The sequence below is a fragment of the Mustela putorius genome, unplaced genomic scaffold (assembly GCF_011764305.1).
Source record: "Mustela putorius furo isolate JIRA1106 unplaced genomic scaffold, ASM1176430v1.1 tig00000487_pilon_pilon_pilon, whole genome shotgun sequence".
Taxonomy (NCBI): Eukaryota; Metazoa; Chordata; class Mammalia; order Carnivora; family Mustelidae; genus Mustela; species Mustela putorius.
The window spans coordinates 1,298,608-1,533,214 of NW_025421399.1; the positions used below are offsets into that span (position 1 = coordinate 1,298,608).

The 234,607-nt window shown below is 48.9% G+C and overlaps 13 protein-coding genes and 2 long non-coding RNA genes across 39 annotated transcripts; 9 read left to right on the forward strand and 6 right to left on the reverse strand.

Annotated features, from left to right (window-relative positions):
* Positions 1–376: 376 nt before the first annotated feature.
* ATP6V0A1 (ATPase H+ transporting V0 subunit a1) lies at positions 377–66,149 on the forward strand. Of its 6 annotated transcripts, none has more exons than XM_013045938.2 (22): positions 377–667; positions 5,119–5,282; positions 20,107–20,185; positions 22,367–22,464; positions 23,191–23,319; positions 30,291–30,394; positions 30,727–30,853; positions 32,683–32,765; positions 34,443–34,536; positions 37,780–37,992; positions 39,143–39,293; positions 40,185–40,324; positions 40,663–40,820; positions 41,480–41,570; positions 45,678–45,796; positions 46,680–46,896; positions 47,275–47,382; positions 52,106–52,213; positions 53,435–53,452; positions 58,324–58,441; positions 58,747–58,918; positions 64,567–66,149. In XM_013045938.2, exons 2-22 carry the CDS (start codon positions 5,166–5,168, stop codon positions 64,658–64,660), a joined length of 2,538 nt encoding a protein of 845 aa, XP_012901392.1. In that variant the 5' UTR covers positions 377–667; positions 5,119–5,165; the 3' UTR covers positions 64,661–66,149. The 6 variants fall into 6 exon arrangements, with proteins under 6 accessions (XP_012901392.1, XP_012901391.1, XP_004772742.1 ...); XM_013045937.2 differs by lacking the exon at positions 377–667 and adding an exon at positions 2,777–2,905; XM_004772685.3 differs by lacking the exon at positions 377–667 and adding an exon at positions 2,777–2,905 and having other exon boundaries at positions 30,312–30,394.
* A 6,406-nt stretch (positions 66,150–72,555) lies between these two features.
* On the forward strand, positions 72,556–80,027 carry NAGLU (N-acetyl-alpha-glucosaminidase). 2 transcript variants are annotated; one of them, XM_004772683.3, is made up of 6 exons: positions 72,904–73,354; positions 75,001–75,148; positions 76,034–76,180; positions 76,367–76,452; positions 77,288–77,544; positions 78,594–80,027. In XM_004772683.3, exons 1-6 carry the CDS (start codon positions 72,972–72,974, stop codon positions 79,802–79,804), a joined length of 2,232 nt encoding a protein of 743 aa, XP_004772740.1. In that variant the 5' UTR covers positions 72,904–72,971; the 3' UTR covers positions 79,805–80,027. The 2 variants fall into 2 exon arrangements, with proteins under 2 accessions (XP_044936646.1, XP_004772740.1); XM_045080711.1 differs by lacking the exon at positions 75,001–75,148 and having other exon boundaries at positions 72,556–73,354.
* Positions 80,028–80,176: 149 nt separating this feature from the next.
* HSD17B1 (hydroxysteroid 17-beta dehydrogenase 1) lies at positions 80,177–82,595 on the forward strand. Of its 3 annotated transcripts, none has more exons than XM_045080712.1 (6): positions 80,177–80,619; positions 80,714–80,881; positions 81,012–81,191; positions 81,312–81,405; positions 81,868–82,045; positions 82,127–82,588. In XM_045080712.1, exons 1-6 carry the CDS (start codon positions 80,523–80,525, stop codon positions 82,517–82,519), a joined length of 1,110 nt encoding a protein of 369 aa, XP_044936647.1. In that variant the 5' UTR covers positions 80,177–80,522; the 3' UTR covers positions 82,520–82,588. The 3 variants fall into 3 exon arrangements, with proteins under 3 accessions (XP_044936647.1, XP_044936648.1, XP_012901460.2); XM_045080713.1 differs by having other exon boundaries at positions 82,150–82,389; XM_013046006.2 differs by having other exon boundaries at positions 81,868–82,595.
* Positions 82,596–86,259: 3,664 nt separating this feature from the next.
* On the reverse strand, positions 86,260–87,127 carry LOC123392277. Its single transcript, XR_006606976.1, has 2 exons — positions 87,008–87,127; positions 86,260–86,769 (listed from the first exon to the last, which is right to left on the reverse strand). It is a non-coding gene; the product is annotated as an uncharacterized LOC123392277 (long non-coding RNA).
* On the forward strand, positions 87,049–91,264 carry COASY (Coenzyme A synthase). 2 transcript variants are annotated; one of them, XM_004772675.3, is made up of 10 exons: positions 87,049–87,156; positions 87,551–88,261; positions 88,887–89,101; positions 89,379–89,510; positions 89,654–89,843; positions 89,928–89,992; positions 90,179–90,263; positions 90,434–90,531; positions 90,622–90,768; positions 90,870–91,264. In XM_004772675.3, the coding sequence occupies exons 2-10, from the start codon at positions 87,562–87,564 to the stop codon at positions 90,918–90,920; spliced, it is 1,683 nt and encodes a 560-aa protein (XP_004772732.1). In that variant the 5' UTR covers positions 87,049–87,156; positions 87,551–87,561; the 3' UTR covers positions 90,921–91,264. The 2 variants fall into 2 exon arrangements, with proteins under 2 accessions (XP_004772732.1, XP_044936649.1); XM_045080714.1 differs by lacking the exons at positions 90,434–90,531; positions 90,870–91,264 and having other exon boundaries at positions 90,570–90,762.
* Positions 91,249–96,443, forward strand: MLX (MAX dimerization protein MLX). 4 transcript variants are annotated; one of them, XM_013045982.2, is made up of 8 exons: positions 91,383–91,951; positions 92,291–92,327; positions 92,819–92,908; positions 93,186–93,292; positions 93,550–93,649; positions 93,851–93,950; positions 94,303–94,504; positions 95,286–96,443. In XM_013045982.2, the coding sequence occupies exons 1-8, from the start codon at positions 91,622–91,624 to the stop codon at positions 95,340–95,342; spliced, it is 1,023 nt and encodes a 340-aa protein (XP_012901436.1). In that variant the 5' UTR covers positions 91,383–91,621; the 3' UTR covers positions 95,343–96,443. The 4 variants fall into 4 exon arrangements, with proteins under 4 accessions (XP_044936650.1, XP_012901436.1, XP_004772735.2 ...); XM_004772678.3 differs by having other exon boundaries at positions 91,651–91,789; XM_045080715.1 differs by lacking the exon at positions 92,819–92,908 and having other exon boundaries at positions 91,249–91,789; positions 93,091–93,292.
* Positions 96,053–100,381, reverse strand: LOC101688641 (PSMC3 interacting protein). The gene is made up of 8 exons (XM_004772680.3): positions 100,270–100,381; positions 100,075–100,175; positions 99,826–99,915; positions 97,759–97,870; positions 97,134–97,279; positions 96,995–97,048; positions 96,825–96,884; positions 96,053–96,744 (listed from the first exon to the last, which is right to left on the reverse strand). The coding sequence occupies exons 1-8, from the start codon at positions 100,301–100,303 to the stop codon at positions 96,688–96,690; spliced, it is 654 nt and encodes a 217-aa protein (XP_004772737.1). The 5' UTR covers positions 100,304–100,381; the 3' UTR covers positions 96,053–96,687.
* A 1,726-nt stretch (positions 100,382–102,107) lies between these two features.
* Positions 102,108–123,687, reverse strand: RETREG3 (reticulophagy regulator family member 3). Its single transcript, XM_004772671.3, has 9 exons — positions 123,329–123,687; positions 110,965–111,071; positions 109,061–109,091; positions 108,010–108,136; positions 107,271–107,355; positions 106,344–106,481; positions 105,206–105,288; positions 104,457–104,589; positions 102,108–104,029 (listed from the first exon to the last, which is right to left on the reverse strand). Exons 1-9 carry the CDS (start codon positions 123,565–123,567, stop codon positions 103,572–103,574), a joined length of 1,401 nt encoding a protein of 466 aa, XP_004772728.1. The 5' UTR covers positions 123,568–123,687; the 3' UTR covers positions 102,108–103,571.
* Positions 123,688–123,852: 165 nt separating this feature from the next.
* Positions 123,853–129,188, forward strand: TUBG1 (tubulin gamma 1). Its single transcript, XM_004772672.3, has 11 exons — positions 123,853–124,009; positions 124,308–124,420; positions 124,590–124,757; positions 126,207–126,275; positions 126,549–126,628; positions 127,071–127,197; positions 127,434–127,520; positions 127,640–127,789; positions 128,171–128,323; positions 128,414–128,575; positions 128,764–129,188. The coding sequence occupies exons 1-11, from the start codon at positions 123,961–123,963 to the stop codon at positions 128,959–128,961; spliced, it is 1,356 nt and encodes a 451-aa protein (XP_004772729.1). The 5' UTR covers positions 123,853–123,960; the 3' UTR covers positions 128,962–129,188.
* Positions 129,189–145,423: 16,235 nt separating this feature from the next.
* On the forward strand, positions 145,424–158,485 carry LOC101686349. Of its 2 annotated transcripts, none has more exons than XR_001176440.2 (5): positions 145,424–145,712; positions 150,414–150,498; positions 155,817–155,951; positions 156,247–156,454; positions 156,896–157,929. It is a non-coding gene; the product is annotated as an uncharacterized LOC101686349 (long non-coding RNA). The 2 variants fall into 2 exon arrangements; XR_001176441.2 differs by lacking the exon at positions 156,896–157,929 and adding an exon at positions 158,034–158,485 and having other exon boundaries at positions 145,425–145,712.
* Positions 158,486–160,640: 2,155 nt separating this feature from the next.
* Positions 160,641–165,473, forward strand: LOC101686064 (tubulin gamma-2 chain). The gene is made up of 11 exons (XM_004772670.3): positions 160,641–160,928; positions 161,208–161,320; positions 161,490–161,657; positions 161,963–162,031; positions 162,379–162,458; positions 162,870–162,996; positions 163,813–163,899; positions 164,019–164,168; positions 164,549–164,701; positions 164,792–164,953; positions 165,081–165,473. The coding sequence occupies exons 1-11, from the start codon at positions 160,880–160,882 to the stop codon at positions 165,276–165,278; spliced, it is 1,356 nt and encodes a 451-aa protein (XP_004772727.1). The 5' UTR covers positions 160,641–160,879; the 3' UTR covers positions 165,279–165,473.
* An 887-nt stretch (positions 165,474–166,360) lies between these two features.
* PLEKHH3 (pleckstrin homology, MyTH4 and FERM domain containing H3) lies at positions 166,361–174,934 on the reverse strand. Of its 6 annotated transcripts, none has more exons than XM_004772669.3 (13): positions 174,289–174,931; positions 172,260–172,315; positions 171,820–171,899; positions 171,527–171,718; positions 171,283–171,440; positions 171,052–171,172; positions 169,982–170,288; positions 169,218–169,425; positions 168,870–169,006; positions 168,450–168,582; positions 167,791–168,252; positions 167,303–167,494; positions 166,361–166,748 (listed from the first exon to the last, which is right to left on the reverse strand). In XM_004772669.3, exons 1-13 carry the CDS (start codon positions 174,448–174,450, stop codon positions 166,572–166,574), a joined length of 2,385 nt encoding a protein of 794 aa, XP_004772726.2. In that variant the 5' UTR covers positions 174,451–174,931; the 3' UTR covers positions 166,361–166,571. The 6 variants fall into 6 exon arrangements, 4 of the variants coding, with proteins under 4 accessions (XP_004772726.2, XP_044936652.1, XP_004772722.2 ...); XM_045080717.1 differs by having other exon boundaries at positions 168,879–169,006; positions 174,289–174,555; XM_004772665.3 differs by lacking the exon at positions 174,289–174,931 and adding an exon at positions 173,708–174,259.
* Positions 174,935–176,918: 1,984 nt separating this feature from the next.
* CCR10 (C-C motif chemokine receptor 10) lies at positions 176,919–179,505 on the reverse strand. Of its 2 annotated transcripts, none has more exons than XM_004772661.3 (2): positions 179,384–179,505; positions 176,919–178,167 (listed from the first exon to the last, which is right to left on the reverse strand). In XM_004772661.3, exons 1-2 carry the CDS (start codon positions 179,393–179,395, stop codon positions 177,100–177,102), a joined length of 1,080 nt encoding a protein of 359 aa, XP_004772718.1. In that variant the 5' UTR covers positions 179,396–179,505; the 3' UTR covers positions 176,919–177,099. The 2 variants fall into 2 exon arrangements, with proteins under 2 accessions (XP_004772718.1, XP_004772717.1); XM_004772660.3 differs by lacking the exon at positions 179,384–179,505 and adding an exon at positions 178,972–179,077 and having other exon boundaries at positions 176,921–178,167.
* A 209-nt stretch (positions 179,506–179,714) lies between these two features.
* CNTNAP1 (contactin associated protein 1) lies at positions 179,715–194,644 on the forward strand. 2 transcript variants are annotated; one of them, XM_004772664.3, is made up of 24 exons: positions 179,715–179,928; positions 180,805–180,906; positions 181,001–181,194; positions 181,864–182,011; positions 182,106–182,309; positions 182,930–183,114; positions 183,638–183,781; positions 184,478–184,739; positions 185,759–185,908; positions 186,167–186,338; positions 186,777–186,883; positions 187,027–187,146; positions 187,516–187,719; positions 187,933–188,089; positions 188,173–188,300; positions 188,535–188,720; positions 189,196–189,417; positions 189,646–189,885; positions 190,991–191,344; positions 191,517–191,644; positions 192,048–192,141; positions 192,332–192,577; positions 192,683–192,730; positions 193,215–194,644. In XM_004772664.3, the coding sequence occupies exons 1-24, from the start codon at positions 179,865–179,867 to the stop codon at positions 193,517–193,519; spliced, it is 4,164 nt and encodes a 1,387-aa protein (XP_004772721.1). In that variant the 5' UTR covers positions 179,715–179,864; the 3' UTR covers positions 193,520–194,644. The 2 variants fall into 2 exon arrangements, with proteins under 2 accessions (XP_004772721.1, XP_012901386.1); XM_013045932.2 differs by lacking the exon at positions 179,715–179,928 and adding an exon at positions 180,312–180,398.
* Positions 190,600–226,635, reverse strand: EZH1 (enhancer of zeste 1 polycomb repressive complex 2 subunit). 5 transcript variants are annotated; one of them, XM_045080721.1, is made up of 21 exons: positions 226,572–226,635; positions 216,878–216,921; positions 215,712–215,839; positions 215,468–215,596; positions 214,223–214,342; positions 212,715–212,835; positions 210,782–210,958; positions 209,829–209,931; positions 208,354–208,517; positions 207,857–207,948; positions 204,366–204,546; positions 203,923–204,119; positions 202,428–202,519; positions 201,470–201,510; positions 200,848–200,973; positions 199,642–199,820; positions 199,010–199,105; positions 198,516–198,597; positions 197,989–198,069; positions 197,497–197,581; positions 190,600–190,865 (listed from the first exon to the last, which is right to left on the reverse strand). In XM_045080721.1, the coding sequence occupies exons 3-21, from the start codon at positions 215,826–215,828 to the stop codon at positions 190,820–190,822; spliced, it is 2,229 nt and encodes a 742-aa protein (XP_044936656.1). In that variant the 5' UTR covers positions 215,829–215,839; positions 216,878–216,921; positions 226,572–226,635; the 3' UTR covers positions 190,600–190,819. The 5 variants fall into 5 exon arrangements, 4 of the variants coding, with proteins under 4 accessions (XP_044936656.1, XP_044936654.1, XP_004772715.1 ...); XM_045080719.1 differs by lacking the exon at positions 190,600–190,865 and adding an exon at positions 194,858–197,214; XM_004772658.3 differs by lacking the exons at positions 190,600–190,865; positions 226,572–226,635 and adding exons at positions 194,858–197,214; positions 221,988–222,010.
* Between the last annotated feature and the right edge of the window lie 7,972 nt (positions 226,636–234,607).

The window sequence follows — 234,607 nt, forward strand, 5'->3', positions numbered from 1 at the left end:
AAAAAAAAAAAGATTTTGCTTTATTTTTAAAGAAATACTTGTTTAAGTGATCTCTACACCCAACGTGGGGCTTAAACTCATGACCCTGAGATCAAGACTCGCGTGCTCTACTGACTGAGCCAGTGAGGTGCCCCACACCATATCATGTATTATATGGGAATAATACTAGTATCTTCCTTCTAGTATTGTTATGAAAATTAAATGAATTTATATTTATAAAGCACTTAGAAAAGTGCCTGTCACATAGTAAGTATGAGTCATTACACTCATCTCTGTCTCTCATAATTATTGAAACTTTCTCACTGAACTGTAAAATAGGAAGTGGGTCTATTTCATTTTTCCTATCCCCAGCAGTTAGTACCATGTTTGCCACATGTTAGGCCCTCAGCAAGCATTTGTTGCCTGAATGGCATTATTCAGGCTGTTTGAAATTCCATCTGGAAGACTTGGAGAAGGGAGGTGGATGGAAAAATCGGTGTGAGTCCCACACATAGACATTTACACCCGACAAGAAGCAGGACTGCTAAGGAAGAGAGCATGGAGGGAATGAGAACACTGAACACTGGAGAAAGATTGATGGCAGGAGATAAAAGGAGCCAGAAAATGAACTCTTGAGAGGATATACTTTCAAGGAAACCATGAAAAAACAGAGTTCAAGGGGATTGAGGTGAGTCCAGATGAAAGGTTGTCTTAAAACTGGAGTACCAAAAATTTGTGGTTAGCAAGTTGACTCTGAGGTTTAAAAGAAAGGTGGGGGGGGGGGTGTATTGTTTTGTTTTTAAATCTCAGAGGAAGGAAATGGTAGTCATTGTGTAATAGTTTTCTGAAACTTGGCAGGCTTTCAAGTGTGGGTCTCTATCTCTCCTGCCAGGAAAAGTTGAGACAGCTAGGGGACATTTAAGATCACAGGGAAGGGGAGGGTTTAGGCTTCTTCGAGGTGCTACTTCTCAACTAAATCGTAATGGAGTCAAGTTATATCTTCACTCACAACAGGAGATAGAAAATTTAAATAAAATGTCCATTTTTATCCTTCATTATTTTGTTTAGGCTGGTAAAGCAGGATTGATAATGTTTTTGCTGGGTGGACAAAATTATCGGCATCAAGTTTTTATCTGAAGTATCTCCCTCATTACACTTGAATCTCAATAGGGTTCCACCATCCACCGAGCCTGAAAAACCGGTTTTCCAAGTTTTTCCTGACACAGCTCTGGTTACCTACAAATGATTTGGGATCCATACTCCTCCTTATGGAGTTGATACCAGTATTTGAGAAGGATGTTTTTATAAATAGTAGGTAACACTGATGTGGGAAATGTTAGGGTTTGGAGCTGATGTCCCAGGAAGAATTCTTGAGATGTCTTTGGTGCAAAATGGTGATTTTATTAAAGCATGGGGACAGGATCTGTGGACCCAAAGAGCTGCTTTGGGGTCCTGAGAAGTGGCCCATTATTTACTTCCAAGTTGGGAAGGGGTTAGGGATAGGGTTAAGTCTTTAAGGAATTTGAAAGGACCTTTGAGGGGATTAGGAAAAAGTCGTTTATTACTGTCTAAAAAACCATAGTCATGAGACCCTTCAGATGTATACTGGTGGGTCATATGCTTGGCGGATGATTGCCAACATGTATCTCTGGGGGTAGAGAGCAAAGAATTTTCCAAAGGAACTTTTATATGTTAAAGTAGACTTACAGGATCCTGGGGGTCCAGCTGAGATTACCTTTTGCCCTTAACAAGGTATTAACATTGAGGGAGCTAAAACAAGCAAGGAGCTACAACAAGCAAACAAAAGTCGAGGCAGCTGAGTTCCTAAAGCAAGTCTCAGGGACTTGTCAGTGGGTTGTAGCTAGTAAGGAAATTTAGTTTTTCTTTTGCCTTTGTTTCCCACATTAGCGTCACTTTTGCGGTTTGATTTGTTTTTAAGATTTTATTTATTTGAGAGAGAGAACAAGCAGGGGTGGGAGGCAGAGGGAGAAACAGGCTGTCTGGGGAGCAGGGAGCCCAACATGGGGCTCCCTCCCGGGACCCTGGGATCATGACCTTCTCTGAAAGCAAACGCTTAGCCAACTTAGCCACCCAGATGCTCCACTTTTGCCGTTTAAAAAGTTACTCTTTAAAAACTTTTGAGGAATAGAAAACCCTTACGTGGTCAAACGGGCCTGCAGGAATCCACCGAACAAGATAAAAATGTACTGTCACTACATAGGGTCTTAGGGGGATTTCCCCACTAACTGGAGAAAAACAGACCCTGAACGCTTGCTAAAGGGACTTAGCCAAGCACCTTCCTAAAAAGGGCTTTTCCATACTTAAGTGAAAGAGCCCCTGTTCAAGGTTCTACTTCGATCTTAGAAAGGCCTTGCTCACTCGAAGGCTTAAATGTTCTCTGTAAAATAAGGAAAACGCGTGCGTGTGTAATGTAGAGAAGACTGGACTGTAAGCGCTTTTAATAAGCTCTCTTCCAGCTTTCAGGCCATTCCATGTCTCCCCTTCCTTGATGTGACTTTCCTCAAGGAAGTTGTGAATTAATCGGCAAGCAGATAGCCCAGCCTCGAGGGTAAGTGGCAGGGAGAAAAGATTCTGAAGGGAATATGAGTGGAGGTCCTCGAGCACCCGCACCAGCAGCCCCCACAGCCACGCCGCCCCGCGGGGCGGGAGTAACAGCCCCGGGAACAAGATGGCGTCAGCACTCAGGGTCTTGCCTGCGCCCCCGCGACTCTGCAGTGCGGCTGCCGACCCAGGCCTCCCCCCATTGGCTGACTAAAATGAAGTCATCGTGGGGGCGGAGCCGGCGGCTGCGCGGGGGCCGGGCTTTGCGGACGCACGCACGTCGAGCGCTGATGTCCCAAGCCGCTGAGGCTGTGGGCTCTGTCTGGGGCGGCTGCTTTGGCTGCGGCCCGGCCCGGGGCTGAAGGTGAGCGGGGGGGGGATGTAGGCACGGCGCGGTCTAGAGAGGCCTCGGAAGGGCATGGGAAATTCTAATTAGTCTCCTCGCTTGTCAAAGGAATTAGCAGAGATCTTAGGTCTTTGAGAGGAAGTGGGGGTTCACCCCTCTTCGGGCACCCCCACCCCGGGGCATAGGAATCGGAGGTTCACTCCTCCTTGGAGGCCCTCGACCCTTCCCCCGTTTAAGACGTAGGCGGAGGAACTGAAGGTTATTGGGGAGGCAGAAGAATTTGGGGGGCTTTTTAAAGGGGCTCCCAATTTGATGATCCCTCCCTGCCTTTTAATGGCCACTTGGGGAGGTAGGTGTGCCTGGGCTCAGAGAATTCCTGCTTTCTCACTGGGTAGACAGGAAATGAAGCAGGTGAATTTGAATACCTCGTAGGAGGCGAGGGCTGGATGACAATAGTGAGGCTGGGCGCCGGGCACTTTATTTATACTCATCTTGTGCAGAATTGCTGTTTATTCATATTTTGTTTTGTGACAAGACATCCCCGAATCGTTTAGTTTTCTGTTTGGCTCCAGTGGGATAGAGATGTTCTAGCGAGACTTGTAATCATTAAAGAACAGAAGGAGGGAGGCAACTCTGGAGGCTGTCATTATTGGCAGCCCCTGAACTATGCTGATCAGGCATAATTTTACCAGCTTTAGAGGTTGTGGACTCTATTCTTGTTTGGGGGAGGATGTGGGAGGGTTGATAACAGCTGTTTTGGGTGATTCAGGTATAGACAGTTTTAAAGACATGCTACATAATCTCTTGAGAAATCTTTGCTTATATCGGAGTGTTTCGTGTTGCTGTCTTGAACAAATGCACAAAGGTTTTGTCATTCAGATTTTTCAAAATGTCTTCCAGCCTTGCAGAACAGTAACTCTTCCTTTGATGCCAGTTTCACCTATCCTTATGGATGCCCTCATGATACTAAAAATATTGTAGGGTTTGCTGAGTTTAGATGGAGCACAGTCTGCCTTACAATAGCTGATTGAGAATAAATAATTGCAGTTTCAGGACCACTGATAGCGCCATTGTCTTTCATACTAGGCAAGGATAAGACAGCCCTAAAAGGAAACCTTTATTGGCTCATGCAGGAGAAGCTTTAACAGATGGAGGAATGTAATTAATCTTGAAGGTGGGGATAAGAAATTGAAAGCTATGGAAGTGGCAGGTTATTCTCTGTGGTTTGATAAAACTGCTTTGTCATTATCAACATATTCCTGTCATGCTGGACTCGAAATTTAGCTTAATATGCAAGGCAGCTCTTTTTTTTTTTTTTTTTTGAAGTAAACTCCACACCCAACATGGGGCTTCATAATCTCCTGACCCTGAGATCAAGAGTCACATGCTGTACTGGCTGAACTAGCCAGGTGTCCCCCCGCCCCCCCCCCCGACCTTTTTTTTTTTTCTTCTTCAGATAATGCTGATGTGTTTAGATTCCTTAGGGAGAAAGTGGTGTTTCCTAAGGAGTTGGAAGATTAAACCCTTTAAGGTACCTACAGCTCTAGGGTAATGCTGGGACTCCAGCAGTCAGAAATGGGCAGTAGAGGGGCTCCTGGGTGGCTCAGTGGGTTAAGCCTCTACCTTCAGCTCAGGTCATGATCTTGGGGTCCTGGGATCCAGCCCAGCATCAAGCTCTCAGCTCAGAGGGGGCCTGCTTCCCCCTCTCTCTCTCCCTGCCTCTCTCCCTACTTGTGATCTCTCTGTCAAATAAATAAATAAAATCTTTAAAAAAAAAAAAGAAATGGGCAGTAGAGGGTAGAAAACTAGTCTCAACGGAGACATCCTTTATGAGAGAATAATCTAGGTCTGTTCCATGTGTTCCCTGACACAAGCCAAAAAAAGGTGGGGCAGCATGAACATCACTGCCTCATAATACCCCGCCCAGGGTATTTAAAGAGCTGTTTGGGAATCCCAGTTCCTGTTTTTAACCTGGATACACTCTTACGTATTGGGATGCCCCTAAATTTTGTCATTTGATCCTAATGTTGACTGAAGGAAGTAGCCTTTTGTTAGGTATTCTGTGGGAGAGGATTTAGTAACAGCCTTTTGCAATTTCTCCTTTCCATCCTTTGAAGCAGGATGTTAAAGATCTGTCTGCATGGGGTGGAAGATATGAAATGCAAAACAAAAGAGCCTTACTATTGTGGTGTTTGCTCCTTTTAGTAATGCAGTTTTCTCTTTTGCTTAAGGTTGGAGAGAAATTCAGGTACTCCGTTGACTGGTGCTTTCCGCCACCATGGGGGAGCTCTTCCGGAGCGAGGAGATGACGCTGGCCCAGCTTTTTCTACAGTCAGAAGCTGCTTATTGTTGCGTCAGTGAATTAGGAGAACTAGGAAAGGTTCAGTTTCGTGATGTAAGTAGCCGTGCGGTGCCTCTTGAATACCGCTCAACTCTGTTTTTGTTGTCAGAGCCAATTGTCTTATAATGAATATTATGCTTTTTATTTGCAAAAATAACATAGAACTGGGTTACTGTTGGTAGAATGTACATATCAAATTGTCTCTCTAGAGGTGAGAATATTTTGTGCCAGTCGTTCCATGATTTTACTAGCTCCCTCTTTGAGAATCATTCTAAGCAGTCTCAAGGTAATTGGTTGAGGTGCAGGTAGAGGACACCAACTAACCTTTTCAAGGCTTATACTTTTCTTTTGGCCTCTTTAACACCATAGCAAGTTATTTAAAAAAAAAAATTACAGCTCTTTTATACAATAGGACTTTTTTTTTTTTTTAACAAAATCTGATGCATCCCATTACAGATGTGTAAGTAAGGATATACTAAATACCCATTATTTTGAAGCATTATGCTGAGCAGTTGGAGAAGATATCAAAAGAAAATGAACAGTATAAGAGTATAAAAAAGTATGCCCTTGGGGCGCCTGGGTGCCTCAGTGGGTTAAGCCTCTGCCTTTGGCTCAGGTCATGATCCTAGGGTCCTGGGATCAAGCCCTGCATCACAGGGACCCTGCTTCCCCCTCTTTGCCTGCCTCTCTTCCTACTTGTGATCTCTGTCTGTTAAATAAATAAATAAAATCTTAAAAAAAAAAAGTATGTCCTCTTGGGCTTACATTCTGTTCCGGAAGGCACAGTATACACTGCTGAAGGGAGGAAGGAGTTAACAGTTCCCTAATTACGCGGTCTCAAAGCTCCATGTACTCCCTTTGATAGCATTCATTATAGTTGTGATTTTACATTCATCAGTGTTAGTAATTGATCAGTTTTTCTCTTCTACTGTGATCATAGGACCGTAAAGACAGAGAGAATTATTGTATCATTAGTGTCTACATACAAGGTACTCAGTCAGCTTTTATTGGAATGAATGGGTGAAAGAAGAGTGGTTAGAAAGTGTTGGGATCAATCAATATTGGCTTCCTGAAATTGGCGCACTGAAATTATACGAATATAATCCAGTGAGCTAGCACATTCGTCATTCTCTTTGAACCTTTTTATACCTTCTTTCTTTTTTTTTTTTTTTTTAAAGATTTTATTATTTGTCAGAGAGAGAGAGCGTGAGCACAGGCAGACAAAGTGGCAGGCAGAGGCAGAGGGAGAAACAGGCTCCCTGCTGAGCAAGGAGCCTGATGTGGGACTCCATCCCAGAACACTGGGATCATGACCTGAGCCGAAGGCAGCTGCTTAAGCAACTGAGCCACCCAGGCGTCCCTAAACCTTCTTTCTTCGAATGTTCTCCTGTCTGACTCTGATTCCTTCACTGACCTTTCTGAAGACTCACTGCCATCTTCCCCTAGCCTCTCTTTTATCTTCTCCACCACGGGCCTCTGTGTCTGTTCCCCAAGCTTTATCCTCTGCTCTCTCTCATAAGCTTCTTTATATGCTCATTTTCCTTTATTACCCTTTTTGATCATCTCATCCATTCTCAAATCTTCCACCTTTATTCAGTGAGTCCCAAATCTGTATCTTTGGCCCTGACAGCTCCCAAACACTACCTTTAAATTTACAACTCTCAGGGCGCCTAGGAGGCTCAGTGGGTTAAAGCCTATGCCTTTGGCTTGGGTCATGATCCTGGAGTCATGGGATCGAGCCCCACATCGGGCTGTCTGCCCAGCGGGGAGCCTGCTTCCTCCTCTCTCTCTCTTTGCCTGCTTGTGATCTCTGTCAAATAAATAAAAATTAAAAATCTTTAAAAAAAATAAATTGACAACTCTCTTTATATCTTTGCTGCTCCTGGTAGCATGTCTAAATCCCACCACCTTACCTTTTCCCAAACTGTTTCTTCATCCTGACTTGCTAAATTTGAGCTATTGCAGCAGTATTCTTCCAGTTTTCTAGAGTTGAGACCTAAGTCAAACCGAAGTCACCTTTAATATGCAATCCTTCATTTGGTCCGATGGTGTCTTCCCCTTCATAACACCTTTGTATCCATTCAGCATTCTTAATCTTTGCTTATGATGTATTACAATCATACAAAAAATTATAGGGAATAATATAATGAATACCTGTGTTTCAAGTACATATGTAATTGATGTATATACTTGAAAGCCTCCACATATAATTGAAGGCTCCTGTGTATCTTTCCCTCATGCTATTTCTTTCCCCACCTCTGCAGAGGTAACCTCTGTGAAGATTTTTCCTTTTTTTTTTTTTTTTTAAAGTAAGCTCTGTGCCCAGTATGGGACTTGAACTCATCACCCTGAGACCAAGAGTAGCGTGCTCTACCCGCTAAGCCAGCCATGTGCCCCAGTTTTTGCTTTTATCATTCCCATGTGTTTTTATTTTTTACTTTTTCTGTGTATATGTGTATCACTAAATAATCATATATTTTAGTATGATTTTAGATGTTTTAAAACTATATGCTTGGTATATTGTATATATCTTTCAGCCCTGTGCTTTTAAAATTCATTATTTGTGAGATTTGGCCATGTGATACAGGTAGTGCTAGTTCATTTATTTTTAATTTTTAAAAAGATTTTATTTATTTATGAGAGAGAGAGAGAGAGAGAGGCAGAGGAAGCAGGAGAAGCAGGCTTCTCCCAGAACATGGAACCTGAGGTGGGACTCGAACCTAGGACCCCAGGATCATGACCTGAGCGGAAGGCAGACGCTAGGCACCCTAGTTCATTTCTTTAAATGACTATCTAGTTATTTTATACACAGTCTATCATTTTTTCCTTCTGATGGACAGTTCTTTGCTCTTAGTGTTGCAGGAAGATTCTTGTGTGTCTCCTGGTATACATTTGTGATTGCTTCTCCAGGGCAGTGGTTCTCAAACTGTTTGGTCTAAGGGCCTCTTTACACCCTGAAAACATGATTGAGGACCCCAAAGAGCTTTTATGTGAGTTATAGCTATCAATAATTATTGTATGAGATATGCTTAACATATTTATTAAAAAATCATAATAATAAACCTGCTATGTGTTATCATAAATAACATTTTTGTGAAAAATAAGTATTTTCCAAAACAGAAAAAAAATAGAAAAATGGCATTGCTTTTACGCTTTTGAAAATCTCTTTAATGTCTGAATTAATAGAAGACAGCTGGATTCTCGTGTCTGCTTCGGCAGTCATCTGGCTGTGACGTGTACCATGAGCCTCTGGAAAACTTCACTGAACACTTGTGAGAGAGTGAGGATGAAAGAGGCAAATGATGTTCTGGTGTTACTGCGTAGAGTAACGGACTTGCTGCTGCTGCGGGGATTCTAACTAAGACGGGCATGGCTGATCAAAAGTAGGCAGAGAGGCAGGCAGAGAGAGAGGAGGAAGCAGACTCCCTGCCGTGCAGAGAGCCTGATGCGGGGCTCCATCGCAGGACCCTGGGATCATGACCCGAGCCGAAGGCAGAGGCCTTAACCCACTGAGCCACCCAGGCGCCCCTGTTTCTTCCTTTTAAATCCGTATTCTTTGCGCTTATGTTGCCATATACATTAAGACTTTACTAACATGTTGAAGAAGAGTAACAGCAAACTTATACTGGTTAGGATTGTGTTCAGCTCTATGTAACTGAAAACCCAAGTGAGAGGGGTGTACTTTTCTCATGTAACGGGAAGCCCAGCTTCACACTATCATCAGTGTCCTAAGATCATTTTCTCTCTCTCTCTTTCTTTTTAAGCCGGGTGGGAAATGCAAACCACCATTTTTTAAAAAAATTCTATTTATTTGAGAGACAGAATGAGAACGAGAGAGAACACAGAGGGAGAAGGAGAAGCAGACTCCCTGCTGAACAGGGACCCCTCCCCCCCACTCCGATGTAGGACTTGATCCCAGGACCCTGAGATCATGACCTGAGCTGAAGGCAGAAGCTTAACCGACTGAGGCCCCCCGGTGCCGTCTGTATCTCTTTTTTTTTCCAAGATTTTATTTTTTATTTTATTTGACAGACAGATCACAAGTAGGCAGAGAGGCAGGCAGAGAGAGAGAGGAGGAACCATGCTCCCTGCTGAGTGGAGAGCCCAATGCGGGGCTCAATCCCAGGACCCTGGGATCATTACCCAAGCCGAAGGCAGAGGCTTTAACCCACCCAGCCACCCAGGCGCCCCCTTCTGTATCTCTTTTTTGCCATCTTTGAGCATTTCTTTTGTCCTTGTAGATGACCACCACAGTTCTAAGTGTTAAATCATCCATATTCTGGGCAAGAAGAAGGAAGTGCAGGAAAAAACAAGTACTTATATTAAGAGAAAAAAAAAACCCTCAGAAATCCTCAGGAGACTTTCCTAATTTTTGTTGACCAGAATTATGACGTAGTCTAGCTGCAAGGGAGTCTGGGGAAAGTGGTTTTTTTCAACTGACCAGTAACTGCTTTTAACAAAATTGGGATTTTTGTTAATAAGGAAATAGGGCTATGTATCTGTCACATGGCACTTTTTTTTAAAGGATATTATTTATTTGATAAAGAGAGTGCACAAGTAGGCAGAGAGGTAGGCAGAGGAAGAGGGAGAAGCAGGCTCTCCACTGAGCAGGGAGCCCAATGTGGGACTCAATCCCAGGACCCTGGAATCATGACCTAAGCCAAAGGCTGACGCCCAACTGACTTGAGGTACCCAGTCGCCCATGTTTTTTCCTTTAATCTATTAATTTGGTAAATTACATATCCAGATTATTTCCTATGGTCTTTTTTTTTTTTTTTAAAGATTTTATTTATTTATTATTTGACAGGGAGAAATCACAAGTAGATGGAGAGGCAGGCAGAGAGAGAGAGAGAGGGAAGCAGGCTCCCTGCTGAGCAGAGAGCCCGATGTGGGACTCGATCCCAGGACCCTGAGATCATGACCTGAGCCGAAGGCAGCGGCTTAACCCACTGAGCCACCCAGGCGCCCCATCCTATGGTCTTTTTTTAACAGAATTACTGAGCTATAATTCACATACCGTATAATTTGTTGATTTGAAGTGTATAATTCAATTATTTTTTAGTATATTCACAGTTATACAACCCCCATCACCACAGTTTAAAAATTTTTATTACCCTGACAAGAAACCCTGAACCCATTAATAGTCACTGCCCATTTCGTCCCTATACCCCCTCCCCCTTCCATCCCCTGAAAGCCGCTAATCTACTTTCTGTTTCTATGGATTTGCTTATCTGAACATTTCATGTCAATGGAATCATATACTGTGTAGTCTTTTGTGACTGGCTTCTTCCATCTGGCGTGTTTTCAAGGTTCATCCATGTTGCAGCTTGTATCTGTACTTTGTTTTTTGTATCTATTTTTCCTGTGAAAATGTGCAACATATTAAAATGAATTCAGGGTTTTGATATAAGAGAGAGCTATAGAGTTGTTACCTATCTTCTCTGCAGAAGATACCACTCTGGGTTTTAGACAGACAATTGAATAAGACATTTTTCTCACTCAGCCCGTTCAAAATCTTCTGTGACTCATCGGTCCCCTCATCCACTCTTCTTTTGGACATACTTCTTCTCTACTGTTCAGTCCCTTACTGTCTAACACTTAAAATCACAAGGATAGTTTGCATTTTTTGATCGATGCATGTTGAGCATTTTACATTATTACTGTGGGCATTCCTCATAGCACTGGAGAAATAGAACCTACTTTTGAAGAGTGGAACCCACCATTTGCATTTTCCACACTAGGAACCTATGACATAGATGAAAATAGCTATCCAGGGTACACACATCTGTACCCCTCTACTGTCTGATTCTACTGCCTATGTTTGTTATAATTGAGATAAGCCAAAAAAAGTCACCATTTCACAGTGTACAATTCATTGGTTTTTAGTGTATTCACGGGGCTGTGCAACTGTCACTACTGTCTAATTCCAGAACATTTCATTACCCTCAAAAGAAGCCCTGTACCCATTTGCAGTCCCTTCTCATACCCTGGCCAACTACTTAATCTATCTCTGTCTCTAGGGCTTTCCCTATTCTGGACATAATTGGAATCATAGGATATGTTGCCTTCTGTGTCTTGATTCTTTCACTTAGCGTGGTATTGCCCAGGTTCATCGACCTTGTAGCTTGTATTAGGACTTCGTTCCTTCTTATGGCTGTATGATATTCCATTGTATGTGTAATACTTGTGTTTATTCATCCATCAGTTGATGAACTTATTTGGGTTGTTTCCAGTTTTTAAGTCTTGTCGGTAATGCTGCTGCAAGCATTTGTGTACCAATATTTGTTTGAGTTCTTATTTCTTTTGGTTGTATACCTACAGGTGGAATTATTGGGTTATATGGTAATTCTGTGTTTAACTTTTTGAGGAACCTCCGAACTGCTTTTGACAACAGCCACAGCCCTTTACATTCCCTCCAGCAGTGTACGGGGGTTCCAACTTCTTCCCATCCTCACCAACACTTGTTATTTTCTATTTGAAAAATTTTATCAGAGGGGTGCCTGGGTGGTTCAGTCAGTTAAGCGTCTGCCTTTGGCTCAGGTCATGATCTCTGGGTCCTGGGATTGAGCCCTTTGTCAGGGTCCCTGCTCAGTTGGGAGTCTGCTTCTCCCTCTTCCTCTCCCTCTGGTACCGACCCCCCACCTCACACTTGTTCACTTTTCTCTCTCTCAAGTAAATAAATTAAATCTGAAAAAAAAATTAAAGATTTTATTATAGCCATCCTAGTGGCTATGAAGTTGTATCTCATAGTGGTTTTGGTTTGCATTTCCCTCATGGCTAATTATATGGAGTATCTTTTCATATGCTTATTGGCCATTTGTATAGATTTTTTGTTTTGATTTGTTTTGTTTTTAAAGATTTTATGTATTTATTTGAGAGAGAGAGCGCGCATGAGAGGAGAGAGGTCAGTGGGAGAAGCAGACTCCCTGCTGAGCAGGAACTCAGATGCGGGACTTGATCCTGGGACCCCAGGATCATGACCTGAGCCAAAGGCTGTCGCTTAACCAACTGAGCCACCCAGGCATGCTGATTTTTTGTTTTTGATGTAAAATCATCCTTGCAAACTTGGGTAAACTCAAGTTGGTCATGAAGTGTATTTCAAAAGAATTTGGAGGGTCAGTTTCCTGATGTTGTATGAGGATTTTTTTTTCTTCTACAGTAATCCCCCTCCTTATCCATGGGGACACATTCCAGGTCTCACCGTGGGTGCCTGAAACCAGAGAGAGTATTAAACCCTGTACATATATTGTTTCTTGCTCTACATATATACCTATGGTAAAGTTTAGTTTATAAATTAGGCACAGTAAGATACCAACACAATAATAATAAAATAGAACAATTATAGCATATACTGTAGTGAAAGTTATGTGCATTTGGTCCCTCTCAAAATATCTTATTGTACTGTACTCACCCTTTTTGTGAGGATGTGAGCATAAAATACTTAGGTGAGGAGACTCGGTGAGGTGAATGATTTAGGCGTGGTGACGAAGTGTAGGGCTACTGTTGACTTTCTGAGTGTATGTCAGAAGGAGAATCACTTGCACAGACTAAGATGACTGCAGGTAACTAAAACCGTGAGTAAGGATTTACTGTATCGATAAGTGATATGGCTTGTATTGTCCTTTCTCAAACTGTTCTTATCTGGTATCAAGTTTATACTGGCCAGTCCTATTTACTAGTTGAGGAGTGTTCCTTCATTTTTCCTCTTTGTAATAATTTTTCAAAGATTTGGGCTTAATCTAGTTTTTGAAAGATTAGTGGAAACTCTTTTTAAACCTTCCAGGCCTGATGTTCTTATTTCTTTATTATATTATTTTTTTAAAGTAAGCTCTACACCCAGCGGAGAGCTTGAACTCATGAACCCTGAGATCAGGAGTCACACATTCTTTTTTTTTTTTCCACTTCAGATTTTTAAAAAAAATAATTTATTTATTTTCAGAAAAACAGTATTCATTATTTTTTTACCACACCCAGTGCTCCATGCAATTCGTGCCCTCTATAATATTCACCACCTGGTAACCCCCCCCCTGGCCACTTCAAACCCCTCAGATTGTTTTTCAGAGTCCATAGTCTCTCATGATTCACCTCCCCTTCCAATTTACCCCAACTCCCTTCTCCTCTCTAACACCCCTTGTCCTCCATGATATTTGTTATGCTCCACAAATAAGTGAAACCATATGATAATTGACTCTCTCTGCTTGACTTATTTCACTCAGCATAATCTCTTCCAGTCCCGTCCAAGGAGTCACACATTCTATCCGCTGAGTCAGCCAGGCACCTCTAAGTCCTGATATTTTAATTTTGATTTTAATTTTTTTCTTGCTTGCTTTTTAAAAATTAACATATTATTGGTTTCAGAGGTACAGGTCTGTGATTCATCAGCCTTAGATAATAGCCAGTATTCATTAAATCACGTGCCTTCCCTAATATACATCATCCAGTTACCCCATCCACCCACCTACCATCCTTCAGCAACACCCATTTTATTTCCTATGATTAAGAGTCTCTTCAAACCATAAGTGACTCTTAATCTCACAAAACAAACTGAGGGTTGCTGGGGGGAGGGAGGTTGGGAGAAGGGGGGTGGGGTTATGGACATTGGGGAGGGTATGTGCTATAGTGAGTGCTGTGAAGTGTGTAAACCTGGCGATTCACAGACCTGTACCCCTGGGGAAAAAATACATTATATGTTTATAAAAAATAAAAAATTTTAAAATAAAAGAAAAAAGTCTCTTGTGGTTTGTTTTGTTTCTTAAATTCCACATAGCAGTGAGATCATAGGATAATTGTCTTTCTTTGACTGACTTATTTTGCTTAGCATAATACCCTCTAATTCCATGTCATTGCAGATGGCAAGATTTCATTTTTCGATGGCTGTGTAATATTCCATTGTGTGTGTGTGTGTGTGTGTGTGTGTGTGTACACACAGATACCACAGCTCTGTGTATATATGTACATATATTATGTGTGTATATATATATGTATCCACACATATACCACATCTGTATCCATTAATCTATCAATGGACATCTGGACTCTTTCTGTACTTTGGCTATTGTGGACATTGTTGCTATAAACATTGGGGTGCAGGTATTCCTTCAGATCACTACATTTGTATCTTTGGGGTAAATACCCAGTAGTGTGCTGGGTCATAGGATAGCTCTATTTTTTTTTTTTTTTTTTTAAGATTTTATTTATTCTTCAGAGAGAGAGGGAGAGAGAGTGAGCACAGGCAGACAGAATGGCAGGCAGAGGCCGAGGGAGCAGGCTCCCTGCCGAGCAAGGAGCCCGACGTGGTACTCGATCCCAGGATGCTGGGATCATGACCTGAGCCGAAGGCAGCTGCTCAACCAACTGAGCCACCCAGGCGTCCCAGCTCTATTTTCTTTTTAAGGAACCTCCATACTGTTTACCAGAGTGTCCGCACCAGCTTGCATTCCTGCCAACAGTGTAGGAGGGTTCCCCTTTCTCTGTATCCTTGCCAACATCTGTCATTTCCTACTTGTTAATTTTAGCCATTCTGACTGGTGTGAGGTGGTATCTCATTGTGGTTTCGATTTGTATTTCCCTGATGCCAAGTAATTTTGAGCATTTTTTTCTGTGTCTGTTGGCCATTTGCATGTCGTCTTTGGAGAAATGACTGTTCATGACTTCTGCCCATTTCTTGATTAGAGTATTTGTCCTTTGGGTGTTCAGTTTGATGAGTTCTTTATAGATTTTGGAAACTAACCCTTTGTCTGATACGTCATTTGCAAATATGTTCTCCCATTCTGTCGGTTGTCTTTTGTTTTGTTTTTGTTTTTTACTGTTTCCTCTGTTGTGTGAAAGATTTTTATTTTGATGAAGTCCCAGTAGTTCATTTTTCCCTTCATTTCTTTTGCCTGTGGAGAGATGTGTCTACCAAGAAGTTGCTGCAGCCGAGGTCACAGAGGTTGCTGCCTGTGTTCTCCTCTAGGATTTTGATGGATTTAGGCATGGTATTTTTAGATGGATATATTTTAACCATTGAAATTTCTTTACTGATTATAGGCTTATTCTGGTTTTTTTTTCTTTCTTTTCAGTTTTGATAAGCTGTATTTTTCTAGAAAATTGTTTTAATCTAAACTGTCTGAGCAGTTATTGGCCTAACACTCATTTTAGTATTATTCATTTATAATTGCCTATTTATTATTTTGTTGTACAGAACACTTCAGGATTTTGTGTACATTCGTTGTGCAGGGGCTGTGCTAATCTTTGTATAATTCCTTTATTATTTTTTTAACTTAATTTAATTTTTTTTTTAGCATACATGCTGCTAAAGCAAGCACTATAGTTGTCTTTTTAGATTCTTACATTTATTTATGACTTCCCTCAGCCTAACAGAATTTTGTTTATTTTGTCTTTTTATTTATTTATTTTTTAAGATTTTATTTATTTCTTCGGCAGAGAGAAAGAGAATACAAGCAGGGGAAGTAGGAGAGGGAGAAGCAGGCTCCCCGCTGAACAGGGAGCCCAATGCGAGCTCGATCCCAGGATCCTAGGATCATGACCTGAGCGGAAAGCAGATACTTAACTGACTGAGCCACCCAGGCGCCCCATGATTTCTTCTTTGAGCCATGAATTATTCAGTACTATTTTAGAATTTCCAAATATGTCCTTTAGGTTGCTGTTGTTGTTGTTGTTTTAAATTAATCTATTAGAGAGAGAGAGAGTCTGTGTGTAGAGCCAGGAGGATAGGGGCAGAGGGAGAGGGAGAGAAAGCCTTTTTTTAACCAACTGAGCCACCCAGGCGTCCCGAGAAAGCCTTTTTTTAAAAAAGACTTTATTTATTTTAGAAAGAGAAAGAGTGGGAGAGTATGTGTGGGGGAAAGGGGCAGCGGGAGAGAAAGAATCCCAAGCAGACTCTGCACTAAGTGTGGAGTCCATTGTAGGGCTTGATCTCAACCCTGAGATCACAACCTGAGCCTAGGAGAGAGAGTCCTTTTAAGTAGTGCAGAGCCCCATGTGGAGCTCGATCTCGTGATCCTTGAGATTGTGACCTGAGCTGAAACCAAGATTTGGCCACTCAACTGAGTGTGTGTTTATGCTAGTGGGGGAAGGGGCAGAGGGAGAGAATCTTCAAGCAGACTCCCCACTGAGCAGAAGACAGATGGGGCTCCATCTCATGCTGAGATCATGAACTGAGCTGAAACCAATAGTTGGATGCTTAAGCAACTGAGCCACCCATGTGCCCCTTGATTCGGATTTTTTTTTTTAAGATTTTTATTTATTTATTTGACAGATATATCACAAGTAGGCAGAGAGAGAGGGGGGAGGAAGCAGGCTCCCCGCTGAGCAGAGAGCCCGATGCGGGACTCGATCCCAGGACCCTAAGACCATGACCTGAGCCGAAGGCAGCGGCTTAACCCACTGAGCCACCCAGGCGCCCCCTGATTTTGATTTTTAACTTAATTACGTTGTCATAGAACATTATCTGTATAGCAAAGTTCTTTACTGAGATCTGCTGTATGACCTGTTGTGCTCAGTTTTCATAATGAATTCCTAGAGAACTATTAGATACTGGGATAAGAAAAATATGTGTGTGTATGTTTTAGATTAAGCTCATTGATTAGGTTGTTCACATTTTTTCTGTCCTTATTATTTGGTAGACTTTTTGAATTAATAATTTAAAATTGTATTTAAAAATTTCCACTACATAGACAGATTGTCAGTTGTCTCCTTGTGGTTCTGTTAATCTCTGTTGGAAATATCTTGAGGATGCCTTGCCCAGATATTTTGAAACGTCTTATCTGACACTGGTTGCAGTTGAACTTTGCCTACAGATAAGGAAACCAGTAGAGTTATCAGGAGTCTTTTGTGGCTCCTTTCACCTTAGTTTCATGTTTATTGAAGTGGAAATTTATGAATGGAAGGCCAAGATACTGCCTGCTCAGTGAAAAAAGCAAACATTTTCTTAGAGACATCCAAGTTTAGGATTATTACATCTTCTGGGAAATTGTTTATAGTTATTCTTATAATCTCTAATAATGCTTTTTGCCTTAGATTCTCTCTAATATTAATATAATACTGATGATGTCCTTACTGGTTTCTCCATTTATCAGTCTATCCCTCTTACAATTTATTCTGCATATACAGTATTATTTTAAAAAGTAAATCTTTAAAAAGTGTTTCTAAGAAATGGGATTATTTGATTCCATTCTGCCTGTGGAAAAATTCTTCCCCTTCTCTGAATATACAACTTATTTATGTCTCTGAGTCACTTGTCTTAGTCTTTCTGCTTCATTCTGCCTATTTCTGCTTGGTGAACTCTGCCTCATCTCCCAGAGTCCCACCTCAAGTGTTTCCTTTACACATTTTTTTGACTTACTCATTTTTTTCTTATAGTAATTCCTGTATATTTTCATTTCTTTCTTTCGTTCTTTCATTTTTTTCCCTTTTCTTTTCTTTCCTTTTCTCCCCCCACTTTTTTTTTTTTGGATGTAAAATTTATATTCACTGAGATGCATAGACCCTAAGAGTACAATTTGATGATTTGGTAAATTTTTTACCTCTGCAAACACCACTCCAGTCAAGATATAGAATATTTGCATCAGCCCAGAAAAGTATTTTCTGCCTATTTCTGGTCATTCTCCACTAGTTTGATTCCTACCATCATAGATTAGTTTTGCCTTTCTTGAACTTGTATAAATAGAATCATGCATTGCAAAGGCTTATGTCTGACTTTGTTAACTCAAGCTAGTGTTGAGATGTGTCTGTTTTTATGTGTATCTATAGTTGATTCTCTTTTTATTACAGAGTAGTATTCTGTTGCATGAATATACCACAATCTCTTTATCTGTTCTCCTGTTGTTGGATATTTGGAACAGTGCCATATTTGTGGTTAAAGCTGCTGTAAACATTCTTGTACAAGTCTCTGGAGACAGGTTTCATTTCTCTTAAGCAAATACCTAGTAGTGGAATGCTTAGTCATGAGGTAGGTAGGTGTATGTTTAAATGTATAAGAAAATGACAATATTTACTTTTTAAAAAATAGTATTTATCACAACAAATTGTATTTATTAGTTTGTGTCTGTCTCATCCATGGGTCTGATAACTCCTCAAAGCTGGGGCATACTCTTTGGTATTTACACTGGTGTCTGTTATAGTGCCTGGCACATAGTTGGTGCTCCATAAATGTTGAGTGAGTAGCCATAGCTCATTATTTGTATTGCTTTTTTTTTTTTTTAAGATTTTATTTATTTATTTGACAGAGAGAGATCACAAGTAGACAGAGAGGCAGGCAGAGAGAGAGAGGGAAGCAGGCTCCCCGCCAAGCAGAGAGCCCAATGCGGGACTCGATCCCAGGACCCTGAGATCACGACCCGAGCCGAAGGCAGTGGCTCAACCCACTGAGCCAACCAGGCGCCCCTGTATTGCTTTTTATTTTTAAATTTTTTTATTACTTCTAAGCTCATTTTTAAATTAAATTTGATTTATTTGTTTTAGAGAGAGTGTGTGCATGTGCAGGGGGAAGAGGCAAAGGGAAAGGGGTGAGAAATCTTTTTTTAAAATTCTTTTTATTTTGGGCGCCTGGGTGGCTCAGTGGGTTAAGCTGCTGCCTTCAGCTCAGGTCATGATCTCAGGGTCCTGGGATCGAGTCCCGCATCGGGCTCTCTGCTCAGCAGGGAGTCTGCTTCCTCCTCTTCTCTCTCTCTGCCTGCCTCACTGCCTACTTATGATCTCTCTCTGTCAAATAAATAAATAAAATCTTTAAAAAAATAAATAAATAAAATAAAATAAAATTCTTTTTTATTTTTTTATTTAAAGGTTTTATTTATTTATTTGAGACAAAGAGAGAGAGAGTGAGAGAGAGGCACAGGTGGTGGAGGGTGCAGAGGAAGAAGGAGAGGCAGACCCACCCCTTACCCCCAGAGCTCGATACGGGGCTCGATGCCAGGCTGAGATCATGACCTGAGCCAAAGGCAAATGCTTAACCAAGCCACCCAGGAGGCCTGGAGTGGGAGAATTTTAAGCAGACTCCATGCTAAGTGCAAAGCCTGACCTGATCACGACCTGACCCGAAACCAAGAGTCAGATCCTTAACAGACTGAGCCACCCAGGTGCCCCTTATCTGTATTACTTTTACAGAGTTTATCACATGGGGGACACCTGGGAGGCTCTGTGGGTTAAGACTCTGCCTTCAGCTCAGGTCATGCTCTCAGGGTCCTGGGATCAAGCCCCACATCGTGCTCCCTGCTCAGCAGGAAGCCTGCTTACCCCCTGCCCCCGCCCCCCCCCCGCCTCTCTGCCTACTTGTGATCTCAGGATGTCAAATAAATAAATAAAATCCTTAAAAAAAAAAAAGTTTATCACGTGGTATGTTACTGGTTGTCTTCATCCTTTTTCTTTATTAGACTGCAGGCTTTTTAGTAAGTAGGAAGTTTTATTTTTGTTTTATTTCCCAGAATGTCACATTGCTTTGAAAATTACTTGTGATGTATGACTAAAAAACCAGCCTATCCCTAGGAAGTGAAGACTCTGGAAGAATAAGAGAAGTTTGCTTTTTGTGTCTTCTGATGGGGATGAAGAGAAGGAAAACCTGGCAGAGCTTCTCTTACAGCCATTGCTCAAATTTTTGGTTGGGGGAGCTTACTGAGACCTTGGCCTGGGAAGACCATTTGTACTGTATTGTTTTCTCTAATTTGCCTCCATTCTAGTAATATGGTGCTATGGTGCAGGAGGGTTTTTTGCCTTCAGTTGTTGTGATTGGCCTCAAAACAGTTTATGTAATCGGTAGGCCATTTTTGTTAGTGTTGCATCATGCACTGACACGTTAGATTTTCGCTTTGCAGAGTGTTGCTTGTGAAACAGAAAATAGATGCAGCATTTAAATATGTGGTATTGTGTTCTTATTTTGCAGTTAAATCCAGATGTGAATGTTTTCCAGCGGAAATTTGTGAATGAAGTTAGAAGATGCGAAGAAATGGATCGAAAGCTTCGTATGTGCATTTTTGGTTCCATATTATATTCCTGTAACGAATCATTTGTCTTAAACTAGAGACACTAGTCCTCTTAACAAAAGAAGAAAATCCTACAGAAGAAAAAGAAAGAAAGAATAGTCTTACGATCCTGATATTAAGATGGATTTCTTGTGTACAAGTAGATTTTATGGTATTGGGTGTAGGTGGTGCTTAATGGAAACCTTGTTTGATATGACAAGGCTGAAAACTGAACATAATGGTTATTATTATTATTTTTGTGTGTGTGTGTAGGAAGGTTTTTATACCAGTACTGCATTATAGAATTATGAGAAGCAGGGCACAGACCCCCATCTTATTTTATTAAATAATTTTTTATTTTATTTGTTTAAAGATTTTTATTCATTGGGGTGCCTGGGTGGCTCAGTGGGTTAAGCCTTTGCCTTCGGCTCAGGTCATGATATCAGGGTCTTGGGATCGAGCCCCGCATAGGGCTCTCTCTGTCTGCCTCTCTGCCTACTTGTAATCTCTCTCTCTCTGTGAAATAAATAAAATATTAAAAAAATATATTTTTATTCATTTATGAGAGAGAGAGAGAAAGAGACAGAGCACAGCAGAGGGAAAGGCAGAGGGAGAGGGAAAGCAGAAGCAGACTCCTGGTGATCAGGGAACCCATCATGGGCCTTGATCCCAGGACCTGGAAATCATGACCTGAGCCGAAAGCAGATGCTTAATGATCTGAGCCATCCAGATGCCCCAATAATTATTTATTAAAAAAAAATTTTTTTTTTAAGATTTTATTTATTTATTTGACAGAGATATCAAGTAGACAGAGAGGCAGGCAGAGAGAGAGGAAGCAAAGCCAGCTCCCTGCTGAGCAGAGACTCGATCCCAGGACCCTGGGATCATGACCTGAGCTGAAGGTAGAGGCTCTAACTCACTGAGCCACCCAGGCACCCCTAAAGATCTTATTTTTAAGCAATTTCTATATCCAGCATGGGGCTTAAACCCACAGCTCTGAAATCAAGAGTTGCATGCTCCACCGACTAAACCATCGAGATGCCCCACTATCTAAGATGTCAATATAGCCTTTCTATGAGGGAAGAAACTAACACACTTAAGAGTCCTGTGGAGAGTTGGGGTGTTCATAGACTTTATTTCATCCTTCAGGTGGTTGTTAACCTCATTTAATAAATGAGGAAGCTGGGGCACCTGGCTGGCATAGTTGGTAGAACATCTCACTCTTGATCTCAGGGTCATGAGTTTGAGCCCCACGTTGGGGTTTATTTTTATTTACTTTAAAAATAAATAATAAATAAACAAGTAAATAAATGAGGAAACCAAAGATCAGAGAGGTTAAGTGACTTGCCCGAGAACATAACCAGTTATGCTGGAATCAGTATTTGAATCCCGATTGCTCTCAATGGCTCCCAAACCAATGATCTTGTTACTCTCCTGTGCCAGCTTTCAGCTAGCTGATGGGTAAATTTGGTCTCTGCCCTAAAAAAAAGTCACTAGTTGTCACTTTTCTGGTATTTTGGGGCCTTACTCCATGTCACTTTTTGTTTTTTTGTTCTGTTAAAACCGATAATTATTGTTTTCATATTTTATGAAACTGTTGATCTGGAGTTGTCTCACTAGTATGCTAAATGTCAAATATTCTATTGAATTGTGCCCTTCCGTGGCTCTGCTCTACAGCAGTATCTACAAATTGAACCATCGTACTCCGGAGTACTGGTTGCACAGGGGGGAGAACTGACGCAGATGAGCATTTAAGATCACGAGAGAGAAAGAAGATGGTTGTGGGATGATAATCCTCTTTGGGGTGTCTGTGATTTAAAGATTTTATTTATTTATTTGAAGGATCACGAGTAGACAGAGAGGGAGGTGGGACGGGGGAAGCAAGCTCCTGCTGAGCAGAGAGCCCAGGACCCTCCCTGGGATCATGACCTGAGCCAAAGGCAGAGGCTTTAACCCACTGAGCCACCCAGGCGCCGCTGGGGAGTCTGTGATTTAGAGAGCGTGCAGTGAAAGAAAAGGAACGTGGAGGAAAAATAATTTACATGTTGTGCTGCCTTCGTATGAAAGTATCTTTATAGAACAAAGCTCTTTTTAGCCAGGTTTTTGCTCTTATTTTTTTCCTCAAATATTGGCAATTCCAGGCCTATGTTTTACATGAATGTTTTGATTCTGTCGTTTTAGGATTTGTTGAGAAAGAGATAAGAAAAGCTAATATCCCAATTATGGACACTGGTGAAAACCCAGAGGTGCCCTTCCCCCGGGACATGATTGACTTAGAGGTAAACAATTCTAAGGAAGCCAGATATGTTTCTTTCTACTTAAATGCAGAAATTATTTTCCTGTGTGAATGGAGAGTAGAGGAATTCTTGCTGCCATTGTCCACATTGTCTCTTGCTTATGAGTTTCTTGTGGAGACTTATTATAGAGCACTGTCTTGAACAATATCACGTTACCAAATAAACATTTATCGCCTTATTGAAACCTTATTGGATTAATGTCAACTTATTACCATTTGATTAATCTCACAGACTAAATGAATAAGCAGTAGACTTTTTTTTTTTTAAGATTTTATTTATTTACTTGACAGAGAGAGAACAAGCAGGGGGAGTGACAGGCAGAGGGAGAGGGAGAAGTAGGCTCCCTGCAAAGCAGAGGAAGCCCGATATGGGACTCGATCCCAGCCGAAAGCAGTCACTCAACCAACTGAGCCACCCAGGCACCCCAGCAGTATACTTTTCCATATTTATTTTATCCAACCAAAGTCCCCTGAGAAATTCAACCAAGTGTGTAATAGAACCTATAGATAAAGACAGAAGATGCTAAGCAAAAAATTTTCATCAAGAAAATTGTCTTGGCAAAATCACATATTTGCTGGGTAGGTATAAAATTTGTTTGAACCATGAGGGTTGCAAGAATTCTATGGGATGGATGAATTCATCTGTCTTTCAGAACAAGCATGTTGAGCTTAGTGTAAGTTAATAGTTTGATTTTTTTTTTTCCTGTAGGCCAATTTTGAGAAGATTGAAAATGAACTGAAGGAGATCAACACAAACCAGGAAGCTCTGAAGAGAAATTTCCTGGAACTGACTGAATTAAAGTTTATACTTCGCAAAACTCAGCAGTTTTTTGATGAGGTCAGACTATTGTTTCTTTTAGTATTTGAGCAGCTGATATCACACCCGCACAAATGGGTCATGTTGTTATGCCAGAAATTATTTTAATTTGCTAGTTTGAAAGCAGTACCATCTTTGCACCATTTTAGTTGAAGAAATAATCAGATTATGTTCCATTTTTCATGCAGTACACAGCCAGTCATGGTTTTGTATATTTTTGCATTTTCTGCAGTTTTTCATCCCGAGCTGGGGAAAGGAACCCTAAAGTAGTTGTATATACATAGTTGAAATTTTTACATTACATTTTAAGGTAAGTAAAGGGTTAAGGTAAAAGTTAAAGCAACAAGAAACATTCGGTCCTACATGAAACTATAATGAAGTTTTAACCTCTGAACTTTTTATCATCAAGTTTTTATTTTTATTTTATTTCTCTATGTTTGCTTATCAGTCATGAGCATATTTGTAACTATCCACAGAGCACATATCACATTTTAATTTTTCAAGAGTTTTTCTTTATGTTGTATGGAAATACTGGAAGGATGCCTGTTTTGAAGTTCCTGGGTTTTCACAGAGACTCAATTGCACTACTTTATAGAGAAAAATGTAAATCAATTCCTGCGTTAAAAATGTAGGTTTTTTAAAAGGAGGGCTTCCTTCTAATTACACCTGGAGAGGACTTTCAGCCGGGTCTTGCTTTATGGGTGGCCCAAGATACTGGTAATTCTCTTTTTTATGGTCAGGTGTCTTGGCCACCAGATTAGTAATACCAGATACTTCAGCTGTTGGTCCAGCCACTGTTCAGTGTGCCTTCCATAAAATTCTTCAACAATGACGACAAATTTGGCAAAGCTTTTTAAAAATAGAAGGCCCATTTTAGTTAGCACATGATGTATTCTCTCTTTTTAAAGATTTTACTTATTTCTTTGAGAGCAAGAGAGAGAGTGCACGAGCAGTGGGGAGAGGGAGAAGCAGGCTCCCCGCTGAACAGGGAGCCCGATGTGGGACTCCATCCCAAAATCCTGGGATCACGACCTGAGCTGAAGGCAGAAGCTTAACCCACTGAGCCACCCAGCCGCCCCATGTGATGTATTCTCAGTTCTACTTTTAATATCTGTCTTTTAGGGAAAGACCAACTCTCTAGCCCTCTAGACTGGAGCACGGGGTCTGTAACCAGCAGCGTGAGCCTCACCCGGGAACTTGTCAGAATGCACATTACTAGTCCTCACTCCAGACTCAGGGAATCTGAAACTCTGCGGGTGGGGCCCAGCAATCTGTTTTCACAAGGTGACTCTGAGGCACACTAGTTTGTGAACCGCTTGGCTCCAGAAAGTTAGCTAAGATGTGACACATTCTTCAGTAACTAAGAACTGATTCAGTGAAGCCACGCTAATTAAAAAAAATCCGTTGGGGCAAGGGAACAGGGAAAAGCTCAGATTAATTTAATTGCGTGATCATCCCAAGAATCAGAATCTGGCTATGTACCAAGAGAGGTTTGGTGTGAATATTCAGTTTGCTGACTGAGTGGAGAATTTTGAGACTGACAGAAACTTCTTTCACTAGTACTCGATATCTCATTGCATTAGAGGGTGTGGGGCAGTGTGATGAACTCTTTCCAAGTGTTTCAGGTCTTTTGCAACAGGCATGGACACTTTTGCCGTGTGGTTTTAATGAACAAATAATCTGGAATTCCAGTTGCTCACTACCTGAACTGTTACTGTATTTATATTCATTAACTCACTGAGCTTTAATGAGCACCTACTCTTCGTGAGTCACAAGATGAGTAAGACATGGTCCCGGTGCTCACGGAATGCACTGCTGAGTCATATCAGGAAACATGCCTGAACACGGTGACATCTGCTCCCAGATGTGTGCTCTTCTAAGCCTTCCAAGCTGCCCACAGGTCCATTTTTAGCTGGCCTCAGAATCAAAGCTCAGGTACTTTGAGCATCATTTGGGGCTTAATTCTTTTGCCCTACCCCCCCTTCTTCCCCTTTTGATATAGTCTTAGTTTATTGCTGGGTTGTTGCTGAAATGTATACAGATGTCTTTCATAACCTCCTGAGTTTAAGCAATGGAATAGGTTTCCTTGTCTAGTGCATTCTGAGAGAAAATCTGAATAAACACTGACAAGTGGATTCCCTTACAGGGAATTAAAAACAAGATACTAAAAACAAAATAAGAGAAATCACTTGGAAACATGATCACAGTTTTAAAATCTCACGTTCTGGATTTAGGAATTTTCTTTGTGATTAATAAATCTCAACATGAAACACCCATGCTGAGAAGGCACTCTGGAAGTCTTCGTGACCTTCATGCCCGATCCATAGTGTGTTGTTTTCCCCCTTACACAAAACACTTTCTGGTGGGGGCAGGGAATAACCTTTTTTTTTTTTTTTTAAAGATTTTTTTTATTTGAGATAGAATGAGAGAGAGAGAGAGAGAGATCACAAGCATGGGGATCAGCAGGCAGAGGGAGAAGCAGAACTCCCTGCTGAGCAGGGAGCCCGATACAGGGCTCGATCCCAGGATTCCGGGATCATGACCTGAGCCAAAGGCAGGTGCCCAACTGACTGAGCTACCCAGGCACCCCAGGGTGGGGGGTGGGTAATAATCTTGAAGTACTTTTGAGCATGAGGCTTTGGCTGTGAGAGATTCTTTGGCTGCTTTTGTCATCAGTCTCTCTTGTTCCTAGAACCCTCACCATAGCGTGGGGAGCCTTCTGGCAACAGCTACTCTGCCTTTCTTCTTGAGTGCAGAGTCCATGCCTTGCAGAGGCATGTCACTAACTCAGAGGCTCAGCCAGGTCCCTTTCAATGGCCCTTGCCCTACTGTTGCCAGACAGCAGCATCAGGTGTCACTACCTTGACAGGAAGTGAGTCCTCACAGAGTAAGTGCATCTGTGCACGTGAGCACACACTTTAAATAATGCGAAAGATAAAGAAACTTGGGACCCTCAAATCTCGGAAATGTAATTTTTTTCACAAGATTGTCTTCCATGCCTGAGATTATAATGTTTGCAAATGACCTAAAACACAACCAGTTCAAACCCTTCTTTTTTAAATAAAATTTGGTGAACATGATCAGTAATTTATAATAATGAGTTACCAGAAAATGGCTAAATCAGGAAATGGTCCTTTCCATCTTTAGGCATAGCGGTCATGATTGGCAAGATGTCTGGAAGGGGAAGAGTAAACATAAATTGAGCATTCTTATGATTTAAGATGATTACAAATTCAACTTAGCCATTCTTATCCAGAGCATTTAAAATGACTTGTTAATGATTATCCTTTTCTCAGTCTTCTTGCTTATGAAGAACTGTAAGAGCTGGAGAGCATTCTCTGCATCTTTTACCATAAGTACCCTAACATATGAGAGCGTAAAGAAGACTGGAAAAGTAATGGTTAATGGCATGCAGGTCTCCCTGCCTTCCTTTCCTTCTGCGTCTTCCATCCATCTGCTTTTCTTTACTTTTCTTTGCCATCTGCCATCTCCTCTGGGGCTTGGGTGAATACCTTCAGTGATGAAATGTGGTTTCTCTCGCAGTGTAGCTGGAAGTAAAAGCGTTTACTCTTGTTAATTAATGCAGCTCGAACCGGACGTGCTATGGACAGGATGCCGCTGAGATTCTGCCACTTCCTCTTTCAGGGCATGGTTTTCATGTTCTGACTGGGGGAAAGGTGAACCGGAGAGCATAGCAAGTAATTCAGACACACATTGGCAGCGTTGTTATTGTTATTAGGGAACCCAGAATAGGATTCAGATGCCCCATGATGCAGTTTTAGAGATCGTCTTAAAGGCCCTCAGTGAGCAGTTCTGGTCCTCCTAGTTCCCCATGAGGCACAATTATTTCATTTAAAAATGTTTGACTTTCCTCTCTAAGGTTTAGGATTTTTTTTTTTAAGATTTTATTTATTTAACGGAGAAAGAGATCACAAGTAGGCAGAGAGAGAGAGTGAAGCAGGCTCACTGCTGAGCAGAGAGCCCGATATGGGGCTCGATCCCAGGACCCTGAGATCATGACCTGAGCGGAAGGCAGAAGCTTAACCTGCTGAGCCACTCAGGCGCCCCATAAGATTTAGGATTCTTAAGTAGCAAGTAGTGAAATTATTAATTAGAATCTTATTGCAAGTTTTCATTTAGTTTGAACTCTGCTGAGGATTGTGTACGCCCACAGAGTCCCAGGGTGGGAGTAGATGATCGGGTAGTCTGGTTTTGCTGCTCCAGCAGTTGTCCCCTGTACAGCACGTAGGCTTGCACTGTGCCTGATCTTTTGGATTTACTAAAACCAGGTCTTATGAACCGTGGCAGGAAGTAGGCAGAAGTCTTGTGGGTAGCAGTCAGTTTCACTGGTTTCTGCCAAGGGACATCTCTAGAACAAGTTGACATGAGGTAGTCATCTAGATCCTTAAAATGAGTTACCTGTGGCTTGCAGCTGATTTGATATTAAGTAGAAACGAAAAAGCTAAACTTCCATTTGATAGGAAATGGAAACCTGTTGCCCCTATTATCTCATCTTAAAACTTTTTTTTTTAATTTTTTATTTTATTTTTTTTTAAGATTTTTATTTATTTATTTGACAGAGAGAGAGTGATCACAAGTAGGCAGAGAGGCAGGCAGAGAGAGAAGGAGAAGCAGGCTCCCCGCAGAGCAGAGAGCCCAATGTGGGGCTTGATCCCAGGACCCTGGGATCATGACCTGAGCGGAAGGCAGAGGCTTAACCCACTGAGCCACCAGGCGCCCCTCATCTTAAACTTTTTCAACATCTGAGGACAGTATCTGTCTGCCCTCTGATGTATCAGTGCCTGCCCTTCCTTTTCTTTTTTTTTCGGGGGGTCGGGGAGTGAAAGGAGGGTTGAATGTTGATCCTGCATCAACTTTTAGAATTCACTTCCCCCCAAATTTATTTATTTATTTTTAGGCTTTCAGCCTTATCATTTGGTTTATATACGCAGGTTTACACTCAATCCTAAAGTCCCCCTCCCCCACCCTTGGCGTTACCTTTATGGTCCTGTCACTTATCAGGTGAGATTCCCTTGTGACATTTTTAAGGTTTTTTGGTTTGTTTGTTTTTTTTCTGAGATTTTATTCATTCATTTGACACAGGGAGACACAGCGAGAGAGGGAACACAAGCAGGGGGAGTGGGAGAGGGAGAAGCAGTCCCCCCAACCCCCCGTCAAGCAGGGAGCCTGATGTGGGGATCGGTCCCAGGATCCTAGGACATGACCTGAGCTGAAAGCAGACACTTAACAATTGAGCCACATAGGCGCCCCACCCCGTGACATTTTTTGATCACAGGGTTAACAAGAAGGGAGTTGAATTGATGTTTGGATTGAAAATGATAGAGAAAAATTCTCCTAATTTTTTTGTTTAGTTTTGCTTTTGAAAAGGAAGGTTATTCTGACTGATTTCTAGTCTGGTCAAACAAGCAGTGTGTGGATATTAAAGTTGGGGAGATCAAGTGATAGAGACGTTGATTGGCCTTTATTTTTTAGAGCAGCTTTTCCTTTCTGATAAGAATAAAAGGTGGTAGGATGCGTTGGGTAGAGAGCATCTAGGAAGTATAGATCTCCATCTGAGAAGGTCCCTCTCCTTCATTTCATTGTATAAACTGTCATGGTGGAAATCATTTTAAATCTGAACAATTAAACTATCCTACATGCTCTATATTGGCTTATTATCGGTTACATTATCTTCACTTGATTAAGATTATTGGGTTCCACTTTGTTCTCAGTGACACTTAAGCTATGTAGCCTAACATCACCTTTTTAATATTCTTAGATTTCTGGTCAGAAACTAGGCCACTCAGAGAGGTTTTCATCTTTTCTTCCTTTTGTTGATACAGTGGAGGCCTAGGCCTGCCCATCTACTGTGCTTGTGGAGAAAGAAATACTATTTTCTTTTTTTTTTAATTATTTTTTTAAAGATTTATTTATTTATTTATTGGACAGAGAGAGATCACAAGTAGACAGAGAGGCAGGCAGAGAGAGAGGAAGCAGGCTCCCCGCTGAGCAGAGAGCCCCACGTGGGGCTCGAACCCAACACCCTGGGACTACGACCAGAGCCAAAGGCAGAGGCCTAACCGACTGAGCCACGCAAGTGCCCCTCTTTTTTTTTTTTTAATATGATTTACTTTTTTTTTTTTTTGGTACGATTTTATTTATTTATTTATTTGTCAGAGAGAGAGAGAGAGAGAGAGAGAGAGAACATGCACAAGCAGGCATAGGTGGAGAGAGAAGCAGGCTCCCTGCTGAGCAAGGAGCCTGATGCGGGACTCGATCCCAGGACTCTGGGATCATGACCTGAGCCAAAGGCAGCGGCTTAATCTACTGAGCCATCCAGGCGTCCCAAGAAATACTCTTTAAATCCCATGGCTTGGGGCATTTATACAGTGGCCATGTTGAAAGCTCTCATGTTCTGAATTTTGAAGAACATGGAAACCCAGAATGCCCCTTCTGCCTTTCTCCTGATAACACTGTGCTCGGGATGGTGGCTGTGCCTTGCTTTCTTCCTTGGAAGGAGAGTCTCCATCTTTCACATTCCCACCTAGGGAAAATTCTAGTCTGTAGCTGCCTGGAAATTTGATGTTGCGAGTATCTTCACAATTGCTTTGGTTTTGCTAAAAACAGCAGCATTTCAGCTTCCATCCATATGCACACATATTTCCTGATAGTTTCATGGCTCATTCAGGGAAACAGAAAAAAATGGTTTCCACCAAATAACAGATTTATACATTGTCACCATTATTTAATGTTTTTTCCTTTATTCCTTGTTTCAAAAACCATTTCCCCAGACGCTTTACTGGGGCAGTTAAGCTTTCTTTTCCTCTTGTTTCTTTCCTTTGTTTTCTTCCCTTATTGTTTTTGTGGGTATGTTGTCTCTTTTGGTGGTTTCTTTCTTTTCCGTCTTTATTTTCGGAACTTATCTCCTGGTTCCTCGTTCCCTGCATGCCACTAACTATTTTCATTAGATATTAATTGATTTGTGAATTCAGGCTGAATTGCATCATCAGCAGATGGCGGATCCAGACTTGCTGGAGGAGTCCTCGTCCCTCCTGGAGCCAAGTGAGATGGGAAGAGGCACACCTTTAAGACTTGGGTAAGTCGCGCTTCAACCCTCCATAACTCGGGGTCACATTCATTTTTGCTGTCAAAAGAGTAGTGAGGCTGGGCATTCACTTGTTTCCAGGATGTGTTCTCTTCGGAACTTCTTGAGACGTGTTCCTATGTCACTTTGGATTCAGTTCCTGAGCTGTTCCATCGACCCTCTCCTGGTTTTGGGAAGAAGACTTTGGGAGCTCTTTTGACATAACATTGCATAGCTGTGTGTTTGTCATGTTTGCGCCTCTCCCCTCACTTCCCTTCTTTGTCTTAAAGCCTTCCAACCCATGGCGTGGAGTAGAGTTCCCCATCTGGCTCTTCTCCCCACAGCTTCGTGGCTGGTGTGATTAACCGGGAGCGCATCCCTACTTTTGAGCGCATGCTTTGGCGGGTGTGCCGGGGGAATGTGTTCCTGCGACAGGCTGAAATCGAGAACCCCTTGGAGGATCCTGTGACTGTAAGACAAGGAAATTGTGTCCCGTGGCATAGGTCTTGTAAAAGGGAGCTCAGAACAGTAACCCTGCATGGTACCCCCTGAGTCTGACCCTCCCACAGAGGATCCCTTAAGTTTCCCCCTGCCCGGATCTACAAATAGGAAGTATTGCTCTTTTCCTCTTAACTTCCGCCCTCTGTGTGCCATTGATGTGTACTGACAGATGCATAGACATTTCAAGCCTCACCTGTGTCAGTATTATTTGGACTATAAGTATATTCTCCCCTTATTTTAAACTTCAGCTTTATATACTTTGTTACTTATCAGAGGCTAAAAGAAAATTAATGAACTTTCTATGAAAATTCAGAGTGTGACATCTGAATTTCCAGTTCCAAGTTTCCAGTTCCAGTTCCAGTTCAATGTGTAAGGAGAGGAGACAGTTCCTCCTCCACTATGACCTTTATAAGTTGATGAAAGTTTTACTTGGTAAGGTTTTTTTGTCTACTTATTTGTTGGGAGATTTAGAAACTTGGTTTAAAACTAATACATTGTGCAGGATCAGAGGATCTTCCCTACCTCGTGCTTTGCAAAGTAGGAATGGCTGACATCTTAGCATTTGACATAATGGGGCAGAGCTCTTAACATCAACATACACTAAGTATGGTGAATCCTGATTTCAAAGTTCCCAAGCAAGGAAGGTGAAATGTTCTGTAAAAAAATTTACTTTACTTTTGTATTGGTATTATTTGGAAGCCTGGGCTTTGTTTTCCTGTTGAAAGTTATCCTTTGGATTTTCTTAAATGAGTATCCTTTGCTCCACAAAGAGAGGTTGGACTGTGAGACTTCTCAGAGTGAGTGGGTCATGCAGCTGAAATGGTCTGAGCACCTGAGGCTTTTATCCATTTATCCTCCTGAACAGGAGAGTGGTGACACTTAGGGTTCAGGGAACTCCCAGAGGAGCAGAGCTGGGCAGGCTCCCCGCAGGCTGTCCTCGCGTTGTGGAGACATTGCAGTCTGTAGTGACTCCTGATGTGGAGCTGTTCTCGGGAATATTCGGACAAGTTTCTGGGCAACAGAAACATTATTTTATCAACAAGTTGAGGAAAGGGGTCTGGATAGCTACAGCAGAGCGGCTACACAAGGCACATGCTCCAGTTTATTTTCCATCCTGGAGAACTTCGGGATTTAAGACTCTTTGCCTCATTTTCTTCACTCCTCATCTCCTTTTATCCTTTTAAAGTCTGTTTGTTATTTATTATAAGAACTCTGGGAATATGAGAAAATACAGGCAACCAGAGACAATACTGGTTAACACCCAGTTATGCTTAATTTTCTGACCTTGCTCTGCAGTCCTTGTGTCAGACTCCACGTGTGAACTTGGTATTTGGAATAGATGGCCCTCCTCCCTGGCCCTTAGATCAAACTTAGCATGAAGCATGAGATTCTATATCGCTATTCTCCCCAAACCCTCACTTCCTTATGGTTCCTCAGTCCCCTTTATCTGGGGACTTCTAAGCGTGGAACAAACAGGAATGGCTTCCTTTCCTCTCCTCGTCCTTACTCAGCCATTGTAAGGTCTGAGGTTGAATTAGTAAAAAGGGCTATATGGTGCTACAAGGAGAATCATCTTAGCATCTGTATTTCAGCTCATGGTTGAGTTTAAAAACAAATACAGAAGGGTTTTTTTGTGTGAATGGGAGACCACAGGGCAAATGTTTTAGTAACAGAGCTTAAACAGTGCAGGGTTGCCATATCCTTCAAGGATTCCTGTTGTTCCTGTAGCACCAAGTAGGGTATTTAAGAACTCTTCCAGGCCAGAAATCTGAATTCTTTGTTTTGGGTTTGGGGCCCAGGGTGACCACGTGCACAAGTCCGTATTCATCATCTTCTTCCAAGGCGATCAGCTGAAAAACAGAGTCAAGAAAATCTGCGAAGGGTAAGAGAGATGCGCCTCCCAGAGGGTGCAGCCAGGCTGCCTATTAAGCCATGGAATATAGAAGAGTGAAGCAATAACCCTTTTAGTCTACTTTGACACAGTGCAAATATCTTTTAATTATATTAGGACTATTTTAAACAATTAAAAATGACCTGGGACGCCTGGGTGGCTCAGTTGGTTAAGCAGCTGCCTTTGGCTCAGGTCATGATCCCAGCGTCCTGGGATCGAGTCCCACATCGGGCTCCTTGCTCGGCGGGGAGCCTGCTTCTCCCTCTGCCTCTGCCTGCCATTCTGTCTGCCTGTGCTCGCTCTCTCCCCCTCTCTCTCTCTGATAAATAAATAAAATCTTTAAAAAAAAAAAAATGACCTAAGTTCGTTTTTAAAAGTACTGTCAAAACCACAATTTCCTTTCTTTGAAAAAATGTATTTAGGACTCATGGTTTACAAATGCTACGTTGTGGGCGCCTGGGTGGCTCAGTGGGTTAAGCCGCTGCCTTCGGCTCAGGTCATGATCTCGGGGTGCTGGGATCGAGTGCCGCATCGGGCTCTCTGCTCAGCAGGGAGCCTGCTTCCCTTCCTCTCTCTCTGCCTGCCTCTCTGCCTACTTGTGATCTCTCTCTGTCAAATAAATAAATAAAATCTTAAAAAAAAAACAAAAACAAATGCTACATTGTTTTAGGACAATGGGTTTGTGTACCCAGCAGTGTGTTGTAGGCACTGTGCCCTAACACTTTTCTGAAATTCTACCCATAGGATCTCTTTTTCTTGCCACTTTTTTCTAATAATTTACAATACGATTTGCACTACTGAGTTTTTTTTTTTTAATTTTTACTTTTTAAAGTTTTTATTTATTTATTTATTTTAAAGATTTTATTTATTTATTTGATAGAGAGAAATCACAAGTAGATGGAGAGGCAGACAGAGAGAGAGAGGGGAAGCAGGCTCCCCGCCGAGCAGAGAGCCCGATGCGGGACTCGACCCCAGGACCCTGAGATCATGACCTGAGCCGAAGGCAGCGGCTCAACCCACTGAGCCACCCAGGTGCCCCAAGTTTTTATTTATTTTTTTTGACAGAGATCACAAGTAGGCAGAGAGGCAGGCAGAGAGAGAGGAGGAAGCAGGCTCCCTGCTGAGCAGAGAGTCCGAAGCGGGGCTCGATCCCAGGACCCTGAGATCATGACCTGAGCTGAAGGCAGAGGCTTAACCCACTGAGCCACCCAGGCACCCCTCACTACTGACTTTTTAACACTTTAAGGGAATTCAATAGCTGCAGAAAATGTAAGGGTAGTTCAGATGTTCTTGCTCTGTCTATAGGACACTTAGAATTTATTAATGATCAGCGTGACAGTCTGAGCTAATTCTGTTTTGGTCCTTCTAGTACACTGAGATTTCTTTCTGAGGTTATTTAAAATGGACACATTAAGAAACTTGGGTTTTCAGGGTGCCTGGGTAGCTCAGTGGGTTAAAGCCAATGCCTTCAGCTCAGGTCATGATCCCAGGATGCTGGGATCGAGCCCCACTTCGGTCTCTCTGCTCAGTGGAGAGCCTGTTTCCTCAACTCTTTGCCTGCCTCTCTGCCTACTTGTGATCTCTGTCTGTCAAATAAATAAATAAAACCTTAAAAAAAGAAAAAGAAAGAAACTTGGTTTTTCATGGGGCTGTGTCTGTATGTTCCAGGTTCCGGGCCTCACTCTATCCCTGTCCTGAGACACCACAGGAGCGGAAGGAAATGGCTTCTGGAGTTAATACCAGGATTGATGATCTCCAAATGGTACCAGAGGGCTGGAGGGAATTTGTTTGTGTGTGAAATACCATAATCGAAGACCGTTCTCCTTCCTTGAAATACTAACAGTTTATGAGACAACTATAGCAGCCAGGATGCCAAAAACAGAAGTGTCCGTGGGTGACTTGTGCTGTTGGGCGCTGGGGAAAAGTTGCAGGGAATGATTGCTAAAAATAGCATGACAGTGTTAATCATCCTCAAACGTGACAGGAATGCTATACCTCTGAAATTGTTGTTGCTTTGAGTATTCAGTTTCCCCTCCTTATGAGTCTGAGGTATTTTTTATGAGGTAATAAAAAGTATACTTAGATGAGAAAAAAGTATCAAGCAATACAGAAGTACACATAAAGTCAGTTCCTCCATCATCTCTCACACTCTCTCTCCCTCCAGAGGTAGCAGCTCTTAACAGCTTGGTGTGTAACTCTGGTTACCTCAGATCTTAACCACATGGTCTAGCCAGAGAGGCCTACCATAAGTCTTGTACCCCAGAAGAGACTGACATCACCAGTGTGGTTTATACACTCCATGGTTATCATGAGGTCCTAAGGTTGGAGTCCTGATTGAGGCATCCATGGAGGGAAAGCATGGCCAGTTGGAGCTTTGTTCCCAGTTGAAAGGATGTGATGATTGTCCTCTTGAAGCATTAAAACGCACAGCAGTCCCTGCTCCCCCTTCTCTGTGATTTTGCCTTCTGAGATGTCAGTTACCCACAGTCGACTGCAGGTCTGAAACATGATCCTCCCCCTGATGACGTCAGAAGGCTAGTAGCAGCCTACGCCATTATCCTCACTCCATCCCCTCACCTAGGCATTGTGTCCTCTCACATCCTCACCAGAAGGGTGAGTATGGTACAATAAGATACTGAGAGAGAGAGACCACATTCGCATGACTTTTATTGTAACATATTGTTCTAATTATTCTGTTCTATTATTAATGCTGTTAATCTCTTACTGTGCGTAATTTTTTTAAATTAAACTTCGTCATAGGTATGTGTGTGTAGAACAAAATGTGCTATAAATAGTTAGATAGTATTAACGGTTTCAGGCACCCACTGGGGATCTTGGGTGGTGTCCCCTACAGATAGGGGCCCGCTGTACTTAATATCAAAGACAGTTCTTTCCAGCAGGGGCAGAATTGTCAGAGATATGTTCTAACTCCTATTTCAACTCCCTTTATCATCTTTCCCTCCAGCTTGCATGGTCTGTGACCCACCAACAACCTATTCCCATATCCTTTGAGATACACTTAACCTGTTTAACCAAGGGAAGACAGTTTTTTAGACTTTTAGACCTGCTGGCCGGTGATAGGCCAGTTAGTACATTCTGGGTTCTAGAGCTATCTTATCCCCTCCTTGACTTATGCATAGGTTTTTGAAAAGGCACAGGCAATATGCAGAATTTGATCTTTGAAATACCCAGCTGTATGAACTGAAACTTTATTTTTTTTTAAAGATTTTATTTATTTATTTGAGAGAGAGAGCGCGTGAGGTGGGGAGGGTTAGAGGGAGAAGCAGTCTCCCCGCTGATCAGGGAGCCCCATGTGGGACTGATTCCTGGGACTCCAAGATCATGCCTAAACCAAAGGAAGTCACCCAACCACTGAGCCACCCAGACACCCTGAACTGAAACTTTAAAAAGGAATAGAGAGTGGGGCACCTGGGTGGTGGTTAAAGCCTCTGCCTTCGGCTCAGATCATGATCTTAGGGTTCTGGGATTGAGTCCCGCATCGGGCTCTCTGCTCAGCAGGGAGCCTGCTTCCTCCTCTCTCTCTCTTTGCCTACTTGTGATCTCTGTCTGTCAAATAAATAAATAAAAATCTTAAAAAAAAAAAGGGGGAATTGAGGGGTGCCTGGCTTATCAGTCAGTAGAGCATGCAACTCTTGATCTTGGGACTGTGAGTTGGAGCCCCGTGTTGGGTATGGAGATTACTTAAAAATAGAATCTTAAAAAAAAAAAAAGTGGGTGTGGGGGATGGGGAAAGAGAAAAGCAGATAGGGCAATGCTTACAAGTTTATCCAGCATCCTTCCTGTAGTTTGAATAGTAGTTGTAAAATTGTCAACAGTCAGAAGGTGTGAAAATAACTTTGTTCCTTCTCAAGTGATACAAGAGTTTTTCTAGCATGTGTGTTTTTTTATGGAAGTCACTACCTATTACCCTTCAGAAAGTAGTTACTACTTCTTTCTGAATTGACTTGATGAACCAGGTATGATGGAGCCCTGTGCATTTTTTTTAAAAGATTTTATTTATTTATTTGACAGATTATAAGCAGGCAGAGAGGCAGGCAGAGAGAGAGAGAGAGGAGGAAGCAGGCTTTCCGCTGAGCACAGAGCCTGATGTGGGGCTCGATCCCAGGACTCTGGGATCGTGACCTGAGCCAAAAGGAGAGGCGTTAACCCATTGAGCCACCCAGGCACCCCAGCCTTGTGCATTTTAAAGAAATGTGGAGATTTAAGGTCAATTTTCATGCAGAAGTGTGAGTGGCAGGTTGCTTACCCTTTGGCTTAGCCCCTCTCTTGCTTTTGAAATTGTAAATGGTGATAAATAAGCCAGTAGAATGTTAAGTACCCCTGCTCCTGAGGGCAATGTGTACTGGTTTCCAAAGGATCACCACTGAAACGTCTTTTTTCCCCCAAGAAGCCTGACAGAAAGATAAAGATTTATCTGCCCCACGATAACAGTGGTATGTGGCAGTCTAAATATCTTCTAAGGGTTTGAGTCCTTCTGACCCCGCAGTGTCTCCTGTCCCTTGTTCCCTGGCATGGAGTCTCTCTTGGCATAGGCGGGCAGCGGCATTCAGCCCTGCCTCTTTCCCATCATTCCCCGGTGCTGGCTTATGTTCAGCGCATTCTGCAGCTTACTGTTTTTAATAGTGGATTTTGTCCAGTCCCAGCCCTATAATGCTGACGTCTTTGAGTCTGAGTTACAGACTCTACATGGAAAGTCATTGCTCTTTAATGATCAGATAAGCTGTGGAGTTGGGGGGAAGATAAATATAGAGGAACTAAAAACTATCTCTTCAGGTTTCTTTTTATCTTGAAGCTGAGTGAAAATGAATATTAGTAACTAAAATTCTAATTCCCTATAATCCTCCCCGAAAAAAGGCCATTCTCGTCAGAAGAAGAATAAATCCCTAGCAATTCTTCTCAGAAAGCTGTGCCTCTTGGCCATTTATATGCTGAGACCTAAGCCTGGTGTAGAAGGATCTCTCCTTGCTGCTTTCTCTCCCATAAGGTTCTCAATCAAACAGAGGATCACCGCCAGAGGGTCCTGCAGGCAGCTGCTAAGAACATCCGAGTCTGGTTCATCAAAGTGCGGAAGATGAAGGCCATTTACCACACCCTGAACCTGTGCAACATCGACGTGACCCAGAAGTGTCTGATCGCAGAGGTCTGGTGCCCCGTTACTGACCTCGACTCCATCCAGTTTGCGCTCAGAAGGGGCACGGTGAGTCCGCCACAGCTGGCAGTGCAGCTGGGAGGAGCAGTTCTCATCCATACTAACATTAATTGATGACATTTTATGGCATTTCTACTTTCAGAGTTCTTAGACTCATCTTGTACTCCTCTTGCCTCCTAACAATACATTTCGTATAACTTTGTTTTCCAGACGTGGAAACTGCAGTTCAAAAAAATGAAATGACTGGGCTTTTGGGTGGCTCAGTCCTCAGTCGGCTGAGTGTCTGACTTGATTTCAGCTCAAGTCATGATGATCTCAGGGCTGTGAGATCCAGCCCCACATCGGGCTCCGTGCTGAGTGTGGAGTCTACTTGGGATTCTCTCTCTCCTCCTCCTCTAGTCATGTACACATACACACACACACTCTCACTCTCAAAATTATTATATAAATATTAAAATATTTTTTTAAAAAAGATGAAATGACTTGGGTATATACTCATGCTTCTTCAGAATAGCTCCTGACCAGAATGTTAGTTTCTTTATCCATTCTCTTTGTTCCTCAGACTGGTTCCTTTTTTTTTTTTTTTTTTAAGATTCTGTTTTCTTGAGAGAGAGGGAAGGCAGAGCACAAGTGGCAGGGGGTAGGAAGGGGCAGAGGAAGAGGGAGAAGCAGACCCCACTGAGCAGGGAGCCCAGTACAGGGTCGTTGATCCCAGGACTCTGAGATCATGACCTGAGCCAAAGACAGCCACTTAACCAACTGAGCCACCCAGGCGCTCCCATCAGACTGCTCCGAGAAATAACCCTGGCAGTCCTGTCTAGTAGTTAGAGTTCAAGAAGATAACACTGCTTTCTCCATAAAAGGGCAGAACAATAATACTCTTAATGCTGCTTTCTCCATAAAAGGACAGAACAACGATACTCTTAGAAAGGCACATGAGAATGTCTCCAGACAAGGAAGTTCCATGTTTTCTTTGGTTGCACATTTTAGAATTGAATTTTCTCACATAAGGATATTCCTTGTAACACTTAATTTAAATCTTTCACTGTAGATTTTATACCTAGATCATATTTCTCTAAAGACTGGGCAAGATCGACATAAACGTAACGTAAAAAGCACCTATTTTATATGTGTAGTTTGATGAGTTTTGATAAATACATATGATCTAATTTTGATATATGTGTTTACTATTTCCCAGGAACACAGTGGTTCCACTGTGCCCTCTATTCTGAACAGGATGCAAACAAATCAGACACCCCCAACCTATAACAAAACAAACAAGTTCACATATGGCTTTCAGAACATAGTCGATGCTTATGGAATTGGAACTTACCGAGAGATAAATCCAGGTAAAAAAGCTTGAATCTTCTCCCTCTAGAGGTTTTATTTGTTTGTTTGTTTGTTTCTTCTAATGCCTCTCTTCAAATGTTCCTGAGTAACTGGCATAAAACTAACGATGTAGTCAAGACCTCAGCCCTGACGGAATTCCTGTAAGGAGGTGCCCATTTTGACACAGGGAGGGAAGTTTATTACTGGGCGGCTCTCCTTTGAGACATGGTTTTATAGGAGTGAGCTCAGGGGATTGGATTCTTTTGTGTGCCCTCACAACTATGAAACACCTGACTTTCTCTAGCATACCATTTGTAGGAAGTGCTTTAAGCAAAAAGCTTGTTCGGAGATTTCTGATATTTTTAAATGGCTTCCCTATTCCAGGTTAGAGAAAACATAGCAATTATCTACCATTTTAGACACAAAACAGATTTCACAAAGCAAAAACAGAGTAATATATTAAGTCACAAGTCTGAAAGTTTGTTTTTAGCTAAAGTCTGCGGGACTGGCTTTTCTCTGGGCTCTGGGCTTCCTCCCACTTACCTGGGAACTTTATTCAGCTGAGAAATGGTTGCTGCACAAGAGAAGAAAGCTTGCCTGTCAAAGGAGCAGCATTCTGGGCTTAGAGAAAGGGAATCAAAGAACAAACCACACTGTTGCCAGGGCTAGGGACAGAACTTTCACTTCCTGTGTTCTTTGTTTAAAATGCTAATGGTCACCCGGATCCCATCAGAGCTGCTTTGTGAGGACGTGGGGATCCTGTCATGGAAGATTTTCTCTGGGAGTCCGTCTGACCAACAGCTAGAAAATAAGTCCCCTTATACTGATCTTAGTGTATGAGGAGGAATGTGATCTGCTGCTGATGGTCACGGTTTCCTGTACTTTGCTTTTTCCCTCTGGTTTCTTTATAGCTCCATATACCATCATCACTTTCCCTTTCCTGTTTGCTGTGATGTTTGGGGACTTTGGCCATGGTATTTTGATGACCCTTTTTGCTGTATGGATGGTATTGAGGGAGAGCCGGATCCTCTCTCAGAAGAATGAGAATGAGGTAATGTTTGCTCCATCTGCGTTGGACTGAAACTTTGTCATCTCTCAAACATTCATTATAAAATTATGATCTGGGAGTCTTTTATCCATGCATTTACAGAGAAGTTACAGAGGCCGTTGCAGGAGTAGAGAAGTTATATTCATTTTAACTCTAAAGTGGTCATGTGTTGTGAAAGTAATTTCTTGTTAGCACTGTATTTGGCTTTTACTCTAAGCTCTCTGACCCAAGGTGGGTGGGGTAGATTAGTGTGAGAAGAAGGGTCATATATTCTCTGTAACATTGTCACAACATGAGCCATGAGGAGTACGTTTCATTGATGTCTTTCTTCTGGTTCCCAGATGTTTAGCACCGTGTTCAGCGGCCGGTACATTATCCTGTTGATGGGCGTGTTTTCCATCTACACTGGCCTCATCTACAATGATTGCTTTTCCAAGTCTCTTAATATCTTCGGGTCATCCTGGAGCGTACGGCCAATGTTCACTTTATATAATTGGACGTAAGTTGCAAAGAAGCTAAAAGTCAAAGTTCATTCCCTTTCTGTTCAGCTCTGATTGTCCAGACAAGAGGTAAACTTATACCTCTTGAAGAGGTGGCTGACAGTGTCTCTGTTTAGGAAGAATCCAGTGTCCCCTCTTATTTATGCCCCAGCCAAGCAAATGTTTGTGATTCCTTCAACACTATCAAGAAACTGAGTGCCTGGGGTGCCTGGGTGGCCCAGTCAGTTAAACACCTGACTGTTGAAATCAGCTCAGGTCTTGATCTTGGAGTTGTGAATTCAAGCCCTATATTGGGCTCCACGCTGGGTGTGGAGCCTACTTATGCTTAGCCAACTGAGCCACCCAGGCAGCCCTAAGTGTGGAGCCTATTTAAAAAAAAAGAAGAAGAAGAAAAGAAAGAAACTGAGACTATAAATTTAGGCACATTGTTTCTTCTTGTAAATTAAAAGCAGAGTCCCCAAATTCCTTACTTAATTGTGTAGGTGTGTTTGTTTGTGGTCTTGTTATTTCTGCTCCCTTCTTATTCTCAGATGCTAGTCTCTCCTCTTTTATTGAAGAGAGAGGACAGCTGAAGTAGTTTCTTTTAGGATCAGTTTTGGACCCCAGCAGTTTCCCTCTCTTGATAAAAATAAATGGAACTTTTCTCCTGACGTGGTAGGGAGGAGACACTTCGGGGGAACCCTGTTCTGCAGTTGAACCCATCCGTCCCTGGAGTTTTTGGTGGACCATACCCTTTTGGCATCGATCCAGTAAGAACACTTCTTTCCTTTTGTCTAATACCACATTTTAAAAAAAGATTTATTGGTTTATTTACGTACTTACTTAAGAGAGAGTGAGAGAGAGTGTGCATGTGTGTGGGGGAAGGGCAGAGGGGCAGGAAGAGGAAGAGGGAAAGCATCCCAAGCTGACTCCTTGCTGAGCACAGAGCCCGTTCCAGGGCTTGGTCCCTGACGCTGAGATCATGACCTGAGCCGAAACCAAGAGTCAGACGCCCAACCAACTGAGCCACCAAGGTGCCCCTAACACCAGATTTTTAAACTGTAACCTGGAAGTGAGAGAATTAAATTGAAGATAGTTAACTTGGTTTTCAGCTGAAGTATTTTTGGAAAGCCTTTGTGTAGGGGTCTAGAGTACTTCCAAACCATGCCTTAGGGAGCCAAATAATTTTTCCTGTACTATTTATTTCAGAGGTGTGTGATAATTTTGACCCTGGGAAGACTGACTTTTAAGACTCCTTCCCAGTTTATTTCTGTTTAACTTAGTTTGGCTTTTATTTTTAGCAGATGTTTTAACAAAGCAGAAGCAGTTCTTTCTATGGATTTTTAGATTTCCATTTTTATCCTTACATACTTACAGAAACTTTTCCCAGAATTAACAAAAACAAAAACAAAAACTTAGGCAAATAAAGTGTGATCAAATCTTTTGTATTGTCTGTTTAAAAGGGGATGGAGGAGGGCGCCTGGGTGGCTCAATGGGTTAAAGCCTCTGCCTTCGGCTCAGGTCATGATCTCACGGTCCTGGGATCGAGCCCCACATCGGGCTCTCTGCTCAGCGGGGAGCCTGCTTCCCCCTCTCTCTCTGTCTGCCTCTCTGCCTACTTGGGATCTCTGTCTGTCATATAAATAAATAAAATATTTTTTTAAAAAAGGGGATGGAGGGAGGAATTTAAGAATGAGCATTAGACAAAAAGGAGCACAGAATTCCAGAGGAAAAACAGATCGTTATGGGACAGAAAGATCAAGGTTTCTTTAAAAAATGGGCATTAATTTGGCCTTTAAAAAATATTTCGGGGTCGCCTGGGCGTCTCAGTTGGTTAAGCGTCTGCATTCAACTCAGGTCAGAATCCCAGGGTCCTGGGATCAAGTCCCACATTAGGCGCCCTGCGTGGTGGGGAGCCTGTTTCTCCCTCTGCCTCTCTCTCTCTTTTTCTATCTCTCATGAATAAATAAAGAAAATGTTAAAAATTTCAGACTGTTACAGGTGAGAGAGAAGTATGTGCAAAAGCATAGAAGTGGGGAGATACACAGTTACTCATTTTGATTATTATAAAAGCAAATGTTACTGAAATGGTCTCTGTGGGCCGATCTCTGTCCTCTGCCCTGAAATATTTCTAGCAGGGAAGTAAGTACTGCTCTCCCCGTCATACAGATAAGGAGACAGAGGCTTGAAGAGGTTGAATAACATTTCACATAACAAATGTTTACTGAATCCCATTGTGTCTAGTGCTTGCTGGGGGAAACACATAATTGCAGTTGTAGCCCCTACCCTCAAGTAGCTTAGTCTAATAATAATACTAGGTAACATTCTATAGTGTTCTGTAGTTAACAGAAAGTTTTTTGGTTTGGTTTTGTTTTGTTGTTGTCTTGCATACATCTCATTTGATGCTTAAGGGTAGGTTTTGAGTTTGAAGAGCCTGTTGGACGTGCAGGTATACATGTCCATCAGGCCGTTGGAGCTATAGAACTGAATCTTAGGGTACACTGGGTCTGAGAGAGAATCAGCCACAAGTTTTCAGGTTAGAAGTCGCCGAGCGTGAGCGCCTCACAAGGACCCCGGTTCAGGAAACATGATGCCAGGCTAGCCGATGGAAGACCTGGCTCCTCACGTTCCTGAGTCTGCTCTTCATCCTGAAAAAGACAGTGGGGGTGTGGGGTAGGTTTGGGCACAGGGAAGTGCCTGCATTGGAGGCGTTGGTTCAGGAAACATAATCTGATGGTCAAGTGGAGGCAGAACTGTGGAAAATATTGCAGATGTCCAGGCCCAGGTGACAAAGCTTAAGGCAACTGATATTTAAAAATAGATGGAACTCCCCCAGAAGACAGACTGGAAGAACAGGTGAATGACAAGCTATGGATCCCACAGGATGGCAAAACTCCAGCACCAGGGGAAGAGACTATTTTGAGCTCGAGCTCCAGGTGTTTCCTCACAACTCGTTTGTCCTTCAGACTAACATTTTACATTTCTTTTTTTTTCCTTTGTTTCTTTCTCTCTCTCTCTGTTTTCTTTTCCTTTTTCCTGTTTCAAATAGATTCTTATTTTCCCAATAAAATTTAAAAAAATAAAAATAGATGGAAAGACAGCACCATGGGGATATGATCAGGAAAACAATGACCGTGGGAACATCTACAAAATAAATGTCCCAGCTTCTTCAAATATTTTGTAAGGAAAAAAAAGGAGAGTAGAGGGAGAATTTATAGATTAGATATTTAAGAGCTGTGTCAGTGTAGAGACCTAATCTGGACTCTACTTTGAATAAATGAATTTCTTTTTCTTTTAATTGAAGCATAGGGTGCCTGGGTGGCTCAGTCAGTTAAGCATCTGCCTTCATTTGGCTCAGGTCATGATCCAAAGAGTCCTGGGATTAACCCCTGCTGAGCAGGGAGCCTCCTTGTCCCTCTCCCTCTGCCTCTGCTTCTCTCCCTAACTTGTGCTATCCTTCTCTCTCTCTCTCTCTCTCAAATAAATAAAATCTTTTTTAAAATAAATAAATAAATAATTGGGGCACAATCAAAGAATTTTTTTTTGAAGATTTTATTTATTTATCAGAGGGGGGGGAGAGCGAGCACAGGCAGACAGAATGGCAGGCAGAGGCAGAGGGAGAAGCAGGCTCCCTGCTGAGCAAGGAGCCCGATGTGGGACTCGATCCCAGGACGCTGGGATCATGACCTGAGCCGAAGGCAGCTGCTTAACCAACTGAGCCACCTAGGCGTCCCTTAAAGAATTTTAAATACTGACTGTATGTTTCATGATATTAAAGAGTCACTGTTAATGCTTTTGGGAGTGATAACAGTATTGTGGTCATGTTTTAAAAAAAATTAGTCCTTACCTAAAAAAGGTAGGGTGTGGTGCCTGGGTGGCTCAGGCAGTTAACCATCTGATCTTGATTTCAGCTCAGATCATGACCTCAGGGTCATGAGATCGGGCCCCGTGTCCATCCTGGGTGTGGAGCCTGCTTAAGATTCTCTCTTGGGGTGCATGGGTGGTTCAGTGGGTTAAGCCCCTGCCTTCACTTCAGGTCATGATCTCAGGGTCCTGGGATTGAGCCGTGCATTGGGATCCCTGCTGAGCAAAGAGCCTGCTTCACCCTCTCTCTCTGTCTGCCTCTCTGCCTCCTTGTGATCTCTCTCTCTCTGTCAAATAAATAAATAAAAATATTAAAAAAAAAAAAAAGATTCTCTCTGTTGGGTACCTGGGTGGCTCAGTCAGTTAAGCATCTGCCTTTGGCTCAGGTTGTGATCCTGGGGTCCTAGGATCAAGTCCTACATCCTCAGCAGGGAGTCTGCTTCTCCCTCTGCCCTTCCACCTGCTTGTATGCTCTCACTCTCTCTCTCTCAAATAAATAAAGTCTTAAAAAAAAAAAACTCTCTCTCTCTCTTTCAGCCCTTCTCCCCACCTCTCCTCCTTTTCCCCAGCAGGCGGGCTCTCTCTTTCTTAAAACAAACAAAAAAGTCAAATATTTACTGGTAAAATGATATGATACCTGGACTTTGCTTCCAAATAATATGGAGGTGGAAAGTAGATTGTCTGTATGATAAAAGAAGATTGACCTTGAGTCAATAGGTAATTGTGCATCTGGGTCATAGGTAAATGTGAGTTTGTTATACTGTCTTCTCTATTTAAGTCTGTGTTTAGGATTTTCTATAACTAAAAAAAAAAAAAGCCAGGAGCACCTGGCTCACTCAGCTGGTGGAGTATGCAACTTTTGATCTCAGGGTCATGAGTTCTAGCCCCACATTGGGAGTAGAGCTTACTTTTTTTTTTTTTTGTAGAGCTTACTTTTAAAGAAAAAGAAATAGGTGAATAATATCCTATTCACGAACTCTGTAATGCCTTTTTGTTTCCTTGTGTTGTGACAGATCTGGAACATTGCTACCAATAAATTGACCTTTCTCAACTCCTTTAAAATGAAAACGTCTGTTATCCTCGGCATCACCCACATGATGTTTGGAGTCACATTGAGCCTCTTCAACCATACGTGAGTTGCTGTATTTATGTCACAAGAACACGCATAGCTTAGATAATGCTTTTGCATAAAGATATAATGGCTTATTTGGGGAGGAATTAGTAACTCAGAACCCCATTCTGTGTTAAAGAAGTGCTTTTATAAAAATTGCATATTCTTTTTTTGTGTTTTAAAGATTTTGTTTATTTATTTGACACATAGAGAGATCAGAAGGAGGCAAAGAGGCAGGTAGAGAGAGAAGGGGGAAGCAGGCTCCCTGCTGAGCAGAGAGCCCAGTATGGGGCTCAATCCCAGGATCCTGAGATCATGACCTGAGTTGAAGGCGGAGGCTTAACCCACTGAGCCACCCAGGTGCCCCCTAAAAATCTCATATTCTTAAATGAGGCGTAATATTAGTTCCTTAACAATTCATAACTGCAGTGAAGATCTTTGAAAAACCTTATGTCATTTTCATCAAAATGAGTGAGTTACCTTTTTTCTTTTATAGGTAACTCATTTAAAATTATGAACTGTGGTCCCAGAATGTACTATATTTTCTAGTCTCTTTCTCATGGGAAAAGATTACTGGGGTTGGTACCAGGATGTTCAAGGTCCAAAAGTTTGGAAGTCACGGTTAATCCTTCTTGTTTCTGTTGGCCTCCTGTGCTTCTGGCTGTTGCTTCTTTAAGTGATAAGGACAGAATTGAGGGAGCTGTAGGTAGGAAATCTACTAAGTACTCCATTTCGTGTAGGGGTGACCCTGGGTCTCTTCACCTTTAAAGTAAGCTCTGTGCCCAGTGTGGGACCCAAATACACAACCCCGAGACCAAGAGGCCCATGCTCCACTGACCGAGCCAGCCAGGCACCCCTCTGGGTCCGTTGACCTTTAACATTTTTTTTCTCTCTTCCTTTCTAGCTATTTCAAGAAGCCCCTGAATATCTACTTTGGATTTATTCCTGAAATAATCTTCATGACCTCTTTGTTCGGCTACTTGGTTATCCTCATATTTTACAAGTGGACAGCCTATAATGCTAATACATCCGAGAAAGCACCGAGCCTTCTGATCCATTTCATAAACATGTTTCTCTTCTCCTACGGGGACTCTAGTAATTCGATGCTGTATTCTGGACAGGTGCGTCAACCCAGAGGTGGACTGTCTTAGGTGGTTACCCTAGGTCAGGAAGCCAGATACTTCTGTGACTCTGGCAAAGCCTTTAAAAATCTCTTTCTATGGTTTTAGTTTTCAGACCATATATCCAGACTTAAATTCAGCCCATCCTCTTTAGCTTCGGAGGACCTATTATAATTCCTGTATCCACAAACAGCAGAATTTATAATTCTCATCCTATGAGACAATTCCTGGGCTTTGCCACAACATCATCTAATTATTTTGAGAAGCTAGATAGTGTTACTGTTAGATCAGTAAGAAAGTACTGTTTAGGGGATATTTGTGCTGGAGTTGGAAACTGCATGTTTGATTAATGTGATGTGCCTTGTCCTTATTTTGTAGAAAGGAATTCAGTGTTTCCTGGTAGTGGTTGCACTACTGTGTGTGCCTTGGATGCTACTGTTTAAACCACTGGTCCTTCGCCATCAATATTTGAGGAAGAAGCATTTGGTGGGTGTATTTTTATTGCTGAAAGTTACTAGATTTTCCCCCCCTTGAGATCAAGGCAATTCCTCATCAGATATAATGAATTGTGCATAAGTCTATATGATCTTAAAATGCACCTGTGTCCTATTCCAGCATGAGCACTGGACCTGCTGAAATTTAAAAACCAAAAAACCACATGTATTTGCTGTTCGAACATCTGGATTCAGCTTTGTGTAGCTCAGGTAGAGAAAACAAGTCATAGGTCTTTACCTTTCCTGGCCATGCTTTGCTCATGCTGTGCTCAGCACAGTCCAGGTCTGGGCCTGCCTGGATGCAGCGTCAGCCAGATCAGGGCTGCAAGAGCTGCAGGGAGGTGAATCCACTCCTGTGGTTTGCCTGGGCAACCACAGGGCTGACGCTGAGACATTTTCTTTTAAAATGACACCATGATACTTTCACCAACCAAGACACCCGGAAAAAACATTTGGTTTAAAGAACACTGATTTTTTTTTTTTTTCCTTTTTAGAAAGGAGCACATACACTTGTATTTACTTAATGTATGTGTGCTTATGAATTCTACACACACACACTTAAGTTGCCAGATTTTCATTTCTGCCTATGCAATAATGCTTACTTATTACACTGCCTAGTAAAGCCCGAAAGATCTTATTGCATGACTCTCAAAAGGCTGTTAGGTTATTATTCCTGTTGGAGAGCAGCTGAGTTACAAGACCCTCCTTCTCCCTTTTCTGACCATCTTCATCCTTCCATGTACCCTCCATTCGTCTCCCCCCTCACTCCCTCCCTCTTTTTTTTCTTTCCCCCTTCCTCTTCTCTTCCATTCACTATCAGGAAGGGCAGCCTGTGGAGGCCCCAGTCAGCCCAACCCCGAGCCAGCAGGGACTAGAGGCAGCAGCGGCTGCAACAGTGAGTGAATTAAAACTGACAAACCATCACATTTTGTGTAAAGAGGTGGCAAACAGTGCAGCAGAATTCTTTTCAGTTACATTGAGAGCATGGGACATGTGTGCTCTTGGGAAGTACGTCCTTGTTACTCATTGAGATGACAGAAAAGATATCCACCTCTTACGAATAGATTCTAATATCAGCTTTACCATTGGTCTCCTAAGTTAAGTTTCTATTAAAATCTGTAAGTACAGTCCTATCTATGGAAGCAAAGTGACTGTTGTGCCCTCTCAGAATCCCATCATCTTAATCCAAGAGGCAGCTCTTGGACTTATCCACTTTCATGTCTGTCTTTTGTAACCATGTATTAGATGATTTTTCAGCATGGAGCAAGAACATTCCTGTGATTCTTGAAGTAATTCCCCTGCTCTTTAAACTTCTGGTTTGGAGGGATGCATGGGCATTTGGTCCATTTTAGCTATGACTCTCTCTCCTGCCAGTGGGACCTTATACATGTCTGCTCTTTTGTGAGAGACTCAGAAGCCCTCCTGTCCTCCACTGCTCCAGAGACCTCCAGTCTGCGTGGGTCTCTGTGCCCTCTGCATCTGATGCAGTAAGCAAAGTCATCTGTCTGGATCTTTCCTTCTTTAAATATCAACTCATAATTCAGCAACAGCACTTCAAATTAAAATGAAACATTTCAATATTTGTCCTTAACGATATCTCTCAACAAAACTCTTTTAATGTGCTGAGACCAACTTAGCCCAGTCAATTCCAGGTAATTGGTGAGATTTTTAAAATACCACCAGCAGTGATCACACATGTTGCTGGTGTGATCTAGTGACAGAAAGAAAATGAAATATTTAGATGGAGAACTATTTCCTTCATTAGGTGTTTCTGATCATTTTAAACTTAGATACCTGCCATAATCATCCTTCTAGAACGAGTCTAAAAGGGCTGACATTTTGGATCAGAAGATCATTTAATGTTGCTGCTTGAAATTATGTTCAAAGAGAGACTTACTCTCTCCTTTCCTATGAGAAGTTTTTTTTAAAAGCCCACAAAGCACATACTATCCGTTTATCAACATTCTTTCCCAATGCTCTTCTTTTTGCTAGTCTTAGCATATTTAAGATGTGCTTCTAAGGCATCTGTCTTGATGCTCTTAACTCTGGTATCCCCTTTCTGTGACACTCTCCAAATTAAATGTCCCCAGTCTGGAAAGCTGCATATTCATGGGGTCTTCTTCACCTCACTAATTCTTTAGCAAAATATCTGGCTCTAGAGAGCAGCCTGAAGGCATCATTTCGGTCATTTAACAACAAGGACCCTGGATTCTTGACCCTAAGGGCTGAGGATATGATCACTGATCTGTGTTTCTTCTGTCCTTTGGTTGTCTATAAGCGATGTGTTACAGTTTACTTTTTTCTTTTTTTTTGCTGATGTATATGTCTCATCCCCTCTTCCTAGAACTCTCATGTCCTGTGTCCTGAAGGGACACTTGTTGGTGTCTGCCTGGGGAGATGGTTTACCTGTCTGCCCCTCACTCTGTCTGCTGGTTGGGGAAAGCTTCAGAAATGACCTTCTGTTTTGGGAGCCTGAAAGCCTAAAGGCTAGCTGGACCCTGTAACCCTTGTCAGGGTACTCTGGGGTCCTCTCCTGTCCGCAGTCCACCTGCTGAGGGTTGTTGGGTATAAGGTGTGTGACCTGGAGGTGCCCAGGGTGTTAGGTCTTCCTGAATCCGACTACACATCAGAATCACCTGGTAAACTTTAAATTTGTTTGTTTCTTAGGGTATTAAAACAAAAGAAGTAATAAAGATGGTTCCTGATTCCATGACCTAGACAATCCCCTATTGACATTAAAAAGTAAAATTAGGGGGCACCTCGGTGGCTCAGTAGGTTAAGCGTCTGGCTCTTGATCTCAGCTCAGGTCTTAATCTCAGGGTTTTGAGTTCCATCCCCACGTTGGGGCTACTAAAGCCCAACTAAAACCAAAACACTAAAAAGTAAAATTAAAGCAATAGTTTAGAGAATGCAAATAGTACAGAAAAGGAAAGTCCCTCTCTTCCCAGACCCCTTCTGCTCAAAGGCAGGGGAGTTTTTGCTTCCAAATTTTTTCTGCATATTTCTATTATCCATTAATATAAATCTGTATATATGTTTGTACATGTATATATGTATGTGTTTAAAATGTACTAGGAATTGTGTTTTAAACTGTGGCACTCTTCTGCCACAGTTTTAGGTTTAAAAATTTTTAGTGTGTCCTGGGAGATCGTTTCACTCTTTTATAGTTGTCTGGTATTCCATAGAACATTCTGTTGGATATGCTAAAATTGTGTAATCACTCTCTTGTTGATGGATATGTTGGTTGTTCCCAATTCTTTGCTATTACAAATAAGAATGCAGGGAACGTCATTGTCCGTGTACCTTGATCAAATTTCATAAACACAGATGTTCCCAGCAGCAGGACTGCTGAGTCTCAAAGGGTACTTGCATTTTTGTGTGTGTGTGCTTACATTTTCAATTTTGACAGACAGTAAAAATAATTATACAGTTTGCACTTGGGGGATGTTTTTTTAAACATAGATTTCCTAGGCCCCATTCCAGACCTACTAAATGTACGATTTCTGGAGGTAGCATTTGAGAATCTCTAATATCAAGGTGATTCTGATGCAGCTGGCTCTCTGACCAGCACGGGAGAACCCGTGCTACAAGTAGAGAGAGACTTTGCCCAGACACTGAGTTCTAGTAGTCCATAAGCTGTGGTAAAAAGTGTACACCAGAAGGTAGAGCCCTGAGTGGGGACCCCAGGGCAGTTGGCACATCGTGCTGCTGCCCAGAAGGCCATTTTGCTGGAGAGCAGTTTTTAAACTCTTGCCTCCTTTGGGCTCCCTCATCAGAAACCATAAGCATTGGGTCTAAGGACTGGTTCTTTAGCTCCTATTCCCTCTGGTAGGTTAGCTCTCATTGCTGTTTGTCTGATTTCACTCCAGTTCTGCCTGGTTTTTGCACTCAAAGAGGCCTTTTGCCTCAGCAAACCCAAGCTTTTCAAGTCAGATTGACTTAGAAATTCTGGTTCTGGGGAGCCCACTGAACACAGTGACTGGGAAACAGGTAGAGGCAAGCACCCAGTCTGCAACTGCCACATGCCTCCAAGATTGTTGGAACATTCCAGAGTCTTCCACTGAAGGAAAGGAGCCTTTTCCTTGTTCTTTTTTCTTTCTTTCTTTCTTTCTTTTTAACTCCATATTCTCTATCCACGAGCTGGTGTACATTAAGCTTTTGTCCCTTCCCTGATCCTAGGAAGTCCTTTGTTCCTGGGCAGAGACCCGGTCCACTTCTGGGGGAGGTTGCTGGAACTCTTGGGTTCCAGTTGAAAGCTTATCCAACCAGGTTATAATCACCTTGTCATTTGGCTCCCCTCCCTCCTAGAAAGTCTGGTCTTTAGTTCTAGAAAAACTTAGACCCCTGACAACTTTATAGATAGAGCTACAGTCGTTATAAGAGTCTGCTCATAGGAAGCTTTTCCTTCTAGCAGGCCTCTCAGCTGGCCTTGACCGAGGCCAGGTTAGTGCATCCGGAAGCGGCAGGCAGAACTGATCAGAGTGAGGTGGTAAATGCAGCTGCAGCTGGGGCTGGGGCTGGGGCTGGGCCGGTGGTGGTTGGGGCGGGGACAGTGGTTTGTTTTTAGTTCAGCTGTTGGATCAGCGGGTTTTGATTTTGTTGCTAGAATATATGCTTTTCTGAGGTTTGTATGTACTAACCATTGCCCTTCCCCACCTCACAGAATGTCACATTAAAGCCCAGGCAAATTCTACTCTTTCTGTTCATCTGTGTAGGGAACTCTCAACTTTGGTGGGATCAGGGTGGGCAACGGACCGACAGAGGAGGATGCTGAGATTATTCAGCATGACCAGCTCTCCACCCACTCAGAGGACGCAGAAGAGGTAAGATCCAGTGGCATGGGCTTCCTCTCCTTCTCCTGGGGGTCAGCCCTCGTCTTATGTGCAGAAGTGGCCTCCCTCTGGTCTTCTTGAAAAATGAAAATGCTCATATTAGTGATCAGCCTGCCTTCTGGCCCTCTTTAGGCAGCACAGCTTTTTCCAGCTGGCCTACTGCGAGCTCCGGGTGGCCCCTCCAGTACCCGCAGCAGTTGTGGTTGCTTGTCCGAGCTCACTGAATTCTGAGTTGCCCGCAGTACTCTGCATGCCAATCTCAGTGACTAACTATGCTCCTGGGGACCAAGGGCAGAGGAGGCCCAGGCTTCCCCACTCTTGTTACCAGAAACACAGCCCCCTTAGGGCAGCTTCTTCTTCCCTTTCCCCTTCCAGGAATGGTTCCAGTTGGAACTGTAACCACGGGTATTTTTCAAGTCTTGTCCCACTAATGGGCTCTTTTTTTTTTTTCCCCCAAGATTTTATTTATTTATTTGACAAGAGAGAGAGAGTTCACAAGCAGGCAGAGGGAGGGGGGAAGCAGGCTCCGCGCTGATCAGAAAGCCTGATGTGGGGCACAATCCCAGGAGCCCAAGATCACGACCTGAGTTGAAGGCAGAGGCCCAACCCAATGAGCCACCCAGGCGCCCCAACTAATGCACTCTTACTACAAATATATTACCTGAGCTTTTAAAAAATGTTACTTGCCGACCTTTTACAGGGAGAGTGAAAAGTAGTAAAGTCAAATTAGACTTTTCCTTAAACCTCCACCCCCAGGCTGTTTTTTAAAATCCAGTCTCCTTGCCTGACCACTCACACTACAAAGTCTCTGAATTGAACTTTTGAATGTCATCTGTTCATTATATTGTCTCTCTCTCTCTCTCTCTTTTTTTTTTTTTTTTTTTTTGCATTATATGCTTTTTGAAGCAAATAGAATAGGAATTAGGGAACCAGGTGACTAAACTTCTCAGTCTGTCTGACCGCTTCCCCCATGTGTATGACATTTTTAAAAGATATTGTAAGGGTTGGGGTGCCTTTAAAAGAGATGTATCTTTTAATGCTGTAAATCCCGCTGGGTTTGCTTTCTGCGTGTGCTGAGGAGGCCTGCCTCCAACGCATTAGGCCCATTTAACATCCACAGTTTTCCCCGGGAAACAGTCCGTAACCTTGTGCTCGTGACTTGTGACCGTGTGTGGCATGGCTTCCCACTAAGTGTAAATTTGTGTTTACAAGCCTACCGAGGATGAAGTGGTAAGAAACAAGCTGGCTTTGCCTTCATGTTTATCTGGGGCTTCTCTTCCCATCCTTGTGATCACTCTGCTGACCCTGCTGCAGCCGGGGGCCACACACGACACCCGCGCATCCCGCATCTCACGGGCCATGTCTCTAACCAGTGCGTGAACCTGTGTTCTGAAAAAGCTCATCTCCATTAACTGCATCTCATGTCGGTCACCTCTGTCTTTGTTTCACTGACTTTGCTGATCTAATCCCTCTGAGAATGGCTTTGAAAGGAGCTGCAAGTAATGTCTGCTTTGGCATTCTTGAAGTGACCCCCCTTGGGGGTTAGATCCCATTGGTCTTGGCCTTCCTCTCCTGTGGTGTTATGTATGGTCCGGTCGCTCTGCCGCTGGGAGTAGCTGTTTCCTCCTTGCTCTCTGAGAGCTTGTGAGTAAAGCTTACCCTTCCTCCCTGTCTGAGATGCAGCCAGTCTCTTCCTCCTGTCCTCATCAGCTTGATGATGCTTGAAGTGAGAATTGCTGGACCTTCACTTGGGGTCCACTCTATCTCCCTGTGACCCAGATGGGAGGTAGAAAGCTTTCAAAAAGGAGGCTTTGTCTCTCCAATGTATTCCAGAAAAAAACAATCCCATTTGCGTGAAAGGAGTTCATATTATACCAGGTAATAGAAACAAAGTTGGCCATTCAGGCCACATTTGGAGTAGAAGGCCTTCTAGCTTAGCAGTAATTCATTTAGTGATACACAAATTTTAAATTGATTTTTTTTATTTTTAAAGGCCTTGCTGCACTGTTTGCATCTTCCCCCAAAACTTTTCTCTAAAATATATAGACCCATGAACCTTCCCTCTCCTGGCTCTCCTAGTCCTCTCTAAAAGAGGAGTGGGATGGGAACAGGAAGACCTTGGCTGTTCTGTGTAAAACCAGACCATGCTCGGTCTTCCTGAAGGCTGGAGAGCCTCATTCACTGGCCTCCAGGAGCCCCCGTGTTCCTGTGAGCTGCTCACCTGCACATAGTGACTGGTCGAACTGCTTGGAAGGGCTGGCGGGGAGTGTGTTCCGTGTTAGTGAGGAGCCCAGGCCTCTCCCAGTAACATAGCCTCCAACAACACTGCTCTTTCTAAGTGTCTTCTAGTAGAGCACCCAATGCGTGGTCATCATCAGAATGGTCCACATTAGTGAGCCATGTCCCAGGGGCTTTGGATGTCCACACAAGATGGACTGTAATTCAGCCTCCCTAGTCTCTGGCCCCTCAGCTCCCTCAAGGGTTCAGCGTCCCATGGCTTCCTAAACAATGATGACATTTTATCTTTATCAGGCACATGTATGGTGTAGTGCTCCACAGCCAGATTTAGATGAACTGTTAAAATTATCTAAAGATTTCAAACAAAACTTTTCTTTTCTTTTTTTTTTTTTTTTTAAAGTTCAGCCTAATTCTTCTAGAACGTCCCCTTTTTGCTTGGCTGTGAAAACCCATTTGCCCCACGTAGGCCATTATTCCAGCCTTGGTGAAGCTGTAGTTCCTCTCCCTGGGAAGCACTTAGTCCAGTTGTGAACCAGGGCCAGGCTGGCTGATCTTCTGGGAAGTCTTGAAAGGCTGTAACCATTCAGCAGGGGTCAGTGGCACCTCTCCCTGCTGTCATCTCACCAGGTGTGGCCATCCCACACACCCAGCCGTGTACTCATTCCATCCGTTCGTGTGTTTTTTTCATCCCACTCACCCATCCATCCATCCAGTCATCCCACTTACCCATCTGTCCACCCCACCCGTTCATTCGTCTCGTGCGTCCGTCTGCCCACCCATCCTCCATCTGTCCATCCCACCCACCCGTCCATCCATCCATCTGTTCATTCATCCTACCCACCCATCCATCCATTAATTCTTTTATCCCACCCATTCATTCATTCACCCTCTGTGTGCCAAGCACTGCGGTGCTACAGAAACTGCAAGAAGAAAAACATAGATGTTGCCTTCGCGGAACTCCCAGCCCAACTGAAGAAACAGCCTGGGTGACAGATGGCGTGATTAAGATGTGCCCAGGATGCTGTGGGAACACGGAAAGAGGGCACCTGACAGGCACTGGGGTTGGGGTGGAGAAGAGGTCGACCAGGAAGTGATTCCCTACAGAGATTGTTGCTAACTTAGTCCGGTCAAGCAGGAGTCTTTGTGGGGGCTGGGTGTATACACCATCAGTGTGTATAGTTATCGGAAAGACCCAGGCATGTGGGTCCATCACGTGTTGGGGGTAAACAGGCACACAGCTTGGCTGGAGCTCAGGGACAGGAATTGGAGACCAGTGAGAGGGGCGCCTGGAGGTTGCAGAAACTCACCATGGTACCGAGTGTTTGAATAGTAAGGAGCGATCAGAAGGCGGGGGCAGCTGGAAGTGTCACAGCCTGTGTGCATTGCTGAAATGCTCTAGTGGGTGTGTTCTAGGGGATATTGGATTGGCGAGGGGTCACAGTGTGGAGGCATGGAGACCAGCTAGTTTGATATGAGTCATGAAAGAATCAGGAGGCCTGAAGTGAGGCGTTGCAGAGGAGTTGGAAAGGAAGGGACAGCTAATGAGATCAAGGAAGTTAGAGCTACAGGTCCCAGGACCTCAGTGAATGTAGGCGGTGAGAGTGAGTGAGGATTCCAGATTGACTTCCAGGCTCGGGTGCCTGCAGCCCTAGTGATGACACTGTTAGACGTGGGCCCTAGAGTAGGAACAGGTCCTGGTGGGGTCAGAGGAGAGCAATGAATGAGCGTGGGGGCATGGAGTTTGAAGTGCCTCTGGCTCACTGGGAAGGGATGTAGCACGGCCCGTGGGGAACAGGGAAAGTGGAAATGAAGGTGTCCGTCGGCGAGTCACTCCTACGGGTGGCCGTCCAAGACTGAGCGGCCACACTGCAAGAGAAGTGTGAGAGCTGAGGCTGGACCTCCAACATTTAAGGAAGAATCAAGATGGAGACTGGGAAGGAGCATCCGGGGAGGTAGGAGGAAAACTGAGGACAGGGGAGCGTCTCCAGAGCGAGGAGGAAAAGGCAACAGTGAGAGGCACTGCAGGGGCTCAGTCAGGACACAGAATGTGTTAGACCTCACGCCTGGGAGGCAAGGGAGTGGGTCCTGGGAAGGTAGGGTCTGTCAGGTGGAGAGGGTGGAGGGCAGGGCCCAGGAGGTGAGGAGGGGAGGGGCCGCACACCTGGAGGAGAGTGTAGCCGGGAGACCCTAGCGGTCCTTCTCAGTCACAGCTGACTCCTGAGTCAGTGATAGGCTCCTAAGTGCTGGGCTGCATTTCACGATAAATCCTCACCCACTTGCTCCATTATATAGTGATGAAAACTTGCCCACGGTTACAAAGCAGGAAGTTAGGAAGAAAGTACAGGGAGAGTGTGGTAACACCCGGAAGGGAGGCTCCCTCTGTGTTCTCCATTCTTCTGGGAGGAACTCTGGATAAAATAAAACTGAAAAGGGGCCAGTTCTACAGGAAACCCAGCAGTCCGTGCTTTCGTGGAGCTCTTAGGAGCAGTGCTCCTGGGAGCCAGGACTGTCCTGCCTCTACAGGCTCTGGGGTGACAGCCAGCACTGGTGGGAAAGAGCTCTTAGCAGTGTTCTTGGGATTGGAGTAATGAAGATTTCTCTAGTTTTTAGGGTAACAGGCCTCTTTAGGAGGCCTGAAGAGCCTGTTACAGAAGAAAAGCCCAGAAATACTCCAAGTCAGGTGAGGGAAACTGAGGCAGTTGCCCAGAGATGGTGTGTTGGAGCTGGCCCCCCTCCCTCCTGGCCGCACCCCCGAGGCCTGGGCTGTGAGCACTTTACCCGCCAGCTCCTTCTCTCATCCTGCCTTCATGCAATTTCTCAGGACATTTCTTGTGTCCTTTGGGAGTGGAGTCATGTGAGTCTTGAAAGAAACTGGTGAGAAACAGACTCCGACCTGAAGGCAGGGCAGGCAGGGAGGCCCTGTGCTTCTGGGTTTCTGTGGGGGCTGTGTAGGAGGAGCCCGGGAAGGGCCCACCTCCTGTTTTTGGTGGCTGTGATTGCCCCACCTGGGGTGGGAGTTGGGGTCCCCGGAAGGATGCCTGGCTCCCCTCCAGTGCATGCCAGTAATTATTCCCTAGCCGCTCTTGGAGCGGGCTGCATGTGAACTCCTGCAGGCTTGTTCTAGCTCTACCCCTTTATTCTCGAAACAGTATTTGATGTGGGAAGGAAAGATGGAGAAAAGGAGCCTGAGAAAAACAGAAACAAAAAACAATAGATGTTCCATGTGGTCTCAGTCAACTGGAGGATTTGGGGAAACTTCTGTCAGAATTTCCATGTGTCATCTTCTCAGAAGCCACAAAAGAAAAAGGAGGTTATCTTGCTCCCAACAGGCCGTAAGAATAATAAGTGAAGTGACTGTAGAGGCTTAGTCTTGCCTTGGCAGCTTCTGGCCTGCAAGCCCGTCACCTGAAGCATGGCTGCCCAGGAAAAGCCCTCTGCTCTGAGGACTCGGAGGAAGGAGGAAGGAGGAGGTCAGCTGGAGGAGGCCCAGCAGCAGGGCCCTGGAGTCCCGCAGCCAGACAGCCCATTTCTCTGAGTGCTCTTAACTCGGCATACATTCCTCTCTCAAGCTTACAGCCTAGTGAGAAGAAAAACATGTGTTGAGAGTCATCTCGTTAAGATGGAGGTCATTAAAATGTAGTTTGTCAAGGGAAATGGGGTGTCCCAGTTGGGGGCTAAGCCAGGCAGGATTTCTGGGGATAACGTAGCTGAATCACCACCTGTGGTCAACACTGGGGGCTTCCTGGCCCGGATAGCCGTCAGTGCTGGTCCTCAGGCCCGGGCCCCAAGCTCCAAATGGCCACAGCCCCATCTGCACATCACCTCCCAGCCTCTGTCTTCTCTCTGGTTTACTTCCATGGCAGTTTGACTTTGGGGACACCATGGTCCACCAGGCCATCCACACCATCGAGTACTGCCTGGGCTGCATCTCAAACACTGCGTCCTACCTGCGGCTCTGGGCCCTCAGCCTGGCACATGCACGTGAGTGTATTTCTCTCTGGTGGGAAATTACAGGTTTCCCCTTCTCTGGGCACTTTCCCCGATGTGGGGCTTAAGTAGAGTGGAAATAACATAGAGGTCTGGAACTACTCAGTCTCCTGAATCCCGGGAGAAAGCCGTCCAAACGGGAGGACCAGCACTTTGCCACCTGAGCTATGTGCAGGGAGTCCCTGCAGGAAGCCGGGGTGCGGCAAACACTTGGGATGAGGGACGGCAGAGCAAAGTGGTAGGCCCACGGCATCTCTTGCCACGCTGAACCAGATGTCCTGTCTCTCTGCATTCCCCAGAGCTGTCTGAGGTGCTTTGGACCATGGTGATCCACATCGGCCTCAGCGTGAAGAGCTTGGCGGGAGGTCTGGCGCTGTTCTTCATTTTCGCCGCCTTTGCCACCCTGACCGTGGCCATCCTCCTGATCATGGAGGGCCTCTCGGCCTTCCTCCATGCGCTACGATTACACTGGTGAGCGGCAGCGAGTTTGGGGGGCTGGGATGTGTCCTTAGCTGCACGCAAGGCAGCTTTACTCTGGTACAGAATCCAGAGACACTGGGAAGTGTCTGCTTTCGTTCACATCATTATACCCAAGGACCTACATTAGGAGTGAGCATCAGGAAATGTCCACAGAATAGCACAGCTCACTTTTCAGAGCCTCCAGCGGAGAATTCTCTGGTGGGTGTTGTCAGATTCCCTCTCCCTGCCTTTAGCTTTCTTCACTGCTCTTGATTATGGCTTAAAAGCCCTGCTGAGGGTGTTGGTTTGTTTGGTTTTTGTTTTTTGTTTTATTTTGTTTTGTTTTGTTTTGTTGCTCTGGCATAAACTTTCTCCTGTCTTCAGAGCAATGGAAGCAACTCTGGAATCGATTTTCAGTCCGGGAAGGTGCTAGAACACACTGTACCCCAGTTTTGTCCCCCTCATTCTGTCACTGTGCCAGTGTCTTTGCGTAGGAGCCCTGGCAGCCCCATGTGGGTAGGGGGGTTCCTGCTTCCACCCTGAAGCAGCTTCTTCAGAAGGGCAGGTTTGGATTTGTTTGTTTTCCTTAAAGTATTTGGTGGCTTTTAATGGCTCTGTCTGGAGAGAGCTAGCTCAGTCCCAGGGAGTGGGAGAGGTGGAGTCTGGTCTAGGCAGTGACCCTGTGGCCTCAAGGTAGGATTACCAGGTTTGGCAAATACAATTACAGGACACCCAGTGACATTTGAATTTCAGGTAAACAACTTTTTTTTTTGTAGTATAAGTATTTCCCAAATATACATGGGATATACTAAGCACTAGCATCCTGTACTTCATCTGGTTTCCCTACCTCAAGCTCTCCCTCTTTTGAGTCTCTACTTCGTCCTTTATGTCATGATTCTCCCTCTCTTTTTGCGTCTCAAACCCCAATGGCTGTGGAAGCTCTGGACCCTGTCTCTAGAGAAACACCCCCACCAACAGTCTTACCCGTTAATGGGGTCACAAACTCAGGAACCCTAACCGTAGGAACTCCTAGACGAGAGGGCCTATGGTGCCAATGATTTCGAGATCAGAGGGTGTATGGAATGTCTCATGACATCAGTTTTCTAACCCTGAACCCAAGGATCCTCTTCCCCATTCCCCTTATCTTTGGTTTTCCTCCTGACTTGGTTATGCCGAGCCCCCTCCAGGATTCCTCTGTTTGCTGTTCTAAAGGACGGGAACGTAAGGCATGGCAGAGCGGGGCGTAACTGGGACTTGCTCTTCCCTCAAAAGCTCTTTTAAAATAACCCATCCTCTGGCTGGCTTTCCTCCCCCTTGCCGCCCTCCTCCTCACCCAGCTGTTGTTTATTGACTGTCCAGCCAGGAGGTTCGGGGCGCTGTGTGGCTCCGACTGCTGGCCCGCTGCCCGTTCTCAGCTTATCAGCACGCTCTCTCCCCAGCACACTTCCTCACCCGCTCGGTATGAGGGAATGTCTGTGTAGCCAGCCTGTGGTGACTCACTGTCTCTTCCTTCCTTTCCTAGTCACTTCTCTGTCTCATGAGCCCTGGGCTTGAGGGGCCAGTTGCCACCCCACCTGAATTCCAGCCCAAGAGGGAGGCCTGTCACCTCCTCCCTTGGGCGGGCTGGGAGCAGTCACGGTGCTGGATCAGAACTGTCAGAGCAGTGAGCCAGGCACACCGCCGTCACCTGAGCCTGGGCCTAATCTCCAGAGTGAGCAGAGGCCGCTTGGGAGGCCATGTTCTATTGGGGCCAGAAGGATTATTTCTCCCTCGGGCTTACCTGTGGCCTTCAAGTGAAGGTGTCTTCCCTCGGCCCCATGAGTGAGCCCAAGAACCTAATGAGTGACAAGAGAGCAGGCTTCAAATTAGGCCCACCTGGGTTCAAATTCCGGCTCTGCTGTCACTGGCTGCCTGACCCTGAGAAGAGCACTTACCTTTCTGGACCTCACTTTCAGGTGGGGAGAGGATGGTGTCCGTGTAACATGGTCGCTGTGATAAATAGGAAATAACGCGCACACCAGGTGCCTGTGGCAGTGGCTGGGCTCCTCAGAAACTGACGTTTGAGTGCAGATCACTTAGAAGCGGGCTGCCCTAAGGAGAGGGCATCTTGGTGGCAGTCCCTCGCAAAGAAACTGCTTTTAGTGTTTCAAGAGGGGAGCCCCCCCCCCCCCCGCAAGACAGGTACAGTCTCATCAGACAACCTTGTGGGTTGTGGAGGTAGAGAAGAGAAACATGAAGCTCCTTTGTCCAGCTTTCAGAATCCCGTTGTTGGAGGCCCGTTTGGAGCATTGCCCTGACTGAAAGGGGGTGAATGAAACCGGTGCTCGTGCTCCCCCTCCTGGCCAGATGTGGATGTGAGGCAGGGATTCAGGGCCTGCTAGTCCCTGTCCCCACCACCGCTGGGATGCAGGAATTCTGAGTTGTGGCCCTCTTGTGAGGCTGGGGACAGCGGGTCCTGCTGAAAATGGGTGCTTGACATTGCTGTATTTTTCCTGGGGTCCAGCCTGGACGTCCTCATAACTGTCACTGTATCCTTGGCTGTCAGCTGGGGTTTCCTGATCCTATGCAAGGGCTGCCCCATTACAAGAGCTCTGGATGTCTTCAGTGGGGACAAGAACAACATCATACACCACTAGTGTGAGATTCATGTAGGGTCCAAAGGAGGTGGGTGATATATTTGAAACCAAGAGTGAACAGGTTACTGTCTAGCTATTCATTCCGTGTCCTTCTGAGTTACATGTCTCTCTCTCTTTTGCCTAATGTCATAGATGTCTTTCCTTGCGCAGGAAAGGCAAAGGCAGGGATAGGATTTGTCAGTTTGTGGACACCAAACTGACTTCAGTAGAAAGGCTGTTGCCTCCTGGCCCACTTTCAGGAACCAAATCCCTTCTTACTGAGCAGATACACATGCATGTCGATGTGCACACGTGTGCACTCACGGATTTGTTGAAGGGCAAAGGAAGGTGGGGACCAGGCTGTCATAAAGAGTGGAGTGGTGGCGCGCACAGGACACCACGGGAGAGTTGCAGGAACAGCTGGCCTGGAAGTGAGTACCCCTGGAGCGGAGTTCCTGGCTGCTGTCATTCCCCTGGGCTGGCATGGGGGCCGTCGGACAGATTTGTGCTCCAGGCCCTGGGCTGCTCAGAGAGCGACAGAAAGGGCCCGAGAAGCAGCTCAGCCCCAGATCATCTTTCTAAAACTGCCTCTTTCCACTCACATGCCTGCCAGGAAAGGGAGGAGACCCAGGACTCCTTTCCCCTTCCTTCACTCAAGGAAACAGGTTTCTGGTTACATAGCGGTGCCGAGCGCTCCGGCAACTCCCCCTTACCCTTCGGGTCACGGGGTGGCCTCTGCCAGGTACTGCAGCCGGGAGGGAAGGGGTGGGAGGGAGGAACCCATCTGACTTCCTGAGGCCGGGCCTCCTCACAACTGTGGAATTCTAGAGGTGGCTTGGGCCATGGTAGGGCCCTAGAGACTCCCTGAGTAGTGTAGTCGACTCCCAAAATAAGAGGAACTTGCAGGGCTGTGAGCAGGGCACTCGAGGCCCCTGCGCAAAGAACTTGATGTTTGTACTTTCTCAGGAAACACTCATTTTCCTGACTGGGAGGGAGAAAAGGGTGGGGAGCCCGATAGGGAGATTGCTTTCCAGCTTTGTTCTAGGAGGTTGGAGTAAGTGAGGCTGAGAAGGGACAGGAAGTCGGCCTGACCCCAAGATGCCCTAGGGTGTCCGTGGTGGTGGCCACCTGAACCCTCTAACCACAAGCAGTCGCTCGAGGTAGAAGGAGTATCGGGCCATGTGCCAGAGGGACCACCCATGTGCTCACACAGCAGAAGTCATCCGCCTGCATCTCAGACCCCTGGAGCCCTTCCTTCCCGCTGGGCCCCTGGGTAGGTAAGGCACACAGAGGAATGCCAGAAGGATGGTGATCCCACGGGCTTCGGAAAACTTCCTGAAGCTCCTATTCCATTCGTCCATTTTGGAATTTGAATTGTTTGTGTGATTAGCCAGCCAGGGGGTCAGAGTTCTGCGCCCCTCGTAGACCCTAAGGTGACTTGGCCACCATCTCGCCACATGCCATGCAGATGGCATATGTCGATCTCTTTCCGGTTGTTCAGAAATGCCCTTGCCATATGCAGACAGCCTGCTTGGCGGGAAGCATGCAGTCCCGACAGCAGTGGGTGAAAAGCAGGAACCTACCCCATCCCTACCTAATGCCCCCAATGGAGGCCTAAATAGCTGTAGCTTCTGGGACTTCTCAGGGGGTTGGGACGGGGGAACGAGTCCAGATCCCGGTTTGAAATTGCTCTTGCCAGGAATCCTGTGACTTCAATGTGAAGCCCCTTCCCCCGGGTCCTATTTTCCCTTGGCCCAGGGAACCCTCCGGAGTCTGGGAGGCTTTGGGATTTGGGCCCAGCCCCTGGAATGTGGGGCTGGGAGGAGAAGGCCGCCTGTTCTTAACGCCCCCGCAGAAAATTCTGTTCACCTCTTCTCCCCAGGGGTTGCAGCCAGCAGCTCTGCAGTGTCCTCTGCCAGCCCTGCAGGGCTGAAGGGGCCTCTGAGGACCTCTGAGGGCTACTATCAGACCGTCCCTGCTGCACATGGTCCTTCCTGTGCAGGCCTCTGGGCTTGGAGGCAGGACAGAGTCCCGCCCTAGGTCCCAGCCTCCAGCCCCCAGCCCCTCTGTCCTTTGCAGGGCTTCTGCTGGTGCCCCCAGGGTCACACAGTGCTGAGTGGAAACTATTCCTCAGGGCAGCTCTCCTTGGCTTTTTTATCCTCTGATTCATGCATTTTTCTGCCCATATTTGGTGGTGATTTGGTTGCTGGGCGGCCCTCCAGGAAGTGTGCAAGGGAAGCTTGGCCTGCAGCCTGGCTCTGCTTCCAGGAGGGCCGGCTTCCTGCCCCTCAGAGTTGGAGAGGGCCCCAGGGAGGCGGTCGGCGATGGCTGCTGGGCTCCCTGGGAAAGGAGGTGAAGCTCTGCTTTTCCTTTCAGCCCCTGAGAGAAGAATTCGTTCTCAGATGTTTTTGTCGTTGGAGAATATTTTTACCATTACTTGGAGAAGACTCCCCCCCCCCCCGCCCTGCTCCCCACACCATCCCACCCCCGCAACTCCTGGGAATTTCCTCCCCAAAGCCTCCAGCCTTCACTCGAAACCCTCCCTTCTCCTTCCTCCTGCAAGAGAAGAGACAAGGGCACTTGCCGGAGTCCCTGGCGCTGAGCTCTGCCACGCTGGGGCTTCCCTGAGAGGTCGGCCGTGAGCCCCTGAGCCCTGGCCAGGAGCTGGTGTCTAGTCTCATTGCCCTTAAGAGACTCAAAGCAATGGCACTTTTGCACATGGCTAACAAAGAGTTTTGCGTAAACACACTCTGCTTAGCAGGAAGGAGCAGGAAGGACAAACCAGTGAGGAGGTACGCGGCACTCACTCCTGCCTTGCCAGAGTGCCTGGCCGAGGGCAGGCCCCGGCTTCAGAAGCAGGGCTTGTGCGCACTGTGGGAAGCAGGCTAAGGCCTGGGCTCGGTGGGTGGCAGAAGGCTGAGCTGTTTGCCCAGGCTCAGCTAGGAAAGTGAGGTCTCTAGCAGGAGGGTCAGAGCTTCCTTTTAGCCCCTGGGAAGCCCCAAAAGGATTCTGTGGAATGATGGCTTTCCTTTTCCCTTTCCCCAGGGTCGAGTTCCAGAATAAATTCTACAGCGGAACTGGTTTCAAGTTCCTACCCTTCTCCTTCGAGCACATTCGGGAAGGGAAGTTTGACGAGTGAGCCCGTCGTGCGGCTGTGTGCCGGCAGGCTGCCCTCCCCACTCCTGCCACAGTGGTTAGCTGTGCGCCTCTTGCCTGTTGGTCGTGTTCCCTGGGTATCGGGGTATTTGTGTCATCCCCGCCACCCCTCCCCCAGCCACCTGTGAGTCATTTAGATAGATCCGTCCCTCCCTGGGTCCTCTGCCACCGCCAACGTCATGTGTAGTGTAGTGATTTTCTAGAGAGAAGCCGGGCTCTGGCTGTCACTCCTACCCACTGGGCACTGGCCTTGCCCTCCCAGCCTCCGTCCAGCCAGAGGCAGCCCCTTCTCTGTCCCCCGGTGATGAACAAGTTTGTGCATTTTACACTTGAGCCCGAAGCCCACGGAAGGAGCGCCGTCCCTATATACACCAGGACTTGGAGCCCCCCTCCCTGCCATTCTAGTTACCGGTTGGGGGCAGGGGTGCCCTTTAACACACCCCCACTCTTGTGTTAGCAGGGAGAGGGTCCAGGAGGTGGTGTTGCTGTCCTCTGCCCATCCCGTCTGGTCTTCAGGGCAGTTGTTAATCAGGAATTCAGCTGGACCCGACTGTGCCGCTGTGTGTGGCTTCGCCCTGTCACTCCCAAGAGTCCCCGGGGACCGCACACCACCTCCCTAATCCTCGCCCTCTCCTCCCTCCCAGAATCCCCTCCTGCTCCCTACCGCTGTGTACCCGGCACAACAGCACAGCTGGGTCTCTGCGCAGAGAGACTCTCCTGTGGCTTCTCAGGCGGAGCTGCAGGCCCTGCTGCAAGCAGGCCCTCGGGGCAGAGGCTTCGAACTGGTGCTGTTTTCCTGGCGCAGTCCCCAAGACATTCCCCTACCCCTAATCATGAGTCTCTAGGTCAGGACCATAGTCATCCAGGGTGGTTCTGCCGGCAGACCTGCCTTCTCTGCCCCCCAGTGCCCCTCTGCACTTCTACTGGGGACCCTGGTCAAGGGAGTGCGGTCCTGGTCCTGGGCAGTGAAGGTCAGGGCCATTTACAGTCTGTCAGTGGGAGGCTGGGCCAGGGCTGCAGTGCGCTGCTTGTGAGAGCTGCGGGGCCTTACCCTGTGGGCGGATGGGCAGCACCCCCCAGGGGACCACCTCTCCGGTCATCCCCATGCTGGGCTATGGCTTTCAGGGCCTTTAATCATGTGTTGACACAGCAGCCCAGGCTGCTTCAGCTAAATTGAACCCTGGGCCCCCAGTGGAGGAGATAATCCCGTGAATTGGCCAGGGCCCTGTGCTCCACCCACCCGGGCTTTTCTGAGTGAGGCACTTAGAGCCTCTCCTGGGCATGGGCCACCCGAGCTTCCTCGTGTGCTGGCCAGTGTGGCCCTGTGTTGAGCCCCCTCCCCTCTGGGCCCCGTGGTTTACATGTGACCTTTGCTCTGTTTACAGCAGGGTTTGAAGCAGAGCTCTTAGGAACCCTGCCCAAGGCCCTTCTGTTCACGTATTCCTATGCTAAATAAAGTGTGTTTGACTCTACCAGGGAGCCTGCCTGTCCTTGTGCCCACAGCCCCTGTGCCCACGCCCCTGCCCCTGCCCCTCCCCCAGCACATCTGCTTCCCTGTGATCAGAGGCCACAGCTGCAGGCCAGACAGTTTGTGAAATTCTCACCTCTCACGTTTCCCAGGCGCCTTCCCCTCCCTCGAGCCCAGCAGCTCTGCAGATAGCTCCGGTGGGGAGGGACCTAGGGACCTGTCCTCCTCTTCCTTTCCTACACTGCCCCCCCACTGGGCAGGGGAAGAGGGGGCCTGGGCAGCTGCCCACCCGCATCTGCCTCTTCTGCAAGTGTGCTTCCCAGGACTCAGTAGCCTGGCCCTTCTGATCCCTGATGCCCTTGGCCTTGGTGTAAGTGGAGACTCTGCGTGGGGTTCCTCAGGGCAGCAGGAGGATGTGAGGTGCTGAAGTCGGCAGGTGGCTGAAGAGGCAGCAGGCGGGGCGGGCAGGGAGGGCGAGGTCTCCCTCCTAACTGCCGTGTCAGGCACCCACATTCTTCCTCCCCATTCCTCCTGGGGCCTCCAGGACAGGGCTGCGGAGGAATGTGAGCAGCAGGCCAACAGCTGCTGCTCGGGAGGGGTGAGGCGGGGCGAGGAGGGGCAGGAACACCCTGTTTCATGTTCCCCTTCCTCGAGCCCTCTCCTCCCCACAGGCCACCTACTCCGGAACAGGCCCGTGAGTGCGGCACCCGCACCTGGCTTCAGGCCCCCGCAGGTCGAGCCTTCATGGGGCGGAGCGCTTGCAGCCTCTGCTCCGTTACCGACTCAAAAGGAGAGAGATTTGGAATCAGTGGAATGAGAGTCCAGAAGTAAATTTACTTTGTGGGAGATTGAGCTTCCACAAAGGGGCCAGGACAGTTCAGTGTGGAAAGAACAGTCTTGAACAAGTGGTATTTGTACAACTGGGTATCCTCGTGCGAACGAACACATTTGGACGGCAGCCCCCACACCGTATTTAAAATGAACTCAAAGTAGGCTACATTTTTTTCTCAATGTAAAAGTTAAAAACTAAAATTCCTACGGGGAATTACAGGAGAATGTTTTCGTGAGCTTGGGTTAGGGGATGATTTTTAGATACAACCCTAAAAGCAAAGCGACAACCAGATAAAAGAGGGGCGCCCAGGGGGCCAGTGGGTTAAGTGTCCGACTGTTGTTTCAGCCCAGGTCCTGATCACAGGGCTGGGAGATCAAGCCTGGCATTGGACTCAGCACTCAGTGCAGCATCTGCTTGAGTTTATCTCCCTCTTCCTCTGCCCCAGCCCCACCTCCCACCTCTCTCTCTCTCTCAAATAAGTAAATCTTAACAAAAAAGGAAAGATAAGAGCCTTAGGGCCGCCTGGGTGGCTCAGTCGGTTGAGAGTCCCAAATCTTGAGCTGAAGGCAGACGTCTAACCACCCAGGCACCCCTAAATAACTTAATTTAAAAGGTAAAATTAGGTGCACCTGGGTGGCTCAATGGGTTAAAGCCTCTGCCTTCGGCTCAGGTCATGATCCCAGGGTCCTAGGATCAAGCCCCACATCGGGCTCTCTGCTCAGCGGCAAGCCTACTTACTCATCTCTCTCTACCTGCCTCTCTGCCTACTTGTGATCTCTGTCTGTCAAATACATAAAGTCTTTAAAAAAAATTTTTTTTTTAATAAAAGGTAAAGTTAGGGAAGCCTAGGTGGCTCAGTGGCTTAAATGTCTGCCTTTGGCTCAGGTCATGATCCTAGGGTCCTGGGATGGATCCTAGGCTCCTTGCTCAGCTTGGAATCTCCTTTTCCTTCTCCCTCTTCCTCTGCCCCTCCCCCTGCTTGTGTGCATTCTCTGTCAAATAAATAATTTTTTTAAATTTATTTTTAAAAATCTTAAAAAAATAAAAGGTAAAAACATTAACTTTTAATTTAAAAAAGGAAAGGATTTGAGTAAACATTTCTAGGAAGAAAACTACACAAATGAACAATTAGCCCATGAAAAGATTCTTAGCATCATTAGGGAAACTCAAATCAAAACCATAAGAAGATCTGCCACATCAAGCCCGCCATGAAAGGCAGGAATAAAGGGAAAATTAAAATTGTGGACAAGGATGCAGAGGAATTGGAACTGCAGTGTGGGGCTGAGGGATTGGAAATGGTGCAGCTCCTTCAGAAAGCAGCTCTGGCAATTTTTAAAACATTGAATCTAGGGGCTCCTGAGTGACTCAGTTGAGTGGCTGCCTTTGGCTCAGGTCATGATCCCAGGCTCTTGGGATCGAGCCCCACATCGGGCTCCCTGCTCAGTGGGAGGCCTGCTTCTTCCTCTCCCTCTGCTGCTCTCCCTGCTCATTCTCTCACTCAAATAAATAAATAAAAACTTAAAAAAACAAAAAAAGCATCAAGCTAAGAAGCCAGATGCGAGACCAAATAACGTGTGATTCCTTTAATGTGAAATGTCTGGAATGGGTGGCAGATCCGTAGAGACAGAGAGTAGACTGGCAACCGGATGGGCTGGGACCCAATTAAAATGACATCAGTGACTGCTAGTAGGTATAGGGTTTCTTTTGGGGAATGATGAAGATGTAAAATTATAGTGACAGTTGCACAACTGAATTTACTAAAAAATTGCTGAATTGAACGTTTATTTTTTTAAGATTATTTGACAGCACACAAGCAGGGGGAGCGGCAGACAGAGGGAGAGGGAGAAGCAGGCTCCCCGCTGAGCAAGGAGTCTGATGTGGGACCGGATGTGGGCTCAATCCTAGAACCCTGGGGTCATGACCTGAGCCAAAGGGAGACACTTAGCTGACTGAGCCACCCAGGCGCCCCTGAATTGAACATTTAAATTGGTAAACTTATGGTATGTGTCAATAAAATGGGGCAGGGGGTGAGAGACCTAGGGCTTCCATGGGGAGAAATACCTCCCTTGCCCATTGGAAAAGACCTGGCTTGGCAGGTCATTGCCTAAGCGGAACTTCTGGGATCTAGTGGCCTTGGGCTGCCTCCAGCCCAGCCAGCTAAAGATGGACTGAGCCAGGAACGGAGCCATGGAAGTGGGGCTGGCCGGGAGTCCCAGGAGCCCTGGGGTATGGGCAGGGAACAGGATGGAGCCACTGCTCCTATGTTTAAGGGGCACACCATGTATCCTGATCCCCTTCTTATGAAACCCCTGCACCACAGACCTCTGCTGAGTGAGTCTGTGCTCCTGTCCGGGGAGTGCCCCACTTTGAGGTACTGGAACGAGGGTGGGAGAGGGTGGCTGGGTGCTGTAGGAGACAAGTCCATCAGCATTTTCAGGACCTCCCTCTCATCCTGTCCTTCACTGGGGGCCTGGGTAGGACTGTACCTCTTTCTGCTCCCAGGAGCCCTGGGTAGAAGGAGCATTCCTTGGAGCTCCTCTCAGATCTCAGATTCTCAATGACCTGCCTGCTCTCCCAGCTCCCCAGCGGGCCCAAGGCATGTCCTGGGTGTGGGCTGGCCCCTGGTGGTGAGACAAGGAAGGAGCCACACATTTCTCCTCACACACAAGGTGGTGGGATCCTATAGGCAGTGATGACAGGCAGAAAGGGGTAAGTGACCCTGAAGGTATTCTGGGGTGTGTAGGCAGAAGGTCAGGCAGGCCAGGAACAAAAGAGGAGACAGTTGGAGAGCAGAGAGCCCAGCTCACTCGTTCCACACATGTTAACTGCAAAAGTGTCATGGTAAAATGATCAGGCAGAACAAAAGGCCCTATTATAAAAGCCCTCCTCCCACCCCGAAAGTCCCAGTGCCCCACCCAGGGCAACCACTGTTTTCATGGCCCTTTAAAAAAAAAAAAAAGGCACAAATGGGAGTTTGCTATACCCACTAGTTTGGCCTTTAAATATAAATATATAGGGTCACCTGGGTGGCTTAGATGTTAATTAAGTATCTGCCTTCTGCTCAGGTCATGATCCCAGGGTCCTGGGATCAAGCCCTGTATCTGGCTCCCTGCTCTGCAGGAAGCTTGCTGCTTCCTCTCTCACTCCCCCTGCTTGTGTTCTCTCTCTGTCAGGTAAATAAATCTTAAAACAAAAATTAAAAAATATATAAATATGTATATATGATTTGCAGAACATTAACACCACACATTGTCCTCATCCCCCCACTTTTTTTTTTTTAAAGATTTTATTTATTTATTTGACAGAGATCACAAGTAGGCAGAGAGGCAGGCAGAGAGAGGAGGAAGCAGGCTCCCTGCTGAGCAGAGAGCCTGATGCGGGGCTCGATCCCAGGACCCCGGGGATCATGACCTGAGCCGAAGGCAGAGGCCTTAAACCACTGAGCCACCCAGGCGCCCCCTCCCCACTTTTTTTTTAAGCAAATGCTTAAAAATGCTTCATCCAGTTGATGTACCTTAATTTCTTCGATCAGCCCCCTACTGTCTGCAGAGAGTTCCCAGCCTGATGGGGAAGATGAACAGAGACAGTATGACTTGTCCGGAGTAATCCTCGAAGCTCCTGCCCAAGCATCCATGAGCTCGGGCCTTGAAGGCTCTACCAAACCCGTCCTAATCTTTCTCTGCTTCAGGCAGCCCCCACCACTCTGGATGAAGCCACATCCCACAGAGAGGCGCCCTGACAACCTGCGGCCCAACTCCCCCAACCCTTGTGTGCCCTAAAACCCAGAAATGCTGGTCAAGTGTTCCCGGTAGGGCAATCTGACAAGTCTTACCTGGAGCAAAGAGCATTTGGAGGGGAGACTGGAGGGGAGTGGAGAGAAGCGGGGGAAGGGGGAGGTATAGGCTATGGCCCCAGGAGGGCACAGCTCTCTGGGCTAGTCTTGGAGCTGCTCCCAGGGAAACGGTGGGAACCTTCTGGTACCAGAAACTGACAGGGAGCCAGAGCTGCTCACTGACCTGGGAACAAGGCAGAGGGCCTGCAGTTCCTGCCTGTGGCCCGGGAGGGGACAGAGGAGCAGGAAAAGAGCTCTTTGGACTCCCATGTTCTCTTTTGGTTCGGACTCTGGATTCTCTGCACTGGCAACTCTTCCTCTGACCCCTCCCCTTTCTCTCAGCAGTTCACTCAGGCCCAACACTTTAGAAAAAGCTACCTCTGCCTCCAAAAGGACCCAGAATCCTCTTAGGGAGTGTGGTCCTCCCAAAGGGCCCAGCACGCAGCCTGAAAAGTTGCATCATTTGGGAACGGTGGCAAGAACAGTGGGAGTTAGGAGGTCCAGGTTCTAGTCCCAAACATGTTCTCCTACGGGTTACTGATCTCAGCCACGTCACTTCCTTTCTCTGGCTGTCAGTTTCCCAGGAGGTACAATGAAGATATGGGGTCCACCTGTCCTGTTTTGGCTACCCTTTAAGGATCAAACAGAGAGCCTTTGACCACACCCCCACCCGTTCCCCCACGCCCCTGCCCTGTCCCACCATGGTCAGTCCAGATTCACATGACCTATCTCCTTCCACTTCCTGATCTTTTAGTTCCTCAAATCCGCCCAGCTCTTTCTTTACCCTTCTCTAGTCTTTTAAAAAAATATATTTTATTTATTTATCTGACAGAGAGAAAGATCACAAATAGGCAGAGAGGCAGGCAGAGAGAAGGGGAAAAGCAGGCTCCCCGCTGAGCAGGGATCCCAGGACCCTGAGACCATGACCTGAGCTGAAGGCAGAGGCTTAACCCACTGAGCCACCCAGGCGCCCCCAGTCTTCATACATACATTTTCTCTGCCGGGAATGCTCTCTCCTCCCTCCTTTCCTAGTCAATCCCAATTTAATTCAAATTAAATGTTGCTTCCTTTTGGAAGTCTTAGGCCGGGTACCTATTGTGTTTCTTCACAGCATCACAACTTTATGTTACAGTGGCCAGTGTCCAGGGCAATGAATTGCAAAAAGAGCAGAGGAACAAGCAGGACAGAGCTCGTCTATTGTCCCAGGGAGGAAAGGGGCCAGACATCCCAGAGAAGTCACCTGAGTTTCTGACAGGCTGGATCTTTTAGGGGGTTTTGAAGGATGTGAGAGGGTTGCGACACTTGGCCAGGTAGAGCAGGAGATGGCAGGTTCTCTGAGGGGCTCTGTCCCGGGCTCATCTGGGATATGGGGAGAGAATATGCTCCGTAGTTGGGGGGTCTACTTTCCGAGGATGGAGAGCACAGAGAAAAAGAGAAGCAAGTGGACACCTGTGAGTTTTGTCTGTTAGCTTTGCTGGGGTGGGCGGCCGGGCGGACTTTGAATAGATTCCTTTCAATTCTTTTTAGGAGTAAACGAATTTATTTAGAGCACTTGAGCGGGAAGGGGGAGGGGGGCAGAGGGAGAAAGAGAGAGAGAAGCTCAAGCAGACTCCCTTCTGAAGCCGGTGGGGGGCCAGATCCCACAACCCTGAGATCATGACCTGGGCCAAAATTAAAGAGTCAGAAGCTTAAAGGACTGAGCCACTCAGGCGTCCGGATTCCTTTCAATATATGTAAGTATTCAGTTTCTAGGTTTTTCCTAGAGGAGAGTGCCTGTATCTGGCACAAAATAAAACTCCAAATAAAAATCTGTTGGGCAGTTGCTGGATGGAAGACAGTGTGAAAGCTCTTCAGGTACAACTGTCCCTGAAGGTACAGTTCAGGTACAACTGTACCTGAAGACGCTTCTGAAGGGCACCGGGTCACAGCCCGGGCTTTTGACGACACGGGTCACGCGCTCCCACACCACGAGCCGTCAGGAGACACCCCCGGGACTCGGGTCTGGGACCCGGAAGCGCGGTCTTTCCCCACCAGGCTGGGGCGCTACCTTCTGCGCCACGTGGTCTGAGACCTGCAGCTGATTGGGCGCGGGCCGTCCCGCCCCCTAGTCAAGTCGCAATTGATGCCCCGCGGGCCCCGGGCCAGCCCGAGACCGCAGGACCATGGAGGCAGCAGCTGTCGCCGCAGTCCTGGGCTTCCTGGTCCTGGCCGCCGCGGGCGGCTCGGCCGGGGACGAGGCCCGGGAGGCGGCGGCCGTGCGGGAGCTGCTGGCCCGGCTGCTGGGGCCCGGGCCCGCGGCCGCCTTCTCGGTGTCGGTGCAGCGCTCCCTGGCGGCCGAGTCCGGCCTGGACACCTACCGCTTGAGCGGCGGCGCCGGGGCGCCGGTGCGGGTGCTCGGCTCCACCGGCGTGGCCGCCGCCGCGGGGCTGCACCGCTACCTACGCGATTTCTGCGGCTGCCACGTGGCCTGGTCCGGCTCTCAGCTGCGCCTGCCGGAGCCGCTGCCCGCAGTGCCGGAGGAGCTGACCGAGGCCACGCCCAACAGGTACGAGGCGCGCCTGCCCGCGGGGTCCCACACCGCCCCCCGCACGCCCCACCCCCGGCGGCCGCCTGCACCTGCCTCCCACCTTCCGCCACGGGGCGCCCTTCTCTCAGAGGCCCGGCCGCGCCCCGCGCTAGATAGGGCACCGAGACTGATCCTAGCGCCGGCCATAGGGTCGCTCTTGAATAAGTCACGTAGCCTCTCAGAGCCTCAACTGGCTCATCTGAAAAATGGAAACAGTGACATCTATCGCGCAGTGTTGGTCGTGAGGATCTGCCCCGTGACGGGCGTAGAATGTGTGGTGCACAGTTAGTGGCCAGAAAATGCTATTCCTTTCCTTCCACCTTCTCTTGGAAGATGCTGCCCAAGGAATGACACCCACCGCCTCACAGCCTCCATGCTGGCGCTTGTCCCACTGCAGGGAGGTGCTCACACTTCCGTCTCCACATGTGGGGAGGGGACCCCCCCCCTTCCAGGACAGGGACCAGCGTTGCCGTGGAGCACTTAACCACTGTGCAGAGGGGGGCTCTGGAAGAGTTGACAGGAGATGCAGTGCGCTCTCCGGGACTCCTGCCTGGCTGCGGCTAGGGGCACCTCAGAACAACTGGGAGGCCCAGGCCCTGAATGGGAGGGCATCAGGCCCCTCATAAGAAAGTTCTTGGCATCTGGGAAGAAAGGTTCAAGAACAAGCCGTTTAGAGAAGGAACAAAGATTTATGAAGTCTAGAAGTCAGAAAGGTGCTACTTCACAAATGAGCCATCTCTCATCCCAGATGAAGCGGTTTTTGTTTCTCAGATTAGCTATCCACGTAGAAAGAGGCTTACTTTTTAACTTTGGGTGTTTTAAAGATTTTATTTATTTGAGAGAGTGACTTGAGTGAGTGTGAGCAAGGGGGCAGGGCAGAGGGAGAGGGAGAAGCGGGCCCCCCGCTGAGCAGGGAGCCCAACGTGAGGCTTGATCCCAGGACCCTGAGATCATGACCTGAGCCGAAGACAGATGGTTAGCTGACTGAGCCACCCAGTCGCCCCTAACTTTGGGTTTAACCTTTACTTGGGTGGTTAATTTTTCCATTATTTTAGGGGTGCCTGGATGGCTCAGTGGGTTAGAGCCTTTGCCTTTGGCTCAGGTCATGATCCCAGGGTCCTGGGATGGAGCCCCGCATCAGGCTCCCTGCTCAGCAGGGGACTTGCATCCCCCTCTCTCCGCCTGCCTCCTCTGCCTGCTTGTGATCTCTGTCTGTCAATTAAATAAAATCTTTTTTTAAAATGTTTTTCCATTGTTTTAAGGTTGTGATTCGGGTTGTGGAATTACCCATGGGGAGCAATTTTAAGAATGTCCAACTTTTGCAGCTTTTACTACTGGAGGGAGTGGGGCGTTGTAGTTTTCCAGAATGGCTTTACTTGGGTCACCTTGTCTCCCGAGCCTCCCTTCCCTCCTGCCTCAGTACTGAGTCTCAGTGTCTCAGTACTGAGTCTCCGTACTGGGTCCTGGAGTGAAGGAGTGGACGGCCACAACTCCTCCTGTCTGAGCTCAATCTGGGGTGGGGGGGCCTTGTTTCCAGGGAAAGGGACACTCAGAGTTTGGGGGACCCTCTACGCTCAGAGTCATGATGCAGCTCAAACCCACCCTGTCCCCCTCCCCCCTGGCAGGTACCGCTATTACCAGAATGTGTGCACACACAGCTACTCCTTCGTGTGGTGGGACTGGGCCCGCTGGGAGCGGGAGCTGGACTGGATGGCACTGAATGGCATCAACCTGGCACTGGCCTGGAGCGGCCAGGAGGCCATCTGGCAGCGGGTGTGTGTCCCCCTCCCCTCTGGGTCCCTGCATCCCCACAGCCCAGGCAGGGTCTGACACACAGAATAAAGACTTTAGAGGTGTTCGTGGCGTGCATGATGGCCCAAGCTGTCCAGAAGCAGGCTTCCATTGCTGAGCCGAACACAGAGGAGCACTTGCTCGGAGCTGGACCCCAGCACCCCACTAGAAATGCTAAGGAGTCGGGCTTCCCTCTCTCCCCATCCCCACAGCTGGTCAGGCCGCTGCTTCCATGGGTTCTGTCTTATCGGCAGCCCTTGATCTGCCTCATCATGGGCCTTTTTCATGGCCCCAGTGCAGGCTGTTGCCCCCTCTCCCTGGATGACCCCCACTCCTAACCCCGCAAGAGCCTCTGAACAGGACTCCTGGCTCTTAAGTTCCACCAGTGTCCTTTCTGAGATGCAAATCTGGGAGAGACCTGCTCCTGTCAACACACGGAGGAGCTCCCCTCCCCTGCAGGCATCCTCCTGGCCTGGGGGCTTCCGTGCCAGGGCCCTGAGGGCTCTGGCTGCTGGAGGTGGGGGCGGGGAGGGTTGATGGGTTCTTTAGTCTCCCTGCAGAGCTGGCCTAACCCGTCATTCTGGCCCACCTCGCTCTGTGAAGCTTTCTAAGACCCCTTCCCCGTTTTGGGGAGAGCCCGTTTGTGCCTCACCTCACTCTTGCAGCAAAACTGACCTATAAGTCAACTCCCTTGTTCACAGGCCTGTTTCTCCTGGACTGTGGGCTCCTGGCAAGGGTCACATTTTGTCTTAGTAACGCTAGGGCTCAGCCCAGAGAAGAGATGAGTGAGCGTTGAGCACATGAATTACTGAGTAGGGATGAATGTATTCACCTGTGTTTATGTGCGGGGCTCGCCCTCCTCCTCAGGTGTACCTGGCCTTGGGCCTGACCCAGTCGGAGATTGATGAGTACTTCACTGGCCCTGCCTTCCTGGCCTGGGAGCGCATGGGCAACCTGCACACGTGGGGTGGCCCCCTGCCCCGCTCCTGGCACCTCAAACAGCTGTACCTGCAGGTAAAAGGACTGGGAAGGAAAGGGGGCAGCATTGGACAGTGCCACGTAGTCCTGGGCGGAGGAGGGGTGGGTCTTTGGCCAGCCTTGGGGCTCTTAACTAGGCCTTGGGGACTCAGTGTGCCGTGGGGGAGTGAGGGCCTCCGCCTCAAGGCCATGCCCATCGCCTTCCCCCTCCGTTCCCTCCAGCATCGGATCCTGGACCGCATGCGCTCCTTTGGCATGATCCCGGTGTTGCCTGCCTTTGCAGGGCACGTCCCCAAGGCTCTCACCAGGTAATGTCCCCCCCTCACCCTACCCTGCCCTTGGACTTGGCTTGAGGGGGAATTTATTTTTTTCCTGCAAAACGTGAAGCTCTGGATGTGGGCCTGGGCTTGATTCCTGGCCTTCCTCTCTTGTGGCTGGGAAAAGTCTCCGAGGCCCAGCTGAGAACCCCCCCCCCTTCTTCAGGTAGCCTTGCTGGGGCCCCGAGCCTTGTTAGCACCTCCTCCGCGCCCATGAACACCCGCTTCCCACCATTGTTACAGGGCTTAGTGCACTGCTGCTGGCCTGGCTGGCCACCCCCTCCCCTCCCGGCTGGGTAGCAAGAGCCTCATTCTTACATTCAGCAAGTGCTTGTCAGACCAGGCTCTGTGCTGGGTCGTGGGGATGTAGCGATGAAGGTGCATTGAGTTCCACCCCTGCTGTGTGAGAGGTTGGCAGGGTCATACCGTATAGTGATATGGGCAGAAATATATGTGGGTCCACTTCTCTGTTTAGGCCCCTTCTGCCTGGGGAAGAGGGGCAGCCAGGCCTCAGAGCAGAGGCAGCCCTGGGCCAAGCATTGAAAAATGAGTGTTGCTTGTTTCAGCTGGTTGGGGGGGGAGGGGAGAGAACAGAAGCTTTACAGATGAGATGAAACTCAAAGGATGTTGAGAAGTAACCAGCTACATAAGCAGGGAGGGAGGAGAAAAGGATTCCAGCCACAGGACACAGTCTGTGCAAAGGCACGGGGGCACAAGAGACTGGAATGTGTTCCAGGAACTGCAGATAAGCCAGGGAGGCTGCTGGTGAAATCTGTATCAGCCTCCAGTAAATGTTTGGATTGCCCCCTGCTCCCTCTCCCACCAGGGTGTTCCCTCAGATCAACGTCACCCAGCTGGGCAGCTGGGGACACTTCAACTGCTCCTATTCCTGCTCCTTCCTCTTGGCTCCAGAAGACCCTCTCTTCCCTGTCATTGGGAGCCTCTTCCTGCGGGAGCTGACCAAGGAGTTTGGCACAGATCACATTTATGGGGCCGACACTTTCAACGAGATGCTGCCCCCCTCCTCGGAGCCCTCCTACCTTGCCGCAGCCACAGCCTCCGTCTACCAGGCCATGATCACAGGTTCGGTACCAGGGAGAGCCGGGAAGGCGAGCCCCCCACCCCCAACCCTCAGGGACATGGGTGCGGCAGAGGTCAGGGAAAAAAAGACAGCACTTGACCGTTTACCAATCACTTGCACACATACACCGTCTCAGTTAACCATACTGTGGGTGGGAGATGAGCTCTGGAGCCAGACAGCCTGCTCGAACTTTGGCCTGTGTGACTTGCAACAAGTTATCTCCCACCCAGTGCCTCAGTGGCTTCATCTGTAAAATGGGGCTGCCTCATAAGCAGAATAATGCCTGGCCCAGAGTAAAGTGCCATTAAGTGCTGGCTATTGCAAATATTTCATTTGGCCTCTGCCTCCGAGCTGAGGTAGGTAATGCGGGCCAGAGGTTAGGGGATGTGTTCAAAGCCAGTGGGTGCCCTTCCTGGTCCTCCAGGAACCCAGTGCTTTGTCCTGCCACTTACAGGGCGGGGCAGAGAGGGGTCAGGTCAGCAGTGGCTGGGTGAGGAGGCCTCCATGTCAGCCAGGAAGGGAGCACATTGGCTTAGGCTGCTCTGAGAGCACTGTGGTCCAGGCCCTGTGGCCTCAGCCTCGTCCCAGAGCCTGTCGGGTCTGCACATTCTCCTGAATCGGAATGACTCGGGCTTGGGCCCAGGCACATGTTATAACTAGCCTTCTGGGTAATTTTTTTAAAAGATTATTTATTTATTTATTTGACAGAGAGAGAGAGAGAGAGATCACAAGTAGGCAGAGAGGCAGGCAGAGAGAGAGGGAGAAGCAGGCTCCCTGCTGAGCAGAGAGCTCGATGCGGGGCTGATGCAGGGCTCTATCCCTGGAAGCCTGAAATCAGGACCTGAGCTGAAGGCGGAGGCTTAACCCATCGAGCCACCCAGGCGCCCCCTTCTGGTAATTTCGAAGCTTCATAAAGCTTGCCCACTGTGATCAAGTCATTTAACTTCTCTGGACCTCGGTCTCCTCATCTATAGAACGAGGTGAATGGCCCCCTACCCTCTTGCCTCTCATCAGTCCTCTCTCTGTCTCCCTGCCTCTGCCCCAACCACAGTGGACCCTGACGCCGTGTGGCTGCTCCAAGGCTGGCTCTTCCAGCACCAGCCCCAGTTCTGGGGGCCGGCCCAGGTGAGAGCCGTGCTGGGGGCAGTGCCCCGCGGCCGCCTCTTGATTCTGGACCTGTTTGCCGAGAGCCAGCCCGTGTACCTCCGCACGGCCTCCTTCCACGGCCAGCCCTTTATCTGGTGCATGCTGCATAACTTTGGGGGTAACCACGGTCTGTTTGGGGCCCTGGAGGCCGTGAACCAGGGCCCTGCCGCAGCCCGCCTCTTCCCCAATTCCACTATGGTAGGCACGGGCATGGCCCCGGAGGGCATCGGCCAGAACGAAGTGGTCTATGCCCTCATGGCAGAGCTGGGCTGGCGGAAGGACCCAGTGGCTGATTTGGAGGCCTGGGTGACCAGCTTTGCAGCACGTCGGTATGGAGTCGACAGCAAGGAGACAGAGGTCGCCTGGAGACTGCTTCTTGGGAGTGTTTACAACTGTTCTGGTGAGGCCTGCACTGGGCACAATCGCAGCCCCCTGGTCAGGAGGCCGTCTCTGCAGATGGTCACCACCGTCTGGTACAACCGATCGGCCGTGTTCGAGGCCTGGCGGCTGCTGCTGGCAGCCGCACCCACCCTAGCCAAGAGCCCCACCTTCCGCTATGATCTGCTGGACGTGACTCGCCAGGCGGCCCAGGAGCTGGTCAGCCTGTACTACACGGAGGCGAGGACCGCCTACCTGAACAAGGAGCTGGTTCCTCTAATGAGGGCGGCCGGCATCCTGGTCTACGAGCTTCTGCCAGCCCTGGATGGAGTGCTGGCTAGTGACAGCCGCTTCCTGCTGGGCACGTGGCTGGAGCAGGCCCGCGCGGTCGCCGTCAGCGAAACCGACGCCCGTTTCTATGAGCAGAACGGCCGCTACCAGCTGACCCTTTGGGGGCCCGAGGGCAACATCCTAGACTATGCCAACAAGCAGCTGGCGGGGCTGGTGGCTGGCTACTACGCCCCCCGCTGGGAGCTCTTCATGCAGATGCTGGTTGAGAGCCTGGTCCAAGGCCGTCCCTTCCAGCAGCACCATTTTGAAGAGAATGCCTTCCAGCTGGAGCAGAGCTTTGTCTTCAGCACACAGAGGTATCCCAGCCAGCCCCAAGGTGACACTGTGGACCTGGCCAAGAAGCTCTTCCTCAAATATTACCCCCGGTTGGTGGCTGGGACCTTGTGACAGATGAGCCACCCTTGGGTGGTGGTCTTTCCTGAATTCCAGGCCTGGGCAGGCTCCCAGGGCCTCAGGCCCCGGCAAAAGAACTCAAAACCTGCCAGAGGATCAGGCATGGGAAGTTGGGGGGCGGGGGTTGAGCTGCCCTCCTCCTCCTCTCCAAATTTGGGATCAAAGTACTTTTTTAATACAACTTAATAAACTGGTGAGTCCCCTGGGCTTCTCAGAATGTCACTACCATGATGCCTGGGAGGACTTGGGCTATAGGATGGACATTGGCGTGAGGCTCTTTCTCCCTGCCCTGTTTCTGATACTAACACCCGACCTTGAAACCGGGAATGCCCTCCCAAAACGTTTACTTTCACCACCGCAGCCAACTTTGGAACCTGTAATTGTCTCTATGGGACAGAGGCACACCCAGGGGAAGATGTGCCCAGGGCACTCAGTGCCCACATCTCCTAGTCGCAAAGCTTTGCCTTGCCTCTGACCAGCCACCAAAGAACGGGTATTCTCAGCAGGGGCCTCATCTCCACCTTGACCGGGAGCAGGACAAGGAGAGCAGGCCCCATACCCGAAGGAGGGCTCAGCCTTGAGATTAGGTTGGAGACACAACAAGGGGTGGGGACCCCGAGGGCGGGGGCGGGGCGGAGCAGGTTAGCTTAAAGAGCTCAGAGACCCGAGTCTTGAGCGGTGCACTCCCTGGACCTCTCCCCACGGTCTCCCCATGGACCGCACAGTCGTGCTCATCACTGGCTGTTCCTCTGGCATCGGCCTGCACCTGGCCCTGCGTCTGGCGTCTGACCCCTCCCGGAGCTTCAAAGGTAGTTGAGAGGCTGGGATGGAGAGCCCGGGTCCAAGGGGACCAGGTAGTGGTAAGCAGGGAATTTAGATCCTCATCTTCTTCCGAACTTCCAGTGTATGCCACGCTGCGGGACCTGAGGGCGCAGGGCCCTCTGTGGGAGGCAGCCCGGTCCCTAGGGTGCCCTCCTGGCTCCCTGGAGACGTTGCAGCTGGACGTGAGGGACGCGGATTCTGTGGCCGCTGCCCGGGCACGCGTGACCGAGGGCCGCGTGGACGTGCTGGGTGAGCCTCCCCGCAACACGCGTGCAGAAGCCTCCCCGGCACTGTGTCCAAACCAAAATGTCCTGAGGCCCAGGGACCTGCTGGGTCCGAGGACAGAGAGGCAGGCAGGGTCCGACTTCTCTCCCCTCAGTTTGTAATGCGGGGCGGGGTCTGCTCGGGCCGCTGGAGGCGCATACGGCTGGCGCAGTGGGGTCCGTGCTGGACGTGAACGTGGCCGGGACGGTGCGGACACTGCAGGCCTTCCTGCCCGACATGAAGCGCCGCCGCTCGGGACGTGTGCTGGTGACCGGGAGCATCGGCGGCTTGATGGGTGCGTGGATGGGGCGGGGCCAGCAGGAGGGGCGGGGCCTGTGGCAGTGCCTCTGGCTGTCTGGGGCTTCCGGTGGCGACCCTCCCAGACAAGCCTCCGAAGCCTCTTCTCCCCTCGAAGGGCTGCCGTTCAACGCGGTTTACTGCGCCAGCAAGTTTGCGATCGAAGGTCTGTGCGAGAGTCTGGCGGTTCTCCTGCCTCCCTTCGGGGTCCAGTGAGTCAGCGCCCCGCTCCGGGGACCCCTGCCCCCTGACTTTGGGAACTCCAGCCCCCTGTCCTGTTGGAGCCTCTCTCAGGCGTTCTCCCTGGCCCCTCCCCACTGTGGGTCACAATTATCGTGTGCCAGGGCACTTGCCATTCCTTACCGCGCCTCTGCTGCCATCCAGCTGGGAAGCCGAAGAGGTTAGGTGACTGGCTCAAGGTCACACAGTAAGGGAGCTTGCCAGGTTGGAATTCCGATGCAAATCTCCCTCACACCCCCGAAATGGCTGTGGGAGGGGGGGAGGCAGGGGTGCTTTTCGGGCTGTAAGCCGCTTTTCAAAGGCTCTGGTTACCTCGGCGGCGCCGGCTGCCGGGCATAGACCCGCATCTCGCTGGTCCTGCCCTGCCCGGCGGCAAGGCTGGGGTCCGGCCTGCTGGCTGCGCCCCCCTCCCACTCGCCGCTTTGGGCCCGCAGCGTGAGCCTCATAGAGTGCGGCCCGGTGCGCACCGCCTTCCTGGAGAAGCTGGAGGGCGTCGCGGGCGGCGTGCTGGACGGCGCGGACGCCGAGACTCGCCACCTCTTCTCCCGCTACCAGCGCCATCTGGAGCGGATCTTCCGCGAGGCGGCGCAGGACCCGGAGGAGGTGACCGAGGTAGGGGTCGGGCGCGGTCCCGGGAGCAGGGACGGCGCGCGGCGGCGGTGGGGGCGGGGCGGGGTACCCAGCTCCTGCCAGCGCGCCTCCTCCGGTCGCGGCAGGTCTTCCTTGCCGCGCTGCGCGCCCCGCGCCCCGCGCTGCGCTACTTCAGCACCGAGAGGTTCCTGCCGCTGGCGCACCTGCGTCTGGCCGACCCCAGCGGCTGCAGCTACGTCGCCGCCATGCACCACGCGGTGTTCGCCGACGATCCCGAGGAGGAGCCGAACGCCGCGGCCCCCGGCGGCCCCGAGCTCTGCGCTCCTCCCGCCACCGCCCCGCAATAAAGGCTTGGTCCGCCGCTGTCTGCTGCTCTCTCCTTTGTGCCCCAGGGGCGCGCGGTTCTGTGGGACGGCGCCAGGCTGCCGGCTGCACTGCTCGGGTGGGACAAGTGGCGCGTGCCGCGGGTGGGCGATCTGGAAAGATCGTGGTTAGCCCGGGTTATAGCTGTGCGGAAACCGAAGCCCAGAAAGAGGAAGAGGCTAGCCCGAGGAAGGACAGGGCGGCGACGCATGGATTCCCATGCGGTGTCTGCAGCAGGCGTTAGGTGGACCGGGGAAGGGCGAGAGCCAGGTTGTGACTCGCCCCCCCCCCCACACTAGTCATGGGATATCAAGCAAGGGCCTTAACCTTTCTCCCACTGTTCTCTTACCTGTAAGATGGGTATAAGACCTATGTCATGGAGTATATGGGGGTGCCAACTGAGCCACCTGAATGTCCCTGGGATGGAGGTCATTTATTTATTTTTTTTTTAAGATTTTATTTTTTTATTTATTTGACACAGAGAGAGAGATCACAAGTAGGCAGAGAGGCAGACTGGGGGTGGGGGAAGCAGGCTCCCTGCTGAGCAGAGAGCCTGATGCGAGACTCAATCCCAGGACCCTGAGACCATGACCTCAGCCAAAGGCAGAGGCTTAATCCACTGAGCCACCCAGGCACCCCGGGACGGAGGTCTTAATAGCAGGCCCTGATATTCTTTCTACTACTAGTGGTGTTACTATGGTAATTGTGTTCCCATATGGAAGCTAGATATGTAAAGAAGAAGCAAAACTAAGTGAGTCAAAAGGACACAGCTCCATTCGTCCTCCTCCTGCCCAGGCCCTTGACAAAACTTAGCTGGATGGATGCCCACCAGCCCAGAGGCTGCCACTCACTAGGTTCAGCTGAAGCTCCAGGCCAAGTGGGTGCCTGAGGGGCTATCCTTCCTGCAGGCGGGGGAAGGCGCTGGGGTGGCAGGAACCCGTGAAAGGGCCTGCAGGGTTGTCCAGCCAGTCTCTTTCTAAGGTGCTGGGTGCCAGAGGAGGGCTGGAGGATACATGGAGAATAGGCTGGAGGTTGCAGACAGAGGAAGGGCAGGGGTGCCCAGAAGATGGGACCAGGGAAGGGACTAGGAGATGCAGAGGGAAATGACCATTTGGAGAGGGGAGGGTCCTGGCTGCAGAGAACTTGGGAAGCTGGAATAGAGAGGAAACTGCTGGGGTTTTGTGTGGAAACTGAGGGGGGCTGGAAGGAGTCACCCCATCTTGGCCTGCTGCTACTTCCAGGTAGTTGTCTTGCTGGCTGCTTCTGCTCCTAGGACAGGGGACCTCAGCCGGCTCATCCCTACCTATCCCCCTGCCTCGCCAGCCCAGATGGTTCTGCTGTCCCTTCAGGATCCAGCAAGGCCACAGAAGGGGAAAAGACCATGCGGCATGAATCTCTGGGACATAGGACCTGCTCTCAGAGCCCAGCTTCTGTCCCCCAAGCTGTTCTTTTCTTTCTTTTTTTTTTTTAAAGATTTTATTTATTTATTTGACAGAGAGAGATGACAAGCAGTCAGAGAGGCAGGCAGAGAGAGAGGAGGAAGCAGGCTCCCTGCTGAGCAGAGAGCCTGATTTGGGGCTCGATCCCAGGACCCTGGGATCATGACCTGAGCCGAAGACCGTGGCTTAACCCACTGAGCCACCCAGGCGTCCCTGTTTTCTTTTTTAAAAAGATTTTACTTATTTATTTGACAGAGATCACAAGTAGGCAGAGAGGCAGGCAGAGAGAGAGGAAGGGAAACAGGCTCCCTGCTGAGCAGAGAGCCCAACTCAGGACTTGATCCCAGGACCCCGAGACCATGACCTGAGCTGAAGGCGGAGGCTTTAACCCACTGAGGCACCCAGGTGCCCCTGGGTTCTCTTTTTAAAAATCCAACCTAAGGGGGCGCCTGGGTGGCTCAGTGGGTTAAGCGTCAGCCTTCAGCTCAAGTCATGATCCCAGGATTCTGGGATCGAGCCCCCATTAGGCTCCCTGCTCTCAGGGAGCCTGCTTCTCCCTCTGCCTTCTGCTCCCCCTGTTTATGTTTTCTATCAAGTAAATAAATAAAATCTAAAAAAAAAAAAAATCCAATTCTAGCAGGTATCTCCTGCTAGAAGGCTGGGCTCAGTGACTTTGTGACTCTTCCAATCCTTGACTCCAGGGGCAGATCCAGGCTCTGTGGGGCCAAAGGCTTATACACACCTTTTGTGACACCTCTTTATTTACTTTTTAAGATTTTATTTTTTTATTATATTCAGTTAGCCAACATATAGTACATCATTAGTTGTTTACTTTTGTTTCTTTTTCATCATTAGTTTTTGATGTAGTGTTCAGCGATTCATTATTTGCATATAACACCCAGTGCTCATCACAACACGTTAAGATTTTATTTTTAAGTACTCTACACCCGATGTGGGGCTTGAACTTACAACTGTGAGATCAAGTGTTGCATGCTCTACGGACTGAGCCAGCCGGGCACCCTTTGGGATCCCTTTTTAAGGTGCCTCGGTGGCTCAGTCGATTAAACATCTGCCTTCAGCTCAGGGGTTCTGGGATAGAGCCCCATGTCTGGTTCCCTGCTCAGCAGGGACCTTGCTTCTCCCATTCCCTCTGCCCTCCCCCCTTGCTTGTGCTGGCTCTCTGTTTCTCTCAAATAAATAAATAAAATCTTTTTTTAAAAAATCATTTTTGTTATGCCCCAATAATGGGTCCGTGATTAAAGTAGCGAGACTGATACAAAGCGAAGGTCAAGCAAAGCTTTATTTTGCGCCAAGCATCAAGAATCTAACCGAATGTTCGGGGACGCACCTCTTACAAGAGAGGGCAACCCTTCTCTGTTTCACAGTCTAGCTTTTTTTTTTTTTTAAAGATTTTATTTATTTATTTGACAGAGAGAAATCACAAGTAGATGGAGAGGCAGGCAGAGAGAGAGAGGGAAGCAGGCTCCCCGCTGAGCAGAGAGCCCGATGTGGGGCTCGATCCCAGGACCCTGGGATCATGACCCGAGCCGAAGGCAGCGGCTTAACCCACTGAGCCACCCAGGCGCCCCCACAGTCTAGCTTTTAAGGGCAAAGGCCATGCAGCCTGGCCACGCACAGGTGACCAATGAGATTTTAACACACACAGGAAACTCCACAGTGATGCTAGGTGACCAGTTGAGTTACAATTTACCCTAGTAGACATTTGACCCAGCCTATTACACCTTGATTAGGATTGGTACCAAAAAGGCTCCCAAAGGGCAGGGCCCATACTCCTTGGTAACCAGGGGGACAGTATGTGTCCCCCCAACTGATCAGATGTTTCCACCTGGCCTGACCCACCCTTGTATCTGGGCTTTGTTACCTGGAGCTGGTTTCCAGGACTTGTCTCCAAGTAAATCCCCTGGGGGAAGAGGAGCAGGGACAGTTTCTAAATAGGTTCTTACAATTTTTACTTTTTTTAAAAAAAGATTTTATTCACTATTTGACAGGGAGACAACAAGAGAGGGAACACAAGTAGGGAGAGTGGGAGAGGGAAAAGCAGGCTTCTTGCTGTGCAGGGTGCTCAATGCTGTGCTGGATCCCAGGACACTGGGATCATGACTCCAGCTGAAGGCCTACGCTTAACAACTGAGCCACCCAGGCGCCCTAAATAAATAAAATATTTTTATTTTTTTAAAATTTTTTAAAAAGATTTTATTTATTTATTTGACAGACAAAGGGATCACAGGTAGGCAGAGAGGCAGGCAGAAAGAGAGGAGGAAAGCAGGCTCCCCGCTGAGCAGAGAGCCCGATGTGAGGCTCCATCCCAGGACCCTGAGATCATGACCTGAGCCGAAGGCAGAGGCTTAACCCACTGAGCCACCCAGGTGCCCCTAAAGTCTTTTTAAAAAAATACAAAATGAACCTACATAATTATGAAAACAAGCATTGTTTAGTTTGGGAAAATAAACGATAGCCCATTACAGGAATCTTGGAAACTGGTTTCCCTCCCTTTTGAGATCTTTATGGACACTTTATCTGAAATATCTCCTGATGGCATCCTAGCTTCCTCTCCCCATGGAGACTACCAGTTCCAACCTTTCGGGTCCCATTAGCTTCACAGTAAACCCTTGCCACTAGGTCTCCCTCCGTCCTCCCCTTTCCTCCCGTCTGGAGACCATCCTCTGGCAACCCTATGAGCTGCCAGGCAGAGCTCTCCTCCTCTCTCTCTCAAACTGGTTCGGGGTGGTGTGGAGAGCTTCGGAGCCACAAGACCTTCCTTATAATGTTCCTGGAACACAGACGGCTTCAATTTCCCCAGCTGTGAAATGGGGACTCGGACAGAGTGGTCCTTCCACAGGAGGATCCTCAGACTGGGAGGGCGCCAGGAGGGCTGCGGGGGCTCTGAGTCCTGACTTCAGTGCCACCCTGTGACTCCCATTTCTATAATTTATGAAGAGGAAAGCCAGGTGTTAGTTCTGCCTTTGCCGCTGTCTCCTGGGTAACCTGCCTGAAGCCATTCTCTTAATGTCTAAAGAGCATCCACAAAACCCTTTCAGGACCGCCTAGCCCTCCACGGTCCAAACCCCTGGACTCTGGAATCTAGAAATAAGGCTTCACCCGCCTGCCCAACCCCCGAGCCCGGCCCCGCCCCCTCGGCAGGACTCGCCCAACGCCATACAAAGTCTCGCGAGATCCCGAACAGTGCAGACACTTTGGCCTTTCTGCCGTTCCGTAGCTCGGACACGGAGCTGCTGAGCTAGTATTTCCGGGTCGCATCCAGGTGAGCCTCCGCGGCGGCACTCGCGGAACCTAAGCCCAGAGGTCTCAGTAAGTAGGGGACCGACCCGAGCCTGAACGTTTTCCTCTAGTCCCCTCCTTCGAGTCTCTGAGGACCCGGGTCCAGCGTGTCAGGAGGGGCCGGGATTTCTGGATCCCCAGCCCTATGACTCAGGGGCTCTTGTCCAGCCTAGTTTCCCCACCCAGGATTTCGATTCAGTTCAGCGACTTCACCGCTGCGTTTGAGAAATGTGGAAAGCGCGGCTTAGCACATAGACCCGAGGCGCCATGTACCAGGCCCCGTGCCTTCCCCCGGTTTCCTCTGGATCAGCACAGACCCCTGTCCCTGCGCCAGGTCCCCTCCCTTGGGTCCAAGGCCCCGCTTTTCAGCCTCAGCCACATAACTTCTCAGTCACCCACGCCTCGTCTCCCTGGCTGTCCGCAGGCCTGGGCAGCATGGCCGTATTCCGGTCGGGCCTCCTGGTGCTGACGACGCCCTTGGCCTCCCTGGCCCCTCGCCTGGCCCCCATCCTGACCTCGGCGGCCCGGCTGGTGAATCACACGCTCTATGTACACCTGCAGCCGGGCATGAGTCTGGGGGCCCCAGCTCAGCCCCAATCCAGCCTGGTGCAGGCCACGTTTGAGGTCTTGGATTTCATCACACACCTCTACGCTGGCGCCGACGTCCACAGGCACCTGGACGTCAGAGTCCTGCTGACCAATATCGGAGCCAAGAGCGCCTTTCTACCTCCCCTGTCCGGTTCAGTCCAGAACCTGGCCCACCCACCGGAAGTGGTGCTGACTGACTTTCAGACCCTGGACGGAAGCCAGTACAACCCAGTCAAGCAACAGCTAGAGCGTTATGCCACCAGCTGCTATAGTTGTTGTCCCCAACTGGCTTCAGTGCTGCTATACCCCGATTATGGGCCCGGAGAGCTGCCTGTGGAGTCCCTGGATGTCCCCTTACCCTCCACCATCAGGCCAGCCTCCCCCGTGGCCAGGTCTCCAAAGCAGCCAGTGCGTGGCTACCACCGTGGGGCTGTGGGTGGCACATTTGACCGCCTGCACAATGCTCACAAGGTGTTGCTGAGCGTCGCGTGCATCCTGGCCCAGGAGCAGCTTGTGGTGGGAGTAGCAGACAAAGACCTGTTGAAGAGTGAGTGAGACTGACCCTGGAATAGAGCAGGGGAAGGCCCTCAGAACTCCTTAACCTTGTCCCCAGTTCATTTTTGAGGAACAGGGGGGCCCTCCGTTACTTCCCACCCTTCCCAGATGTCACGGTGACTGGCACGCAGTTGGTGCTAAGGAAATTATGTTAAATGATTAAGTGCAGCTTTCTCAGATTGTGGTCTAGTCACCATTCAAATCAGAATTCCCCCAAATGTGGAGCCAAGGAGTCTGCACTTTTAAGAAGTTCTTTGGGTGATGGACCCTACAAATGGAGACCCTTGCAATAAATGGATGAGTGGGTTGTAGGTAGTTGTGCCGGAGACACAGTTAAGAGGGGACTTGTGGTTGGGTGGGTCTTGGAATTCACCATCTGACTCTGATGCTGGCACTGCTGGTTCTCTGGGAACAGGTGCCTGCCATGACTATTGTGCTTGGCGGCTGCCCCCTCTTGGTAGCTCCCCTGACACAGACCACTTCCCAGCTTAGCCCTTTCTTCCTGCCACCCACCCCTATCTGGAGATTGGATGCTTGGGGACAGTCTTCCCCAAACTTGCTTATACTTTTCTTCCCCAATAAAAAGATCTCCCTGTTCTTTTGGGCTCCTTCCCCAGGCAAGTTGCTCCCTGAGCTGCTCCAACCCTACGCAGAGCGTGTGGAACATCTGAGTGAGTTCCTGGTGGACATCAAGCCCTCCTTGACTTTTGATATCATCCCCCTGCTGGACCCCTATGGGCCCGCTGGCTCTGACCCCTCCTTGGAGTTCCTGGTGGTCAGCGAGGAGACCTATCGTGGGGGGATGGCCGTCAACCGCTTCCGCCTTGAGAATGTAACCCCTGGGAGAGACTGGCAGAGGGAGTGGATGGGGATGGGGTTGGGGAAGGCCACATGGGGGACTGCTGGAAGTACCACAACCCTAGAGGAGGGAAGAGAGGGTTTAGGGTGGTGAGGAAGAGGCAAGAAGGAACCGGTTCCCAGCTTGTCCTTGGACTCAGGCTCTACCTCTGGAATACGTAGGGGAGGATAAGGGGGAGTGGGGGACAGCTCGATTGTCACTGTCCTCCTGTCCCTCCTTCCCTCTCCTCACCCCTCCTCTTTTACTACAGGACCTGGAGGAGCTTGCCTTATACCAGATCCAGCTGCTGAAGGACCAAAGCCACAAGGAAAATGAAGAAGATAAAGTCAGCTCTTCTAGCTTCCGCCATCGCATGCTGGGAAAACTGCTTCGGCCTCCATATGTATGCCTGCCCTCCCACTCTCTCCCCTCCTGGGTGGGCTGGAAATGCTGGAGAGTCAAGACTGAATAATTCAGTCCCAAGGATGAGTCTGAAGACTGGGGTTCCAGTCTTAGTAACTGGGGTTCCCTCTCCTCCACCTCCAGAAGAGGCCAGAGCTCCCCACACAACTCTACGTGATTGGGCTGACGGGCATCAGTGGCTCCGGGAAAAGCTCAGTAGCTCAACGGCTTAAGGGCCTGGGGGCATATGTCATCGACAGTGACCAGCTGGGCCATAGGGCCTATGCCCCAGGTGGTCCTGCCTACCAGCCTGTTGTGGAGGCCTTTGGAACAGGTAATACCTGGGGAGGGCTGCAAGTGGCCCGAAGGGAGGAGTCGGCCTGGCCTCCTTGCCCAGTCCCCTGTCTCTGTTGTCCAGATATTCTCCATAAAGATGGCATTATCAACAGGAAGGTCCTAGGCAGCCGGGTGTTTGGGAACAAGGTAAACATACTCTTCTTCAAGGGTTCCTCAGCTACTACTAGACGCAGAAGTTGGGACCCAGTGGACCTCTCTGCTCTGGTCCAGAGTGCCACTTTCCACTCATCTGTTCCCAGTCACCTCCTCCCTCGGGCTGACTCCGTCACTGAGGGAAGGTAAACTGTCTACTTCCTCTGTTCTCCTCCTCAGAAGCAGCTGAAGATACTCACGGATATCATGTGGCCAGTTATCGCAAGGCTGGCGCGAGAGGAGATGGAGCACGCTATGGCTGAGGGTGAGTGGGAGGGATAAGGGGAGCAGCCAAGGGGGACATCAAGCCAGTTCTCCTCCTGGGAGCTTCCCCACCCCAAGGCAGACCCTCCACTTTCCTCGGGACTAGGCCTCACTGGCTCTCTGTTGGTAAGTGGCGGTATGCTGCCACCGGTGACTGCGGTCTCCCCACAGGAAAGCACGTGTGTGTGATCGATGCTGCTATGCTGCTTGAAGCCGGCTGGCAGGACATGGTGCATGAGGTGTGGACCGTTGTCATTCCTGAGACTGAGGTATCCGGACCCCATCTCTCACCCTGTCCCCACTGCAGATCACAGCCTGCTCTGAGCCAGTGGGCTGACCTATGCCTTGTCTGTGCCAAGGCCATACGACGCATCGTGGAGAGGGATGGCCTAAGTGAGGCTGCAGCTCAGAGCCGGTTGCAGAGCCAGATGAGTGGGCAGCAACTCGTGGACCAGAGCCACGTGGTGCTGAGCACCTTATGGGAACCGCATGTCACCCAACGCCAGGTTGGTGCTGAGGGAAGGGCTGGGTTGTGGGGAAGTGGTCTCTGCTGGGTGCCTGCCTGACCCTGTCCTCTCTTCCTCCAAACTTTCTGGCCTGCTCAAAGGTGGAGAAAGCCTGGGCTCTCCTGCAGAAGCGCATCCCCCAGATGCTGTGAGGCTTGTGGCTGACATTGAGTTCTCTGTGGGGCCAGAGTGGCCCTTGGAGCTGCCCAGAGATTCAGTGGTGAGGAGGAATGGGGGCCTCCGTGCTCATCCTGGTTGGGCCTAGAGGGCTCTGAGCCAAACTGGGGAGCGCAGGGCCAGGCCTGGTGGGCATGCGGAGCCTTATGGAGCTTGCTGGCTGGCCTTTGGCCATCACTGAGGTTGTAGCACTTGGGGAAGCAGGCCTCTCTGGCATTCTGTGCCTACTCTTGCCCACAGCGTGTGATATCTACAGCTGTCCGTGGCCAGGGCAAACACTGGGAACTTGTAACAGAATTAAAGATGAATGTTGCCGGGTGTTGCCTGTGTGGTGTCTGCTTCCTGCCCCAATGCCTCTGGGTATCTTGGGGAGCCTTGAGCCGGAACCTCGGAGTGCAGTGGTTAAGAGCTTGGCTTTCGAAGCTAGCCAGGCAGAGGTGCCACACAGGGTCTGCCCAGGTGGCCAAGTCTGCACCTTCCAGGCCGCCTGCAGGGCAGGGCTGGGACACGCGCCCCGAGAGCCGCCTGGGTTCGCACAGCCCGTGCACAAGACTGTCGGTGACACTGGACGAGCCTTTTGAGGGGACCCCATTTTACAGAATGATTCACGTCGCGGCAGCAGAAACGCTACCTGTTCCCGCTCCGACGCCACCGTTTCCGTGTTTCTGGGCTGCGCATGCGCTCGCTCCGCCCTCCGCCTCCCGTTCTTGGGTTGGTGGGTTTGGGTCACGTGGATGCGCCTCGCCTCTTCCTCGCAGCAGGGGGCCCGCCCGTGGGCTGGTTTCGGTTTGGTGGGTCAGAGATGACAGAGCCGGGCGCCTCTCCGGACGACCCCTGGGTCAAGGCAAGCCCCGCGGGCGCGCACGCCGGCGAGGGGAGGGCGGGTCGGGCTCGTGCACGTGGGGGGGCCGGAAGACGAGGGGATTCCTTGCAGTCCCCAAAGGTCCCCCCGCCCTCCGGGCCCCGGGGCTGCAGAGAAGACAGCTCTCACCCCGCGCGTGCCAAGGTGGGGAGACAAGTGACGCGTGTGTACACGAGTGTTGGGGGGGCAGGGTTTGGGGGCTGGGGAGGTGCTGGAGCGTGGGTAGGGGCAGACGGGGTCCTGCGGAGGGGAGGCGCTCCTATGGCCTATCCGCTCTTGGCTCCCGGGGCAGTCCTGCGGTCGCCTGCGCACCCCAGGGGGAAGAGTGTGTGTGCGTGCGCGCACGCGCGCATCCTGAAATTGCCTGCGTACCTTAGGGGCTGGGTGTAGGTAGGATGTGTGAGTGTGCGCGCGCGCGCGCAGTAAAAGGAGGTGTGGACCCTGGGCCGAGGTCTGATGAGCTTCCTTTGCTTGGTGCTGCAGGTGGAATACGCCTACAGCGACAACAGTCTGGACCCCGGTGAGTGCCTCCCCACTGTCTCCAGCTCCCCCATGACGCTCCCGCTGCAGCCTTATAGAAGATTCCCGTGGTCTTGCAAGCCACACCTGAGCACAGTCCACTGTCCCTGAGCCGAGTTCCTGCCCTGAGACAGGGAGGAGCTGCAGGACCGGGGCAGGAAGCATAAGGGTACACCTGGTTCCCTCTGCTCTGAAGCAGGGAGGTGATGACAGTAGTGATAGCTGGGCGCTCTCTCACCCTCATTGTGCCCAGATGCCATTTTGTGAACCAGTGGTACCATTACAGGCCCATGGAGCAGTGTGGACATCAGGGACAGGAGCATTGCAGCATGGCACAAACAGGAAATGGGTGCCCCAGTATGAATGGCTTTTGGGTTGAAAGGGAGAGATCAGATTTAAGGATCAGGAAGCCACTGTACCCACAGGTTTCTCAGGGTCTTATATAGTGTTCCCCTGCCTTACTCCTTAGTGATTGGGACCTCTCTTTTCCAGGGCTTTTTGTAGAAAGTACCCGAAAGGGGAGTGTAGTGTCCAGAGCTAATAGCATCGGTTCCACCAGTGCCTCTTCCGTCCCCAATACAGGTAGGCAGCAACATGCCCCAACCTGGGGGGACTCAGTTACACCATCATTTTAGTGTATTTCCCAGACAGGAAGCTCCAGTCACCCACATGGGGGTGCTGGAGGCCTAGTGATAGACACAGGCTCTCACTGTCTCTCACCTCATCTAGGACCTTAGGTTGTTCTGTCCATTTGCTGTCTCTAGGTACCAGTTTTTTCTTACCCAGTGGGGCACAGTTGGTGAGCTGGGCCCCACTGGGCCTCAAAATGACCTCTTCCCGCCCCCAACTTTGAGCGTAGATGACGAGGACAGCGATTACCACCAGGAGTCCTACAAGGAGTCCTACAAGGACCGGCGGCGGCGAGCACACACGCAGGCTGAGCAGAAGAGGAGAGACGCCATCAAGGTGACTGGGGGGCCTGCAGCTCAGCCAGCGCGGGAAGGCCTGTTACATTTGATTTGCTTTGCCCCGACCTCATCGGACAGCCCCAGGCATCCTTGCGGGCAGCTAATCTAGTCTCTGGATGAGAACACTCTCCTTCCAGCACCCCCACCCGTTTGAGTTTCGAGCATGGAACTCAGTTCTTGAAGAGAAAGCTTGGTGCGAGTTTGCCTTAATCTGCAGAGTTAAAGGAAGCCTTGTTTCCACTGATGTCTCCACAGAGAGGCTATGATGACCTTCAGACAATCGTCCCCACTTGCCAGCAGCAGGACTTCTCCATTGGTTCCCAGAAGCTCAGCAAAGCCATCGTTCTACAGAAGAGTATGACCAGGGAGAGCCCTGGGAGTGGTTGGGGCCAGCAGGGCAGTGAAGAGGCCAGAGCCTTCTACCCACTCTCAGCCTGGCCCTGGTTGGGTGGTGGTTGTGGGGCAGGTGGGGAGTGGGACGGGGCGGGGGGGGAGACAAAGTCAGCCTTGTCCTTCTGGTTGAGACTTCCTCTGTGCCCACCCCCACCCACCCCAGCCATTGACTACATCCAGTTTTTGCACAAGGAGAAGAAAAAGCAGGAGGAGGAAGTGTCCATGCTACGCAAGGATGTCACAGCCCTGAAGATCATGAAAGTGTAAGGGCGACACTGAGCTGGGGGAACCAGGGCTTCTGAGGGGACTTGGGCAGACCTCAGTTCATACCTTCCTCTCAAAGGCCACATCAGATACTATAGGCCAGATAATCCTCTCACTCCCTTAGGTGGCCGCTTGGAGGCCAGACTCTGTACCCCCTTGTCCCTAATGCACAGCACGTTCTCGAAGTGCCTGTGGGCTTCATGAAGGGAAGGGTGGGAAGAGGGGGGGGGTCACCATTTCTGTCCCGGAGCAGTGTCTGGCTGATGTGAACTACCTCGCAGCAGCTCTCCAGGAGCCCCTTCCTGGGGGAGAACCTCGGGCACCTGAGCCCTGTCCACTCCTCGATTTCAGAAACTACGAGCAGATTGTGAAGGCACACCAGGACAACCCCCATGAGGGGGAAGACCAGGTCTCTGACCAGGTCAAGTTCAATGTGTTTCAAGGCATCATGGACTCCCTGTTCCAGTCCTTCAATGCCTCCATCTCCGTGGCCAGCTTCCAGGAGCTGTCAGCCTGTGTCTTCAGCTGGATTGAGGAGCACTGTAAGCCTCAGGTACGGGGTAGCCGTGATCATGGGGTGTGTGTGGGGGGGTACATTCCTCCGGGCAAAGTGGCCCAAGTGTGAATTTGTCCAGAGGAGGAGGGCAGCAGCTTTCAGGTTTCTTGGGGGTGTCTCCCTCTTCTGCTTCTTAGCCCAGATTTTCCTATAAGGTTTCATTTGGCAGGACTGATCAGGCACTTAAGTCCCATGGGCCTAACCCTGGCCCTTCTCAGCCCACGTGTGGCTGCCTAGCGTGTTGCCCTCACTGCGGCAGCAGATTCACTCGGCCATGTGGAAGATTGCTGGCCGTCACCCCCAGGCCCGTGGGAGTAGTCTGGCCCGGGGCTTGTGTTCTTTGTAATGGGGCAGCGTGTGAATGCTGTCGCTGGAGGCTTGTGCTCCTGAGGCCTGGTTGCCTTTCCTGAGGCTTGACTTGCATCCGCAGAGTCCCACTTTTTTGTTTCCTGACATTTTCTGGGAACACTTGAAGCATAGTATGTCCCGAACGCTCCCAAGCCCACACCTAAATGCTGCTGTTTCCATTTCTTTTTTCTTTTTTTTTGCCGTTTCCATTTCTTGCATTTGCTTTTCCACATAGCCGGCCGGCCGTGCCTCCATCCCTTCCCCTGTGCTCTCGCAGGGACATTTCAGAGTAAACTGCAGATAGCAGTGCAGCTCAGGGGCTTTTTCTGTTGCATTCTAAAGAGTGCGCCTTGTGTAGGCACAGGTCACAGAGCCCGCGCTCTGTCCTTGCCTGAGCGTCACCCATGCCTCCCTCTGCTGCCCCCACCAGACCCTCCGGGAAATCGTGATTGGTGTCCTGCACCAGCTGAAGAACCAGCTCTACTGACCAGCGCCCCGAACCCACAGAAGAGCCAGCGAGAGGCCCAAGTCTCCTGCTTGGCCACAGAGCCGCTGGCCTTCTGAGATCAGACTCGATGCTGCCCACAGGTTCCCTGGTTCCCAGCATTTGGTTCCCCGACACCCCTCATCCTCAGTGGGGCTGGGGTGTTTGTTTTGTGAAAGCTTTAATTTATTATATTGACCACAAAACTCGAGCCTCTTGTCTTTCCCCTCTCCCTGTAAAAATCCTCAGGGTGGGGGTCTGCTCTGGGCATCCCCAAGAGCTCCCGTCCTCTCCTCTTCTAAGCCTCAGATTTTTGCTCCAGATCTACACATATCTGGGAGCTACTATTTGCATTTGGTTTGGTCTCTTGGACCAGATTTGGGCAACACCTGGCCCAAGTTTGGCCATTTTGGCAGTAGTTGGACAGAAAGAAAGGAACACGAGGAAATACTCTCACAGCCATGAAGTGTGACAGGCTGCCTAGTACCTGGGCTAGGGCTCCCTGGTAGGCCCAAGGTGGGACCCGGGCTCTGCCAGCCAGCTCTGGGCAGGGCTGCCAGGATCCTGCCCTCACCTGCTACTCTATCGCCTCTCTTATCCTGCTCTGGGTGCTAGAGGGAAGCGGCCTTCCTGTGTGCTCCTGCTCCCTATGTGTCCACAGGCAGGAGCACAGCACAGAGAAGTCAAGTGTGACACACAGCACTACATGGTAATAGTTTTTTTTTCTTTTTTTAATTTTCTAAATAAACACCAACAGTGCAGTTTTGCTAAACTTACAATTTTGGAAAACAAACTGGGCCTCAGAACCACTCCCACCCTTCCTGTCAAGTGTATCTGGGTCTCGGTCCCTGTGCTGCCTGCATCTCTCCCAGGACTTGGGGTCAGAGTGAAGGGGTAGAGAAGGTATTTAAAGGCCTCCTGGGGTACAGAGCTCCAAGAAGTCCTGGGTAAGGACTCGGGCTCCTTGAATGCTATATAGTTTCCTGTCTCTACTCTGTAGCCTTCTGCAGGGTTGACATCTGCGAGGTTTGGTTATCCAGAGGAAATTTAAGTATTTTTATATCAAACTGTATTACAATAAATACTGCCAAATGCTTTCCTTTAGCGTTGTTTCCAGTTGGAGCGTTCAGTTCAAGCAACTGGAATGTAGCCAGTAAAACGCACCTGGCACCTGAGCCTGTCGGCTGTGGGCTCGCTCACTCCCTGCGCCCCATACTCTGGCTCCTGCCCCTCTCCCAGCTGCTCTTCCCAAAGACAGCAGCAGGAACAAACACAGAAGCCAACCAGGAGGAGCCAACCAGTGCCGGACCTCTCTTTCCATCCCCCCCGGGTCCTGCCCGGGGACCCCTCAAGGGTCTGGGAGCTTCACGTTGTGATCCTCATCTGTCTCTATCCCGACTTCCTCCTGGGGCAGGGAGACAAGTGAGTGAGCGCTCCTTGGACCCAGCACCCAGGGGAGCGGGGACGGGAGAGAGAATCACTTACAAAGAACTGCTTCTTGCTCTTGGGGTATCCTTCCAGAATGGCATCAGACAGCTCTGTTGCCTGACAGGAAGCAAAACCACCCCTTTTCAGGTGGGCAGCACCGCCTGGAGGGGCCACGCTGTTGGGTTCTCCTGCCGTTTCTCCGGCCTGCCCGGCGCATGCTCACTCACCATCCTCTTCCGCTTCCTCCACTCCTTGCAGTACTTCTGCCTCTCCCTGTACACCTGGGCAGGGAAACAGCTGCCTCAGGGAAACCCCTCAGCCCCACCGAGGCTGCGCCGCCTCACCCAGCCCGCGCTCCCAGCTCACCTGCTCTTTCTCTTCTGGAGTCACGTGGTTGGTGGCTGCTTTAATATTCTTCAGTCTCTCTCTGTAGCCAGCACACTCCTTCTTCAACTCCTGGATCTCTTTCTGCATCTCCGGTGTGGTCAGGGCACTAGTTAACTCCTTCAGCTCTGAAACCACAGCTCCCCCGGGTCACTCCTTACCCCGAGGCCGGGGCTTTCCCAGCGGGTGCTCCCTGAGGTCTCGTTCTACACACAGGGTCCAGAATGAGTTCCACATTCTGGAACTGCTCAGCAGAGATGAAGGCTTATAGAATTACCAGTTTATTCCTGTTTTCTCTCCTCCTCCATCTACCAGCAGTGGGAAAGCGAGGTTGCACAGACTGTTCCTGGTAGCCAGTCAGAGAAGCCGGCACCGAGGGAGTGTGGGCCCAGGGGCTGAGGGTGTTAGGGAAAGCAAACGCATGTCCTGCCCACTCACATTCAAAGGCCATTAGCCGTTCTCTCTTCTGATTCGATGCCTGTGGCAGCCCAGCAGAGAGCCACTGCCGTGGGACAACACTGCAGCCAGCAAACCGTTCACTCCATAATCCCTGACCTCTAGACTGACCCTGACCCTAGGGGCACCCTTGGGGGCTGCTCAGTCCTACCAGCCTCCATGTGGCGGCAGCTCTGCTGTAAGCTCTGCACCTTAGCAGTGAGGGCCACGATTTTGGCATCCAGGCCTTGGAGGTCAGCGTCACTCACCATGGCAAACTGGTCCTGCCAGAGGTGAGGAAAAACAAGGGGGCTGATGTGAGGCACGGGAGGGGAGCTTCATTTGGGGTGGGGGCAGCATCACATACATGCAAGACTGTGGGGCTCCCCAGCCCTCCAGAGGGGCTGTGAGAAACCACTCAGTTTAGTACTGGTCCCAGCTAACAACAAGGTATGACCGAGAAGTGAAACCTCGCGCCTGTCCTCAAGGGGCATCAAGGCTGGCAGGATACTAACAGGGCGGAGATCTCAGTTAGTGCTAAGATCGCTCATTGGGCTAAAGGAGTAAAGGAACATTCTCCCAAAGGTAGGGATACCTGAAGTACACGTTCCCACAACAGGAAGAACAGGGATGGGGACAGAGGCAGGGGCAGTACTGAAGGGACAAGCCTGAGCAGCCAACCCCGAGGGACCAGCTGCTACTATCCTCGGGGATGGGCTCCGTGGGGGTCTTGTCGGCAACAACGGGGAGCACATTAGGGAGAAGAGGAATGCCAGCCTGCGCGTTGTGGCCTCTACATTAAGGCAAGGCAAACCCTTAGAGCCGCAGGCAGCAAACTACAGCCTGTGCGCCAGATCCTGCCAGACCCGGAGTCCTGAAAACAAACACCGACTGAAACACAGCCATGCCTGTGCCTTCACAAGTCTCGGGCGGCTTTTGCTCTCCAGTGGCAGTCACGAGGGCTTGTGACAGCTGTGTACCTGGGACAAGAGACCATCTGGCCCGCAAAACCCTGAAATATTAAGGGTCTGGCTCTTTACAGAAGAAAATCTGCAAAATTCTCCCTTAAGGAATCTGGTGTTATCACATAATGAAACCGGTTTTAGGAAAACTAGCCTTGGTGGTGGTTCGGTTCAGTGAAACTAGTATTTGGTGTCTACGAGATGTTAGCTTCCAGGGTGGGGGTGCTGAGCAAAGGAATACGGGTGAGAAGTGGGGCCTGCCTTGGAAGAGCTGCGGTCCAGCGAGGAGACGCGTAAGACAAGCGCGTCCCTCAAAGAAGCGAGCGCCTGCAAAAGAGGCGATCAGAGAATTCAGGGAAGGTCTCTGGAGGTGATCCCTGAGGGGAATCCTACAGGATGAGCAAGAGTTAGCTGAGCAAAGAGGCAGAAGAGGAAGAAGGGTTTTTTAAACTCCAGGCAGAAGGACGACACAGGAGTAAAACTCATCTACATGTTCTAGTCCTGCTAAGTGGACCGAGAAGGGACAGTGAGGCACGGGGGCCGGGTCTCCCTAGTACCTTTTCCCTACTCTAGGGAGCGCGAGTTTGAAGTCGGGCAATGGCACTCGCTGGGCACCCAGGCAGACCACTCTGGCTGCAGTGCTGAAGACATCTGAGGCCAGCAGATGCTAGGAGGGTATCAGGACATGCAGATGGAAAGGACAGGCCGAGTCAGGAAGGGGGAAAACCAACAGGGCACTGGGGAAGAGAGAAGAGGGGCTCCCCAGTCTCTAGGTTGGGTGAAGCATGACTCCACTGAGGGAGAAGTAGGGAGAGGTGCCCATTTGGGGGGATGAGGCAATCTACCTTAGCAGTAGTAATACTGACTCAGAAAGGTCTAGAAGGCATCCAAGTGGTGGGCTGGCCCAGAGATACAAAATCAGCGTTACCTGTGTTGGGAGTGAGGGGTGGGGGAAGAAGGCGAATCTTGTGGCAGGTGGAGGTTCTAATCTAGATGACTGGGAAAAAGAAACTTCCAAGAGGGAATGGATCTCGGCAGCAGCAATTCAGGATCTTCTGTCATCTATGCTGTCCCGAATCTGGAAGTCTCGCTAAGTCTAGGTCACAGCAAGGGGAGTCCCCACTCTGATTTAAAGGGTGCCTGGGGCCCTTTTCATGACCTAGGACAAGTGAGTTTCATGGGGTGCCTCAAATTCCCCAGAAGAGAGTTCATTCTAGAGACTGGCTGACCTAATGTCGGGGTGTCACACGGGTGATAATCTACACAGGTTCCCTCACCTGGTCCGCAAAATAGATCTTCTGCTTGCCGTACATCTTCTCTTTGATTTTGCCTTGCTGGGCCAGCTGCTCCAGCGCCTTCACCACCGCCTGGCGGGGGAGGGCGGCGGGAAGTCAGAGCAATGCGGCGGGATTTTCAGCCCGACAAGCCTTAGGAAGCCCGCGGCTGGAATGGCAGCCCCGAGAGGGCAGCAGCCCGGACTGATTCGAGGGGCCCCAAGGGGAGGAGTCCCAGGAGAGGGTCCTCACCGCCTTGCCCAGTCCGTGTTCCCGCTGCAGGTTCCCGAACACGTCCTGGGCGCTGTAGGGTCTGTTCTGCTCCTGCAGGTACCTCAGGAGGATCCCAGGGGCTACGAAGACACGCGGCAGGGGTGGGGGCCACCCAACCAACGCCTCTCCCGTCCCCCCCGCCCGGGTCTCCCCCGCGCCCACCGCCCCGCTTACCTCCCGCCGCGGCGTCCGCCCGGCCTTTACTCATGGCCTTTCCCGCCGCCAACTCGGAAAGCCGGACGTCGTCGTCGCTCGAGGCAACGGCTGCTTCCGGCGACGAGGGGGCGGGCCGCAAGCGGTGATTGGCGGAAGCGGACGTCTTCGCGAGGCACGGAACGACCTTCCCCGGCGCCGTAGTTCAGTCCGACCCGAGTCGGGCGTCGGCCCCCGGGGTCGCCGCGGCGGGGGCGGGACGCTGGCTCGTGCCCGCTCCTGCCTGCGCCCTCCGGCTCTGGGGGCAGGTCGGGCCAACCACTGCTTGGGGTCTGGAAACCCACTTCCAGGGGCGGCTGAGCTCTCGTGACCGTGAGCTGGGACGGTGTTCCAAGGGGCAGAGAACTTAGGCTCAGCTCCCGCCGGGCTAGCGACTTGCTCAAGGTCACAGGGTCAGTTACCCACAGGGACGTGTCCTGTCCCACGGCCCGGTGTTCTTTTCGACCGCCAGTCTCATTTGTAAAACAGGAACAAGAGGTACTAGCAGGAGGGCGGTTGGGAAGACAGAATGCCTGGGAGCCCTGCGAGCACAGTGCTGCCCACACTTGCCAGCTCCCGAGCCTCGCGCACAGAGGGCGCTCCACACGCGCTGAGGTTTGGACGCCGAGGGAAAGCAGGGTTCGGAGGGGGCTATACTGTTAAGCCGCAAAGCTTGTAGAAAAGTTTCCTGTTGGCGGAGTGGATCTTATGGCAACACCTGGCAGGTGTTTTCCACTCCTGCCCACAGTGGCCAGTGGAACAAAGCCTGAAATAAGTGTTTCTAGTTTCTGAGGTCAGCCGAAGGCCAAAGAGCAGCTGTCCCTGTGGCTCACTCCAGAGGAAGAGCATGGTGCTACTTTTTAAAACCTGTTACCTAAATAAATCAATCTTTAAAAAAAGGGGCACCTGGGAGGCTCAGTGAGTTAAAAGCCTCTGCCTTCGGCTCAGGTCATGATCCCAGGGTCCTGGGTTCTAGCCCCACATCGGGCTCTCTGCTCTGCAGGGAGCCCGCTTCCTCTCTCTGCCTGCCTCTCTGCCTACTTATGATCTGTCAAATAAATAAAATCTTTTAAAAAAATTTAAAAAGAAAATAAAACCTGTTACCTAAAGTCTCATTAGCCTTGGAAGCACCTACTTGTCTTCACAGGGCTAGGGAACAATATTAAGAATTAAAAATGGGGATGCCTGGGTGGCTCGGTTGGCTGGGTTTCTGCTGGTTTCTGCTCAGGTCCTCAAGCCCAGCAGGGAGCCTGCTTCTCTCCCTCTTGTTTGCCACTCCCTGCTTGTGCGCTCTTTAAAAAATACAATCTTTAAAAAAAGTTTAAAATGATGGGAGTGCAGGCTAGATACTAGTCGAGAGTGCCAGTTGTGCTGCCTGGGCTCTCCTGGGGAGGGGAAGTGGCCTCCTATGTAGTCATCACAAAGGTCACAAATAGGGACAGGCAGGGGGGTCCCTCACACCCGGGTTTACTCTTCTGAGGCTGTCACCTCAGATTAATCCCATCTCGGATTAACCAGCTGTCCTTACCAAGGGCAAGACACCATTCAATACCAGTCTCTTAAAGATTGTTCTCATACAAGATTTATTCCCCAGCACCACTCCCCCCCACCCCCCCACCCCCCGCCGCCCATCCCCACCCCAGTTCACAGTGGAGGACTAAGGAGATTCAGAGCCAGATCCCCCGGGTACAAGAAACACCTTCTGAAGATTTTGCTCTCCTTCCTCCCTCCCTCTTGCCAACTTCCAAGGCCTGAAGCTACCCACACTCCTGCAAACACACCCAAACCCACTCCTCTTCCACACTTCCCGTTTTTTTCCCACATCAGAGCTCACCTGTGAGACATCTGGGCTCTGTCCAAAGTCTGAGAACCATAAAGCAGGGAGATGCCATTTACCCCTAAACTTCACACACACAAGTGATTATGAAACAGGCACCTAGCTCTTCTCCCTTAATTTTCACTCCTGGCCTCTACCTTTTCCATCAACCAAGAGCAAACATGTTAGCACACTCCCACCTGCAGCACACGAAAATGGGCTCTGTCCAACATCCCTTGCCCAGGTATGGGGGTGTTGGAGGAGTGGTCCCTGAGGATCAGCAAAGGGTTAATGCAGAGGGCAAAAGGACAGAAGTTTGGCCTGAGCTCTGACTGGGGAGCCAAAGAGAGGCTGTAGGCTGGCACAGGTCTAGAATGATCATTTTTCGTTTTTGTCTCACATGATTTTTCTAGGGGCAGTAGAACAGAAACCCCTTAGAGAAGTCTCTACTGACTGCAGACACATTCTTGCTAACTGGGTTCTCCTTAAAGGAGGCCCCGCCAAGTTGGGAAGCAGTTAAAAATGAAAGTATTAAAGGAACTGAACAGGGAGTAGGAAGAGCTGGTGCAGGAAGAGCTGCGCCCTGTGCGAATGCCGGCGGGCCACTGGTAAAGTGCTCCCTGACACGCCGCGCAAGCACTGCCGCTCCAGCGGAGGAGCCGGGGAGGCCACCGGAACGCGGATGCGGATGCGGATGCGGTGTGGTATTGCTTTGCTCGTTGCTCAGGCTGATGGTCAAATGGAGCCGGGGGTAGCAGCACTAGAAGTAACCAGGCAGCTTCAGAAAATTCCATGAGACCAGGAGATACAGAGGCACTCGCCCTCTCAGCCAGCTGACCCCACAGCCCAAGGTAATGTCGAAGAAGCCCGCCCCCACAACATGTTCACAGTTCTGAAATTTCACAAGCACTACTTTGGAGCACTGGAGGTTAGGCCTCAAGAAATGAGGATGGGCTGGGGCAGAAGGAGCAGGCCTGCTCTGCCCAACCAAAAAACTTGCTTAGAAAAAGACAAATCAAATCATGGCTTCGCAAAAGAGGAGGATGGCAGCTGCTGCCTGACTTGGAGCTCCAAGGAGGTGATGGAGGGAGGGAGGAAGGGAAGGGTGCTTCGGTCACAGAGGGCCCCCGAGCACCCATACCTAGAAGCGAACAGCAGCACCCCCTCAAAGGGGAACCAATACCCCTGATTACTCTGTTCCCCAAAAGTGCCATTCTGATGGAGAGACGCCTCCCTCAGGGGAGCACTCTCACTGCAGCGACTGAGCTCAGAACCGGGCGTCCAGCGGGTGGGTAGCAGGGGTGTGAGCATCCATCCTCTCGGAAGGCCTGAGCTTCAGCCAGGCCACCAAGCACACATATGTAATTCAGCGGATGGGACCTGGGTTCTTCCCTTGCCCCTTCACCTTAAGTGGGATAGGGAGAAAAAGAAACCTAAACCACAGTGACCCCTAAAAGGAGTCTCTGCTTCAGTGGCTCCTGGAACTGGCAGGGTCCAGCTGATTCAGCTCCGACTGGTCCAGAAGTTCAAAGTCATCCCCCTCAGCATCAGTGTCCAGGTCTGAACTGGGGGCCCGGAGGAAGCCTCTTGTTGTTCTCCGAGGAGGCAGGCCAGAAGGGCCTGGCTGGGAGGCCCCTGACAGGGCCAGATGGATCATGCCCTGGGAGACCAGGCTGGCGAGGTTGCTGGTGAGGTGGGACCCTGCAGGCAGGGCACTGAGCAGGAGCTCCGGCAGCACAGCCTCCTCCTGGCTGGCAGTGGGGTTCTGGAGCTCCTCGGCCCCTGGTGGGGAACGGTACATCAAGCTAGGCATCCCAATGCTGGTATCATCCTCATCATCCAGGCCAGCGGGATCCACATTAATGGAAGGGAAGTCTGGAAGGTCTCTGGCAAAGGATTCTTCTGGATCACTGTGACCATCTAGGTCTGGGAGAAGAGGATTGTCTGAGACATGGCAACAGTCTGGCACTCCTGTGCCCTAGCCCCCACAAAGTCAGCACCATGCAACCAGATTTTTTTACCTGGAATTTCTCAGGGTAAAGCAAAACCTGGAGCACTGTTGGGTGTTTCCCCTCCACTTATATACTGCTGTGATCTCTGCTGGCCAAAGAATTCCCTCCCCTTCCTCCCTTATACTCTACCGGAGCCTAGAACCGAGACTACTGAGGATTTTAAGGAGAGCAGCAGCGCAATCCCAGCTGCAGCCATACCCCCCCACCCCCACCAAAGCTGCTCTGCCACCTGTTCCACACCTCTGAAAATAGGAGAGGTGGGGGCAGTATCCGCTCTGCCCAGGGAAGCTGAGCAGTGACAGTCAGAGCCATTATGAATTCACATCCATGGTCCCCCTCACCTTCAGAGCCTTCTGTTAGAGGTGTCTGGCCCCGTGAAAGATTGAACGTGCCATTGTCTGTACAAGAGACCTCAGCATCTGAGTGCTCAGAGTCTGTGATGGCCAATTCCCTGGCAACAGTAGAATCATCCAGCTTAGGAGAGAAAAGATCAACAAGCCTGAAGAACGGATGCCATTAGGAACAGGTGCAGTTCCCCAGTTATAGCTCTACTAATTAGTAGGCCTTAAAGGCTAGCCTACGGCCAGCACTGCAATCAGACACGACTGGGGACTTCAGTCAGTATCATGATCCTTCTAGGCTGCTCCCCCAAGAAAAATACCCTTACTTATCGATATCGAGGAGGAAGGAAAGCAGTCGGTAAAGCCAACCAGCCACTTACTCTAAAGTTAGTAGCTGATGCAGAGATTACTTTTCTTGGGGGCCGGGAAGATACACTGCCCAACAAAAGGTGAGCTGGGCTGTTTAAAAGACGATCACACTAGTCCCAGAAGTCTTGCCATGATGGCAGGGGTTAAAAGGAGACACGGAAGAGGGTGTGCTGGTCACCAGGCTCAAACTGAGATCCACACACACAAAGTCCCAGTATAACACGAGCTGCTTTCCTCACTGTTCATGGGGCAAGGGGAGGGTGGAGCCCTGGAGCACCGTAAGTTTGAAAGCTTAGTTACAGCCTAAATGTGAGGCGCCATATGGTTAAAGGGAGCTAAAAGAAAACTAGCCAGTGGTGTACTTCCCACATCTAAGATACCTGAGGACAGAAGGCCGCGAGCTCCTCTTCACTGTCACTGTGGCTGTCCAAGGCACGCTCTGGGTGCAAAGCTCTGCGGCGCACTGTGTGCAAAGAGCAGAAGGCCTCGGCACCTTCCCTTGAAGGAAAAACCCCACCCACCAGACTTCAAAGGCATAAGATCAGAACACAAGAGAATGAACCCTCTAAATACAGCCCAAACCAAAATTACAATGCCTGAAAAAAAACAACCAAAACAACAATGCCTGGTGGGGGGGGCGGCTGCTGACCCTCAGCAGGAAGATAAGCTGATAATAAGCACAGAAAGGCTCTCTCCCAGCGCCTCTCCTCCTCCACCAGCCCCTCTCCGTTTTTGTTCTGGTCAGAGGATCAGCAGCTTGCAGGCTACGCTAGGGGCAAACAGGATGTCAAGCAGAAAGGAGATGCCACTGCAGAGAAGGCAAGGGAGATGCCCCACCCTGGTTCAATCAGGCTTCTGAGGACTGATAGTATTCGGCTGGCCATGCTGGGGAGCTGGGCCCACATGACCACAGGCAGAGTGCTGGGCCTTCATGAAACAGCCCATCTGACCAGCCCACAGAAGGGGGTGGAATGTTCGCATGGCTGTCATTCCTATGTTGGAGGGTATGGGGCTAGTACCCTTCTGGCTTCTCAGGCAGTATCAAACTCTCAACCTTTGGAAAGCAGCTTTCAGTGGTGAAAAGAGGCATGGCTTAGTTAGGATGTACTATTTACTGACTATAAAGTTCAATTTCTTTTCTCAAGGTTGTCAGGGTTAAATAAGATACACATGAATAAAATAAAAATATACAATAAAATAAATAAAAATATGCAGAGCTGCCACCACAGTGCTTGGGTATATGGAAAGTGCTTCATAGAAAGCAGCAAACTCTAGGGATAGAGATCTTCAATGTCTGACTTTTATTCAACTTGAGAGTGTCCAGAATTGCAAATGCAAAAACTCGTAAGCCTGCACAGATTTCCCTCGAATAAGATATCATTTTTACCTACCACCCTCCTGCACACCACATCCCCCCACTCCCACTTTTGAGGACCTACCCATTATGTCAGGCCTATGAGCTTTTTCTTCTCTTCCCCAAACTGCCCAAGTGGAAGGAAGCTTCCCCTTAACACTTACACTGTCTCTCTCTCTGCTTGGACATCATGTAGCCACGGACACTAAAGTCTAGCCGCTGCAGAGCTGGCTTCAGCCGTACGTAGGCTCGATCCCACAGTCGGTGGTACACGGCTAGGGGCCACATCAGGACAGTGACAACTGAAAGGAGGAGTAGGAAATAGTCACAAAGGAGAAGCTGGACTGTCCCTCTTCTACTGTGTCCTCTGACCAGAGAGTTGGTGGGGCATAGTTCTGCTTCATTCTCCTGGTAACCTTTACTCGTCTCCCATGCCACATGAGGGGGTTCTGGAGGGCAGAGACTTCTGTGGCCACCGATGTGGCCGCGCACAGCAGAGTGTGCTGCTGATATATCAGGGACAGAACCAGGTGTGGCCACTTGCATCTGGGTGTCACTGAGCCATAAATAAGGCTAGACCAGCAACGACTCAGGAACGACTCAACAAATCACGGCAGCTGCTGGCCACAGCCGTAACTGCTCAGTTTCCCGGCCCCACACAAAGTTCATGCCAAGAGGAAGTAATGGAATTTAAAACCTTGCACTCCAGAAGAAAAAGAAGTGCTCTAGGATAAGCAGAATTCTAGTAGAGTAACCCCTAAAACTTATGTTCTGCTGTTATACAATATACTGACTCTAAAACTTTCCTCCGAAATAGGGACAGACAGTCCTGTATGACTGGTAATACAATATATGTTAATGGACTGTCATCAATTTCTAAAGCTCACTTGGTAAGAAAAGGACTTGATGTTGGGGAGCCTGTTATAGGCAAAAGAAAGATATTTTCATGACACTAAACAGATTACAGAAATATAAAAAGGTTATTTCCTGGTGAACCAAAATATAAAAGTACTCTCCCTAGACCTAGAGTTAGCTCTGGCTAGAAAAGCTAGGAGAGGGAGAAGCGTGGGGGAAGTACATGCCATACTTACGTATCAAGTAGGACAGCAGGAGCCCAGGGATGTAGCGGCCCAAGACGGCCAAAAATGTCAGTATCCCACAGCTCAGCAAGCAGAACTAGAGGAGTCAGGAAACAGTATTAAGTTTCTGTTACATGGCAGGAGACTGGGGTGCAGACAAGGGATAAGGTGGAAATGTGGCTGAAATGATTCTTTATGACCTATGAGTGGGCAGGTCAGAATGAGAGCTGTGTCTAGCCACCGGTGCACCCCGTGGTGAATCTGTTTGAGATGAAAAGGAGCATGTCCATTCTATTCACATTCCTTCTCCCTTGCTAACTCAACAGGGCTGCACCCTTTCCACTGGAAAATTGGTTTGCATAGGCTTAGCCAAAAATTCTCTCTGAAAGCAAGTGTTGGTGGTGGGTTTTTTAAATAATAAAAAAAAAAAAAGTAAAAAAAAATTTTAAAAACCCAACAACCTACCATATGTTTAATATGACACAGATTACACATAAGCAAGCTCTCTTTCCCATCTTAGGGCAGGAAGATGGCTCAATCTAACAGGCAAGCACCCAAAGGAGTCATCAATCAAGCTCTTCCCTTAGTTCTAGTGGCTGGTCAGAAGACCCTTCCCATAACTTCCCTTTTGTCTCCACAATCATCACTGTCTTTCCTTTCTTGAATGAGGCTATGTAGTCAAAGGATTGTTTCAGTTAGCATGAACTGAACTAAGAAGCCAGAAATGAAAATGAAAAGGGAAGAGTCTTACCTTGCCTGGGTTTTGCTTTTTGAAAAGCACAAGATTCCTTATGAAAATGGTCCCACTAACCCAGACTTCAGCTACGTGGTGGCAGAGCTCGGGCACGCTGAGCAACCGAGGGTGCACAAAGCCCCAGCTATAGAAGAGAGAAGGGGGAGCTGTGAAAGGAGGGTGTTGAGCGACTCCCCCCATCTTGCTGTGTAGGCAGCCAATGCTTCCAGGTTTCAACTGGAGCTGGGGAGTGGCTGGTTGTAGGTGCTTTGGAGGTGAAGCAGGACTTTTTTCTTGTCTCACCAGGTTGAAACTTGAATTTAGGGACTAGGAGGGCACACTGGTTCTGACAACTTGATGAGCAAGCCGCCCAATCCACGTGTATAAACCTGCCACCAGCTCCAAGGCACTCCATGCTGAGAAACATCTTCCCTGCCCTCAGACCATTGCAATTCACTGTGATTGCAATTCAGGGATAAAAGTAGAGCACAGTCTGATGCTGCTGCTGCTGAAGGGGAGGCAACGGTGTGTCCCTCAGAGAGAAAATAAATTCGGCAAAAGCAAAATAAACCATAGCAGAGGAAATTCCTTGGATCCAACATATGGGATGAATGAACTGAGAAATAAAGCAGGAGCTGTAAGACACAAGAGGAATCTTTGGCTTGCTGATGCCAGGAACCAATGTGTTTTCTGACCGGGGACCTTTTAAAAAGCCAGAGGTCACAGAAAACACTAAATGACCTGGTATAAAATCCAGGAGACAAATGAAGTAAGCTTCTTTTACGTTTTTACAGTAGGGCTAAAAAATGCAACTCACTCCCTGGCATACCAGGTCATGGAACTATAATGCTTCTTTTTCAGAAACTTTTCTTGTTGATAGCAGAGGACACTAGCCATCTCAACATACTGCTGCCTAAACTTTAGGACTCGTTAAGACGATTATTTGGAACTGACTAGGTTCTCAGTCATACTCTGTATCCATAACATGGGGTTAACAACATGTAACCAGAATATTACAACAAGAGAATCAATCAGAGCAACAAAAAGGGATTTAATTAGTGTTCCATACCTCTCATTGTCTAATGCGTCGGGTCTTGGCACTACAATATTAAAACAAACACCAGCATTAGTTGGTAGGGAAAACTAAACATAAAAATGTTAGGCTGTTGGTCTGACAGCTCGAGTTTTAATAGGTTTGGGGGAAAAGAAAATAGTAATAGCCAATAAAAAGGAGACACAATGTTATATTGACAGAGTTAGGGAAGTGCAGACGGGGAGGATGGCTGATGCCTGCTCATTTCTCGGGGGGGCGGGGCGGTAAGGGGATCCAGATGGAGCATCAGGGCCCCTTCTACTTACTATAATCAAGAGCCAAGGTGCACATGAAAAAATGACCCATCCCGCCCCTCAAGTGTGTCTTGGTTGCTCATACACATCAACGTGCACCAGGTTACCGAGGCAAATTACAACCACTCCAACCCCGGAAATCTGCCTTTTCTCTTTGAAAAAGTTCCATTAACTACAATGAATGACGTCAAGTCTTTTGATATTCACCAGCCATAAGACCTGTGAATGAACTACATGATTGACCTAAGTCTCTGCAAAATAGTATGGGAATGTATTTAAAAACTGTATACTCTGGTGTAAATATCCTGCCAACACTTCAAAATTAATGTCAAAAACATACGTCAATTTTCCTTGCTCTCAACCCCCACCCCCCCTGCCTGACACTATGGATCTGGTACCTGAACGCCATTCCCCCCACCCTCCTAGCACTGAACTCCCACAGCTGGCTTTTATTCCTTACCCTCCTTAACCCCCTATTCATCAGTCTTCACGGGTCTTCCTTCTTCCCAGCTAAGTCACCCATGGTTTATTTCCAGGAACACCTCTCTGACTGCTTCTCACACAGATACAGCCAGAGTTTCCTACCAGGTCTCCCTCCTTCCCCTTTTTATCCTTCCCTGGGATCCTATAAAATGCTACTGAATTAATCTGTAATCTATAGCTCTAATAAAAAAATGTTCAATGACCACAGACTATATATGGGATAAAGTCTAAACTTCTAGATCTAACTTGAAAGGCTTATAAAATCTAATCCCGAAGCATTTTCAGTTTTATCTCTTCTAGCACTCCTTTTTTAATGACCTCTTCCTCCTGGTAAAAGTGACTAATTCCCTGCTCTCAGGAGATGCTTTGCAGCTTCTGGTTTCTCAGATTAATCAAACTACTCGCCCCTCCAGAAACACACTTTTCACTTCACCTGTTCAAAACTCTTGCTTCATCAAAGGCCTGAGCCAGGGCCAAAATACATGACAAACACACCAACCACACGCTGCACAGTAATATCTCCGGTACCATTCTGTTGTCTATGTGTGTATCATCTTTGAGAAAAGGAACCGTATCTTAGAAAATACTTTATATAAGTCACAATGCTTAGCTTAGTGCTTTGCAAATAAACAATTAATAAGAAATCCCTGGGAGGCAAACTGACACTGCCTCAGTAAAGATGCAATATCCAGGGGCACCTGGGTGGCTCAGTGGGTTAAGCTGCTGCCTTCGGCTCAGGTCATGATCTCAGGGTCCTGGGATCGAGTCCCGCATCGGGCTCTCTGCTCGGCGGGGAGCCTGCTTCCCTCTCTCTCTCTCTCTCTCTCTGCCAGCCTCTCTGCCTACCTGTGATCTCTCTCTGTCAAATGAATAAATAAAATCTTTAAAAAAAAAAAAAAAAAAAGAATATCTCAGGTGGTGGATACAGATTTCCTGAGCCTGGTAACAATGGGAAGGGTGGAACAAAGCTCTAAGGAACTACAGATGGGGCCCCAGTTCTTCAAGTGTCTCCTAAAGCAACAATTCAGACATGAAAGGATATCCCAGTTCTAGATACACCCTCATAAACCCCAAAAACTAAAGGTAAAAATTAAAGGAAAGACCATTTCCAGTTCAGATTCTTCTAAATGCTACCAAACTCACCTTTTATTTCAGGCCAGATTTTGTTCTTCCACTGATCTATACACACGACGATCATGGAGCTGAATGCAAGCAGAAACACAAGACGAAGGGATGTCAGCGCAAAGAACCTACAGAGAGGGGAAAACAAATTATTATCCAATTAGCTAACTTCAGAAGGGACCATCTGTGTAGTTCAGGCGCCAGTAAACAGACTTAAGTCCTAGTTATATACCTTAGGAAAATCAGTTAAACTTTCTGAATATCAGCTATTTCACCTATGGGACAGAGATAATTTGCTTCTGTAAAGGCAGAGGGCTAAATCAAATGACCTCTTAAAGCCCCTTTCGACTTTCAAGTCTGCAATTCTATTAATTTCAGGGAGAAATTCATTCCTGATAACTCATTATGATGAAAGCAAACACCTTTCTACCAAATTAGACCTTAGTGGAGGGCAACAAACTGATAGAGATGTGTTAAAAAGCACAAAATTCAGATATCCTTTTACAGATGAAGGAACTCAGATCCAAAAAGTACAATGATTTGGTCAAGGTCAACAGAAAGCACTGAAGCTACATCTTAAAATCTTAAAAGGCAACTCTTCAGAATTAACGCAAGTATTTCTTAAACAATTCCAAAAAACTGAAGAGGGAATACCTCTTGATTGATTTTTGTGAGGCCAGCATTACTCTGATACCAAAGCCAGACAAAGACACTAGAAGAAAACTACAGCCCTGCATTCCTTATAAACATAGAGGCAAAAATCCTTAATAAAACACTACAAACTCGGGGCGCCTGGGTGGCTCAGTGGGTTAAGCCTCTGCCTTCCCTTCTGCTCAAGTCATGATCTCAGGGTCCTGGGATTGAGCCCCACATCGGGCTCTCTGCTCAGCGGAGAGCATGCTTCCCTCTCTCTCTGCCTGTCTCTCTGCCTACTTGTGATCTCTCTCTCTGTCAAACAAATAAATAAAATCTTAAAAAAACAAACAAACAAACAAACAAACAAACAAAAAAACTTCCAAACTGAATTTAGCAGCATAGTCAAAGGATTAATTTCAGGAATACAAGGGTAGTTTAATATATAAAAACCAGTAAATGTAATACATCACAGTAACAGAATGAAAGAAAAGATTGTTCTTTTTTTTTTTTTTTTAAAGATTTTATTTATCTATTTGAGAGAGAGAATAAGAGAGAGCACGAGAGAGGAGGTCAGAGAAAGAAGCAGACTCCCTGTGGAGCTGGGAGCCTGACGAGGAACTCGATCCCACAACTCCCAGATCATGACTTGAGCCGAGTCACCCAAGTGCCCGAAAAGTTAGTTTTTATTTGAAGGAATCAAGCACAAATAGATATTTACAAAAAATCTGGGAAATTTGAATACATACCGAAGGTATTAGGGAGCCACTGCTTATTTTTTAGGTGTGATAATGTTATGGAAAATATGTTGATAGAGTCCCTATTTTTAAAAGATACATAAAAGATACATACATAATATTCATGAAAAAATGATGAGATAGCTGGGATTTATGTCAAAATAATATTGTCTGGCAAAGGAAAGAATATGAAAGAAGATGAAACAAGGAGCACCTGAATGGCTCAGTCGGTTTAGCATCTGACTTTGCCTCAGGTCACGATTTCAGGGTCTTGGGATCAAGCCCACATCAGGCTCCCTGCTCAGCAGGAGCCTGGGAGCCTGCTTCTCCCTCTGCCTCTGCCTTTCCCCCTGCTCCTGCTCTCTCTCACTGTCAAATAAATCAACAGAATCTAAAAAAAAAAAAAAAAAGTAAAACCAGATTGACGATGAGTTGATAAATTCTAATATTTTAAATCTTCCACAAAAAGTGAAAAAAAGGGTAGTTTTTTTTTCCCCTTAAAGATCTGATTTATTTGTCAGGAGAGAAAGCTCTCAAGAAGGGGGAGCAGCAGGCAGAGGGAGAAGCAGGCTCCCAGCTGAGCAAGGACTACCCACCCCCCAACATAGGACTGGACCCCAGGACCCTGGGATCATGATCTGAGCTGAAGGCAGAAGTTTAAACAACTGCGCCACTGAGGCGTCCCTTAAAAAACTAGTTCTATGAGTCCTTCCACTACAGCAGCCTACGGCTCTAAAGCAGTGCCTCTCAGTATCTGTAGGCCAGTGCAGGGCCACAAGCTGACTCTGCCCGTCTGCGAGGAAGTCAGTATTAAATTTAGAGTAAACACCGAGAAATTTTTATAGCAATCTGACCAAGTAATTTTGAATCTAAGAACACATTTGGGTTTGTATATTCTGTCCCTTTTTTTTTTTTAAATATATTTTTTTAAAGATTTTATTTATTTAACAGACAGAGATCACAGGTAGGCAGAGAGGCAGGCAGAGAGAGAGGAGGAAGCAGGCTCCCTGCGGAGCAGAGAGCCCGATGTGGGGCTCGATCCCAGGACCCTGGGATCACGACCTGAGCCGAAGGCAGAAGCTTTAACCCACTGAGCCACCCAGGCGCCCCTATTCTGTCCCTTTTTAAACTTTATTTTTCTAGTAAGTCATTTACATTGTATTTTACAAAAGTACTAATTTGCAACATATCCGGGAAAACACCACCACTAGCCTTCCCCACAGACCGTTAAGCAGGGCAGTAAGGATGGCTTGTAAGTCAGACTTGCTTGAATCTGATTCTCTGAACATCCACTCTTAGTTATGTGTCCTTGAATGAATTAGCTTAACCTCTTCAGTTTCTTCATCTATTTATAGTGGTAACAATAACAAAACTTGCAGGACTGTTTGTAGTTTTAGATACAACATACTTAATTGCCTATAAAAATATCATACTTCATCTTGCTAGAAAGACAAGAAAATACAAGCCTACCACACAGTTCTATTCAACTTTACAATGTAGAACTGTTACCAGCTATTATCACAGGAACTGATCAAACAAGGGTAAGGATGACCAAGGTTTGGTTACAAATGACCTGTCTCTTCTCAACTCAACACACGACCAAATGGCTTGGTATAACACAATACCAGAACAATACCAATACCAGAGTATGATCCTTATAAAGGAAAAAAAAAAAGGCTTGGTCTATGTGTATATATCAATACATTTACATATGCAGGGACTGGCAGAGGAACTTCAATTTTTGCTCCTAGATATTTTTGAACTTGTTTTCAATAAACATGAATCCATGTTATGTAATTTTTAAAAACTACGCGAAGAATGAAGGATGAAGGAAATAAGAACTTAAAAATCTAGTCACCAAATGATAACCCTATTCCGATTTTTCCACCCCACCACTTAAAGGACACTGTAATTATACATGAGATTAAAGAATGAAAGCAGCTTAGCAAAAATAAGCCTCTAGAGCTGCCTCAGGTCATTAATCTTTTCTCCAAGGCCAGTTCATCATCCCAACAAATAAGCAAATTTAACAAGGCCAAGGATAAGGGCCCTAGAGCTTCCTGCTCCCTAGCACTGCTGCTTCTCTGTCCCAGCTGCAGGAGGATAAGGCAGGACCACTGCTCCCTCCAGAGTTCTTGAAAGGGCTCCCTGGGGAGGCAATCCAGACTGTCTGCAATTTCCACTTCCCAGATCATGATTACTAACACCCATATAAACTAGAGTAGGGAAGGGATATTAAGCTCTCCTAAGAAAGGCTGATTTTCCAAAAATGATGGCAGGAAAAATACTGCTTCTCCAAAACCTGAACTACTTTATATTTTGGTAGCCTGTTATAGTCCCTGTCTATGCTTCAATTCAATCCAGCAAATACTTACTGAGTGCCCATTTTATGTGGAGGCCAGAGATACGCAGCCCAGTTACAGAAAACAGTGAGACATGGACCTTACTCTCAAGTGTATTTATGCATCTATCTGTGTTTGCAATATTAACATGTCAGGGTAAGGATAACAAAGAGGAGGACATCAAGCTGGAATTTAAAAGATAAATGGTAAGAATGGGGTGCCTGGCTGGTTCAGTCAATGGAGCATGTGACTCTTGATCTTGGGTTGTGGGTTTGAGCCCCACGCTGGGTGTAGAGATAACTGGGAGAAAAAAAAAAAGAGAAATGGTAAGAAAACAAGACAAAAGGGTGTGGGGAAGGAGAGGACACTCAGATAGGGAGAAGAGCTAGCTGGCATGACGTATTTAAAGAACGACCAGCAGTTTTGATAGAACTGAAACAAGGAGGAGATGAGATGGGGAGAGAGGCAGGAGTCAGGTTATGAAGGGCCTTTGATCATAAGCATATTAGATTTTACCCTGCAGATAAAGGCGATAAAGTTTCTTACAAAGGCTGTAGTTTTTGGATCGTGAAGGCTAAAAGTGTGAACATCTTCTTGAACAAGATTAATCCTGGTCCATAAATTAATTTTAGGAAGAGATTTATCTTTTTTCTTGAATAAGCACATGTAGGAACCTCAGAAGTTTTTCTGTGTGGTGTAAAATAACATTTCTTGGGAAATCAGTTTCTTCCACATAGCTAAAAACTTTTTTTTTTTTTTTTAAGATTTTATTTATTTATTTGGCAGACAGAGATCACAAGTAGGCAGAGAGGCAGGAAGAGAGAGACAGAGAAGCAGGCTCCCTGCTGAGCAGAGAGCCGGATGCTGGCTCAATCCCAGGACCCTGGAATTATGACCTGAGCCGAAGGCAGAGGCTTTAACCCACTGAGCCACCCAGGCGCCTCCATATAGGTAAAAACTTAATTAATGTAAAGATCACCTCAATACACTGCAGTTGACCCCTCCAAGGTAACCAGACAATAGCGTCAGTGTTCTCTTAGAGGTCTGACCAACAAACATAAAATATGGATAAGGGTGTGCTTCTTTTCTTCCAGGCCTCAATGTTAAAACCCTAAATAAAAAGGGAGTATCAATCTCAGATGAGTGCTTTTTTTAAAAAAAAAAAAAAAAAAAAAAAGCTCAGAAAGAGTAAGACATGGACCGTGTGAAAAGAAGTCACATCGATGCTTAGCATTTTACAGATATAACCTGGAAGCCTACCTGTAAGAAAACTCTGCAACTATGTGCAAAGATAGGACATAATTGGGGGTACCTGGGTGGCTCAGTTGGTTAAATATCTCCCTAACGGCGCAGATCATCATCCCAGAGTCCTGGGAAGGAGCCCCACATTGGGCTCCCTGCTCAGTGGGGAGCCTGCTTCTCCCTCCCCCCACAACTCCCACGCTCATGCTCACTCTCTCTCTCTCTCTCTCACAAATACATACACATAAATAAATAAAATAAAATCTAAAAAAAAAAATACAAGTCATAACTGAAGATAAAGTATTTTTGAGATTGGTACAGGCAAGGGATGGATGAAAAATCAGGACTCTCCTGGACTTGTTCAAGTGCTGCAATGTCTATTCATCTGGCCAAAAATCCACAGGCAGATTTAACAGCACAGGAGTTTGATAAGACAATACACAAAACATTTTTCAACAACTAAAATCAACATGAAAACTTCCCAACTTAACAAAAACAAGTGCAAATGCAGTCAATTCTGAATCTTCACCTGTGAGTGGTTCAATCTGGGGATTGCCCATAGCCCATTACTCATTTTACCCACTGTGGGCTCACAATCTATTCTTTCTTAATGATGTATTTTTTCTTATTCATAAAGGCAACCATGTTTATTGGAGAAAGTTTAGAAAATGAAAGTGATAGGGCGCCTGGGTGGCTCGGTGGGTTAAGCCTCTGCCTTAGGCTCAGGTCATGGTATCAGGGTCTGGGATCGAGCCCCGCATCAGGCTCTCTGCTCAGCCGGGAACCTGCTTCCTCCTCTCTCTCTCTGCCTGCCTCTCTGACTACTTGTAATCTCTATCAAATAAATAGATAAAATCTTAAAAAAAAAAAAAAAGAAAATGTAAGTGATAATTACAGATGAAATTAAAAATTGAATTAGTATATCATCTATAAAACAGTCTTACCTGCCCCCTCCCCAAAAATTCTTGAACCCGAATCTAGTCAAGTCTCTCGATCCAGCTATCAATGCAGAGGAAATATAGAGCGTAGGGGTATCGCACACGGATGCAACAAGAGAAATCCAGTCTGTGGAATACTTTATAGGACAAACTGGTTTCTTCAACCAACAAATGGTAGAGGAATGAAGATTGAAAAGGAACCAACAGAGTAAAAGAGATGTAAAAAACAGAATGATCAGTCACAATATATGGACTTCATTTGGATCCTACCCAAACAATTTTTTAAAAACTTTTTATTTGACAGAGAGAGATCACAAGTAGGCAGAAAGGCAGGCAGAGGGAGAGAGAGAGGGAGAGAGGAGGAAGCAGGCTCCCTGCTGAGCAGAGAGCCCGATTCGGGACTCAATCCCAGGACCCTGAGATCATGACCTGAGCTGAAGGCAGAGGCTTAACCCACTGAGCCACCCAGGCGCCCTCAAACTATTTTATTTTGGGGGCGGGGGGGGGTAGAGGGGCAGAGAGAGAGAGAGCGATTCCCAGCCAGGCTCCACACCCCCCAGCACAGAGCCCAACACAGGGCTTGAACCCATGACCCTGAGATCATAATGTGAACCAAAATCAAGAGTTGGACGCCTGACTGAGCTACCCAGGTGCCCCCAAACAAACTATTTAAAAAAAACAAATAATATTTTAAAATTTTTTTAAAGTAAGCTCTACACCCAATGTGGGGCTTGAACTCACCAACCTGAGATCAAGAGTCATATGCTCTGTCGACTAAGCCAGCCAACTGCCCCAAAACACAAATAATATTTATGAAAAAACTGGATATTTGAACACTAGCTAGAATCATTAATTTTTTACCTGTGATAATGGCACTGGTATTTTCTTTTTCTGAAGTCTTTATTTTTCAGAGACTCACATTCTAAAATACTTACAGATTACATTGTAAGACACCTGGCATTTGCCTCAAAACAATAAAAGAATAAGTAAAAAAAAAGAACTGAGGTACAGAAGACACAAAATTGGCCATGAACTGAAGAATTTTAAAGCTGGGTACATGGTGGTACATATTATTATTCTGTCTACTTATGTACTTATGTGTATATGTTTTAAACTTTGCATAAGAAAATGTTTTTTTTTTTTTTTTTTTTTAAATGGCCTTTTGAGGGCGCCTGCATGGCTCAGTCATTAAGCATCTGCCTTCAGTTCAGGTCATGATCCCAGGGTTCTGGGATCGAGTCTCACGTCTGGCTCCCTGCTCAGCAAGAAGTCTGCTTCTCCCTGTCCCACTCCCCCTGCTTAGATTCCCTCTCTTGCTGTCTCTCTCTCATAAATAAATAATCATTTTTTTTTTTAATGGCCTTTTGAGGCGCCAGGGTGGCTCAGATGGTTGAGCGTCCAACTCTTGGTTTCGGCTCAGATCATGATCTCAGGATGGTGAGATCAAGCCCCATGTCGGGTTCCACACTCATTGTGGAGTCTGCTTGAGATTCTCTCTCTTCCTCTCCCCGCTGTTCTCTCTCAAAAAACCTTAGATCATGACCTGAGCCGAAGGCAGAGGCTTAACCCACTGAGCCACCCAGGCGCCCCTCAAATAAGTAATCTTAAAAAAATAATTTTTCTAAAGATTTTTATTTGACAGAGAAATGACACAGTAGGAGAGGGAACACAAACAAGGGGAGTAGGAGAGGGAGGAGCAGGTTTCCTACCGAGCAGGGAGCCTGGTATGGGGCTCAACCCCAGGACCCTCGGATCACGACCCAAGCCAAAGGCAGAGACTTTAACTCACTGAACCACCCAGGCACCCCTCAAAACGTTTTTAAATAAATAAAAAATAAACGAATAAGCAGAAATTAGTAACTCATTGCCATTTACTTTAAAAATCTTTTACTACTACTGAGAGTGAAATATTATATATCCATCAATTCATTATTTTCTTTTTTTTTCCCCTGTTTTTTTCCCTGTCCTTTTGTTAACCTTCCATCCCCTTTATTAGGGGTTAAAATCCAATTATCAGTCTAAATAAAATATTCCTTGAAAAAACTGGTTTCCTGCAAAGTCACCAGAAAGTCCAAAACTAAACAATTTTTTTGAGGTTAACTATACCATGGATCCTCATTATTAGTACAGGTAAATTAGAGTTTGCTATAATCATAAAGTTTATGCTACAATCATAAAAAGAAAAGGTCATATGTTTATCTTCAATCAAAGAAGATACTATTTCTGGGTTCCTTTGTTATTACAGAGTAAGCTTGTCTCACTGGCACTTCAGAACAAAGCCTCCCATCCTATAGGGACAAAAAGCCCATTATTGTACAGCACTTGTGGCCGTCTGGTTAATGAGCCAGTCACTGGTAAATGAGAATGAAAAAAATTAACCCAACCCACATAATGTAGTGATCATTGTTGCTTACACAAAACCAGAAATGAAACCAGCTAGCTGCTAAACACCTACTTTATGTTAAAGATTGTCCATTAACATAAAGCACCCAACCTTGCAATTAGGATAGATAAAAGCTGATGGCGAAAGGGAGACAAAAAAAAGTAAGCCAAGGCATTCTTGGGAGTCTCCCTGGCTACGAAAACCAACAAGGACCTTCCAGAGACTAGCATTAGAAACATGTGCTCAAAAGACTTGCACCTGCGGGGCACCTGGGTGGCTCAGTGGGTTAAGCCGCTGCCTTCAGCTCAGGTCATGATCTCAGGGTCCTGGGATCGAGTCCCACATCGGGCTCTCTGCTCAGCGGGGAGTCTGCTTCCCTCTCTCTCTCTCTCTGCCTGCCTCTCCATCTACTTGTGATCTCTCTCTATCAAATAAATAAATAAAATCTTAAAAAAAAAAAAAAGACTTGCACCTGCAATTTGATTATAAATTTTTCTCATAGAAGAAAAATGTCTTTACTTAAACAGACCCTGCCTTCCATCTCTTGTTCCTCACTATTGTTTTTCACTCATATTCTAACCATTTAAATCAGAATTGCTGTACTCTTAATCACTTCTCGCTCATTTTTTTAAAAAAATTATTTATTTATTTGACGGACAGAGATCACAAGTAGGCAGAGAGACGGGCAGAGAGAGAGAGATGGGGAAGCAGGCTCCCTGCTGAGCAGAGAGTCCGACATGGGGCTTGATCCCAGGACCCGGAGATGGAGATCATGACCCAAGCTGAAGACAGAGGCTTAACCCACTGAGCTACTCAGGCACCCCTCTCGGTCATTTTTTTATTTGGGGGGCGTTGTGGGGGAGGGAACACCTGTATTTTTTTAATTATGGAAACAACAGATTCCGTAATATCCCCTAGGGTATAGGAAGGTTAATTCAGACAAGTGACAGTTAAAGCAGATCTCAACAGGGAATCAGCTTGTGACTGCTCTAAAGCAGTATCCCTAATAGAGACTGTCTGGAATCCTAGAATGTTAAGAAGTGTAAAGGAACTCCAGAGTCATCTAGCCCTCCTTGAATCATGTGTTACTCTTAAGAGAAGAGGAAGGGCTTAGAATGCACACACATTTCCAGGGCTCCTTGCTGCTCCCCTGATCTGCTAGGTCAGAGTTAAACCAGCAGGTTACTCTAACCTGTTCTTTTCTGATCTTGTGAGGATACACTCTTGAGGATACACTCAGATATTCTTCCCCCAAATCACTCATTTACAGGTGTCATGGAGGCTAATGAAAACACAAGCTACTGGAAAGGAAGGGCTAACATTTCCGTTAATATCCTAGAGATAATAACATATCAGTGACCAGAAGCAATATAGATTGGAAGATTTCTGACCTAATAGCTATAATTGCTCTGGAATCTGAAGGGAAAAAGAAAACAGGACAAAACATGAATGAAAGCCCTGAAATACTATATAGCAAGGCTATACATCTCTTTCTTTTGTGGTGTTGTTGTTGCTGGTTTTAATTAAGATGTAAGAGGGCACATTCACAGGCACAGAAAAACCATGAGTGAGAATGCATATCAATGAAAGTTAAGAGCTACCTACCTGAACTCTGATTTTTTTATACTCCCATTATATCTTCTAATACCTCAAAATGTATAAAACATCTCAGTTAATGATGTATCATTATTCAGAACAAAAAAGGAAAAAACACCGATGATCCTCTTACATTTTCTAAACATTTATAAAGTCTGAGAACTAAACAGTTACTAACTGAAATGTCAATACACATATAAAATATGTTACTAGAATGTTAAGTCTAGTCTTCAATTTGAACCTCAAACTGCCTCCCAAGGAGGCTCATCTCCTAAAACAATCCTGTGAATTGCCATACCAAGCTACCTTAGCTGTCACTCTGTAACCTTCATGGGTATGAGTCCGCTCTAAGTGCCAGAGTCTCCAGTCACACCTTCCTTCTGCTGTAGCTCCTCACCTACATTGTGGAGGGATGGGAATGTAACAAGTAACCACGTTCTGGATACACAGTAGGCAAGCTACCAGGAAATGCCAGAGATAAAGACCAATCACAAGGCGTTAAGAGAGGAAGATGTAAGAAAACAGGAGCTGAGTGAAATTCTAAACTTAGCCTATTAGTAAACTTGAGCATACACTGCTGAGGGCCAAAATTAAAGCTAACTCCAACAGTGGGAGCAGCCATGTTCAGATCTCAACTCCACAACCTACTTCTAAAGTTTCTCATCCAAGAGGCATATGGAAAGTCCCCTGAGAAATAACAACAGAGGTGCTACTGATTCATTTGGATTAACACACCCTTGGTTTCATTATTCATTTAAATCCTGATGGAGTTTTTATGTATCAGCCAATCACACTTGGATCCAAACTGGTTTAATGAGGACCAACTTTTTTTCCCCAGGAGGACAATCTCAGTGGTAAAAAATGAAGTTCTGACTGGATGGTGTGGGGTTTAGGGCTGTGACGGGGGAGGTGGGGAAAGGAGGAGAAGATCATTTCGGAAAATGCTCTTGACCGATGGTGCTACAGTTAAAGGTTTCTGACAGAGTAGAACAGGAAAGGAAGTAAGTACCTGGGGATCAAAGAAGCACTACCAAAAATAAATGAAGAATGCTGTAGGAAAACTTTATCACCAAGTTTGCTGAAGTCTCTGGAAGCAACTAATGTCAGAGACTGCTGCAACACCTTTAATCTGAGTCTCCTTCAAACTGTGAGGAGTAATAGCTGAACATTGTATCTTTCTGTCAAAGAATTTGAAATTGTGCTCCAGTTCACTAAAAATCTTTCAGACAAAAAATAATAAATGTGCTGGTTTTAAAACCAAGAATTTTAAGAGAAAAAAGTATTTTCAGCAAAAACATATTGTCTGGGATGCCTGGGTGTCTCAGTCGTTAAGCGTCTGCGTTCTGCTCAGGTCTTGATCTCAGGGTCCTGGGATCGAGCCCCACATTGGGCTCCCTGCTCACTGGGAAGCCTGCTTCTCCCTCTCCCACTCCCTCTGCTTGTGTTCCTGCTCTTGCTGTCTCTCTCTCTCTCTGTCAAATAAATAAATAAAATCTTAAAAACAAAACAAGACATATTTTCTTTGGAAATGTTCCATTTCAGACTTATCCAGAATAGGTTTTTCATTCAGCTGTAGACCTCCTCCCCAATACTGCAGTTCCCTTGGAATTTGGTGGATAATCCTTTCTTAGTTATGAATAATTCCGAAGTATGCTCAGCAGATTGTATGAAGACCTATGTCCACCTTAGGTCACGACAACCGAGAAGCAGCAGTTCCATTTCACATAGCATGATACACAGACTCTTAGAGCATATATACAGTCTCACTTCTCCAGCTGAGGAAAACTCACACACGCTTTTAGGCATCCTCAACTTCCCTGCCTATATACCATGCCTAAAGATGGATCTCTAATTCTTTGGGAGGAGTTGCAATCATAAGTGGCTTTGAAACGGGCGAAACCTCACTATCACTATTTCATAACTGTTCTTCAAAAGCTTGTAATTTTCTTTCAACTTGCAGCTTTGGAGGCTCTCACTGACGCTCAGACTTCACAAACTTCCTTGAGCAGGAGAAAGAACACCTAACGTGCTAATTCTAATTCAGATCACTCAAGCTTGTCCTATCACACCTACGGATACCTTTGCAACATCTCAAGTCTCACGCATCTACCCCCAGTAACAACTACTAAAATCAGAGCTCGGGGGGTGGTCTTCAAACCACATTTGAGCAAACAAGAGACGGGAAGTGATAGCCTTAAGTGACACAGCTTTCCCTAGCCAAAATGAGGCGCCCTCGCTCACTGCGAGCGGCTCAAGAGGTTACCAGAAGCTCCTGCCATATGTACGGGGTGAGGCTGCGGGACAAGTAAAGCAGGGACGATAACTGGAAGGCCCTAGGGAGAACTGCGGTGCAAAGCCTGCAGGCGGGATGGAGTGGAAGGCGACGAGGCAAAATTAGACAGCTACTGTAAAGAGCCAATGCAGCGAAGAAAACAGGGGAGGCGAGAGGTAGAGCCCTAGAAAAACCTGACGAATTCGCGCCTGGAAGGGTTTCCGAGGGCCCAGTTCTCTCACCAGAAAGCCGCGTTCAGCCCCAGGCACCACAGGGCGCTCCTGGCTGGCCGCTCCCACACCAGGGCTGCCTGCACCCGGCTCAGCAAAGGCTCGTAAGGCCCCAGCACCTCCACCAGGGCCCGCTGCGCCGCCTCAACCTGCTGGTCTCGCTCCCAGGAGCCTGACAGAGCGCGGCGGCCCCTGAAAGTCGGCCCCGAGGCTGGGCCTGGGGCCGCGGCCACCCCCTCTGCCTCCGCCATCTCCCCCCCGGCAGCCACAACATCCGGGGCCGCGGCCCGACGGTCACAATAAACACCAACTGCGCAGATGCGCGATTCGGCGGGGGAGGCCGCGTTCTCCACAGTGCGCCTGCGCGCGGGCTCTAGCTCCCGTCCACCCAGAGGAAAAGAACACTACGTCAAAGTACGACCTCCGCGCCCAGGCGCAGAGCGCGACCCGGAGCTGCGCACGCGCAGTCTGCTCGACTGAAGTCGAATGAATAAGGACCTACCAGCGCCAGAACTCAGTTCTCATTGGAGCAGAGAAAGTTTGTGGGAGGAACAAGTTGTTTGGCGCCTGCGTCGTGCGGCTAGCGGCTTGAGAGCCGCGGCTTGGCTGGCGGGAGCGTCTGCAGCGCCGGTGCCTGAGGAGCGATGCCGAGGGAAATCATCACCCTACAGTTGGGCCAGTGCGGCAATCAGAGTGAGCGAACCTCCGGCCCCTCCACTACTTAGGTTCCTTAGATTCTGTGGGATCTCGCTGTGTGATCCCGGACTCCATCTGCCCTTCCCAGAATCGTAGTTTTCCGAAGGCGGGACATGCCTGACCCAGTGTCCAGTTGCCCAACCCCGAGGGGCCCTCCTCTCCCAGTCGCTGGGAGCTTGACTCCCGAAGCTTGACTTCCTACCTTCAGACCCAGACGTTCAGTCCCTCAGTTCCTAGCTGGAATCTGCCCAGACCCAGATACCCTCTTTCTCCCCCGTCCGCCCGCCTCCCCCAGTTGGGTTCGAGTTCTGGAAACAGCTGTGCGCCGAGCATGGTATCAGCCCCGAGGGCATCGTGGAGGAGTTCGCCACCGAGGGCACTGACCGCAAGGACGTCTTTTTCTACCAGGTGCCCCCAGCGACTTGGTCAGGGGGTCTGAGGGAAGGGCAGGGGCCTGGTACCGGGAGACCCGCTGGGCAGAGGAACCAGGGCGGGAGGCTTGAGGAGGGAGGGCAGGCAGGAGCCAGAGCTGGGAGGATGGAGGGCTGGGCCTTAGCTGAGTGTGCTCCCTTGGCAGGCAGACGATGAGCACTACATCCCCAGGGCAGTGCTGCTGGACTTGGAGCCCCGGGTGATCCACTCCATCCTCAACTCCCCCTATGCGAAGCTCTACAACCCAGAGAACATCTACCTGTCGGAGCATGGAGGAGGAGCTGGCAACAACTGGGCCAGTGGATTCTCGCAGGTCATTTGCTATTCTCTGGCAGGACCCACAACTCCCTTCCTGTGTGAGGACAGGTTGTATGACTTGCCAGAGAGAGAAGAAACCAGATCAAGGATGTATGCCTAGTGGAGAGGGAGAGAGAGATGGATGAGTAGAGTTCTTTTTTTTAAGTCTACTACATAATATGGTTAAGACTGCACTTGCCAATGCTATGTGCCAGGCTATACTAAATGCTTTACATATAATTTGCTTAAACCTCCCCACAACTGTAGAGGTAGATATTATAGGTTCATGGCCTCTTAACTGCTTTTTCAGATTCCAAAATCTGAAACCAAAAGATGATGTATAACTTATTTAGTAGTGAAACAAAATATTGGGTGCCTGGATGGCTCATTCAGTAGAGCATGTGATTCTTGATCTTGGGGATTGTGAATTCGAGACCCACCTTGGGTGTAGAGATTATTTTAAAATAAAAATCTTGGGCGCCTGGGTGGCTCAGTGAGTTAAGCCACTGCCTTCGGCTCAGGTCATGATCTCAGGGTCCTGGGATCGAGTCCCGCATCGGGCTCTCTGCTCAGCAGGGAGCCTGCTTCCCTCTCTCTCTCTCTCTGCCTGCCTCTCAGTCTACTTGTGATTTCTCTCTGTCAAATAAATAAATAAAATCTTAAAAAATAAATAAATAAAATAAAATAAAAATCTTTAAGGGACACCTGGGTGGCTCAGTTGGTTGGACGACTGCCTTTGGCTCAGGTCATGATCCCGGAGTCCCGGGATCGAGTCCCGCATCGGGCTCCCAGCTCCATGGGGAGTCTGCTTCTCCCTCTGACCTTCTCCTCACTCGTGCTCTCTCTCACTGTCTCTCTCTCAAATAAATAAATAAAATCTTTAAAAAAAAAAAACTTTAAAAATAAACAACAAATCTCAGTGGAGATCAGCTATTTTAGCTTCTATCCAACTTGTCATTACTCATATGTGTCATTGCAGAAATATTCTGAGGGAAGGGCAGCCTTCCCTCAGAATATTAATTAATATTAATTATTAATTATTAATTAATATATTTGATTAACACACATTAGACACCCACTGGCGTTTTACTTAACATACATCATATGTACCATAGTACCTTACCAGAACGGGAAATATTTGAATCCCAAAACTTACCTGGCCCCAAGAATTTTAAATAAGGCATCGAAGAGTTGTATTGTTCCCTTCTTTATACAGATGAGGAAACTGAGTAATCTGCCCAGAGTCACTTGGTTAAATAAAACTAGAACTAATACATGACCCGGATGTACCGTCTGCTCATACCCACTGTGCTTTACGGCCTCTCAATACAAATGAAAAACAGGGCTACTGTGCTCCACAAAAGGACTTTTATGGTTCTGTAAAGAGAATCCAGGGTGGCTCTTCTGAGGTCAGAGTCCTTGTCCATGGTCCTGTCCCACTCTGACACTCCTCGTGTCTGTACAGGGAGAGAAGATCCATGAGGACATTTTTGACATCATAGATCGGGAGGCAGATGGCAGTGACAGTCTAGAGGTGAGTGTTTTAGGAATGCTGGTGGGAGTTGTCATAGGAAAGGTTTGACGACACCCCTTAGAAGCCACCTGTTAGGTTTAAGACCTCCCCATGTGCCCTTTCCACTGAACAAGTCACTGGGCTTTGTTGGACACAAAGCAGGGTCTCCTAAGCTGTAGGTGTTGGGGAGGGAAGTGGAGGAGAGGCCTCAGGAAAATAGGAGTCCTAGAAGTTGTAGGATGGGTCCAGTTTGCAATGCAGTACCTAGACACTGACTGCCCCTTCCCTATGCAGGGCTTCGTGCTGTGTCACTCCATCGCTGGGGGGACAGGCTCTGGCCTGGGCTCCTACCTCTTAGAAAGGCTGAATGACAGGTAAGCCTGTGTTTCATGAAGCTGGAAAACTTGGTTTCCCAAGAAGCTGGGAGGACTTTCAGATATGCCTTCCTATTTGCTGGAACAGAGAAAGAGCCCTTCTGTTCAGTCCTGTGGTTAGGAAAGGGAAGGTACCATAACCAAGAACCTGATCACACTCTGGGGAGTTGGATCCGCAGCTTAGAATCTAGGCCCTAGATGAAGAGATGAAGGTTCAGGGAGCATGGCTGGTTTAGAGTTAGAACCCTAGGTCTGAAGATGTGTCTCTGCCGTTCCTCCTTTGGGCTTGCAGACTTCCAAAAGTCAAGTCTCCTTTCTCTGTTGATCCTGTGTCCCACCCCAGTTTCCCCATCTAGGTTCAGCCACTTTCTGACTATCATGACCCCCATGTTTACCAAGTCTCCAGTCTCTTACCCTGATCCTCTTCTCTCAACCCTATTAGGTACCCCAAGAAGCTGGTGCAGACGTACTCAGTGTTTCCCAACCAGGACGAGATGAGCGATGTGGTGGTCCAGCCCTACAACTCACTGCTCACACTCAAGAGGCTGACCCAGAACGCAGACTGTGTGGTGCGTCCTGGATTCTGCCATTCTCCACTCCAGCACCTCTGTCTGCTTTCATCATCTTCCTGCACTTAAAAAGTCCATTTTGAGCCCTTTTGTTCCTCAGTCCTGTGGCAGTACCTTTTGGATGGGTCTTTTTGGCCATGAGACACCAAAGAAATTAAGTTTCAGAGCCCAGACGCAGGCAGAACTCCTGTTCTTTCTGTCTCCATAAATTTGTCATTCTCTTCTGTCCCCCCCAGGTGGTGTTGGACAACACAGCCCTGAACCGGATCGCCACAGACCGCCTGCACATCCAGAACCCGTCCTTCTCCCAGATCAACCAGCTGGTGAGCCCCCACTCCCGGACTCTCTGGGCCGGAACCCCTCCTGGCTGGGGTCCACCTTGGGAAGGGAACCCCCATCCCTCCATGGAGCCAAGGCCCATGGCACGCACTCCTGTCCCCAGGTGTCCACCATCATGTCAGCCAGCACCACCACCCTGCGCTACCCCGGCTACATGAACAACGACCTCATCGGCCTCATCGCCTCGCTCATTCCCACTCCTCGACTCCACTTCCTCATGACGGGCTACACCCCACTCACCACGGACCAGTCGGTAGGAGCAGTCGCGGCAGGCCCTGCCCTCGCCTTTCTGTCCCCCTGCTGCCCCAGGAGCTGTCCCTTGGGGCCCCCAGAGGCTCTGTGCTCCAGGACCGGCATAGACCGTCCAACTCCACGCTGACCTGCTCTCCTCTGTCCTGTGCCTCTGGCTCCCTCCCCTCAGGGCCCAGGCTCTGTGGGGTCTGCAGACGGTCCCGCACAGGGCCATGACCTTGCCAAGTTAAGGAGGACTCAGTCCCACAGCAGAGGCTCAGTGTACACCTGGATCTCGAGACCCTTCCCCAAGAAACCACACTAGCCCAAGTCGGGACAGGGCTGAGGCATTGGACGGTGGCCTGAGTGCGGGCCCGGGCCCTGTGGCCCACTGTCCCCTCAGGTGGCCAGCGTGCGGAAGACCACGGTCCTGGATGTCATGAGGCGGCTGCTGCAGCCCAAGAACGTGATGGTGTCCACGGGCCGGGATCGCCAGACCAACCACTGCTACATCGCCATCCTCAACATCATCCAGGGGGAGGTGGACCCCACCCAGGTAGGTGAGGCCCCTTCGTGCCACCCCCGGGCCCCGCAGGGGTAGAGGAGAGGCTACCACCACCACTGCTGCGTGCACCCCTCCCCTCAGGTCCACAAGAGTCTGCAGAGGATCCGGGAACGGAAGCTGGCCAACTTCATCCCCTGGGGCCCTGCCAGCATCCAGGTGGCCCTGTCAAGGAAGTCTCCCTACCTGCCTTCGGCCCACCGGGTCAGTGGGCTCATGATGGCCAACCACACCAGCATCTCCTCGGTGAGGCTCACTGTTTACACGTGTCTTCCCATATTTGCTTCCCTGGTTGGGCCTCACCTGTCCACATCCCTGCTGCCCCTGCTTCTGGCTCTCTTAACGTACGGATTGCCCAGCCTCGCTTCCCTAGCTTTCTGGGCCATACTGCTGCTCTAAGTTCTTTGTGACCCCTGCCCTCTGCACACACCAAGCTCTTCGAGCGGACCTGTCGCCAGTATGACAAGCTGCGGAAACGGGAGGCCTTCCTGGAGCAGTTCCGCAAGGAGGACATCTTCAAGGAGAACTTCGACGAGCTGGACACGTCCAGGGAGGTGGTGCAGCAGCTCATCGACGAGTACCACGCAGCCACGCGGCCAGACTACATCTCCTGGGGTGCCCAGGAGCAGTGAGGACCCCAGGACAGGGACCTCATCTGCCTTACTGATTGGCCCAGGCCCTGCCTGACCGGCCACCCCCTCAGAGTACCGATCAGGGACCTCACATATCTCTTCCTCATAAACACACACACACACACATATATACACACACACGTACTCTGTACTGGCCTGGGGACATGTTTATGTCTCCTCTTATGAGACTATTTATGTTAAATAAAGCACTGGACATAATAAATCAAGTCACTGGTCTCTTAAAGGCTTGTAGATGTGTGGAAGGGGGATGCCTGTTCTCTTCCGTCACAGTGAAAAGGTCTTCCCCAACTTCCAGCCTCTTCAACGCTGAGCAAATGCCTCCCCTCGCTTTTGCTTCCCCTTCCTCACTTTGGAGAACATGGGTGGGGTCCGCTCATGGGAGACATTTCTTTCCATGGTAAAAAGGCCAACAGATACTGCCTTGCTCTCTCATGGCATTCTGGGCCCCAGGTTCCCCACCCCCGCCAAGCCCTCCGTGGATCAGGTGACCCTTCCACCAGTTTCATGTTCCCACATCAGAGTGTCCTGTTAGTCCTCCCAGGAGCAGGCCTGCAGCCACCATCCCTACCGCCAGGCTCTTAGCAAGCAAGAGAGTTGGTCCAAGTGCCTTTCATCTTATAAGCAGAGTGTGCCAGAGAGCCAGTCCAAGAAAGCCACTGGTCAGGCAGCTGGAGTCCAGGACAAGCAGCTCAGGAGACCAAAGCCAAAACTTGGACTACATGCAGGGCCAGAGTGGCCCATAGCTAAGGGTCCGTGATTCTGTGAACAGGGGAATCTCCAGTTAAAGGGCCAGTGGCCTCCACTTCTGGTGGAAGATCGCAAGGAAGTAGTAAATATGTAGTGATCTAAATTCTCAGAATCACAAGAGCAAAGTAGGTTGTCCCTAGGTCATGGTGGATTGTCAGGGCCCCTCTTAGGCACTTATGTACCCCAAAGGTGAGGTTTGGGGGTAAGAACAACCACATATATGGACATTATACTAGGGTACTTACATTATTTTGTTCAGTTCTATGAAGTGGTAGATTTTATAACTAAATAGATTTTATAAAGAAACTAAGACTAATTGTGCCTAATTTACCAGGTCTCAGACCTAGTAAATGACAGAGTGGGAGTCAAATCCTGATTGGACTCACTGGTTTCAGTATTTCTTTGCGTTCCAATGCATTCCATTCCATTGCATGTCCTGCCTTTTGGGGTATCTTGTGGGTTAGTGTAGAATCACCCCATTCCTGAGGTCTTCTGGAGCCATTGGATGAGCCTATGGTTGTCAGAGTGTGTGAGGACCTTAAACAGCTGTGCAGATAGGACAGGTACAGTCCCCGGGTTGGAGGGCGGGTCAGTCTCAACTGGCTTCAGGTAAGCCTGCAAAGTGTCTCCGTCACCCAGGTCAGTGTAGCTGGGGACCTGTGTCTGCCTTCTCAGTGTCACCACCAGGATGTCTGGCACCAAAGCCAGAGGGTCAGCCCAATGGATCAGGATTGGGGCTGGTGGAGCTTAGCACACAGGTGAAGGACCAGCTCCAGAAGGTGTCTGTGAGCCCCTACGGAGGCTGAAAAGTACCCAGGAACTTTGGGCAAACTACGATTTTTTTCTCCTGCTTCATTGTTGACCTGAGGACATCTTTTTCCTTCCATGGACCTACTTATCTTTAATAAAACCTTGAATATTAACAGTGAAAAACATTGAGGCCAGACCAAAGGGACTGACAGGCAGAGAATGGGAAGTCAGAGGCTGGGCCCTGGGCTTCCTGAGGGGTGGCAGGGAGGCCATTAGCCTGTCACCACCACAGTCAAAGCATGAACTTGTCACCTTAAGTTGCCAGGGCCCGCAGGAGGCTGACTCAGGAGAGCCAGCCTGGTTGGTGTCAAGCAGCCGCCTGTCGTCTCTGTGCAGAGGATGACTTCAGGGGAAACCAGCATGCACCTGGTGCCTTCAGAGCTCCACCTCTGGCCCCAGCACCACTGGGCACCTTGCCTGGCTCCTCTCCCTTGACTGTCTCTACCCCGATGACCAGCCTTTCATCACCTGGGGTAGCCGTGTGAGCAACTGGTGCTGGTAGGGGTCATGAGCACTGGCAGATGTGGCCACAAGCCCAGGGCCTTCTTTGCCAGACCCAGTTCTAGGGTAAGGAGCCCTAGGGGGAGGAAGCACCAGGCAGTCCAGAGGCAAAGATGTGTGTGGCTAGGACTCCAGCCGCCAATCCAAGCGGGGGGATACCCTGGGCAGATAGGCCTCTCCAGAAAGGAGGGCTGGGTCTGCAAAGACGCCTCTCTTTGCCCCACTGCTGAGGGCCAGGCGCTAGAAACACAGACATACACCTCAGAGCCAGCTTCAAGGCCAGGCCCCTCCCCCAGGTCTATTTGCCCCACTGCTGAGGGCCAGGCGCTAGAAACACAGACATACACCTCAGAGCCAGCTTCAAGGCCAGGCCCCTCCCCCAGGTCTATTTGCCCCACTGCTGAGGGCCAGGCGCTAGAAACACAGACATACACCTCAGAGCCAGCTTCAGGGCCAGGCCCCTCCCCCAGGTCTATTTCCAGATCACCCATCACCCCAGGCCGGTGCGGCCCCTCCCAGTTCTTGGCCAGTGGCAAACCCCTAAGCGTGTCAACTAGAGGGCAGCGAGGAGGCCAGGTGGACAGGGAGGAGGTCCTCTGGGAATCAGGGCAGCAGATGGTGTTGGTGGTGAAAAATCCCTGGTTCCAGAGACTGCAGGCCAGCAAAGTAACTGTCCTGATGAGAGGCGAAGGCAGCTGCAGAGAAAGACGGCTCACGCCCAGAACAGGAACCTCTCTGACTAAACAAATAAGAAAATCAGCCACTTCAGGGTCATATTCCCAGGACCCCCGTGTGATGTGACCCAGGGACAGAGCTCTGGTATCAGGAAGCGCTTTGTAATAGAGAGTGGTGTAAGCGATCTGGAACTCACGAATGTCACTTTGGCAAGCATACCGGCACAAGGAGAAGAGGGGACCACCCCAAGGGTGGGTCGGGAGCTCACGGTCAGTGCAGATGCCAGGCGGGGGTGGTGAGTCAGTCCACTTAGACTCACCCGTGGTCTCCACTGCTCACCCGTATGCTCCACCTCCCTAGAAAGGGGTTCACTGCAGTGAAGAGTCAAATCCACCATCAGGACACTTTCCAGGAAGGCCCATCTCTACCACCTGCTCACCTTCCATCCCTCTTAGGTATCTTAAGCAGATAAGGGGTTGCTCTAAGAAAGTAATGGGAACATTTTGAATTGACAGTCTGATTTTCTAATCCATCATTTATAAGTTTTAGTGAAATGCCCTAGGGCCTGATCGCTGCCGTGTGAATTGGTAAAATCGAGTTTCTTGCAAAGCTGCAGGCTCCGTCAATCTCAGCCCTGTGAGACCCAGTGGGAAATGCCTCCTTGTATCTCTGGCGTTGCGAGAGTAGTGACCTTGGCCATGGACTCCAGAGGTCCATGCCCTCAAATCCATTATGAATCATGAATAGGGTGACTGAAAGCTCTGAGTCTCGAGAACCCTTCATATCTGGTTTTAACTAAAATTCCCACATTCCCTCAGTCCTGAGAAAACCGGGATAGTTGGTTACCGTAAATGAAGAAGAGAACGATGAGAAAATCTTGAAGCAGTAAATATGAATGATCAGGGTTCAGTTAAGGTCTGATAGTTGTTCATTTTGATCATTAATGAAGCAAACATTCATTAAAAATAGAGACCAGGGAGCACCTGGGTGGCTCAGTCAGTTAAGCATCTGCCTTTGGCTCAGGTCATGATCCCAGGGTCCTGGGATCGAGCCCCGCTTCGAGCTCCCTGCTCATGGGGAATCCTGCTTCTCTCTCTCCCACTCCCCCTGCCTGTGTTCCCTCTCTTGCTATGTCTCTCTCTGTCAAATAAATACAATCTTAAAAAAAAAAAAAATAGAGAGACCAAGTTGCCCATCAAGCTTCAAAATGAAACCCACCTAAGGAGTTTTCCAATTTTATTGGGGGTAGGGAATACAATATATACTACAATTAACTTAAATGAAATAGGTATAATATATTAATATAACTTTTGTATGTGATCATATATTATTCTGCTTTTGTTTTTAAACTACGTAAGCTGCCCACCCAACAAGGGGCTTGAACTCATGACCCTGAGATCAAGAGTCTTATACTCTACCGAGCAGCCCCCATTATTCTGTTTTCTTAATTAAATGTCTCAAAATATACGTTGCAAAATTTTAAGTGCTATAAGTAAAATAGTACATGAAATAATATTGAAATAATTACTGAACTTTTAATATATACCTACTACTGTTCTAAGCACTTTACATATATGAGCTCATTTGACAGTAACTACATAGATAGGCACTCTGAAGCTCAGAGTCACACAGGCTGGCCAATGGTCTTACCTCCCCTGGAAAGAGAAAACTTAGGGCCACCTTGGTGGCTCAGTTAAGCATCTGCCTTTGGCTCAGGTCATGATACGAGAGTCCTGGCTCCCTATGCAGCGGGAAGCCCGCTTCTTCCTCTGCCTGCTGCTCCCCCTGCTTGTGCTCTCTCTCTATCTCTCTGACAAATAAGTAAAATCTTAAAAAAAAAAGAAAGAAAGAAACTTAGGAAGAGATGCAGTAACTGTCACATATATGGTGGGGTGTGGGCTGCAGGAGGGAAGGGCCTCTGCCATGACCCTCCAGGGAGCAGAACGGGGTCGGTGGAGGGAACTAAGAAGGGGCAGGTTGCAGCTCTGCGGGAGGAAGAACATCTATATGCTTGCTGCTGTCTTCAGGTGGCAGGAGCAACCACAGGGACTGCGAGTCCCCCCTTCACTGAACTTGGTCAAGCAAGTTCTGTGTGATGACTAGCCCAGAACGGTCGAGTCCTAGGACACAGATGAGGCAACCTTCAATGTGTCTTCCAGCCTTGGGATTTAGGAATTTCTTGGAAACCAATTTCGTTTATAATAAAGCATATTCCTTTTTTATTTCTTTTTTAACAAGGCTCCACGCCCAGCGTGAAGCCCAATGTGGGGCTTGAACTCACGACCCTGAGATCAAGACCTGAGCTGTGTGATCAACAGTCAGACACACACAACCAACAGAGCCATCCAGGCGTCCCCAGGAATTCATTTTTAAAACAAATATATTAAGGCCTACTGTGTGCCTGAACCCTTTGCAGGAACTGGGGATTCTTAGGTGCATAAGCTAAGGTCCCGAATGTCAAGAAATTCTCACCCTGAGACACCCACGCGGCAAGGTGACAGTTAAGGTGGTAGGCGCACACCAGCAGGATGGCCGCAGTGTGTTCTCGGTAAATATTTACTGAGTGTTAGCAAGAGCGAAAGGCTATGCGAGGCCTGTGTGGGAGTCACACAGGGTCTTGAATTCTGAGGGAAGCTTTCCAAGCGGAGACAGGAAGGTTGGGGGGGCTCGCATGTGCCCCTCGCAGGGGGCTCTGCTGGCAGGGAAGAGAGAGATGGAATTTACTTCTCCTCTGGGGGCTCAGCCACCCCCTTCCTGTCAGCTGGGAAGGGGAAGCTCACACCAGGCAAATGAGGCCACCAGAGCCCACCTGGGGCTGAGGAAAGGCCAAAGGCAGAGAAAAGGAGTCATGGCCCAACCCAGGTATGACGGAAGGTTTCCCACAGAGAAGCCAACGGGGCCTTGTGTGCAGGGGGAGCGTTTAATGTGCTGACATCCAGAGGGAAAAACATGGTGGGCAAAGGGAAAAAAGGACCTGAGGGGGTGGGAGGCCTAGAAACAGGACAGGCGGTTCCGGAAACTGCAAAAGCCCGGAGGTGCATTTGGGGGCGCAGCAGGAGATAAGGTCCGGTTGATATTCCAAGACCAGACAGGCCGTGCAGGGTCTTCTATGCCACGTGGAGCTTGGACTTTATTCTCCGAGCAAAGGGGAATCCTTGAAGACCAGCTGGGACGCTACAGCCACCAGCCTGCTCTTTCTGGACTTTTCACCTAAAATAACACAGCACCCCTGCTTTCTATGCCCTCCTGTTCCCTTAACTCTTCCTGCAAACCGGTGTTTGGCAGACTCTGATATCAGAACTCGAGCCTATGTCCTGTTGCTCCTTCCTAAAGGTGAATTCTTAGAAATGGCTGCCCACGCCCATCCTTCTCATCATTTTGTTCTCCGGAGACACGGCCTGCCCTGCCCTGGTCTGAGCTGCCCCAGACCAGCTCTGCCCAGCGGACTGCCCCACTTTCTTCCCTCCCCCAAAGCCCTCACAGATCATTCCTGACCAGGCACACCGGGGCCTCCTGCCATACTCGACCACAACAATCCCCTTTCTGTCTCCAGTCCACCCCACACATAATTTCACGTTATTTTGTTAGTCTTATAATCATATTTTTGTCATATAATTTCATTTTGTAATACTCGCAAATACAACCCCATGTGTTCTATAGAATGTTCAGGCACTCTGGCATGAATTAAGTTCCAATGAATACTAGATTTTAAAATACGTACCCTCGAAAAATTTTTGTTAAGGGGCACCTGGGTGGCTCAGTTAGTGAAGCGGCTGCCTTTGCATCAGATCATGATCCAAGGGTCCTGGGATGGAGCCCCTGGGATCCGGCTCCCTGCCCATCGGGGAGCCTGCTTCTCCCTCTCTCTCTGTCCTTTCCCTGCACTCATGCTCTCACTTGCGCTCTCTCTCTCTCTCTCTCTCAAATAAATAAAATCTTAAAAAGAAAATTTTTAAAAAAGATTTTATTTATTTATTTGACAGAGAGACACAGTGAGAGAGGGAACATAAGCAGGGGAGTGAGAGAGGGAGAAGCAGGCATCCTGCTGAGCAAGGAGCCCAGTTCGGGGCTTGATCCGGACTTGATTCCAGGACCCTGGGATCATGACCTGAGCCCAAGGCAGAAACTTAACGACTGAGCTACCCAGGCGCATCCCCCCCCCCCCCCATTTTTTAATGAATACATTTCTTTGTTTTCTCAAAGCACTTAGGCAAATAAAACTTAAGATCCCTGGGAATTTGGAGGCTCCAATGTTTCAACAGATCTTGAGCCTAGAGTAGTTCCTCAGACACCTGACAGGATTCGTGTTCCCCCACCTGGAAGATGCTCTCTCTGGGAGAACTGGTCCCAATCCAACTCTGCACCACACCTCTCCCTGGCTCCCTCCGCCCCTTCCACGTCTGGCTTCCCCCAGGTCCTTCAACCCCTCACACTCCGGCTTCCCAGCCTTCTCCACGTGTCTCCTCCTCTGGGGTGTCGCCTCCTCTCTGCACTTCCTTCATCAAGGCTGGCTCCTTACTCGTTCTCCACATCGCCTGTCACTTCCAGTGAAGGTTTCTGGTTTTTCCGTAGACATTCCACCAGCACCCTCTACGCTCTTTGCCATAAATGTCACCACGCTTTATTATTTTATGTTTTTGGTTTTGTTTTTTTCTCCTTGAGGGCAAGGACTGACCTGTTCATCGCCATATCTCTAGAGTCTGATAGAGGGAGGGAATTCAGAAACATTCCTCAAAAGAATGTAAATATAAAGTAGAAAGAGAATGATAAAGAGGGCGCTCTGGATAGCCATGTTCACATGCTCAAGATTAGGTACTCTAGGGGCACCTGGGTGGCTCAGGGGGTTAAGCCTCTGCCTTCAGCTCAGGTCATGATCTCAGGGTCCTGGGATCAAGCCCCACATCGGGCTCTCTGCTCAGCAGGGAGCCTGCTTCCCCCTCTCTCTCTGCCTGCCTCTCTGCCTACTTGTGATCTCTGTCTGTCAAATAAATAAATAAAATCTTAAAAAAAAAAAAAAGACTAAGTACTTTACCCATAGGTGAGCCTGTCAAGTCTTGACTCATAGTCTACTCACTCTTTTTTTCTTTTTTTAATTTTTAAAGATTTTCGTTAATTTACTTGAGAGAGTGAGTGAGAGCATAAGGGGTAGGAGGGCCTGAGGGAGAGGGATAAGCAGACTCCCTGATGAGCAGAGAACCCAATGCAGGGGCTCCACTGGGTGCTTGATCCCAGGACCCTGAGATCACAGCCTGAGCCAAAGGCAGTCTGTTCAACCAACTGAGCCACCCAGGAGCCTCTACCCACTTTTATTTTAAACAAAATTCTCACCTATTTAGATGTATGAATTCCTAGACTAACACAAATTTGCAAGGAGAAAGGAGAGGGGTACTAGGGACTTTTTTAGAATACTTTTTTTTTTTTAAGATTTTATTTATTTATTTACTGGAGAGAGAGAGAGGGCTCAAGCAGGAGGAGGTACAGAGGGAAAGGGAAAAGCAGACTCCCTGTTGAGCAGGGAGCCCGATGCAGGGTTCAATATGGGGCCTAATCCAGGACCCCAAGATCATGGTCTGAGCCGAAGGCACATGCTAAACCAACTGGGCCACTCAGACACCCCTAAGTGTACCAGGGACTTTACATTAAAAGCAGTTAGGACCTGGGCTATCACCTTGATAAGGAGAAAAGAGACAGAAAAATGACAAAAAGGTGTAAGGAAGGGACCATCTGACTTAAGGGTGAACGTGCCTCCAAAGGCGTCTCTGGGCAGCTTAGCCAGATGCCAAGGCTGGTGTTCACGTCTATTCCTGAGTCAACAAAAAAAAGTTGAATTTCATTCAGTATATTCCACTTAAAGAAAAAGAGGGGTAAAGAATACATTTTATAAATATTCCCGCCAAAAATAATTTTTAAAGGTTTTTAAAAAATATTTTATTTTTAAGTAATCTCTACACCCAGTGTGGGGCTCGAACTCACAACCCTAATAGCAGAAGTCACATGCCCTACTAACCGAGCCAGCCAGTCACCTCCAAAGTGATTTTTAAATGTTTTAAGTTATGGGACCTACAGAGATAAGCCTGGTTTTCTGGGAAATTCATTTATTTTTTTTTAGTCTGATAAAAATGTAACAATGGTTGAAAACAATAGTAAAACAATGAGGGGCTACTGCTTTTCCACTGAAAGAAGCAGTGACCTTCCTCAGGGATGCCTGCACTGCTCTCTTAGCAATTACCCCTCTATATTCCAATCAATGGTCCACTTCCCTGCCTTCCCCACTGGCCGATGAATTTCTCATGGGCTGGGACAGTGTTTTTCATCTTAATATCCCTGATAACTACCACAGGTCCTAGGACATTGGAATTGTTCAACAAATGAGAGAATGAGATCAAGGTTATAGCTTCTCTTCCCTGCCTCTCCTTTAACAAGAAGACATTAAAAGACTTGCTGCATGTGGGACACCTGCCTGGCTCAGTCTGTAAAGCATGTGACTCTTGATCTTGGGACCATAAGTCCGAGCCCCATGTTGGGTGTAGAGATTACTTAATAACAAAATCTCAAAAAATAAATAAAAACAAACTAACTAAATAAATAAATAAAAGACTTGCCACACAATCTGATCATAGTGTACGCCAGGATAAATTCATTGTTCACTACATTGGCCTATACGTCAGGAATATTGTGAGTTTAATCCTAATCAGTTTTCCAAAAAAGGAGAAAGGTGGGGATATTGGGGGGAAGACGTCATTTCTGCACCTTTAGAAATGAATTTTCTTTTTTTTTCTTTCTTTTTTTTTTTTTTTAAGATTTTATTTATTTATATGACAGACAGAGATCACAAGTAGGAAGAGACGCAGGCAGAGAGAAGAAGGGAAGCAGGCTCCCCGCGGAGCAGAGAGCCCGATGCAGGGCTCAATCCCAGGACCCTGAGATGATGACCTGAGCTAAAGGCAGAGGCTTAACCCACTAGCCACCCAAGCACCCCTAGAAATGAATTTTTTCAATTCCTTTTATACACAACATAAGAAAATATCCCAAGATTCTTACACAGAGTAGCTACATGTCAAGGAACTAAATGGCCTGATGTTGCTGATTTTCTGATATTTGATCCTTTGGAAATATGCTGAACGGATACATTATACAATATGTCATTAGCACCTGAATGGAAACACACTAGTGACAACAAGTATCTTCCTTTACAATATCAAATAATCACCACAAATCATGAACTGATCTGTAGACAGCTGCACCAGAACGTGGAATCAGCGGAAGGCGGGGCAGTTTCAAGGCCTGACCGGCAAAGTGAGCTCGGAAGAGGGAGCGCTCAGAATCCACACGGCTGGAAGGTCATCCACGGGATAAAACAAAGTTGCCACACGGAGGAGCTCCTTTAAAACTACCTTGTAGGGGGCGCTTGGGTGGCTCAGTGGGTTAAGCCTCTGCTTTCGGCTCAGGTCATGATCCCAGGGTCCTGGGATGGAGCCCTGCGTCCGGCTCTCTGCTCAGGTGAGAGCCTGCTTCCCTTCCTCTCTCTCTGCCTGCCTCTCTGCCTACTTGTGATCTCTGTCTGTCAAATAAATAAATAAAATCTTTAAATAAATAAATAAATAAATAAAAATAAAACTACCTTGTAGTAGCTTGTCTTCGTCCAAGAGCACAGTCACTGTCAAAAGATGGCTGGGGGGCGCCTGGGTGGTTCAGTGGGTTAAAGCCTCTGCCTTCGGCTCCGGTCATGATCCCAGGGTCCTGGGATCGAGCCCCACATTGGGCTCTCTGCTCGGCAGGGAGCCTGCTTCCTCCTCTCTCTCTGCCTGCCCCTTTGCCTACTTGTAATCTCTGTCTGTCAAATAAATAAAATAAATAAAATCTTAAAAAAAAAAAAAAAAGGTGAAATTCCCTTAAAAAAAAAAAAGATGGCCGGGAGGGGGTGGTGAAGACTGAGAGGGAGCCTCAGGGTACCGCAAAACTATAGCTGGACCAAGGAGGAAAACACTGGGCCAAATGCCCCCAAATCTTGCCCAAGGCTTGAAAATGATCCATCTTCCTTTCCCTACCCCACAGTTCTCTCTGAGGACTCCCACTCCCTTTATGACCCGTCCTTGCTTAGGACTCCTGAACCTAGAGGCAACTGCTCCCCAAGACCTTTCTTTGCCCACCTAGATTCTGGTTCTGGAAAAGGCACTATTCTGAGTATCCCCTCAAGCCTGGACCCCAAGGATGGAAATGAGTCACAGAGACCATTGTCTGAGAGGGATGGTATGAAACAATACCATGTTCTCTGAGGTTCATGAACAGGGTGAGTGGGGACAGACATAATAGTGTTTAGGGGCCCATGAAGGCCAAACTATTACTTCTGCTTCTAGGTCATAAACATAGGCAATACAGTTAAGGGGGGGTCCCCCCCACCCAGAGCCAGGGAACAACCTTAACAGAAGCTTCCTGTGGCCCCTGGAAATCCTTGTGACCTGGCTCTCTTCTATAAACTGAATCAATCCTAAAAGCACAGTAATATTCTGTCTGCTCTGGTGTCCAGTTGTGTTCAGGGATCTCCCCACAGTGACGAGTCTATTCCAACCAGCTGTGTTCCTTTGGACCCACAGTATTCATTTCCCCGTAGGTATTGCAGGGGTCCCCTGTTCATACAGCAGGTTTCTGACCACTACCCTCTAACCCATGTGTGTGGAGAGGCCTCTAGATAACTACTATTGTCAGGTGATACAACAGCTGTTAATTCAAAGCCCTGAGCCACCAAACTGATAATTACCGCACGGTCATACTCCATTCATTTATATCCCTCCCACGTGAATAAGGACCTTATAAATGCGTGCATTCCTTCTGCTGTCCCCTACACCAATGGTCCTCCTCCTCCTTTTCCTTCTCCTTCTTCTTCTTTTTAAGATTTTATTTATTTGACAGAGAGAGAGAAAGAGAGAGAGAGACATAGCAAGAGAGAGAACACAAGCAGGTGGAGTGGGAGAGGGAGAAGCAGGCTTCCTGCTGAACAAGGAGCCCAGTGGGGCGCTCCATCCCAGGACCCTGCAATCATGACCTGAGCCTAAGGCAGACACTTAATGACTGAGCTAGCCAGGCGCCCCTACACCAATGGTTCTTAACCTTTGCTGATTCATGGGAGCTTTCTGAGAATCTGCTATGAACCTCCCCAGAAAAAGAGTAGACATATGAACTTGAAAACAATTTCACAGACTTCTTGATTCGTAAAGCCCATCCTTCAGACCCCAAGCCAATGCTAACAATTCTTGATGGCAAGAAATGATGACATTTCTTTCTTTCTTTCTTTCTTTTTTTTAAGATTTTATTTATTTATTTGACAGGGATCACAAGCAGGCAGAGAGAGAGGAGGAAGCAGGATCTCCACTGAGCAGAGAGCCCAATGCAGGGCTCAATCCCAGGACTCTGGGATCATGGCCTGAGCCGAAGGCAGAGGCTTTAACCCACTGAGCCACCCAGGTGCCCCGAAATGATGACATTTCTAAAGAGAGGTAGTTAGAAGAGGAGAGCTGCAGCCTCATTCTTCCCACTTGTTTTTCATAGGCATGAAGGCTTGCAAAGGATGTGGGAACGCGACTCGGTCAACCTGATCTGTGAGGTCCAGCCAGGTGCTGTCCTCACCTGTCCACCTCGCCAAGGCAGCAGGCTCGTAATGACCAACTAAGGCAGCAGCTCCTGTCTGAGACTGACGCAGGTCTCTCCCTTGTCCACACCAATACACTCCCACCTGAGTCTAGCCCAGACCTTACACACCTTTCCCTAGTGCCATCCAGGCAAGCCAGGTGACTCTTATGCCTACCTTGTCACCTAGGAACAGTGGATGAAAAGGACCTCTATGGGGTCTGCTGCGCTACACCTTCTCTACACTTCCTTCTTCTCCCTTCATCTCTCTCTCTCACATGTACACACAGGCACACACACGCACTCCAGCCATCACTCAGAAGAGCCAGAGTCAGCATCTCGAAGGCTCCCTGCAGCAGAGCTCCCCAAGCATGCCTTCAGGTTGGACTCAGCCAAGTTTAAGGGTGACTGTGACCCAGCCACTGGCCAGATTACATATTCTGGGTCACTCTAACCTCCTCAAAGGACAAGTATTGTCATTTGATATCTCATCTGATACTCCAAACCTTTATGCCTCAAAAATAACAACAATAACAACAACAACAACAAAATACCCTTGATCTTCACTTGATCTTGGGCACCTGGGCAGCTCAGTGGGTAAAGCCTCTGCCTTTGGCTCAGGTCATGACCCCAGAGTCCTGGGATCGAGCCTTGCATCGGGCTCTCTGCTCAGCTGCTCTGCTCAGCTTCCCCCTCTCTCTGTCTCTGCCTACTTGTAATCTCTGTCAAGCAAATAAATAAAATCTTTAAAAAAATAATAACACCCTTGGGGCACCTCGGTGGCTTAGTGGGTTAAAGCCTCTGCCTTCGGCTTAGGTCATGATCCCAGGGTCCTGGGATCGAGCCCCGCATCGGGCTGTCTGCTCTGTGGAGAGCCTGCTTCCTCCTCTCTCTCTCTCTCTGCCTGCCTCTCTGCCTACTTGTGATCTCTGTCTGTCAAATAAATAAATAAATAATCTAAAAAAAATAATAACACCCTTGATCTGATGCAAAACTAAGTGTTTACCACACACACACACACACACACACACACACACTCCGGGTTGCCACCAGCCTTCCCCAACCTCTTCCAAAAATGATTACATAGGGCACCTGGGTGGCTCAGTGGGTTAAGCGGCTGCCTTCGGCTCAGGTCATGATCTCGGGGTCCTGGGATCGAGTCCCACAATGGGCTCTCTGCTCAGCAGGGGACCTGCTTCCTCCTCTCTCTCTCTCTGCCTGCCTCTCTGCCTACTTGTGATCTCTCTCTGTCAAATAAATAAATAAATAAATCTTTAAAAAAATGATTAAGTATTTCTAACAAAGATTGACTGTGAATATAAACAAGAGTTTGTGGACCCCAGCGATGGGAAGAGGTCTCCCCGCCCTTCCACAGACTGGAACCTCTCCCACTCTAGCCTTTCCCAATCATGGGAAAGACAACCAAGGTGGCTTTCTCCTTACCACAAACATGTACCCATCATTCTAACTGAGAGTATTAGCAAGAAAAGCAAAACTCTAAGATACCAAAAACACCTCTTGATGAGGCACCTGGGTGGCTCAGTGGGTTAAGCCTCTGCCTTCAGCTCAGGTCATGTTCCCAGGGTCCTGGGATCCAGCCCCACATCGGGCTCTCTGCTCAGTGGGGAGCCTCCTTCTTCCTCGCTCTCTCTCTGCCTTCGTGTGATCTCTATTTGTAAGATAAATAAGTAAAATCTTAAAAAAAAAAACACCTCTTGAGATGGACCTCAGAGTCAACTCTTGATGCTGTGGACTATCAGATGAATAGTTCTGTGAATAACCAGTCACCAGAGTTTTAGTCCAAGACCCAGCCCAATTCTGGCCTCTCACTATGTGCTTTCAAGTAATGCAATGTGATTAAAGTGTTATCAGAACCTGCCTCTCAGAACATGACTAACTAGACTTGTTATCTTAGTCAGGTCACTTCCTGTCCCTGGGCCTTGGTTTCATCATTCATTCACTCAACAAATATTTATTTGTTGAGAAGCTTGTAAGTTCCAGGCACTGTGCTAAGTGCTCAAGACAACAAAGATGAGTGAGATAAGGTCCAGCCGGCTGTGGTCTCACTCTATTGTTGATGTGTTAATGTCAATGACTCCTTATTTGCTGTATGATCAGGACAATAATGGAGGTTGGACAAGGTAGGAGAGGAAAGCTGGAAGGGGAGCACCTGTGTCTGATTAGGGGCACGGAGGTTTGTGAAAATAAGGGAGTTGGACTTTTTAATCAAAGAGTCTGTTATTCTTAGATGGTGGTGCATTCCAAAAGGACACAGAAGCCATTTGGATATTCTGCTCCGGGGCCGTGTGTGCAATCCCAGGCCTCCGCCAGCGCAGATAAGGAGTTCACCATTGGCATTTGACCAGTTGGCCCTAACACCTCTTTCAGAGTTAGTAGAAGCCAGATTCTTTTTATCAGACTTCTGCACTATCCAATTCTAAGGATCACCCTAGAAGGGTGATCATTGACACTTTGTCAAATCAAGTCCCTTCTAATTCAAAGGTCAGCAAAGACATTAGGCATACTGGTGCCGTACATTTGCTTAACCAGCTGATGAAACAAACACGTCATTTGGGAGGAGAATATCCAAACCCACACATGCACAGAATGAATCCCTCATAAGGTTTTCTTTCAAACAAAGCCAGAAATAAAACCTATTGATCTCTAATTGCCAGAAATTCAATGGTCACCCCAAGATGCTGTTAAACAGAGCTAATTGTGGCTTATAATTAACTCATGCACCAGCTAATATTATTGAAGTCCTCAAATACTGAAAGGAACAGCGTTATGAATTCCTAAAAAGTCAATATCAGTAATAACCAAAATAACCTTCTGGGTTATTTTTTCTTCTGCCTAACTATATTTTCTGTATTTAGTACAAAAAAAATGTGTTTTGATGTTGTAACATTTGAACCAGCTAGAGGTTATTATTTTACAGAAATAAAATGTGTTCTCTCCCATTAAAATATTTATTAGTGTTTTTCCTTTCTTGCCAAGATGGTGGGAATCTGATACTGCCACATGCAAACTGCCTAGTAAGTTCATTATACGTATAATTCAGTTCTTACATTTTGTTCTCTCTTGAAGTAGAAATGCAGGCAATACACACCAATTCCTCATTGCACTTTGAATTCATATATACGTCGTCTATATATTGGTCAAAAATGTTATGTGTTGAGAAGCCATCTTGATGGTTGTACGTCAGTGTGAATGTACTTAATGCCACTTAACTGTTCATTTAAAAATGATTAAAATGAGGGGCACCTGGGTGGCTCAGCCATTAAGTGGCTGCCTTCGGCTCAGGTCATGATCCTAGGGTCCTGAGATGGAGTCCCACATCAGGCTCCCTGCTCAGCGGGAAGCCTGTTTCTCCCTCTTCCACACCCCCTGCTTATGTTCCCTCTCCCACTGTGTCTCTCTCTGTCAAATAAATAAAATCTCTTTTTAAAGTTTTTTAAAAAGATTTTTATTTATTTATTTGAGAGAGAGAGAGTGAGAGAGAGCATGAGAGGGAGAGGTCAGAGGGAGAAGCAGACTCCCTGTGGAGCTGGGAGCCTGATGCAGGACTCAATCCCAGGACCCCGAGATCATGACCTGAGCTGAAGGCAGAGGCTTAACCTAGTGAGCCACCCAGGAGCCCCAACATAGATATTTCTCTCTTTTTAAAATTTTTTATTTTTTTATTAACATAAAATGTATTATTAGCCCCAGGGGTACAGGTCTGTGAATCGCCAGGTTTAAACACTTCACAGCACTCACCATAGCCCCACGCAGAGATTTCTTAAAAATAAAATCTTTAAAAAAAAAAAAAGAAAAAAGGCCTCTCTACATTAACAAAGTGAAGGCTACCAGAGTCTAAGGTTTTTTCTCTGTACCCTCAGACGCTTCATTAATACACCAGGGAGGAAGAAACCTGTCACACAGATGTCAACTCAGATTAGGGAAGATAAGATTTAAATTACTTTGATTCCAACATGAGAACAGTTTGAGAATGACTTGGCTTCAACCTGTGATTAACAGAAAACCACCTTAAGCCACACACGGTTTCTGAGCTGCGGAGGAGAGGTGGCCCAGGGAGGTGGACACAGGTGGTTTCCAGGGCTCCTTGGTTCATTGGCTCCTTATTTGAGGACAGGGTGACTCAACTGGGGAGAATTCACCGCTTCAGCCTGTTTGGTCTTGATCAATCCAGAAAACACACTCGCTGACGTCCTTCTATCATTAAGTCGTAGGCAGCGACAAAGCAAGTAGGCGAAGGGACTTTTCACTCGGGAAAGCTCAGAATCGTCACAGGACTGCCTTGAGAACCTGCACAAAGGGACGGCTTGAGACCTGCAGGCCCTTGGGTCAACAGCCAGTCTTGAACTGGAGAGGTGAGGAGCCAGTGGGGCGGGCCGGCCAGGACTAAGAATACAGGAGCTCAGAAACAAGCAAACAAAAACTATTCATAAGAAGTCCCAGGAAACAAACTGAGGGTTACAGAGGGAAGGGGGGGTGGAGGGAGGGGGTAGCCAGGTGATGGGCGCTAAGGAGGGCATGTGTTGTGATGAGCACTGGGTGTTACACACAACTAACGAGTCGCTGAATATTGCATCAGAAACTAATGATGTTACTATATGCTGGCGAACTGAACATAGTTAAAAAAAGTTTAAAAAAAAAAAACTGTTCATAAGAAGCACTAAAAGGTGAGAGGGTGCCTGGCTGGTGCAGTTGGTGGAACAGTCACCTCTTGATTTTGGGGTTGTGGGTTCAAGCCACAAGAGATTGGGGTAGAGATTATACGCACTGGGTGTCTAAACCTTAAAACAAAAAAAGTCCTAAAAGGTGAACACAGGCCTGGACCTTCCAGATTGCAATTAGACTGCCAAGTAGCTATCCTTAGAACTTTGTCATATTGATTTAACAAACCAACATAGAAAGCAGCAGATGAAAACCATGTCGAAAGTTAATTTTTAGGGGCCCCCGGGGTGGCTCAGTCGGTTAAGCATCCAACTCTTGATTTCGGCTCAGGTCATGATCTCAGGGTCTTGGGATTGAGTCCTGTGTCGGGCTCCCTGCTCAGCAGGAGTATCCTTCTCCCTCTACTGCACCACCCCCCAGCCCACTCGTGCTCTCTCTCTCTCAAGTAAATAAATAAAATCCCTTTTTAAAAAGTTAATTGTTAATAACCTCCTAAATAGTCTTATTTTAAAAAATTTAAAATTTGAACATAGTTGACACAGTGTTCCATTAATTTCAGGTTTATGACTTAGTGAGTTTGATCTCTCTGTATGTCATGCTGTGTCTAAATAGCTTTTTCAGGGTTTTCTTTTAAAGATTTTATTTATTTATTTGACAGAGAGAGAGAGAGTCAGTGAGAGAAGGAACATAAACAGGAGGAGCAGGAGAGGGAGAAGCAGGCTTCCTGCCGAGCAGGGAGCCCAACGCAGGGCTCGACTCCAGAACCCTGGAATCATGACCTGAGCTGAAGGCAGACCCTTATCACCCAGGCACCCCCTAAATAGTTTTAATTAACCAAATACTGTAGTCTGACATAGCTGGAGGGATGTATTGATAGCACAGAGAGCATTAGTAGAGACAAAATGGACCAAAAATTTCAACATACACTGAACCACTGTGGTCAAGGAAAGAAAGGCTATTAGACTGTGAGAGAGAAAACAAGGGTTTAGCCTCAGCTGTTGCTAACTGGCCCTATGACTCTATCAGGCAGAAATACATTCAGTGGCAGTTAACAGAACATTCAGTTAGCAGTAAGCTAAATAAATAATATAGTTTGTTTTTCTCACTTGGTAAGTTCAGAGGTAAGCCGTCCAGGATTGGGGCATCTGTTAGGAAGCCACCCAGAACATCTGACCAGAACGTCTATCTTTGTGTCCCACCATCACCCATGTGTGGCCTTGGTGCTCATGGGTACAAGATGGCGGCTGGACCAAGTTCCAAACAGAAGACTAAGAGCAGAGCAAAAGAGGCTGCGGCCTCCAGCTGCACTTGCCTTTTTGAAAAAGTTGCCCCAGGAGTCTTTCATTGAGAGGTGACTAGGGTGAGGGAGCCGGATTTGCCAACCAACATTAATTACCACAGTGACCTCAGACATACACACAGATCTTAATACAATATTAAGACTAGGGAAGGGGTGCCTGGGTGGCTCAGTGGGTTAAAGCCTCTGCCTTCGGCTCCGGTCATGATCCCAGGGTCCTGGGATCGAGCCCCACATCGGGCTCTCTGCTCCGTGGAGAGCCTGTTTCCTCCTCTCTCTCTCTCTCTCTCTGCCTGCCTCTCTGCCTACTTGTGATCTCTTTCTGTCAAATAAATAAAATCTTAAAAAAAAAAAAAAAAGGCTAGGGAAGCTTCAGAACCTACGTATACATCTCAGCTCTCTGAATCCTAGCCTCCTCATCCATAGAGTGTAGGGGATGCACTATGGGCATTCTGGGCAGGACGGTTCATTACTGTGGGGCTCTCCTGCAGACAGCAGGACACTATACATCTCTGATCTCCAGGTACCAAATGCCAGGATCCCCCCGCGCTCACAACTGTGATGAAACCAGATAGGCCTCTGCTGGTTTGCAGATGCCTCCGGGTTGGGGTGAGGCATGGGAGGGGACTATCTTGTGGGATTGGAATCCACTGTCCTAGATCAGGTCCCATCTACACCTGTCTGATTCTCTCTAGCCTTTTTCATAAAAGCTAGTTAGTTTTTGAAGACGTGGTTACCCAGCAGGAACATAGATCCCTATTCACTACCTCATGGTGGGCTGGTATTCCTTTATCTCCTCACTGCCACCTTTATTATTTTCCTTTTTAAAAAAATTAATATATAATGTATTATTGGCTTTGGGGGTACAGGTATGTGATTTATTAGTCTTACGCAATTCACAGAGCTCACCACAGCACATACTCTCCCCAATGTCCATCACCCAATCACCCCAACCCTGGCACCACCCTCCTGTCCAGCAACCCACAGTTTGTTTCCTGAGATTAAGAATCTTTTTTTTTTTCTTTTAAGATTTTATTTATTTATTTGACAGAGAAAGATCACAAGTAGGCAGAGAGGCAGGCAGAGAGAGAGACAGGGAAGCAGGATCCCCGCCGAACGGAGAGCCCGATGCAGGACTCGATCCCAGGACCCTGAGATCATGACCCTAGCCGAAGGCAGCGGCCCAACCCACTGAGCCACCCAGGTGCCCCCTGAGATTAAGAATCTCTTATGGTTTGTCTCCCTCTCTGGTTTTATCCCATTTCATTTTTTCCTCTCTTCCCCTATGATCCTCTGCCTTGTTTCTCAAATTCCACATATCAGCGAGATCATATGATAATTGTCCTTCTCTGATTAACTTATTTCGCTTAGCATAATACCCTCTAGTTCCATCCATGTTGATGCAAGCGGCAAGGTTTCATTTTTGATGGCCGCATAATATTCCATTGTGTGTGTGTGTGTGTGTGTGTATATACGTATATATATATATTATCTCTATAGATATAAATATATCTCATTTATCTATATATGTGTATATATGTATATATACATATATATCTCTAAAGATATATAGATATACATATATATTTATGTCTATATATATATACACATATATATCTACCACATCTTCTTTGTCCATTCTTCTGTCAATGGACATCTAGGCTCTTTTCATAGCTTGGCTACTGTGGACATTGCTTCTCTAAATCCTTATTGCTACTTTTAGACAATCACATTTTACCTTGCTGAAAGGCCCTCCTCCTCCTCTGAGGCCCATGTTATCCACCACCATCAGATTCTTCTCCCACTTGCTCCAATGATCCATCTATTTCCAGATCACTCCTGCATGTCCTCTAGACCTTCCACTCCAAGCTTTGCCTTCCTCCCAGGTGACTTTTAGATCCGTATGGATGGTCTTGCCTGGACTTGACCTCCTGACCTCTAATGCCCTGTACTCTTTCTTTCCTTGTCCCCCGCACCATGGATGGACCTCAGCACTTGCCATCCTGTGAACTACTTAAACTTAACCTTAAACTTGACCAGCTCCCTCTTGGACCATCACTTTCAGTACCTCCATGTTCTCATTCCCTTTGTCCCATTCTTCCTCCTAATGTTGATATGTGGCTTTTACTCCAAGGTAGCACCCCCTTCCTAGCTGCACACCCTTCTCCACACAGCTTCTGGACAAGCTGGTCCATCCCTCCTGTATTCCCGTGATCTTCACCTCATCCTCCCGGTAAAACCCCAGCCCCAGCTCTAGCTGCCTTTCTGCCCTCTGACTCCTACACTTGAGCAGCTGAACACCCACACGAAGAAGTGTTTCCATGACAACCGGGTGGTGAGCCGCTGGTCCCTCTACTCTCCTTGTCAGCCCTCTTCTGTTCCCTACCTTATCACCTCGCCTGTCATCCTCACTCTCAGCAGATAACTTCACTCCTACTTGACAGTGAAAATAGAAACCATCAGTCAGAAGCCCCCTCAACTTCCTGTCCCCCCACTGCCACCCCACTAAAACACTTATTTTTATCTGCACTCATCCTTTCCTCCCTTTATTGTGGGAAAAGTTTCCTTCCTGTGGTTAATCCCTCCACCTGAGCCCTGCATCCCGATAGCTCCAGCCTCCTCAGGGACCTCGGCTCTCAAAGTTCCCTCTCTGCTCCTACAGCATCGCCACATGGAAGGCTCTCCCATGTTCTCAAACGCAGTGCTCTCTAGGCCTCACGTTCCCATCTCCACTGTGCAAACTTCCCCTTCCCTCTTTTCCTTTGCAGTCGGAGTTCTCGGCCTTTTTCACACCATGGATGCCTTTGGCTGTCTGGTGGATAATGTTGTTGAAAGCCTGAAATATGCATGGAACTTACCATGAATACCAATGACTGCAAATGCAGTTGTTACAATAGATTTTAAAAATTTGTGACACCGTTATACATGTGCTGCTTTCTTTTGTTCTTGGCTATCCTTTGTTAATGCATTAAATAGCAAAATCTTGAAGTGGGTCTAAAAGAACTCCTGTATTTTTATGTAGTGATGATTATAAACACTATTTTGCAACATCTGTGTCAACTGTAATGTGAATTAAAAACAGCTGTGATTTTTACAGGTGACAAAGTCACAGTTACTACTAATACTACTGAAGATTGGTGCCTGCAGTCATAATTGAAGATGAGACGATAGTTTAATTAGAGGTAGGTGAAAAATCAAGGTGTAATTTTTTTCCCATCCAAGTTTGTGGGTCACACGAATTCTTTTTTTTTTTTTTTTTAAGATTTTTATTTATTTATTTGACAGACAGAGATCACAAGTAGTCAGAGAGAGAGGAAGGGAAGCAACTCCCCGATGAGCACAGAGCCTGATACGGGGCTCAATCCCAGGACTCTGGGATCATGACCTGAGCCGAAGGCAGAGGCTTTAACCCACTGAGCCACCCAGGTGCCCTGTTCCTGTGAATTTTTTCCAGAGATGCCTTGAAGGGGACCTGTCGGCACCAGATTAAAATGCTTGTTTTAGGGTCGCAGGGAGCCTGCTTCCTCCTCTCTCTGCCTGCCTCTCTGCCTACTTGTGATCTCTGTCTGTCAAATAAATAAATAAAATCTTTAAAAATAAATAAATAAATAAATAAAATGCTTGTTTTAAAGCCCATCTTCTCTGCTCACCTCCTTATCTTCCATTCGTGTCTCAATTTTATGATTCTCCAAAGGTCCATTAGTGCCAACTACATATAACAGTAAGTTAGCTTTTGCAATCTGGTTTTCATGGCACAGGGTCATGGCCTCATGGCCCGGGGTCAATATCCTCACCAAAGTCACCAATGGTCCGCTGAATGTGAAGGTACCTTTTCCATCTCCATGTTACTCCAAATCATTTCCTCCTTGGAATTGTTTCCTTCCCTATGGCTGCACCTTGAGGTGCAATTAAAAAACAGAATCCAGGGGTGCCTGGGAGGCTCAGTGGGTTAAGCCGCTGCCTTCAGCTCAGGTCATGATCTCAGAGTCCTGGGATTGAGCCCCCAATCGAGCTCTCTGCTCAGCAGGGAGCCTGCTTCCTCCTCTCTCTCTGCCTGCCTCTCTGCCTGCTTGTGATCTCCGTCTGTCAAATAAATAAATAAAATCTTAAAAAAACAAAACAAAACAAAACAAAAAACCAGAAGCCAGGAGCACCTGGGTGGCTCAGTGGGTTAAAGCCTCTGCCTTTGGCTCAGGTCATGATCCCCGGGTTCTGGGATTGAGCCCCACATCGGGCTCTCTGCTCAGCAGGGAGCCTGCTTCCCCTTCTCTCTCTGCCTACCTCTCTGCCTGCTTGTGATCTCTGTCAAATAAATAAATAAAATAAAATAAAATAAAAAACAGAATCCAAATCAGATAGCTTAAACCATAAGAAAAAATATATTCTACATTTTTTTTTAAAAATGCTATTTATTTATTTATTTATTGGGGCCACAAAACAAGGTTTTATTGAGCAATAGGAAAGTATATTGAATGATAGTACAAAGCTCCAAAAGACAGAAGGGACCCGAGAGGGTTATCTATTTATTTATTTTAAAAAAGAGAGAGAGCTCATGCTTCTGTGAGCAGGGGGAGGGGCAGAAGGAGAGGGAGAGAATCTCAAACAGGCTCCTGTGCTGAGTGAGGAGCCTGATGAGGGTCTCGATGAGTAGCTGGATCTCACTACCCTGAGATCATGACCTGAGCTGAAACCAAGAATCTGACATTTAAGTGACTGAGCCACCTAGGGGCCCCCAAATAAATCCTACCTTTTAAGAAGTCCAGCTACAAAGCTGCTCCAGGGCTGATCAATTTCATGGCTTCGCAATGTCATCTGGGACCCAGGTGCCTTCCGTCTTTTTGCTCTACCACCTCACCATGATGGCTTATCCTCAACACCTCTACACCTTAAAGAACAACTGTAGCAGTTCCAAGAGCCATGCCCAAATGTGATAACACGCCGCTAAAGAACAGGATGTGTCTCTTCCTGTATGTTTATTTCTAATCCGGGAGGAGACCTTCCCCGGGAGCCCCCAGAAGTCTTTCCTTACATCACATTGGCCTGAATTGCATCATATGTCCCTTCCTAAATCAGTCCCTGGCAAGGAAACTGTGATGACCATAACTGGCTTGGATTAATCAGGATTCACTGCCAAACCACTGGGAAGAAGGTGGAATGCAGAACAAAACCAGGGCTCTGCCAGAAGTGAACAGGCAATCCAACCTCACTGATACACTTTAGTTTTTCTTCTGCTTTTTGCTGGCTCCTTCCTTTTGTCTTTGCAATGCACTCCTCCTTCCCACCCCGTTAAGTGTTGTATTGTGTCAGGCTCTCTTCCTGTCCTTTTCCAGTCTGGGACCATCCCACCCCACAAATTCTTGCTAAACGACCCTATTTACCCCTATGGCTTGAACTGCCACTTGGGTATGCCTCACTCTCCACCTAGAATTTGCTCCTTAGCTCGAGACCCGTGAATTCTCTGTCACCTCCTGGGACCCTGGCTCCATCTGGATATTCCCAGGCCTCTCAAACTCAACCTATGCATCCATGTTCTTCCTGAATTCCCTGTGTTTCGGTCATCACCCTGGGACTGAAATCTGTCTGCTCATACTCCTTTTTCTCCTTTACCCCCATTGCAGAATCCATCATCTTAAACTCCTCCAGAATCTCCCCACTCAGTGTCTCTAGAACTGGTCCCCTCTTCTCTAAACTTGGGCAGGGACCTGCTCCTTTCAGGGCTGCGTGGTAACCTTGCCCCTTGCTTTATTCTAGCATACCTGTGTCACTGATGCCGGAGGAATCCTTCTCTAGCCCAATTCAGCAACCTTCATCAGCTTCCCGTTTTGCAAGGCACATCTCGTCTGGTCCTGGCTGACTTCTCCATTTCACTACCTGACACTTTTTTCTCCTTCACCCTAAACTCAACATGCCACCTCTCACATCCAGCCCGCACACATGCTGCCGCTTCCCCACCATCGGACCCCCCTCAATTTGTGCACATGCACGTACACACACACATCTTTTTTTCCTCCGTGTGCACTCCAAAATACTTTCATTTTTTTTGACAAAACTTATTTTTGTCATCTACCATGTGTTAGCCACCTTACCATGCTGATGGCAGCTCTATCTTATCTTTCTTAAAAATGGCTCCTTTGGGGTGTGTGGGTGGCTCAGTTGGTTAAGCAACCGCCTTTGGCTCAGGTCATGATCCTGGAGTCCCACGATCGAATCCCACATGCGGCTCCCTGCTTGGCGGGGAGTCTGCTTCTCCCTCTGACCTCTCCCTTCTCAGGCTCTCTCTTTCAAATAAATAAATAAAATCTTTTTTAAAAATGACTCCTTTGTGTTCCTTAATAAGGATCGCTGTAAGTTTATTTAAGCCCACCCCTCTGGATGGATACATGGACAGCCAGGTTGCTTTCTAGCATTATAAACCCCTTGTAGCCCCCATCCCTATACATACATCTTTGTGCATATGTCCCAGCATGCGTGCCTAGCTATCAGGGACTCGGGTGATTCCTGGAAGTAGAATTGCCAGTCGAAAGTCATGTGATTTACATATCAAGAGAATAGCCAGTTTACCAGAATGTATCCATTTAAACTACCACCAATATAAAAATACTATATTAAAGCATCCATTTCTCAGAACCTTCATCAACACTAAATATCTTTAAATTTTTGCTTATCTAATATTTTGCCTTAAATTTGAATTTTTCTGATTACTAGTGAGACTGAGTATCATTTTACATTTTTATTTATCATGAACCATTTATTTCTTTTACCTATTCTTTTTGACTATTCATTTGCCTCCTTCTTCTTCCTCTTCTTCCTCTCCTTCCTCTGCCTCTCCTCCTCCTCCTCCTCCTCCTTCTTCTTCTTTTTTATTAAGAAACCCTCCCCCAGGATGCCTGGGTGGCTTACTCGGTTACCTTCGGCTCAGGTCATGATCCCAGGGTCCTTGGATCGAGTCCCATATCAGGCTCCCTGCTCAGCAGGGAGTCTGCTTTTCCTCTACCCTTCCCCTGCTCGTGATCTCTCTCTCTCATTCTCTCTCAAATAAATAAATAAAATCTTAAACAAAACAAAACAAAACAAAAACAAGAGCTCCAACTCACAACTCTGAGATCAAGAATCAAATGCTCTACCAACTGAGTCAGTCAGGTGTCCCCTTGCTTGTTCTCTTCTTGGTTTGTATCCTCCTCGATTTTCTTCACCTGGCCCGTTCCTACCAAACATTCAAGGCTCAGGCCAGGCACCACCTTTTTCAAAATAGGTTTCTCCAGTTCTCTGGCCTCTCCCTGCACCCACCCCCAAGATAAGCCCCCTGCTCTGCACTCTGTGTTTATCTCCTCCACAAGGCCATGGACACAGGGGTCTGTTACCTCTGCTTCCCCTATTCATATTAGTGTGCCCTGGTGTTGTATAGATACATAACAAAAGAATGAAACAATGAGCAAACAATCCACAAACAGGATCACTTTTAGGGTTATTTCTTTTTTGCTATTCCTTGAGAAAACAATACAGAATTAAATAGCCTGTTTTGTTTGTTTCCTAAGGAAGATGAATTTCACGGAACTCCATACAAAAAGCTTCAGCTCTTCACCTTCATTGTTTTATTTATTTTTTTTTAAAGATTTTTATTTATTTATTTGATAGACAGAGAGAGATCACAAGTAGGCAGAGAGGCAAGCAGAGAGAGGGGGGGGGGAAGCAGGCTCCCCGCTGAGCAGAGAGCCCGATGTGGGGCTCGATCCCAGGACCCTGAGATCATGACCTGAGCTGAAGGCAGAGGCTTAACCCACTGAGCCACCCAGGCGCCCCACCTTCATTGTTTTAATTTTCTCTTGGCTTCCTTTTGAAGGTTATCCCCCCTGGGGTAATGGGACCCCAGTCTCAGGGCTCTAACTAGCTGTCTTCCTCCTCGTCCCTGACACACCTTCCTTTCCCCACCTCATAGCTCTGCCTGCCTCTTTGCTTCCCCAACAAACCTGTGCTCCCGGAGGCCAAGTGTCCAGGAAAGGCCAGAAAGGAAGGTGCAGCCAAAGTAATGTTTTACTCAACCTGGAATATCAAATACAAGCTTAGGACATTTAACAGACTTGGTAGTTTACAAATGTTGCATTTATTATCCGAGGCAAACCAAAGCCTCAAAGGAAGGCCACATCCCACATCATCATAGAACATGGAGCCAAGCAAACTGAACTCATTACTCAATGATCAAGCCATGGGTGATGACCTTGAGACCCTAAATCTGAAACCCATGAGAAAGACCCTGAACCTGGTCCTTTTGCTCAACCTCAGTAGAAGGGAGATCCGAAACCAAATCTGTAGGATGGTGACAAATAATCCAGGTTTTAATTTTTTGAAATTTATCCGAAGCAACTACTCATTTCGCTTTTACCCTGAATAAGATCTTTCATCAGTAGCAACAGCTAAGCTATCCTTCAGTTCTGACTGTGCCTAGGGGTGATCATAATAGCGGCTGGTGCATGTTGAATGTTTTCTATTGGCACTGTGGTAGATGCTCCTGTATCATCTCTTGGAACCAGCAACGTGCACGGGTCAGTTCTCAGCAGAAATGGGAATAACCTGCTCATAACTGGGAAGATTTACGTTCAGCTCTGCCCACATGCGTGGCTCCAACCCATTTCTACAGGTAAGAAGGAGCCTCTGGCTGGCCAGAGATGGCTTCTTCGAGGAAACCCACCTTTGCAATTTCCCCAACTCAGATCAAGTCACGCATTCTAACCTGTTTGCCTGTAAACTAGGATTTGAAGGAAATTTTCCCACTTCTGGGAGACTAGCAGGAGGAGCAAGGCACTGTTGTTAATCATAAGAAAAGGTTGACATTAAACTCCCTCATTTCACAAGTGTCATAAACTGCTTGCAGTTTATTATTTATGATTATTTTTTTAAATTATTAAACAAGATTTTATTTCTTGTTTTGACAGGAGAGGTAGAGCGAGAACGGGAACAAAGCAGGGGGAGCAGCAGAGGGAGAGGGAGAAGCAGGCTTCCCACTGAGCAGGGAGTCCCGTGAGGGGCTCGATCCCAGGACCCTGGGATAACGACTTGAGCCTGAGCAACCCAGGAGCCCCGACAGCTTATTATGTTAAAGAAAGCAGACAGCCGTTCCAGATTCGCAAGGCGGGAGGGCTGGTAAGTTTGCTCTTATCCTTAAAGCCTTTCTCTTCACCTGGGCTCTTTGGGAGGGCCTAGCAGAGCCTCTGAAGACAGCCAGCCCTTAGGAACAGCTCTGACAGGGGAAGGGAGCCCCATGGAGGAGCTCAGACTTCAAAGGGAGCATCTAGACCCTCCCTGAAAGGGTGAGGCTGCCAGTCCGCCTGGAGGACACCCTAACAGCCCAAATGGAGAAAGTGGGCTGGGAGGCTGGGCTGGGGTGGGGAGGGAAAGTGAGCAGAGGCCTGGGAGGGGACGGGCATGGGGCAAGCCAGAGTCTTCTAAAGAAGCCCAGAGGATTCTTGGCAGCCAGGGCTGGAAGGTGGCCGAGTTCTCATAAAAAAAAAAGAGAAAGTGAGAGAGAAAAGAAAACAAAAAACTTCGTCTGAGCATGACTCTTGGCCGTGGTGCCTTTGCCAGCGCCTCTGCAGCAGCTCCCAGAGAGAGCCTGCCAGACAAGGACAGACGGACAGCCCAATGGAGCAGAAGAACAGCCAGAAGCCAGCCCCGCACCAGAGTGGGGACTTAGAAAGTTCTAGGGGTGAGGGTCGCTGCACCCACTCTTCAGCAATTGGCTTGGAGACCACTGGCCATCCATATGGAAAAGATAAAGTGGATCCCTATCTTACAGCAGGCCTCCAAATAAGTTCCAGATGAGCTAAAGACCTACAGGGTGTTTTGTTCAGGACAAATTATGCTCAGAGACTAAGTTTGTCTTTGCCAATAATTTATTTAACACAGGTCCACTGTAATAATTATAACTTATAGTAATAATATTTCACAAGCCAAGCATACAGGATACTCTTAATACACCAATAAAGAAATAACATATTCCAAACCAATGATGGATTAGTTACATTATTTTTCCAGACAAAGGGGAGATGAAAGCAATAAAGACCAATATTAGTTGGGGTGTACCTTTCTACGAGTTGGTTCTGGGTAGTGTCAGTCCTTCCAACTAAAAGCTGGATATCAGCTGCCTGCTTAGGTCCCTCACTGCTGGGGCACGTAGCTAGCGGGAGACGGTGCCAGTGCTGGCAGGCAAAGTGGCTGCTCTGAAGACTGTTACTGCAGGGTCTGCCACACAGCTTGTACCACCACTGCCTAGAAAGGATAGCCTCACTAAGGCAGAAGCAGATGTCCCTTCTCTTCCTGAGACCGCGGCGTGGTTTAACGCCACTGCTGACCAAGGTAGCCTGGCCACACAGGAGTAAGTATCTCACAATCTCCAGAGAACTATTTAGATCAGCAAAGAGTAGCCTTGTCCAGACCAAACACTTTTGAATGGCTGGTCATACCTCTTGGTTTTTAAAGTTTAAATGACCATGTGGTGGACATCACGGCTGCCCGTTACTATGGTGTCTAGAGTTCGATAAGAAAGTGCTAATAGGGGCGCCTGGGTGGCTCAGTGGGTTAATCTTCTGCCTTTGGCTCAGGTCATGATCTTGGGGTCCTGGGATCCAGCCCCACATTGGGCTCTCTGCACAGCAGGGAGTCTGCTTCCCCCTCTCTCTCTGCCTGCCTCTCTGCCTACTTGTGATCTCTCTCTCTGTTACAGGAAGAAAGAAAAAATCCTAAAAAAACAAGAACAACAAAAAAAAGAAAGTGCTAATATCCAGCTTCAAAACAATTTCACGAAAACAAGTTCAAACCACAAACAACTTTGTCCAAAACAAGTTTTCAAAAACATGGATTTGAAATCACAAGTCAGTACACAACACAGGGAAGAAACAAAACTACTATGGGGCATTTGGAAGAAAACATAAAAGGACAGATTTATGATACTAGGAAAGGGGAGGATTTCTTTAATAAGGTATAAAACGCACCAAGCAGAAAAGAATAGTAGAATAACTGTCTACATTAAAATCTTCTCTATCCCAAAAGACACCAGATGCAAAATATAAAGACAAGCCCTAGGGGCACCTGGGTGGCTCAGTTGGTTAACTGTCTGCCTTTGGCTTGGGTCATGACCCTGGGGTCCTGGGATCAAGCCCCATATCAGACTGCTTGGTTGGTGGGGAGCTTGCTTCTCCCTCTCCCTCTGCCTGCTGCTCCCCCTGCTTGTCCTCTCTCTCTTGCTATCTTTCTCCATGTCAAATAAATAAAATCTTAAAAAAAAAAAAGACAAGCCATATCTGTGACTCATACAACCAAGAAAAAAAAGTAGAATATCTTATTATGTCTTTAAAAAAAAAAGAAGCCCAATAGAAAAATGGGTAAAGGACATGAACAGGCAATTCTGAAAGGTCTAACAACCATAACAAATCAAACCAACCTCCCTTGTGACCAGATTGTGTGGAAATTACAGTCATGAGATCCCACTGAGAGCCATGGGATGGACAAAAATTAAGATCTGATAACCCAAATGTGGATGCAGGTGTAAGAAAATGGAAACTACTTCACTGGTAAGAGTGTAAACTGGTACATCCATCTAGGAAAAAATATGTGAAAATGTGTAAAGCCTTCTAAAGAAGATGCATATGCCAGTGGTAGAGATAGTCTCCTTCATGTTCAGAAATGACTGATTCTGTATTCATTCTACATAACAGGGGATAAGTAGAATCAATGTAATCACCCCTGTGTGGGAAAGCTATTTCAGTCATCCAATGAAATACTATAAAGCAGTTAAAAACGATGAAAAAAATCTACATGTATCAACATTGCTGAATCACAAAAATCTAACATAGAGTGAAAAAAGCAGGTTACAAAAGGCTAGTATACTCTGATAGCATTTACATACATTTTTAAAACAAAAAAGTATACAATAAAAATATAAAATCATGCTTATATGTTTTAAACTTTAATATTTTATTTATTTATTTGTCAGAGACAGAGAGATCACATAAGCAGGGGAAGCAGCAGACTGAGGGAGAAGCAGCCTCCCTGCTGAGCAAGGAGTCTCATGCAGGGCTCAACCCCAGGACACTGGGATCATGACCTGAGCTAAAGGCAGACGTTTAACGGACTGAGCCACCCAGGCCTTCCAATACTTATCTGTAACTTAAAATAAAACAGAAGGGCACCTGGGTGGCTCAGTCGGTTTAGCGTTCAGCTCTTGATTTCGGCTGAGGTCTTGATCTCAGGGCCATGGGATCCAGCCCCATTTTGGGCTCTGCACTCATTAGGGAGTCTGCTTGAGATTTTCTCTCTCCCCCGCTCTCTGCTCCTCCCGGTCCTGTTCTCTCTCTCTCTCAAATAAATAATCTTTAAGAGAATTAAAAATATAAAACCACAATGAGATACCACTTCACACTTGTTAAGATAGCTATTAAAAAGCAAAACAAAACAAAAAAATAGAAAATAACAAGTGTTGGAGAGGATGTGGAGAAATTAGAACCTTATGCACTGCCGGTGGGAATGCAAAATAGTGTTGCCACTAAAGAAAATGGTGCAGCAATTCCTCAAAAACTTAAACATACAATTACCATATCATCCAGCAATTCTGCTCTTGGGTGTCTTCTCAGAATAATGAACAACTGAAAGCAGGGACTCAAACTTATTTGCACAACCATGTTCATGGCAGAGTTATTCACAATAGCCAATAGGTGGAAGCAACACTGTGGCTTCTACATTCATCTACAGATAAATGGATAAACACAAAATGTGGTATATACATGCGATGGAATATTATACATCCTTAAAAAGGAATGAAATTCTGACACTGCTACAACACGAAGTTACCCCGAGAACATTATGCTAAGTGAAATAAGCTAGATACGAAATGGCAAATATTATATAATACCACTTATAAAAGATGCCTGGTCAAAATCACAGAGACAGAAAGTAGGCTGTTGATGGCAATGAGGATGGAGAGTTACTATTTAATGGTACAGGATTTCAGTTTGGGAGGGTGACAAAGTTCTGGGGATGAATGACAGTGACGGTGGCAGAACAGTCGTTATGACACAGAACTGTACACTTGAAAATGAGTAAGATAAATTTTGTGTTAGGTATATTTAACTTAAAAATAGACATTGAAAAAAGACTGGCTTGAATCCAGCCCCTCTGTCCAAAAGAGCCACCAGCCGACTCACCTACCCGCAACGCCCAGCTGACTGGGGTCCTCCTGGACCGCCCCTCCCCGCCCCCACACCCGGGTCTCTGCCCCAGCGAGTCTCACCGCGCAGGCGCGGAACTGGGGTGGGCAAGCAGAAGGGGGCGTGGCCTCACACTGCGCCTGTGCTGAATTCCAGCTGTAAGTGCTGTGGGGGAAATGATGTCCAGGTTGGGCTCCCCGGCCCGGCGGCAGCGGGGAGGCCTGCAGTGCACACGCGCAGACCGAGCAGTCGCGTCAAAAGGCGAAGCGAGCGAGCGCTCCGCACGTCCCGCGAGCCCGGCTGCCAGGCGTTCGTCTCCGCCGTGACTCCCGCGGGGCAGGGCTGGCGCGCCCACGTCTGAAGAGCGATGCCCCGGGAGATCATCACCTTACAGCTAGGCCAGTGCGGCAACCAGAGTGAGCGAGCGAGCGCGCGCCGGGACCCTCCAGTTTCCGGTTTTGCCCCTTCGGGTCCTTCCCAGTGCTTGGCATCCTCCAGTCCCCCTTTCCCTGCCATGAACCCCCTGCCCTATTGCGCATGACAAACACGCCCAGCTGGAGAGCCGCACCTGGGCTGTGACAGCTCCCAGACCAGGTGTCTTGGGTGCAGCCTCTGAGTGTGACAGCCTCTAAGCCTGACTCTGGGCGCCTGAGGCCTTACGACTAGCGACCCAGGCATCTCTCCCCATCCCCCAGTTGGGTTCGAGTTCTGGAAACAGCTGTGCGCCGAGCATGGTATCAGCCCCGAGGGCATCGTGGAGGAGTTCGCCACCGAGGGCACTGACCGCAAGGACGTCTTTTTCTACCAGGTGCCCCCAGCGACTTGGTCAGGGGGTCTGAGGGAAGGGCAGGGGCCTGGTACCGGGAGACCCGCTGGGCAGAGGAACCAGGGCGGGAGGCTTGAGGAGGGAGGGCAGGCAGGAGCCAGAGCTGGGAGGATGGAGGGCTGGGCCTTAGCTGAGTGTGCTCCCTTGGCAGGCAGACGATGAGCACTACATTCCCAGGGCAGTGCTGCTGGACTTGGAGCCCCGGGTGATCCACTCCATCCTCAACTCCCCCTATGCGAAGCTCTACAACCCAGAGAACATCTACCTGTCGGAGCATGGAGGAGGAGCTGGCAACAACTGGGCCAGTGGATTCTCGCAGGTATCCGGGTGACCATCCCCCAAACCCCTGATGTTCCCTCCCCAGGGCAAGGCAGGCTCAGGCATCCTGGGAATTTGACTAGACCAGACTGACAATAAATAAGAGACAATGGAATAACCTGACAAGAGGGACAGCCAGGGAGAGGTTTAGGCAGATTGCAAATCGTTTGCAAAGTAGCTTTTTTGGGGTTGAGGGTGGTGGCGGAGACTCTGCTTGAGAGTGTCCCAGGGTAGAGTTCTTGGTGCTGAAAAGAGATACTCCCCAGAACCCTCATCCTCACCCTCCCTCTCATTCTTTCTCTACAGGGTGAGAAAATCCATGAAGACATTTTTGACATCATAGACCGAGAAGCAGATGGAAGTGACAGCTTGGAGGTGAGGCTCCGCCCCTGCTGAATGGAAAACAAGGCTGAAAAGTGCTGGGAAAGGTCAGGATGTTCCTGAACACGTGGTGTGATGGGGGCAATTCTATTAAAAACTAATCTTTTGAGTATCCTATGTGAGGTATCGAGGTAAATAAGGTACAGTACTTGTCCTCAAGGAGATCCTCATCTGGAGGGCATCAGCTCCTTAAGCATGAGTCTTCCTTCCCAAGGAGTGTCAGCCTGGATAGACACAGAAGAAGCCTTGAGACATGAGTGTGTTGGGAGTAGGGAATGAGACAAGCCTGGAGCCTCTGCCCCACATCCCTGGAGACTGCTTCTTCATCCCTCCCCATGCAGGGCTTTGTGCTGTGTCACTCCATTGCTGGGGGGACAGGTTCTGGCCTGGGATCCTACCTTCTCGAACGACTGAATGACAGGTAAGCCTGTGTTGGGAGAGAGGGCATTAGCCCTGGTTCCGTGGGTAGGGTCTTTCCTTTTTATTGATTTTTTCTCTTGGACTGGAAGGTCTGGCACTGTCATTTTGAGTCATTGGTAGGAACGGAGCCTGGCCATCCAGGGAACGTCTTGGAAGCAAGAACTCCCAGGAAGGGGTTTGCCCAGGGCGAAGAGGGACCTTAAGGGTTTGATGGGTTTGATGCTTTAGGTTTATTCTTTTTGGCTCCTGGGTTCTGACCACTCAGTTCTGTCCTTGCCCCCCTTTTGTACCAAGGGCTTGGTGACACTTGGAAAGGAATGGTCGTGTAAGCTCTAGAGAAGACCAAGATGGGCAGTGATGGGAGTCCTTCCAGTTCACTGTGTCACATTCCCCTTTCCCTCTTCACCCCCAGGTACCCCAAGAAGCTGGTGCAAACGTATTCAGTGTTTCCCAACCAAGATGAGATGAGCGATGTGGTGGTCCAGCCCTATAACTCCCTGCTCACACTCAAGAGGTTGACCCAGAACGCAGATTGTGTGGTGAGCACTGGAAAAGAGAGTGGGGGGCTCTGGTCCACCTCCTCAAACCTGTGAGACATAGACACCCTGCCCTTCCCAAGTCCTTGCCTAGAGAACAGAGGACCAACAAAGCCATTCCCAGTGGCCCAAATTATTAAATGAGTTGACTCCAAGTTGGTTATAGTCCCTTTAGGCAGCAGGACTCTTAAGAACATGTATACTGCCTGATATATGTCCCTATTTAGCCTGTTTAACGCCTACTCATGCTTAAATTCTCAGCCCAAGGGTCACTTTTGGAGTCAGACTTCCCCTGACCACCCATGCAAGGTCAAATCCTTTGTGCATATTTCAGGCTGTAACCATACTTTTCTGTGAGGGGGACAGACCATGCCTGTTTTATCCCCCATGGTATCTACAGAGCCAGGCACGTGCATGGCACGTGGAGATAATCACATTTGTTTACTGGATGAGAGAAAAGTGTCTGGTGATGCCCCTGAGACAGTAGTTTCCTTTTTTATATTAACATACCTACACCCTGGTGTTGGAGTTTAGAGGGGGCTAAGCTAATAACTTTTTTTTTTTAAAGATTTTATTTATTTGACAGAGAGAGATCACAAGTAGGCAGAGAGGCAGGCAGAGAGAGAAGGGAGAAGCAAGCTCCCCGCTGAGCAGAGAGCCTGATGTGGGGCTCGATCCCAGGACCCTGAGATCATGACCTGAGCCAAAGGCAGAGGCTTAACCCACTGAGCCATCCAGGCACCCTGCTAAGCTAATAACTTATCTCTCTGCCCCCTTTCTCCTCAAAAAGGTGCCGTGACCCTCTTCTGTCCCCCCCAGGTGGTGTTGGACAACACAGCCCTGAACCGGATCGCCACAGACCGCCTGCACATCCAGAACCCGTCCTTCTCCCAGATCAACCAGCTGGTGAGCCCCCACTCCCGGACTCTCTGGGCCGGAACCCCTCCTGGCTGGGGTCCACCTTGGGAAGGGAACCCCCATCCCTCCATGGAGCCAAGGCCCACGGCACGCACTCCTGTCCCCAGGTGTCCACCATCATGTCAGCCAGCACCACCACCCTGCGCTACCCCGGCTACATGAACAACGACCTCATCGGCCTCATCGCCTCGCTCATTCCCACTCCTCGACTCCACTTCCTCATGACGGGCTACACCCCACTCACCACGGATCAGTCGGTAGGAGCAGTCGCGGCAGGCCCTGCCCTCGCCTTTCTGTCCCCCTGCTGCCCCAGGAGCTGTCCCTTGGGGCCCCCAGAGGCTCTGTGCTCCAGGACCGGCATAGACCGTCCAACTCCACGCTGACCTGCTCTCCTCTGTCCTGTGCCTCTGGCTCCCTCCCCTCAGGGCCCAGGCTCTGTGGGGTCTGCAGACGGTCCTGCACAGGGCCATGACCTTGCCAAGCTAAGGAGGACTCAGTCCCACAGCAGAGGCTCAGTGTACACCTGGATCTTGAGACCCTTCCCCAAGAAACCACACTAGCCCAAGTCGGACAGGGCTGAGGCATTGGACGGTGGCCTGAGTGCGGGCCCGGGCCCTGTCGCCCACTGTCCCCTCAGGTGGCCAGCGTGCGAAAGACCACGGTCCTGGATGTCATGAGGCGGCTGCTGCAGCCCAAGAACGTGATGGTGTCCACGGGCCGGGATCGCCAGACCAACCACTGCTACATCGCCATCCTCAACATCATCCAGGGGGAGGTGGACCCCACCCAGGTAGGTGAGGCCCCTTCGTGCCACCCCCGGGCCCCGCAGGGGTAGAGGAGAGGCTACCACCACCACTGCTGCGTGCACCCCTCCCCTCAGGTCCACAAGAGTCTGCAGAGGATCCGGGAACGGAAGCTGGCCAACTTCATCCCCTGGGGCCCTGCCAGCATCCAGGTGGCCCTGTCAAGGAAGTCTCCCTACCTGCCTTCGGCCCACCGGGTCAGTGGGCTCATGATGGCCAACCACACCAGCATCTCCTCGGTGAGCCTAATCTCCTGGGCTTCACTGACCAGTCTGTTCCACTAGCCACTCTTATCATTGTGCCCCATTCCATTCCAGCCCCTTATCTTGCACGGGTTCCCATCCTGGAGATTTCTATCTCTTTCAGCTCTTTGAAAGTTCCTGCCAGCAGTATGACAAGCTGCGGAAACGGGAGGCCTTCCTGGAGCAGTTCCGCAAGGAGGACATCTTCAAGGAGAACTTCGACGAGCTGGACACGTCCAGGGAGGTGGTGCAGGAACTCATCGATGAGTACCACGCAGCCACGCGGCCAGACTACATCTCCTGGGGGACTCAGGAGCAGTGACTTCCTTGCCACCACTTCCCCTGGACAGTAAGCACAGTCCCCATAATGCCTGGTCCCTGTGGCATGGATTCCTCTCACCAAAAAACCTTTCTAGAATCATCTCCATCCCAGGCGCTGGTCCTCCTTCCTCCCTCCTCTGCCCTGACCCTTAATATGCTTGTTATCTCTAATAAAGTGATAAAGCTGTGTTGTGCATATAGTCAGAGTGTGAATATGGTGGGGGGGGGTGACCCATGTTCCCTCCCAGTTCCCAGGCATGTGTCCTTTACCTGCTGTAGCTTCTTACCACTAATCCGGGTGTCAGTATGGTCACTGTTTCCATTGGCATACCTTGCCTAGAACCAGGCCACTCTACCTGAGTCAGCCCTGAGGGTTACTGAGGTCTGCCCTGTCCTCGGTGCCTGAGCTTCTGCCCCCGGGGTGGATCACTGCCCCAGACTCTTCCACTCAGGGAGTAGGCTGTTTAGGCTAGTGAAGGAGGGCCTGCAGCATACTGAGCAGGTCAGGAAACCTGGGACTCTGGATTCCCAGCGCCCAAGGCTATCAGATCCCTAGGAACACAACCCAATTCAACCTAGCTTGATAAAGCAGGAACAGAACTCAGGAGTAGGGCTGAGCCCATCCTGATAAGGCGTTTATCTGTGCCAGAGAAGCTCTTGGGTCTGATCCTGTCCCAAGCTTCTCTCCATTCCAGACCCAAAGCAGTAGGCACACCGACATGGACCCAACGAGGGCCCAGATGCTGGACACCAGGGTAGGAACTGGGTAGTGCCAGTCTTGATGACTCACTGCCTTCCGGCCTCAGGGACGCCAGGAGGCCACCCCTGTGCTGCTCAATGGAGAAGTGAGTGTGAGTAATTGCCAGCTTCCCAAACTGCCCTGTTGTCTGCCCCACCCAGCACCCTGTGGCAGCCTGCTGGCTAGGAGAAGGTTAAATCCAGAAGGTCAAGGAGGGTGGAGCTCTGTGGTGTCCAGACTCCCCTCAGTGCTGGTAAAAGCTCAGAGTGTGGGCGTCCCCAGGGGTGGAGCCCTGAGCTATGGGGCTCTAACTGGTCCCACCGACAACACTCCCACAGGAAGGGTTTGTGTAAATAGGATTTTTTTTTTTTCCCCGCTTCTCTTCTACAAATAAATTAAGAAACAAACTAGAAAATCATCGGCACCCATTACAGCCCTTGGGTGTGGGGTGTGCCCTGTCCCTGCAGGGCCAAAAGGGTCCATGGTTCCCTCAAATCTCAGAGCAGTCCAGGTCCAGGCTGGAGGCAGAAGGGAGGTCGTGACCTCTTGGCAGGCTCAGTCCTGCAGCTGCCCCAAACAGCCAGACTGTCCCTGGGGCTCGTCCAGGCCCGGGTGCTGGCTGGGAGGGGAGGTGTCTGGCAGGTCTTGGCATGGAGGAGAAGGGCTGCTGCAAGGCCTCTCAGGGGAGGGATTGGGCAAGTAGGCATTCACCAGCTGCATGATCTCTTCCACCTAAGAGAGGGCAGAGGTCAAAGGGCGGTAGGGGTCACTGCGTTCTCCTTTGTCTCATCCTTTGCCCAGGCTCCTCACCAGGGCCTTCTGAGAGCTGCCCCCTCCTCGCAACCTTTCCCTCCTCACCACCACGCTCTCCCTCACTCATGAGGTGCCAGTACTTGTGTCTTTCTGCTTCTCTAAATGCGGTTGCCTTCTCAGAGCCTTTCCACCCGTGATATCCTCTACCTGGGATGCTGTTTCCCCAGATCTTCCTGTGGCTAGCCTAAATGTCACTTCCAGTATCCCTTCCTGCCGGTCCTACCTAATGCTATGACCCCTTCCAGTCACTTCGTGTCACACCACCCTTCCCTTGGTAGCATCTATTACTGTCTTAGATAGTTTCTGATTCCTTATTTAGTGTCTGACCTCCTGCCCTAATGTAAGCGCCTCGAGCTTATCTTTGATCACTGCTGGATCCCCAGTGACTAGACCTGTACCTGGCTCAGCATTAATAAAATGTTTCTTAACATCCTTTCCCTTCCTTCCTTCTTCCACACCCTCTTCCCACTCACCTGGGGACTCTGCAGGACGAGCTGGCTCTCTCCCACCCTCAGTGCCAGGGTGTGGGGGCCCATTAGCTGGCAGGCGGCCACATGGCCATAGCTGACACTGTGGATGGGCTCTGTCTCACCCGGCCGGGAGAAGGACATGGCCTTGGCTCCCAAGCCCAGGCATAGCTTCTGTGGAGTGCCCCCACCAGGCTCCTAGGGACAGATGGGTAGAGTCAGGGTGGACGTAGGGGACCCCGCCGCATTATTTTTGGTGTGGGGAGATAGCTGTGAGCAGGAGTGTCCCAGTCCCCTCTGTGATTCACAAGGCATGTGTGGAAGGGCTGACGCCTCTGGAGAGGGGAGAGTCCAAGGGCCAGTGACTCCTGGGGTTTGAGAGGGTCAGCTGTGCTGGGTGTGGGGAGTGAGATGACCCACAGTGGGGCCTGTGGCTCTGGGGCAGAGGTGTAGGGCTTGGGCCGCCAGAGTCCCCTCTCCCTTCTCCCCCTCACCGTGCTCAGCTCCAGAACGTCATACCGAGCAGCGCCGAACCCTGGACACTGCGCCGCCAGGGCCAGGTAGGCAGCCATGGCCTCAGCTCGGCCCATGCCCCGTAGCCGCTTCCAGCCGCCCAGCACAGCAGCCGCCGTGCCCATGCCACCTCCTCCCTCGCGGGCCGCGCTTCCCGCCGGGCCGCCTGCCCCGCCGCCACGTCGGGTCCGCTCCGCCCGCCTCTTGGCTAGGCCCGGGCTCCAGATCGCCCCGGCCAGCAGGGCGGCGGAGGGTGGAGGCCGAGGGACGGGGCGGGGAGGGTCGTCCCGCGGCGGGGCGGAGGGCGGCAGCAGGCGGTCCAGGCGCGGCAGGGGCGCCCTCGGGGAGAAGTCTCGGTGCAGGCTCTGCAGACGCAGCGCCGCCAGGGCGCGCAGCGTGTCGTCGGGCGGGGGCGGCCGGCCGCGCAGTAGCAGAGCGTGAGCCTAGGAGGAGGCACCGGGTGTCAGCGCGGGAGTGGCGGCGAGCACACCTGGGGGGTGCAAAGTCTGACGTCTGGGTTCGAGTAAAGCCTCCCGCGAGGTTGCCGTAACAGTTAAATGTGACGGCCCGGAAAGCGAGGGATCCAGGCTGGGGGCGGGGGATGTCTTTTGGAGGGGCAGTGAACGCTGGAGATGCTCACCTGCTCAAAGAGGAAAGGCAGTTCGTGACCGTCTGGGGACAGCCCCTCAGGGTGCAGGGGCCCATGAAGACGCAGACACAGTCTCCAACCAGAGTCCGGGGAGTCGTCCAGCCCGGCTTCCTCCACCGCCAAACTGCAAAAGAGAGGAGGACTCGATGCCAGGCAGAAGAGAGACCCCCTCCAAGGCGTCCGCCACCGCGGGCGGGGATGGGGGGCGGGGCCATGCTGAAGGCGGGGCCAGATGTTTGGGACGCTTGGAAATCTGACAGCAAACCGCCAGCGGTCAGGGCCCCTCCGTGCACCGGCAAACGTGACCGTGCAGGGCCAGTGGCCCGCGCTCGATAAATGTTTGCACAGGGACTGACCGGAGCTGAGAGGCAGATGGGTTACCGGAGAGCGGGGCTGGGGCTGGACATTTACTTCTCAAACCTGGTGAGCACGTCGGCCACGAGAGTACCCCCGGCCAGGGCTCGCTCCTGGGCTCCTCGCTGCTCATACAGCGCGAAAGCGTTGCGGCTCCGGGCCAAGCCCAGCCGTCCCACCAGCTCTCGAGCAACCTGGAGGGGAGGAGGCAAGAGGGGAAAATCAGACCGCGCTGGGTCTTGCCAACTGACGAACTCTTTCAGGTCTCCCGGTCCCGCCACACACACGCCTTACGCAATTGATAGATCTTAGACGTGGGCACACCTAGGGCCCAGGCACCAGGACGGCCGGGCATGGGAAGCTGGGAGGACGGGTTGAGGTTTCAGAGGTCTTTTCTGGCCGTACCTCGCCTGCCGTGGTGTGGGAGTCTATGGCCACAGGACAGGCACCAGCCCCGGGACAATGCACGGTGCATAAGAGCTCCTGCCGTTGGCTCAGCGCCGAAATCTCTGCCAGCGAAGGCACCAGCTCGCGGCCGCGCGTCCGGCCCAGCGCTTTCCTGATGAAGCGCGCGTACTCCGCCAGTTCCGTGTCCGGGAGCGCCTGCTCCGTCCTGGGTTAGAGAAAACCCGAGGTTTAGTGCTCAGAGGGCTTTCCTTCTCCCCATCCCTCTCGCCTTCTTACTGTACCATTTCTTTACTCTCACGGATTCCCACCCTTCCAACTCTAAGTTGCTTGGATCTAGCGACCGGCTCTCTACTCTTGGAGCACTGCGTGGAGCTCAATTACTTTCTAAGGCTCCGACAGCTCTCTCCTAACCGCGCCCTCCCGCTTGCCAAAGTCTCTCCATGATCTTCCGCGCTGAAATCCAAAATCCAGCCCCATTCCTCTCTGCAACTTAGAAGCGCTGGCTAGACTGCCTCAGCCCAGAGGAAAAGCAGCCCTTAGCAACTTCTCTGCCTCAAGGGGGGCACCTTTTGCAATCCTTCTGCCGGAAAGTGGGATATGATCTGGTAATTCCCACAAAGACCCTGAGCATATTAGCAGCCGTCAAGTCTCTTCCTCTCTCTGGGTCTAAGTTCTCCGACCCTCGGTTTGGCAAGGCCTGCCATTCTCTCCCTGGCCTGCAGCTCCCTTACCTTGTCCTTACCCCAGCCCTCCCCTCTCACCTCTCCAGATGCCCCAGGAGGTGCCCGCGGACAGCTCCCCCCGGCCGGAAGGTGCAGCTCATACAGGTGAGGAGCTGCCAGTACCGAAGGGCCGCAGGGTCTTGGGTAGCTGGGGGCCCGGGGGGGCCTGCGGGGCCCGAGGTCTGCTTAGCCAGCTGCAGGAAGAGCTCGTCGCGGAGCGCGGGCAGGTCCCGGCAGGTTTGGAGCACACCCTGCATCAGGGGCCCGGGGCGCCGCGCCCCCTCCAGCGCCTGCAGCGCCAGGAACAGCCGCACCGCCTCCTCGCGCAAGGGTGCGTAGCCCGGACCTGCGGGAGGGTGGGGGCGGAGGGACGGTTTGGAGAGGGGACACAGAGCTGGGCCCTGAAAGGAAGGCATGAACCAGGAAAAGGTCAGAGGGAGTGTAAAGGGACAGGGGGTGGCAAGGAGGGGAGAGTACCAACGACAGGAAGAGTGAAGGGAAAGCAGTGGTTCCCACAGAGCCTCCCAGGCACCTCCCGGGGGGGGGGGGGGGGGGGGGAGCCACTGGGGCTGTTCTCTAAGTTAGTGAGCTCCAGAGGTTGACTGAAGGACACAGGTTCAAACCCCAGATTCTGCAACTGGGCACTAAAAGCCCACCACCATGGGCCAGAAAGCAGGCTGGACTGGGAGTCAGGAAACAAGGGTTCTTCTCCCAGCTCCCCTCAATCTTCTACTTTTAGGACCTGACTCTCACTATTCCTTTTAGGGAAGAGATATAGCCGAACGAGGCCAGCCCACTCCCCACAGTGCTGGCTTTTCCAGCAGTTGAAAACATAGTATGCGGGGTCTAAAGAGCATAAAGAAAAATAGAGTGTAAAAACTCATGAAGGAATACCAGTAGTCAGAACGAGACCCATAGACAGGTGGTCAAAGGGGGCATTTTTTCCTGTGCTGGCTTCCCTCTCCTCCAGCCTAGGTATCAATCCAGCCAGCGTCCATTCTCAGCCCTTTGAAAAGTGAGAGGCTGGGCCTCCTTTGGACTTCTAAGTCCCTGTCAAGTGAGGCATTCAGATTCCCCATCCAAAGGACTGGAGCCATGCCACCACTCACCTGGGGCACTGACACCGTAGGGCAGGGGCAGGAGTGGAGCATACAAGGCCCCACTGGTGTGCCTCAGGATTGGATTCCGTCGGTAAATAAGGGCCACGGCTTCCGGGTCCCCACAACTTTCCTAGAATCAGGGAAGGAGTCACAAGGATGGAAAAAGGGGCTCCCCACAAACTCAGGAGGCTTCTGGGTCCGCCACCCTCCTCTTTCTCCATGAAGTCCTCTCTGTCACACCTGAATGTCCCTCAGCAGCAGCTGGGTAGGGGTCTCCAGGGGCGCCTTGGAGGCGATCACTTCTCGCAGAGCCAGACCCCAACGTTCCGCCTCTGCCTGGCGCGGGGAGCAGAGCCGGACGCTGTGCTTCCGGCCAGACACGGTGACTGACCACAGACCTGGGGAAAGAGAGGCCATGGAGGGCAATCAGGGCCGGACGGGGCCGATAGCAGGGAAGTACAAGAGCTCCCCTACGAAGCCTCACCGGTCTCCTTGGGACGGCGCTCCGGGCCGGTCACCGAGCACAAGCTGGTGAGCACGAGGCTCCTGAGGCGCCGCGCCCCCTTCCCGCTGCTACTGAATTGGTCCAGGGAGTCCCGGGTGAGCACGAACCAGGCCCGGCGCGGGGGCAACCAGGGCCGAGCCCCTCCTCCGCGGGGCTCTCCGTACAGCCAACCTGGGGGGAGGGGTGGGAGAAAAAGGGGATGAGCAAGAGAAGACGTTATCCCCTGGAGGGTTGGGATTGGGACTTCCAGAGTGCTTGAGGTGGGTCCCCACCTTTCACGACGACGTCCGGGTCCTCCTCGGGCGGCCCCTTCTCCGGGATGAGGCTCCGCGTCTCCTCCCAGCTCTGCAGCCTGGGCCAGAGGGGAGGGAGGATTGGGCGAGGCTGTCGGTCCAGCACCCCGCCTCCAGGGGGCTCCTCTGTCGGTGCTCCCCAGACCGCGAGGGGAGCCTGCTCCGGGTCTGGACACCCCTCCCCCAGGCTGTGGGAACCGCTGGGCCGTTCTGACCTCGCACCAGAAATAGCCCAGACCCCCCCTTTCTCCCCGCGCCCCCAGTCGGACCGCCCCCCCGGGACCCCGGCCAAACCACAGCGTCCGGCGTAAGGCCTCTCCCTTATTGCACAACTGCGGGAGGGCAGACTGTGAGGATTGGGGTCCCGGGAACAGGCTTGGGGGGGGCTTCATACCCTAAGACGCAGGGGCCGTGCTCACCTGTCTGAGACCTGCGCACTCCTCACCGGCTGAGTCAGCGTCACGTCCAGGGGGCCCTGGGGAAACAGGGAGGCAGCCCTCAGGATCAGAGGCGTCATCGCGGGATGCCCGTGGCTTCTGCCCCCAAGAGAGCGCTGCTCAGGGAATTGAGGGATCAAGGAGCGGGGTCGTGATCATGAGGGAGAGAGCTGATGCCAAGAGGAAGCCCCTTCTGCCAGTCTCTACAGAACAGCCCCAGCTAAGAAGTCAAGGCTCCCGCGTTGTCTCTGTTTCCCTTTGAAGATTTAAATCAGGGCGGGATACGCTGGAAAGAGCACTGTGCAGGGAGTCCAGTGGGGAGACCTGGATTCTAGTAACAGTCTGACCACTAACTCGAATCACTGGCTTGGAACCTTCACAGATCCTCTCAGTCTTTGGGCCCTAGCTTCCCCATCTTTGAAAAGGAAGAGGTGGATGAAACTCCTTTTTGTTGGAAGTCACCCCCTCCTCCTCATTTCCCCTTCATTGGCTGGCACACAGGCAGGTGGTGGGCACAGAGCTGGATGAAGGGAAGTGGGACTTTTTCAGTTATAGGGCTTTCTTCAAGAACTTCTTATGCCCTCCCACAGACACTCCTGAAACTTAATGGTAAGCAGAGACCCTCCCCCTTTGCTGGGGCTCTGGAAGAGCACGCAGAAAAATGGCACACGCTCTCCAGGAGAGGTACAGTTCAGGATTTTGCCCTTCTACCTCCTGCCCTGGAACTTCAACAGGAGAATGGGGCCTGAGAGAGGCCAAAATCCCGTCCAGGAGCCAGGTCAGGCAGGAACTGTGCCATCGTCCCATTGCGCCCAGACTGCTAAAGCCAGGAGGGGGAGGTGGGGGAGGGGGGCAGGGACACCTGTCCCCAAGCTCGGGGGAGGGGAGTGGAGGTGGAGCATGAGGGAGGCAATGGCGTGGTTCACAGAGCCGTGGTTCACAGAACTGACCCAGCCCAGGCTGGAAGCTTGGGGACGCCTGGGTCCTGTGCCTTCCTGGGACGCAGACCCACCTTTCTGGAGGGGCCAAGGGGAGTTCTTAGCCACACCGCCGCGGGGGCAGGTGCTGACCACTCTCTTAGTCCAACTCTCCTAATCGCAGTCCCCTGCTTCCCTCCCTCCACCCCCCTCTATATTTATCCGCCCTCCGCCTCCGCCAGGTGCTGGCGCCGGCCCCAGCGGCGCAGCCCGCCCCACCCGGGCACCGAGCCACCGGGCCTGCTGGGGACCCCTGAGCGGGGGATGGGAGCCTGACCCAAGCCATTGCACAAGGGAGTCTGGTTGCCGGTGTGCAGGGGAATCCGGAGGGGACCTCAGGGTATGGAGGTCTTCCAGACGAATCCAGCCTCAGTTTCCCCACGGGGAGAGTCCACAAAACCAAGGAGCCAAGTGTCCCTCACCATCCCCTCAGGGATTCCCCAGGAGCCTCACCAGGGAGGGCCGAGAGTTCTGTCTTGAGTGGCAGGGTAATGACGAGGGGTCCTCGAAGAGTTGTGGCCCCCAGCTCCCTCTCCGTGGGGTCCCTGCCACGGACCCCAATCTGAGGATGCCTTCTCCCCCTCTCCCAGGTCCCCGCGGCGGGAGCTCCGGCATCTGGCCCCAGCACTCAGCGCTCACGAACTGGGAGCGGAGCGGACCCAGGCGTCCGAGCCGCCCAGCCGGCCTCGCCACATTCCTCGGCGCTGGCGGAGGCGGAAGGAGACGGGATGGGACGCGGGCCCGGCGGGGAAGGGAGAGGCAGGGCCAGGTCGGGCCACGCGTGACGCCTCCCCTGCCTCAGGGCCCCTAGCAGGTGGACAGCGCCCAGCATGCGGCGCGAGGCCCACAGGCACATCCCGAGTAGGGCTGCTCCTTGAGCTCCTGGGGGCTCTTGGCCCCCCAGGCAAAAACCTCTCCCACGTCCCCGTCCGCCCAGAGCACGGCGTTTGGCTGGAGTCTGGAGCAGGATCAGACGTGACGGCCGCTTGTAGTGAGAGGGATTGAGACAAGGCTCCAAACCCCCAGGGACTTACCCTCCCGCCGCCCGCTGGACTCGGGGTCCGCAGCTCAAAGGTCTCCTCGTCCTCGTCCTCGTCCCCGTCCCCGCTAAGCTCGCCGTCCCCGTAGTCCCGGTGCAGAAGAGTAAAGCCTCGACGGCAGCAGAGGAGCCACCACAATCCCCCGGGGAGAGGCATCCGGGCGAGCAGCCGGGGGATGGGGGCGCGGGCAGCCGGGCCGAGCTGCAGGGGGTCGGAGAAACTGGCGGGGCTCCGACCCCAGCGGGGGAATTATGCGGCGGGAGGAGGGGAAGGGAGAGGGGACTAGGAGGAGGCAGTGTCTGGCGCTGGGCTGCAAGGGGTCGCTTGCTGAGCCTGCGGGGGGCTCGGTGTCTGGGCCCCCGAAGGGGGAGGGGGAAAGCGTCCAAGGCTGGGTGGGGGGGAGCAATGTCCGGAGCTGGGAAGTAGTGTCCGTTGTAGTGTCCAGCCCTGTGGGGGGCAGTGTCCGGTGCAATGTCCGAGGTGGGCAGTTGTCCAAGCTTCAGGGAGGGTCGTGTCCGGTAGGGTGTCCGGTGGCCGGGGCCCGGGCCGCGCGCGCTGCGCTCCCTGCAGCCCCGGGACTGGCGCGCTAGGGGCGCGAGCACAGCGCCGGGACCCCGCCTCCCCAGCCCCCTCCCCTCCGAGGGCCCCCCCTTTCCCTCTCTTTCTCTCCTCCCTTCTTTACAGGGCAGGGTGCAGTTTTCGTCACAGTCTCCCCTGCCCAATCCCTGTGCCTGGCGCCGGGCGCGGCCACCAATCAGGCCACTGAAACCGCGGCGGGTTGCATCATGTGCCCCTGGCTTGGTGACAGCGGGGAGGAGCTGAGGAATAAAGAGGGAGGGGGCGGTGCGATGTCAGCCACGCCCCCGTCCCCGAGGTCGGACGCGGAGTGCTGGTGATGTCACGGAAGCCCGCCTTCATGCCCTTGTTTTAACTCTTGGCTCACCAACCAGCAGATTAAAAACCCTCTCGAGAAGGAGCATTGGAGAACGAAGGGCATAGGGCATAGAGGAAGGCCCGTCTGCTGCTCTCTGAACCCCTGTCTCGTCTCAGGGTCCCTAAGAAAGAAACGATCTTTAGCTACCTGCGCCAGGCCCAGCCCTAGAGGCGGCCCTCCGCCCCTGGATGGAGTAGTCCAATTCTTTGGTCTGAGTCACCTCCTTTTTAAGGTGCAGAAGCTGAGGCAGAGTCGGGGAAGTGCAGACCCAGGTCGGAAATTAAACCCAATTTCGAGCGCACAGCTCACTGAACTTCAGTGGGGAGAGTGATTCAAGACTCAAGAGGATTCTACGGTCTTCGAAGAGAGTGGAGGCCTCTCGGGGAATATAGCCTGAGGTCCTGAGTCTGAAGGGGTTAAGCGAGGCGCTAAACGGACCGGGTGGGGCGGGGCCGCGGACGGGGCGGGGCCAGGGCGACAGCGGGCGCGCGCGTGCGTTGCTGACTCAGCGGCGATTCCCGCGGTCTCCGGTGGAGGGTTCCAGGTTGGCCCCCAGTGGCTGGCTTGTAGGACCTTCGGAGGATCGGCGCCATCTCCGGGCCTTCCCTGGATTCTGTCCCCTGGTGGCGGTGGCTTTTGGTCTCTGCCGCCGGAGGCTCTGGGAAGGAAAGCCAGCCAGCGCTGGGCAGGGCGGGACAGGGCGGGGACGTCGGGCCAGCGCCTCCCTTGAGACCTCCCCGCCACGCCCCGCCCTTCTTGCTCCGGGTCCCCCGACTCCAGGCTGGAGTGGTCCGGGCAGCTTTGCTGACCGGATATTAAACTGCAAGAGTTGTCGCACGTGAACACCATCCTGCCTACCGTGCTTGTGTAAAACAAAGACCAGGAATCCGTGCGACCATCAGAGGCCGTCCCGGCCTTGCCCTCGCCCCAGATGACAGTGGGCAGCACTGAGATTTCCTCGAGACGGAGACATTCGAACCATATACTCTCCTCCCTGTCTGGATCCCAGGCCCTTGCCTGCAGGAAAGTTCTTTCCGATGTCTAACCTCTCTCTTTCCGGCAGGCTCAGCACATTTCCTCTGATCCTTTCCCCAGGGAAGATGGAGAACAGCAGTTACCCCCCACCCCACCACGCCCATGATAACGACTCTGGAAATTTTCAAATTGGCATTCTCTCCTTGGTTTTTCTCCAAGGTGAAAAACTCCGACTCAACTTTTTTAATTACCTTTTTTCCTTTTTTTTCCCCCCCCGCCACAGAATTTTAGAAGAGATTGTAAAGTGATAATCTAATTCAAGACCCTACCCAAAACTGGAATCTCCTGGGCACTGTCACCACACCATGCACAGGCACGCACAGTCCCCAACAGCTTTGGCCTGAACATTCCGGAGGCCAGGAACTCCGTACTTGCTAAGGCAGCCATTACTGGATAGCACCGTAGTTGTTAGAAAGCTCTTCCTTGTGCTACTTTAAGAGGAACCCCAGCCCTCCCCCCTTGGCAGCTTTCCCACCTCACATCTTGTTCGAAGAGACCAGGTGAAGGTGGAGGGAGTGACAGTGCCTAGAGCTTCAGCAGGCTCAGCAGCTCTGCACACCCCCACCCAGACTCTCAGCGCCTTCCACTCGGAGCCAAGCGAGTTGAAAGGGGGGGGGGGGAACGCACCAGTTCTGCCCTGCTGCAAATCACTTCCAAGTCGGTGACTCAAAAATAGTAACAGTTGTTGGGTTGCATCTCATTTCCATGTTATCAATTTAATGTGGCAAAGTATAGAAGCAATTCCTTTAGGTCCCTACCTCCTTCTCAGTACCCCCCCCCCGCCCTTTCCCACTACCCTCCCTGGAATCCCGCGCTCCCCTCCTTGATTCGCAGGCCTAGTCGCCCCAGGAGGAGACACTGTGGGTCTCAGTGGGAGCCGAACAGGAAGAGAGGCGGGGCCGGCGGGGGCAGCGGCCGCGGGGGTGAGGCCCTGGGCTGCAGCTCCCACCCCGCAGCAGCCTCCGCAGGTCCTGGCGGAAGCGCAGGCCCAAAAAGGCGTAGAGCACGGGGTTGAGGCCGCAGCGGGCCAGGGCTAGCCCTCCGGTAACCAGCAGCGCCAGGTCCTTGCGCTTGCTGGCAGGGCAGCTCCGCTCGCGGGCAGCCAGCAGGTCAGCCGTATCGAGGAGCAGGGCGAGGCTGTAGGGCAGCTGCAGCACCACGAAGGCCGCCACCAGGGCCACAACGACGCGCAGCGCACGCCGGCGCTCCGGCCCCCTGGCGGCCAGCAGCGTGCGGCCCAGGAGAGCGTAGCAGGCGGCCATGACGCCCAGCGGCAGCGCGAAGCCCAGGACCACCTGCGCCACCGCGCTTGCCCCCTTCACCGTCTGCGTGAGACCCTCGGGGAAGACGAGCCGGCAGCGCCGCTGGCCTTCCCGCTGCCCGTCCTGGCTGAAAAGGAGAGCAGGCAACGCCAGGAGCAGCGACAGCAGCCACACGATGGCTGAGACCATGTGCGCGCGGCCCGGAGCAGAGGGCCTCGGTCCTGCGGGGAGAGCCCGCGTGATGGCCACGTAGCGGTCGGCGCTGATACAGGCCAGGAAGAGGAAGCCGGCGTGGAAGGAGGCTGAGTAGAGGCCGGAGATGGCACGGCAGGTGGCACTTCCCAGACTCCAGCCCTGCAGAGCCCCTGCTGCAGCGAAGGGCAGGGTTAGGGCCAGCAAAAGGTCGGCCAGGGCCAGCTGGAGCAGGTGGGCGGAGGTGGGCGATCGGACAGCCCGACGGGCGGCCAGGTGCGTGGCCAAGACCAGGCCATTGCCAGCCAGACCCAGTGCAGCTACCACCAGGGAGACACTGGGTTGGAAGGCCCTACTGAAGGCCTGGACATCCGCCTTGTAGCAGAGCTCTGGCAACGGTTCCGCGGAGTATGCCTCTTCATCCTCCCCAGAGTAGGGGCCCCAGGAGACCTGGGGAGGTCAGAATGAGAGGGACATTATGAGACATCTTCCCACACACCTCCCCCTCCCACACATACCTTCCAAGCTGGGGGCTGCTGTGTGACAACAGTACAGAGGGGAGAAGATACAAACTCTTTTCTGAACTCTTCTTAACATACCCTCCAACAGGCCTCCTGTCTCTGCATCCAGCTTTCTGGATGACCTTGACTTTCTGGAGCTCAGTTGCCTAATATACAATGTGGAGATTAGAAATCCTGACCAGCCCAAAGTTGGCAAAGTTGTTTGAAATAAGGAAGATAATGGATGTGAAGCATTTGTGCTCTCCTTAGGTCAGGGTTTCTATTATCAATAAATCTGGAGGTTCCGGTCTGTTTGCAGCGCCCTCTCCTGGAAGAACACCCACATGCAGGCTTTGCCTCAGAGCTGGTCCCTCCCTGGACTCCAGGCATGGTGTGGAGAGGGTCGCAAAGTCTTTTCTTTTCTCCACTCCCAACCCCGCCTCTAACCTCCAGTACAGGTGCACTGAACTACTCATGACAGGAGGGATCTCAAGGGTTGGGCCTCAGGTTTCCTGGTCCCTGTTGCAACATCAGACCCCTAGGTTCAGCTTACCATTCCCCTCAGCCCAGTCCCATCCCCCAACTTAAGCCTCACATCACCAGCCCCATCTATCTGGAAGGTCCCAGGTCCCGGTTGGCTCCAGATAACCTGGATAGGTCAAAGCATGGCGGAAACTTGTTACCAGGTGGAAAATCTCATCCCTTTGCCTTACCCTCCCTCTCTATGACCCTTCCCCCCAGCCCCCACTCCCACCTGCTCCGCGGGCTGCGTCCCCATCTCTGGCTACACAGGTTTCTGAGGTATAGCCACTGGGGAGAGAAGTTAAACTAGTGGGACAGGAAGGAAGGGGCGGGGAGAGGGACCAAGAGGGCGGTGGGGATTAGGGTCTGTGGGCTCTCTTTACCAGATTTTTCCATTTCACCCCCTAATTTTTTTTCTCTCTCTCTTTCTTTACCCTGCCAGTAGAAAAAGAATGGGTTTGGGAATATCATCATTTGCTAGCTACCTGTGTGATCTCGAGTAAGTTTACCTCTTTGAGCCTCAGGTTTTTCATTTGCAAAGTGGAGTAAGGTAAAAATGTCGAATTCACAGGGTTATGAGGGTGCCTAGGATAGGTGCCTGAAGCATAATTTGCCTTCAGAAAATGTTAGATTCTTCTACTTACTCTTCCCTCCATCTCCAGATAGCCAACCCCCGCTTTTCTTGGATTTTTCGGGACGCTCCCCTGGCATTATCTTCCTTCCCCCAACCCTGTGGCCACAGTCCCTGCCAGCCTCGGGTTATTCAGGGTATTTCCCGGCGGCTGAGGCTCTCTACCCCCGCCCTTTCGCAGCAGGGCTGAGGCGCGCGCTTGCGCGGGGTCCGGGAAAGCTGCGCGTGCCGGGAGAGAGAGGCTGGGGAAGGGGGAGGTGAGAGGAGAGAGGGTGGGAAGGAGAGAGAGAGCAGCGGAGAACCTGGAACGACAGAGAGAGAGAGAAGGGAGAAGGGTTGGGGGAGAGAGTGGATAGAGGGAGGGGTGGGTTAGGAAGAGAGACAGCGATCCGCTGCGAACCCCAGGAGGAGAACTGGGAGCCCGAAGTGGACCTGGAGCCCTAGCCGGAGCCGGGCCCTGGGAGGCGGCCGCCGAGACCCGTCAGCCCTGCACCATGTGTCTTCGGCTCCTCTGCATCCTGCTCGCCGCGGTCTCGGGAGCCCGGGGCTGGGGCTACTGTGAGTGCCGGGCTCAGCTGCAAGCAGGGTGGGACCCGGGAGTCCGAAGCCTGCAGGGCGGGTCCAGCCGCATTGCGGCTAGGTGGTCGCGGGTCCCTTCCCCGGCCGGCGCGCGCTTGCTCGTTTCCATCCTTTTCTGCCTCTCCCCCGCGCTCCGCAATGCAGCTCCGAGGCTGGCGCGCGCTCCCGGGCCGGTGCTGGGCTCCGAGGAGCCGAGGATCCAGTCGGCTCCGGGGAGGGATTTGGGACTGGGATCCAAGCGGGAGCTGGTGCCTGGGCGTGAGGGTTGGGGATAAGGGTGGTACTGGTGATCCCAGCGAGGGATGAGGTTTTTCCAGCATGTGGGGCTGGGCTTGGAGCTGGCCCAGGGGCTAGGATTTGGGGCTGGGGCTGGATTTTGAGGCTGGGATCCAAGCAAGAGTTGGTGACCCTGATTCCTGCGAAGGTTGGACATGGAGCTGGTGATGCTGGTATGACTGGCTGGGTTTGGGACCAAGGCCTGGATTGGGGGTTGGTGAGGGTTGGGGGTGCTGATGAGTGGGATCCATGATAAGGCTGGGGCTGGATTGGTGCCTTGGGCTGACTCAGGTTTTGAAAGATGCTAAGGTTGTGTTTGGGGGAGTACTAAGCCTGGGCTGGTAGGAGGGCAGTCACAGACCTGGGGAAGATCCAGCTTAGGGGTCCCCCCAGAAGAAGAAGGCAGCCCCCCTGAGTGTGCAGCTGTTGCTGCAGCCCAGGTTGAGTAGATGGCTTAAGTTAGTGCTGGGGTGCCTGCTGGGGAACAGAGAAGGAGGAGCTCCAGTTGCTCAGTGTGCCTGGTGTTTCGAAGGACCTGGGAGGGGCCCAGTGACCAAAATGTCTGTTTCCCCAACCCAGACGGCTGTGACGAGGAGCTGGTCGGGCCTCTGTACGCACGCTCCCTGGGTGCCTCCTCCTACTATGGGCTCTTCACTGCCCCGAGATTTGCCCGGCTGCACGGTGAGCCAGGCACCGCCCCAAGGTGTGGTGGGGGCCCTGGAAGGTCAGGCATAACAGGAGAGCCAGGGGTAAAATGCCCTTGCCTCTTCTATAGGCATAAGCGGATGGTCTCCCCGAATCGGGGACCCGAATCCTTGGCTCCAGATTGACTTAATGAAGAAGCACCGGATCCGAGCTGTGGCCACCCAGGGCTCATTTAACTCGTGGGACTGGGTCACACGCTACATGCTGCTCTATGGGGACCGAGTGGACAGCTGGACACCATTCTACCAGCAAGGGCACAATGCGGTATTCCAGGCCCCCTGTGCACGCACTTGGAGAACCCCCTCAGTTCTGCAACCTGCTCTGGGCACTGGTTTGGGGGAGATGAAGGAGGAGGAGATGGGGACACGTGTGAGGAACAGCGGCTTCCAATGTGGGGATTCAGTCCAGAGGCACGGTCCACTCACCGTGGGTGCAAGACTTTCTCAGATGACAGGGTTTCACATACTTTAGGGTCAAATCTGGGAGAGCTTTTTTTTTTCTTTTTTTAAGATTTTATTTATTTATTTGACAGACAGAGATCACAAGTAGGCAGAGAGGCAGGCACAGAGAGAGGAGGAAGCAGGCTCCCTGCTGAGCAGAGAGCCCGATGCGGGGCTCAATCCCAGGACTCTGGGATCATGACCTGAGCTGAAGGCAGAGGATTTAACCCACTAAGCCACGCAGGCGCCCCTGGGAGAGCTTCTTGAATGAGGTGACATCCGAGTTGAGCTCGGAGGAGATAATGGGATGGTGGGAGAGGACACGCTAGGTCATCTGTTTTTTTAAAGCCACGAGGGTCCAGGAGATCAAGGAGAGCCTGCTTTCTGGAAGCTGATATTGGCTGGGTGTGACAACTGCGGGCTGGGCTGGGAGGCTGTGGAGAAATAAAGCAGAAGGTTGGGACCTGATCTCCCCTCTGCCCTTTCCCCTCAGACCTTCTTCGGGAACGTGAACGAGTCGGCGATAGTGCGCCACGACCTGCACTACCACTTCACCGCGCGCTACATCCGCATCGTGCCCCTGGCTTGGAACCCGCGTGGCAAGATCGGCCTGAGGCTCGGCCTCTACGGCTGCCCTTACAGTAAGACTGCGGGATTCGTGGGGGTGGGGGAGGGGGCGGAGGGCTCGGGAATCAGTCTTCCGGGTCCTCGGCCCACCTGCTGGCCTTCGCGCAGAGTCCGACGTGCTCTATTTCGACGGTGATGATGCCATCTCGTACCGCTTCCCGCGAGGGGTCAGCCGGAGTCTGTGGGACGTGTTCGCCTTCAGTTTCAAGACAGAAGAGAAGGACGGGCTCCTGCTGCATGCGGAGGGGGTCCAGGGCGACTACGTGACACTGGAGCTGCAGGGGGCGCACTTGCTGCTGCACATGAGCCTGGGTGAGCTCCACCGTCGCGGGTACTACCCCAGCGGCTTGGCTGCCACACCCCTCGCGGCCCTGCCTCAGCGAAGCCGCTCCCACTCCGGATCTTGCCATTCCTTACGTTTGGACCAGCTCGCCTTTTCTGTGCATGGTTTGGCGCTAACAAAACACTGGACTCCGAGTCAGAAGATCTGGATGCCAGTCTCAGCTCCACCTACCAGTGGTGTGACCTTGGAAAAGGAACCTCTCCAGTCTGTTTCCTCATTGTGGAAACCTTATATACATTAAGTGTACCTATACATACAAGCCCAAAGAGTTGTTATTTTGTATCTCATTAGCTTTTCATAACAACCATAGAATGAACTAGAAGCAGCTATTGTAAAACAGGGGCCCAGAGGGGTTAAACGACATACCCTAAGTTGCATACTCCCCAGTGGGCACCATTCCATCTTAAGCTGAAGATGTCCAATCTCTATATACCCCCTCCCCAGGCTGCCCTGGGCCCTGTGCCAACCCTTCTCTGTGCTCCTGGAAGCTGCTGCACCTGGGGGAGGCCTCTCCAGATTGTAGGTCTCTCTGGGGCCTCTCTGGGGCTCTCCAGATAGTAGGTCTGACCCTGCTCCTCCGTTCCCCCAGGCAGCAGCCCCATCCAGCCCAGGCCCGGTCACACCACTGTGAGCGCTGGTGGCGTCCTCAACGACCAGCACTGGCATTACGTGCGGGTGGACCGATTTGGCCGGGATGCAAACCTCACCCTGGATGGCTATGTACAGCGCTTTGTGCTCAACGGTGACTTTGAGAGGCTGAACTTGGACAATGAGGTGAGCAGAGTGATTCATTTAGTTGAGTTGGGGTGCTGGGGGGTCCCTCAGGGGACAGTGCTCTCCAGTTCCTGAATCTCCTAGCAGCTCTTGGCAAAATTGCGGTTCACAGGCCTGGGTTGTTGTTGTTCTTGGTATTGTTAGAAGGCAGATTTCTTGGGCACCCCCCCCAAAACAACTGACATGGGATCTGGAAATCTGGGTTTTGGGGATCAGATGAGATGAGAAAATTGCCCCATTGAATTGCTCAACTCTGTGGCCCTGATCTGCAGATAAAGAATCCCACAGGTTAATTGACCTACCCAAGGGCATGCACCCAATCTGTGGTGGAGTCAGGGCCAGCACCCAAGCCTGGGGAGGCCCAGCAAGCTTTCAGCTTGAATAGCGATGCTGGGGAAATGTGTATTTCAAGTCTTATATAAAGCCAGGCTAGGAGCCTGGGAAAGCCTGGGGAGGAGGAGAGAGAGAGGGGCATGAGCTTGAACTCGCATCCAGGGACCCTAATCCCTTGCCCCGCCCACAGATGTACATTGGGGGTCTGGTGGGCGCTGCGCAGAAGAACCTCGCTTATCGGCATAATTTCCGAGGCTGCATAGAAAACATAATCTTCAACCGAGTCAACATCGCAGACCTGGCTGTGCGGCGCCATTCGAGGATCACCTTCGAGGCCAGTGGGCAGGGCGTTCAGGGAGGGCAGAACATCAGAGTTGCTCGGAAAGCAAAGAGAATCAGATAAAAGCTGAGGATTCCTCTCTCCCCAGCCAAATGCTCAAGTGGGTGGAGGGCATCATCACAGACTCACAGGAGGTGCAAAGGCCACCCCTCCCTAACCCCCAGCTGAGAAGCTGTGGTCTGGTCTAACCACATCCTCAATTAATGTTTGAGGAAAATACGATGCAGAGACCGGCTTGGCAGTGGCTTGGCCAGGGATCACCGAGTTGTACAGTGGTTGAGTCCGATCTTGAACCCAGGTCTGTTTTGGTGTGGTCCCCATCCCCCACCCCACCCCACCCCACCCCAGCTCAGCAGCGAGTGTTCTAGTGCCTGCCAGGAAGCCAGCCGGAAGTTGCCTCTCCCGGCTGGGAGGAAGGGAAGGAGGGAGCGGCGGCCCATGGAGATGGTGTAAAGAAGTCACAGCCAGCAGAGAGTCCCCCAGGGCCGCTTGGTTGGAGACACCCTCCACAGCCGGTTAAGGTTGTAGTGGGTGGGAATGGTCAGAATGGGAGGTCTCCGCCCGCACGCACCCCGAGGCTGTGCGCTGTGCGGGGAGGAAGGTCCGAGACCACTATGGAAACTGAATTCCCCGCGGAGGCAGGCGGCTTCATTCTCTTGGGTGCTGATGGAACCTCACCTTCATCCTCAGGGTAAGGTGGCCTTCCGTTGCCTGGACCCGGTTCCTCACCCGGTCAACTTCGGAGGGCCTCACAACTTTGTGCAGGTGCCTGGCTTCCCGCGCCGAGGCCGCTTCGCGGTCTCCTTCCGCTTCCGCACCTGGGATCTCACGGGGCTGCTGCTTTTCTCCCGCCTGGGGGACGGGCTGGGCCACGTGGAGCTGATGCTCAGTGAAGGGCAGGTCAACGTGTCCATCGCGCAGACTGGCCGAAAGAAGCTTCAGTTCGCTGCTGGTGAGAGGTGGAAGGTTGCGGGGCGGGGGGGGGGGGGGAGGAGGAGACCCCAGCAGGCCAGAGAAGGGCCCAGGAGGAGCCGGTGTGGGCCAGCACTGAGGCCCTGGCTTATTGGAGAGGGGGGAGGGCGGGGCGGCGCGAGCGGGGGTGGGGGGTGGGGTGCTTGGAAAAGCAGGGAGTGGCCAGAGGCTCGGAGTCAGAGCAGAGGGTCTAAGGGTGCTGGGAGCGGCAGGAAGGCCGAGAGTCCTGGTACCCTCTAGCTCCAGGGGGCTCCAGAAGTGTTTATTACTTGTTTGTGGCTTTGCAGACTCTGCCTCAGCTGCTAGGGTCAGGGAAGACAGTCAAAGATGTCAGCACTCAGTGGGAGCAGTGTAATGGCTGGGGTGGTGCCTGGGGGACTCAGTCAGTTCAGTTAGGCGTCTGACCCTTGATTTGGGCTCAAGTCTTTATCCCAGGGTGATGAGCTCGAGTCCTCTGTTGAACTTCATGCTCAGCAGGGAGTCAGCTTGAGATTCTCTCTCTCTCCCTCTGGACCCCACCCTCCCCCACAGGCACTCTCCACTCTCCTCTGTCTCTCTCAAATAAATAAATCTTTCTTATATATTATATACCACTTATTTATTTATTTATTTTAAAAAGATTTTATTTATCCATTTGACACACAGAGAGAAATCACAAGTAGGGAGATAGGCAGGCAACCGAGGGGGAAAGCAGGCTCCCTGCTGAGCAGAGAGCCCGATGCAGGGCTCTATCCCAGGACCCTGAGATCAGGACCTGAGCCGAAGGCAGAAGCTTAACTCACTGAGCCACCCAGGCACCCCATGTTTTATATACTATTTATATGTTTAATATGTGATGTGTTTTGTATATTGTATATCATACACACATACACACATATATATGTAGTGTAATGGAGGGCACATAGGACCGAATGAGGTCGCTGCCTCCAGGCTGCAGACACCCTTCTCTCAGAATGTGGTGTTTCCCACACACCCACTCCATCCTTTCCTCCTGCCCAGGGTACCGCCTGAACGATGGCTTTTGGCACGAGGTGAACTTTGCAGCCCAGGAGAACCATGCCGTCATCAGCATTGATGATGTGGAGGGGGCAGAGGTCAGGGTCTCATACCCACTGCTGATCCGCACCGGCACCTCATACTTCTTTGGGGGTAAGTGGGAGCCAACCTGGCCAGACCCCTGTCTCTGGGTGGGAAGGCACCACCAAACTCCCCTCAGATGGGGCTGCCTGGAGAGTTTGGTAGGGATAAATCCCCATCTCCCCTCTGGAGCCTTGGGGACTGGAAGGTCACTGCCATGGTCTCTTGGCCCCCTTCCTTCCTTCATGTCTGGCTTTCCTTTGGCATCTCCCTGGGGGAGGGTCTCTGGGGTCTCCCCTGGGGAGGGCCTCACAGGGGTGGTTGCTCCAGGTTGTCCCAAACCAGCCAGTCGATCGGGCTGCCACTCCAACCAGACGGCGTTCCATGGCTGCATGGAGCTGCTCAAGGTGGACGGCCAGCTGGTCAACCTGACTCTGGTGGAGGGCCGGCGGCTCGGATACTATGCTGAGGTCCTCTTTGACACATGTGGCATCACTGATAGGTATCCAGAAGCCCCTTTCCCTTCAAGAGGCGACCCCTCCAAAGCCCTCTTTGGTGGTCTCCTGATGGGATTGGCCTTTCTCAATAATCTCCCCCCTCCCGCTCCCAGCTCCTCCGTGTCCCACCTGGAGAGTGTCTCACCCTCTCGTCCTTCTTTACTTAGCTCTTCCATTAAAGCGACACGCGCGCAGAATGGAAACGAAGCCTCTGCTCTTGGTCCTAAAGGGTTTTCTTCTGTGTTGGGTGGGGGAGAGGGAGAGGGCGGGTACACAGTAGTCCTTGAGCCCTGAGGCCTGCCTTAATGTGCTAGCACTTAGACGTAAACCTGGCTTGTTCCTCGCGGTCCTGGTGCTCTCAGGAGCCGGAAGTGAAGCCGGTAGGGATCAGACCCCACGCTCACAGTAAGGCGCCTTCCCTTGGTGCTGACCCTCTTCTCTAGGTGTAGCCCTAACATGTGTGAGCATGATGGACGCTGCTACCAGTCCTGGGATGACTTCATCTGCTACTGTGAACTGACAGGCTACAAGGGGGAGACGTGTCACCAACGTAAGCCGCCTGGGGGAGGTGGCCGCTCAGGGGCAGGGAGGCCAGGAGGTTGCTGGGGATCATGAGGCTGCTGGAGCCGGTAGGACTGGCCTTTCCTCGCCCTCTGACCCCATAACTGCTTTCTCCACCCCACAACCTACCAGCTCTGTATAAGGAATCTTGTGAAGCTTATCGGCTCAGTGGGAAAACTTCTGGAAACTTCACCATTGATCCTGATGGCAGTGGCCCTCTGAAGCCATTTGTAGTGTACTGTGATATCCGAGGTAAGTGACTCTGATGGGTGGTGAAGGGGCAGCTGACAAGGCTGTGAGGGGGTGTGGGGGAAACAGGGGACTGAAGGGGGGGCAGGGGCTAGCCAGACTGAACCGTGGTGTTGGGGGGTAAAGGGGTAGAGGGGAAAGGGGACACTCAGGAATTTGTAATCTAGCCTTGCAGATAAATTCTAGCTTCCTGATCCAGTCCAGCCATCATATCTAGCCTCAACAATGTTGAGGGCCCAGAGCTAGGCTGGAACGGAGCTGCTTGGGCAACTTTATTGGCTCTGAGGAGCAGCAGTGGTGGTGGACATGGGCAGGGAGATGGGTAGAGAATGGCCATCTCGAGCCAAAACTCTGTCTCTTCCACTTCCCCAGAGAACCGGGCATGGACAGTTGTGCGGCATGACAGGCTGTGGACAACTCGGGTGACAGGTTCTAGCATGGAGCGGCCGTTCCTGGGGGCCATCCAGTATTGGAATGCCTCCTGGGAGGAAGTCAGTGCCCTGGCCAATGCTTCCCAGCACTGTGAACAGTGGATCGAGTTCTCCTGCTACAATTCCCGGCTGCTCAACACTGCTGGTAAGGGCCTAGGCTGCCGTGGGCAGGGTGCAGAGCTGGAGGAGCGCCCTGGTTGGTGGGGTGGGCTGAGGGGTTTGGGAGGAGGGAACCAGAGAGGTCAGCAGGAGTTCTTGAACACTCGAGCAAGGATCTGGGCTGGTTGGAAAGGGGAGAGAGGAGCCCATGGGCTAATGGAGGGATGGGGCCTGCCAATGGCCTCCACGTCTTCCCCAGGAGGCTACCCCTACAGCTTCTGGATTGGGAGAAATGAGGAGCAGCACTTCTACTGGGGAGGCTCACAGCCTGGAATCCAGCGCTGTGCCTGTGGTCTGGACCGGAGCTGCGTGGACCCCGCTCTGCACTGTAACTGTGATGCCGACCAGCCCCAGTGGTGAGGGGCCGAGGGCCAGGGCGCTCAGGATTCCAGGGGCAGCGGAGCGGCAGGGGCTGAACCGCTGCGTCCTGCCCCCACAGGAGAACCGACAAGGGACTGCTGACCTTTGTGGACCATTTGCCCGTCACTCAGGTGGTGGTGGGGGACACGAACCGCTCCAATTCTGAGGCCCAGTTCTTCCTGAGGCCTCTGCGCTGCTATGGCGATCGTGAGTGGCGGAACCCTTTTGTGTGCCCTCCCCAGGGTTGGCTCTCCAGTTTCCGAAATTTAGACCACCTGACCCACTGCAGGTCTCTAGGACGTCCTGCCAGCCACCCAGCTCCTGCCGGGATGGGACCCCTTTAACCATTCTCCTTGCCCCATCTTCCCCCACCCCACCGGGGGCTCCCTTATTTCTCCACCCTCTGACCTCCCTGACCAGGCTTTCCTCCTGGTTTTGCAGGAAACTCCTGGAACACCATCTCCTTCCACACTGGGGCTGCCCTGCGCTTTCCCCCGATCCGTGCCAACCACAGCCTTGATGTCTCCTTCTACTTCAGGACCTCGGCTCCCTCGGGAGTCTTCCTAGAGAATATGGGGGGCCCTTACTGCCAGTGGCGCCGGCCTTACGTGCGGGTGGAACTCAACAGTGAGCAGGCAGACGCTGGGAGGGACATGGGCTGGACGGAGATCTCTGGGGGGAGGTGGGGTAGGCAGAGGTTAGGGGAAGAGACAAAGGCAGGTGCCAGCACGGAAAGGGCTTTAGAGAACGGTAGGTTCTAGAGCCGGGTCTGTCTTGGTAGCAGCTTTGTGAACTTGGGCACTCGCTTCAGCGATCTGGGCCTCAGGCCCCTCACCTTCGAGAAGGCACTTGGACTCCTGAGGTGTTTTCTGCCTGACCAGTTCTAACCTCAGCAGTGGGGCTGGGAGGCTTGCCTCCGGGGATCTGCAAATTTGGGAGAGACCAGGAGTGCGAGGTTTTAAGGAGTTTATGGGTTTTTGTCCCAGGTTGAGGAAAACTAGAGGGACGTTCAAGGAACTCCGAGGAGTGAGGAGGAGAGGTGGTATGGAGTGAGGAACCCGTGGGGTCTGACTCCTTTCTCCCCGACCCCTGCGTTGTCCAGCCTCCCGGGACGTGGTCTTTGCCTTCGATGTGGGGAATGGGGATGAGAACCTGACAGTACACTCGGATGACTTTGAATTCAACGACGATGAGTGGCACTTGGTCCGGGCAGAAATCAACGTGAAGCAGGCCCGGCTCCGTGTGGACCACCGGCCCTGGGTGCTGCGGCCCATGCCCCTGCAGACCTACATCTGGCTGGAGTACGACCAGCCCCTTTACGTCGGTGAGCAGCCGCCCTGCGCCGGGTCTGAGGCCTCCTGCCCCTTCCCACCCTCTCACGTGTCTGAGGTCCCAACACCCTCTGCTGCGGAGTGGGCCAAGAGCTCACCTCTCCTGTCTAGGCCATGGATTTTATTCCATGCTCTCACCCCCCTTGGCTCCCTTCCCAGCCCCAATACTTACCCCTGCCTCTGGCTCTACACCCATTTCTTGACCTGCCTGCCCTTCCCAGGATCTGCAGAGCTAAAGAGGCGCCCCTTCGTGGGTTGCCTGAGGGCGATGCGTCTGAATGGAGTAACTCTGAACCTGGAGGGCCGTGCCAATGCCTCGGAGGGTACCTCACCCAACTGCACAGGCCATTGCGCCCACCCCCGGTTCCCCTGTTTCCACGGAGGCCGCTGTGTGGAGCGCTACAGCTACTACACGTGTGACTGTGACCTCACGGCGTTTGATGGGCCATACTGCAACCACGGTCAGTGCAGATGGGAGACCCAGGAGCCACAGGGTGCAGAGGGGTATTGGGAGGACAAGGGAAGGATGGTGGGTGCAGAGTCAGCACCAGGGAAAACTAGAGTTGTCCTGGCTTCCTGAGCTCTGAGCTGGGACCATCTCTGAGCCAGGACTGCTGAAGATGATGGGCGACACCAAGCCATAGAGAGGTGAGGAGGGGATGGTGCAGCTGGCTGGTACTGAAAGAACTCAAAAGCAACTGCCAGATAACTTCCCCATCTTCCCACTGTCACCAAGATATCACAGGTTCCCCACCCTTGCAAGCATACCCAGCTCAGGTGGTGCAGTCTGCTCCCATGCCATTTCCTAGTTGATAATCGCTGAGCTCCTAAACAGGTGTCTACAGCCTGGTTCTCGGTGAAGGCAAGCCTTGACATTCACCTTAGCAAGATTCTGCACGTGCACCCAGACCACATCCTTCCTAAGGCTGGTCTAGGAGGATGCACGTGCAGGAGCGTTCATGGTGGGAGAAGTCTCCTGGAGCAGGGACTTGCAGGGATGCAGGGACCAGCAGAGGACCTTGGGTATTGGTTTGGGGGTGAGTAGTGGAGAGTGTACCAGAGAGGACCATGATACTTCGATTCTTTTTTTTTTTTAGATTCTATTTATTTGCGAGAGAGAGGGAGCACGAGCAAGGGGAGGGGCAGAGGGAGAAACAGACTCCCTACTGAGCAGGGAGCCCGACACAGGCTCCATCTCGGGACCCTGGGAGCATGACCTGAGCCCCAAGCAGATGCTTAATTGACTGAGCCACCCAGGCATCCCCATGATACCTCGATTCTAACCATAGCTCCCTGCATACGGCATATCCTTATAGAAGTCACTAGCCACTTCTGAGACTCGGTTTCCTCCATCTGTAAAAGGCACAGGTCGTATTGGATGATCTTTTCCTTTTCTCATGGTTTTAAGACTCCATTCTGGGACCTAGAGGCTCCAGGGGACCTGACAGTGAGTGAAGGCAGGCTGTGATAGTGGCAGGACATGAGGCGGAGGTCCAGGGTGGGTGGGTGACCTACAATGTCTGAAGCCAGGAGCAGCAGTGCTGATCCCCCTCCATGTGCCCTCAGATATCGGCGGATTCTTCGAGCCGGGCACCTGGATGCGCTACAACCTGCAGTCGGCTCTGCGCTCGGCAGCCCGGGAGTTCTCACACATGCTGAGCCGCCCGGTGCCAGGCTATGAGCCGGGTTATGTCCCTGGCTATGACACTCCAGGTTACGTGCCCGGCTACCACGGGCCCGGGTACCGTCTGCCTGAGTACCCCCGGCCTGGCCGGCCGGTGCCCGGGTACCGAGGGCCAGTCTACAATGTCACTGGAGAGGAGGTGTCCTTCAGCTTCAGCACGGACTCCGCCCCCGCGGTCCTGCTCTATGTCAGCTCCTTCGTGCGTGACTACATGGCTGTGCTCATCAAGGAAGATGGTAAGGTCCCACGGGGACCCAGCCCCAGCTTCCTGCAGGGTGCCCTTCACTGTCGCAGCTGCTGGTCCACTGACACAACCCCCCACCCCCCAACCCGGAGCTCTCCCAAGAGGGGGCTGTGGGTACTGAGTGGACACGCCCTTTCTCCCCCTGCCCCACCCCCATCCCACAGGGACCCTGCAGCTGCGGTACCAGCTGGGCACCAGCCCCTACGTGTACCAGCTGACCACGAGGCCGGTCACGGACGGCCAGCCGCACAGCGTCAACATCACCCGCGTCTACCGCAACCTCTTCATCCAGGTGCGTGGAGGGACAGGGACCCCCTCAGGACGCACCCAGGCAGTGGCCCCAGGGACGTGTCCAATAGCACAGGGAGAGTGCCTCCCAGTTTACAGAGGAGTCTCATGGGTCTTGCGTGTTGTTCTGGGAGGTCATCTGGGGAGGTGGATGTTCTCATGTCTGTTCCGTAAGGCAGGGAACAGGCTCGGGGCGTCTCGGGGTTCCCCACCGAGGCAGGCCACCGGCAGCTGCCACGACAGGGCTCAGAACGAGGCTGCCGGATTGTTCACAGCGAATCCTTCAGTGGATGGCTGTCCACCTGCGGCTGAGCGAGGGCTCCCCAGGAGCACGGGAGTCCCCGTGTGGGCCTGGCTTGGTCAGCCTCTGCTTCTCCCTCCCTCCGCACCTCTCCCCTGCCCCTCAGGTGGACTACTTCCCACTGACGGAGCAGAAGTTTTCGCTGTTGGTGGACAGCCAGCTGGACTCACCCAAGGCCTTGTATTTGGGGCGTGTTATGGGTGAGCTGAGGGTGCCAGCGTGTTTGGGGCAAGGAGCAGAGGGGTGGAGGCGCAAGGGAGGCCTGGATGATGAGGGAGCCGGGGCGGCTGCGAAGGCAGCAGTAAGGAGGGGCCGGAAACCCGCTGGTGGTGAGTGGGGCAAGGCTGGGGGGGCCCAGCCCCTCTCCCTCTGGGCCTGCCTCTCCCTCAGAGACCGGCGTCATCGACCCAGAGATCCAGCGCTACAACACCCCGGGGTTTTCGGGGTGCCTGTCTGGAGTTCGATTCAACAACGTGGCTCCCCTCAAGACCCACTTCCGGGCCCCTCGGCCCATGACAGCGGAGCTGGCCGAGGCCCTCCGCGTTCAGGGGGAGCTGTCCGAATCTAACTGCGGAGCCATGCCGCGCCTTGTCGCAGAGGTGCCCCCTGAGCTGGACCCCTGGTATCTGCCCCCAGGTGGGTCTGGGGGACACACAGAGGAGGGAGGGTCGACAGGGAAGGGCAGCGGTTCTTAACACAGAGGAGGCTTCGCCTCGCCTCACCGGTGCTTTTCCCCTCCAGACTTCCCGTACTACCACGATGAGGGATGGGTTGCCATACTTCTCGGCTGTAAGTAACAGGAGCACTACCTTGACCTCATTCTACCCCCCGGGGGCATTCCCTCCCTGTCCCGGACCCCCGGGCTGAGGGCGGCGAAGGCATAAGGTGTGGGGGCACACACACGGATGAGCCAGGCTGTGCGGATGGCGGCAGAGAAGCGAGCTGCCGAGTCCTCCGTGTCTGAGGACACCATGGACTCTGAACTGAACAATTAAAATGGGGCTCTAGCAAAGGGATGAGGAGAAAGAGGGTGCAGCAGTTTCTAGAGAGGCGAGAAACTGGGGTAAGCCCAGGGATGTGGACAGAGAATACGGGAAACGGAAGACAGCAGCAGGGTGAGCCCGGAACTCAGACCTGCAAGACATTTGGGACTGGCTTGACAAGTGTGAACTGCGGACGGCCACGCACGTACCCTTTTGGCCAAAAGCATCCATGTGTGTCTGCGGAGAAAACCCCAAGATTGGCCCTGAACTCTTCCTTTTTTCCCTTGCAGTTTTGGTGGCCTTCCTGCTGCTGGGGCTGGTGGGGATGTTGGTGCTCTTCTATCTGCAAAATCATCGCTACAAGGGCTCCTACCACACCAATGAGCCCAAGGCCACCCATGATTACCACCCTGGCAGCAAACCTCCTCTCCCTGCCTCAGGGACTGCCCCGGTCCCAGCCCCTACGGCAGCTTCCACCCCAGCCCCAGCCCCAGCCCCAACCCCAGCCCCAGCCCCAGCCCCAGCCCCAGCCCCAGCCCCTGGCCCCCGGGACCAAAATCTCCCCCAGATCCTGGAGGAGTCCAGGTCTGAGTGAATCAGGAGAAGGGCTCTAGGGACCAAGTCCATCTCCTCTGAATCCCCCAATCCCCACCTCTCCCCACCCTGTCAGGGACATTTGGCTCCTCTTAGCTGGTTCCGCTCATGCAGAGGAGGCCCCTCCTGCCAAGTCTGGTAGGCCGCGCTACAGATGGGACCAAAGGGAGTGGCCAGCCTCACTGCCTAAACCGATGCCCTCCCCGTCCCCATTTCCCCAGGCTCCTGGTTGTTCGCCTGCCCCAAAGGAGAAGCTCCGTGGGGTTGAGACAGGCCCCCTCTGCCATCCCTGTCCCAGCTGCTGCCAGGGATTAACAACAGAGTGCAAGGGAGATTAACTGCTTCCCTTCAAATATTCAATCTCAGCAGGGACAGATGTGTGGGATTGCAGGGATGCACAGGGCATGGGGGGAGGAGGCTGCTAAATCATATCCCCTAGCCTCCCCACTGCCCTGCAGAACGTCTTCCATCTGCTTCCACTCAGTTGGGGGTTAGGGAAGACTTCGTTGCTGTTCCCCACCTTCTCATGTTTGTTTTGTACAGAGACCAAGAGGCCTCGCTTTTAGCACCTTAGTACCTCCGCTGCTTCACATGCTTTAGCCAAAGCCATAAAAAACAACTTGCAATGTAGAGAGAAAAATGCAGACACACCGACTAGCCAGCCCTCTGTTCTTCCTCCCTCTCCCAAGATATGCAATAGCCTTGGTGCCTGTCCAAAGGCTTGGCCCCCTCTCCAGTGCATGAGGAGTCTTCTTTCCTCCGCTCAGAGATGCTGCTTTGTTTGCCCAGGAGGTCATATTCTTTATATATATTTTTTGTTGCAAAGTCTCTCTCCAGAGAAACTCTATATATTACTCTAATTTTTTAATTATCAGTTTATATATAAAAGAAAAATCAATTGACTGTCCTGTGCTGTGCCCACGGTTTGTAGTTTTTGCTTCTCCCGTGTTGGAAGTCTTGTGAGGTCTGCTGGCCACTCACCCAGCCCGACCCAGCCTCCACTCTCAAGCCGTGCGCTCAGAGCCAGAGCCGTCCTAATAAAGCAGAGTGGCAGAGCCCCAGTCTGTGCGTGGTAGCTGGCGTCACGGCAAGGGGATAAGCGGGATGTTTTTAAGGGATCTCATCTGAGGGCTCAGGAAGTTCTACGAAGAGCCCTTGGAATCCTCACAACACTAACTAGGAGCCTGACTGGCTCTTGCCAACCCCTCGACCCCCCCCCAACCCCAGACCTCAGTGGAAAGTGGGGGTTAGAATGCTAACACTTCAGTCCGAGCTCCCCCTGTACTGGTGTCCCTGGATTCTTCCATCCCCAAAGTACACAATATACAACTTGCCAAAATGGATCCTACCACTTTATTCAGATAAGAGGTCACAAGCCACAGGACTTTAAAGTGCGTGAGATTCACTGGCAATAAAGCCGCACATATACCAGCCTCCCCCAGTCCCCACCACCTTGCTCCATCCGTCATTCCATGGTCTGGGGGAAGGGGTTGAGACCCGTCATTTAAGGTGTGGGCGTGGGGGGCAGTGAGGGGAGAAGGATGGGAATGCTGGTGGAACAGGAGTCCCAGTGGTCTGAAACTGGCAAGGAGGGGATTCCGCCCACTGAGGGAAGAGTGGGGTCAGTCTTGCCTCTCAATGGCTGGATGTCACTTGCTGCCCATCTTTCCCCACAGCCAGCTCCATTTCAGACAGACCTAACTCCTCTTCCTTCATTTGTCTCTGGTTTTTCCCTGTCCTTTATGAGGACTTCAGAGCCCACAGTCCAGCTAGAGAGCGTCTCCAGTACAACGAACACAAGCCACTGCATCTGGAGATCTCAGAATCATGGCAGGGCTGGCCAGTTAGGTGGAAAGAAGCCTCTGTCAGGAGCCGGCTGGGTGTGTGCTGAGGGCTGAGTGTACGTGTGCCCATAAGTGTGGTGTGTGAGGGTATGTGAGTGTGTGTGCATGTCCCACCAAAATCCCTATGTGACAGTCTGGCCCGAGGGAACCCCACTCCTTGCTTCATGGGACAGCCAGTGGGGTTGGAGGAAAGGAGTGGTCAGTACAGACTAGAAAAGAAAAGCTTGGGATCCCTAGAGGAGAGAAACCAGCTCCCTACTCCAGTATTCCCTGGGCCAGCCTGTCCCTGTGCACATCCTTTTACCCAGCACAATGCCCCTTATTCCCCAGCGGCTCAGCACAGCAGCCATAGACACAGGGGTAGCTCCCCAAGCCGGCCCCATGCTCATTTACATCCTGTGTGGCAGGGAGGCTCCTCCTTACTCCTCCAGGAGCTGAGAGGGAACTGGAGGGGAATCTTCCAACCCCTAGCCTTCCCCTCCCCTTAGGAATGGGATCTGGGCAGGGGCCCCAGAGACCTCAGCTCAACTCCACCTCAACCTGCAGACCTCCTCAAAGAAATAAAGTGCTTGGCTCTTCAGGACTCCCAGAGAGAATGGCAGCATGGACAGGCATGGGGGTTGGCCTGCTACTTCTCAAGACTTCAAATACCCCCCACCAGTGTACATGGCGAGCGCGATGGCGTCCTAAACACATGTAACTTGGGAGCCCCTCACCCACTTCCAAACTCTGTCAACTCACCCTTTCCAACAGCAGGTGCATCAGACAGGAAAATAAATCACCTTCCGAACCTCCCCCTTTCCAGCCCAAGCCTTCACCCATCTCCCCAGAAGACAGAAGCAACAGAGGCCCTGTGGGCGTGGGTTCTAAGGGGAACGAGAGGCCTGAAAACAACTCCACAGCCTGGAACCAGAGTGTTCACAGCCAGCCCTGCACACCCCGCCGTGCCTCTTCAGGAGCAGCACGCCGCCTGCCTGCAGTCACCAAGCCGCAGCTCTGGAGGCAGCTGGCTGCACCCTGGCACCTGCTTTCAGGAATCTGAAAATGTATCCACCCATCTCCAGAGTATGGAGAAGGCTTCTCAGAGCCTAGAGGGCCCCAAGCTTAGCAGTTTAACTCGGGTCATCAGGATGGCTCTGGCTCTCTATGGAAGAATGGCACTTAGCTGTCCTTCTCCCAGTGCTGAAGACCTATCCTCAGAACTCACACTCTGAACTTGAACTCTGCCAGGAGGGAGCAGGTAGTTTAGGTGACCGTCTCCCCATCTGAAGTCAGTCTGTACCACCGCCAGGCTTGCCTTTGACCCAGGCCACTCGTAAGTTCCAGGTACCACACTTCATTTAGCCAGTCCTCTCCAGGTCCTGTGACCAGAGAGAGGTGCCGGCAACCAAATTACACAAGGACCCTTGACTTGGAAAGTTAGAATTACAGGACAAAGCTTGTGAGGAACTTCCCAGGTTGACTGCCGAGGCTCACAGCCTACACAGCAGACAAGAAACCGCGCTGAGCCACCCACCCCCAGCCTGCGCTCTCTTCCTCTGAGGCCTAAGACTCGGTCTCGCATTTCTGCACCTCTCTCTTCTGGGGGCCCAAGCCCTAGCTGCCTCTGTCTCCCCTCTCACTGAGACAGCTTGTTCCCACCAGACACAGCCGAGGCCTCGCTGCAGAGGGAATGGGTGGGGGATTCTCGGTGTGGGAGACACGTAGTGCAGGAAACTCAAGCAGCGGTGGTGTGTGCATGAAGCAAAGACAGTGCTGCTACCATAGGCGCTGGCGTGGGGCCCAGGAGGGCTAAAGGACATCAGTTTCCCTCTCAATCCCCACGTACTTGAGAGCATCAGCTTGGCTGTACCTGTCCCGGAGCAGGAGGAACCAGGTTACTGTCAAGGCTTTTGTGAGCGAACCGGTAGACTGCCCTCCATTCTGCTCCCTCTCCCCCTCCCTCAGAGCAGTTTACAATTGCTCCCACTTCTGATGCAAGGCACCCGAGAGCAGAACAAAGAGAAAGACATGACCACCAAGACTTGACCACTGTCTGCTTCCTCCATATCACCCACCGTAAGCCCCCAAATCAATTCTAACAGCCACCCTTCTGTCCCTGGAACCACCTCCCAACCATTTCTGGCCCCCTCACCTGTAATCAAAGAAGAGCTCTTCACCAGCTTGAATTGCCCTTTTAGCAAAGATCCCAATGCGATGATCCCCATTCACCATGACCACTGCGGACAGGACAAAGCTAAGGCTAGGTTCCTGCTCAGCTCCACGCCAACGATGCGTGGTGCTGGGCTGATTTTCTCCCAATTCCCAGTGAAAACATAAATGAAGTGGAATTAAAAAGCAGTCGGTGATGACTGTTGCCTCTGCGCTTTTAGAGCTCTTGTTCTGACTGGTGATATAGGAAGAGTATTATCTCTAAAAGATTCTTGTTTGTGGGAAAATGGTTATAATGTATTCAGTGAAGAAAGCCAATTACAAAACAAAGACTCAAAATGATACCAGATGTTAAATCATGACTGTCTTTGGACAAAAAATAACTCAGCAATGAAAAAAGTTACATAATGGATAGAAATCATAGTAAATAAAGCATCCATCATCCACCCTCCCTCCCATGCTACTGAGAGCTCACCTTTGGCATAACAGTTGGGGTTCACTGAATGGTTTGCAAATCGAATTTTGTTTCCTTTCCGGGTAGCATCTACTACAAAATCTATACAAAGAAAGACCATGAGCTCACCAGACAAATCCACAGCTTCTTGAACCTGATTTCAAAATCAACTAAATGGAACAGAAATAATCCGGCAGGAATTCTGAAGACCGGCAGCACACAGCATAAGAATATGGCCTCATGTGAGTGTGCTCCCTTTGGATCCCCCCATTTTGCTAGAATTATGGATCTCCTCTTCCCATCTACTGGGGGGGAGATTTCTGAGGTGGAAATGCCCAGTGCTCCGATTAAAACAAAACCCAGAAATGGGGGTTTTCCCAAAGCAAGTGAACCGAGACTCATGGCATCTTTGAAGTTGAACCTCCCCACCACACTCTGTGCACCTGCTGGAGAAATCACAGCTGATCTGAACGTGGGCTATCGTAAGGGCAATCTGGTAGAAAAACCCACCAGAGACCACCCTGGGGCAAGAGGAAGAGACTCCATACCATTGTTGAGGTTAAAGAGGAAGCTGGACATGTATTTGTCATAGACCTTCCCCCGTCGATCAGCCTCATCCTGAGAGATCAGCTGCAGAGACAGACAAGGAACAAACGGGGGTCGGGTTGCCCACTCAGGGCATGGTCCCCTGCCACAGAAAGGGCTGGGAGGGGGCGGTGTCGCATGGAGTGCTTGCTGAGTATCATGATGAGAATCACAGGAGACAGGGCTCAAGTTAGTTCATTCCAATCCCCACCCACCATGACCAGTATGAAGCCTGAAGAGAGTTCCCTGCCTTCCCCCGCCTTCTGTAGCAAAGAATTTCAGAAGAGTGGTTTATCTCAGGATTGCAAACACTTCTGTGGGATCCCCCAAGGGGCCACACAAGAACTCAGCTGAGTTATTTAGAGAGTTAAGTCATAGAGGTCTGGCCCACAGAAAATCAGAGTTTCTCATCAGCATCTCCCCAGATAGGAATGTGGTCCAAACCGATAGCACTCACCTCACCACAGTATTCAGAAATGAATTCGTTCTTTTGCACAGACTCCTTAATGAAGGTGCCCCATCCGGCCACATCTGAGGGGGCCAGCAGCAGGTGCTGGGGAAGAGGAGTCAAACCTCAGACTACAGGGCATGTGTGAGCAGGCGGGGTGTGTGCTAGACGTGCACGTGTGCCGGGGATGGGCAGGGTGGAAAGAACAAGCAACTGTTAAGAGGATCTGAAAACAGAAAAAAGGTCTCAGCCACTCTGTTCTGGGAAGAGGAAAAACAAAGAAGGGAGGTGGCAAAAGGAAATGTAACACCTCCTCCTCTAGGCCTGGGGGCCTCCTGGAGCCCAGTTGAGTCTCGAGGAGCTCAACTCACTGCTGTGGGTCAAGCAGAAACAGACAACATCCTCGATGGGTCCTGTGTCCCTCCTCTCTGCTCCTCTCAGGCTGGCCAGTTCGGGGGTCACGCTTCTAACTCCTCCCCAGGACAGACAACTTCAAAATTCAAGTACACGTGTGTCCCTCAGGATTTGCCGAGCCCTTTTATGTAGAAGCCCTCCAAGGGGCTGGTGGAAAGAGGTCGCTGGGGCCAACTCCATCTTTCCCCCTCCCTCATGCAGCCTGCAGGCCCATAGAAAGCCCTCACCTTCTTGAGGCCTCGCTGGATGCTGCAGTTTTTGCAGGAAACCACCTTGCAGTCCCAGTGCTCGGAGGCCCCACAGGTGAGGCACAGGTCGGGGTCGCACTCTCGCACTGCCAGGTAGCAGGGACACTGCTTGGTGTTGCACTGGGTCTTACAGCGACAGCCAGGGAAGCGATTCTGACCTGGGGCGGTGGGGGGGCACAGGGAGGGTTAGGAACCGGGGCAGGCCAATGCTGGGGCTCAGGTCTGCCTCGAGGGTCAGCAAGGAAGTCAATGTGATATGTTCCGGGAAAGTTAGCAAAATAGAGGAGAAACTCTCTGGCCAATAAGCATCTAGTCAAGTTTCTTTCCGGAGAACATGGAGTGCCTTCCAACATTCATGCCTGGGAATCAAAAAAGCAGGTTTGCCTACGGAGAGGTGTTTCCTGGAGATTCCTCAGCAATGCTCTCCCTCCCCCTTGTTGGTGGAATTTGGAAGGGAGGTGGTGAGTGGCCCACAGAAAATGAAATCAGTGCTTTTCACTGCTAAATCATCACCATCAAAACAAGAATCATTTTGAGAACAGAATGCATCCATTCTAAGCTACCCTCCTCCACCCACTGCCCTCCCCAGCACGAGTGCCCCTCCGCTGTGGCTAAGATTGGTATCTGCTATGGGTTAGAAGGGGTTTCCAGCACAACTGCCCAGGCACCAAGTTCTGCAGGCTCTGGAGGCCGTTATCAAACTGCTCAGCCTTGAGCAGGGAAGGGCGCGGAGCGATAAGAAGTGAGGGAGAAGCACATCTAGCCTCTGTCCTACTTCTGCTGACATCCAGCCGGGACAGATATGAAAACTCCCAAGTAGTAAACTAAACTAAGCCACATACAGACTCGTAACCCCTGTATGTCGTGACACAGCATCCTAGAAAGGGAGGCAGTGACTGCCCCAGAAGGAAAACGATTCCCAGGCTTATTTCTTCCCTGACAGGTAAAGAGGGGAACATTTCTGTTTCTGTGTAATTGCTGCCTTTAGAATCAAACACCTACAGATTTTAAAAAAACGACTTTTCCAGATCTTAAGTACTTGCTTCCTCTGTAAAACGCTTAAAACACAGCCGAGAGAACATCAGAAGGCCCGAGGCAGCAAGGGCCACAGGCTGGGAGGGGAAGGCGGGCTGCACCAGGGCCGGCTGTCTGGGAGGACTACCGGGGAAAGCAGAGAACTCTTACAGTCCGGGTTGCACTGGCAGAACTTCTCACAGAAATTCTGTGTCATGATGCAGGGGCAGGTGCTGTCACAGGGGCGGTCTGGATGGTCGCAGGGCTGGTAGTTGTACACTTGTGTGGAGGAGTTATCTAGGGGAGAAAAGAACAGACCACAACACTGCTGTACCCGCGCCCCCAGCTGTCCTCACGCCCAACTGTCCAATGGCCCCGCACTAGGGGAGGCTGCCCTGGTCACTGTCTTGGATGCGCATTTAGCACCTGAAGGGAAAAGCAGTCAGAGGTGATGTTTGTTTGGCAGCCGCCATGGGGGGATTTCTTTGTGGGGAGAGGGTGGAAATGGCCTGGGACTGCAGGAGAGCCATTCCGAACAGTAAATGAAGACCGGAACCTGGCAAAGAGCTCGCTATGCAAGTCAGAGGCCACAGGGCTCACAACTCTGCCTTCGGAGAGTTGTTCTCAGCTGCAGTGAGAAGCTGAGCTGTTCTCAGCTGCTGCAGACAATTCTGCAGCCTGCGGAAGCGGTGCAGGGTCAAGGAGTGCAGCTGCAGGTGGGGCGGGGGGGGGGGGGGACCACAGCCCTGCGACCCTGGGCTGAACTGCCCGAGAGCACTCTGCTGCAACTTACCTTTCTTCAGCTGAATTTTCCTGCAGTGTGCAGCCCACAACCTGAAAGAGAGACGGATGGACCTGGGTCACGGCTCCGGGGAACTCTGCAGATTTGAGTAAATATCGACGTGACCTGCTCTGAGGGACTCTGGTGTGATGACTGGGGAGCACCTCCCCCAGTCCCTTCACAGGAGGCCTCTACCCTGGTGGGGGCTGCTGGAGTCCATCTGGAGTCCAGCTGCTCTATGCTTTGAGATTTAAATATAAACAACAAAGATGCCTAAAAAACAAACACAAAACCTTACCCTCTGTGTCTATTGTAATGCTATTGTTTCTCCCTCACCCTCTCCTCCTCCACTCCCTCCTTCTCTTTGGGGAAGGCGGGGATGTGGGGGAACTGAGGATGGGGAGGTGGGAAGACATTTTAGGAATCTGCTGAGTGAAGGAACTGAGAGGGAGCAGAAGCTACGGGGACTTCTTTCTCTATCCAGAACTGGTGTCCGTTCCTTCCTTCCGTAGGTGATAGCCAATAGGGAACTGAGGCAAGCAGAATGTTGAATTAAAAAAAAAAAAAAAAAAAACCCTTCCAACCCTAAGCAAAAGCTATCTAAAAGACAGTGTTATTATGCAACTTAGAAAAACAATACAAGTGCCAAAAGAAGAAACTCTGGTCAGAGTTGAGAAGTGTGAACAAGTAGTCACTAACCACCCAACGAGGAGAAATGGCGTCAGGGTGGAACCATGAGACTAGATCTGGTCCCACTGGCCAGGAGCTTAAAGGGAAAGCAGACATTTATCTCCTGGTCCATAGCATCTAGGGACAGGGGAAAAGGGCTGGTCCGAGGCACAAACCCACAAGGAGCACGGAGAAGGCTGGCCCTTTAGTTGTGCAATGCTATACTCAAGAGGGAGGTGGCTGGGGAGTCCAAGGGGAGGTCAGAGCACAGAGAACAGAAAGTCCTTTGTCCAACCCTTGCCTGTGCTTTCTTTTCTTCTTCTGCGACGGGTTCATGAGCTCATCTGTTGGCAGCTTCAGGATAAGTGATTCTTTGACTGCAAACTGAAAGACCTGGAAGAGAAATCCAAAGGGACCTGTCACTCCTTCTTAAGCCAGGTGGTCAGATAAGTGAGCCAACCAGGGGCTGGGCGTGGGAGCATTCTGGAGAGCTCCAAGGCGGCTGACTGAGCATCTCTTCACTCAGGGAGAGACAGAGTGGCACTGGGATATGGCATCAATAGCCCCAGAGTTCATTAACTACCTAGCCTGACTCTAGAAAAGAGAAATACTGAGCACAGTTACAACTTTCCTGGTTAGTAGCTTTCATCGACAGCTTTGCCCACCAAGCCTTAAATGGGATGATTCTGACAAACACTATCTATCTCTTCTTAAGAAGGGCAACTTTGGGTACTTCTGTGTTACTGAGTGAAAGAAGACACAAGCAGCACCACTTGGCCAACCACTAGCTCCCCCTGCTGGTACAAACAGGGCAGAGCTTTGTCTATTTCTGGAGCTTTTTGTTTTTCGTTTCCTTTTTGGCTATGGACCCTCTTGAGATTCTATGAAGAATACAAATATTCTTCTTGGGAAAATACACACAAAATTGCGTTACACATGATTCTGCAGATGTTTAGTTTAAGAATCTGGGCCTCAAGGAAATAGGTGAGCTCCAAAATGAAAGCAAAGGGCACTTTTCCTTATGGTTCTATTGCTTGTTCCAAGGGCAGGCATCACGAGGAGGCCAGAGAGACTCCTCCAGAAGTCAGGGAGCCGAGCAGCATGGCACAGTTCTGGTGTTTCTTTCCTGTTGCCCAGACCAGCCCTAACACCCGGTGACTCCCTGTCCCTGCTCTTCAGTCTGTCCTCTCACTGCAGTCGGGACTAGACGGAGGGACACTGGGACATCAAGTCCCACTGCCTCCAAAGCATCAGCAGCTGCTACCAGACTGTGCTTCCGGTGACAGCATGAATGAGAAGGGTGCAGTTCAGGCCCAGCTATGGGGGGTGGCAATCAGAAGAGCTAGCGAGAGACCATCTGGAGGAAAAAGCAACTGAGGAGACTGACGGAGGGGATGGGAGTGGCAGCTGCAGGAGAAGGAGCACGCAGATAAGAAGGTCCCCGGAAAGACTTGGGAGCCCCTTCTGGGAAAGGGGTGCACATTTAGAAAGAAAAGTAGGAACCAAAAACAAAGACGAAAGACCAAAAAAAGCTAAAAGAGTGTGGAAACATCCAGGAGAGTCAGATAGTGGCTAGAGGAAGAAATAATAATTCAGCGAGGAGGAGAGAAGGTCCCCACGCACTGTGAGGCCTGGCATCTGCAGAAGGTCCTGTGTTTGGGGAACCCACCTTGTGGCCCAGAAGCACCCCCTCAAGCACCCCCTTGAGACGGGCAGCCACACAAGATGGCAAAAGGACTGACAGAGCAGGGGATGAAACGAGGGCCCTGTGTGTCCCTGCTCTTCTCTGGCAGTACCTGCTTGCACGTCTTAGTGCCCAGAAGTCTGGCTATTGAGCAGAAGTTGTTGAAGTAGGTGCCATGGAAGACTCGAAAAAGGGATTCCTCAGCCCCAGTCCATTCCACAGGCTCCGAGGGTGCCTCTACTACACAGAGCTGAGGTGGGGCCGGACTAGCCTTCTGCTTCGTGGGGGTCTGACAGCGAGAGTTGGCCTCTAAGAGAGGAGGAGATAAGAGAATAAGGAGAAGAGAGAATGCAGTTATCAGGAATTTGCCACAGACTCTAAAGAACTTCATGCTACTTTTAGGAACCAAAATATCCTGTCTCTACTGCCCATAGCAGAAGCTGTAGAAAGAATGAACCATTTTCAAAAGGTAGTAACTTTTAAGTGTTAGGCACTGATCCCGCATTTACCAGAGGCGTTGAGTGGAAAGAAAAGATCGCTTTCTGTTCCGTATACCTGAAGAACTGGAGGCCCAGTCATTGCCTGTATCCCTGTCACTGTCCCCTTCTTTAGTCTCAGCCACAGCAGAGGCTGAAGTGTTGGAGCAGGAAGCACTGACCATGTGGTGCCTTCGCCGGCGGCGACCGGAACACTTGGAGCGAGGGTTGTGAAGCATGGCGTACTCCTTTGCCCCTTCCTGCAGCGGACACAGTACAGGTGGGAAATGGGAACAGGCCCAGAGTCACCATCCTGAGCCCAACCTCACAAACCACCTTCTTCAACACCTGTGCTTACAGGCTTCCCCCCAAATCAGTATATTATCTTGCTCTGTACCATGTCAGTGTGATCATATAAAAGCTGCTTAACAAACATTCCAGGGGGGCCTGCTTGGCTCAACTGGGTGAGCATCTGACTCCTGATCTCAGCTCAGGTCTTGATCTCATGATTGTGAGTACATGCCCCACATTGGGCTCCACGTGGGGTGTGAAGTCTACTTAAAAAAAAAAATTCTAAAACTTATAAATTTATACCTCTCCACAGAGGAGCTGTCCTATAATCTTAAAAAAAGATAGAATATATGCATCTTCAACTTTCCAGTGAGCTGTATCTAAAACTCATTTGCATGTCAGCTATATAGAATTTGAGAACACATTCTCCTGTATATGAAGGAATGAGGCTCAGAGAGGGGAAGGGACCAGCTTCTCTTATACTATATATACCATGTATTAGTATATACACTAATAGAATATACTATATAGTATACAATATACAGTATAGTACTAATATAATAAATGTTATATATATATATTACAGATACTAATATATTATACCATATATACGTATCATATATTAGTATATAGCTCATTGTTCCAGAATAGGAACAAGAATCAGGAATCCCTGTCCCCAGGCCATGTTGCTCTTTTTATTCTACTGCATTGCTTATGTTTCAATAATAAAATATGTAGTCCTTCAATTTGTACAATATCACTACTTACTTCTAGAACTTCCCTCCAAATCAGTATATTAAACTTGGAAGGACTACTTCATTACTTCATTGCTATGCTTTATTAAAAAAAAAAGAACAAGTAACTATCATTCAGCCTGATCATCTATCTTACACTTCTAGCTGTTTCTGAAAACCAAATCTACATGTAAAGGATAAATGTTTGCTATTACTAAGGATATCCAGATTAATATCCTGTAGGCCTTAAAGGAAATTCTAAAAGAGAATTTTTCAAGTTAATTGAATTCGACATCATGTGCCCGTGCTACCGTGTGCACACACAGCAACACTTAACAGCTATTCGAACATCATTAAGCCTGCAGAGCTAATTTTAGCTCATGGGAAATAGGGGGTAGAGAAACAAGTTACATAACACTAGGAGAAAACCACAAACAAACCCAGAATATGGGAGAGTATCCTACAAGACAATGAGCCTGGATTTTTCAAAAAGAAAAAAAAAATGGTGTGATGATTTGAGATTAAAGGAGACTGAAAAGACATAATAACCCAACAGCACATATGGCTGGATGACCTTGGTTTAGAGAAAACCCCAACCCCAGCTGCTCTTGGTACAGGTGAAAAAATTTAAATATGGAATGAATATGGAATGGACAGATGATATGATGAAATTCTTGTGAATTTTCTCAGGTGTGATAACGTGGTTATATAAGAGAATGTCTTTATTTTTAGGAAGTGTGTGCTGAAATACTTTGCAAATAAGTATTCAATATCCGCAACTCATTTTCAAATGGCTCAGCAAAACATATGCATAAACAAATAGAGGGACAAAGCAAATATGGGAAAAATGTCTTTAAATCCAAGACAAAGGTATCTTTCACCTTCCTTGCATGATTGAGAATGTTCTTAATAAAATGTGTGTGGGGAAACAGGCATTATAGCTGAATATGGACTGACTTCTAAAAAGCAGTAAAAGAAAGACTGCCCAGACATTTCTGTATGTGAAACACACACACACACAGACATACATTTTGGGCACTGATGGCATCTTTGTGAAGCATGTACGTACGGAGGCCCCAGGGTAACCGCTGTGAGAGGGACACCATCTAAATGCTGCTATGTTGATAGAACATGGTGTCATTTATTAATTTTTTTGAAGATTTTTATTTGAGAGAGTGAGCGAGAGAGAGCACACATGTAGGGGGAGGGGCAAAGAGAGAGGGAGAAGAGGGCTTCCTGCAGAGCAGGGAGCCTGGTGTGGGGCTCGATCCTGGGATGCTGGGATCATGACCCGAGGCGAAGGCAGACTCTTAACTGGCTGAGCCACCCAGGCACCCCAAGTGTGGAATAATTTAACAAGCATGGCCTGTGGAGTTAGACCAGAGCTTGAATTTCATTATTGCCCCACCACTGACACATTAACAAATTTTGGACAAAATACCCACAGTTTCTCCACCTCAGGATGTTGTTGTAAACATGAAAGTAAGAAAATACATGGTAAGGGCCAGCATGGTACTTGGCACACAAGAAGGAGTCAATACATATCAGGGAGAAAATAAAGTCTATTTTTTCTTTTGCAATTATCACATGACTCATTTTCCAGATATATATCCAGTGGCCCGTTCTACCATCTTTTCTTCTATTACCCCACTAAAGATGGTCCCAAAGGCACTTGGCTGTATGACTTTATTTGGTAGCAGAAATTTTATCAAGGTATTTTATTCTTTTATTCTTTATTTTATTCTTTACCTACCTTCACAGTATGGTGCAGAAAGCAAAACCGTGCCTTTGGCTAGCCTAAGTGAAATTATTCCTTTCTAGTTCTAAGCTACTGCCTTCCCACATGAACGCAGGGGAATTTACGCGGCTGCATGAAGTCTGTCCATCAGGAAAGGGTCCACCTGGCATCTGGTTGTTTACCTTACGAGACATCAGTGCTTTCATGTGTTATTTTTCTTACATTTATATGCATGTAAAGGAAGACAGCAAAGAAAATGCTGCCATACACACGCACTCCTCACTCCATAAGACTAATTTCATAGTCTTTAGTATCTGGGAGTTCCTGAAGAGCAGAAGTCATGGGGCCCCTGGGGGGCTCAGTCAGTTAAGGGCTCAACTCTTGATTTGGCTCAGGGTCATGAAATTGAGCCCCACGTCGGGCTCTATGCTTAGTGTGGACTCTAGCTGAGATTCTCTCTCTGTCCCTCACCTTGCTCACGCTCTCTTTAAATGGATAAATAAAGTTAAAAAAAAAAAAAGAGCAGAAGTTGTGTTTTATCTGTGCTTTATCCCACAGACTGCTAGGTATTGGCTCATTCGGTTTGTATTCCCAGCAGCAGAAAACGGAAGAACCATTTCCTGCTAAATTTTCAACAGCATTAACAATGGCAGAACAGTTCAAGAATATATCAGCAAGGCACACCAGGCTGGCTCAGTCAGAGGAACATGTGACTCTTGATCTTGGGGTGATGAGTTTGAACCCCATGTTGGGTGTCGAGATTATTTAAATAAATAAAATTTAAAAAAAAAAAAAAGGAAAACATACCAGCAAAAGGAAGCAATCTGTGCCACATGGTTCTGGTTCAATCTTGATCTCTTTGTTCTTGCGTTTATATACATTAGGGGTGGCGTGAAAAGCTGGAAAACACAAAACTGTCCTGTTCCCAATGGTCCATCCACTTGATAGGATGGGGAAGAACAAAACAAAATTAGGGAGCCACTGTGGGAAAATTTAGATATAAACCATCAGGTGCACAGAAGTGCACCATCAGGGTGCACAAAATTTAATCATTTCTGACATCAACAATCCTTTCAAAGCTAATAGGTACTCAGGGACACTTAGGTTGCTGGTTATTCTGTCCTGACTCCTGACCATGCAAAGCACATTACACTACAACTGAACAAGTGAATATCGAACTGGCCCTTTGTAAAACCATCTTCAGATCAGAAGCCAGGAACTCTGTGTGATTAACTGAAATAAACAGAAGGAAATGGAGTTTGGAGATGGAGAACAGGAGAGCATTTCAGAGTTGCCCCACTCACGGTGAAGGAAGCAGTCATATTTGAAGCAGCGTCGACAAAACAGTGTGTGGAAGGAGTGCAGAGACTGCTCCCGTTGCACAGACTTGGCGTTGGGGCCATCAATGTTGGGAGTGCACTGAGGGGGAAGTGCATTGGGGTCTGACATCTCCGTTAGCTCTCGATACCTATTTTTAAAAAGAGAGATAAGAGGGGCACCTGGGTGGCTCGGTTGGTTAAGTGTCTGCCTTTGGCTCAGGTCATGATCTCAGGGTCCTGGGATCAAGCCCTGAGTTGGGCTCCCTGGTCACCGGGAAGTCTGTTTCTCCCTCTGCCTCCTGCTCCCCCTGCCTGTGCTCTTTCTCTCTGTTAAATAAAATAAAATAAAATAAAATAAAATAGGGGCGCCTGGGTGGCTCAGTGTGTTAAAGTCTCTGCCTTCGGCTTAGGTCATGATCCCAGAGTCCTGGGATCGAGCTTCACATCTGGCTCTCTGCTCGGCAGGGAGCCTGCTTCTCTTCCTCTATCTCTGCCTTCCTCTCTGCCTACTTGTGATCTGTCAAATAAATAAATAAATAGATAGATAATAGAATAGGCTCCATGCATTAAGCCTCTGCTTTGGCTCAGGCCATGATCTCAGGATCCTGGGATCAAGGCCCGCATCAGGCTCTCTGCTCAGTGGGGAGCCTGCTTCCCCTTCACTCTCTGCCTGCTGTCCTACTTGTGATCGATCTCTTGCTCTCTTTCTCTCTCTCTCTCTGTGTCAAATAAATAAATAAATAAATCTTTTTTTTTTTTTTTTTTAAAGAAAGAGAGAGAAGAACTCTTTCCAAGGAAATGTCTTCACTGAGAAAGTACAGCTTGAACACTGACAGTCATCCAGGTACAGCCTGCCAAGGGAAGATACGTTTTTTATGGGTCTCGCTGATGACAGAAGGGTGTATAACTAAGTGGGTATGTCATTGCAATTGTGCTGGGCGAGGCATATGTCTGAAAATAGAGAGAAAGATTTGCTAAATATGGTGCTGGAGTAACTCTCCAGAAAAATGGTAGAATTTAAAAGTTCTCTGCCCAAACTTACTCAAAATCCAGCAAATGTGACCCTTGATATGGGAATGGGCATTTAGAGGTAAAGAGGCAAGTAGGAAATAATCAGAAGTGCAAGCAAATCACAGTGTACTTACCAGAAACAAGGCTTTGTATTTTTTTTATTTTTTTTTTTTAAAGATTTTATTTATTTGACAGAGAGAGAGAGAGATCACAAGTAGGCAGAGAGGCAGGTAAAGAGAGAGAGGAAGAAGCAGGCTCCCCGCTAAGCAGAGAGCCCGATGTAGGGCTCGATCCCAGGACCCTGAGATCATGACCTGAGCCAAAGGCAGAGGCTTAACCCACTGAGCCACCCGGGCACCCCTATAAGGCTTTTTATTAACCAAAAATAGGCTTGAATAAAAGTTTTGCCTGAGCACTCTACATGGCCTGAGTGGGACAGCTTTCCCTACCTCTCCTTCATGTCATCTGGAACACCATTCTCAGGGAACATCGAGGCAATTGCACTGAAGATCATGTCATTTGGGAACTGTTTCTTGGAACTCTTTTTGTTGCCTGAATTAGAAATGACAAAAGACTCTTGAGTGCTATAATCAGAGTATGCAAACAAAGACGTTTGGTCATTTTTCCCTTTTGTCACAGCATTTTGATTAGAACAGCTGTGTTAACCTAACCACTGACTGTTTAGGAACACATAAAGGAGGTCAGTGCTACCTGGACTTATCGAATAGGCTCCTCATAATAAGGAAATCAGAGTCATGTACACATTAATGACGAATCCCACAGTCCAAGAAAGAAACTAGAGGGGAACATAGGGTTTTTCGTGGGAAGATGTGAATATTGCAGAATGCCACCATAATGATGATGCTGAAGAACAGGAGCGTGACACTCTGTCCCCAGACATCTAATTAAGTAACACAGAGCATAATTAAACATTACGTTAATTAAATATTAACAATATGGAAAAATGCTTATGACAGAAGATCAAATAGCAAGGGATATAAAATTGTGTGTGTGTGTGCTCCTGTGGCATGATCCCATTTCAGAGGATGCATATAAACATGTTCATTTATACACGTACTTTAGAAACCCTGAGTTATAGTTGGCGTACAGCATTATATTTACTTTAATATGTGTATATATATATATTCTTGTGCATGTGTGTCTCCACACAGACACATATCTTAGATCTAGAAGGAAATATTAATGCTGGTTATTCCCTGGTAGTAAGATTATAGGATAATTACATTTTCTTCTTCATAACTTTTCATATTTCTCCAACACACTAGTTTGTCTTCCTTTCAAGGGAACCAGTTAAGAAGCACCAACAGCCTTTAATCATCAACAGTCCTCTCTGTTTCTCCCTTCTTCCCTGTCTCTGCCACTTTCAAAACGGAATATTTACCTTCAAGAGTGTGTCTTTTTCTCTTTCTTGTTACTGGCAGGTCTTCTTTGCTGTCATCTTGCTTTCCATCTGAGGTGTCATTGTGCCCTTCCTCCTCCTCATCGGAATACTGATTCAGAGCATCTACCAACTCCAGGAAAACTGCATCACTAATCAGGACAGATCCAGGGATCATCTCTGGAACATGAAGATTACATGCATGGGCTCCATTAGTCCTTCTAGGAAGGTTTTCTTGTATTCACTCCTGAGGCCCAGATAGATAACATATGTACATTTTAATATGAACAACCAGGAAATATACAATAATTTGATTGGCTCTTACAAAGGCAACAGTTCAGCTGTCTACACTGGGAAATCCAGTTATATAGGCTTTATTCTTACAGGGCAGTTCATTCCTCAGTCACAGAGCAACCTGTATTTATGGTCCAAAGTCTCAAAAAAGTGCACAGACAATACAAATGGAACAGAGGATGAATGGTAACATGAAAACTTATTGGTTTTGCTGCTGAGGGCTCGGTAGTGACTTCTTTGAATCAAAAGATAGCATTATCTTCCTAAAATACTCTATGGGGTTACACTACGACCTAGGATAAAGTCTTTGAACACTAGGCGGCAGTGTGGGTAGAAAATGCACTTTCAACAGTACCCATAAGTGTCAAAACAGCCACGGAGGCCATTGGTTTGCAAAGTCATGGGGAGTCTCTCCCCATCTTCCCGCTTCTTACACGCTGGCAGCCTTTCCTAGAACTACAAATAAATCCAAATGACTCGCTTTCAGGGTGGTCAGAATATTATAAATAATTTCTGGAGATCCAGGGCATATCTGGATCAAAGTAGGAGAGAGATTATGCTTACTGCCATTCTCAGAGGAAGGGAAATGAAGAACAAAATGGCTCTGGATGGATTTATGGAAAACTCCTAGGACCATACTTCTTTGTGCACTAAACTTCCTCTCCAGCCACTGATTCCTATATACATAAATGATTACTATATAAGTAAATATATATATGTTCCAACTCCTTTTTTTTTAATTTACATTTCTCTTTTTTCCCCCAATTTTTAATTTAAATTCGATTTAGTTAACATAGTATATTATTAGTTTCAGGGGTAAAATTTAGTGATTCATCAGTGGCAACATAACACCCAGTGCTCCCAGCTCCTTTTAAAGTTTTTTCTTTTTCTTTTTTTTAAAGGTTTTATTTATTTATTTGACAGACAAGAGATCACAAGTAGGCAGAGAAGCAGGCAGAGAGAGAGAGGAAGGGAAGCCGACTCCCCGCTGAGCAGAAAGCCCGATGCAGGGCTTGATCCCAGGACCCTGGGATCATGACCTGAGCTGAAGGGAGAGGCTTTAACCCACTGAGCCACCTCTCCTTTTAAAGTTTAACCAAGGGGGCACCTGGGTGACACAGTCCGTTAAACATCTGACTCTTGGTTTTTGGCTCAGGTCATGATTTCGGGCTGTGGGATGAAACCCTGCATTGGGCTCTGTGCTCAGCTTAGGACTGTCTCTCCTTCTCCTTCTGCCCCTCTCTCTGCTCCCTCTCTCTCTGTAAAATAAATAAATCTTTAAATACATAAATAAATAAAATTTGATGAGGGACATTTTTAATATAAAATTTTTACTCCTAGTCATGTGATGACATTGAATATTCTTCAGCAGGTATGCAGCAGATAAAAGCCAGATGATGATGTACCAAAGAGGGGACACCGTTCTAATAAAGTTTTCTCGGGGCACCGGGGTGGCTCACTTAGTTAAGTGTCTGCCTTTGGATCGGGTCATGACATCAAGTCCTCCATCCGGCTCCCTGCTCAGTGAGGAGTCTGCTTCTCCCTCTGCGCTCTCTCTCTCGTGCACTCTCTCTCTAATAAATAAATAAAATCTTAAAAAAATAATAATAAAATTTTGTCCCAAAGAGCCCAGCACCACTACCTTCTTCACCATGGACTTTCCCATCGTAGTTATTGATCAGCTCCTCAATGAAAGTCTCATCCTCTTCTTTCACCTCATCTCCCATGTAGGGAATATTGCACAAAACGGTCTCATCTTCTACCTGAAATCAAACCAGATGTGATCCATTCCACAAATCCACGATGCATTTCCTCTTTCTTGTTTAATGGACTCTTTGCTGGGCCTTTTTCGCTGCTTGAATTTCCTGAAAACGCCTTTGGTTACAGAGTTTCCTGCATTTTTAAAGACTGGCCATTTTGTTTTGCCGGCAAAACCTCTAATGGGAGGGGGTGATGCTACTCTTAGGGAAGAAAGTCAATTTAACTACTTGAGGGTATCAACTACCAAATGGTTAGCCTGGTACTAACAGTGATATTTCCACCAACATCTAGAATCTGACAGCACACTTATTCACAGTGATTCCATTATCTAATTTTATCTACTAAACATCATTGTAAAATAGGTAAAAATATCACTTAAACAACAATCTAAAAAGTCTTCAATTTTAATTCTTCTCATAAGTGGAGACACACAGATGAAAAGGAAGGCTTCCAAGAGTATAACCTGTAATATAACCACAACAATTAGAACAGAAACTGAGCAACCATAAAGTTTCTGGATATTCTATTATACAGACTAAGTACTGACCTCCCACAATCATACCAAAAAGCTATGATGATGACTCATGTCAGTTACACTCAGTGGGAACCTGAAGTCAATTATAGCATGAGCTATGAACATTTCCTGTCTAAAGAAACAATACTAATGGATTCTTGCTATTGTTGTTGTCCAGCAGAAAACACAGTCATTCTTAATTCCCCAAGTATCAAGTAAAATTACTGTGAAGTTTTATTCTAAGAGACAATTCCCTTTTGTAAACCTGTATCCTACTCCAGCCAGCAGAACTGTCACCACACAGGTGATAAGCAATGGCAGTATTTGGAGAGGACTGATTATCAGGACCACAACTAATCCTAGAAGGAATCAGCACAAAGGCCCAGATGAAAGACTCACAGATTCCTGTGTACCTCTGTTATCTCAGGTGCTTTCAGAGTATCTTGCCTTTAGGGGATTCAGAAAGGATTGCTCCATCAGCAGGAAGATGTCAACCTGCTTAAGCCTCAAGTGTCTGATTTAGACTGCATTTGACTGCACATATTACAAAACTGGGCCAAAGTAGTATGGGAGAATTGGAGTCTTGCCCAGTCTCATTCATTCAAAAACGAAACTGCATCAACCTAGAAGTACACTTCAGAGAGCACAAGTTAGAAAAACTTGCGATATAAATATATATATATACACACACACATATATATATATATGTACACACACACATATTTAGAGTCAATATATTACAAGAACAGTCTGCCCTGCATAACCAAGCCTTGTTAAGTATAATCTAACAACCTTTACCCTAAGAGAAGTGCCAGCAGACCAACATAAGAAAATCATACAGTTTATACAACTACCCCAGTGCTTTCAATACATACCATAAAGTTCTGCTGGAGAGGGGACCAGGAATACATGATGGGAACCAATGCAACTGTGTTCAGAGACCTCATTAGCATATGTTGGCTTGCAAATCCTGGGAAAATGCTCTCTATGGTACACTGAAATATAAGCAAAGACATGGAGAGGGAAAGGCAAGCCACGACCCAAGAGAGAACTGCAGTTTCCTTCTGAACTGATCACAGGAGTACTCCAATTCTTACAAGAGGCTGAGAGCTTTGTAACAATCAGCTCCTGGACTATAAATCCACTGGACTATAAACCTCTGCAAAGCAGGAACTCTTATCTTTGTGGTGTCTACAAACTCCAGCACTGTGCCTCTCACATTCAGCTGGTGTTGATTTCAGTTTAAAAGAGCTGGTCTCCTTGGCTGTCCACAACAGCAAAAGGCCTCTGAACGTCCTAGGAGATGAAGTTTTCCTGAGAATCTAAACTTTAACACAGGTGACATCGACTTAGCTCTAGAGCTGATGGCGACAGTACAGGAGAAGCAAAGCAGCATAAAAATTAAAGTCATATTCTGCTTTGGAAAAGAAAATTGCTCTCAATACACTATATGCTTTTTATATTTTTATTTTATTTATTTTTAAAGATTTTATTTATTTACTTGAGAGAGAAGAAGTGAGACAGAGAGCACAGGCTGGGGTGGAGGGGCAGGGGGCAGAAGGAGAAGCAGACTCTGCCAAGCAGGGAGCCCTATACGGGGCTTGATCCCAGGACCCCGGGCCCATGACCCAAGCTGAAGGCAGACTCTCAACCAACTGAGCCACCCAGGTGCCCCTCCTTTTTATATTTTAAAAATATTATCTCTTTGAGAAAGTAGAATGAATTTTAAATTTATAACAAGGAATATCCCTTTGATCAGTATATTCCTGTCCATTATGCTGGGCACTCCTTTTCCCATATCAAAGTACCAGATGTGCCAAACAAGGCAAAAAAAGGTTGTTTTGAAGCTTGTACCCAGAGTCCAGGAAAGTAGACACTAAATGTTATGTTTTTCTGTTTAAAAAAATCCACTCATGGTTATATTCTATTTGAGGAGAATAATAGGTGAATAGGCTTTTCTTTAAGCTACAGATTTACCAAGCTAGTTACTGAAAGCTGACTATAATAGCAGTATCCATCATCCTTATTTCTTTTCTAATAAATCGCGAATACAGAAAACAAACAAATAAACAACTTGTCCAAGGAAGCGAGGAATACTGAGTTTAGATGCCTGGAAGTACCTTTTTGAGAAAAGGATGCCCACTCACGGGCTTCATTAACTGCACAGGTTGGACACGGAGCTTCTTCCATTCTTCATTGAGGATCTGGGTTTTCTCTTGAACCTTTGCAAAATTTGCCACATAAAGAGCCTAGAAAAGCCAAGGAGAAAATGGTTAGGATTTCAAAAGAAGTGTTCTAAAAAGCCAAGCCCGTCACAGTGGATCGATATATTAAAATAGATAGCCCTGGGGGGGTATTTTTTACCTTGGCGCCCATATTTGCCTGAAGCCGTTTCAGTTGCCGGAGTCGCATGTATTCAGATTTGACTTTTCTTTTCCAGTAAGTGATGCACTTGGAAGTTGGGGGATTTGGCATATCCATTTTGCTGTAATCTAAGAGAGTCAGACATGAGAAAAGGCATTTTACTGCCTGGGGATGAAGAATTCCTCAAACTCAAATAAACGTGGTCAGTCATGCTTCCATTCCCACTGCATTTATTCATAAAAACAGTGTTTAAAGAACCCAAATCTGTGAGCTCAAGAAAAGGTTTCAATTTAAAAAAAAAAAAAAAAAAAAAGATTTCACATAAGCAATTCCTGGTCTGATCACCAAAAAGCTCAACCTCTGTCCTCCTGTGGTCCCTTGTTTTTAATTCAGCATTCAGGAAGTTCTCTCATGGATATTTAGGAATTTGGATTACTTGGAAATTTGGAAGCCTACTCAATACCTTGACTAAGAGAAATATTCAGCAGGGATCAAGTCAATATCAAAGTGCTTCAGGGGCGCCTGCGTAGCTTAGTCGGTTGAGCAAATGACTCTTGATTTTGGCTCAGGTCATGATCTCAGGGTCGTAAGATCAAACCCCGCATTGGGCTCCATGCTCAACCCAGAGTCTGCTTGAGATTTTCTCTCTCCCACTCTCTCTCCCCTTCCTCCTAACTCTCTCTCAAATAAGTAAATATTTTTAAAAATTAATTAATTAAAAAAAGAGCTTCATGCATAACTTCCATATGAAACAGAAGACTCCTGCCATGGAAGAAAGAACAAAGCACAGTCTTCCTCCTTGTCCACGGAGATAGGTTCCAACACCCCCAGTGGATGCTTGAAACCATAGAGTTTAATTTATGAATTAGGCACCCAAAGAGATTAACAACAGAAACCAACAATAAAACAGAGGAATTATAACAGGAAAAAAAAAGAGCTTCATGGAAAGATCCACTCACACTACAGAACTGTACCTGCTAAATTATCTGAATCCCACCACAAGCCTAGCAGTAAAGGTAGGCTATGACAACAGCATAATCTCATCTCCATGTCAACAGTAAGACACAAAGAAATACAACAGGCAAATCACTTTTTGGGGGACGGGGGGTTGTTGAGTTAAGGTTCAAAGTTCTAAAAAAGTACTTACTGTAATGCATTCTACCTACCTCATAGAATGCAGGGGGAAGTGTCTGGTTTTATAATGTGCCTTCTGTTCTTCAGAGGAATGTCAAGACACAAAGGCAAAACAAATGTTCAAAAGAGAATAGACAGTGGTTTTAAGTCAATGGAGCATATTTTTAGACCCTAGTACTCTCAGTAGGGTGCTCACCCAGAACTACAAAGACTTTGAAGTTTCTGCTACCACTATTTCTTAGTAAGTCCGACCCCAATCACACTTGATGCCATTTGTCCTTTCTTTTTTTTTTTTTTTTTTTAAAGATTTTATTTATTTATTTGACAGAGAGAAATCACAAGTAGATGGAGAAGCAGGCAGAGAGAGAGAGAGAGGGAAGCAGGCTCCCTGCTGAGCAGAAAGCCCGATGCGGGACTCGATCCCAGGACCCTGAGATCATGACCTGAGCCGAAGGCAGCGGCTTAACCCACTGAGCCACCCAGGCGCCCCATTTGTCCTTTCTTTTATTAGATTCTATCCTTCCAGTCATGTGTGTAAATGTATTCTCATAATTACCAAGTTCACACTTCTGCTTTTCTGAACCAATTTCTAGGCTCAGCCAGCAGACTCATCAATTGTTTTAGATGAAGAACAAATATTAAGTACATGTAAAAATTCAATAAAATCTATGAGGTTATGTTTTTATTCTATATTAACTACTGAGATTTCCTAGAGAACTAGTTCTGTTCATTTCAACTAGCATTTTAAGTTAATGAAAACATTACAAGAAGCTATGAAAACCAAAATTTGAAACAGAAACTATAGTTTCAGGCCTTGTTTTTTTACGTTTTACGAGAAAAAAATTTTTCCTTTGGAGTTTAAGAACTTATTTCTTCTAAAGAAGCATTTTTTTTAAAAGATTTTATATATTTATTTGACAAAGAGAGAGAGAGAGATCACAAGTAGGCAGAGAGGCAGGCAGAGAGAAAGGGAAGCAGGCTCCCTGCTGAGCAGAGAGCCCCGACAGGGAGGGGAAATCCCAGGATCCCTATCATTTGGCAGAGGTTTTAACCCACTGAGCCACCCAGGCACCCCTAAAGAAGCATTTTTTAATTACCTGTTTTTCTCCATAAGAAATGACAGCACTGACAAAAAAACAGCAAAATTTAACCCACTGTCTCATATCTGTCACAGACATGATTATAACATCTCATGCAAAAGGACTTTAAAAGACTATACCTGATTGTTTCATCTGAAGAACCAAATGGATTGGGGTAATTCAATGCTAAATTTAGAGGATAAAAGAAGGAAAGACTAGCAAAGAAGCAGACAGACTCACTGTGTTTACTATTAACTCAATCAAGTGATTCAAGCTCTTAAAACCAGAATTCCCTGTGAGTTAAATATTATCTCTCTGGGGGAAGGGAATGAAACAAAAACAGTATAATCTAAGAATCTGAATCCCAGACTGCTAAAGTGCTGGGTTACCGGGGGGGAAAAAAAAAAATTAAACATCTGAATTTCCTTTCACAAGTTGCACTATCTCTCTTCCTCCTACATCTTTTAAATACTCCTCATTCCTCATGGAATGGGGCCAAAAGAGGGGTTTTTTTGGAATGATAAAACTATTTAAGTACATACAACACACTCACGTGTAATATTAAATACACTGCTCATATAATTCCTGTTCTGAACAAGCATAATAATAGTCTGCTCCCCAAAAAATTAAAAAAAAAAAAAAAGTCTACTCCAGAAAAGGAAAAAAAAAATGGTTCAAATCTAGGACAAAACCGCCTCCCTCAGAAACCTTAGGTTACCCCTATTGAGACCCAATGTTATAGATCATAATTCAGTGAGACTTTATAACCTCCTAAAAAAAAGGTTTTTTAAAGATTTTATTTATTTATTTGACAGAGAGAGATAGTGAGAGAGGGAACACAAGCAGGGGGAGTGGGAAAGAAGCAGGCTTCCCCCTGAGCAGGGAGCCCAATGCAGGCCTTAATCCCAGGACTCTGGGATCATGAGCCTAAGGCAGACACTTAGTGACTGAGCCACCCAGGTATCCCTAAAAAATGGTTTTGAACTGCAATCCTTCTCCCATTTTCTGGGGGAGTACATTTCCGTTTTTGCAATAGTAAGCTTATGTCAGGTTGCTCTGTCCATTTAAAATTGGGAATCAAGGGGCACCTGGGTGGCTCAGTGGGTTGGGCCGCTGCCTTCGGCTCGGGTCATGATCTCAGGGTCCTGGGATCGAGTCCCGCATCGGGCTCTCTGCTCGGCAGGGAGCCTGCTTCTCTCTCTCTCTCTGCCTGCCTCTCTGCCTACTTGTGATCTCTGTCAAATAAATAAATAAAATTAAAAAAAAAATTGGGAATCAAATAATGGAAAAGAATAAAAGCCACAGGTCCTAGGCTATGTGTAGGTAGATTTCTTAGAGATGGCCACGGAAAAATATCAGTATTTTTGTTAAAGAAAGGAGTTATAATTGAAATGTGATCTATAGTCTGCCAAAAGAGATGAAAGGACACACAGTTCAATAATTAATGGTGCCATTTCTAATTTTACTCAAGTGCTTTATTTGGCCAGAGGAATATACATATACACATGAAAACGCCACTGAATTTTAACCAATCACAATGTAAAATAAATCACACTTCCTCCTTTTACAATTAATGTGATATTTGATTCTCATGCAACCATGAGCCACTATTTATTTTGCCTGGCTTTTTAATGGGTCTTCAAAGTCTTTAAAGGTTTATTTGGCAGTTGGTCAGCGCCCACAGAGTGTATGAGGAAGACCAGACATACTGTTTGGAACAGATATGTATTAAATAAACACCTGAAACACAGCCGTAAAGATGGGTTCTCATAGCATCTGCATGCTCACCAACAACTATCACTTCAAAGATTTTTTTTTTTTTTCAATTTAAAAAACAAACAAACAAAAACTCAGCAGTCAGTAGAACATATGTGGAGAAATGGGTTCACTCATCTTGGGCAAAGGGAGCGGCACACAAAAAGTACTTTATATTTCTACTAGATGGATTTTTTAGTTACTGACATATGCAAAGCAGTCATTTACTCCCAGTTAAGTACTAGGCCAGCACTTTTTGTTTGTTTGACTTTTTTTTTTTTTTTTTTAATTAGGCCAGTGCTTAAGAGCTTTTCGTTATATTCACTTATACACTGAAAATAAACTCCAAAACATATGCTGTTTTGGTCAAGAAATTTAAGAATAAACTTGTGTGTATGTATGTGTGTGTGTCTGTGTGTGTGTGTGTGTGTGTGTGTGTATATATATATACATATCCTAAAACTTAATAAGACGATAACCCAATAAAAAGTTGGCAAGAGGGGTGCCTAGGTGGCTCAGTGGGTTAAGTTTCTGCCTTTGGCTCAGGTCATGATCTCAGGGTCCTGGGATCGAGCCCAGCATCAGGCGCTCTGCTCAGCGGGGAGCCTGCTTCCTCCTTGCTCTGCCTGCCTCTCTGCCTACTTGTGATCTCTCTCTCTCTCTCTTTCTGTCAAATAAATAAATAAATAAAAGGGTTAAAAAAAAAAAAAAAGGTTGGCAAAAAATATGAACAGATACTTCACTAGAAAAAGATATAGAAAGGCAAACCCCTGCACAAAAAGATACTTAACATCAGTATTAATCATTAGGGAAGTGCAAATTAAAACCAAAATAATAGGGGAACCTAGGTGGCCTAGTCAGTTAAGTAACCAGACTCTGGATTTCAGTTCAGGTCACAGTCTCAGGGTTATGAGATCAAGCCCGGAGTCAGGCTCTGTGCTGGGTGTGGAGACTGCTTAAGACTGCCCTTCGCCGTGTGCCCTCTCTCCCTAAAAAAAAAGGGGGGGGGTGCCTGGGTGACTTAGCTGTTAAGGGTCTGCCTCTGGCTCAGGTCATGATCCCAGGTGGAGCCTCCCATCCAGTTCCCTGCTCTGTGGGAAGCCTGATTCTCCCTCTACCACTCCCCCTGCTTGTGTTCCCTCTCGCTGTGTTTCTATCAAATAAATAAATTAAATCTTAAAAAAAAAAAAAGCAAAAACAAACCAAACAAAACAAAAAAAAAGCAAAAAAAAAAAATGATGGACTACAACACACCCACGAGGATGTCTGAAATTAAAAAGATTGTAATACCAATAATTGGTGAGGATGTGGAGGAACTGGAATCCGTATACCTTGCTGCTGGGAGTGCAAAATGGTAGGGCCACCTAGGAAAACAGTTTGCTAGCTTCTTTTTTTTTTTTTTTTAAATAAAGTTAAATATATACTTACCATACAACTTGGCATACAGTTTTTATTATTTATCCAAAATAAATGAAAATATATATATTATAAAATATATAAAGGAAAATGAAAATATATGTCCTCTACACAAATGTTCATAGCACCTTTATTCATAATAGCCAATAAGAAGAAGCAACATAAATATCTATGGATTGCTGAATAGATACAAATTACAATATATACATAGGACGGAGTACTACTCAGCAATAAAAGGGAATGAGGAGTTCCTCATTCCGACAAATGCACAATATAACTGAAAAGCATTATGCTAAGTGAAAAAAATCAGACACACAAAAAAACTATGTACTAGATGATTTCACTTACACTGCATTCTACTAGAATGATTTTACAAAGGGCAAATCTACAGTGACAGCAGGCAGATCAGTGCTTGCCAGGGGCTGACGCTGGGGAGAGCGAGTACATGGAAAGAAGCATAAAGTAACTTTTTGGGGACTCTGAAAGTATTCTATACCATGGCTGTGGTGATGGTTAGATGACTATGCACATTTATGAAAACTCGCTGAATTGTATATATAAAATGAGAATTTATCATGTGTAAATTTTCACTTCAGTAAAGCTGATAAAAGAAAAAAATAAGTCTTTCTAATGATACATCAAACCAGTAATTTTCTAGAGACCTTTACTACTAAAAATCAGTAGTCAGGGGTGCCTGGGTGGTACAGCAGGGTTAAATGTCGGACTCTTGGTTTCAGCTCAGCTCATGATCTCAGGGTCATGAGATCCATTCCCACGCTGGGTTCCATGCCCAGTTCAGAATCCTCTTAAAACTCTCTCTCCCTCTGCTCTTCCTCCCTGTTTCTCTCTCTCAAATAAATAAATCTTTTTAAAAAATAAGTAGGCGGGGCACCTGGGTGGCTCAGAGGGTTAAAGCCTCTGCCTTCGGCTCAGGTCATGATCCCAGGGTCCTGGGATCGAGCCCCACATGGTGTCAATCTGCTCAGCAGCGGGCCTGCTTCCTCCTCTCTCTCTGCCTGCTTGTGATCTGTGTCTGTCAAATAAATAAATAAAATCTTAAAAAAAAAAGCAATTAAGAAAAAAAAAATCAGTAGGCAAGGACACCCAGGTAGCTCTGTCAGTACCCGTCTACCTGCAGCCTGAGTCATGATTCCATGGTCCCTCAGATCAAGTCCCACATCCGGCTCCTTGCTCAGCAGGGAGCCTGCTTCTCCCTCTGCATGCTGCTCCCCTTGTTTGTCCTCTCTCTCTCTCTCTCTGACAAATAAATAAATAAATAAATAAATAATATATTTTTTTTAGATCAGTAGGCAATTCCACCTTTTAAAAAATTTTGAGTGAGAGTTCCCAGGCAGCTCAGTAGGTTAAGCATTTGCCTTAGGCTCAGGTCATCATCCCAGGGTCCTGGGATCTAGTCCCACATTGGGCTCCCTGCTTAGTAGGGAGACTACTCCTTTTACCCCTTCCCTCTGCTCATGATCTCGCTCTCAAATAAATAAATAAAATCTTAAGAAAAAAAACTCTGAGTGACTTCACAATGAATAATTGTAGTAGAATGATCAATACTGGTTCATTAACTGTAAAAAAAAATGTTACCTGTATGCTAATGTAAGATGTTGATAATAAGGGAAACTGGATATGGAATCTGTGGAAACTCCTTCTACTATCCTTATAACTTTTTGTAAATTTAAAACTGTTCTAAAAAATTAAGTTTTTTTTTTTTTAATTGCTAACTGGAAACAAGAACTACCTTATTGGGGTACCTGAATGGCTCAGTTAGTTAAGGGACTGGTTCCTGATTTCAACTCAGGTCGTGATCTCAGGGTTGTGGGATTGAGACCTCTGTCAGGTTCTGTGCTCAGAAGGGAGTCTGCTTGAGATTCTCTCCCCCCACACACAAAATAAATAAATCTTAAAAAAAAAACAAAACCTACCTTATTTACATGTCAAATCTCCACCAAAAAAAGAAAGCTTGTAAAAATGGACATCTTTCCCCAGAAAATTGGATCTCAATATGTTTCAAAGGCTAAAACTGGAATATAGTCTGTCACTAGTTGGAAATGGGAAAACCTTATTGAAATGTTTGGAGATAAGACATTTAAAGAACAATATTCTTAAATTTAGACAGGTTAAGATCAGAATATAAAAGTTCCAAACTATGAAGTTCTTTTACCCACATAAAGTGACCCCTTTGCACAAAGAGCTTCTCTTTGGGGCACGTTCATTATCTTTACTACTTTACAACAAGTAATTTTATCACACAGCAGGCTAAGTAAGCCTTCAGAGGCAGATGGCACTACAGATTTTTAAATTTTCCATCTCATTCTTTCCTTTTTAGCTCACACTGGAGTTGAAACAAATAATAGTGATGAACCTACCTCTGCAAAGAGCACTAGAAACACAACTGAGTCACTTTGGTGATCACCAATTTCATCAATGTTCCATTAACATCAACTCTGTGGCTAAGTACACAGCCTGACAGACCCTGCAATTAGGATTTTTAAGTTCATCCTTAATTTATGCCCTCCCATGTCTCCAAGGTATTTACATTTGTTGTTACTTTGAGCTTCTGGGCACTCTGCATGTAGAAAGAACCCTACTAATCGGAAACTGTGATCCTAAATTTCCATTTAAAAGAAAATTACAGCATTAACTTTTTTATTTTTAATTTTACCATTACTTGATTAAGAGAATCAGATCATTTGCACTGGAGACAATGGTGACAAAATTCAAAGCAGGATTAGTCTTTAGGAGACCCATAGAAAAGTGCTGGCTCTCAGGATATATAATGCTGACTTAGAAGAGCTAAAGCAGTGCCCTAACAGGCTAGAACCTTACCGCTGCTGGTTTTGTACTACATTAGCACAAAGTCTAATCTTTAATGATTGCTCATTATCATTTAATAAGAAGACTTTTTAGTTATTCCATTTCAAATCAAAGTATTAAGGCAAGTGTGTCAGAGAACACAACACACAAGAGGCACTAAACCCCAACTATTCATTCATGACTTTAAGGTTTGGAGCACTGAGATCCCAAATGACAGGCTGATGGAGTAAAAAGGTAGGAAGGAACCAATATTCAGATATTACGTTTGAACAAATTGGGGGGGGGGGGAGCTAGGGACTTTCTGGAATGGAGGCATTCCCTAAGAGTAGTTTTTCCTTTTTAAACCTCCCTCACCTCCACTCAATCCTAATCCTTCTCTTCATATAGTTTTTTCTCTTTTCTTTTTAGTTTTTAACTATTGTATGTAGAAAACGTAATGTGTCTTTAGTGTTGTTGCCTCAAATCTTTTTTGGGAAGTTGCTAGTCAACAAGTAGAAGCTTTTTACATTTAGTCCAAGACAATAAAAAGATACACTTAATAAATGAAGTGTTACATGTTTCAATTAGGCAGAAAGCAAGGGCAGGAACTGTTACCCACAGGACTAAGGAAACTAAACTTTTTATCTCAAGAATCAGACAAAATTGATACTAGTTCAAAGGCAACTAAGTATAAGGTAAACAAGTCTGACCACATTTTCTCACTTTCCCCTTCTCACAAAAGTCTTCTTGGGAGTAAAATTTCACTGTTTAATCCAAGGGTCCTTATCCTATTGCTGTTTCAAAGAGAATTAAAGTAACACCATAGTGGGGCGCCTGGGTGGCTCAGTGTGTTAAAGCCTCTGCCTTCGGCTCAGATCATGATCTCAGGGTCCTAGTATGGAGCCCTGCATCGGACTCTCTGCTCAGTAGGGAGCCTGCTTCCTCCTCTCTCTCTCTCTCTGCCTGCCTCTCTGCCTACCTGTGATCTCTATGTCAAATAAATAAATAAATAAAAATCTTAAAAAAAAAAAAAAAAGGTAATGCCACAGTGAATTGGTCATTTCCACTTCAGGGAGTTTTAAGGCTGTGCTTTAGCATCAAGTTCCACGATTGGTCTAAAAGTACTCTGCCTGTTAGTAGCAGAACTAGGATCCAGATTTCTGGAGTCCAAGTTCCACAGATCTACCCACTATTTGTTTATTCCACAAATGTGTACTGAGCACCTAACCATGTATCTGGCCCTGTTTTACGTGCTTAGGGTATATCAGTGAATAAAACAGGCAAACATGCTCTCCTCCAGAGAGTTAATTCATAGTGGCTACGACACACACACTCATCCTAACAGTATTATTACATTTGTATAGATGGTCCTTTCCTCTAAGTGTGCTTAAAAGAAAAGAAAAAAAAAAAAAGTACTCAACTCCGAACATACACCATCTTCTGTGTTAAGTAAGTAATCTCTTTTTATCACTGCCACACCATCTCAACCCTGGGGATTCCAAGGCTTAAAATAGACAAGCTCTCACAGAAACCTAAGATAGAGTTAACACCTTCTCCGGCTGGAACTTCCTTCAGTGCCGGTTTCCTAAACTTAAAAGCTCCGCTGGGGGTGGGACTTCTCTTCAAAGACCTCACAGCAGTGATCACCGTGGAGGAAGAGACCACACTTTCCACGCCTGTCTTTGCACACACCCAGTTGTTGTTCGTCGGGCTCGGCTCACCCTCACCCGCGCCCCTCTATCGCCAGGCTCCATCCCCAGCTACCCCATTTACAATCCTACATGCCACCTATCAAAAGTCCACTCTCCATATTCCACCGGGGCACTAACATCCTTCTACATCCCTTCCTCTTCGCAACAATGTCTTCAGTAAGAAGTAAGTTTGTCCCGCATTTCCTGACTGCCATGTCCCAAATACAACACCTTGCCTTTGCTTCAAGGCGCTTCCCTTTCTATCCCTCGATCCCCAGAAGAGTCCTGGGATGGGCAAGGATTGGCGCGAGACCAAATTTAGAGAGAAGCAGCCAGCCTGCTACTCCGGGCCGGCACTGGGGAGAAGCGTGCGAAGCGCCCAGCGCGCAGAAAATGAAGAGGCACTTTGCACCCGCTGGACCCCGAGAGTGAGCTCCCCTTTCATTTTGCGCCCAGGAACCTCTCTCGCCTCACCTTGGTCCCAGCCCAGTTTTTACTGCCACCCCTTCCTCAATACCCCCTCCCCCGCCCCAAGGGCATCACAAACAGCCCCCGCGTCTAACCCTCCCCCTGCACAGCCTCAAGTCCCTGGGAGTCCACCTAGCTAAGGGCCCCCGGCAGGTACCACCGCCCACCCGCGCCCTCTCCGCTCCGGGGCTCCCGCCCACCCGGCCCACCCCGCCCTCCAACCGGAGTCCCCATCCCCGGGCCCGCCCCCGCCGCTCCTCCTCCCGGACACACCGCCGGCCCTCCCCGCCTCAGACGCCGTCCTCGCCGGGGGCTCGCTCGTCCCGTCTCCCCCTTTCCTCCAGCCCTCCGACGGGGAGGGGGCGGCCCGCTACCCCCGGCCAGGCAGGCAGTGTGCCCCTTCGCTTCCTCCCAGTTCTCTGACCCCTTCGCTTCTCTTTCCCTCAGACCTCGGGTGGCGAGGTGCGGAGGCCCGGCCCCACCACCCGGCCCGAGCTTGTTTACTCACTCACCCTCCATCCCGAGCCGCAGGGACCCGCCGCTAGGACGCCTGCGCGCCGCAGCCCCGCCCCCGCGCCCCGGCCCCGCCCCGCGCCTCCTCCCGGCGCCTGCGCACTGCGCCGCCCGCGCCCCGCCCGTAGAGCCACCTGGGCTTCCTTCTTCGCACGTCTGTCGTTTGGCGCCAATACCCCAAACTCAGGAGTTCCAGGTGATGCCGCCCGAGCCCGACAGTTTCCAAGGCGGCGCTGTGGGCTCTCCGGGAGGCTCCCAGAGCTACTGATATCATCTTGGAGACCCTCTCTAGAGGTTGCACCATCTTCAAGGCTGGCGACAAGCCACGTTTCACTTCAGCATTTGAAACCAACCCGGAAGCCCTTCACGCTGATCCCTCACACCTACCCATACCTCTAAACACCCGTCTTCGAGCTCTAAATTATCCTTCTTGCTTTATTTACGCCTTGCTTCCTTATTTCTATCAAAAGTTTTCCCATCACTTAGATTCAAATGAATAGCCTTGTATTAAAGTAACTCCTCACAAGATAACTATAAGTTACAAAGGAAAAAAAAAAGTAACTTTATAGGACAGAAAGCTGGCAGACATCACCTTAAGCAAGTGGTCAAAGTTAACATCACTAGTGATGAGTTTGATTTAATCATAAGGAATCGTTAGACAAATCCAAAATAACAGGTGATCTGCAAGATAATTGGCCAGCATCTTAAAAAATATGATGGTCATGAAAAACAAAGAAAGAGTGAGGGGGCACCTGGATGGCTCAGTCGGTTAAGTGTCTGCCTCAGGCTTAGGTCATTATCCCAGGGTCCTGGGATGGAACCCCAGGTCTGGCGCCCTGCTTGGTGCAGAGTCTGCTTCTCCCTCTCCCTCTGCCTGTCACTCCCCCTGCTTGTGCTCCCCCCACTCCATCAAATAAATAAAATCAGAAAGAAGGAAAGAAAGAAAGACAGACAGACAAGGAAGGAAGGAAGACAGGCAAGGGAGGAAGGAAGAAAGAAGGAGAGAAGAAGGGACAATTAAATGTAATGTGTGATTCTGGATTGAATCCTAGTTGGGAAGAAGGGGAAGAGTGGGATATCTGATGGAGTTATCCAGTGAGATAACTGATGATGTTAGAATAAGATCTGTAGACGAGTTAAAAGTAGTTTATCATCTCAGTTCCTGGTTTTGGCAATTGTACTTCCTCAACATTTGAAGAACTTGGCTGATGGATACATGGGAAGTATCTTTCGTAAACCTGAAGTTACTTCAAAATATAAAGTTAGAAAAATAAAACTTAAAATGCAAAATACCATTACCTTGAATTTGTCTCCAAGTACATAATTACAAAAGCCTGTAATATTCTTTTTTTTTTTTCAAATAATCTTTATAACTATGAAATAGGTAGGGAGGATTTCAGTTTTAAACACAAGACTATTCTGGCCTAAAGAACTTAAAAGACTTGCTTTACATGGATGAAAAATTTCTGTCAGGTCTTAAACTCTGGTCTCTGGATCCAGATTTAGTGTTCTTTTCCTTATATCAGAAACTTTAGCTGTGCTTTTTTTTCTCTTGCCTCCATCTGCTTACCAAATCAAAGCAAATATTCTTTCATACTTAGCCATTTGCAATAACACTCCTTTCCATTCCTCCTGCCTTCTAGATCAGTGGTTTTCAAGTATGGCTTACATTTAAATCACCTGGGTAGCTTTAATAACTATTAATGCCTGCCTCCCACCTCCAGAGAGGCTGTTTAATTGGTCTGGGGTATGAGCTGGGTTTAAGAGTTCTAAGAGAATGCCAAGTGATCCCATTGTGTAACCAACTTCACAATCATTATGCCACATAAATAATTCTTGAAATAAAGAAGGTTAAAAGAGGAAGAGAGAGGGGGTGCCTGGGTGGTTCAGAGGGTTAAGCCTCTGCCTTCGGCTCAGGTCATGATCTCAGGGTCCTGGGATCGAGCCCCACACCGGGCTCTCTGCTCAGTGGGGAGCCGGCTTCCCCCTCTCTCTCTGCCTGCTTGTGATCTCTTCTCTCTGTCAAATAAATAAAATCTTAAAAAAAAAAAAAGAGGGAGACAGAGGCAGCAGGTTAAAAAAAGGGGTTATCTAAGGAGAAATGTTCATTAGATCTGAATGTCAGGACTGAGACTGGGAAGAGATATGGGTACCATCGGCTCACTGCTGGTAACTAACACCATGTGAAGGGATAGCATTGCTTCAGGAGAGTAAGCCAAGTGACAAGAGGAAAGATACAAAAATTTTGTGGTAACAAAGAATATATGGCTACAGAAATATTTTAAAGCAGAAAGGAAAGGTGACCAGGTTTACCTCAAAGTTGTAGATCAGAGTCATGCAGCCCAGCTCAAGCTCTACCTCCTCACTAAGCCTCCCAGCCCTCCTGGATCTCCCCCTGCTTCAACCCCAGTACCACTTCATGTTCACTCCCATACCGTATCCCTTTCCTATCCACCATGATACTAGACATAGGACTAAATCAGTCATTGGTAATCCTTGATCACTGGAGGATTTTAAAAGCAAGTTCCCATATCGTCATTAAGCATGGGGTTCTTGGTGAAAATTTGTTGACTGGGTCTTCCTCATTGTGATGGGAGAGAGTTTTTTGTTTGTTTGTTTGTTTTCTGAGACCCGGCTCTTCCTTAAAGACTGTGGTCCATGACACACTATCGGCCAATGCTTGTTTGGCCAGCTCTTCCTCTATAAAACTTTTTTTCCCCAGCCCTTCAGGTTTTTGTCCTATAAATTCACAGAAAAACTGTTGGCAAATGTGGCAGCTGGACCTCTGAAAAACAGTACCATCACCTCTGCCCCACTCCTCCCAGCCCCGCCCCCAGGCCGTTAATAGGAGAAAGGAATAATTGTGTCACTCCTGGACTCCAGTTGCTCATCTTGCTCTTAAACTTGGAGGCCTCTGGGGCTGAACAAAACTGGACAAAGTGTGCCGAGGAGCCCAATAGGGCTGGTTCTTTTTCTGAAGTTCCTTATTGCGGAAAAATAAAATTATGTGTTTAATTTCTGTAACCTGATGCCTGATTTGCCTTGGCAGCCATTCTCCCAGGCTTGGCCGAAAGTCCAGCAATACTACTGATTAATACCAGCTGGGACGCCTGGGTGGCTCAGTTGGTTGGACGACTGCCTTCGGCTCAGGTCATGATCCTGGAGTCCCGGGATCGAGTCCCGCATCGGGCTCCCAGCTCCATGGGGAGTCTGCTTCTCTCTCTGACCTTCTCCTCATTCATGCTCTCTCTCACTGTCTCTCTCTCAAGTAAATAAATAAAATCTTTAAAAAAAAAAAAAAAAAAAAAAAAAAAAAAAAATACCAGCTCAACTTGCTCCCCAGAGAAGAAGAGCATTATTTACTTGACCATTTTCTTAAATCCTTTTTAATTTGCATGTATTTGAACATGATCTTATTGGCTTTAACCTGCTGTATCTGACCACTGGCCCCAAGTGAAGCCTGGGGAAGACTGTTGTGCTCTGTGCACTCAAATCCCCATCATAAAACAAGATTTTTTCAATCCAGTGATTAGAAATGACACGTCATGTGTTCTGTTCCTTTTGGGGCTGTCAAGTTCTAAGTTTACTTTTGTCCCCTGCTGGTCTTCAGGCCACTAGTAGAAAGGGAAGAAGATGATAATTCCCAGAATTCAAAACAGTGTTTTCTGCAATATTCCTTTCTCCCTCCCAACCTTCCTCCTTTCCTCCTTCCAGGTCCCTTTGAATGGTGACCCCTGGGCTCATTCTGCCTCTCCTTTGTAAAGCCCATAGGGATATCAAATAGCGTTTCTCCAAGGGGACACAGGGAACCAAAGGAAGGTTGGGCCCCAGACAGTCCCTGACAAGGAAGTGTAAACACAGCTGCAGAGATGGGAGCAAACTATCCTCCCTCTCGCCTCCCCCCCTCCCCCAGTCCCCACCCAGAAGTAGGGAAAGGCCACCCGGCTTTGGAGAAACAAACAACGAAACAAAGCAAAGTACAACCTAAAAGCCTGCATGAAGGTCCACCAGAAACTGGGGTTGCTGCCCAGGCCTTGGTGGGGTCAGCTAAAGTGCCAGACCCCTCCCTGAACATTTAGAGGCAAAGGCAGCTCCAAATCAAGTTGTGGTCTGGACACTACCGAGCCTGGAAACATGGCTCAATTTTTGAAGCCTCTCCACTCCTGGACACTTTGTCCCCTGATCTCAAAAACACAGCTTTCTGCCCCAGGTACTTAGCTCTTGACCCCTAGTTGCACAGGGATCATAATAACGCATTCAATTCAGCAAGTAAGAACAAGCTCACAATAAACTCTTGTTCGTGGCTGTTATAAGTCTAAACTCTGAGCCTCCAAGCCAAAATTTAGAAAGGGCCTCCTAGCCTTTGTTAATTACAAAATAAATAATGCCAGCAGGAAGGGACTTTCTCTTTTGGGGATTACTTGGGTGGGATTCATGCCTTGCTTTGCACATACTCTGAAAGCTCCAACCCCACAGCTAGGGTGGTGCCACCCATTCTTGCTCCCTTGGCACAGTGAATGCAGGGCCTTGATCTCATGGGAACGCCTTTGGCACAGCCTTGCCTGGGAAGTAGCCCTGAACGGGTGGACAGCTAATGAGCTGTGCTTCCTTTCTGGCCATCAGGGTCTTCAACTATAAAACTGCAGAACTAGAAAACTGGTAATAGCCTTCAAACACTGTCTATTCAGTATGTGCCCGGCATTGTGCTGAGTGCTTTACAATGGGTCACCTCATTTCCTATGAAGTCAGTAATATTCTTTTCCTCATTTTACAGCCGAAAAAAATTAAGGCTTAAAGAGATTCTGGAACTTGCCCAAGGCTACCCGGCTGGTAAGTGGTGTGGTCAGGATTTGGGTCCAGACATTCTGAGCCCCAAACCCATGTTCTGAACCCCATCCCTCTACCTCCTCCTTTCTATGAGATCTTCTAGCTCTGATATCATGATTCTGGATTCTCTCCATGGCTTGCTGTTCTCCCCATTGGTGCCAGAAAAGAGAAATGTGTTTGGGACTCTGTAAGTTCAGAGGAAAACAGTTCCTGAAGGGTAAGGGGTTCCTTACTCCCTTTGTGCTGGAGATGCCAATCAAAGCTGGACATTCTACATAGCCCCATATCAGTAGGGAACAGTCTGTATGAAAGACAAACAAATCCTAGCCAGACAGGAAAGGGGAGTTCCTCTTGTTTCTGCAACTTCCCCTACTCTCTTCCCTGGCTTATCAGCAAGGTCCCACACTGCTAATGCTATGGCCCTTTGAACCCCACTCTAGCTAGGATGGGATACCCGGCTACAGAGATGCTTTTGGAGCAGAAAAGCACATTACATACATCTACAGATTATATCCATGCCACTGTACATCAAGGAACAAACATAAATCACATTTATTTACACATTTAACAAATCATCTTTAACATTCATGTAATCACTAGACATTGGACTGGGTGTGAATCTACATTATTTCTTGTAATCCTTGCAAGATGTCAAGCAACCATGAGTCATGTAATCCTTGCAAGAGATGGGCATTGTTAGCCCCATTTTACGAAGGGCATTGAGACTCAGGGAGATTGAGAACATTGGCCATGGCCACATGGCTGATTAGTAGGAGGGCTGGAATTCTATCTGGCTCCAAAGACTATATTCTTTTAAATAAAACAAGTGCTGTGTCACAAAAAGAACAAAATTTTAGAACTGGAAGGATCCCAGAATATCTTGGAAATGCAGTTGTCATAAGTATATATGTTACACACTTTGACGGTAAATACCATTTATCACAGGGTTTCTTGTACCAGACATTGGGTCAAATGCTTGACTTGCATTATCTTTACTGCTGAGTGAGATACACACTGGTAGCCCCATTTTGCAGATAAGAAGACATGTTCAGAAGAGTTAAGTATTTGCTCAGGGTCACATACAGATGGAGCTGGGATCCAAACTCAAGTCTGCTTGACTCCAAAGTGTGTGCTCTTAACCACTAAAATAATGGGAATCATCATCATCATAAATAATAATATTATCCTGCTCTAAGTGCTTTATATCTTGTAACTTGTAAGTATTTTTATTATCCCCATTCTGCAGGTGAGGAAAATATTGTCTTCTGTAGTATAATTAAGCTCACATCACAGATACCACACACGTTAAACAAACATATACTCCTACTGTCATATTTGCTTAATACATGCTGGATGTTATGATCTAGAAAATATTCTATTTTGTAACATCATGAGTGTTTTTCATTGTCCACCCAATGCTTTAAGGTCTTGGGGACAAGGATGTGAAAAGATACTGTCTATAAATGAAGCAGGCATAGTCAGGAGAGGGATTGCACAGAGAGAAGAAGGTCTCCTGTGCCACGAGCAATTCTCCTTGGTTGCCCTTCTGGCTGGTCTTCTGGTTGGTAGGAGGGCTGGAATTTATCTGGTTCTCTCTAGTTTCTGCAACTTCTCCTACTCTTTTTATCTGGTTCTTTCTAGCAGGTTGGCTAGCAAGTTGACGTCTATCAGGTATTGTGGAACAGAGGTTAAGTTCATAGGCTTTGGCATCAAGATCTGGATGTCGGCCAATATGAGTTGCATGAGTTTGGGCAAATTACTTAAGTTTTCTAAGCCTCAGTTTCCTCATCTGTAAAGCGGTTGCTATGGCACCTAATTTAGTAGAGTTGTGAGTTTTAAACAAAACAATCTGAGCATACTGCCAGGCATCCTTGGGGCATCCCCATGTTATATAACATCAAAACTCTTGGGGTGCTGGGAGTGGGTAGAAGGGTTCCTGAGGATGTTTCATAGGATAGTCCTGAGCAACGGAGGAAGAGTAAAAAGCAACCCTGGCATCTGGCATTGGGTCCTGACAGCAACCATGAGTCAGCCCCAGGTGCCGAGGGACCAGCAGTGTTCTCAGCACTGCTGGGCGTGTGCTATGGTCACTTGGCCATGATCCTCTTCAGTCATGCTCTCTGAATGTCATCCTTATAAATCTGGTCTTTTTTTTTTTTTTTTTCCTTCAGAAAAACAGCCTCTACCATGTGATGTCATGGTCTAGCCTGGGTCAGAGAAGGAAGGGAGGAGGAGGTCGTGTATACACAGTTGGGTGAAATAGAATCTTTTTTTTTCTGGAGGGGTCTATCTGGTCCTGGAAGGAACTCTATCCGTCTCTCCTCTTTCAACCCCAATTTCAAGACCCAGTAGGAAATCAGTATTTGGATATAGAGTGAGAAGGAGATGATAAATCATAAGACTTAAGACATGAAGCTTAGTTAGTATCAAGCACTCCTGAGTTCAGATCCTGACTGCCAATTACTACTTCTGGTGCCTTGGGCATATTACCTCTGTTTCCCCATTTTACCCACCAACAAGATAATTCTGATGTTATGGCAGTAAGGTTTTAAGAAATACTTGCAAATTATTCAGCACATGTGTCAGAGAACTGTGCATCACATAGTAATTGGTAATAAATGGTAGCTACTATTAGGTCCCTGGCAGTTGATGAGGAATATGGCTTGACTATTTTCTCTGCTTTTTACCAACTTGAGAGCCAAAGTTTTCTCCAAAAACCATTCTTGGGACCCCTGGGTGGCTCAGGTCATAATCTCAGCCCCTCATCGGGCTCTCTGCTCAGCAGGGAGCCTGCTTCCCCCACCCCCCGCCCCTCTGCCTGCCTCTCTGCCTACTTGTGATCCTCTCTCTGTCAAATCAATAAACAAAATCTTAAAAAAAAACAAAAACAAAAACAAACAAAAACAAACTCTTGCCTCTGAGAGATGGCCAGTCTCCTCACACAGAGTGTGCCATTATTCTGGAGATGAGGAGATGGAGAGAGATGAAGTTGTTTTGTCCCTACACCTTTGTCTTCCCTCCTTTAGCTAGCTGGCTCCCTGATTATAGCTCTCCTGGTCGTCCCTGCTGCCTTCTTGCCCTCTGAAGAAATCTGTCTCCTCTCTCCAGCTTGGAAGAATCAGCCCCTCCCAACCAGGACTTCTGGCGTCCCTGACCCTGACTCTCCCCCACATCCTCTCCTGTGCTCTGTTCTTTATTTTGCAGATAG

Coding starts and splice junctions, on each gene's coding strand:
- ATP6V0A1 (XM_013045938.2), top strand. CDS start 5,166: ATGGGGGAGCTCTTCCGGAGCGAGGAGATGACGCTGGCCCAGCTTTTT. Junction 40,325..40,662: donor CTCAGAAGAATGAGAATGAG/GTAATGTTTGCT, acceptor TCTGGTTCCCAG/ATGTTTAGCACCGTGTTCAG. Junction 47,383..52,105: donor ATTTGAGGAAGAAGCATTTG/GTGGGTGTATTT, acceptor TCATCTGTGTAG/GGAACTCTCAACTTTGGTGG.
- NAGLU (XM_004772683.3), top strand. CDS start 72,972: ATGGAGGCAGCAGCTGTCGCCGCAGTCCTGGGCTTCCTGGTCCTGGCC. Junction 73,355..75,000: donor ACCGAGGCCACGCCCAACAG/GTACGAGGCGCG, acceptor CCCCCCTGGCAG/GTACCGCTATTACCAGAATG. Junction 75,149..76,033: donor AGGAGGCCATCTGGCAGCGG/GTGTGTGTCCCC, acceptor CCTCCTCCTCAG/GTGTACCTGGCCTTGGGCCT.
- HSD17B1 (XM_013046006.2), top strand. CDS start 80,523: ATGGACCGCACAGTCGTGCTCATCACTGGCTGTTCCTCTGGCATCGGC. Junction 80,882..81,011: donor GGGCCGCGTGGACGTGCTGG/GTGAGCCTCCCC, acceptor CTCTCCCCTCAG/TTTGTAATGCGGGGCGGGGT. Junction 81,192..81,311: donor GAGCATCGGCGGCTTGATGG/GTGCGTGGATGG, acceptor CTCCCCTCGAAG/GGCTGCCGTTCAACGCGGTT.
- COASY (XM_004772675.3), top strand. CDS start 87,562: ATGGCCGTATTCCGGTCGGGCCTCCTGGTGCTGACGACGCCCTTGGCC. Junction 89,844..89,927: donor TGTGGAGGCCTTTGGAACAG/GTAATACCTGGG, acceptor TCTGTTGTCCAG/ATATTCTCCATAAAGATGGC. Junction 89,993..90,178: donor GCCGGGTGTTTGGGAACAAG/GTAAACATACTC, acceptor TCTCCTCCTCAG/AAGCAGCTGAAGATACTCAC.
- MLX (XM_045080715.1), top strand. CDS start 91,249: ATGAATGTTGCCGGGTGTTGCCTGTGTGGTGTCTGCTTCCTGCCCCAA. Junction 93,951..94,302: donor GCCCTGAAGATCATGAAAGT/GTAAGGGCGACA, acceptor CCTCGATTTCAG/AAACTACGAGCAGATTGTGA. Junction 94,505..95,285: donor AGGAGCACTGTAAGCCTCAG/GTACGGGGTAGC, acceptor TGCCCCCACCAG/ACCCTCCGGGAAATCGTGAT.
- LOC101688641 (XM_004772680.3), bottom strand. CDS start 100,303: ATGAGTAAAGGCCGGGCGGACGCCGCGGCGGGAG. Junction 97,871..99,825: donor AGATCTATTTTGCGGACCAG/GTGAGGGAACCT, acceptor CACCTCTGGCAG/GACCAGTTTGCCATGGTGAG. Junction 97,049..97,133: donor CTCCAGAAGAGAAAGAGCAG/GTGAGCTGGGAG, acceptor TTCCCTGCCCAG/GTGTACAGGGAGAGGCAGAA.
- RETREG3 (XM_004772671.3), bottom strand. CDS start 123,567: ATGGCGGAGGCAGAGGGGGTGGCCGCGGCCCCAGGCCCAGCCTCGGGG. Junction 107,356..108,009: donor AAAAGCAAAACCCAGGCAAG/GTAAGACTCTTC, acceptor TGACTCCTCTAG/TTCTGCTTGCTGAGCTGTGG. Junction 104,030..104,456: donor TCTAACAGAAGGCTCTGAAG/GTGAGGGGGACC, acceptor CTCTTCTCCCAG/ACCTAGATGGTCACAGTGAT.
- TUBG1 (XM_004772672.3), top strand. CDS start 123,961: ATGCCGAGGGAAATCATCACCCTACAGTTGGGCCAGTGCGGCAATCAG. Junction 127,521..127,639: donor TCTCCCAGATCAACCAGCTG/GTGAGCCCCCAC, acceptor TCCTGTCCCCAG/GTGTCCACCATCATGTCAGC. Junction 128,576..128,763: donor ACCACACCAGCATCTCCTCG/GTGAGGCTCACT, acceptor GCACACACCAAG/CTCTTCGAGCGGACCTGTCG.
- LOC101686064 (XM_004772670.3), top strand. CDS start 160,880: ATGCCCCGGGAGATCATCACCTTACAGCTAGGCCAGTGCGGCAACCAG. Junction 163,900..164,018: donor TCTCCCAGATCAACCAGCTG/GTGAGCCCCCAC, acceptor TCCTGTCCCCAG/GTGTCCACCATCATGTCAGC. Junction 164,169..164,548: donor CACTCACCACGGATCAGTCG/GTAGGAGCAGTC, acceptor CTGTCCCCTCAG/GTGGCCAGCGTGCGAAAGAC.
- PLEKHH3 (XM_004772669.3), bottom strand. CDS start 174,450: ATGCCTCTCCCCGGGGGATTGTGGTGGCTCCTCTGCTGCCGTCGAGGC. Junction 172,316..174,288: donor GTCCAGCGGGCGGCGGGAGG/GTAAGTCCCTGG, acceptor CTGTTTCCCCAG/GGCCCCCTGGACGTGACGCT. Junction 171,719..171,819: donor CCCGGACGTCGTCGTGAAAG/GTGGGGACCCAC, acceptor CCCTCCCCCCAG/GTTGGCTGTACGGAGAGCCC.
- CCR10 (XM_004772660.3), bottom strand. CDS start 178,995: ATGGGGACGCAGCCCGCGGAGCAG. Junction 178,168..178,971: donor GGACGCAGCCCGCGGAGCAG/GTGGGAGTGGGG, acceptor TGACCTCCCCAG/GTCTCCTGGGGCCCCTACTC.
- CNTNAP1 (XM_004772664.3), top strand. CDS start 179,865: ATGTGTCTTCGGCTCCTCTGCATCCTGCTCGCCGCGGTCTCGGGAGCC. Junction 185,909..186,166: donor CACCTCATACTTCTTTGGGG/GTAAGTGGGAGC, acceptor TGGTTGCTCCAG/GTTGTCCCAAACCAGCCAGT. Junction 191,645..192,047: donor ACCGCAACCTCTTCATCCAG/GTGCGTGGAGGG, acceptor CCTGCCCCTCAG/GTGGACTACTTCCCACTGAC.
- EZH1 (XM_045080719.1), bottom strand. CDS start 215,828: ATGGATATGCCAAATCCCCCAACTTCCAAGTGCATCACTTACTGGAAA. Junction 210,959..212,714: donor GAAAGTCCATGGTGAAGAAG/GTAGTGGTGCTG, acceptor TTCATGTTCCAG/AGATGATCCCTGGATCTGTC. Junction 201,511..202,427: donor AAGAAGAAAAGAAAGCACAG/GCAAGGGTTGGA, acceptor TCTCTCTTTCAG/GTTGTGGGCTGCACACTGCA.